The sequence below is a fragment of the Carassius auratus genome, chromosome 9 (assembly GCF_003368295.1).
Source record: "Carassius auratus strain Wakin chromosome 9, ASM336829v1, whole genome shotgun sequence".
NCBI classification, from domain to species: Eukaryota; Metazoa; Chordata; class Actinopteri; order Cypriniformes; family Cyprinidae; genus Carassius; species Carassius auratus.
Window position 1 is genome coordinate 31,180,573 of NC_039251.1, and position 288,358 is coordinate 31,468,930.

General features: G+C 37.6%; 10 protein-coding genes and 1 pseudogene across 39 annotated transcripts; 5 read left to right on the forward strand and 6 right to left on the reverse strand.

Moving 5' to 3' along the window:
* LOC113108084 (von Willebrand factor A domain-containing protein 8-like) overlaps positions 1-17,356 on the forward strand; it is an 85,602-nt pseudogene extending 68,246 nt beyond the window's left edge.
* An 18,391-nt stretch (positions 17,357-35,747) lies between these two features.
* Positions 35,748-39,845, reverse strand: rgcc (regulator of cell cycle). 2 transcript variants are annotated; one of them, XM_026272515.1, is made up of 5 exons: positions 39,684-39,845; positions 39,382-39,555; positions 37,283-37,384; positions 37,128-37,190; positions 35,748-36,220 (listed from the first exon to the last, which is right to left on the reverse strand). In XM_026272515.1, exons 1-5 carry the CDS (start codon positions 39,715-39,717, stop codon positions 36,213-36,215), a joined length of 381 nt encoding a protein of 126 aa, XP_026128300.1. In that variant the 5' UTR covers positions 39,718-39,845; the 3' UTR covers positions 35,748-36,212. The 2 variants fall into 2 exon arrangements, with proteins under 2 accessions (XP_026128300.1, XP_026128299.1); XM_026272514.1 differs by lacking the exon at positions 35,748-36,220 and having other exon boundaries at positions 37,117-37,190.
* Positions 39,846-42,314: 2,469 nt separating this feature from the next.
* On the reverse strand, positions 42,315-44,394 carry LOC113109031 (ras-related protein Rab-33B). Its single transcript, XM_026272516.1, has 2 exons — positions 44,126-44,394; positions 42,315-43,795 (listed from the first exon to the last, which is right to left on the reverse strand). Exons 1-2 carry the CDS (start codon positions 44,381-44,383, stop codon positions 43,352-43,354), a joined length of 702 nt encoding a protein of 233 aa, XP_026128301.1. The 5' UTR covers positions 44,384-44,394; the 3' UTR covers positions 42,315-43,351.
* A 2,124-nt stretch (positions 44,395-46,518) lies between these two features.
* On the reverse strand, positions 46,519-47,767 carry wu:fc50b12 (Death domain-containing protein). 2 transcript variants are annotated; one of them, XM_026272998.1, is made up of 4 exons: positions 47,706-47,767; positions 47,537-47,579; positions 47,290-47,423; positions 46,519-47,137 (listed from the first exon to the last, which is right to left on the reverse strand). In XM_026272998.1, exons 2-4 carry the CDS (start codon positions 47,555-47,557, stop codon positions 46,903-46,905), a joined length of 390 nt encoding a protein of 129 aa, XP_026128783.1. In that variant the 5' UTR covers positions 47,558-47,579; positions 47,706-47,767; the 3' UTR covers positions 46,519-46,902. The 2 variants fall into 2 exon arrangements, with proteins under 2 accessions (XP_026128783.1, XP_026128782.1); XM_026272997.1 differs by having other exon boundaries at positions 47,290-47,453.
* Positions 47,768-54,530: 6,763 nt separating this feature from the next.
* Positions 54,531-65,614, reverse strand: slain1a (SLAIN motif family, member 1a). 6 transcript variants are annotated; one of them, XM_026272520.1, is made up of 10 exons: positions 65,506-65,614; positions 64,941-65,287; positions 63,136-63,272; positions 61,511-61,627; positions 59,894-59,995; positions 58,887-59,036; positions 57,386-57,721; positions 56,954-57,133; positions 56,567-56,846; positions 54,531-55,311 (listed from the first exon to the last, which is right to left on the reverse strand). In XM_026272520.1, the coding sequence occupies exons 2-10, from the start codon at positions 65,282-65,284 to the stop codon at positions 55,236-55,238; spliced, it is 1,722 nt and encodes a 573-aa protein (XP_026128305.1). In that variant the 5' UTR covers positions 65,285-65,287; positions 65,506-65,614; the 3' UTR covers positions 54,531-55,235. The 6 variants fall into 6 exon arrangements, with proteins under 6 accessions (XP_026128305.1, XP_026128303.1, XP_026128302.1 ...); XM_026272518.1 differs by lacking the exon at positions 65,506-65,614 and adding an exon at positions 65,365-65,492 and having other exon boundaries at positions 59,894-59,992; XM_026272517.1 differs by lacking the exon at positions 65,506-65,614 and adding an exon at positions 65,365-65,492.
* Positions 65,615-66,762: 1,148 nt separating this feature from the next.
* On the reverse strand, positions 66,763-77,130 carry LOC113109034 (sciellin-like). 4 transcript variants are annotated; one of them, XM_026272523.1, is made up of 30 exons: positions 77,028-77,130; positions 76,856-76,941; positions 75,579-75,626; positions 75,371-75,482; positions 75,160-75,222; positions 74,984-75,070; positions 74,227-74,262; positions 73,905-73,949; positions 73,744-73,815; positions 73,518-73,598; positions 73,214-73,267; positions 73,090-73,119; positions 72,928-72,999; positions 72,771-72,842; positions 71,281-71,334; positions 70,942-70,971; positions 70,766-70,828; positions 70,589-70,642; positions 70,211-70,240; positions 70,044-70,106; positions 69,862-69,915; positions 68,872-68,901; positions 68,727-68,795; positions 68,566-68,637; positions 68,308-68,364; positions 68,169-68,228; positions 67,981-68,049; positions 67,794-67,902; positions 67,412-67,514; positions 66,763-67,332 (listed from the first exon to the last, which is right to left on the reverse strand). In XM_026272523.1, exons 3-30 carry the CDS (start codon positions 75,616-75,618, stop codon positions 67,316-67,318), a joined length of 1,698 nt encoding a protein of 565 aa, XP_026128308.1. In that variant the 5' UTR covers positions 75,619-75,626; positions 76,856-76,941; positions 77,028-77,130; the 3' UTR covers positions 66,763-67,315. The 4 variants fall into 4 exon arrangements, with proteins under 4 accessions (XP_026128308.1, XP_026128309.1, XP_026128312.1 ...); XM_026272524.1 differs by lacking the exon at positions 77,028-77,130 and having other exon boundaries at positions 76,856-76,957; XM_026272527.1 differs by lacking the exons at positions 70,044-70,106; positions 70,211-70,240; positions 70,589-70,642 and having other exon boundaries at positions 77,028-77,129.
* Positions 77,131-80,277: 3,147 nt separating this feature from the next.
* LOC113109035 (MYC binding protein 2) lies at positions 80,278-191,393 on the forward strand. Of its 17 annotated transcripts, none has more exons than XM_026272530.1 (86): positions 80,278-81,001; positions 84,934-85,009; positions 94,685-94,900; positions 97,445-97,598; positions 97,679-97,875; positions 100,424-100,666; positions 100,884-100,955; positions 101,119-101,215; positions 101,551-101,624; positions 105,698-105,836; positions 105,958-106,034; positions 109,096-109,300; positions 109,384-109,548; positions 110,710-110,868; positions 111,133-111,337; positions 114,771-114,916; positions 115,246-115,356; positions 116,313-116,417; positions 118,241-118,360; positions 118,510-118,591; positions 119,437-119,554; positions 119,665-119,869; positions 119,970-120,123; positions 120,342-120,514; positions 123,675-123,800; positions 124,076-124,203; positions 124,283-124,374; positions 136,101-136,235; positions 136,328-136,411; positions 136,504-136,600; positions 137,800-137,992; positions 139,814-140,088; positions 140,952-141,173; positions 141,258-141,449; positions 143,555-143,761; positions 144,941-145,078; positions 145,162-145,340; positions 145,428-145,570; positions 145,814-145,914; positions 146,072-146,290; positions 147,955-148,177; positions 152,036-152,154; positions 152,544-152,631; positions 153,534-153,583; positions 153,668-153,840; positions 153,957-154,101; positions 154,177-154,383; positions 155,106-155,161; positions 155,259-155,374; positions 155,546-155,643; positions 159,689-159,805; positions 161,652-161,792; positions 165,067-165,141; positions 166,471-166,692; positions 167,926-168,058; positions 168,258-168,380; positions 171,965-172,129; positions 174,074-174,172; positions 174,725-176,341; positions 176,451-176,620; positions 176,720-176,964; positions 177,066-177,233; positions 177,367-177,524; positions 177,957-178,153; positions 178,343-178,492; positions 178,602-178,762; positions 178,886-179,042; positions 179,185-179,409; positions 180,405-180,470; positions 180,587-180,826; positions 180,909-180,998; positions 181,104-181,184; positions 181,287-181,553; positions 181,625-181,908; positions 182,352-182,448; positions 183,374-183,493; positions 183,729-183,830; positions 183,954-184,082; positions 184,251-184,383; positions 186,925-187,028; positions 187,142-187,330; positions 187,424-187,531; positions 188,110-188,319; positions 188,650-188,757; positions 189,475-189,640; positions 189,813-191,393. In XM_026272530.1, the coding sequence occupies exons 1-86, from the start codon at positions 80,727-80,729 to the stop codon at positions 189,926-189,928; spliced, it is 14,307 nt and encodes a 4,768-aa protein (XP_026128315.1). In that variant the 5' UTR covers positions 80,278-80,726; the 3' UTR covers positions 189,929-191,393. The 17 variants fall into 17 exon arrangements, with proteins under 17 accessions (XP_026128315.1, XP_026128314.1, XP_026128321.1 ...); XM_026272529.1 differs by having other exon boundaries at positions 80,279-81,001; positions 177,954-178,153; XM_026272536.1 differs by having other exon boundaries at positions 80,279-81,001; positions 166,471-166,584; positions 177,954-178,153.
* Positions 191,394-193,815: 2,422 nt separating this feature from the next.
* LOC113109037 (F-box/LRR-repeat protein 3-like) lies at positions 193,816-203,119 on the forward strand. Of its 3 annotated transcripts, none has more exons than XM_026272549.1 (5): positions 193,816-193,907; positions 194,795-195,173; positions 197,627-197,749; positions 197,838-198,009; positions 200,183-203,119. In XM_026272549.1, the coding sequence occupies exons 2-5, from the start codon at positions 194,814-194,816 to the stop codon at positions 200,821-200,823; spliced, it is 1,296 nt and encodes a 431-aa protein (XP_026128334.1). In that variant the 5' UTR covers positions 193,816-193,907; positions 194,795-194,813; the 3' UTR covers positions 200,824-203,119. The 3 variants fall into 3 exon arrangements, with proteins under 3 accessions (XP_026128334.1, XP_026128332.1, XP_026128333.1); XM_026272547.1 differs by having other exon boundaries at positions 193,825-194,148; XM_026272548.1 differs by having other exon boundaries at positions 193,825-194,123.
* Positions 203,120-204,273: 1,154 nt separating this feature from the next.
* Positions 204,274-212,834, reverse strand: cln5 (CLN5 lysosomal BMP synthase). The gene is made up of 4 exons (XM_026272550.1): positions 212,633-212,834; positions 205,762-205,936; positions 205,460-205,685; positions 204,274-205,242 (listed from the first exon to the last, which is right to left on the reverse strand). The coding sequence occupies exons 1-4, from the start codon at positions 212,704-212,706 to the stop codon at positions 204,758-204,760; spliced, it is 960 nt and encodes a 319-aa protein (XP_026128335.1). The 5' UTR covers positions 212,707-212,834; the 3' UTR covers positions 204,274-204,757.
* A 989-nt stretch (positions 212,835-213,823) lies between these two features.
* Positions 213,824-219,191, forward strand: LOC113109040 (radial spoke head 1 homolog). 2 transcript variants are annotated; one of them, XM_026272552.1, is made up of 8 exons: positions 213,824-213,974; positions 214,053-214,166; positions 214,274-214,379; positions 214,907-214,997; positions 215,150-215,285; positions 215,577-215,648; positions 218,580-218,691; positions 218,990-219,191. In XM_026272552.1, exons 1-7 carry the CDS (start codon positions 213,924-213,926, stop codon positions 218,661-218,663), a joined length of 654 nt encoding a protein of 217 aa, XP_026128337.1. In that variant the 5' UTR covers positions 213,824-213,923; the 3' UTR covers positions 218,664-218,691; positions 218,990-219,191. The 2 variants fall into 2 exon arrangements, with proteins under 2 accessions (XP_026128337.1, XP_026128336.1); XM_026272551.1 differs by lacking the exon at positions 218,580-218,691.
* A 1,553-nt stretch (positions 219,192-220,744) lies between these two features.
* On the forward strand, positions 220,745-228,559 carry stx19 (syntaxin 19). Its single transcript, XM_026272553.1, has 2 exons — positions 220,745-221,012; positions 226,699-228,559. Exon 2 carries the CDS (start codon positions 226,796-226,798, stop codon positions 227,687-227,689), a length of 894 nt encoding a protein of 297 aa, XP_026128338.1. The 5' UTR covers positions 220,745-221,012; positions 226,699-226,795; the 3' UTR covers positions 227,690-228,559.
* Positions 228,560-288,358: the final 59,799 nt, after the last annotated feature.

The window sequence follows — 288,358 nt, forward strand, 5'->3', positions numbered from 1 at the left end:
CCTCATGACATCAAACGCATCTCTGTAACGCACACACACATTCATGCAGGCACATCCTGGGTCTGAGCAGAAGAGCAGGATTAACTGTAGAATCCGTTTAGGGATTATTGTCTTTACCCCACCTGTGCATCACATGACTGAGGGAGCCTCAAAAAACCTGTCAGGAACATGATGCAACTGGCCATATTTCACCACAAAATAAATAAATACAAACAAATTAAAATGTTTGTAAGGTTTGACATAGCAGCTCTTGCTTAGCCAGTCCTTAAGGTTTGGTTTGATGGTACTATTGATAGAGTAGCTCACGTAAATACAGTCATTATGGCTTAAGTGAACAGAAACAGGTGAGTGAAAACTGCATATGTGTCAATAGTTCATTCTGTCTTAAAGGGACAGCAGCCTAATTAAATACCTGTCTGTCTCTTTTTAATGTTAATCAAAATAAAATATGCATGTTAAACTGTTAACTGTATTAGAAAAACTAGTTTATTTAACATGTGTATGTAGTATGTGTAATATGTGTATCAATTGTATTTGTATGGTTTGTAATTTTCTTTTGCATTCTCTACGTGTGTGAATGTAGAATATGTATTAATTTAGGTATCAAAAAATACAATTTCTCATATCGTAGTCATGTATAATTTTTTTTAATATTAGGCTTCATTAATTAAAGGTATCTTGTCTCAAATGGGGGTGGAATGGGGGGGGGGGGGGTCTTTCAAACATCTAGGGGCCTTCAAGTCAAAAGGTTTGAGAACCACTGAAATAAGCTTTGGTTTCTTTATTATTCCCAAACTGATGAGTCTGACTGGGCTTTGAGCACCTGCGTGTGTGTGTGTGTGTGTTGCTGGTCGTGGAGCTGTAGGGACTTGCCCCAAGAGAAATGTTTATCCTACATCTCCTACCCTCAAGTGTGCGTTATTCTCTATCTTGACAGCTGTACTTAATGTGTGACTAAACAGAACCTGTGTCGATCAATGTCCTCTGAAATCCTCAGCCTCCGAACACTCCTTAAAGACTTACTACACATTGTTTGCAAGTTTAAACGCCTCAGGGGAAGAGTCTGAATGAAGAGAGATTTTCTGAGGAAAATGTTAGTAGCTCTTATCTGTACAAATCTCACAGACACAATGCTAGAAGAATATGCATGTGAGGTTACTAGGGTGGCTGCTAAGTGGTTGCTTAATAAGAAACATGATTTTGAAGAATTATTCATATATGTGATAAACAGATTGGCACACACTAAAGTTGAATATTTACTGTATGGTTAGAGGTTTGTTGAAATCTCACACGAGCAGTAATTTTACTGGTTAGTCAGTGTAAACACTGCAGATTTTGTTTCTATGACTGAAGTCTCATGTTTTTATTTCAGGCTCAAGGAAATTGAGATGAGTGAGTATGATGCCACCACATACGAGCGTGTCTCAGGAACGGTCAGGTGACCGGTCCAGTCGCTCCGCATCATTCTGGACAGTCTGCAGGTACAGAAAACAGCAGGGTCCAGCCATTCCCAAACATTTTCATGCTAGGAAATGTTATTGATCTCAATTTTAGTGAAATTTAGATAAACTTTTTAACTTATCACTTTAATTGCATTATGATAAGGCTTACAATAAATTTCAAAATTTGGGTTCAGCTTGATTTCAATGGTTTTGAAAAAAAGTATCTTGTGCTTATCAAGGCTGCATTTATTAGACCAAAGGTACAGTAACAACTGCGAGATTTAACAATATAAAATAGCTTTTATATTTTAATATATTGTGAAATGTAAGTTATTTCTGTGATGTTAAAGCTGAATTTTCAACATCATTACTCCAGACTTCAGGGTCACACAGTAATCATTCTAATATGCTGATTTACTGCTCAAAAAACTTTTCATATTTTAAATGTTGAAAACACTTATGCTATATATACTCAATATTTTTGTGGTAACATTAACTCTATTACTTTTTTCAGAAGTCCTTGTTGAATAAATGTATGATTTTATGTACATACAGTGGGGCTCGAAGTTTGGGCACCCCGTGCAGAATCTTTGAAAATTTGAATAATAAAAAAAAAAATAAGAGAGGTCATACTAAATGCATGTTATTTTTTATATATTACTGTCCTGAGTAAAATATTGGGTCCCACTTTATATAAGGTGGCCCTAACTACTATGTACTTACATAAAAAAAAATAAGTACAATGTACTTATTGTGTTCATATTGTATTGTAAAACACTTTTGCTGCTATTGAGGTGGGATAGGGGTAAGGTTAGGGAGAGGGTTGGAGGTATGGGTAAGTTTAAGGTTGGGTTAAGGTGTAAAGTATGGGTCAACAGTGTAATTATAAATGTAATTACAGAAATTAAATACAGATGTAATTACATGTCGTTTTTTTTTTTAAATATAAATACAATGTAAAAACATGTATGTACACAATAAGTACATTGTACTAAATTATTAATTAATATGTAAGTACATAGTAGTTAAGGCCACTTAATATAAAGTGGGTCCAAATATTGTAAATAAAAGATGATTACATTTAGTCCACAAGACAAAAAATTATTAAAATAACCCCATTCAAAAGTTTCTTAATACTGTGTGTGGTCACCTGATGATCCTCGACTGTCTTTCTGTTTTGTGATGTTTGTGCATGGGTCTTTTCACACTGAGGAGAGTTGAGGGACTCAAACACAACTATTAAAAAGATTCAAACATTCACTGATGCTCCAGAAGGAAACAAGATGCATTACGAGCTGGGGGGTGAAAACTTTTGGAATTTGAAAATCAAAGTAAATTGTACTTAATTTGTGTTCTGGGAAACATACAAGTATCTTCTGTTGATTACGAAGGGCAGAACTAAATGGAAGAAATATATATATATATATATATATATATATATCAACAAAATAAGAAAAATTTGTTCAAAAATGTTAAAAATGTTCAAAAAAAACAAACATTTTTTCAACATGTTCAAAAGTTTTCACCCCCAGCTCTTAATGCATCTTGTTTCCTTCTGGAGCATCAGTGAATGCAGCTGCTGAACTTGACACGGATCTGACACTGCTTTAAATGTTACTCATAAATAATAAATACTTACATGCACAGTTTTAAGGCAGCTTTAATCACCTTTTTTGTAACTACATGACTTAACTGACGACATAACTACGGCATTGCATACTCATAGTTTCATTTGGGTTTGAATATGATACAGTGTTAAGAGTCACTGGCTTGCCGATTAGTCTCATTGATTGTTCGTGCAAGCTCTAGTGTGCAGTGCACCACACAGACACTTTTCTTTCACCTTGCCAACTCACAAGAGCCAAGACATCCTGTGACTCCCAGCGTGCGTTGTTATTATTATTAGGCGCCCGGCCCGATTGATCTGTCGATATGGACACAGACAGCCCTCGTTCTGTATGGAGAGATGTCCGGTAGCATGCCTGATCTTTTTTGTTTGTGTGTGTGTGGACAGAGCGCTGGAACAAGGGTGGAGTTTCTCAGAAAATGCTGATTGAAGACCAGCTATTTTCCCCATCTACATTGCACAAAGCGCGCAGCGGCGGCTCGATCTGATCTGAGATCTGTGTGCGCTCTGAGCCGAGTGCTCGTGAGGATTCCCTGTGTTGTGTGAACAGAGCGCCGGCTCCAGCCATTGGGAGGATCAGGTTCCTCTTTGGCAGCCCGTGTGAGGAGCTCTGCTCAAAGACAGATGTGTTTATGTGAAAACATGGTGACATGGATTATCTCTGTCTGTCTTTCACAGTCCGCTCCTCTAAATCAGCGCTATCTCCTTTCACCTACGATAGCGCTGTAAAGAGAGCTGGCAGACGCACAGGCCTGTGTGTGGTCCAGATGAGCGCGCTGGCATCGCTCTGCACAGGTTCTGTCCTGAGAAGAACTTAACCTCCGCCTCACCCTGAGCCTCTGTTCACCGCTCGGGCTTTTCCAGATAGTAATTTGACCAGTGCCTATTCATTTGCTCCTGTAAAGATGCCGACACACACTCAGAGTTTGGAAACGTCTACACATTCTGTATTATTTTCAACATCTTGGAGTAATTCTACAGCTTTTAACCAGTTTTGTTGTGTCCACCTTGCAATGCTTTTTAAACACTATTGAGACACTACTAGAAAAACATTGACCACTTATCCTTTCCTGTCCAGTTTCCAACTGCTTTAAAAATTAAATACAGTTTATAAAATATAAAAAATAAATATAAATATCCAGTTTTATGAAAAAAAAAAAAGTTGGGGGGGGGGGGGGGGTTAAACACTATTAATGTTCACATGTATGTTCACACTTAGTAACTGCTCTTCCTTTTCTATCCAATTTCCAACTTCAAAAATAATACTTTTAAGGCTCAAATGTGTGCTTATTGGCTGCATATTATGGGAGGGAAACAATCATACGCAGTTATATTTATTTATTAAAGTGCCCCTATTATTGGTTATGAAAGGCTCATATTATGGTTTTGGGAGTCCCCACCAAGAGGTTGACATGCATGCAAGGTAAAATAAATAAATATATAAAAAACTTTCATCGTCTAATAATATGCATTTATTTTTACCTGACTTGCTCAACAACTCCCAAACGATGAGTTTAACTATTAATTTTTTCCAAACTCCTCCTTTGCGTGACACTAATCTGCTGTGATTGTTCTCATTTTTATTTCATCATGCCTGACTGATAGAGCAGCGTTTGTGAGCGCAGTGTTGCTTTGTGTACAGCGTTACCAGGGAAACCGCTCCAAAAGTGGCACCTAGTGACATCAACATGAAACGGCTTGGGATTCATTTTAAAATCGACTCATTTCAATGATTCAGAGTCGACTCTTTCTTTTGAGGGACAATGTCTTTATAGACAGTGCAATTTCAGATTTAAAACTTTGCAGGACGTTTTCATTCACTAGAGCTGTGTTACACACTGCATGAAAGGTTATTTAAAAAAAGCCATAATAGTGGACTAAGATAATGAGAAATATAAATTGAGTTAAGTTTGTCTAAACTTTTGAATGTATGGTGAACAAAGAAGCACACACGAAAAGAAAAAAACATATACAGCTCCTCTATCTTCAAAGGAATGTATATGAAAGCTGTAAAAAGAGCAAAACAGCACATTTGTAGCTGTGTCTTTACTCTGTAATCACTGCTCATCATGGTAGTAGCATATGTTTTTAACTCTCCTGAAGGTTCACACACCTCCCTGACAGATACGTGCTGTAGTGTGTGCTACATGCACTCATAGAGACACATGCTTGAGGACTATTAATGCTGTTTACAGTGTTATACGAAGTTTCCAAAAAAAAAAAAAAAAAAGTTTTTCATTTCCAGATTTTGAGAAGCTAATTGTGCATGCTCATTTCCTCTATTTTTACATAATGATTGATGTTTGTGCTTTATTTTTTACATTTATTTACACAAAATGGTTTCAGATAACTTTAATATCAAACATTCTAGTTATTGATTAACACATGGGAATATGTGTCATTAATAAAAGCTCTGGTGTGCTGTTTTTGTTTGTGGCCAGGTTATGCTGTAACTTAGTCCAGCCTTTCATCATTCAGGTCTGAAATCTGTTTAAGCAATGGCTGCATTTGTGTGGAGATGGAGCATTAGAGACTTGAGATGTGACACAGAATAGAGCAGATGATCTCATCCGTTCAGTCAGTCCCTGGGGTGCCATCTTCAGCTCGTGACTCCTTATTACTTCACATTTCTGTCTAAAACTTGTGCAAGAGCATATTCTTTCCTCACTACCTGTATAATAATGATGGGTGAAAGATATGTCTGTGACTGTGTCTGGATCTGTGTGTGTTCACATGCCTGTGCCTTGTGTTCATGTGTGTGTGTGTGTGTGTGTGTGTGTGTGTGTGTGTGTGTGTGTGTGTGTGTGTGTGTGTGTGATCAGCAGTGACGTGTTTGCCAATTGTTCTTCATGGAGACCTGACATGCTCGCCCATGTAACGACAGCCACATGTGGAAGTGCTTTATGGGTGTTTGTTGATATTAGGATCCATGTTTGAAGCCGAGGAGGTCAAGGACCCTCTGGGGGTCGTGGTTATGACTGAGAAATGCATGCTCACAATTTAGTTAGAAAATTTCTAATATTTTGTATATTACTTTTGTTCTGCAGTAACACTTTACCTGTAAGGTTCCATTTCTTAACATTGTTTACCTACAGTTCTATTTGTATTAACTAATTTGTACATAGATTAATAAGTACAAATGTATTGTTCATTTCATTTATTTACATATTGTTTTATTTTGTTATAGTGCTAGTGTTGCACCTCTCAAAACGTTGTTCTATGTGCTTATAATAGGAAAACAATTTGAACATAGAACAAATACAAACACACACGAATACACATTATTTTGTTTACAGTAAATAACCGTAGTTAGGTTAAATAATCAAGTTGGCATGAAAGGAAAATTCAGTTTTATTAATGTTACTGATCTTACTGTGAATGATTCAACCATGAAGTGTTATTTTTAGAATCATTAATTTTTATTAAAAAAATAAATAAAAAAAAGTGTAAAGCACACGGCGGAGGTGCACGCCAAATCCACTTTTGCTATTTTAACGACGGCGCGCTCGGCTGCATGGTCTAAACGGGTTGTCCCTATTCTCTTAATGAGTAATGGGTGTTTTTTGGGCGTAACGTGCAATAAACCAATCAGAGTCTCATCTTCCATTCCCTTTAAAAGTCAGTTGCACTCATGCCATGACGGATTTGCTATTTACACGGCGGAATTTGGCAAGCACAAAAAACAGAACGCGTCTCCGAGATGAAAACAAAGCTGCTCGTGTGTGAGCAAATAAACTAATTCTGATACATGCGATGACTATCCATTATGACGTAGGCATATTTATATATATTTAATTAGCTTACAAAAAATATTATGCATTGCAATCTTTTAATTTGTAATAGTTGGCATGTTTGTGTGCTGCTGTGCGTCCCTGTGTTTAATAAGCAGCGTGTACGCTCTTTAAATAGCAAAGAAAAAACATTGCACCTGACTTTAGACCAGGTTTGAGTTGGTCTATGGCGCAGTCTATTTTCAGCTCCTTAAAATAGGAATGCGCCAGCAATGCGCCTGAACACACTTCTTTTTTAGACCAGCACACCCATGGGCGCACAAATAGGAGCAAATGCATTTGCTAATTAAACAATGTGGTGCTGGATGGGAAAATGCAAACAGCGCTGGACTGAAACTAGCAAACACATTTGCGCTGGGCCTTGCAATGGGTTGCGCGGGGTGTATGATATGGCCAATAGTGTTTGCAGGTATTTAGGAAACATGCAAAGTTTTCTCTTTGGCCAAGTGTATTGAAAGACAAGAAAAACTATAGCACCCATATACAGTAGCTATAATAAAAGCTATAACTTGTAAGTTGATGAAAGTGTTTAATGCAATGCACATGATGCCTCAGATACAGCCATTTTAATGACAGACAAGAAACAAGAAATATTAGATGAAACAACATTGTTTGTGGTGGTCATTATGAAATTTTGTTGTGTGGAAAAGAGAAGCACCTACATTCTTCCAAATTTCTCATTTTGGTTCCATGGGGGAAAAAGAAAAGCATAAATAGTTTGGAAAGGCACAGGGTGAATAAATAATGTATGAATGTTATTTTCTGATTAACTATAAATGTAATTAATGCAGCCACATAGTAACTGTTTTTAACAATTTTCCTAATGAAATATTAGTCTGGTCATTTGAGTCTGGATGTGTGGATAACTTTGGTTTTTCCTCTGGTCTGGCTGCAGTTCGGGTCTCCTCAGCAGAAGCCGAAGCTTTTCGTCTGCTAGCGGACGTCTCTGGCAGCATGTATCGCTTTAATGGTGAGGACGGCCGCCTGAAGCGCTCCATGGAATTGATCACAAGTGGTTGTAAATGTATAGTATTCTTCAAAAGTTAGGGGTCAGTATGTAGTAGCACAAGATTATGAGATTGAATTTGAATTATTTGAGAAAAGTCAAAATTATGAGAATTCAGTCATAGCAATACTACAACAAAGTCAGAATTACAAGAATAAAGTCAAAATATTTTGAGAGTAATGTCAAGATTACGAGAATTTAGTTGCAAAATCAAAAATGATTGATACACATGCTGCTTGAAATGAGACGACTACAGCGTTCTGTCACGATTCATTAAAGAGCGTGAAAAACACATATTCATACTGTTTGCATTGTTTTGCTATAAAACAGTATGTGAGAGCTGAGACTTTGTTTTATATTAAAAGTGCCAAAAGCACAAATCTTATTGCTTTTATTGGGTGGCTGGTACACCACTTTGATTAACTTTAATTTTGTAATTGCTACAGCTTAAAACAGATTTTTTTTCTCTCAAAATATTTCTACTATATTCTCATAATTTTGACTTTATTCTCATATTGCTCATTTTTATTCATAATTTTGACATTATTCTCAAAATATTTTGACTATTATTGTATTGATAAGACTATATTGACATAATTTAGACTTTTTTAATATATTTTGATTAGTCTTGTATTGCTGCAACTTTATTCTCGTAACATACTTTTTTCTCTCAAAATATTTGACTTTAAAGTTAAAATATTTAGACTATTCTCATATTGCTGACCTTATTCTCGTAATTTTAACTTTAAACTCATATTGCTACGACTTTATTAAAAAAAATGTTTCTCAAATTAGTTTGACTATTGACAATTTTAACTTTTTCTCAAAATATTTTGACTATTCTCGTATTGCTACAACATTATTCTCATAATTTTGTAATTTTGACTTCTCAAAATATTTAGACTTTATTATTATATTGCGGACTTAATTCTCGTAATTCTGAATTTTCTCTCAAAATATTTTTTTCTTTATTCTTACTTTATTCTGGTAATTTTGACTTAATTCTCGTATTGCTACGACTTTATTCTTGTAATTTGTACCTTTTTTCTCTTCAATCTTGTAATCTTCGATTTTTTTTTTTTTTTTATTTGGCCAATAAAACATCATCATAGCTTTGCAACATCCCTGCCAAGAAAAAAAAGTCACTTCTGGTTTACTGATGTTAGAGAGATTTTAGGCTCTTTTTAGCTAGTCAGGCTGGAAGAATGGTTTAAACTAACCAGCACCAGTTTACCAGCTCAGTCATTCCATTTGAATGAAATTGCTGCCTTTGAAGACTAGAATATTTAGACAGCAAGGTGGCTCACTAGTTTTTGGGACAGAGCCTTTCATTTAAAATGAATTCAAGCCTTTGCTCAGTCAAACAAATTTTGATGGCCATCTCATCTTAAGTTGACCACAGAGTTCAAATATAGTCAGTACATGCTGATCTGTAGGAGTCTTCTCACCACAAACTCAATAAAAATAGCCAAATCTGTTTACAATAAACCTTGTCCAGGCAACACACCATGGAAACGGCCTCAAAGAGTGAAAACCTTGGGCCCTTCTGATGAGTAATAGGGATGTCCCCAACACAGATGCTGTCACACTGTTATGGAGGTTGCCATTGGAAATCAAAATGAAGTAAGGTATCGTTTGCCATGGAGACGGTCATGCTGGTTTAGGTTTAGATTAGTGGTTAGCAGCTCTCTGGGACGCATCTGTCTCTCAGTCTCACTTGATGTTCCTCTTTTTCCTGCCTCCATCTCTCCGTCTCTGTCCGTCTGAACTACTGGCAGATGCTCTGGAGGCAGTGAATCATGGCTCTTGTTGGGAGCTGCTCAAAGATTTGTAGGGGAGGCACAAAAGATGATCTGTTATCTCCATCCCGGGGAGTTTGGGGGAGGAAGACAGCGGAAGATGCAGCTGCGGCTATCAATGGCTCACATTATCCTGCTCTGCTCTAATGTGCATCAACACTTTCGATGTGTGGGGTCAGATCTTAGACTGGACGATATAAATATAGATTGGGTTATATTTATAAAACAGCTGTGTACGTTGTAGTAATTTGGCTACCAATGGCACTGAAAACTCTTCTATCACTCAATCACAGTGCACGGCATTGCATCCTTATTGATTGCTTAAATTTTATTATGCATTTTTGACCATGAAAAAAAAACAAAAAACAGTAGTGTGGAGGACCAAACCAATGAAAAAAAAATTAAAAGGGTAATAAAAAATTTATTTAAGATAAAATGTAATAACAAATGCACCAAATTCGTTTTTATCATGTCATTTATTTATTTATTTTATTATTTTTACTATTATTTTATTTCTGCAGGTTTGGTCCTCCATAGTAGTGATGATTTTTAACGCGCTTATTTTCCATTAAGTCCATAACAAGTGCAGCTAGTGCAGTTCAAATAAAATAGAGGTTGTAATTAGCAGCATCTCTGATTTAGATCTTTGGTTGAAATAAACGTTTCTTATACAGAGCTAGATTGCATTTATTTGATCAAAAAATACAGTAAAATAATTGTAGTAATATTGAGAAATATTATTACAATTTAAAATAACTTTAAAATAAAGTTATTTGAATATATTTTAATTTATTCCTGTGATGCAAAGCTGAGTTTTCAGTCCTCAGTGTAACATGATCCTTCAGAAATCATTCTAATATGATGATTTACGGCTCTAGAAACATTTCTTGTTATCTACCATTAGAGCTGAAAACAGTTGTTCTGCTTAACATTTTCATGAAATAAAAATTTAAATATATATTTTTTTTTAAATGCAAAAAAAGTATATATACACATATATATATATATATATATACTTGCTGACACAGTACTGATACTTGCTTTTGTGCTCAGTTACTGTAGAGTGTAATGGATGAATAAAGTGACAGTGAAATGTGAGATGGTAAGTATGTTAATGTGTGTGCATGTGTGTGTGTGTGTGTGTGTGTGAGGGCCACCAGACTTTATGGCCCCATGTTAGCTGTTAAACGAGCTGCTTGCTCTTCCAGCTGGCCTGTCATATATCTGTTTCTCTGTGACACTTACATAATCTGCATTACATAAACGTGCATCTGATAGCTCATTCACCTTTGATCTAAAGGCAGGTGTCACATACTTTCTTCTCACTTCTCCCTAGATCCGCTTAGCTCTGCTGGTTGCACAGTACTCTGTGTTCCCTTAGTCTCATATTGTCAACCTTTGACAATCAACACTAGAGTCTGGTCCAAACTGACGATTTTTCTGATAAAGTAACCTTGAAAATATGTTATACAGATTAAAACCAGTCCACTCAGACTTCCAGATATTGTGTTAAGTTAAGCAGTCAGATCTGATCTAGGAATTTCAATCAACTTCTGCAACCTTGCTTTACAGTATGCATCCATGGGCATGTTGCTTGAGGTCTGAGACTAGTGTCCCCTTGATACGATACGGCAGAAGACATTGACGTAATGGAATTTGATGTATTTCAGATTGCCAGTGCCATCAACTGCTGCATTGTTGGCAAAGACACCCGCTCACTGTTGAGCTGGACAAAAGATTATTATGAAACTTCCCATTTTGATTTGACTATTCATGAGTGTAATTCATAACATCAAAACTGTGTGTTTGCCATCCAGATGGTTATGTAATAATAACTTATTTACATCAGCATCACATCACAAGGATTTTGTGACTTGGAAGTAAATGCTGTCTGTGGAATAAACTTTATTATCTGTGAAAACAATTAATCTCTGAGATTCTGATCGCAAAGTCTACATAAATGTTCTAAAACTTTGAGTTTTCTTTGTGATGGATTCCAGACAGAAACTGTTGTACAGTTATGTGGTAGAGTATTATCCAGTATTGTGGTGTGTGTCCTGTCTCACTTGTCAAATGTGTCTCATCTTGATGTCCATTTTTGACACATCTCAGAAATCTACAATGACAAAAATACCCTAATGTACACTTCTAATAATGCACTGGGCAGATCATTGTTTGGCTTGTTGTTTTCTTAGCGGTGTGGTCTAACACTTCTCCTCCTACCTGTTTTTTTCTTCTGCAGTATGATATTATGTGGCACTCTGGAGACGGGTTTGACATAGAGCTGGTCAGATGTGACAAAGTGCCCAAGAACAGCAAAGAGAGGCTGAATGTTTTGAAGGTACAGTAATGCTTCTGTGATGCAGGGGTGACCTCATTTCCCGTGTTTGTTTTGAAGTCTATGCTCTTATGAATTCACATGTGCTGACGTAGTAGCCAGCGTTACTCCTAGAATTCCTCCTATTGTCTTATGTGACCACATCAGGAAGAAAGTCAAGCATAAATTCTCAGAGATGTTCTCTGGGATTCACTGACGCACGACTGCAGCCAGATTGGGGCCTTAAAAACTGAAACAATCCCATTTTTTTTCCAAAGCAAAATTCTAGTTCCCCAGGTTTCAGCCATCACTGCAAAAAATCCTTTAAAGTGGTCATGAATTCCCTTTGGGTTTTTTTTATTTTGTACTGGTTTCTTAGGTCAACTTATAATGTTATCAAAATATTTACATCAAAAACATCCTAATTTTAAAGTAATAGGCTATTTTCTGTCCTGTTTTATCCAGAACGCTGTGTTTGGGAAGGCGTGGCAGATTGTAGACTCAGAAGTAAACGCCCACTGCTATGATTGGCTATCAGTTGCTTTTGACGTCTACATCTTTCACAGATGGACAACACTTCACACTGCTGTGATTTAGGTTAAAAATGCAAAAAAAATTCATCAAACGCTAGGTTTAATAGATAAAGCGATAGTGATCATGTAATGAAAACAGTTACTCACACTTGTGGGTTGCGACATTACTGTCAGATCCAATATAGTTGGCACAGCATTGACCTTTAGTTTAATCTTTTGAAAATCTGCATCAAATTTGGCTTTGTTTGGAAACAAATCCGTGGTAAAATGAAGTGAACTATGAAGAATACATTTCTTCAAATTAATTTTATTCTTTGGTTTCTGTGTATACCTGCATTTTCTGCTCTTGTCATTTACCTATTGTAATATTTTTATTTCCTGGATGGGGCTAAACAGGCAGTGATGTATAAGCAGGCGTTGATCATCTTCTGTGGAGGCGGTGCTTATCCACACTAACACATCAAAGAACAGAACATATGCTAAACCAATGCAGTCTGACTGTCGATTTGGCGGACTGGCTTCAATATAAGACCCTGTTTCGTATATGGCTTCAATATAAGCTGTTTTTAGACTAACAAGAAAGTGTAGAGTTCTGAAACTTACAGGATGTCTTTATAACACAATGACCTCTTATATGTCAAAGTGTGCCTGTGCTGTTCTAGTGTGTGCCAGCTCAAATTTCAAACAAGTTGAAAGTGTGTCTAATCGGCCAGCAGGTAAAAAAACTAGTATGCTCAAATGAGGCAGATAATCCTCCAGCAGCTATAGCTGCGTTTCCACCGCAATTCCACCAAACTTTTTTCCCCCAGACCTGTTGCTTTCTGCATTTCCACCACGGTCTAAAGTACCATGAAGATTAGGCAAATAGTCTGGTGAAGTAAAACTGCCTGCGTTTCTCAATACAAAGTATGCAAATTTTGGACTTGCATCCTCAGTTGTTAGGACTTTGCGAGTTCGATTTGGGAGTGTGATCTCCTGCGGACGGGACGACGTAAGACCAGTAATTCTGCAAACAGCAGCATACTTAATAACATCAGTCAGCTCGCCTTGGCTACTGCAGTTTTCCTCTCTGTATATTAACAATAAGACAAAATATGATATAAACACTGTCGCCTCCTTTCATTTCATTTAAACATACTAATAGCCGCAGAAATGTAGTTAATGGAAATGGAAAAGCCTACATGTATAGCATACATTTTTATATAGCCTCTTTTTATTTTTTATTTTAACAAATTAATGGATTAGTTGAATAAAGACCAAAGATTACCTGTTAAATTAATCCAAAACGAATTATATGTCATGTTTAACCACTAAAGAGACATAAGAGCTAGCGGCTAATGTCAGAAGGGCTAGTCGAGACGAGACTGCTCTAGTCAGTGAAAATGAGCACTGAGCTCCCACTGATCGCGTGGAGCTGATTATCTCCGAAATCAGCAAAACACATTTTTTAATCTTTTTAAATAAACTGCAGATTTGAGTTTAAAATAACTACATTCTCGCCTGAAATACATTTAAAACTAAATTTCATGACACAATAACAGTAATATTTAGGAAATAATCTGAATAAATGGTGGTTGAACTCAACCAATGCTGCGTGAACTCAACCAATCAGGATGTTTAGTGCCCAAGTCCCGCCCCAGAAACTTCCGGAACTTTGAAAAAGAACTACAGCTGGGACTTTCTGAGAGGCATTTTTTTACCCAGAACTTTATTTATTTCCTGGTTCCTGCGATGGAAACACCATCCCAAAGTCCCTAGTTCCTGGGTAAAGTTCCTGCGGTGGAAGTGCGGCATATTTTAGACTATTAACCATGTGCAAAAATACTGATGTGTTGTCCAGAATCAACTTACATTACATTTAGTCATTTAGCAGACGCTTTTATCCAAAGTGATTTACAAATGAGGACAATGGAAGCAATTAAAAGCAACAAAAGAGCAATGATATGTAAGTGCTATAAGAAGTCTCAGTAAGGTTAAACACAGTACACATAGCAAAAGCTTTTAAATAATAAAATAAATAAAAAGAAAACCAATAGAATAGAAAAAGAATAAAGCAAGCTAGTGTTAGAGGTCTTTTTTATAATTGTATAAAATTTAAAAGCAATTATATAGAATACACTTTCTTTTTTTTTTTTTTTAAGAATTAAATTAGAATAGTGAGTGCAAAAGTTAGAGGGTCAAATAAAGATGGAAGAGATGTTTTTTTAAGCCGATTCTTGAAGATGGCTAAGGACTCAGCTGCTCGGATTGAGTTGGGGAGGTCATTACACCAGGAGGGAACATTTAATTTAAAAGTCCATAAAAGTGTCTTTGTGTTTCTTTGGGATGGCACAATCAAGCGACGTTCACTTACAGAATGCAAGCTTCTAAGGGGCAGGGGCGGAGCCAGAAGATGTAAACATTCGGGGCTTAGCCCAAACCTAGGGGGCTGCAGGGGTGTACTCCGCAGGGGAGATTTTTTTCCACACGTTTATGTCAGCTAAATGCACTATTTTTCAGGCTGTTTGAGATAACAGAATGCCTAAAAATCTATACACTATCTGGGAAAATGATGGTTACTCAGAAAAAAAAAATATTCACCCAGTAGAGCCTACAAACTATTTTGTATTTAATTGTTCTCCAGCTATATTTCTCAATTAATCTATCTTCTTATCCCACTAATGTGCCGAGAACAGTTGTAAAACATGCCCTGAAATAACTTAGCATTTGATACATTGGGATATATTGCTTTTGAATCTCTCTCTGGCCGGTGAGGTTTGTTGTTACGAGTTCCTTTTAAAAAAAATTGTTATGTCCATAATGCTAATTTCAGGCGGTTAGTCAGTGAGCTCGCTACGACGGCGGTGAAATAAAAAGCCCACCAGCCCCTAATGACAACGACGAAGAAGATGATTTATATTCTTCTTCGTTAGTTTTTATCGGCAGTTGGCAAACAAGCAAAGTGATGCGTGATGCTTTACCGTCCGCCACAACGCACAGTAATCGAGCTTTTGTTTCTTTTTTTGCCGCTCCAGTCTGAGAGACTGAGAGGAAATGAAACAAAGTTGAAGTTATTTTAAAAAAGCTAAAAGATTCAGGGCTTTTGACAAAACATTCGGGGCTTAAGCCCCATTAGCCACCCCCCGCTCCGCCCCTGCTAAGGGGCACATAAGTCTGAAGTAATGAACTTAGGTAAAGGTACAGATCCAGTGGTGGTTTTGTAGGCAAACATCAATGCCTTGAATTTTATGCGAGCAGCTATTGCTAGCCAGTGCAAATTGATAAAAAGAGGTGTGACGTGAATTCTTTTTGGCTCATTAAAAATGTATCTTGCTGCTGTAAAGGTTTGATAGAACTGACTGGAAGACCTGCCAAGAGGGCATTGCAATAGTCCAGCCTGGACAGAACAAGAGCTTGAACAAGGAGTTGTGCAGCATGATCCGAAAGGGCCTGATCTCCTTAATGTTGAACAAAGCAAATCTGCAGGATCGGACAGTTTTAGCAATGTGGTCTGAGAAAGTCAACTGATCATCAATCATAACTCCAAGGCTTCTGGCTGTTTTTGTATTTAACTTCAATGTGTAAACTGTGTGCGCCAGCCAACCCACAGGAAGTGCACTCAAAACAAACTGTTACGTATGTGGTCTGAATATGCATTATAACCTCTTCTTCTGCTGTACGCCACCGTCCGAGACCATGCATATCCACTCGCAGTTCTGCATGAGTGGAGACTACACGCAGGAGGGCACCGAACATGCCATGAAGGAGCTGACACATGAGGAAGCAACGAGCAATTCGTCATCATGCTGAGAGACACCAACCTGGAGCGCTACAGGATCAGCCTCGACCGGTTCGCATGCACCCTCACCAGTAACCCGCAGGTCAATGCGTTCGCCGTCTTCATCTGTTCCCTGGGAGATCAGGCGGACAGGTGAGGTCGATGTCCCGCAGCAGTTTGCATGTTAAACATTAGTGTGCTTGGTTAAAGGTTAAGCCTGGATTAGAAGCAGCCAGTGGCATTTCAGCAGAACTGCCGTGCAGGGAAAGTTTGTTTCTAGAGTTCACTTAAGAAAAACAAGGGCCATCTCAGTGCTAATTGCAGTGCAAAGTCTCGAATGTTTAGGGCGGCAATATAAAGTATAATGAGTTCGAAATGTAATTAGCATTCCCTTTCTGTCATCTCTTTACTGTGGCCTGTGTGATTTGTAAGTCCTTTTCCAATAAAAGACAAGAGTCTATAGGCTCATGTAAGCTCTCTTTGGTGCATTGTTCATGTTATTTGGTGGATTTTGTGGGTCTTGACTCACAGAGGGCACATAAGGAGAGCTTGAAGGCATGCAGAAGGCGCCACTGTGGTGGTCGGACATGTCCCATATAGACTGTCTTTTCATGGCCTCCGTGATTTAAAGAGCAGTCCATGTGTCTTCTTTTTAAAGGGACTAAATGACAGTAATGAATGATTAGTGAGGAGGGAGGGGTGGCAGCTAAGTGAAAGGACTTTGCTTTCAGCTCCTCTTAACCGACAGGCTTTTCCCAAGCCCCTGTATCTGATCAGCCCCACTGTGAATGACAGCCATTGTCCCTCCTAGGCAGGAGTAGGAACTGGGGAGGAAAAGCTCATTTGCATTGTTAATGTTTGATGTGGGGGCTCTTTTCTTTCTCTCCGACATCCAGGCTCCAGAGGACACTGCCGGCCGGGCGATCTTTAGTCACCATGGACACCAAGCAGATCCCCCAAATCCTTCAGCAGATTTTCACATCCACCATGCTGTCCACTGCCTGAGAGAACTGCAGTTGGGCGAATCACACTGAAATTGACATGTCACTGATGACAGTGATCTCTGCATCACGGAGCAACAGAAAATCAGGGTTACATTTTACTGGAAAAACAAAAGAAAGACTAAAAAGGAATTATACTTAAACTGAGCACATTTTCTCCCTTTCATTATTTTAATGCAATGTAATATATTTATATTTATAGTTTGGAATGACAGAAATGAGAATCCCCATTCAGAATAAATGGAATTACAAAAAGCTAATAAGTGAAATGCCCATGAATACAGTAAAAAAAAGTGAAACATTACTGTTTATGTAAGCTGATTTAAAAAAAAAACACACATATATTTTAACATATTCCTTCAATACAATAATAAGTTCAGAATACATGTAATGAGAATTCACATTGGGAATAAATGGAATTACAAAAAAAGTAAAATTCCCATAGAAATGGTAAGAATAAAATAACTGACACTCATGTATGTTAGTTAAAAAAACACTGTATGCTCATTTATAATATCAGTATTTTTAATACAAAGTCAGAATGACATGAATGACAAGCCTTAATTGAGAATAAATAGAATTAAAAAACATGAAAGTAAAATGTCCATTAAAAAAAAAAAAAAAACTTTATGGTGGGGAGAATTTAGGCGAATATGCTTATTTGTCATTAAAAATAAGCATAGTTGTAATTATTTATTTATTTGGTGACCTGGATATGTCAAAAAAAACCAGAGACCTGTCTGCACTCCGTACACCCGTACACCAGACTCAGGGGGCACGTGTTTTTGTATGGACTATACTACATACAAATCCATAGCTATTCTGTGATGTACCATGACTGAACTGTACAAGTCTAGAATATCTGTACAAGTGCATAGTGTTATGGAATTATTAATAGATGATATTTAAATTTTGACTGTTGTTGTTTTAAAGGGGTCATTGGATGCCCATTGTCCACAAGTTGATATGATTCTTTAGGGTCTCAATGAAAATAACTTTTAAATTTAACATACTAACATACAACATCCTTTTTACCTTGTCAAAATCAGCTCTGTTTTTAGCATCCCTTTTTTTAGCACCCCCCCCCTCCCAATTGGGTGACAAACAGTTCTCATGATACTGTTTAATTTAGCTGCGAAACTTGCTAACTAGCATGTTATTAGGAAATATTGCATTATTACATTATTATATACTACAAAATGATATTGTAAAATAAGTACAAATTAATATTTACAGCAAAGTTGCTTGATTTTATACATACCACTAACACATCCTTGGGAATATTGTAAGTATCAAATATATATTTATTGCCCAGCTCTGGTTAAGAGTGTATTATTAGAACATGAGGCGTGTCTGAGTGTAACCGGTTTTGTTTTCAAGAGCCCTATGTTATGTAAGAGTTGGCACTCTTTCGTCAAGTTTGTTGGGATTTTCCCAGTGTCCTCTAAAAACATCATTGTAAAGTGCACACATCCTGTAACTTATGGAGGCGAAGGAGAAAGAGAGAGAGAGAGTCAGCCGCACACCACCGCTGCCCCATCAGCCAAGACTTCCTCATAAATCTCTTCCCATCCACGAGAAACTGGAACCTCAAGTGCAATTCCACACCGCATTCCTCAGCCGTCCAGTTACAAACTCATCACTCTTTAACCAAATGAGCGCAGATGAAAATGTATGCGTGATTTCTGACAGGTCTGACACAGAGCTGTGCGCAACTCGAAAGGAAAAACAGCCGCTCACAGAAATAGCAGGTCAAAAGAACAGACAAAGTTGCGTTTTCAGCACCCGAAGATGAGGGTATTTTTACTGCAGAAAAGTATAGCCTTCTGTGCATCCTGTGTTTGTGAGTCAGCTTGAGGGAGACTTCCTGTCCTGACCTCTGCTCTGCACCGGGCCCATGTTAGCAGTGCTGAGTGAGGAATGTCGTCCACCTGACTGCATGTACTTCTTCACTGCTTGCGTAAACTGCTCTGAGATGCTTGATTTCCAAGTGCTCTATGTATGTCAACAGGTTTTTTTTCCTTCCTGTCCGCTGGACGCGCTGACGCCCAGCCTGTCACCCTGCCCCTCACACTGAGCTGAGGAATCCTGCTCCTGGCTCCAGTTACGCCACACTCCCGAGTTGTTGCCGAGGAGAAAGTGGCACTGTAATTTATAGAATCTGCCCAGCGTGATGAGTTGAACTTTGGAGAGCCAGCAGGTAGCAGGAATGCTCTACTGAAAACACACACAGTTCTACTGGACACTCTCTTCCAGAACCTACTGAGCTGCCTACTTAAACTCAAAAGTATACTTCAGTTTTGATATGAAGAGATTTAAAATAATTAAAATTTGTCATTAATTACTCACCCTCAAGTCATTTCAAAGCTTCATTCACCTTCAGCACACAAATTAAGATATCTGCTTTCTGACCCTCCATAGACAGCAAGGGAACTACCACATTCAAGACCCAGAAAGGAAGTAAGGACATCATTAAAATAGTCCACGTGACATCAAAGACTGCCACGAACGAGAAGAATTGTTGATTAAAGTTTGCTATTATTGTTTTCTTTGTGCAAAAAAAAGTGTTCTCTTAGCTTTGTAACATTACAGCTGAACTGCTGATGTCACATGGACTATTTTAATGATGTCCTTACTACCTTTCTGGGCCTTGAACATGTGAGTTGTTTTGCTTAACGAATGTAATCCAAATAACAGTTCAGAGGACAATTCAAAATTTACTATTTCACTCTCTATTTGTGTGTACTGTGACATCCCACATGAAAAAATACTATAGTAATTTATAGTAATACTATGGTGTTTTTGAACCATACTATAGTATATTGTACTGTATATATTATAGTATTTACAGAACTTAAATGAATGCTATAGCAAACTGTATAGTATTAACTATAGCGAACTGATAAACTATAATAAATATACAGTAGTGTACTTTACTAGTAATTTGTGTAATTTGGACCCACTTTATATTAAGTGGCCTTAACTACTATGTACTTACATTTTAATTAATATTGTAGTACAATGTACTTATTGTGTACATACATGTTTTTACATTGTACTTAAATTAAAAAAAACGACATGTAATTACATCTGTATTTAATTTCTGTAATTACATTTATAATTACACTGTTGACCCATACTTTACACCTTAACCCACCTTTAAACTTACCCATACCTCCAACCCTCTCCCTAACCTTACCCCTATCCCACCACAATAGCAGCAAAAGTGTTTAACAATACAATATGGACACAATAAGTACATTGTACTTATTTATTTATGTAAGTACATTGTAGTTAAGGCCACCTAATACAAAGTGGGACCGTTTATATTACTATAGTTGTTATATTACCACAGCAACTATAGAATTAAAGCAACAAATTAATTCGAGTGCTTTTCCATGTGGGATGTTATGCTTATTTGATTGTCATGCCATTAGCTTAGCATCATTCCAACACCAAAATACTTTAAAAATCCTTTTATGCAAAGAGCACCATTTGTACGAGTTTCTGCCAATGCAGAGCATCCTTTAAGAGTTTAATTTCAGTTATGATATGTATTCTGTAAACAGCAAAGCAGCTCACAAGGTTTTGGAACAGAGCCCAAACGGCTCCTCTGTGCCTTGAAGGGCAGAACACAGCATGCATGTTCACACATATGTGCACCGCCACACTGAAATGGCGTGCCAAGACTCCAGCATAAGCAAATAAATGAATCATCACATTTCATTCACCCACACAGGCCTCGTTTACTACTCATCAGGATTAATTGTATTTTGTGAGCGCCAACATGTCTTGTAAAAAACAATGTAATGACTGACAATAACAGCCATTGAAGGTCATAATTTAAGTCTGAGTTGACTTGTTAATCGCAGCTCAACATGTAATATTATTGTCTTCCTCATATCTTTAAATTTTGATTTGGTCTGTTTCAGATGTAGAATGATGTAATGAATACATGTTAACAGATTAAATGAACAATAAAGATATATGTTTGTCTGTAGTATGTATATATATATATATATTTAGACTTTGAATTCACTGTCAGTTTTAAGACAATGAACCATTCAGCTTAATAAAACTTTTTCATGTTTCTGAAAAGTTTTTAGACGTCTATAAAAGACTTATGCTCATCAAGGCTACATTTATTAGAATTAAAAATGAAAACAATAACTTGGATGGATGGATGGATGTTTTCTGTTTGAATGTATTTAGGCTATAAATGTGATTTATTCCTACGATGGATTTTCAGCATCATTAATACAGTCTTCAGTGTCACATGATCCTTCACAAATCATTCTAATATGCTGATCTGATGATCGAGGAACATTTCTTATTATTATAAATATTGAAAACAGTTGTGTCTAATATTTTTGTGGAAAATGTGATCCTTTTTGATAGAAACATTAGTTGTTAAGGATTTCCATGACGTGTTTCCTTGTGACGTCTGTCCATTGACTGCTGTGTTCTGCTTGTGTTCTTACAGATTCACCACTTCAGAAGACCTGCTTGTGTTATTCGACCTAGTGCTTGAAACAAAGAAAAAGTGTCTAGTCTTCTCAGGAGCGTGCTGATGGCTGCGGGTAAATGTTTATTTCCTCTCTGATATGTAGCTATTCAGGCAGTGGTTTTGTTCAGGCAATAACATGATCATTTCTTTCATGTTCCTCAGACTCCTCGAGCAGATGTCAAAACACCCACCTGCGCCTCAAACAACCACCTTTAATCTGCATTTGTCACGTCAGTCCCTACGTTCTGTCATTTTCCCAGCAGAACACAGTTATTTGAAGCAGAACTACAATGGATTCGCTTCATGAATGTTGCACATTTCCTTCAGGCGCTGTTTTTCATGTAGGATTTACTGGGGGAGGAGGTGTGGTCTGACTTATTCTGGATTTGTGATGACACAGTTTCATACAGTAGTTGTGCAATGATCAAACTCATCACACGCTCATGCCTGGAGGAATGTGACCTCTGCATGGACATCATCCTCTATTTAAAGCTACTAATGCACACACACACACACACACACACACACTCACACAATGGGAGTGTGCTAATAAACACCTACACAAACGGACGTCTGCAAGCGTGTTTGTTCCCTGTGTTTGGCAGTATTTGATGAGGTTAGTCTGACTCACATGTGCTTGTGCTAACAAGCTTCCTGAAGCCGCTGTTACTGGACAGAGGGATGGAAAGAGGAAGCAGCTAATTAGCACATGGGATCTGAAGCCACAGAATTTAATTATGCTTTCAACCAATTCAGATTACATCTCACAACTCCATATTTGTCAACCTGCACTCATTAGAAAAATGTGCCCTGTGGTGACATTGCTGTAAAATATAGTGTTTCTTCTTGCACATTCCACTACACTTACAAAGTGAGATGTTAGCTCAGATGCTGATTTTGTATGTAAGCTTCAGTTCGGAAATTAAATTTCTGCTGATTGGTGATAAACAAGAATATGAGTGCTTGAAAAACAATATACCACTTGCACTAAATCCTAAACCTAACCAACAGAATTAAAAGCAAACGACTCTTATTTGAGAGTTTCACATCCCTGCACCAGGTGAGCTACCGAGCAAGTTTATGATGTCAGAAAAGCCAGAGATATGGAGCTGGTTATGAGATGCAAACATCAAAATGTGATTTTGTGTGAGCGATTTTCTGTTTTCATTTTATAGTTTGGGTCATATTAAATGAGTAGTCAGCAGTATAGGTGATGTGTATTATGCTGCTGTCACTAAATAGGCAGATCTAATATAAACATGCAATATCTTGACTGTGTTATGCATGTTTTAACATAAACTTGTGAGTATTTGACAGTTTTAGCACAATAAGACATGAAAGAGAACGTTTAGTACACACACGCATTTTGACAGATGTTTTCTGTGCACGTGTTTCTGATGTGTGAGCTCAGAAAACCGGATATCAGAAGTTTAAACTGATATGCTTTAAAACGCAATTTCGGCACATGATAATCAAAACCAAACAAATTTTTAGCAGAGTATCTGAGGAAGGCGCTGGTTTAGCAAAGGGGGCGGGGAGCAGCAGCACATTTGCATTTAAAGAAACTTGCATGAAAACAGCCTGTTTCTGCTTCCTCTCAAAATAGGCATTTTTAAAATGATATAATGATCTGTGGGATATTTTTTGAGCTGAAACTTCATGGACACATTTTATTACATCTTGTAAAAATGGGAATAATAGGTGACCTTTGATATCACTATAAAGGTAGCTAATGATAAATATAACTATATTAGTGTCCGTATCAACATATAATAATGTTTTTTTATTATTGTAAGCACATGCTGCAGTTTTATTGTCTACCACTTTAAACACATAAGATCTTTAAAGAAGGATGGATTCTGATTGGCTGATTTATCAGCTGGTTATCGTTATCTTTCTTGGTGTGAACGGGCTTGTATTCAATGAAAACGTCCTCTGCATTTTCATTTCCATTCTCTAAAATGAGAATACAAAGATTTTTTTAATTAGTTGTTTTTTCAATTTCAGTCTTTTCCTCACACAATGCTATTGTATAACATGAGTTACAATTAGGCATTACATTTACGGTGCCACGTTCACTATTACATTTTACTATATGGTAAAGAGCAGCATAAGGATTCACACCGCAGCACCAGTGACTAAATGATGACAGAACTTTGGCAAGTTTGGGACAAGCGTATATTTAACTGTCTGTCAGCTGTTGTCTCATTTTCCATTACCAGACAATGAGGGATTCTTTGGAAAGGGTCATGTAAGGGGTTTTCCACGAGAAAGTATATAAGGCCAGGTGTCGGGGCATGGAGGAGATGTGTCAGCTCTGACTATATCTGTCATGGCTTTTGGGTCAGGATTACCACAGTCTGCTGCTGCTCTGTGTGTGTGTGTGTGTGTGTGTGTGTGTGTAGGGGATCTGGGCTGTGTTAGGAACTTGGGAGGCCAATGAACGACCCCAGGTGCTCATCAGGAGGACTTTAACACAGAGCTGTCATTACTACCCAATTACTCCATCAGAAACTGCCAGCACTAGACTGTCCTTAACACTTGATGCTCTCGAAACATGCTTTTCATATTCCAGTTGGTCAACACAGCACAGTTTCTCATAGCTTATTCCTCAAGTATTTTCTAATTTCATTCAAACTAGTGAGTCCTGAGTTTGTGTGATAGTATGTATATTTTGAACTGCCATCCATTATTCTCTGAACCAAGTTCGTGCAGGAATGCAGTTCCCCTCGGTCTGAATCTGTCCTGTTCACCCTCATGGGGGTGTCAAAGAGGAGAATATGAATATTCAGGCTCTGACCGACCTCGTCCATCAAGACCAACAAGGTGCCAGTAGTTCAGTGTGAGGCTATAGTGCATGATGGATAAGATTGGACACCGGATCGTCATCATTTTTTTTTGTTTCTCAGATCAGTGCTGGAGAGGGGAAGCAGATTCCAGCCCTGCAGTTCACCCTCGACCGCTGCTTTACTCTGCCAAAACACTGCAGCTTCCACAAGCGCTGGTGTCACATGGGATGCAAACACGTCCAGATGTCTTGGGCCGAGTCTGGCTTGGTTTATAAATCTTAACAACATCCAATCAGCCTTGTGTTTCTCAGTTTGTTTTGTTACTGTCAAAAGACTAACTTACACAAAAATGAAAGTCATGCCTTTATTTACTTTATATATGTTTTTTTTTATCCTTAAATGATTGAGAAAGACATTTATCATTTATCATTCGTGTCCATCGAAAAAAGAGAAGCTCATCAAGTTTGCATGGAAATGAGGGTGAATAAATGCTGACAGATTTGTCATTTGTGAGTGAACTGTCTATTTAAAGTTCCGGGATGTTTGTCTTGATGGTATGTTTTTACTTCATATTGAGTGATTCCCTCTCTTCTCCTCATTCACTGGATTATGTCAGACGGGTGTGACGCTGTGCTGTACTCTCCAGCGTGTCAGGGATGCTGATTAGTTTAGCAGGATATTTAGTTCCTGTGGGTGTGTGTGTCCAGCTGGCCCACACTGACCCACACTTCTCAGTTTCCCAGCACTGAGTCCAGGCTCTGTCCACAGCTGCACACTGGCCTTTTACTGCTGCATGATGCCAGTGAACGGTCACTTAGCATTTCATCACTTGATTTGTGCTGTAGAAAACCCCCCGGGAGCCCCGACAACACTACAGCCAAAAGTTTAAGCAAAATTATTTGTTAGAAATGTATTGGTTTCTCATGTAAAAAAAAAAAAAAAAAAAAAAAAAGAAACATTGAGTTTTCTTGTGTGTTTTGTTTTGTTTGTTTACACTAGTACACAAACTTATTTGTTAAAACATCAGTTTCTCATCTTTTTTTTTAACAAAACTATTTAAATTAGATTCAACATTTTAGAAATATTTACGTTTATTTATTACTATTATTGTTTTTTATAGTTTGTTTTCACCTAATAATACTGTTAACTAGAGTCGCTGGGGTATATTTGAAGCAATAGCCAAAAAAAAACAAAAAAAAAAAAACATTGTACTGGTCAAAATTATCTTTTATGCCAAAAATCATTAGGATATTAAGTAAAGATCATGTTCTATGAAGATATTTTGTATATTTTCTTCCGTAAATATATAAAAATGCAATTTTTGATTAGTAATGTGCATTGCTAAGAAAATTCATTTGGACAACTTTCAAGGAGATTTTCTCAATATTTCGATTTTTTTCACCCTCAGACTCCAGATAGAAAAATAATAAAATAATTGGATCTCGGCCAAATATTGTCCGATCCTAATAAAGCTTATAAATCTCAATTTCTGGTTGACTGGTTTTGTGTTCCTAAATCTTAAATGTGTCTTGTTTTATTTTGTTTCTGTTGTTGTTTGTTTGCTTGTTTTAGTTTAAGTATGGGACCAAACCACACTAAAGTTACAAATTTAGAAACTTTTCTGTTCTAAACTTTGTTTCTCTGTCTGTGTGTGTGTGTGTGTGTGTGTGTGTGTGTGTGTGTTTTGTGTTGTTTTGTTTCGCAGGAAGACCTTCTGTGTGGATCCTCTTAATGCTGTTGCAAATGAATGTTCTTTCTTAAAGCTAGTTTATTTGACGTTGAAGTAACTGTTGTTCACACAGTCATCCTCACCATTTTCCCCTAAATTATTGCCTTTCTCCCAGGAGAAAGTAAATGATGCATTATGCAAGATTGTTCCAGAACAAGTCATATTTTAACAAGACACTGATGTATCATAGAGACAGGCAGTCTGTGAAGGGGCTGTTTCTGATCGTATCTCTGCTTCAATCATTCAGAGCACACACTCCCTCTGCTCATGTGCATTCCTGCAGGACATCAGTATTAACACACTGACCCGCTTCAGTCTCAGGAACTTTAACCTGGAAGAGCATGTTAACTCAAATCGACTGAGTCCATACACTAGGTTTCACCTCCCATCATAATTTCAGTAAATGTGGGTAAACATGCAAATAATTCCTAGTATGCACCAATATAAACACTATAAACAAATATTTTGGAAAGTTAAACAGCTCTGAATGAAGCTCTGTTATACAGTGTGTACAGTGGCAGGGTGTGTAACAAGACTCAGAACCTGAAGTCTGGAACATTTCAGTTCTCTTCTTGTGAACGTACACGATGGCCTGATGCTTTACAATGCCAGAATTTGATTTATTTCTATTAGACGCCCATTGCGGACAATTTAGACAAACGACAAATGATCAGTACGGCCAATTGAACCGATTGTGCATCTATCCCTCAGCCTTAATTTAATTCACAAAACATTAAAAATTGCATATTCCCTTGCTAAGACCAATGTAGACTTTCTTTTTATTCATTTGAATCAACGATCAATATAGTGAATTGTGCATAATGAGACCATGACCATGCATTAGGAAAACAGTCAGTTTAAAAGTAGAATTTACAGATTTCGTCATGATTTAATTGAAGTTTCTATCCAGTTATTTAAGTATGAAGGAAGAGTGGAAATATGTCTATTTGCATTTTCTTGATATTTAAAAGAAACACCAAGCTGGTGCTTGAGCAGAGAGTAAATATAACATAAGCAGCTCCTATTGAGGTGACGTGCACTATCAGGTCTGTGTGCGCTGTCCTAGAGTAACTTTAGTATCAGGAAACACTGTGCCCACACGTTTATCCCTGGACTCCGTTCTGCATGCCTGCAGGTCATGTTGCACAGATCACAGCGTCATGTGATCACCGGAGACTTATTTACATCATTTAAAACAGTTACTGTGGCTCCACTGCTGAAAATTACTCTGCTGAATGAGGCAGTTAAGATATACAGGGAAGGATATGGAGACAACATGTCACAATGTTGACGTTAATATTTGTTTATGTCTTATCTGGGAATGTTAAATCGTCGAAACCTTACACCTGCGTCCTGCACGTCACAGCACTAACACTGTTTATTTCCCTACAACTGCCTTCAAGGCCTCTAAGGCATCCTTCCTGAATCGGAAGACTGTTCTTTTAGGCTTAGTACTCTATTGATAATCTTCCACAACGTCATTTGTGTGGTGGAAAATATTGCACAGGACTCATAAATCAGGGCAGGTATGAACAGGGCGAGTGGCGTATCTGGAGAAGAGGCAGAGGTGAAGCCATAGGAAAGACTGAGCATCTGTCTCTCTTGTTTGAGGATAACCAGCTCTGCACTGAGGTGGGCAGTAATGAGACAGGGTCACTGCACACCCATCCCTGCAGGCGTCCAGATGCGGAGAGCCTTAGGTGTCCTGACACAGGCATGGACTCAAAGCAGACCTTCTAATGCTAAAGTGACTTCAGGCCCAAATGTTCAGTTTACTCTGCTTTGAGCACCCTGACCAAACAAACTGAAATAAAAAATGAAATAAAATCGTATTATAACTAATGTTATACTTCTTAAAAGTAAAAAAAAATAAAAATTGTTCAGGCTACTGCTTGAGTTAAATGTGGTAAAAACTGTAGCCTCAACTCCTAAAAATAAGTGTTCTAGCCCCTTCACGTCATTTGTTGAACTTTGTGATATTATATATAATATTATAATAAAGGATCAAACTGCTTGATGAGGATACATTTTAATGTGCATCATAATAATATCAACCCCAACTTTACAACATAAATGTATTGTTGATGTTAGTTGTGTTGGATTTCTCACTTACACCCCCAAAGTAGCAACCTATTGTTTGGCATTATAATATGATTTAATGTATTTTGTATGATCTTTTGTGTGGGTGTGTGTGCAGGTGTTTTGTAGAGATTTTGTTTTTTGACATGGTTATAGACAATTGAATCTTTGTTGTGAGAATAAGTGTTTATGGAAAAGTCAATAAAAACTGCAATAAATAAAATAAAGGTTCCAAAAGTGGAGTTTTGCAGCAATGCAACAGAAGACACATTTTTGGCTACTCAGAGAAAATTGTGAAAAGAACACTTGTTTATTGATGAATGCATGAATGAATGAATGAATTAATGCATTAACAACCATTAAAAAATGTGCAATGAAAAAGTTCCAAACTTTAGGTTTATTCTATCTCAAGCCAAAGTAAAATGAAATAAAAAATAAAAAGGGCTTGAGGTAACACTTTAGAATAAGGTTCCATTAATTAATGTTAGTTAATGTATTAATTAACATGAACAAACAATGAATAATACACGTATTACTGTATTTATTCATCTTCGTTAATGTTAGTTAATGAAAATACAGTTATTCATGATTTAGTTCATGGTAATTCACATTGCATTAACTAATGTTAACAAGCACAACTTTTGATTTAAATAATGCATTAGTAAATGTTGAAATTAACATGAACTAAGACTTATAAATGCTGTAGAAGGATTGTTCTTGCTTAGTTCATGTTAACGAAAGTAGTTAACTAACATTAACTAATGAAACCTTATTCTAAAGTGTTACTGGGCTTGATGTTACAGTTATAATAATAATAATAATAATAATAATAATAACAATAATAAATGGTAATAAAACATTGTTTAAGCTCATGCTAAAGTCAGCATGTTGGTCATCCCCAGAACTACTGTGTCTCAGCCCAGCATTCTTTCACATGATGTTGAAAGTAGCCTGGAGTGAAAGTTGGTGCAGGTCTAATGAGTGGGCATTGACAGATGACCGTTCTCAGGGGGACGCTGCTCCAGGCCGAAATTGTCCAAATCCCTCTTTTAATCCTGCACTCAGTGAAGAACTTTGGAGTCTTTAGTAACGGTCCAGTAAACCGATGTGAGTCTGAAGTGTGTAATACTGACCCGTTCCACACACACCGACCCCTGACAGAAAGAGGAGATGATCTGTTGGTGCTGTGCTCTTTCACCCCTGAGGCTGCTGGGAGATTCACACACTCCTCTCACCCACCTCTTCGGACTGACAAGAGGAAAATGAGATTAGGGTCCGGGGGGTTGTGTTTGTTTCATGCGGTGAAACGGTGTTTGTTTGAAATGGCTCATTTGCTGCGGTTATGAGTTCTTAAATATTTCAGTACAATATCTAACCCTCTCAGAAGCTGTGCAAACCAATGTGGAGGATTTGTTTGAGAGTTTGAGGTTTATGATATTATAAAAACTGTAACCGAGATAGCCATCCAAACTTTCCCTGGAAGAAATCAGGCTACATTTAACCAGCCAACATAAACCAGTGTGTGTGTCACTGGCAGACCCCTGCCTAAAACTCATTCTCCAGCTCTCAAAGTGGCCTTTCTGTTCTCCTCTGGCAGCCAGTGGCCTGCCACCAGCAGATAAGTGAGCTGTGCTGACAGATGCATTGAGGAATGAAGAGGAACAAATTGTTCAGCATTACAGATGATAGTGCTACAAGCTCACAGTCTCACACTAGGCCCCCTGGATGCTGCTCGTACAATTGAAGGGAAAATTTAGCTAAAATTAATATTCTGATATTGTTTATTCTCCCTCATGTTCTACCATATGCTGTTTTTTGTTTTGTTGAACACAAAAGGACAATTTTTGTTGTGAATTCTTGTGAGTAAAAGAGCTGCTGTACGTGAAGGTCGCAGATTAAATAGTGATTATTCATGGTCACCCATAGAAATTCACAAATCAAACTCGGCTCTCTTATCAATGTCTTTGTCAAACAAGTGTAATTAGGTTTGCATTGAATGCTGAATCTTATCTCTTACACACATTGATTTCTGGATTCATGTGACCTCTCAGTCTTATTTTCTGAATGAACAAAGAGCAAATGATTCATTTATGACAATACAATCAGAAGACTTGGTGACCTCCCATTACATTTTCCTTTAAAGCTATTTCAACTGGCCAGGGGTCAGTGATGACTGCATGTGCTTTCATCCCATTTTAGATTCATTTTAACCCTTCAGTCTTGGGTTAACCAGTGGAATCTGCCGATTATGGCAAGTTGTGATGTAAGATATGAGAGCTTTTTATTATATATATAAAAGAAGATTAGTGTTTTTTGATTGCAAACTTTCATGAGACCTTCTCCTGTCAGGAAACAGCACTAGGATGAGGATAGTTTAGCTTGCCTCAGAGCCGTGCAGCAGATGGACATCAGATGGTCTGATCACAATGAAAAATGAGTCTGAATTACGACACACCATCTGGGACACCACTGTATTTCACTACTGCTTTATTATTGTAATGAGGAACCATTTAGCACAAAATATTTTATTTATTTATTTTATTTTTATTTTTTCAGCAGTGCCAAATCTCAGCCGTAGTTTAAAAAGGTAGTTTTATATTTTATATTGACTTTTTTATATTGTATAAATTAAATGAAGTAAATATTAAATAGACATTAAATTACATTTTAAATCAAATTAAATCAGTTTTCTACAGTCAACTAAATCCTTTTTTCCCCTTCTTTTTTTTTTTTTTTTTTTAATACCATAGTATGATTTGGGTCCGTGTACCTTCGTATAATTCGTTTTTTGAAACCAGGGGGGAAAATAAAAATGTATAAAACGTTGGTAACAGGTTGAACACTTGAGCTCAGTGAAGTTACAACCATCGTGTTATCCGTTTCATTCACCCATTAGTTCTGTAGAAACACTGAAAGACAAGCAATTATGCTGACAATTTTAATTTTCTCTTTCTCCCTGAATCATTTAGACTCTTTGAGCTCCTGTGGTGTTTTCAGAAGTTACGTCAAACTGGATTAAGCTGTATTTCACGCTGTTCAAAGAGAGAAATTCTTCAAGCATCAAGCTTCCGCTGTCCTTTCTCCTTCTGGAACCCCGGAGTCTTTTTGTGTGACCTTTGACCTGGGCTCTTTTGCCATGGGTTTGGGTGAGAGTTGGCTGGAGACTGGGGGTCAGGGGAAGGACAGACACAATGAAGGGGCTGAGAGTCTTCAGCCTGGGAGTTCCTTCACTTTAAATCAATGTGCCTCACTGGACACCGCCATCAAACCAGTCTCCCCGTGTGGGGTTTCTGTGCTGTGAGTAAGGCCTATAGATTCATAGTGTTTGGGTTATTCTGAATTCTGTCGTTCACAGATTCATCTGCGAATTCTTATAAGAGGACTCATTTAATATGACGTGATACCTTCATCTTCAAGATTTTTGTTATGTTTTTCAAAGAATTCTCTTTATGCTCACTAAGGCTGCATTTATTTGATCAAACACATTGCAAAATAACAGTTTTCTACTGTAATCTGTTGTAAAATGTCATTTATTCCTGTGATTTTCAGCATCATTATTCCAGTCTTCAGTGCCAGTAGTCTCTAGGTCGATTCTGTTGATTGTTGGTTAACATAGTAACATTTCAATATTCAACAAGAGCTTATAAAATGTGTAAAGGAGTCAACGGGTATTCCTCCGTCCTTCCTCCTTGAGGATTCTGTCCTCAGATGATCATTTCCACTCTCAACTCCAATTTAGCAAAAACAGCCAGGAAAGTGCATGGTGTTCACCTTTGAAATGCTGATCATTGTGGAACAAAAGCTAAAAGTGAACTATTCACAAAGAGAACATTTCACAGGCCTGTCAGTTATGAATATGAATGTTTGCATTTCCTGAGCTCTTTAGAGAAATCACGTGCCTGTAAGAGTATGCCTGTGCTGATGTTTCTTCAGTGAAACACTTTTATTTTCTGCACACAGTCTGTCAGACGTAGCGTCGTGGCCTCTTTCAGGATGGACTATAGCTCATGTTTGCCCCCAGCTGCTGTCAATGGAGGAAAAATCACTGTTATTTCCATCTTGTCTAACAGCATGAGTTCACAGAGAAATGCTCTGTTTTAACTGTTTAATGTCTGATGTCTGGGAACACGCTGATGTGTCAGTGCACTCAAAATATACGTTCACCCGACAGCGAATATACTAAAAACAGAAACGTATTTCCTTTGCGTTTTTGTGTTCAGACAAAATATGATCGCCATTTACAAATTGAGTAAAGTCGCTGTATTAATCATGCCAGGCCAGTAGTTGGTGATGTTACATTGTAAGGAAACACTACACACCTGCACAAATTAATATAGACTGAACAGTTTACATGGAGATGATAGTAGTATCATTTTCAATATTTTGCACATTGAAACCTATTTTTAAAAGTTTTCATTTCCAGGGCCCCAAGAATGCAGTTGTTGTGTAAATGAACACCCACATCGCACAGTAAATTTCTGTGTTTAATTGAAAATAATGCCATGTAAATACATCCTAAGAAAAAATTCAGGGAACCTATCACCAAATGTCTGCATTGTTTTACTTCATTTTGTTTTTTATTTTTTTATTTTTCATGAGTTGTAGTAAATTTTGTCTTTTAATTTATGCAGTGGATTTCTACTTCCAAGAGAGATTGGCTGCATCTCTGTTTTTTAGTAAAGTGAAGGATCTGTTGGAGTTCAATTGGACAGATAAGAACAAATTTTCCTTATAGTCGCAAACACAAAGTTTAAATCACAGCATATAATAATTGCAGTTACAAGTGTTCACCCTCTTTTTGATTACGTGTCATTTGTAACTAACTGCATGATTCTTACTGTACATTTCTGTCATAGTGACCACTAATAACCTACTCCTAAATGTCATGAAACTTCATATTTTCTGTAAATCTGCTTTGCAATGATATGTATCATGAAAAGTGCTATAAAAATAATCTTAATTTTAATTTATCATTATACCATTTATCATTCATTAAATTGACATGAATAACGTGCTATGCAAGCTATTATGACTGAAAGAGATAAGATTAATTAAAGGCTCAGTTATGTTAAAGTAGCTGTTTATTAACTTGAGTAATCAACTTAAACATTTGTTTATATCACTGTTTGTACTTCTCTAGTTTGTTCGAAGTTGTCATAACTCATTCTTGGTGAATTTCTCCCACATACGGACACTGATCTGCCACTTGGGAAAGTTGTTTGTCTTGGCTGAATGTCCAGCCGGACATGTTATTCACCTCTGCCATTTTCCCACACTTCCAGACCACTGGCCGTCCTCATCCAGCCAAGCCCACAGAGCCAGAGCTGCCAGGAGGTGCCAAGCAACTTATCTTGGAGTTGAGCTGTTATGTCAGCACATTTAGCACCCGCAGGCCTGTGCTGAAGAGGACGTGAGAGCACCGCTGCTGCTGTCCTGAGCACAACACTGAGCACAGGTGCAGAACAGCTGCGGGACAGTGGGTGTGCTGCATGTGCCAGCTGCACTGAAGAAACACACCGGGAAACATCCGTTTCATGCGGACCGATGCTCAGCTGGATTGTGCTACAGTTTGATCTGATCTGATGAACTTGATGAGGCCTCATGAATTTCCAAACAACTGTCTTTTATTAAAAATGGATTGAGCGGCAATATGATATAAGGCAACAATGTTAACGTCATTCGTTAATATTAATAACTGCAATGAACAAACCTTCTGGGAGTGATTCATTAGCATGCAATTTCACAGAGATCTATTCTTAAGAGTGTAGGGATGTATGAAGCACAGTTCACACTGAGGTCACTCTCAAACCAAGCAGCTTTCTGTTGACCAGTCTGACGAATTCCCATGACAAATTTCTATTTATATGACTGAATCACCCACAATATTTCAGAGCAACAGTAAATGTGCCCACAGCTTATGTGTAGGGTGGATACAGTCACTAAGCATTGTGTTGTCTTGGCAAATTAATATATGGTCTCAAGGTGTCTGCATTTTATAGCCGTTTTTTAACATTGTTCATCCTATGAACTACTCATTAGTACCACACTGTAAGGTGCAGTCACATTTACAGATGTAATTTGCACAGGTGAAAGGATTTGCTTGTGGATTCGATGCGTTGATCAACAGAAAGCTGCTTGGTTTGAAAGTGACTTCTGTTAACTGTGCTTCATACATGGCTACTAATGACAATAGACAATGAAGCTTTTTTTGCCTGCTGTATTTCATTAATGTGACCGCACCCTAGCTGATGTTTGAGCAATGACTTTACCAGACCGCATGCTCACTTCATTTTCTTAAATTTGAATAACAAATGACATATTGGAGCATTGCCAGGACAGACAGTCCTGGGATGTTTTACCTTCTATTCACGGAGCATCATGGGTTTTTTTGCAAATGATATTATAAAGTGTCAACTGAAAATTGTATTTCTGAACATCTTTGACCATGATCAAGACTAGCTTACGGTGTATATATTACTGGAGTATGTAGGCCAACTCTATACTGTTTTATACTGTTTTTAAATAGACTTTATCCAATGACAGCTGCTGCAAATGAAGTACGCTATGTTGTCACATGACCTCAAGATCGGCAAGTTTAACGTTTTTCTTCCATGCATCAAGCATGTATTAAATTGAACAGTTATAATGCAACAAAAAAACTCAAATAAATGATGAATTGCTGAGCAAAAAATCATGGTTTCCACAACATTAAGCAGCACAACAGTCTTCAATATTGATAATAAATGTTTCTTGCAAATCAGCATATTATGATTAGTATGATTCCTGAAGGATGATGTGACACTGAAGACTGGAGTAATGATGCATGCTGACAATTCAGATTTGATCACAGCAATACATTTCACAATATATTCAAATAGAAGACAGCTATGTGTAATATTTCACTATATTACTATATTCAGTGTATTTCTGATCAAATAAATGCAGCTTTAGTCAGCATAAGTTATTTTTCTGAAATTTTTTTAATGGTTTAACATTTTCAAGTCCAATCAAATAATAAATCAACTTTCTGTCGAGAGGATTTCTTTCGGTTTAATGATCACATAAGGAATGTACGGTGACAGACGGTTACTGTGGCAGGATCCAGACACAGATTTGGACGCAAAGTGCTGAGGAGGTGACCAGGTGTCATTTTCTGCAGAGCAACTGCTCACGGTCTCAAACCCCTGCTGTGGGGTCAATCATTCGCAGACTGCTCAAGAGCTTTAGCTGACTGACCCACAGCCTGAATTAATTAGTAATGCACTCTTAGTGCACCTAAAGTAAATCTTCTGTCCACACCGAGAGTGAGAATACTGCAGAAACCAGCTTCTGATACAACCAGACACACAATGAAATAATGCCATGACACATCTTAAAATCTGTCACCTTTAATTTCTTAGAAGACATTAGTTGTATTAAATACACGTTATTATTGCTTTTCCAGTTTTTCTAATGAATTAAGAATACGTTCATTCTTATGTGACAGAAAAGGCTTATAGCAAGGCGATATTTACATGAAATACAAAAATATATATACACAAAACGGTATTGCAGATAAATTTACAACCAACTCTATAAAATTAAAAATATATTTCAATAAAAAGCTATTTAAATAATCTTACAGCTCAAGTTTTTCAGAGAGCACAGCCATTCCTGTCAAAAGTGTATTTTTATGCGTTTGTATTTGAGAGTTTGTATGGGCGTAAGTATACACGTTCAGCATGTGAAACCCTGACCATGTCTTCTCCATCTTCACAGTAGTTCAGGAGCAGTCTGGCTGTTGTCCCGCAGCGGAGCTACAACGTGATGGGCCCCAGTCATCCCGTCTCTCACTCTCACATGCCTGGAGGAAAAACACAGCCAAGCAGGGAACAGACTAAGTACATTTTCATGTCCTCGGGTGTCAGGGTTATTCTCAGTGTGTATGCATAAACACTGCAGTCCTATTAGCAAGTCTTTCATTAGCTGCATAAACAGAAGAGCATTTAAAAGCTTGCATGGCACACTGGGAAACATTTAAAGGTGTCTGAATTCACACACAAGCAAAAGAGGAAAGCTGTCATAAAAAAAAAGATTTATGACAGTTCTGAAGCAAAATCAACTTTAAAATACACATAATATGACTGCTCTCTCCGTGTCAGGTAGAATAAATCCCCCTCTGGCTACTGTTACAGTACATTGCAGGTTTACACACATGCATTCTTCTCTCTCTCTCTCTGAGGCAAGGTATAGCACTCTAGACTGAAGGAGCTCCAATGCAAATCAACTTAACTGTGTTAATGCATCACAGAGGAAGAGTGTAGGAGTGTGTGTGTGTATGACTGATTATGACTAGCATGCCCTCAATCTTTCAATAAGAGATTGAAAACTCCATTTGTTGATACAAGAGTGTCTTGTTTCTTCCCATGATCCGTTTATATGATGGTTGATAAAAGGAGTGGGTGGTATGAAAATAAATTAATAATCATAATCTAGTCTCTTATGCTTATCAATGCTGAAATAATCAGATTTGATCTATTTGATCAAAATATAGTAAAAACAGTAATATTGTTAAATATTTGTATAATGTACTTTCTTTTAAAACATATTTTAATGACTATGCAACCATCTAAATGTTAGGGTTTTTTTTTCCATTTAGCCCTTGCCATCAACAGACAAGAACTAAAGTGCAGCATGATTTTATTCATGTTTTAAACCACAAACAGTTCACCCTATTTTAGATTTTAAATCTGACATCATTTAACACTTACTTGCTAATGTTCTGTCAAGGTCGGCAATGAAGTCCTCTAGCTCTTTAGTGTCTCCGAGTTTAGCTGAAGAAGACAATACCCAGTTGATCAACATAGTACAGCAAATAAACCTAAAACCGACACATTCGCATTAAATATGTCAAAAACAAACATACGTTTAGGAGATGTGACCAAGGGACTGTTTGTCGAGAAGACGCTGGGAGAGTTGAGCTTCTCATCACTGAAGCTGAAACTGTTTCTGTTCAAGGACTCTGCACCTGTTACAGAAGGAAGTCAGAAATGAAAAACTGAAGCTTCCTGTATGTGTACAGTAACAGCACACTGCCTTCTCGAACTCCACCACAACCGGTGGATAACAACTACAGAGTCTGTCACTAAAGTGACTAAATCTAAAGTGACAGACACAGAGAGCAAAGAAAAAGCAATGCTGTAATGCAAATACAATACAGCCCAACATGTAACTGTGCAGAAATAAGGCCCATTCACATCATGGATGATAACTATAATGATAAGTGGAACTATAGTTTTAATAATCATTCATGTTCTCTGTTAAATAGGGAAATCCACAACACCAAAAACCACTGGAATCACTTCTAGTTCTAGTTCTTGGTGTGAACGGGCCTTTAGGATTGAAAACTCTACTGTATTTTGTTGCAAATTCATATGTCATGATATGAAATTCACATGCAATGTCCACAAAAAAACAACATGAACTACATTAAACACTATTCCACTTGCAACATTTGTACACTTTTCAGTTACACTTTATTTTAAGGTGTCCTTGTTAAAGTGCAATTATACATTTACGTAATAGAGTAATATTAACTACATATACTTACTTTATGGTTAGGGTTAGTAACATAATTATGCATAATTTATTGTTATTATAACAGTAAGTTCATTTAACATGTCTAACAAAGACACTGTAAAAATAAGGCATAACCCACTTTTCCGTGCCGAGAGCACGAAACCATTGAAATTCAAGGTGCAGCTGGAAAAACTCTAGTCTGAAGCTCTATAGTATTCAGTTGTGTTGAGCAGCACTGCTCTCCACCACACAGGCTTGCCAAACATGTGCAGTGACCCATAACCGGAGGGGAAGGGGGTGTCAGGGGTTAATCTGTGCTAGTAGAGCGGGTTGAGTTTGTAATCAATGCATACTCCTCTAATAATAGCCTCTCTCTCTCTCTCACAAGCACACTTTCAAAGCAGGTTCAACTGCGACCCACCCTCAAACAGGTTCATTTGAATCCAAGGCAGAGCAAGCATGCTATTACATGGAAGCTCAACCTTTCCCATCGCCTCAGTTATTAGATCCTCTCGCCTGGTGAAACGTGCGAGTATCCTCTCATCTACATTAGTGCTTTTAAACCTTAAAATCAGCCAAATAGTTATATATCTATACACAATTAGATTAATTAAATGGGAAAAAAAGCATTGTTCTCTCTTTTTCTCAAGGATATGCTTAACAGTTTCTAAAGGGGAGGCTGATGTTTTATCCAGTATAAAGTCCTGAAGCAAAAGCGCTTGTAGCCACTGATCCAGATCAATGGCACGTGTGTCAGAATGGCAACAGGCTTGATTGGATCCAAAATGCAGTTGCACAGATCCATGAGGGCGACTACAGGGCACATAATGTCATCACTGCACCAGAGGAAGGTTTATTGTGCAAGCACAGAGTCTGTCACATTCCCTGTTTGTTCCAGAAGGAAAAGGGTGGGGTAAAGAGATCACTTGTTGCTTAATCATTAAACACAAGAACACCTCTAGAGCATTTCTATGCACTCATAAGCAATCAGACTGCTTCCATATATCCATTCACAATGCAATCCATCTTCAGATTCTGGATGCATCCCATCCACACTTCAACACACAAGGAGGTTTGGATATAATAGGACTCAGGCTAAGACAAAAGTGAGTGTTTCACTTGAAATTGATACCCTGAAGTCTCCACAAAACGTCTGAGCAAGGCTCTGGCTCTTTGTCACTGGCTTCATGCTGTGCTCAGATCCAGACTGTCTCAGGGTCTGACTGAACTCTCTTCTCCTAACAGCTATTACAGATGACTATCAGAAATCTCAAGGTCTTTTAAAAGGCGTTTAATGAACCCCGGCTGTTCTGTGTGCTCAGATTAGATTAGATGAGATTAGATTAGCACTGTAACTTCTGAGGCCCGGGGCTTTAGTCGTGAGTGAGGCAGAGATAAAGGCTCTTCTGGAATAATCAAAGCAACTTTCTCCTGCTGCATACTCACTCTCGGAGTCACTGATGCCGCTGTCGCTGACGCTCGCGCTGCTCCGTCTCTTCACGGTCTTCAGGTGCTCATCATATCTGAAGTGTCGCTTCTCCACGGGGGACGAGAAGTCCTCGATGACAGCGTCGAATTCACACAACACGGCGCTGAGGTCGTCGTCCTCCTCAAGAAACGCTGCCAAACGCAACGCAAGAGATTTGTTGCAGACTTGCAGAAACAGAAGTATCGCCTCAGTGTAACAAGCATGCGCACTAGTACGTGTAGGGTTTCACTGCATTAAGTGAATGATTTTTTTGACTTACATTTGCTCTGTGACTTTATCTTTGGAGACTTCATCTTCTGTGGGTACTCCTTTAGTGTGTAAAACTCCCAAATATCGGATATTACCCAGAGTCCTCGTGCTGACACACTCTCCTCAGTCTGTGCTGTGTATGTGAGCGCGCTCTGTGGGGTGTTTTAAATATCGCCCGGTTCTGGGAGAGGGCGGTGACTGACGGGGCGTGCTGGACGTGGACAACGCATCGCCGATGAGACGCTCGCGCTCGTTTTAGCCCACAGTGTGAGTTACATGGACTGGCGTCATTCCTCCCTGAACTACGTGTTTGTAAACAGCTACTATGACATATATGCGACGACATCAGTACCGCTTTATTTTTAACCATAACTCCATCATGGTCACCCTTTTGCGATGACTTCACTTGTTGCAATGTTTTACCAGCAATACAGCAATATGTTACTGGAAAATGGCTAACTGTGTTGTAATGCAAAGCCCTTTGGAATGTTCACATGTGGCTCAATATATTTATTAAAATGTTAATTCTTCGTGCTTTGTTTCATGTAAATTGTCAGTTTTGGCCCAAACAAGACGGGTAGAAGCAATACATGTCATATAAAAGAGATAAAAAAAAAAATAAGTTGTTTAATTGTGATAATGATTATGATTATATAAATGACACACACATAGATTTTGTTTTCAACACTGATAAAAATCGATTATAATAATAAATGTTTCTTGTAACTCATTATATTCGAATAAAATGTGTATACATTATGGGAAATTATATATAATTTCTCCTTTTCTGCTTTACGTTTCCCCAAAATAATGTATTTTCAATGTAAGATATAAATGTGGTAATAAATATTCCAAAACTACTTGGTGCTTCACCAGATATTTTAATATTTTGAATCCACATAAGTTTTTATCAATAAATGCAATTACATAAGTCACATAGGATTAAAAGTAAGGGGTGATGGTTTAGATGTAACAACATAATTTGATGTAAAGCAAATGCATTATGTGTATATTAGCCAATTTTTTCTGTTTTAATTTATATATAAATATATACATATATTGGTGTTAAATCCAAAGTATTTGCATTTTCTGTGTCTAATACGTCTAATTGTGTGTCTAAAAGTCTAATCGTTGCTATTCTTGTTATTGTTATTCACAAAACTCATCTTGTCCAAGTTAAGTTTCTGCAGACATCTGGTGGTGACTAAACGTATGTGCACTCAAGTTATTAGTTCATTGAAATTATATTAGATTCAGATAAAAAAAAAAATAAAAAAATAAATTAAAAATTAAATTAAATTATTGGTCAGGTGTGATCACATGCATTAAATATTTGTCACTGATTTCAGAAGCTTCGGTACTTTCCAGTGCACAGGCATTTTCACAAGGACAAAATATACTTTTGAGGCCTAACTACTTAATCATAAGCGTTTAAATCCTGCTTTTTGTTATTTTTAGTGGGGCTGTGGGATTTATCACTTGAAGAAGAATTCTTCACAGCTCTGGTGTTGAAGTTAACAGGTAGACACATGGTAAAACAAGACGTGTTTGCAGCTGCACTTGCCTGCTGACTTTAGGATTTAAGTGCACATGGAAGGTGTAAAAAACAACACTTACTGTCTGAGAGGCTGAGATCTGTTCTGTTCACAAAACAAAACAGTCACAAGGATTTGCCGAATGTTGCAGTCAAAAAATAAAAAATAAATAAATAAATAAATAAATAAATATTATATATATATATATATATATATATATATATATATATATATATATATATATATACAGTACAGACCAAAAGTTTGCTTTATTTTCATGACTATGAAAATTGTAGATTCACACTGAAGGCATCAATACTATGAATTAACACATGTGGAATTATATACATAACAAAAAAGTGTGAAACAACTGAAAATATGTCATATTCTAAGTTCTTCAAAGTAGCCACCTTTTGCTTTAATTACTGCTTTGCACACTCTTCGCATTCTCTTGATGAGCTTCAGGAGGTAGTCACCTGAAATGGTCTTCCAACAGTCTTGAAGGAGTTCCCCGAGAGATGCTTAGCACTTGTTGGCCCTTTTGCCTTCTGTCTGCGGTCCAGCTCACCCCTAAACCATCTGGATTGGGTTCAGGTCCGGTGACTGTGGAGGCCAGGTCATCTGGCGAAGCACCCCATCACTCTCCTTCTTGCTCAAATAGCCCTTGATGCCTTCAGTGTGACTCGACAAATTACATAGTCATGAAAATAAAGAAAACTCTTTGAATGAGAAGGTGTGTCCAAACTTTTGGTCTGTACTGTATATATATACTGTATATATATATATATATATATATATATATATATATATATATATATATATATATATATATAATTTCAAGCTCATCATTTCAAAGACTAATTTTGAATTTAACAAATACTTTTTTGCAAAGACTCATTTCCGAAATTCATATTCCGAACATAACCAAAAATAATAATAATAATATGGTCACTACAGAAAAGTCCATGATTTTTAACTCTAACATTTTCCTATTCCTATTTCTATTTTTTCCTTTACTGTCGGAATCCTTTTTATATTTAAAATCTTTTAAATTCCTCTTTGATCCAGACTGTTCACAACTGTTATATACGAACACAAAATAATTCTTTTTTTTGCACATTTTATTTTCATATTCACTTCCAAACACATCTGATAGTCACTGGCACTGCAAACTATTTACACAATGACAATTTTCTCTCAAATACAACAAATTATACATGATGCTGAATAATCAAGACAAACGTCAGATATGATACAATCTCAATTTAAAGTGCAATACAGTCCCTGTTTTCCAAATGCTACTGCTCACAAAAAGGGCCGTGAATAACAACATAAATAAATGATGGAAATCGAGCCTTTTTAGATGTGTTGAAGTCTCATTGATTTGCTTGTAAAAGATGACAGAAAACACTAATATGTTGTATATTACTGTGTTTCACAAATGCATCACATTGAGGTTGGGATAATATGTGCTCACATTTATGATAAAGAGTGTGGGTTCTCTTGTTTTTTTTTTTATCTCATAATAATGCTCTGAATGCTTTGACAGTGGCACCCACTAGTGTTTATGATGGAGTCATTAATAGCTTTAGTTATGCAGTCTGTCTGGTTCAGTTTAGATATAATATATGCTTTCAAAAGAAATAAAATTGAGAATCAAGTGCAAAATAAATATAATAGTAATTGATCTGTATCCGCAAGCATAGTAGAACGCTCACGGTGCACAATAATGAGGACCAATGTGTTATTTCATATACGTCAGACATGCACAAGATTGCGTTTAGAAGTTTCACAGCGACAACCTGTGGAATAATAACACTGAAACAACATGCAAAGTTATTACAGACTGAAAATGTTATAACAGTCTCTCTTGAATGAGGTCTTCATGACATTGAGCATGTTTCACTCTTAAATAATAATAATATGTAGTAATAAGACATATAGGCATCCCTTGCTGCATGTGAGTTAAACCCTCAAAATGCTCCACAGTCTATGTTTCCAAAGAAATCTGTAAACTGCACAATCCAAATGCAATCCTATAGACATATACTGTACTGTATATCTACCAGTCACTCTTTCTGTCTTAACTTCATACAGAACTCCACCCTAAATTATTGCATGAAACTGTACGGGCCAAAGTGCACTAGCACAAACAGGATGTCTTCTCCTCCTGTCCACCAGCGAGCTGTAAGAAGTTGCTCTCACTCGGCTGTTTCAGTCTCAGGGGCTTGTGATTCTTCAGCCTGTAGGCCAGCGTGAGGAAAATGGCATCGACGTGCTCTTTTTCCGCAGGGTCTCTTGCAGACGTCTCAAAAAGCGGGAAGTTGTAGCTGTCAGCTAGTCGCTGAGCTAAAAACGTGGACACCTCTCTCGCTCCTCTCAAGTCACATTTGTTCCCAACTAGGATGCGTGGGACCATTGGAGGGACTGAGTGACGGCTGCACTCCTCAATCCACTCGGGCAGACTCTCAAATGAAGCCAGGCTGGTCACGTCGTACACAAAGATGATGGCATGCACGTTTCTGTAGTAGTGCTCCACCATGCTCTTCCTGAAGCGTTCCTGTCCCGCCGTGTCCCAGATCTGCAACTGAGAAGGAGAAAGCAATTTGCATCAGTGTAGATATAAAACATACTAGCAGTTTAGAGTCCAAAGTCCTATAATACAGTACATACACACATCACGTGACATTAAAATGTATATTTTTGAACTCTAACTAACTTACACGTTAATACAAGTAAACAATAGCTACACTAATCTATTGAAAACATATTACATTATTTACAAATATTTAAAGTGTTGTTTGTCTAGCTCTGTCAACAGTTCACACAATAGGCTAAATCCGCTGGGTTAAGAAGAATGCCATACTCCTTATTCATGCTCAAAATGCTTTTTAAAGCTTTCTGTTTGGATTCTTACCTTTATGTTTTCTCCATCGAGGTGCAGGGTTCTCTCTCTGAAATCTACCCCGATTGTTGCCTCGGGGTTTTGGAGAAATTTACCACCGCAAAAGCGGTAAGTTAGACAGGTCTTTCCCACATTTGAATCCCCGATGACTATTATCTTAAAGACCCTCTCCCGAGGACTGTCGTGATCCGGACACGAGTCGTTGGCCAGACCGTCTCTTGTGTAAATCGTCGAGAAATCATTGTTGCCCGTTGTGTTCTCTATTGCCATAGCTCCGATACTCGGTAAATATCGCGAGAGGATAAGAACGAGATCTTAAAGTGAACCCCCGTGACCTTTGCATTTACTGTTAGCAGAATAACATGTAGTGTATAAGTGTATAGGTGAATAAGTGTAGTTATAGCACAATTGAGAGGTTATGAAATGACCCAAGATATGTGAAATAAACAGTAAAAGCTCCATCTTTCCTGAACGATGGGTTATTTTTATATTGTATCTAAATGTTGTCTTTGTAAATCAGAAGTGTATTAGCTAACACTTTGCCCCAAACAATGCATCCTTTATATCTGAAACCTCGTTTATCATATATTTTCACATTAATTACACCCCCCCCCCCCCCCATCAGTTTTATATAAAAATAAATATTTGTTTTCTTCTGATCAAATACAAGTTGTGAGTGACCAGAAATAGACACTTTTTTTTTTTTTTTTAAGAGGGACTGTTTACTTTGCCCCATTATACCCTCTTGAAGATTCCAGCTAATACTGTTCTTTATTTATGATCTTCAAAGACTGGCAGAGTCAAAATACTAACAATGCTTTAAACCAGTATATAATCCTGCGACAAGGTGTCATTCACTGGCCATGCTCATAAAGGTAAGAATTTGTTTCATAATACTCATAATAGTCATAACAGAATGAATTTCAAGTAGCCTAGGTTTTACCCTGGCTGCATGAGCCACATTGAGCCAGGCTAATACTTTCAACACCTATATCTCTAAATACTTTGCAGCATATTCACATTTGGCTCAGTTCCAAATTGGAACACTTTTATGGCAGGCTATTTTATCTTAAATTATTAAAAAGAGTTACTGTTCATAATTAAATTTTTACTAGTAACAACTGAATTATATAGCTCTCTAATTGCATTAGAGCTTTGTAAATACATTCTTACTAATAAGAATTCAGTTACAGAGCTCTACAATTCAATTCCTACTAGTAAGATTTACAATTAGAGAGCTCTTTAATGCAATTCTTACTACTAACAACTGAATTAGAGAGTGCTTTAATAAATAGCTCTGCAATTAATCATCTTTCATGTTGTTTTTTTTACAAGTAAGAATTGATTTAGAGAGCTCTCTATAACAGGAATTTTTAGTAGTAAGAATTTAATTGTAGAGCTCTTTAATTCTAGTAAAACTGCAATTATGTCACCCAAAAATGAAAATTCTGTCACCATTTAATCACCCTAATGTTGTTCCAAACCTGTATTGCTTTCTTATTTTGAACAGTTGGTGGTTGCCATTGACTTCCATAGTATTTTATTTTCCCTAGTATGGAAGTCAATGGCAATCACCAACTGCTTGATTATCAACAAACTTCAAAATATCTTCTTTTATGTTCTATATAAGAAAGCAACTCATACAGGTTTAGAACGACATGATGGTGAGTAAATGATGACAGAATTTTCATTTTTGGGTGAACTATTCCTGCTTGGCGTACACTTTATAACTGCAGCGACTACCAATTTTCATCTGAAAATGAGTTTGAGCTGCTGGAGTTCGAGTCTGCGTCAGTCAAACTATTAATATAATTAGAATTATAATATAAATTTCATATAAGAGAAGACACAGTTATGACCTTTTTATTATCGAAAGAACAAAACAAAGAAAAATTGGAATAAAAATAGAATAAATGCCCTCAACTTTTTTTTTTTTCACAGACCAAGTGCCATAAAAGTCACCAAGTTTCGTACCATTCTAGTGAAGCTACAATTTTTAAAAATTCTAAATAGAAGCGTTAATATAAAATTATATTAACCTTGTGTAGTCTTCGGTCACTTCTAAATTCTTCTCTGAGAATTTTACATTTTGAATATACTATATATATAATTTAAAATTAAATGTATGTGCTAATTAAAGTAATATAATCTGATTTAAAAATAAACAAAATTGTCAGAATGGAAAGTCATGGTTTATCTGAGCATTCAATTTCACTAGATTTCACTGCTTTTCAAGTGGACCTATTTTATTATCGAAACACCGAAACATAAGTAAATGCATTGTGAATGTAAACATATTGTATGAGAGTTTGATTGAATGATAGAAAAATAAGCAGAATATGATTCATGCAACTGAATAAGTAGTTACAAGAAGATTGGTTTCATGAGGTGTGTAAAAAGTAAAAACGTATCGAATATATAAAACTATTGAATACTATTGAATATTCTGCTATGTACATTGGGATCTAAAAGTCTACGGCCACATTGAAAATCTGGATAATTCTCAAATCATGCTGGATAAAATTAACATGATGAATTAACATTATCATGGAAATAATCTGAATTGGATGTAATGTTTTCAGTTAATTAACATCTTTATTACAATGAAATGAAAATATATTCTAATTAAAATGTATTAAAATGCACTTATCTAGTATGTAAACTATATTTTAACGATTTTAACTAAACTACAAGCATACAGGTTGTAATGAAAAATAAAGAAAGTTTAGAACAGCATTTTCAGCATCAATCAGACTTTAGCTCACATCATTATTTTTTGCCGAATGGTCTTAGTTATAACTGCGATTGAGCACATTAATCCTGCTCAAGGCGTCCTTGTTGTCTATGGTCTTGTGGACAGTAATGATGAAGGGGAAGGCAGAGGGCAGCTCGACTCTGCGGCTGAGCTTCTGGTGACCCCAGTGCAAGCAGCGCAGTCTCTCAGCTAGATCACGACGGCCCGCCCGCTCAAGACCGTCCTGCAGAAGCTTGGTTTTGTTTGGTTTGTCCCAGGAACGCTCATACCTATCAATCAACAACACAGCTCATCGGAGCTATCACCAATTAACACAAGCACAGCTCTCATAGAAAAAGAGTGTAAGTTCTGTAAAATAAAGTCTTATTTAAAAAACAATAATAAACAGTTACATTTAATAGTGTGTTGGATCAATACACACCATGATTCCAGCATTCTCTGAGCCTGAACCCTCTTTTCTTTGGATGTGGCATGAAACTGTCTGACTTCATTTCTGGTGAATCCCAGTTCAAACGCTAGGACGGTCCACTCGAACCCTAACTGCTTGGCAATCTCCTGCACAGATTTCATATTGATCACAGCATCCTAAAGGACAAAGTACAGTACGCATTGACATATAATGGGGAAAAGATGGCAGTTTTAATAATAATATTGTAGAGATGACTCACCTCTTGTGCCTTGTTTGGCATTTTATCCACTTACACAAGGAATCTTGTTGGTTCCACAGGCAAGAAACAAAAGTTACAGTGTGAAGTCTGTCAGAACAGTACCATCTAATGTCTTTCTACTTGAAATTAATTACATTCACAATCCATATACATAGTTTAAAACACTTACAAATTGTGTGCTGTTGTCGCGTATGCGACTGGAGCGTTCAGTGGTTGTCAGAGAGACTGTCCAACACACACCTGTCTGGTTAAAAATTAAAACATCACATAGTTCACTAAAGCTTTTACATTAAGAATTCAGTGAGTCAGTGTGAACGTAATTTGGAAATTATTACAGTTTCACACATAAACGTTTGTACAATTATTAATCATACAAATACGCTAAATGATTAGGTGTTTATAGACATATTAAACTATATATTATCCTAACAGAGATATTGTAAAATATTGTAAAATTATCTCGATTTTAAAAGGACAGCAATATATTTAATCGTGTCTGCCAACTTGACAAATATATTTACAATAATATTATTGTGACATATGTCAAAGTTACATTAACATGAAATGATCTATAAGCATTTCACAGAATTGTATTTCTTTATTTTTGTACAATATGTAAAGTATATTGTCAGTGGATCTAGTTTTTCAGCTGAACTGGTTCTTGTCACGGTTGGTAGAACCGTTGTCTCATTTTGATGTACTGTATGTGGGTAGGGTTAGGTGTGTGTCTTGTTATCAGCAGAGACAGTTTATAAGAGACATGCCACTTCCTCAATCCTCAATACAACTATATAAGGAAAACCCGTAACGGCAAAGATGGCGGTTGTGTGCACATGTCCCGCCCCTCCCGCTGGAAAGCCAATCATCTGCTTTTAACAGTCAAGCCGGGAAACATTTAATCGTCTGTTTCCACTGACGTATGCGCACAGTTCAGGAAACCTTGCGCATTCGTAGTAAAGGTATAACCTTTGGGGAAAAAAACGTTTTAAACCTTATTTTGGGGGAAAATAAATCACATTTTTTCAGCGATTTTCATATTATCATATTTTACTGCTGTTTCTATACATGCTGTTTTTATGTCCCGGTGATCAGTGAAAGTACAGTTCTGACTCTCTGCCCATTCATTTAGATAGGAGCTGATAGCTGCCCGGAGGCATTGCCAAGATGGCGGCCGAGTGGCACGACTTGCCTGAAAGGACTTTGTTATCACTTATTGTTTCATGTGGGCGTGACCTCCAGTTGTCCCATCAGCTGCAGCTGCCTCTCATTTCCTGCTCCCTATTTACTGCCCTGTCTTTCGTCTTGTGTTTGTCAGATCATTGTTTGAAGTCTCCCATGTTTGTGCCTGGTTTATGATAGTTTATGATAATTTATTTGATAGTTTCCCGTTTCACTCAAGACGGATCGCTTCAGTTCATACTCACTGTGGGTTCTTCATCTCCTCAACTCACCTCAGGATCGCCCGTCTCAGTCTCTCCTGTTGTCTGGTTCTGGACCTGATCCCTGGCCGTGAGAGATCTGCCCCATATCCATCCTGTTGGCTTTCTGTTTATACTCTGATGTGCTGTGTGAACTTGGCTCATTAAATCATCATTACTCTTGCATTTGCTTCCTCTCATACTTTACCATTACAGAACGACCTGAACATTCATGGAACCAGCAAGCTCAACCTTGATGGCGGATTTCATCCATCATAGCGTCTCCCGGATGGATCAGCAGTAGGAGAGCATTACCAACACCGGACACACAGTTCAAGCGCTCGTGATGGAGGTGTCCAAGCTCACCCAGCAGATCCAACAACTTAGCATTCCCACTGCGCTGCCTGCACCACCTGTTCCCCGTGCTGTACCTGAGATGAGCCATCAACCAGAGCCCCACCTACCCATTCCCGAGAGTTATGCCAGTGAACCGAACTTGTGTAGAGCAATCCTTACCTGATGTTCAGTGCATTTCTCATTGCAGCCCCAATGTTCGAGACAGAGGAGTCTAAAATTGTGTTTGTCCTCACGCTACTGACGGGACGGGCAGCCTTGTGGGGAACGGTGGTGTGGGAGAACCGGGACCCATGCTGCGCCTCTTTCCATGCACTCGCCGCAAAAAATGAAGAGGGTCTTTAATCGAGCGATAGCCGGCAAGGAGGCTGCCAGAAGAGTCGTGGATCTTAGATAGAGTGATTGTCCTGTTGTGGACTACTCTATTGAATTTCGTACACTGGCGGCAGATTGCAAATGGAACGAGGAGGCGCAGTGGGATATGTTCCTGCATGGGCTGGCCAACCGTGTTCAGAGAGAGATTTACATGCTGGATTTACCTCCTAGACTCAACGGATTACTTGACTTGGCTCTACGGGTTGATGCCCACATTGATCGACTGGAGCAACTCACTCGATCCATACACACTCCCGGTCGGTCCTGTCGTCAATCACGAGCCCATGCAGGTGGGGAGAGCTCAGCAGTCCCGAGAGAAGAGAGAGAGGCAGAGGTCCTGTGGACTTTGCCTTTACTGTGGTGGCTCTGGACATTTCTTACACTCTTGCCCGGTAAAAGAGCAAGCCCGGTAGTAAAGTTGAGGCTACTATCGGCTGGGATCTCTGCCGGGAAGTCCTTATCATCCACTCTCCATCCGGTGAGACTGAGATGGGCCAATGACACCTACTCCTGTCAAGCACTCCTGGATTCTGGGGCAGAGGGTAATTTTATAGACACTCATCTGGCACACAAGCTAAAACTTCACGTCATCTTTACGACTGGTCCCATAACCCTCATCACCTCCGGCAATCACACAGAGACAATTTCATTCCTCCTCCTGAACTCCCCTGGTGCAACCATTGTTTAAGGCCACCTTGGCTGGCTAAACATAATCCTCAGATGGATTGGGGCTCGAATTCCATAACGATGTGGAGCGAGCATTGTCACGAGTCCTGTCTGGTGTCGGCTTGTTCGCCTGTGTCTGGTTCTGTGTTTCAGGAGAAGGCAGTGGTTCTGATCCCAGAAGTCAGCTCATGGTGGAGGTCGACACATCAGAGGTGGGGGTAGGTGCAGTTCTTTCCCAATGCACTTCCTCAGACAACAAGATGTATCCTTGTGCATTTTTCCCCATCGTCTATCACCTGCCGAACCTAACTATGACATTGGCAACAGAGAATTGTTGGCCGCCAAGTTAGCATTGGAGGAATGGCGTCATTGGTTAGAAGGGTCAGGGGTACCTTTTAATGTTTGGACCGACCATAAGAACCTTGAATATATTAGCTCTGCTAATAAACTCAAATTTAGGCAGGCTCGGTGGGCCCTTTTTTCAGACATTTTGACTGTTCTCTCTAGTACCCCCAGGGTTCCAAAAACATCATACCCGATTCCTTATCTCGCATTTTTGATCCATCCAAACCCCCAGTTACTCCTGAGTGCATTTTACCTGAGAAAGTAGTTATCTCCACAATAATATGGGAGGTCAAATCGAAGGTCAAGATGGCCTTAGAAGGGTTAACGCCTCTCCTCGGTTGCCCACCGAATCGATTGTTTGTTCCGGAGGAGTTACTGTCCGAAGTTATTCAGTGGGGTCACTGCTCTTACATTGCTTGTCATCCAGGGATAAGCCGAACCAATGGGTTAGTTAAACAACGATTCTGGTGGCCACTTATGGCTCATGACGTCCATGATTTTGTTTTGGCTTGTTCAGTTTGCGCCAGTGGTAAGTCATCTAAACGACCTCCTGATGGGCTCCTTCAACCGCTGTCTGTCCCTTCGAGACCCTGGTCCCACATCGCACTAGATTTTGTTAACGCCCTCCTGCCCTCTAATGGCATGACAGTCATTTTGACCGTAGTGGACTGGTTCTCGTAGGCGGCACATTTCATTCCCTTGCCCAAATTACCGACAGCCAAGGAGACAGCGGTCACTGTCCTAGATCACGTCTTTCGGCTACATGGCCTCCCGGTAGACATGGTTTCTGACAGGGGATCCCAATTTATATCCAAATTTTGGAAAGAATTTTGTAAGTTGCTAGGAGCGTCGGTTAGCCTTTCTTCCGGTTATCATCCCCAGAGTAACGGACAGTCTGAGCGAGCCAACCAAGATTTAGAGAGGACGTTGCGATGTTTGGTCTCCAAGAATCCATCTTCCTGGAGCCAACATCTCTCTATGGTGGAGTGCGTGTTACGCATCAGCACTGATTAGTTTGTGAGTGACTCCGTTAATTGTCATCAGCAGCAGCTGTCACTCATTACTCATTCCTATATAATGGCTTGTCTTACGTCTTGTGTTTGTGAGAGCGTTGTTTCCTGTTTGTTAACCGTGCCTTGCTTACTTGTGTGTTTTGCATTTGGATGTCCGTGTCTTCCCCCCGGAACCCCGTCCACTCTTCGCAACCACCTTCAAGCAACACGTCTTACCTTCGGCTCGCTTCCCTTGAGTTCCTGTGCCACTCTCTTCTGCTGCCAACCCACCTCCACCTTCAGGACTCATCACTTCCATCCACCATCTTGGACAGTATCTTCATCCCAGCATTATTTGTGTTCCAGTTTTGTACTGTCTGCATTATCTCATTAAACAGTGTTAACTTGCACTTGCTCCCAGCTCCTCCTTCACCCAGTCGTCACACCCATCACCTGCAGCTGCCTCTCATTTCCTGCTCCCTATTTATTGCCCTGTCTTTCGTCTTGTGTTTGTCAGATCGTTGTTTGAAGTCTCCCATGTTCGTGCCTGGTTTTTCGCTCTTGATAGTTTCCTGTTTTACTCAAGGTGGATCACTTCATTTCATACTCACTGTGGGTTCTTCATCTCCTCAACTCACCTCAGGATCGCCCGTCTCAGTCCCTGCAACACGCTCTCCTGTTGTCTGGTTCTGGACCTGATCCCTGGCCGCTGGAGATCTTCCCCATATCCATCCTGTTGGCTTTCTGTTTATTCTCTGACGTTCTATGTGAACTTGGCTCATTAAATCATAATTACTCTTGCATTTGCTTCCTCTCATACTTTACCGTTACAGTTCTATGCATTTGTTACATGTTAAGTTAGAATAGCTGCAAGTCCAGACCTCTTCTGTTCTTTAATGACTGAACAGTTATTAAAAACGAATTATGTCAAGATGTACTTGGGCAGCTGTGCATCAATATTTGAACAAGACTGAGGTCAATATTCTTAAACAGTGCATTAGAATCATGTTCTGGAGTAAAAAGTTGGGAGACCGAGTTAATTTAATGGCCAATTCTTGAGAAATTTTCCACTGTAGTGTGCATATAGAAAAAGTTTTTTTTTTTTTAGACCTGGACCAGCATCAGAAACTGTGATTTTCTCATTCTCCTCAAATAAAACAAAAAAATTGCACTTCTCGTGCAAGTGTTGCATTTACGCTTATTTTACAGGGGAAAATGTCTTGGTGCACATGAACACTTTAATCCAATATTTGAATGTATTCAAATTAATTGCATTCAGATTTAGTAATAAAATTTGGATTACAGAACAAACAGTTGTCACATTTGATCCACATTTACCATTGTGGTGCTCAAACAGTGGCGTGTAGATTGCACAGAAATAAACATTAGACTAATATCAGACATACACTTATTTTAAAGAAAAAAAAAAGGTCTTGGTGCATTTGATCACTTTATATTACAATACAATATGTGTTCATATTAATTGCATTTTAGTAATAAAAGTCTACAATATCTATCTATCTATTTTATCAGATTTTGTAATACAATTTGATTTACTGAACCTGTCGTGTTAATTGAATACTGTCACATGACCCTCATTTGTGTTGCTCGAATGGTGGCATGTAGATGAAGAGAGACGAGCACAACATGAAAAATGTTTTAGACAAATGATTCATGCTGCATTTTAACACACATAAAAACTATTTTCTTATGTTTTAATACATTATCATTAAATAAATAAATAATTTACATAAAATTGTGGGATACTGAACTTACCATGCTCATTTACTCCTTTTCAATTACCTTTATACACATTTCGTGATAAAAAAAAAAAAAAAAAAATAAGTTATTATTTCTAGAGATTTACCCTAATGGTAAGACAGATATCTTTAGTCGCACACAAGAACTAAACGAAACGCTAATATTCAGTACTAGTGTTATGTCATAACAGAAATAGAATGTTTATGTAGGCTACAAAGTTTTAATTTGATGTGTGGATTATTTGGTTTTATTGGAAAATTTCTGACTCAACAGCTTGTGATATGTGGCATAAAAAGCATATTTACCTGCATCTGCTAGGTGTCCGTTACATTTTCAGCTCTAATCTAATAATTGCGCACATAATAAATCCCATATTTTTAGGCTGGTACTAAATATGTATGTCATGTCATACAATACTTTTTTTTTTTTTTTTAAGTTTGACTGAATTTGTATTTTACATGACCACAATTGAATAAAAACGTTATATAGCCTACTTATAAAGCTTTCATTTACAATTCAAATAGCGAGGGAATGACATAGAAAAAGAGCAAAAACATTTACATTATCAAATAATATTATTCAGTCTAGTGAGCTTTAAGTGCTCTCAAAAATAAATAAAATAAAATAATAAAAACTCCCCTTATAATCAGAAATTGTCTGCACTGTAAAATGAATCTCATAACATAATCTCTTTAAGTACATCTGCACTTTGTCGTTTATATCAGTGCGCACAGAACAAAACCCAATGCAATGACTTATCTGAACGCTTCTGATTGGCCATTGCATTTGTAAACTCAACAGAATCATTTGTGATTGTTTATAATGCCTTACACTGAAATAAATTCCGTAAAAAATAAGCTAAATGCGAAATAAAATCTGCTAAATGATTGAATGAATATAACTTATCATTTTGTCGATAATATCTCAATATAGTGCATACCAGATCTTATGCAAATCAGACAAACAGCCTAAGACAAGTAAAAAAAAAATAGTAGTCTCTTGAATACTCTAAATACTCTCTTAAATATCATATTTTAGTACGAAACATTTCTAAACATTAGAATTCAGTTCAAAAGCCTTTTATTCAACACTGGAAAAACATACTATCCATTCCATTCCATCCAAGCTGTTTAAAAAAAAGAAAGAAAAACAAATGTCACCATTTGATGTGCAAATGTCTTGTCCACGGTGCTCTGTATCACGAGCATCATGTAAACATACAATCTTCAATGCATGCCTTTCACTCTAGGCTGCATTTAGTGTTTTACAGTCCATTTCATCTGCTTTTACAAATGCACCAGATCACCCTCATAATTCACTTGCCATATGTTGCATCATAATTGACAACATTATTAAAAAAGGAATGCAACTTGTGCAAAAGAAACCAATCGGGTACTACTCTGGCAATACTGGTTATCTAATGTAACAATGCAAGTTAACAGTAAAAGTGCTATTTGAGAGACAATGACTTATGCTTATTAAATTATAACATCTACCAAGACCAATACTCTCCTTATCCTTCGTATCTAATTATTAATATCATTCGACAATTGGTTTCAATGGTTAAAAAATTGTGCTGCAATTAGGCAAATTATTTGCACGTAAACACTTGTATGAATAATGCTCTGGGTTTCAGCCATCAGGCATATTGCAGTGGTGCTGTATTGCATTTGTTAACAGTGCTTTTCAACTTCGAATCACTTGATGTAATCTGATTTCCACGTAAGGTCTAGATGTGCCCAGTTGAGCCCAGCCAGCTGGGCCTGAGACATTTAAGGTCAGAGCAGTTTAATAGCAGCCGTCCCTCCAGCTGCCGTCACGCAGGGCGCTCAGAGCAGAGACACTCTTCGGTGGGGTCAGTAAACTGAAACGACAGTGACTAGTGTTAATTCATCTATTATACAGTATAGTGTAAACAAAATATCAAAATCTTTTACCATCATGAACTAACAATGAACAATTGTAACCAATTAATGTACATTTCTGCATAAATTAATACAATTCAAGTTGCATAAATGAACATGAGTTGTATTCTAATGAACTATGAACAAACATGAATTAATAATGAAATAGGCTAACTGTGTATGAAATTAAATATATTTAAATCATTTTAAAACATTAAGTTACACTACTGCTCAAAAGTTTTGGTTCAGAGAGTGTCAGTGATGCTCATCAAGGTTGCATTTATTTGATAACAATACAGTAACAACAGAAATATTATTATAATCTAAAATAACTGTTTTTTTTATTTTTATTTTTTACTTTAAAGTGTAATTTATTCCTGTGATCAAATCTGAATTTTCAGTGTCACATGATCCTTCAGAAATCATTCTATTATGCTGAATATGCTCAAGAAACATTTATTATTATTATTATTATCAAAACAGTTTTCATACTTAGGATTTTGTGGAAACTATTATATATATATATATATATATATATATATATATATAGGTTATATATATAGGTTTATTTAAAGAAATAAAAAGCTCATGAAGCTCATCTTTTGTAACATTATAAATGACTTTATTCCTTCACTTTTGATCAGTTGAATGCAACATTAATAAAAGTAATAATCTCCTACAAAAAAAAAAAACAACAACAACAAAAAAACACATAAAAAACCTGCATGTTAGTAAATTTAATATAATATAAGAATCAATCATTCCTGATAGTATTTTTAGGGCTGTCAAGTATTAAAAATTATAACTGAATTAACTACAATATGCTGATTCATTAATGAAAAAGAAATAGCAAAATCAGTATTTTGCAGAGAAAAGCTCTAAATCAAGTTGTTTTTGCAGATAAATCAATTATTGAATTACAAAAAGTGACTATGGTTTGTTTTGTGTCCATATCATTGAACAGAAGCCTAACACTATTTTGCAGCCAACAGCAATACATTTTCTGAGCTTGTCTGAAATTCACTGCTAGCTACATGAGCATTTGCTTCAATGAATATGAAATTCTGTAATTACCAGTAAATGTTTAACAATAAAACACTTGTCCTCTCTGGAACAGCTAATGTTATAAAAAGCAAAACCAGCCTCCTGGATGAGAAGCCCATGAGCGAATGTTTAGTAATATATTAACAAAAGTAGAGGAGGAAGAATGTTTACCTGCGCATGGGCTGGCCAATTTTACTGCGCGAGACCCCACTTGTCCCAACAAAGGAAGCAGGGCGAGGTAGAGCGCTGCGAGTGGAGGAGGGGGCGCTGGGTTTGCTGGGGAGAGGGATGCTGCTGCTGCTGCTGGGGATAGAGCCGAGACTAACAGAGGAAGGCATTGTGGTGGCACTCTGGATGGTAGGGCTCACGTACGCCGTGGCTTTCAGAGGGGGCCGCGTTGAGAAGTTGCCCACGCTCTGAACCCGCTGCTGTAACTGGCCCGGACAGGGAACTGATATTGAACAGAGAGCAATGAAAATTGACCCGAGGTTCATAAAGAATGCAACATAATCAGGAACTAAGATAATTATTATCATTTACTGTGATGTTTGGACTTACTTGCAGTCTGTATCTTGGCCAGACCGCTGTGGGAATCAAAACTCTGACTGTTTCGGAGTAATGACAAAGACGAGGACGATGTGGCAACGTGAGCGGCCGGAGCAGGAACACCGGGCACACTGATGACACTGGGGATGCTGGGAGCTCGAAGGAGGTTTGGCATGCTCCTTCGTAGCTTGTCTGAAAAACAGGTCAGTTTGGTGTTTTGGTTGTTTTCTTGTTTTAATTGGGTAATCCTAAAAAAAATAAGTTTTGTGCTCAACATATTTATCTCCAAGACTATTTAACTTCAGTTTGGTTTCCAGACACTAGATGGCACCACTCAGTAATTGATTCTACCCAACAGCTTTCATATCAAAACAGAGAGACTGGGGTCACCAGTAGCAGTGAGTTATTGCTGTGTCAGTGTTATCAGTATATGTCCAGCCTGACCTGTGTGGGCTCTGTAGCTCTGGGTCTCTGGGGCCGTGCTGGAGCTGAGGTTGGGCATGTGCAGCTGCTGGTAGGACGGGCTGCTGAGGTACTGAGGCGTGGAGGGGCTGCGCCGGCACTCTCTCATGCTGGAGAGGCTCTGGGAGTGGGACGTGCTGCGCTGCATGGAGGACGTCCGGAAGAGCCGTGGCTGCGGAGCGGACAGCTGATCGTACTCCTCCTCTTCCTCCAGCTCGGCCTCACTCCGCATGCTCCTGCGCGCGCCTGTGTGCACCGAAAAACTGGCACTACGGCGCGTAGCTGTGGCAGTGGTGCTCGCGTACTCCTGTCGTAGACCTAAACACAAACACATGAAGCATCCTGAGTACAAAATACTTCTTCTGACCCAGTCCAAGCTTTTGAAGAATGCTGTTAACATAACAGTTTTGCTTCCCTTTGACTTCCATTGTACACTGACTTCCACCTGTGGTGCGAGGAGCCTATTGGAAGTTTTTCTTCTTTTTCTTCTTCTAATCCAAAACAAATTGCAAATTTTTAGGACCTAAATGTGCTCGAAAACTCATGAAACTTAACATATGATATGGGTTTCAGAAGTGGATGTGGCAAAATGGCTCAACTGCCATGTTTGAAACACAACAGGAAGTCTGTTATTTTTATATGCAAATGTTGTGCTGTTTTTGCCATTTTCAGGTGTTGTATTTAAACAAACCCCCCCTGGAGATTTAAACAGATCAACACCATATTTGCTCAGTGTAATTGAAAGCCCTTTGTGATGTTAAATTGCGAAGATCTTAAATTTTCGTTGAAGGTCGTGTCCATGGCAGCCTGTTTCATCATGAAACTCATGCATACAACATCCGATCTGCCCCACAGTTCACGTTTGATAAGAGTCATGTCCTGAACACATCTAAAGGCCAGTATTCTATTATGATTATAGCGCCACCTGCTGGCAACAGGAAATGACTTGTTTTACACTAACTTAAATAAGCAATGTCCGATCTGCCTCAAACTTCACACATCTGATAAGACTCCTGGTCTGACGACATCTAAACACCAATATTAATTTATAATCATAGCGCCACCCGTTGGCAACAGGATATGTCATGTTTTACACTAACTCAAACATACCATGTTCAATCTGCACCAAACTTTATGTTTGATAAAAATCCTGGCCTGAAGACATCTACATGTCAATATTGAGTTATAGTCATAGCGCCACCAGCTGGCAGCAGGAGGTTTGACACATATAAATGACATATTCCTCCTATATTTACTGCTTTAAATGCATATTGCTGACCGGTCGCTGTTTTCCTAAAGCCACCGGGTGGCAGTGAGCCTGATGCGAGGACCCTTTCAATGGTACTTGCAGCTTTAATTATAATGGCAGTTTATAGGAACTGAATGTGTTTGGTGACCAACATTCTTCAAAATACCTTCTTCCACAGAAACGAATTTTGTAATGACATTAGGGTGACCATGTGATGTATTTATGTAGACTTACTCTCCTCCTGCAGTCGGGCCATGACCTCCACATCAGTCATGTCCTGAAGCTTATAGCTCATAGAGATGGAGTCGTCCTCCAGTTCAGAGACACTTAGGTCACTGTCTATTGACGACTGAGGACTGAGGGGCCTTTGATGATGACTGTTCCCTGAAAGAGACATTTAAAGTACATTTTTATATTGATTGAAAATCATGGAGTCCTGTTTTGTTCAGTCTGAAAACAAAAGTGCTAATGTCAAATAATAGGGGTAAAAATAAACATTTAAATAGCATTTCTGCTTGACTCACAGTGTTGATGTGCAGAATACATACTGATTTACTAACTGCAGAAATTACTCAGGGTTTTATTTATTTATTTAGTTTTGTGTATCACAGAAAATAGGATGCATATTTTAACAGACAACACAATAAGCACCACTTTTGAAGGTGTCTTTATTTTATAGTAAGTAAACTAAATTAAACATTGACTAACAATCTTAAATGAAAATTGTACTGGCATATTATTTATGCTGAAATTAAATTGTAAAATGGCAAAAAAAGATCATACTGAGCTAGGTTAAATAACATTTTGGCTAACATCTTCTGAACATCTAATGATATGATCTTTTTACTTTGTGTGAATGTTGTTGTGTTTGGGGAAAGAAATATTTTTAATTAATAGTTAATCAAAACCAATTCATAAATATAATTTAAGAAGCAGCACAACTGTTTTCAACTCTGATAAAAATAAGAAAGCAGTAAATGAAAGTAAAAAAAAATGTTTTTTGAGCAGTTAATCAGCATATTATTTAGAAAGGATCATGTGACACTGAAGACAGGAGTAATGAAAACTGAGCTTTACCTCACAGGAACAAATTACATTTCAAATATATTGAAATAGAAAACAGTTATATTAATATTTAATAACATTATAAAATATTGTTTTTGATCAAATAAATGCAACCTTGGTTGGCATAAGTGACTTAATTCTAATGGAAAATGATGGGAGATCTTGGTCAAGCTTACCTTGTGTAGCCGTGTGATAGAGGAATGTGGGAGATCTTTCGTTTAGGCTGGAGCAGTTTCTCCCTGTGAGAGTCTTCTGATGGTTTGGTGAAGGTGGATCTGCTTCAGGAGAGAGATGATAGATAAATCTAAATATGGTATGGAGTAAAAAATCACCTTTATGAACAATGACTAAACTATAAAGACATTAAATTTGGGTTTGTGTACTAAAGAAATTCTTTGTTGGGTTGTCATTTGCTCTCCACTGTCAAAGCTGTGCCCTAAAGCAAAACCGGTTGAGAACCACTGATCTAATGCATATAAATCTATAGTCCAACCAGGACCATATGCAGACCTTCTGTGACAAAGTATCACAAGCAAATCTCTGTCACTTGCAGACACCATGAACTCATCAGTGATGTATCATATTCCTCATGGCTTGAAAAATGCTGATCTGACTGATGGAAACGATATCTGATGCCTGGAAAAAAAAATCAATATGTTCTATCTCAGCTATTCTGATTGCTACGTCTTTACGTTTCTCAACTTCCTAGTACATCAGTATATTTCAATCAAAAATTAATAATAGTTCAATATTATACATATGGCCCTAGTGAAAAAGAAGAGGCTTAAGTGTATTGAATATACAGCTGTAGTGTACTTTAAATCTGAAAAGAATTTATATTAAAAAAAGAAAAAAAAACTGTACTTTCAGATTAATAAAAGGCCACTTAAGTCTACTTAAAGAACACACTTAAGTGCACCTTTAAAATAATGCACTTAAGTGCACTTCGTAATAATGTCAAGTTAAAAGTTTTGCTTTAAAATACATTTTATTTTGTTGTTTTAACAGTTTAAAGAAGTGCGTTTTACTAAAACACATGTAAAGTACTTCATACGTGTAAAGTGTCATTTAATATTACATTTAAAGTTAATATATTTTAAATGTACTAAATTGCGTTATTACAAATTTAATTACAGATATACTGAAATACACAACATTTTTGCATTTCAACAGAAACTGGTTACACTTTATTAATTGAAGGTGTCCTTATTACAGTGTAATTATACATTTAAGTACTGAGTAATATTGAATAACTACATATACCTACTGTATGGTTAGTGTTTGCCTTAGGGTTACTTGCATGGAATTATGCATAATTAATTGTTATTATAAAAGTGTAACAAGAAAACCTTAAAATAAATTGTTACTGAAATGATATTAAAGTATATTTTATTATATCATAAATGCCAGTACATTCAGCAGTACACTGTATATTTTTTGAAAGACATATTACATATAAAGATATACTTTAGTCCTCCTCTGAAGCACTCTGAAGTTGAGCTAATTGCATTTAATTTTAAAACAATGTAATTTTTTTGTAATAAAGTGGCTGAAAGCATTACATCCAGTTCAATTTTAAAGTATATCCTTTCTGTAATAAGCATTCTTATTTAAAGTAAGCTATGTAAGTCTACTTCTTTTCCACAAGGGATTGTATAATACACAGCTCAAACTAAGTAGTTTATCAGGCATAAAGTACAGAACCTCTATTAGAGTTAGAGAAAGCATGTAATGAATAATAATGAGAAATAGTTTCTGGTCTTGAGTTAGGATGAGTGAGGCGCAAGTGTTACCTGTTTGCTCAGTTAGTGCAGGTTTAGTATAGGGTTTAGAACAGCTGCTTAAAGCAGAGAGTTCATCTACAGGACTGTACAGAGTGCTTGAAGAGAGGACACCTCTCCATCTTTTGGCTAATGGGAAAAGAGAAGTGCAATTAATAAATAAACATGACAAACAGCAACATTAACATATTAATATTATGGTTAGTGTACTTTTGTGAATAAGGATAATAAATATGTAACTAATAAAGTTTCTTTAGTTATTATTTATATATATATAAATCAATTCCCACAATTAAGAAATGTAAGCTATTTCTGACAGTTTTGGAAAACACTAACTAGGACATTCTTCTCAATTTCTCCTTTGAAAGGTTTGAAAGGTTCATTCTGGGTCAAACTATCCCTTTAAAAGAGTGAAACTGGGTTGTCAAGCGTACTTATGCCTACCTTAACAATTAGCCTTTTTCAAGATTGCATAAAAACAAGCATTCACGGCTACCCAGAAAAACAAAGGTTTTCAGAGGCTGCCGGAACAAAGATGTATTCATGACCCCGTTTACAGAGAGCCAAGCTCTCGCTGAATCTGGCCTTTCAAAAGCCTTTCAGAGCGCCCGCAACTCCACAACACACGTCTCTGTATACGTGCGCCTCATGCATCATTTATGTATGGACTGATCCAAAGGAATAACTGATACAGTACAGAAACATTCCACCATGTCCCCAGAACCGTCTCCAATACATCAGTGTGGGTTAGAGCGGATTCTGTTGTTTCTATGGATACCGTCTCCTCCAGCAGAAGTACAGAAAATGTAGGTTATCCGACAATGACATAGCTACCAAGACACTGCAGTGCTAATTTTGTATCTTCTCAAGGTCTTATTATTTATCATCATACCAAGTTTTATTTTATATTAGGCTGAGTAAAAGTCTGTCACTCCCCAGTCTGCCACTGTTCATTTTCAGATTCATCTTACAGCTTTATAAAATGTAATTGTATATGTATCTGCATTATATCTAGACTCCATTAAAGAAATAGTTCACACACACACACACAAAAACAACAACAACAAAAAATAACCTTCACTTTCATGCCACTTTGATTTGAAGTAATTAGCATTATGTCACTTGCTCATCAATGGATGCACTATAGTGAATGGGTGCCGTCAGAATGAGAGCCCAAACAGCTGATTAAAAACATCACAATAATCCACACCACTCCAGTCCAACAATTAATGTCTTGTAAAGTGTAAAGCTGCATGTTTCACTATAAAGTTTTTCACAATATTATGGATAAAGCAAAGTTTTGATGTAAAAAAAACCCCCAAACAAACACTTTGATGGATTTGTTTCTTTTAAAAACTTCACAAGATGTTTACTGATGGACTGGAGTGCTGTGGATTATTGTGATGTTTTTATCAGCTGTTTGGACTCTCAGTCTGACGGCACCCATCCACTGCACAGCATCCACTGGTGAGCAACTGATGTAAATTTCTCCAAATCTTATCTGATGAAGAAACAAGCTGCATCCCTTGGGTGAAATATTTCTTTAAAAAAGCTATAATGGTCTAACTCAAATTTGACATTGACATTTTAGACATTCACATTTCATACTCTATATCCATGGGAATGATGGTTGGTACCTTGGTCCAGTTTGTAGCACAATGAGCGTTTGGCTAACTCCACTTCTGGTCTGGGGTTGTCCAGCACATGTCTGCACCACTGAAGAGGACTGAGGAGAAGATGAGGAAACAGCTTGGCTTTTGGAGACACGTACAACCTGGTGACATAAAAACATGGTTAGAAACTTCCCAATCTTTACTTTTGCAAACCTTCATTATTACAATGTTGCATGGATGGTTCATGGTTCATGTTTTATTAATGTAGTAACATTTGAATTAGCTCAGCTGATTAAAAGAGAGTTTGAAACTAAACCTAAATTATGACCACTACCTGCTGAACTAAAACTAAGCCATTTGTTTGAAACATAACTGATCTCTATCTAAAATAAGTATAAAAACATGAGCTAATTTATTAAAAGTATCCTACTAACTATTTAGCAAGATTAAAAATAAATACTATAGGATGTGAATGATGTTTATTTGATTTCTGTGAGTGTCCTGATGTTACCTTATGTTATGGTTTTCAGGAACATGTAACATAATGTTTTAAATACATATTTCAGTCTAATCTATATCTTGTGTCATGCAGTATGGACACATAAAGTGGGCTTTACCTCTGAGGCATTTTTGTGCATCTTTCAAACATAACTTTTTTGTCATTATAGATTATATTATCAGCATAGCAACCTATCTTAATAATGGCCTAGTATTTGGTTCGTCTCTCTTTTTTTAAAAACCCAATAATTTTTTGAGGTGCCATGAAATTGTGTTGGCAGCATTCAAGTTGCATGAAATCCACAAGTTCTTCAGCATCGGAAATTCCAACAATATGGATGTGACATTTATCAGACACTTTCATTCAAAACAACTTACAGTGCATTCAGGCTATAACTTTTTATTTTATGAGTATGTGCGTTCCCTGGGAATTGAACCCACAACCTTTTGCGCTGCTAATGCATTGCTCTATTACTGAGCCACAGGAACACATTTGAACTCAGCTGAAAGTACATCTTAAAGTATTTTACTTGCTTGGTAATGTATATTCTCAGAGCACCTGAACTGGGGAATCAACAGGCAAAATATTTTTTTCTACAATATACTTAACCCCCCCCCCAAAACAGGCAAATAGGCATGCATTATGGATGAGACAGACTCCTCAGTAGACCATTTTGATTAAAGTCTTTGAAGTCTAATGTATAAATATACTAATAATACAGAAGTGATCTTAGCTGACCATAAAAATGTGTGGTGGAAGAACAGAATGGAAGCAAGAACTTCTGATCTGTATAAAAGTGTCCACTTGGACACAGATTTGTTATTTCCCTAGGAATTTAAAAGTATAAATTATTTCTACAATTTATTTCTTCAATTTATCTTACACTTTTAGCTTTTTTTTCAATGTGGTCTCAGACTTTCGAGTCCCACTGTAGGAGTTTTGCAATCAAGACTAATGTTGCGTCCCATAACGAAGCTAGGCCAGATTAGCTGTTTTTATTTGTCTGTGTAGTGCTCACGTTCAAGTTAGAACACTTGTGACCATCTGGTGTGAAATGATCACAGACGAATAGTCAAATAATTATGCATCTGTGCACTTCACATTTAGAAGACAAAAGATCTTAAGAATAATAATTCAATATTACACATTCAAGAGACCCTGCATCAGTGCTGTTTAGACACTCACCAACAGTGACTAACAATGGATCTGGACACATGGTCTACTACTTATTGTGACATTTCACGGGAACTGTAGCTATTTAAGCGATGACAAAGAACATGCAAACGCTGGAAACCGATTGTTTACGGAGCAAATAATGCAGCATCAGTACCAGATGTAATCAGACTCTCCATCGATGGGAAGAACAACACGAAGGTCTAGTATTTCCACCTCATCCAGTACAGTGGCATCTTCCTCATCAGCACCAGTCACTGACTGCGGATGAAAATACGGATAGTGCTCCTCCGGGGATCCAAAAGATGGAGAACAGGAGGATGAAAGGCAGTAGCTCCCGGTGTCTGGGCCGAGACGGCCGCCGGAGGTGCAGTTGTTCGCGGCGTTTGCCCTCGTCCTGAGCTGCTCGTTCTGCCTCTCCAGTTTTCTCACGAGCTCCTGAAGCTTTTTCACCTCCAGCTCTGCGTTCATTATCTTACTGTTGCCATTGACGTCCGCCATCGTCTGCGGGTTGAACAATAGCCCGTCCATTGAAGAGAAAAGCATATAAACAGTAGTAAGATGGTGGCGGTGCTGTTTACCCTGTGTGCCCAGACTCGCAGTGCTTTCAGACGGCTTGCACGCTTCATTCAGATGCTGATGTGTCTCTGTCTCCTCCCCCTCAGTTCAAAACAACACACGACCACCACAGAACCACCAGGAACAAAAAAACAAAAACTTACCCATGCAGCTCCTCGACAGCCTTCTTTCCAATCAGATGACTAGCGAGAAAATGGTGCCTTACATCTGGAGTGTTCTATTCTATTCTATTCTATTCTATTCTATTCTATTCTATTCTATTCTATTCTATTCTATTCTATTCTATTCCCAATGCAATACGCGTTTAAATTAAGGTCAATATGATTTATGATTTTTAAATCTATAATTTTTAAAATTAATAATTTTATTTAGCAAGTATGCATTGAATTGATCCAAAGTGACGGTAGGACATTTATAGTGTTACGAAATATTTATATTTCATACAGGCCTACGTGCTCTTCCTTTGAACTTTCTATTCTTCAAAGAATCCATAAAAATGGGAAGTATAGCACAACTGTTTTTAATGCCGTCAATTCAGCTTTGTGTCACAGGAATACATTGTTCATGAAAATATATTAATTGCAATAATTTTACACTTTTTATTATATTTTGATCAAATATATATCATTTGGTGAGCTTAAGATATAGGCCTACTTAAAAAATGTAACTCTTGCTGACTCCAAATGTTTGAATGTAGTGTCTTAATAAATTGGATGAGATATTAAACTCACAATTTTATTGTTGTAATGTAAATATATTAGTTCTATTAATATCACAATTTAAATGGAGTACGTTTTACATTTTAGTCTTTCTATGTGAGAATTCCATGTTAAACTCAGTGTTACTTGTTTCTTTCTCATTATTTGTAAAAATTATAAGCAATTTCTGAGAGAAAATTGTTTCAAGGTAAATCCTAAACTGTTTGTGTTTGTGTGTGTGTGTGTGTGTGGATTGAACTTTCTCTGCTGAACAATCGGTAATTTATAAAGAAATATTTCAGGTGTTTCATCTAATTGTAATATTTCAAATCGTTTTAATGTATAATTTGCGAATATTTTTTCCTTTGTCCTCTGTGTCAACTTAGATTCTGATAGTCTGTGTAAAATCCATAAACTAACAAAAGTCACTTAATTAATGACATTATCTTCCAGGAAGTGATTATAATTGTTTTTATCTTATTGTTATTTTTTGTGTGTGTTGGAAATCAATGGCACAATAAACAAGCAACTGATTAAAAAAAAAAAAAAATCTGTAATGAAGTTTAGTTGGCTAATCTCCCTTTTGATAAAATTAAAGAAATCCAGATAAAATCTACATAAAATGTCAAATAATATCAAATTAAAAGTTGACCCTCTCAAGCAAAAAAATTAAAAAAAATAATAATTAATACATGCAATGGCTAGCTTTAGCTCTTTATTTGCATCCTCTTATGAATCCTTTCTTAAGATACAGATTGAAGAGTCTGATCTTAATCACAGCATATTTCTGAAAGACTGCAATTCATTAGAAATACTTACAACACACACATATTCGATTAGTAGCTACCGAGGTGAAAGCTACTGCATAACTTATCTCTGGAATGATGCTTAACCAGATCTGAACGATAAAAGACAATCAGATGAAACCTCAGGAGAAATATGAAATCTTCTCATCATATACATATACGCTTTGCTTTAATAATACAACAAAAGGGAAGAAGAAAATGAAGCAACTCAAAAAAAAATATTTATTGTCATGTATTAGGAAAAATATTCTTCTTTAAAAATATTCTTATTATTTTGGTAATTAGATACGATCCTTGTCACATCATCGGGGAGAATAGCAATCAATGCAATTAATAAACCCCAAAGTCTATTATCAGACAGAAGTCCACCACCAGAAACTTCAAATGGCCCGGGAAAGTTTTGGAAGAGTCTCTCTCATAACATCACTTCATTAATGCTAACTGTGGTTTCAGCGGAGCCATTTGCCTGTAAAACAAATTAATTTAGTAAACACATTGACGGTATCATTCAAAATATTGAAAAAAAAGAAAAGAGCGAATCTTACCCTTAGTGACACCAAAGCAGCTCTCACAGTGGATGGCACGACGGTACACCCACAAACTGTCCCCCGCCTTCAGGTGTCCCAGAGAAAGATGACACACCCCACACTAAAATAACAAAAGAAACAATACGATTATTCTAATAAGAAATCATTTTCTTTAATAAAACATCAATTATATATTTCAAATTTGATTATTTTAGGTTTTATTGAAATTAAAATAAAGTTATGTCATAAAGTAAAAAAAAAAGACATATATTAAAGCATTAATAGCACCAACAATTCTAAAATAAACCGTTCATATTTCATGCTGCACTCACCTAAATACTGATTTAATGAAAACAATTACTACACATTTGAAAAGAGCTTGAAAAATAAAATAGCTAACCTTGAAACAACTTGCGTGACAGTTGATATTCATGTCATCCAGGACAATCTTTTCATCCGTGTACATGTTTTTATGGCAGACCGTGCAGATGTCCTTCCCACTTACTACCCTGCAACAAAATGATACGCCTTTCACGTGTGCACTAAATATCACATCAAGCATGGGCAAATATGTATTGCTTCCATACCTTTCTGGTGATGTGTACACAGTCGTGGTGGTTTTTGATGAGAGCGTGTCAGACAGGTAATCTACAGGCCTGTAGACAACAAGACCTTAATAAGTCTACAAACCTGGTCAAATGTGATCCGTAATTCTTGGAACGCAGTAGTGTTTTAATTGACAAGACATCTGAATATGTAGCAGTGGATACTGAACCTGCTCTCTGTGTAAGATGTCCTGGTGTAAGAAGGACTTGTGACTGTACTCCACTCATCTCTATATGCAGATAAATAAGTGTAATAAACAACAGATAATGTATCAGGCAAAGACGCTTGAATAAGAAAATGCCTCCTACCTCTCGTTTGTCGAATAGACGGTTCTGATGGATTTGGAGACCGATACATCCTCGCGACTGTAGGAACGATAAAAGTCCATGATAGAATAAACACTGCTGCAGTGAGAGTGAAGCTCTAATGGAAAGTATGAATGTGCAGCTGCTTTTGTGCTTTTAGCCTGTCAGCCGTAAGACTGGTTAAACTACTTAAAGGCCGAAGCAAATGTCAAACTCGCCACGAATGGGTTCACACCTTATAAATATGTAAATGGCACATACCTGCTGTCATACTTTGTGTTGGCTGACTTGATTGATGAAGGTATGAGAGTATCGAACAGTTGATCCTCAGTGCTGAAGAAAAGCATCAGGTCAGTCATGTTGTTTGTGTGAAAAGCATTGACGGGCGTGGAGCTACTTGGAAATATCTGTCAGATTCTCACCTCTTTGTGGATCGGACAGAATATGATGTTGTTTTAGTTGGTGAAACATCCTCGGTGTAGGTTTTGATGCTAGAATTGAACATGTTAAGAGGTTAATCTTATTATTTCAGGCTAATCAGAAGACTGTAAGCTGGAGTTACTGTACCTTGTGGTGGTCTTGACTGGTGAAGTTGGTCTAGAAAAAAAAAAAAATATATATAATAGGCTTTAGGTCAATGCACTCAAAATACAACAAAACATCAGCAAGCAAATTAAGAGATTTTGTTTAGGTTCAATATTACTACAGTGGTTTAGGACAAAAATATCCTTCAAATATTCTGTTCATTATAGTTTTAATTTAAAAGGAGATTATAAATATTTTGTCTTGCTTTAAAGTACACCTACTGTAATGCATTGGCTAGCATGCATGTAAAATACTTTATTATAATTAACTGTTATAATTAATTAGTTTTTTTTAATTAAATATTACTTTTAAGGTTTATATATTTTTTAATGAAAAAAATGTAGTTTCCAAATTAAAAATGTATTTGAATACATTTGACAAAAAAGAATTATGAAATGAGATTTAAATATGTATTTTAGTCCTCTTTAATTGGGTCAAGTTCAACTCTATAGTACAGTTTAATTACCATGCAATTTAGTGTCTGAAAACATTACATTCACGTCACACTCAAGTATGTTCTTTTAAAAGTATGCTAAAGTAGATTTTTTTCTAGTGCTGTCAAACGATTAATCGCGTTTTTGCTTACATATGTATGTATGCTGTTTATATTTATTATGCATACATAAATACAAACATCAGAATTTTTTTTGTAACATATTAAATATATTTATTTATAACACACACAAATATTATGCAAACAAAAACTTTTATTTTGTACGTGATTAATTGCAATTAATTGTTTGACAGCACAAATGTTTTTCACAAGGGATTCATTAGTAACATTTATAAAACAACTGAGTATTTTGGCAAAAGATAGAGCTTATTCATTTATCTATTCTATCAATGCATGATTATATGGTTTGCTGTATTTTTAGCTGCATAGTTTATTCCTTGTTTGTGAACTATTAGAATAGATGAAAGTCATCTGTGGGTCGTGACCCTTGTGTTGAGAAACTAATCTATGACACTCACACATCACTGATGTCCTTTGAAGACTTCACAGTGACCACTTCAGTCTTGTAGTCACTTTAGAGACACAAACAATGTTCAGTGAGCAACTATTCAGTCTCTTAATGCAAGTTCACCGCACTGTATTTAATTTTTATTTATATATTTTTTTTATAAAAACTAGAATTGTGATGTGAATCTTTCACCTCTTTGTGCTGTATGATGTTGTTTTAGTTGGTGAAACGTCCTCATTGGTGTAGGTCTTGATGCTGTAAATGAAACAGGTTAAAAGGTTAATAAAATAATAACCGCATTTTTGCATCTGCAGCTGTATTTTGTTTCTGGTTAGTCAGCGAGGCTGTGGTTACTGTACCTTGTAGTGGTCTTGACAGGTGAGGTTGGTCTAGACAAAAAGAATTACGCTCATTGTTAATATATGCAAAAACAGTAAATGAATTATGAAATCACATCATTTTACACAGATTTTAAATTGCACATCAAGCGTTCACAATGCAGTATACCAAAATAGTTTTTTCAAAAGCACACAGAAATTTCCTTAAATTACTCACATTCATTAAAATGAAGTGTAACAAAATGTATGGCATAACCTTAAAAGTTGTTTATATTAAATTTATGCATGAATATATGGTAAATTGCCTGGAATATTGCTATTTATCCTCTTCCCCTAACCAGACATTCAGATGATCTGTGGGTCGTGACCCTTGTGTGGAGAAGAACTAATGACACTCACAGATCAATGATGTCCTTCGAAGACTTCACAGTAACCACTTCAGTCTTGTAGTCACTTTAGAGACACAAACAATGTTCAGTGAGCAACGATTCAGTCTCTAAATGCAAGTTCATGTCATTGCACGGCATTATATTTTACAATGACAATTGTGATGTGAACAGTCTCTTAAGTGCTCACCTCTTTGTGCTGTAGGATGTTGTTTTAGTTGGTGAAACGTCCTCCTTGGTGTAGGTCTTGATGCTGTAAATCAAACAGGTTAAGAGGTTAATAAAAGCTATAACTACTTTTTTCCAGGTTGGTCAACGATCTGAAGCTGTATTTTGTTTCTGGTTAGTCAGCAAGGCTGTGGTTACCTTGTAGTGGTCTTGACAGGTGAAGTTGGTCTAGACAAGAAGAATTACAGGTTCAGTGTTAATACAACATTAAAACAAACGCAAACAAAAAATTGCATCCAAATTATGAGATCATATCAGATAACACAGATTTTACATTGCAAAAGGAAACTGCTTTTAATTTCTTAATGTAAACACAAATATACAGGAATAGATTTTTGTGATTTTGTTCATGCATGAACATATGTTTGAATTTCACTATTTATCTTTTTTTCTATAATTTATATTTGTTTAGCATTGCTATCCTTCATCTGTGGGTCGTGACCCTTGTGTTGAGAAGAACTGATCTATGACACTCACACATCACTGATGTCCTTTGATGTCTTCACAGTAACCACTTCAGTCTTGTAGTCACTTTAGAGACACAAAACAAGTTCATTATTTTCTAGAATAAATACAAGATTTTTACAATCATACAATATAATATAAATTATATGAATATAAATATATAAATGTAAATATATAAATGTAAATATATGTTAATATTTTCAAAATATGTACTGTGTGTGTATGTTTATATATACAGGTGCATCTCAAAAAAATCTGAATATCATAAAAAAGTTTTTGTAACGTATTTCATAAAGTGAAACTTTCATATATTCTAGATTCATTACATGCAAAAAAAAAAAAAAATTTTTTTTGCTTTAATTTTGATGATTAGAGCTTACAACTCATGAAAATCAAAAATCCAGTATCTCAAAACATTAAATATTTCCTATGATCAAAAAAAAAAAAAAAAAAAAAGATTTAGCAAAACAGAAAAGTTCAAGTTCTTTAAAATATGTTGATTTTTTATGCACTCATTACTTGGTCGGGGCTCCTTTAGCACAAACTCCAGCATCAGCTTGTCTGTATTGATGGATCGACTGTTTCTCATCTTTCTCTTGAAAATATACAAATATACATGTTTGCTGGCACAGTAATATCATGGTTATCAAACCACTTGGAAGTGGTTTTGGCACTGTTGGCAGGTGCTAAAGTCCTGCTGGAAAATGAAATTAGCATCTCCATAAAGCTTGTCAGCAGATGGAAGCATAAAATGCTCCAAAATCTCCTGGTAGATGGCTGCATTGACTTTGGACTTGATTAAAACACAATGGACCAACACCAGCAAACATCACGGCTCCCCAAATCATCCCTGACTTCAGAAGCTGAAAAACTGGACTTCAAACAGTTTGGATGCTGTTCCTCTCCAGTCTTCCTCCAGACTCCAGGCCTTGATTTTCAAATGAAATGCTAAATTTACTTTCATCTGAAAAAAGGACTTTGGATAACTGAGCAACAGGCCAATTATTTTTCTCCTTATTCCACACCTTATCCTATCCAGTTCCTTCCTTCCAGTCAACTTTACATTTAATATGCTTTGATACAGCACTCTGTTAGCCAGCCCTTTCAGTAATGACCCTTTGTGACCTCTTTGTGGAGGGTGTCAGTGATCTTCTTCTGGTCCACTGCCAAGTCAGCAGTCTTCCCCATTATTGTGGTTTCAAAGAACAAGAGACTCTCGGAATTAATACTGTAGGGATGACTATTTATTGAAATTCACATATAAATATTCTAATACATTGAGATACTGGATTTTTGACTTTCATGAGCTTTAAGCTCTAATAATGAAATGTTTTACTTTACATAACGTAACGAAGAAAATAACTTTGACATGCACCTGTACAAAATAAATATACACAAGTACACACACATATGTTATGTAAATAAAATGTTTATTTTGGATGCGATTAATCGCGATTAATCATTTGACAGCACTAGTTTATTGATATGCAAATACCACATACCTGTGGTCTGGTTTAGTGTTGGCTGTTTTGACCGATGTTGGTATGAGAGTATCAAACAGGTGATCCTCAGTGCTGTGGAAAAGCATTCAGTCAGTGATGCTCTTTGTTTTACGATGACTGAAAAGCATTTACTTGTAATTGTCTGTCAGATCCTCACCTCTTTGTGGATCGGACTGAATATGATGTTCTTTTAGCTGGTGAAACATCCTCTTTGGTGTAGGTTTTGATGCTAGAATTGAACATGTTAAGAGGTTAAGAAAGCCGCCACATTTGCTCAGTTTAGTCAGCAATCTAAACAAGGCTAATCGAGTTACTGTACCTTGTGGAGGTCTTGACAGGTGAGGTTGGTCTAAAAGAGAATTATAGGTTTCATTTTAATACTCACAAGAATAAAAGATTAATTGAATTATGAGATTATTTCAACTTCATTTTGTAACTCTCACCCATCAACAGTGTCCTTTGATGACTTGACAGTAATAACCTCAGTCTTGTACTTTCTTTAATAACAGATAAAATGCAGTGAGACATATTTTGCACATTTAAGCGACAAATATGAATATGAAATTCAGTCATTCATTTATCTTATTAGAACAGTATATCTATTAGTCATCATCTACAACTAAACACATTTTTTTAATTTGTGTGAAAAGTGTGTTTGTGCTATATCTTTTAAATAAATGCCACTTGGTTTGACATTCACTTTTTGTATTCAAATGAATGAATGTATTTTGAATTGAGCTGATTTACCCAGAACTCCTGGTGTTTAAATCTGCCAGGTCTTTATCGCTGAGTGTTTCAGACTTGGTAGATGATTTCACCACATCCTGGCTAAGGACCAGAAGACAACACAGTTTAAAACAGTTCAACTGCCTGTGTGAACTGACCGTGGCATTCATAACATGTTCGGCGATTGCAAGCAAAGATGATTATAGTGTGAAATAGTTATTGATATGATGTCTTTTCAGCATCTTACCTGGTAGTGGTCACAGTTGTCTCGGTTATCTTTGTGCCATCTTTGATTGTTGTTGTTGTGGAAGAAGTAGAGCTGAAAGAGCAATCATCAGGTGTGTAAGAAGCTAGTCTTCATTCGGTCAGTCAATCAGTCATTAAGCAGGTGTGTCTCAGAGGCGTTACCTTCTCCTCGGCTCTGTTTTCACTGTTGTTTTAGTTCCTGTGGTTCTGTAGGGTTGGGTTGGGAAGATAATTGAGCTCTTAAAATGCTTTCAATTCCAAGCTTTTTTTGGCTTCTGAACACTCTTACAAACAGGTTTTAAATACAGCAAACGCTGGTGACTAATCGTATTGTAAATGTGAGTCTACATTCTTCAACAGATTAAGTATTATTGTGCTGTATCATACTCTGTATAAAGTGAGTTCAAGATTTTTACTGTGAAACAGATTTCAGCAATAAAGCTCATGATTTTTTTCAGTGCTAGAAAAGAGTGTGTATATTTACCTGGTTTCATTCAGCTTGTCCTGGCTACCACCAAATCTACATATTGAAAGCAATCAGTGAAAGCACTTGATTAGATTTTATTACATAAACTTTCTCCAAAAAAACTTCAGAAATCTTGCTTCGGTAAATCATAATTATGACATAAAAGTCACCAGTTTGACATAAAATATCAATATTATGAAATGAAAACTAAATTATGAGATACCAAGTCATATTTATGAAATACAATACATATGAAGTAAAAATTATGAGTTAAAAAGTAGAAATTGCCATATTATAACCGTTAATTTTTATCTCGTTTTGACTTCTTATGTCATCATTTTTTTTTTTTTATGAATGACAATTTCAATTTCAACTTAGTATCAAAATTTCCGACTAATTTTCACTTTGTATCTCTTTTAACATTTTATCTCATAATTATAACATAATTCAACTTCTGTCATAATATTGGCTTTTTATCTCATAATTCTACATTTTATATCATTATTTCAACTTTCCGTCATAATTCTGACTTTTTATCTCATAATTATGTATCTCATAATGAATAATGTATCTCATAATTTCAACCTTTTATCTTATAATTAAAATGTTAAGTCATCATTTGGATTTAACAGTTGTATTTCTTATATGGCAGAAATGGGCTAGCACACGAGTGAGTATTGTTCTGTACTGTGTGTAATCTGCTGCACATTTGTAACACATTTGATAAGATGTGTGATGTAAGAAAGTCTCAAGTGCGTCTTCAGCAGTGTATTACCTTTTACTGAGAGCTTGGACAGAGGTACCTGATGAAGTGGTGACAGTGCTGGTTTTGCTCTCAGTTTTGCTAGTTTTATCTTGAGGGCTTCATAACAAAATAAAAAATAAAGATCATAAGGATCTCAAATAACAATTTTAATAGCAGCATGTTGATCCAGACATGAGATTACCCACCTGACAAGGTTTTCGTTGGACTTGTAACGACTCAGAACACTTCTGCCGAAGTTCGATTCACGTCTGTTGAGAGAAAGGGAAAAATATATTTAGCTTATCAATTGTCTAGTCTGTCAGACACACATAAATCCCACTGATCAACATAAATATTACAGAGGTGAGATGTTAATCAGGTTATGTCTGTTAACTGATGAATGTGTTGAAAACTTACTCGACTTGTTCGTTCTCGTTCACATTTGTCTTAATCCAGCTATTGTCCTTCAGCAGGGATTTCTTTTTGCCATCATCCACTGTTTTAATGGATCTAGTGCTTGAAGTTGTAACTGTTTTCAATAAAAAAAAAAAAAAAAGGTAAATAAAATGACTTGATTTAGCATGATATATAATGAAAATAATTCAATTTTAAGGCATTTTCTCACCTGTTTGGGGTTTACTGTATGACTTTGGAGTGAAAGACATGGTTTACGCTGTAAGATGGAATTGATACACATTATTACATTTCCAGTAGATACAGTGCAGTCACTTCTAACAATAATACCATCCACAAGATGCTGCCACTAGATCAAGTGCATTAAATGCATAATTTCACAAATCACGGTTAACACATTCCATTCCTAGTAGTGTTTGATGTAGCACTGTCCTTTTAATTCATGCCTTTCTGGATACACCCTAAACTAGTTTGTCCTGATTCCTGAACACACACACCCTGTTCAAACACCTGCCACTCAAACCATAGCAATATTCTCATGCTTGGAAATAAACTGTACTGAACATCACTCAGCTACACGGGAGGCTGGATTTTTTGTATCGTAGTTCAAATTGTAAAAATATTCCATATAAATATGTACTTTCCTTTGCTGATCTTCATATTCTGGGAATTAATTGTAGGAAGCTGACCTGCTAAACTCCATCTAAAACTATCTGAAACAATATGTTACTAATTCTTTTTTAATTATTATGCATGCAGCGGACGTGCATGATGCAATTTTAAAGAGACTACACACTTTAATATAGGCTACTTTATGCATTTTTTATATTTTCAAATAAACAATAAGGAATTCATATACAAACAATTTATATACATTTTTATAATATTAACGCATCATATTAATATATATCATAAATTTAACATTATATCTTGGTGTTTATTTAAAAGTCCATGCATGAGTCAAAAGTGCATGCCCATTTATAAAAAAAACAATTACAAATCAGAATAATCTCTGTGGGAATTTACAATGTTTTGCCAATCATTATTCTAAAAAATAACAGTCCAGGAAAAACTACTATATGGAGAAACAGATGTATTTGTATTTTGATTTGAGAGGAAAATCACTGTCACACTTTTGATGCATAGAAGCACTAGTTTAATTTTATTTCTGAAAACAAAAAAGAAAAGAAACTGCATTAAACTTAATGTTCTGACATTGACCTTGACATAGTAAACTGTTCTTTAGTAAGACTGCACTGTGTTATTACTAAATACTAAACAATGTTTAATCACACTCATACAATACATCCATTTCACAAGAGAATCCGTTTAAATGAACATGCTGTAGAACTGATCATTAACCTAAAAACCCTTTGATTTTACAAACAAATAGACAAATTCAAAATATTAACCTTGAAAATAGAATTAAAACAGAATTCATAGACACACATACAGATAGAAGTCTATGTGGGTAGAGAACAGTCATACCTCGGTATTTCAGGTGCGCGGGACGTGATAGAGGTTAAGTGAGAATAACATACAGTTTTCTGCTCTTCCCCTCTTACATATTTGACCTGGGTAGGGAAGGCAGACCAGTGAAGGGTGTGGCTTCATGCAACTGAACCTGAACTGTCAGCACAGCTATGTCAGTGTAACTTACTGTAAAGGGTGTGTCTTCATGAGGTCTTTCCCTCCAGCTGATGAAAAAAGCAATGGATGGCAGGACATCAGCAGCCAATTGTCTGTCTTAGGAAACTATGTGAAAGCCACCATAACAACCTCCACCAAGATGGCAAGATAAAACTGTTTGGGGTGTTGCTCTCAAGGTTTACAAGTTCAAAAGTCTGTCATTCTGATTGTTTATTGCTTATAATATTTGTTCAGAATCAAGCACTTAACTGGAATTAAAACGTAATGTTAACTTCAATTAATTACTTGTTTCTGTGTAATTGCGAAAATTATATTGTATATATTATATTGTTTCAAAGTCGCCTACATCTCCATATTTTTAGTGTACACTAAAAATCATTTGTCAAAATTGTAAATTAAATAAATAAAGATTATTGAAGTGTGTTTACAAGAAAATAAGTCGTCCTGCTTCAAAATTTCACTGTTAATTCAATGGTGCCATTTCTTTGTAATTATTTGTGAAATTTACTAGCAATTATGATTTCAACACTATTTTTTCAGTGCATTGTTAAAAAAAACTGTTCAAGTTTTCAAGTTGTAAATAAAAAAAAAATATATATTTATATATTTGTGTTTTTACAAGAAAATAGGCTACTATTTATGGAAGCCTGTTAATGCCACTGGATAAAAAATAAAACAAGGTAATTGCGACTTTTTTTCTTGCAATTCTGATTTTTTTCTCGCAAATTGCGAGTTTATATGTAGTAATTCTGACTTTCTGTTTTTCGCAGAAGTTGTACATTCAGAATTACAAGATAAAAAGTCACAATTGCCTTGTTTTATTTTAATTTTATTTTTTAGTGGCGGAAACGGGCTTTCATAACTATTGCAGACTTTCTACTTTGAAATTAACACAAGTTTCTTTCCATGTCTTTGTAATTACTTGTGAAATGTAGAGTGAAAAGTATTTCAGTATTTTCTGTGTACTAGAGCAGGCTGAAATCAGAGTTACATGGTGAAGGCTCGGCGAAAATACATTATATAATAATACAGCTCTGAACCTCAGAGGATGAAACCTTCTGAGCCAGAATATATATTTTTGCTTGTTCTAAATGAACGGGGGTGTTGCTGCAGAAGCATGTGGCTTGTGAGAGGTATTGTATGTCTGACAGAAAACATGCAGAGTATGTCTGTGGGGTGTGACACTACGGTTCATGTTAATCACACCCTTTCTCAATAGTTTTAAAGTGTGTAATATGCAAAAGACAATCAAACTCGTTGACATTCAATGAGGAAGAAGCTGCTTCTGATGTTACGCCAAAAATGCCTCATCATTTTAATGCAAATATTAATGTTTGCAAATACAAGGTTTGGACTAAGAAAACAATGATTGTATTTATTTAACAGGAAACATTGTGCATCTAAGGTTTAAATAAGGTTATTTTATCTGCTTGTTCAATTTTGTAAGACAAGTAAAATAACTGCTGGACATTTTATTAGTACAACTTAATTTCATTGAATGTTCAGTTCACTCAAATATCTGAAAATGAAGTTGAAATTTAATTTATTTGTTTCTATAAATGAAACAGCATGGAGAGTTTAAGTTTCCAGCATCCTTTCCATAGAACTCATTTGGGAGAGTAAATGTTGAAATGAAGTGCTATTTAATGTGTAAAGAAAACCCAAAGTTCAGCTAGACATTTAAAAGAGTTTCTGTTGTTGACGTTTTGTGGAACTTGTGGTTAGCTTGTAGGATTACAGTTAGTTGTTCCATTCAATGAGAATAGCTGTGCTAACGTCATAGGCAGTAACCAATTAAAAGTGTATGTCTAAAATAAAGTAAGTTTGTGTGAACACTTGCCTTAAATAATTGACTGATCATGCGTCCTCTTTCCCAGAACATTTCTAAATTGCCCAAAGTGCCTAGATTTCTTTGTTTTCTTATTGTTTTCATACTTGCTGAAGGTAATGACTGATAAGTAGTTCGACCAATGGCGTGCAGGCATCCTACATAATCGACCAATCGTGGCGTGCGAGAAGGCGGGATCTACAAAGAAAAAAAAAACGGACTGCAGAGAGCACATCAATTTATTGATTTATTGAATTCAATAAATTGATTTTTTAAGTTAGGATTTTACTTAATTCCGTGAGTGAAATTTATTTGAAAAATCTAAGTGAAAAAAAAACTTGCATAATAAAGTGTAGATATTGTCAATATTGTCGCAAGAAAAGTGATTCAGAATAAACCTTATTTGTAAGCTTTCTTTAATAAATCAAAGTTGTATCATCATGCAACATGGCATGCTTATTTTAGACAGACAGACAGATAGACAGCAATGACGTTTCTCACCACTAGATGGGGCAAGACATTGCATTGTCTAATTTGCGTTCATGAATTGACTGCAGGGAATAAGTAAGAATCTCGCTGCATTAAACAGTTGTTTTAATTTTTTTTTATGTTCCTTCTGCTGCATTGCCATGCTTCAGCTCTCTGAAGAAGAGAGTGACTGCTCCCGCCAAACCAACTGGCAATTAGTTTTTTTTTTTTTTTTAATCTTTATGAATATCTATATGAATAATGGGGATATGTGTCCCCATGAGAAAAATAAGTGCACTATATATATAAATACAGTATTTGAAGAATGTTGGTAATCAAACAATTTTGATAACAAAGCAGTTTGTTAGCATCTGTCTGTCTGTGCTCCCCTAAAACAAACAATTAAAAAAACAATAAGTCGTATAAGTTTTTTGTTACATGAGGGTGAATGATGACGTAATTTTCATTTTTAAGTGAACTATTTCTTTATAGCCTTACTACTAGCCAAATAAATGAAACCAATTAATTCGTTGCAATTATTTTATTACGTGAGAATTAAGTGAAAATGTGAAATTACGTCCTATAACGGCATGCTGCTGTTGACCAATCAGAATCAAGTATTCCAGATTAATAATCATACAATAACAACGTATAAAGGATCTTATAAATAGGCTTATATCACCAGTTGTTGCCAGACATTCATAGCTCATGTCATTGTAAGGGCATAGTAAGCTTACAAAACTAACATATTGTGGAATTGGCTGCATGATTCAAATTCAAATTGAGAAGAAACGAAAGTTAAAGCATCCAAACCCGCATCTGACGCGCTTCGTCACTACAGCGGGCGCGTTTAAAAACCTACCGAGTCCACTAGCAAGAAAGAACTCTAGGCGCCTTCCAACTCGTCGCGCGCATCGCGCCCAAACAGTGTCTAGGTAGGCAGCGCACTGCGTTTTGAGTCCCAGCCGGTGTGTGCTTCGGATGGGAATGTATCCCAGCATGCTTGACAGTCAGCAGCGACATGAACAGGGAAGGATGATGAAGCTAAGATGGCAGCGCTGTTAGGGGTGCTGTCTTTACAGAGTCAAGAAAAACAGCAGGAACAAACGCAAGGCACACACGTCAGCTCGCGCTCTTGACTTCTTTCACTAAAGGCAGTTGGATTGCCTGCAATCGAGGAAATAACGGTTGTTTTTTTTACCCGAGTTGAGTAAAGAAGAGACGCTTATATCGCAGTCGCAACAGAGCGGCTAACGTTAACCGTAAACGTCGTTTAAATTGGAGACAACGTACTCGGATGTAATTCGCCGGGCGTTTTCGCGGCTTCACGGAGTGGATTTATGGAAGGTGCTTGGGACTTTTAGCTCTGTTGACTGACATTGATATCTAATATATGCGTTGTTCTCCTAAACGATGATGTGTGCTGCTGCGGCAGCGGGTGCCGGGGGCAGCGGGATCCCGTCCTCCTCGTCCCACTCCACGGGGATGGGAGTCAGGGTCATTCCCGGAGCTGGAAACGAGTTCGCATCGATCGGATCAGGGATGGGCTCCTGTCCCGTTGCGGGGACACGCTCGGACTGTCGGAGCCGCTACCAGCTTCTTCTCTCAGGGCGAGCTCTGGCGGAGCGGTACCGGAGGATATACACCACCGCGATCACCGACAAAGAGCAGGGGCTCCACCTCGGCAGGTGGGTCTGATTCACTGGCTCGGTTCGGGACGACAAACCGGCGTACCGATGGACGTGTTTGTAAACAAAACAACAGTAACTTAACGTTAGCAATTAGTTAGCATGCGGCTAACTTCCTTAGCGAGCGCAGCTAAAACACTCGTTTCATCTCACGCAGGTCAACGCAGAAGCTCAGTGTGTGATGATTTTGACTTATGCCCTTTTTAAAATCACGTTCACTCTGCTGTCATGGTCAACAGTGCCGTTTCGAGACACCTTGCATGACTAGATCAATAGCTATAACGTTAGCTATTAAGCAGCTGCTCATGATGTAACGTTAGTGTTGTGCTAATAGGACGTGGTTGAATGAGTTTAATGTGTATAATAACACTAAACTGGCTTCAAATACAGTGAACAGACAATCAATGATATGTTATGCGAAGAAGAATATACTAAACCTTTCGCATCAAGTTTGTGTACATTAAAGACAAGCGAAATATTGTCAGGCAGTTCAGGTTGTGGATATCAGCCTGCTTTGCTGAATTGCATGTTCAGGGTGATTGTTATTCATAATAAGCTACTATACTTACATAACCCTGACTTATTTAACGATATTACATATGGTATCGTGTGTATTCAAAGCAGCAGGCGTGTGTCTCACTGAGGTGAAGGGCTGGGTTCTGTTGTGCCTGACGTCACCCTGCTGTAGACAGACAGACACACACACACACACACACTGATGTGCTTCACCTCAGAGCTCGTTAGTGATCCCACTGTACAAATCATTATTGTTTCTGTTCATATATTCATACTGCGACCTTTGCTTAATCCATCAATTGTTTCACAGTTGCCAAAAAGAAGGAATTATGTCAAAATGAGAACATACTCATAATTAGCTCATGAGCAAATGAAATGCAGCATATCTGACAGGTTCAATAAATTAAACCGACTGGTACAGAAGACTTTCATTTCAAATTTAGAATGGCCAGATTGATTAAATCTATACGAATTCTACAAATAATAATAATAATTTCACATATAAAATCTGACTAGAGGTTAATAAAAATAATCTATTTTATTTCTCTTTATTGTCATAATTAAGTAATTGTATTTAGTATTCTATATATTTTTGTCTATATTGCTATGTTATTATTATTATTTTTTGCTTTTGTCTGTGCCGTTTTCTTTTTCATTATCAAGTTGTGGTAATGTTCTTACAAAAATATGTCTAAAATTGTCTCAAATTGTATAAAAAAATGTGAAAATGAGTGACCACATTTTTTCCTTCTTAAAATTACTGGGAAGCATAGATAAAGTGATTTTTCTTGAGGTTTGGTAGTCATTTACAAGCAGCAGTTACTAAAAAACTGCAAGTTCCTACTCTTAAATTATATTTAACCTCTTTGCTAATTAGTTGATTTCTTATGTGATTGAATAAATAAATCAAAATACTCATTAAAAATAACCTTTACAATTTTTGGTTTTAGTTTTGCCTAATTTCTTTTAATGAATATTAAATTAAGAGTTTACCTTAAAAAAAAAAAAAAAATCATATGAGGCAAAATTAAACGAACATATACAACTCTAGTCAAGATTAATAAGCACAGAATGACTACAGGTCAATAAAAATAATCTAATACATTTTTTAAAGATCTTTTGAGATTAAGATCAAGAAAAACAAGAATGCTATATGTTATGTTGTTATTGACTTCTTTATGCAAAATTTATAAAAAAAAAAAATCATACAAATGTGTTCATTAGAATATATTCGATGAAGGTCCTTAAAATGCGTGTCTTATTTTGTATTAGTTTGCAAAATCGAAAATAAATTGACCACATTTTCCCCCACATTCCAATCTCTGGGAATTACAATCCTTGAGGTCTAATAATCCTTTTACCAGTGGCTTCATAGTGTAAACTTACACCATCCACTCATGACGCCGCCGGTTGATAATGTGCAAAGTGTGCTGAACCATTGAACGCCCCTCCCAACCTTCAGGCTCTTCATCACAAGCAGCCTCTGTGCTTTCACTTTTCACTGCATATGATCAGCTGCTGTTGTTCAGCTGTTTAATGCTGCACACAAACTCTAGCACTTCAGCACCATTCCTTCATAACCTTCTACATAATAGCAGATCCAGATGGCTCTCTTGATGAAAAGAAAACCATGATCTCCCGCTGCAGGAGCGCTTTCTTGTGTGGGGTTTCCACTAGGATTCAGACTACTTGCAGTTTCTCATGTTAGACAAACTGTGTAGTTTTACTGTGTGTAAGCAAATTTAAACCAGTGTGAGAAAGACCAACATATGCTTTATTGCAAAGGTGTTAACATGGCAGCATAGCATCTCTTTAAGATATTACTGCTCTTAAAATCCATCCTTATTAAAAATGCATGTTAAAACCACACATTACATGAATGACTGCACGTGCTGACCAATTAAGAAATCTGTGTGACCATTATCCAAAAATCATCGAGTACACTATTTCTGTCTCTCGAATTGCAAAGTCCACCAGAGAACGAAGTCGTGTTTATGAGGTGCTGGATTGACACACTGCATGGTTTTTGGACCGCTGCTGCTGTTCAGTTTTTCTAGGCATAAATCCATCTCTGAACAACAGCATAAAAAACCCAAAATGAACTGTGTTTAGTCAGTTTCCATGTGTTAGATAATCGTTTCCTTTTCAAGTGGAAGGTTCTTGGACAGAATGACCTGCACTTTTGAACCAGAATTATTGCACTTTGTATATTATTATCTAAATAGACCTTGGTATTAATTCAGGGTTTATGTGGGTCTTAATAAAGTATTACATTTGAGCAGAAAGTAAGTGCATTGAATGTCGCATGCACTGCAAAAAACTAAACAAAAAACTAGGGGTGCTCCGATCACGATCGGCCGATCGTTAATGCGCATTTCGTCAGTAAAGCCGGTTTTCTAATCAGCAGTTACTTCCATCAGGTGCGTGATTTCACATAGAGCAGCTGTTACTACACAGAGCCGTTGTTAACTGAGAAGATGGGCCAATAAACGCTGAAAATTAACGTGATTTGCGCATCTTCTCTATTAACAACGGCTCTGTGTAGTAACAGCTGCTCTATGAGAAATCACGCACCTGATGGAATTAATCGCTGATTAGAAAACCGGCTTTACTGACGAGATGCGCATAACGATCGGCCGATCGTGATCGGAGCACCCCTACAAAAAACTGTTCTTCCTCAGTGTATTGTTCTTAAATATATTTTTAAAGATGGGTTTATAAATTTTTGTGGTAAATGTACATTTATCTTTACTTAAACTTTGTTAAAATACTTAATTTAAAATAAAGATCATCCACTCTTTCCTAATGTTGAGATCGAGTTGGCACTGCACAGCGTTGTTGTCTTCAGAGCCATCTTTATCGTTTAGTCTCTGCGTAGACTTGCGCATTTTCCTCTCTCATAGACGTAACATGCAAATTGGTGTGCGGGGCTAAACGGGCAGTGATGTTGATCTTCTGTGGAGGCGGTGCTTATCCACACTTTTACATCATAGAGTAGAACATTTCAAAAGCTGTCATTTTGGCAGACTGCCAAAAAGGGAATTTTGATCTCTCAGAATATGAACCCTTTAAGAATCTTTAGACATTTGCAAAGGAAAACGACAGAAATGCTGATGAAGTGCATCTCTATTTGTGCTACATTTAAAATGATTTTCATATTCTTAGTTTTTTGTGAAATGGAGTAAAACTTAACGGTGATCTGTTGGAAAATGTATTTTCAGACTGTGAAGTGTTGTTAATACAACTCACTGTCTGCTCCTTAAGTGTGTATAGAACATATTGAAACATCCCTTACAATTTCTATACTTGGTCTTAAAAAGGCCTTTATGATTTAAATTCATCTTCAGAAACCATGCCATTTGTGATTATTGATAGATCACACTGCGAAACCACTAACATGTGTCATTCTTCTCCAGGGGAAAAAAAGTTTTGAGCAAGAAGAAGCTAAAAAGGCGGCAAAAAGTCAAATCAAAAGTGAAAACAAGAACAAAGGTAAGATTGTGAATCTGACTCTGGATACTGTAGTCTTCATTGCTACTCATTTTCTGCCACATTTAAACAGTGAAACTGTAGGGTTTAAAAGCCATTATTGGTAGCATCATTTCCATATTCACATTCAAATTTTAAAGAAATATCCATTCATAGACTTCTGATGACTGTATTTTAAAAACTGTAACCTTTCTCGTTTTAACATCATGTAATGGTTTTTTGCCAAATGTTGATGTAGCATTGATTATCCATTGAAATCTTCTGTCTGCATTTTCTCTTTGGCCATTTAGGTGCAGCTCTGATTCCATTAAGATTTTTATTAGCTGTTTTGACAGTGATCACAATAAAGTACATATGTATACATACATATTTTCATGCTAGGAAACTGCTTAGTTGTCACAGTTGAGAAGACGCCAGTAAACACTCGCACACATGGTGGAGGATGCAGGAATGGTGGGGTCATGATTGGCTGTTGCTCGGCGACCCGCGTGTTGCACGTTTCCATGGCAACAGCTTCCTCCATCTCCTGCACTGAGCACCTATGGTGTTTGTCTCGCTACATCTGCAGCGTTTACCAGCGCTCAGAAAATAGGCAGAGACCCAAAATGTATTTTATTGGAAATTGTGTATTGTCTTGCCATTCTCCAAAGCATGTGTGGGGGTTAATGCCTGATTGTGTTTGGATAGCCTTTCCCAGGCACTCTGTTTTCCCTAGTGGATGCGAGTGCTTCGCTGGCAGGGATAAGAGAGAATAATGTGATTGTAGATATGTCGTCGTAATCCTCCACCCGAAAACCCTGCTGGCTAAGGAGAAAGAGCTCACTTATATTTTTCCTTTCTGCCACAGCCTCCTTAAAGGAGCTCCTTGGCTTTGTTTGCTCATAAACAGACGGGTGGAGTTTCTCCAGCAGGGAGGTGCTCATCTCCAAGACGTGCTGCTGAAATGTCTGTCAGGTTCAAGCACTTCACATTGCTTTGTCTGATGGTGCCTTCGTATGTGTGCTGCCCTTCTGGTTTGATTTCTTTCCTTCTCTGAGATAGATTACACAATCCCAGAGAAGCTTTGTGCTTCTGATGACTAAGACTGGCCGATATTGATGGAGCATGACATTTATTTAGCTTTGATGGATATATTTGATGTTTGTGTATTTGCTTTATAGTGCCCCATTATGCTTTTTCGACTATTACCATTCTTGTAGTGTGCCATGTAGCTGTATGTGAACATAAACTCTCTGGAAAGTTGTGCAGGGTCTCCGAGGGGTTGTGAAAGGTAGTAAATGAAATTAGCCAAAATTAAGGTAATTAAAAAGTAATGAACGTCAACTGGCGAGGTATTACATTTTCGAGCCCAATTTTTTATAGAGACGGTTTCAATTTGTGTTAAGTGCAGGCCTTTCTTCTAAAATTGGATTTATGTATATGCGTGGATTTATGTATATGTTGAGAGTAGGACCTGAGCGATATCATGTGAGGTGTTCAACTGGGTGCCCGGCTGGCTAGCTGCCAAACATGTATGCGAGATTGCTTCCATTCAGTAATTAAAACATGGGGAAATGCAAGTTTTCAGACCAATTTTCGCAAAAGAAGCATCCCGTGACGTCCTCGCAATGTGCATTCAGTCAAAGAAAGGCCTTGCGTTCTCATCATGACCGATTTACAAGAGCTACACTGGATAAACAAACCGAAAGCAGAACGAATTCGCGCTAAGTTGAAAGTTATTTTTAATGTGATGATATTAGTTCATCCTTAATAGGTTTTCCCCATATATAAAACTGAACGTTTTATAATAAAGGAAAGCAAACACTTAAATAGCAAAAAAAAGCTATTACCGGTAAATGACCACTTGTAGATGTGGCATTTAATAGACAGAGCCGTAGATCGCTGACAAGCTATGCAATATCGCGTTCATTATCACAGATGAATCGCCTTCTACAATGAACGCGATATTGCGTAGCTTGTCAGCAATCTACGGCTCTGTTATATAATCCAGGGGTTTTTCTGCATTGATATTTTTTTGGCGGCTGTCAAAGCCTTATTTGATCGGTGAGTGATGTAGAATCGATGCACCTGACAGGGCGCATGCGAGAGAGAGCCCTGGCTGCGCATGGCCGCGCGCAAACTCAACAGTCTTCAAACAACACAAGCGCTTCTTGCTCTCTCTCTCCCTTGTGCATATTAAAGATGCCACACAGATGGGAAATCAAAAATGACCTGTATTACAGTGTATGATGTAGCTGTCCATCAGTGTAAACAATGTGCAAAGTAATTAAACCAAAAAGTACACGATTTATAAAGTTATTGGCTTCTAAAGTAAGGAGTCGACTCTGAATCGCTGAAACGAGTTGTTATAGATTTCAAATCTTTTGCCCATCTCTATGTACGTCACTAGGAGCACTTTGCATAATAATCTCCACCTACCGTCTTGAGAGAAATGAACTCTGACCTGCCCCACCCCCCCCCCACACAGACGCTCTGGTTGGTGTGAGAGCTTAATGTCGAGGAGACAGTGTGTTTTTAATTGTAAAGGCAAGTTTGTTTTATTTTCACTACCAAAGAATGAAGATCAGAAGAACCAATGGCTAAAATTCATTTTTACAACAATACCAGAGCAGTACAACAAATCTCTTTTGTTGTGTTCACAACATTTCACTGATGACTGCTTTTCTAATCTCGGTGAGTACAGCGGGATTTTCAAAGCGTTTGGCCATAAAAGAGGGTTCATTACCAACTTTATTTAGACCAACGAGCATCTCCGAATCACAACGCAAAGTAGGATTATGAAGTTATGTGTTTGTTTTCTCCCGAGCGTCTTATCAGTATGTGTGCTGTCTGCAGCCTGTCTGCGCTGATCTTCATTTACAAACACGTCATTAAAATGAAGTGTAACTCCGTGAATACTCAACGAAGAGACATGAGAGAGATAGCTATAGAAAGCTTGACATGTCTACTGTAAAACTAAACAAGTGCTGCCGAACTGATATTCTGTGATAAAGTAATCCATATGAAAACAACGCAATGTCTGTTTTTCACGTCTCCCTTCATTATATCTAATGTGACCACGCCCCCGCGCTGAACGCGCTATTCAGATTCAAACTGAAGCGCGTGGCTTGAATACGTCGACACAGAAGACAAAGCAGCGAGACTGTTAAATTTTTTATATTTTAGTATTTGCTTCGCGATGAGAGGAATAAGACATAATTCACCCCAAAAAGATGCTAACGCAGTGTTTACCATGAAGGTGTGTGCGGAACAACCAATCAAAACTGACTATGTTAGTTGACCAATCAGAACACAGTATGCCACCGAAAGGTGGGGTTTAAGGAAACTGAATCTTTTGAACAGCTTTGCGCGAACCGTTTGGGGATCTCTGAGAATTGAGGTAATTTTAAAATGATATTTTAACAAAATAGCAATGTTTTTTAACCTTGGATAGATTTAAACCTAATGTACAGGACTTATAAACAGTGATAGGATGCTTAGAATTTTCATCTTACTGGCTCTTTTATCAAATTCATTAGACACGATAGAAAAAGGGCGGAACGCCAAAGTTTCACGTGGAGTATTCAGAGATTTTTTTTTTTCTCCATGACAGGCTGCTGGCTCCCACTGTTAATTTTTATTTATTAATTTTTTTGGAAAAGCACTCTCTGTATTAGCTTAAAGCCCTCAAGTTTACATTGGTTACTCTATTCTTTCAATTGTTCTAAACAAGTATTTTGGGTGACCTTTTTAATTGAATGCTAGACATCAAGTTGTTATTTTCATCTGAAAGAATAACTTTGTTTCAGTAAGCTAGGCCCTATGTGTTCAGTAAGCTTGTTTCAGTAAGCTACTGTATGTGTTTTCAAGGCTTCAAGGTTTTATTGAATGCTATCTCTATACAAGTGCAAAGTAATGCATTCTTAGTCTTTTATTTTGTAATTTTAAGAGCAATAAACATATATTGCAATGTTAAGGAATTCATGTTTTTTCATTCAGATATGTAAATCAACATGTATAAATTGTTAGTAGCCAATTAATGGGGAGATAATAGAAATCGAATCGGTCTGAAAAAAATTATCGTTAGATTAATCGATTCATCGAAAAAATAATCGCTAGATTAATTGTTTAAAAAATAATCGTTTATCCCAGCCCTAGAATAAATGTTCAGGTAGAATTACTTGTACATTTTAAAATGATTACAAAGAAATTGCAAGTAACAGAATTTTGAAGTAGAAAGTTTTTTTAAAAACACTCCAATTGTTGTATTTATAACTTCTATGTATAATTAAATTTAGTTTGTAAAATGTATACTTGCATAAGCAAAGATCTTAAAACTAGCTAATCTCATTTTACCTGTAACCAGCATTTCTTGTAAGCTGATATCATCTACCTCTGACATTTCAGACGGCAGTGATGGGACTTTGTATATAGCATGACTCATGTACCTTTGTAGGGACAACTGACTTTCATATTCTCAATGCAACCTTCAGGCCCCGAACGTTTTATTAGCTGAGTTCTTGCTCCATGGTTTGCCACTTGTTAAAGCAAGACACCAATTGCTGGCCCCAGAGCAGAATAGCTGATACAGTGCAGGTTTAATTTACACATCACTGTGTGTCCGCAATGTGTATGATTGATATTACCACAGAGCACAGCGTTATTGTCACCCCTTTTGCTGACACAGGCACTGAAGTATGTATGCTCACTGAAATATATATGCTCATAAGGAACCGGTGTAGGCGCTAAAGATATTGAATTTTCAAACACCACAGAGCTGCAATTTATAAATCCTGTGCTTATGGTCATCTCTGTGCATTAAGTGTTTGTTGAATCAATTTTGACCCATTTTGGTATTGTATGTAAAGAAATGGCATAGTTTGAATGCCAAGAGCTTAAGGAGTTTCAGTTTATCAAAGTACATACATTTCCATTTTTCGAGCTAATTTGATAATCTGAAACATCCCTTACTGTTTCAGGCTCATATATTAGACTTTATTGTGTGTTCCTCATCTATAAGGCATGTATGTATTCTCCCATTGTACAGGTATAAAGGAAGATCTCCTTTCCTTGTCTTGTGCAATTATGGTTTGTTAAAGGTTGTTCTTCCAAGAGCTTGTTATGTCCGTTGGTTCCTTTCTCAGTATGAGGCTCAATGCGCTGTTATCGAATGAACTCAAATGTCAGTGTAGTCTGGGGAAGAAAACAGCGGAAGTCCTCTTTGTTGATCACAGTATTTTTGTAGTATAGTTCACAGGGCTCCTTTTTAAGGCTGGCATTTGTTTTTGTTTTTTTTTGTTAGCAAGTTTCAGTTATGTAATCATAGTGTATATATTAGAGCTGGCTTGAAAATATAAATTTATTTGTTAGCCACTTCTTAATTGATTAACCAATCCCAAGAAATGATTTATGCTATTTTTAGTTCAACAAAACATTGCCGAGCATTGCTACTTTTTATAAGAAACAAAGTCTCAACTTTCAAATTCTGTCAGTGTTATGGAATTAAACAATAAATGTGAACTGTGCTGGCCAAATGAGTCATAATGAGCAATAAAAAAAATGAAATTATATTTATTTAATTTTTTAAGACCTTCTAAATGATGTGTGATTTGTTGGAAATTGATGAAAAATGATGGAGCTCAAGTTTTATGAAGGTTTCAAAGCAAAATCACCTAGCAACATTGTATCTTTTCTTCCAGTTCTTTTCTTAAGAATAATTACTATATTAATTATGACAATATAGCTATTTTTATTTGATCTTTGTTATTATAAATTAGAATAAATTCAAAAATCTGTAGTACAAATATAAATAAACAAATAATTGATAAATAACATTTTCCATCTAAACAATGGAGAAAAGGTAATGCCCTCAGAAAATGGACAAATAAAGATAATTATAGGTGTTTAATAACTATTTTGAGCATTGGCATCTCTAGACGTGGGTTTAATGAATTCATATTTGTGAAAACCTCAAATTCGACTAAATTCGCCTATTACTCCGTTAACCCACACGCATTCACATTCATTTTGCCAGCACGAGTCAAAAATATTGTTTTGGTGCTCGCATGAACAATCATCTCTTCCTCTTTACTACTAGCAATAGCACAAAATAAGCATGAAAGAAATTCAGAATATGTTGAAAAAACATTTCAAATGACTGAAATGTATCATGTGACATGTAATCACTCATTCAGTGTTTGTAAAGACGTCAATAAAACAGCTTGTAAATAGTGTCACATAATTTTACATTTTATCTCATTTTTAGCTAGAAAATTCAACTCTAGAAATTCACTGTATATTCATTATTTTACCTAATCTTTTGTTTTCATTATTTAGTGTGTGTCAGAATAAGTCAGTAAAGAAAATAAGTAAAATTTTATTAAAAAGTTGTTTGTCCAACTCAGTTTTTTTTTCCTTTCTCAATTTTAACTCATTTGCTCTTTGCTCGCAAGGAAAACTCAATAGAAAGACCATGTTATCTTGACTTCATACTGAATTCAATTGAGGATTTGGGTAAAACATTTTTTTTTTCAAGTAGAATTTCATTTGCATTAGTAGATTTGCTCCGCAATTTAATGTTCTATTGGAAACTGGTGTCATTTATATAGTTTGAATATTAGAGGGATAGTTTCTTGAGCTCTAGGCTAAATGACTAATACAATACAAAATAGCAGGCATAACTTTCTTTTTCCTCAGTAAGCTGTACCTTATTTACTTCAGTGAGCTTCACATTGATTTTACTGCCAAACTGGGGCATTGCAAATCCAGGACATTGGATTGGAGAGTAAAGTCAGAGGCAGTCTCTTCCATCAGCAGCCACTTCGCTGTCTGATGAAGACAAGATTTCAGAAGCAAAAGAGACATCCTCCCCAAATCAGAAGCTGTCTGTTTGTTGGGTAACACCTTAACCAAGCTGTTCTTGCTTTACAGCAGTGATAGTAAATTACAGGAAGTGGGCTGAGCTGCTAGGCTTGGCTCAGATGTGTAGCTTCCTAATGACTTTAGATATCTGACATCGCTGTGCCAAAAACAGGGGGGTAGAATTCTCTGTGGTGTCTGCCTAAAAATGAATGACCTTCCCTGCATTACATCATCCTTTATTATGGGCTGATAGACAAATTGATTAGTCAAGCCTATCAGGGGAAGGATTGATGAATGAAACTTTAGATACATTGTAGGGCTGGACGATATGACGGAATATACTGTGCAACGGTTGACATTTTGACACTGTTTATGTGATTGTGGATGCATCCATGCTGTAATCAGTGGGCAGGACTGCTTTGCTCTACTCACAGGTGGCATATGAAGTAACATATCAACATGAGTGTTATTCAGAATGTAAAGACAAAGTTACATTGTCCATGACAAAATGATGCACTGAAATGAAGTTGAACTGATGTGTGGTTACAGACTTGTGTGTATATAAGCTATTTTACAACGTACTGAACTAGGGCTGTCACTTTTGTGAAAAAATCATTTTCGATTTTTAAGACATAAGTGTTTATTGAATCGATTGTAAAATCGATTTTCCATGTCAAAAAAAAAAAAATGTTTCCTTTTTTAACCTCAAATAACAGACGAACCTAAAGAGAGTGCTGGAAATGCACAAGTCAGCAATATTTCTTATTTATTGGCATGCAGTTTCGTGCAGAATAACAAACAACAACAGGAGTGCAACATTCTCGAAAAATAATATATGCAGAGGGGACGGCTGCCATAACAAAAGAAAAACATCACTGCAGGCTTCAACCCGGCTGCATTTATGATTTAGGCAATTCAAAAGTCTCCAAGATTATTTTAAATAATGATTCAATCAATTTCAAACAACTGTTCAAAAAATGAAATTTAAATGGACTTGAGAACAGGCCATGTGTTTGTTTTTTATTGAACATAACCGGCACTTACTATGGCCATTACAAATTTATTGGACAGGAAAACAAGTCGATCAACATTTTCGGGACTACAAAAATATGTCGACGTGCGTGAAATGCGTCGACACGTCACACCGTTTACATCTCACGTAATGGCATACTGGGAATGGAGAAAGTTGCATTCTATCACAAAAACAGAGACCACTGTTATCAAAAGTATGGGAATACTTCAAACAGAGGCCAAATAAAATGGCCATTTTTTCCCTTTGAAAAACCGATATGGTGTACCATGGCAGCACAACTGCGACGCATGAGCACCTCAGAGGAAAAAATCCTGACACTCTCCGGTGTTACCGTTTAACTGGTCACCGTGTGATCTGGTGACCAACTTCCTGGTTCAGGTCTCTGCTGCAGATGTGATGGAACGACTGCAGCTGATTTGGCGATTCTAAAAGTACAAACTGATGTGATATTATTAAGTTTCTAATAATAGCAGACTTGATCATTGCATGATTCTGATATTCTTGTAAAGATAACAAGTTATTGGTATGATCACCCGTAGCGGCTGAAGTAAGGATAAAATAAAAAAAAAGTCTGTGTTGGCGTGGGTTTCGAACACACGTTAGGGGCCGTTCACATATTGCGCCTAAAAACGCTAGTCGCGGCACTGTCTCCGTTCCAAAGCGATCGGGCAGTTGTGCCCTTGGGATGTCTGCCGTTGCTAAACAACCTTGACGTGCTCTCTCCATGAAGACGCGGAAATTTCAGCAAAGGATAAAAAAGGATTTGCAGCACTAAAAATCGCTTGCAGTAGCTCTGCTACTAATTTTGTTTCAAAATTGCAATCCATATACAGCTGTGATCACCTGTTCCTTCATCTTAGCTGAGCTTTCAACATTGTTACAGGAAAGGATGAAACTGATTGATTAGTTCTTGTTACATGACCCGCGGTGCGCTTGCGGCATTCTGAAAAGTTGACATGTTTTTAACTCGCGCCTGTTTAGCATGCGCATCGCGACCGCGTCACTTACATTATGAGCGCTCATACCACGCGCCTACCTTGGAAATAACGAACTTGTGAATATGTGAAAGGCCCCTTAAAAGACAGCGCGCCGCGAGACAACAGTCACAGACAAATTTGTGGCTGCTGTGGTTTAATTATAAGCGCTATCGTAAACTCATATTTACCATAGTAAAATAATTTTCTTTGCCTCTTTATTTTTGTATACTGTAAAAACTTCAACCACATTGGTTGAAAATGAATAAAGGTTGAAATATTATATTAGAAGTTGTACTTGTATATTTTTTGTAAATTTATCCTAAGGATTCATTAGCTAATCAAAAAAATAACATTGGATTATTTAAGTTATCCTAAGGATTCATTAGCTAATCAAAAAATAACATTGGATAATTTATTGTAATAAAATAATCGTTAGAGTAGTCGAATAATTGGAGAAATAATCGTTAGATTAGTCGACAGAAAAAATAATCGTTAATTGCAGCTCTAACTTCCACACAAATGACATGATAGCGAATGATTACTATGTAGTATGCTCACGCTGTCGCACTTCCGCCAAAACCAGCCAATTGCCGATTGCGTATTTTAAGCAAAAACGTCCGGTTCCGATTTATGACCGGTCAACCGGTGCACAAACTAATATAAACAGTAACGCCTCTAGTTGCCTCAGAAAAATGTATGAAGTACAGTGTTCCCCAAAGCCTGTAGTTCTACACGCATCATAGCCTGCTGTCTCTTATCACAGTCTTTCTCCTTGCTCCTTCCCTGTGTATCACAACTAATTCTGTATATCTTTTTGTCGTCTGGCAGTCAGAGACTCTGGATGGGGCCTTTCCAGTGCCTGACATCAAACTCCACAGCAACCCCTCTGCATTCAACGTCTACTGTAATGTTCGGCACTGCGTGCTGGACTGGCAGCAGAAGGAGGCCGCGTTGGCCCTGGCCTCCCGCAACTCTGTGCAGAGCGGCGACTCCGACAGTGAGGAGGAGGAGGAGTACCGCGAACCCGCCATCAAACTGCCCAAGGTCAGTTCACAACATTAATGCATATATGATGCCCAGTCATGTGATTAAATAGTTTTGCTGCCTACCTTTAGGATCAGTTTGTAGGCTTTCTTGGAGTATTCTCATTTGTGATGCTTTAATCTTGCTAGGCAGCCTAATACACTCTTGTGAGAGGGGATTTTTTAAATTTGAGATTATTTAGATTTTTAGATTATTTAGATTTTAGAAATTAAAATGGCAAGGAATATTTCTGGTTGTGATTCCACTTAACGTTTCTAGTTGCCTAGCGATCCAGTTGACAATATGTAGCACTTATAACTTTTAAAAACATGTTCTAATAATAAAGGAAACAAAAATTCTTAAACTGCACAAATTGTTTTAAATCAGCATACCATTTTTATTCAACAAAAATCTGTGAATGTTTATCTTATCTATAGGCTATATTAATATCTATGGTAGTCAGAAATGACACTGATTAAAGCCTCACAAGCTCTGAAGTTGGATTGATGAAAAATAAAGACTTGTTCTAATGGATAGCAAAAAGTCAATGACCTAAGATCAGAATCTAGATAGGAATATGCAGATTGGTATCGTGTTATACCCCTAATGCCTATTATTTTAAGATTTGTAAATTGTGTAAGGGTGTTATGATTCACTATTGAAGATGCTTTTATATTTATTCCGGAGCATTTGTTATCTCTCTCGGACGTCCTATGGACAAAGGCAAAATTCCTGATTTAGATTATGACCTTGAAAGATGAACCAGGTCTCTTGTTATGACAGCCCAATACAGTGTCTTAAAACCAGAAGGAAGCACTTTCAGGAATAAACCGTTTCCACAAAGAAACCTCCCAAAGTTTCCTTCATTAAAATATCTCTGATAATGATCAAGGCTGTAATGAGGTCACTGAGGAATGCTACACAGCAAGATCTGTATCTTAACATTTAGAGAAAAGAGGCATAGTCAAAGTAACTTACATTCTCATATGACCTGAATGTTCTACATGCTGGTGCTCACATAAACCCATTAGGTGAAACGGCAACACCGCATTAAAAGTCTGTTTGTATTAACAAACACAGTTGCTCCTCAGTTTTTATTATTTTTTTGTTAAAGCAAGCCCATCTGTACTCGGCACAACCCTGTTGCTATAGTGATAGATTTTTCCACACTCATTGATCTCAGATATGGCATTTCTGTTGCATGATGATGGTTTTATACTGAATAAGCCACATGATTATTTTAGGTTTGTGCTGGAATAAGTATTACTTGACTTAGGTTGCTTGCAGAGTGAGAAAACGAGTGAGAAATTCTTGTAGAGAAATTAAGCTTGAACAATTACATATTAACCTTTCATGATTGACCTACCATGAGCTTAGTAGTTCATTGATGTTAAATGCTTCTTCGAAAGCCACTCCATGTTTCATTTTAGAATTCCCTCTTAAATACTACATTACCCACAATCCTAAAGAGTAGGGCTGTGCAAAAAATCTAATGCGATTTTCATGCCCATCTCATCAGTAAAGGCGCTCCTGTGATTAGAAGTACATCTCTAGCACGTGTGTTAGGGTTGCCAGGTTTTCAAAACAAATCCTGTCCAATTGGTTCTCAAAACTAGTCCAAAACTAGCCCAATCGCATTTCCAGCAGGTTCTCCGATAAAAATTGCGTCCCATGGTTAAAATTAGGGGTGCTCCGATCACGATCGGCCGATCATTAATGCACATCTCGTCAATAAAGCCAGTTCTCTAATCAGCTGTAAATTCCATCAGGTGCGTGATTTCACATAGAGCAGCTATGTGATCGGCCGATCGTGATTGGCGCAGCCCTAGTTAAAATACAAGTTTTTTTGGCAAGGTAGCCTTGGAAAAAAATTGCATTTTAGGGGCTAAAAATCACGTTATTGGTATTGGGGTCGCTTCAACCCATGGACATGAAAAACAACCGCAGACTTGGCAACAATGGTTCAGGTCCACGACAAGCTACACAAACTCGCTTTCAAAATCAAACGAAAAAACGCCTCCGAATTTGAAATCGATTTTGTGTAGATTTTCTGTGAACTACGGCTCTGTGTAGTAACGGCCAACCATTGTTGCCAAGTCTGCAGTTGTTTTTCATGTCCGCTGGTCGAAGCGACCCCAATCCCAATAATGTGATGTTTAGCCCCTAAAATGCAAACTTTACCAAGGGAAACCCGTAACGAAAGGCAATTGGGCTAGTTTTGAGAAGTAATTGGGCAGGTTTTGTTTTGAAAACCTGGCAATCCTGATCTGAAAGCACATGCTGGAGATATACTGCTAATCACAGGAGTGCCTTTACTGACAAGATGCGCGTGAAAATCGCATTTGATTTTATGCACAGCCCTACTAAAGAGATATCCACCAATCAGAGTAGACGGTCTTGGCCCTATTTTGAATCATTGTTTTCAAATGTCAGAAAATGTCTGAGAAAATGCTCAAATTGGGTCATCCGACTGTCTAGATATTGACATTGGCCATTAAAATCTATTTTGGTGGATCTTTATTTTGGATTAATGTTACTTCACAGCTGTGTTCCTCTGCTCCTCAGATCATTGGTATTGGGCTGTGTGGAGTGTTTGAGCTCATCAAAGAGACTCGTTTCTCACACCCATCACTGTGCTTACGGAGCCTTCAGGCCCTTTTAGATATGCTCCAGGGACAACAGCCGGAGAGCTTTCAGACTGAACCTCCAGATGTGCTGGGTGAGATACCTTCTCCTGTTCAAATAAAGTGATGACTTACTCTCTATAGTTTAATCATGACACCACTGTTGGCCCTGCAGAGTCTCTCTTTCATCTTCTGCTGGAGACCACCGTGCGGAGCACAGGGATGAACGACCCCACCGGTCAGACCCTCACAGCGTTGTCCTGCGCCTGCCTCTTCAGCCTGGTGGTGGCCTGGGGAGACACTGGCAAAATCCTCCAGGCTGTGTCTGCCATCCTCACCAACAATGGCAGCCATGCATGCCAGACCATCCAAGTGAGTCAGTGTTTTGAGACTGCGTGCTTTAAGTGTTGAGGAAGATGCACCTTCCACTGATGCCACTGAACAGTTTCTAAATAGAAGTTGGTAAATATTTCTTATTCCTAAACACTAGAAGATCTAACACTAAAAGTAAAATGTGGTAAAGTCTGTAAAATTTGTACTGTTTCTGACTGTGTGTAGCACCTACCGCTCTGCATCTCCTTCTAAAGAATCCAAACTTAAGAAAAGTTTTTTTTTAACAATAATCAGATTTTTAACAGTATAGTGGATTTCTTGCTTGGTAAGTGAATTTGAGGTTTTAGAGTGCATAAAAAGCTGCTGTTCATCTGAGGTCAGGATGACAGCACATTACCGCTCGTCTCTCAGCGTGTGATAGCCAGAGCCGCAACTGCATGAGGAGGTCAACAATTGAATTGCCTGAACATGTCAAATCCCTCCGATTTCCCTTCTTTATTATATTACTCTGCCTGCGCAGAGTCCCTCAGCCAATTACTCCTCAGTCTTCTACCATCTGCATGATATAGGTCTGTCACATTTTTGCTTCTTTAAATGTTTTAAATGTTCTCTGTCAGTATCACACACTGATTTAGACATCAGAGAAGCACAGAGTTCATTTGTTGTTACCAAGGTAACTACAACCTAATTGGAGCATGAGTAAGTTGCATAGCTTGTGTAAAGTGTGATATCTGAGCCGTCGCTCACTGTCAGTTTACAGTGCACACGGCCAACTTGGAGCAGTTCAGAATGAAACTGAAAAACAGGCAAATGTTGACATGTATATCCAGATCAAGTGCTTTGCAGAGCTGCACAATGTTTTTCAACTTTTTATGAAATAATAGATATCTCTCAGTATGTATTTGATTTTATATATAAATTGTATATATGGTAGAAATATATTTATTTTTCAAGTGTATTGTTTATGTGTAAATGTGTTAAAAAAATTGGCAAATGCTTAATGCATTTACGTAACATACAATGAAAATATAATTTTAAATAATGAAGATATGTTCTCCACTTTGTTTACGACTAAATGGACTTAAGCTTAAACAATATTTAATCGTTTTAATTCATATTCACAAATATAATGTTACATAGAAGTAAACCTCGATATTTACTTCTTTGTATGTTCTTTCTATCTGAAACAGCAACAGGAATGTCCATGAGAAAATCGCTGAATCATGGATTCGAAATCGATTTATTGAAATAATTAGAAAGCGGGCAGTGTAAGACTTGAGTCAAAGTTCAAGAAGAGAGAAGTGTACTTCATCATCTGGAGAGCTGGTGCAATAAAACTAAATGTCATTATTGACCGAAGAGTCATCTAAAGCAGTAACATTGATGTTCTAAAATATCAATAAACCTCTTTGTCATCTGTAGCATCACTCATCAGAGTACCTTACTGCCATCAGCTCGGCGGGGTCAGCGGAGACAGACACAGTGGTTTATGTTAAATAAAGATCAACATAAATATTAAACAAGGGGAAATAAAGTGTCCTGGGGATATGATGTGAGCTAGCTGAAGGGGGGGCATGCTGTCCATCTTGTGAAGGTCAAGAAGTGCAGAGAGGGGTTTGGTAGGTCTTCATCTTAACTTCACACAGTCAAATGAACAACCAGTCAGTAACTGCAGTGTTGTAGGTCTCACAAGCCTTAAAGTACAACAGTAACACTTGTTCATTTTGAAACGTAACATCACTGAGTGAGTCATGTCAGTGTTGTTCAGCCACAGAGTGAGTCATTAGACTGATTCAAACCAGTGACAAATCAACCAAGTCGTTTTGATCAACGCCAGTTTTTGGCCTGCCAATATTTTCACTGGTCTTACCACAGAAGAGTTTTTTTTTTTTCATTATTTTGACCCATGTTGAATTGTATTTTAACAAATAAGGTTATTGTGACACCAAAATTGTACAAAATTATAAAAAATGTCCCAATTCCTGAGTGCAGTTTAAATGCCACAGCAAAAACTACAAGCAAACTAATAAGTTCAAACATTATTAAAGACAGGTAACAGAAAACATTCTAACAGTAGCATTCAGGAACAGTATGAAATACAACAGAAATTAAATAAAGTTATCAAATGAAAGGTAGGCTAAATTAAGCTGCTGTCAGTTTAAGACCTACACTGAAAAAAACAACCCAGGATTTATTTACTGCAACAGTTTTACTCAGAAATTGCTAGCAAATGGTACAAATAGAAATAATAAAGAAGTGTACTCCAATAATCGTTATTTAAAACTATGTATTATAATTTTTTTATATACAGTGTATTGCACAGATGTAATATACTGTCACTAATTAGAATAAAATTAATAAATAATAAAAAATTTCTTTTTTTTTCTTTTTTCACTTAAATGAGCGGTTTACAGGATACTCAATAAGATGGGCATCTTGCCATTTTTGTGAATTTGTCCGTTTAAGTGCAAGAAGACATGAAATGTAACTCTGTATTTGTGTGCATTCTCTAGGTGAAGAATGCTCAGGAACTCTTGAAGACTATTTTTAAGAACTCTCTGACCCGATTATATTTGTGTAACAAAAGGTTCCAACAATCCTGAATGCCCTTCAGAGGAGCGTGCAGGCAGTGCTGGTGGGAAAGATCCAGATCCAGGACTGGTTTGGGAACGGCATCAAGAGAGCCGCACTAATGAACAAATGGGTTCTGAAGGAGGTGAACATCGATGAAGATGAACGCTGTCTTCTTCAGACTGATGGTTCCTTCCTCTACCTGCTCTGTAAAGATGGCCTCTACAAAGTGGGCTCTGGGTACAGTGGCACTGTGCGGGTAAAGACATCCTTTATTTACTGCACAATTCAAATTATAGAAGTTAATTTTACTAAGCACTAAATAAGTATATAAAACTTCCTTATGTGCAATTTGAATGTTTCCATACAGATAATTTTGAGATTTGTGAAGTTGTGGATGTGGTTTGCATTGCTGATGCAGCAGGTTGTACATCCATGTGTTTGTGTAGCTGCTAATAAGAGGCTGTTGATTGCAGGGCCATGTGTACAACTCCACATCACGGATCAGGAACCGTAAGGAGAAGAGGTCATGGCTGGGATTTGCCCAGGTACTGACCTCTTGTTTTATGAGCTTCTTGCGATTGTCTGTCTATATACAGTACTTAATATGGCATAAATGAAGCATTAGGTGCTTATGAGGTTTTCAACCAAAAATGACATTCATTGAACAGCCTTACAAAAGAAATGTTCCTGTGGCGGTTTGCTTTACAGGGTTGTTTGCTGTATCGAGACATGAACAGTCACAGTATGGCGGCCATTAAGATCAACCCAGAGACTCTGGAGCAGGAGGGCACCATCACAATGCCAGGTACAAACGCCCCTCTTATGTGCTATTGATCGCTAAGATCAGAGCAAATAAATGGCTTGACCAGCACTCCTGTCTTATCTGTGTTGACATGTTTCCAATTTAAAGAGGATGTATTTAGGGGCTTGTCCCTTATTTCCATGAATTGTCAATAGCCTTTAATTTGTCATCTACAAAGCAATGAATATATTATGTAGTTTTATGAAGTAGTTTATATAAAATAAAATGTATTATGTTGATTAACAAGCGTTTCTTCAGTGTAATGTTCCTGTAATTTGGAATGTAGTCTGGAACTGTAAAAAAGTGTCTATAATAAATTAAAATGTCTCTCTTCTCAGGTCTACAAGCAGATGGTCAGAATATCATATTCACTGATGGAGAATATATCAACCAGATTGCAGCCTGCAAAGATGTAAGTGGTTTTATTATTTGGCAAAACCTAGTGAGCTGTCTTTGGATGCATCATAGTCACAAAGGCTTATTCAAAATGTGGGCTGCATAATTATATCAAATGAAAAGGCAACTATGTATAAATTCTTCATGGTGAAGGCAATCCCACAATGCACTGTGCCAAGTGGAAAAAATCGATCTTAGATGGCAAACAAAGCGAGAGATATTTATTGAATATAAATATAATTGTATATATCAGGCTTTCTTTGGTAATGATTATACTGATTTGTGAAGGTCTACTGAGCAAAGGAATTGCTCAGAATAATGTAATATAATGTAATGCACTAAAGTTCTAAATGTTTTGTTTTTTAGTAATAAATGCCTTTATCCATCAAGGATGATATCAAGACATTTTAGTAAAGACATTTTCTAATGTTACAGAATGTTCCTACATCAAATAAATGCGGTTCATTTTAACTTTCTATTCATTGAAGAATCTTGAAAAAAAAAAAGATACATTTACAATGATAGTTGTTTACAATAGTTGTTACTGTTTTTACGGTTTTCTTGAGCAGCAAATCAGCATATTAGAATGATTTCTGAAGGATCACGTGACACTGAAGACTGGAGTAATGATGCTAAAAATTCAGCTTTGCATCACTGTAATAAATTAAATTTTAAAATATATCCAAATAGGAAATGGTTATTTTAAATTGTAATAATATTTCACAATATTACTGTTTTTACTGTATTTTTTATCAAATAAATGTATTCATTGTGAGTATAAGAGATGTCTTTCAAAAGCATTAAAAAATCTTACGACTCCCTGTATACGACTTAATGTGTATATATAAAACTTAGAGGTCGACCGATATTGGATTTTGCCGATAACGATAGCAAGGCTGGACCACACTGGCCAATTCCAATTAATTAACTGATAGTTTTTAAAATTGATACTGAAAAAACAACAACAACAAAAAACTAAAATAGTTTTAATTTACAAAAAAAATTGTAGTAATAATAATAATAATAATAATAATAACAGTAATAACAAAATGTTGAAATTACCACTCTAATAGGGCCCTATTAAATCTGTTTAATTTTTTCCTAAATTCCATTTTATTTCCAAATTCTGTTAATTTTTCTGGATTCCGTTTTTTTTCCATTTTAATTTTACCCCACATGGATTTTTGCCGATAAGCGATTGTTCTACATCTATCAGTGCCGATTAATCGGCAAAACTGATAAATTGGTAGACCTCTAATAAAAATATTTGCATGTGCTTTTTATTTTAATTTTTTCCCCCTGCTGTTTAAAGTTTCTTGCTTATGAAAACTTGCTAGAAACATGCTTATGTTAAACAGTAATATTTTAACAGTTGAACAGTCATTTAACAGTTAATTCTTCAATAATTTTTCCAACCAACTAATGTTGCCAATCAAGACAAGTGTTCAGATGGTTCTCTTATGGTGTATTAACACCAAACACAAATGTAATTATTCACGCGAGTAGATTACATACAAAGTCAATGCAAAGACACGAATAGAGGTGAATTTGCGTCAGGCAATGCGAATGACGGTTTGCCAACGAACATGAGATATTCGCCTCAATCGAGTCTTCTGCACAAGTTAAAACGTTTAAACTCCAGCTGAAAATTCGCCTGAGCTTATTGGCACATCTGGTTGAATCAGAAAATGGAGAAGCTCAATATTGTAGCTGTTTGCGGGCACCCCAAAATCTATGATACAACTTCACCGAGTTGTTTCTGCCTCTGTATTGTGTTGTGAACCCAGACACAATCGTATTTTATCCTTAACATGTTTATACTTGCGGATGTTTTTGGCCTGACTCGCACAAATAAAAAACAAAGCACGAGTGACGCGAAAAACATCCCCCGAGTGATCTAGAGCGAAGGACGCGATGGGAATATATTCTTCACGTTTGGTGTGAACACACCATTAGACTGTGAGTCTGAGAGTTTAATAGATGGATAATAGTGCAAGAACCCCAAGAAATGTTTAGTTTGTGAAATTTAAAATGAACAGCCTGTTCTCTCCATGCTGCGGTCTTCATCAGACGACAACAGATTCCTCGTTTCCTCCCCCTGCACATCATACAAACACGATCAGTGCCTTTTTCTCAAGTGGTGTGATTGTGGCTGTCAGCAGCACCTGATCTCTTTTGTTTCAACCCATTTCAGCCGTGCTGTGTGTGTGTGTGTGTGTGTGTGTCTCTATATGTGCTTGTACATAATAGCCATGTAGGCAGGGGAGGGACTGCAGCAGTGGACGTGGGCATTTCTCTTAGGACTGATTGTGAGTGGGCAGCAGTACGGGGAGGGGATGTGATAATTCATTTGATGATCTCTTTATGCATACATGAATGAGAGATGATAAGTGAGGGTGTGCTGGGGGTGGGGGTGTTAAGGGTTAATGCTATGAACTGTTATGCCATGTATATTTGTTAGCAGCGTGATTTTGTCTGGAGCAAAGAGCGAGGTGTTTGAAATCTCACTCACTTACAAAGACTGCAGTGTGTCGTTTTCTATTTTTTATCACATGCTCACACATATGCAAACTCACAGACTGCAAACCCTAGTCTCACCCATATTGTACACACCCTGAAGTGTGTGTGTTTCTGGATGAAGCTGGATCAGTATGTCTGAGGCTGCTGCTAGTGAGGGTGCGTTTTTGCTTTGCATCTCCCATGTGTAATGCTAACACAGTTAAATTCTTTCTTTGACTCTCACATGCTCACTGTGCTTCCTCAGATGAGAGGCTAAAACCTCTAATGGTGTCAAAGCCTCTGAGATTATGACTATTCTGGTGAGCTGTCATCAGAAGAAAGTTTAACTGTTCAGTATTAAAACGCGGTCACACTGGACTTTAGGTATGCAGAATTATCATAGTAAAAAAGCAGGATATGATGTCTCTAGGCTCCTGTTTGTAATAAAAACAAACAAAAAACATTAGGAAATTCAAAATGTGAAAATATGCAGTCTACTCCACATTAATGCAACGCTGCAAACCTGCAACTTTATAAAGGTATAGTTCAAAAATTATCATCAATGACTCACCCTTATGTCGTTCCACAAGACTTTGGTTTTGTTTTTCATTTTTAATGAAATAGATCTCTCTTTTTATTGAAAGTATGATTGCTATGAGCAAAATCCAGTAATTTCAGTAGGAATTTTCATGCCAGAAGGAATGACTCAATTTATATTTTGCAACAGATTCAAGTTGATCAACAACGCAGATTAGAAAGCTGCTTAGTGATTTTTTTTGTATGAAAAGTCACTACACTATTTACAGTGGACCTTTTGTTGTCCATGAAATTTCCATAAAATGTCATTATTAGGACTGCGTATGTGCAAATCAGTCCAGGCAGTGCATAAAGCTCACTAACTAGCAGAAAGATAGTTGTGAAGGAAGTATTCAAAGGCTGCAGTTGAAGTGAGCAAAAGAGTGACACTGCAAAATCCCAAATAGTTCCTAGGCTTGAGTTTGGTTTGGCAATTTACCAAGACAGAAGGAATGTAACAGAATTGCTGCAACAGATAGTCCCGCCATTGGTTGCTATTTCAAGAGAAGATCACTATGTCAAACTAACTGGGACGTTCAAACAAACAGAACAATGTGTTGAAAACATTTTACAGTCCTGTTCTTATGTACTTATAGCAATTACAATAAATGTGTAATAAATATGTAATTAACTAGGTAGTAATCCTGGATCTATCCCTAAACCTAACTTAACTCATGTAGTTAGGGTATATTATGAGTATTCTCCTGGGTAAATACACTGAAAGTGCAAATACTGTACAATAAAGTGTAATCAAAACATCTCTTTAGCGCAATCAACCTACAAATGCTTGCCTGTAGATGAATTTGCGTATTTAGCTGGGGTTTTTTGCATTGAAAAAATACCTCACATCACTCTCCTAAAGAACTTCCTATTGCAGCTCATCTTAAATGTTTAAAACCATATAATTATGCTTTAAATGCTTCTACTCGCTACCAAACATTGACTTTCCATTGACAAGCAGGTGTAGTTTTTAGGAAGATTCATGTTTTTGTGTGTATGTTTGGGTTTATTTAGGATGGCTTTGTGGTGCGGATCTACGCCACCAGCTCAGACCCGGCCCTACAGCAGGAACTGCAGCTCAAACTGGCCAGGAAGTGTCTTCATGCCTGTGGCATCTCCCTCTTTGACCTGGAGAAAGACCTTCATATCATCAGTGAGAGCGGCGCTTCTGTGCACACACATCTACACATGCACATCAGTGTTTAAGAGGAAGCGCATTGAAATGAACTAACTTGTTGTTGTCTCTTTTGCGGTGTGTGTGTTTATGTCCTCAGGCACAGGGTTTGATGAGGAAGCAGCCCTGATTGGAGCTGGCAGAGAGTTTGCTTTGATGAAAACGGCTTCTGGGAAGGTAGACATACCTCTCTATATTCTTCAGTGTCTCTGTGCTGGTATTTAACTGCGTCTGAAATACGTGGTGGTGGAAGTGCTAACATATTTACAGCATCAGCTTAGAAGTCGAGATAAAGCAGATCATGATTGGCTGAATGCCAGTAAACCTTTGCAGAACATGTTAGGGATTTAAGAAAGTATATATTGGAACCTAAGCCTATTTAAGGACTTTTATATTAATATGAAATAAAAACTTATACATATACTTGAAATCCAATATGTGTATGTATTTATGGTTTTGTTAACCTTGTAATCTTTAATCAGAGTCCTTTATCTTATAATTAGTGCTGTCAAACGATTAATTGTGATTAATCGCATCCAAAATAAATGTTTTTGTTTACATAATATAATGTGTGTACTGTGTATATTTATCATGTGTATATATGAATACACACACATACAGTATATATATATATTTTTCATATTTCCATGTATAAACATTTATATATATTTATATTATATAAATATTAAATTCAATTCAATTTATGCATTTAGCAGACGTTTTTATTCATAGCGACTTACATTGAACTCAGGCTATCAATCTTTACCTATCATGTGTTCCCGGGGAATCGAACCCCCAACCTTGCGCTTGATTAGCAATGCTCTACCAATTGACCTAACAATTTTTTCTTAAATATATGCATGTGTTTGTATTCTTATATGCATAATAGATATACACAGTATACACACATATATCATGTAAACAAAAAGTTATTTTGGTTGCGATTAATCACGATTAATAGTTTGATGTAGTTTGAATGTACAGTATGGAATGTGCAATATTGCAGTATGGTAGTCTGTCGCAACTTCTGGTTTATGATCATGTTTTGCATTAAGATGCAATTTCCATGTCAATTAAGTGTATGTATGATTTAGCAGTTTTGCTAAATTGTATGTGTTTGAGGTATTATTTTTTTTTTTTTTACTGTAGGTAATTAGTTGCTGATTTAATTTTTTTTGTATTTAATGATAATTGAATAAAAATCACCATGTGAAAAATATCTTAATGGTCCTAAAATGAGGTTTCTATAGTCAATATATAAATAATAAATATAAGCATAAAATTGTTAAAAAGAAATGCATAAATGCATATATACATTTATTTTTGTTCAGTGAAATGACTGTGAATCCAAACTAGAAGTAAAAGAAATTATTTTGTACGATTAGAAAACCCTGAGTCTGTTGACAAGTAATAAAAGTGCACTGAAGCATAGTGCTCAGCTAGTGCACAATCATCTGGCCATTAAATATGCACGTTTATGTTGCGCTCCTCTTAAATCTACTTCAGATGGCGGTTGTGTGAGTGAGTAAGTGTGTACCTGCTTGTTTCGGCGGTGTGTGAGGTTGAGAATAGGTCTATTGGGCAGTGCTCATGGCAGTGATGCGGTCTCTGGTGTGAAAGCGACGGCAGCCTGTAGAGCCGCACACATGCTTAAATAACTGGAACTAATTTGATTATTCTACCCTTCCAGTTGAGCGCAGAGGCTTTTTGACACTCGGTGAGGCTGGAGCGTTTGAGAGGCCAAAGTGAGCACAGCTTGTGTGTATTTACACGTGATCCTAAAGCAGTACAAATGCAGGGTGTAGTGGCCAGGATCCAAAACTGACACACAATGAGCATTAATGCAAGTACAAATTGGCTTTGGCAAGTACATAAAACAGTTTAGACATCTGGCAACTAACTTGATTAGCAAGTTAAAAAAAGCTTTGTTAAATAATATCGGTTAATAATTTATGGCTGGGCAATTATCTCAGTTGACCTGCCATTGTCAGGTGTGGCAAAAAGTTAAACACGGACGCTGGGTGTGTCTGATTGATGTGTAGTGATGGAGTGTGTTTTAGGGAGGTGCGGTGTGTGCCAGGCCTCATGAGATATGAGAGCCGCTGTAGGTTTATCATTCTGTAAGACTACACTCACTCTTTACCTTATCTGGAGATTATCCAGTCCAGTGAGCGTGGCTGTAAAAACAGCCCTGGAGTCGTGACTGGGCATCTTTCCCAATAAACGCCATGGACTGCAATAAAAGAAGGTCATGTAGTTTTTCACACACGCACATTAATGGACTGCAGAAATGCTGACGTGAGTTTTCTGTCATCATTGATTGTAGTTATTGTGTTTACCATTCCAGAAGTGCACTATTAGCCTCCCACATGACACAGTTTTGTTTAAAAATACTGTAATACTATATTTCATTTATGACCTCTAAGATTTCCAAACGCTTTACTAAAATGAGTTTTAAAAAGTCAGTAATATCATTATATGTGTGTTTCAGGGTTATTATAGTGACCTGAGACTAAAACCATAAAACAAAATCATTTACTACATTTAATAAACAAGTAAAATATAAAAACATATACTCAACATTTCTTATTTTAATTGTTTAACTTGATGTGCTAAATTAAAACAAAAAATAAAAAAATAATGAAACCTGACACATATAAAAGCTAACAAGGACAAATACACACAACAACAAAAAAATATGATAAATAAAAAATAAAACATATAAATGATTAAAAACTCGGGACACATCAAGACATGTCATGCAAGGTTTGTTGAATGGTACATATATAGCATTTATTCTTGAATATGTTGTAACCAACTAACATTCAATTTACACAAATCATATTTTCTAAAAACAATGGAGAGAATATTTCAGAAGCTTCAAATGACTTGGAATATAAAGCACAAAGTCATTTGGAATACTTATACAGTCTATGGAAGAGTAAAAAAATCATACAAATTTAGAATGAAAAGAAGTTAAGTAAATAATGACAGATATTATATATTTTCATGAACTTTCCCTTTTATAACTCCAGTTGGGTGCAATTATTGGCTGGTGCAAAATAGTTGTCCCATCAGTACTTGAGTGCCTTGATTAGTGTCCATGTGACAGTTCTTGAATATCTCTCAGCGCTTCATTTCTTTTATCTGACAGAGTTATTTGTGAAGCCATTGTGCACGGACTTAATAACACCCAAGGGAGATGTAAACATGAATGTCTTCCTCTCCTCTGATGCAGATCTACTATACTGGAAAGTATCAGAGCCTCGGTATCAAGCAGGGCGGCCCGTCGGCTGGGAAGTGGGTGGAGCTGCCAGTTACGAAGTCACCCAAGATTGTGCAGTTCTCGGTGGGCCATGACGGCTCCCACGCCCTGCTGGTGGCGGAGGATGGGAGCGTCTTCTTCACGGGCTCCGCCAGCAAAGGGGAGGACGGAGAGTCAAGTATGACGGAAATTATTATCATGTACACGCTTGATCTGCTATACTGATGTTTTAGCACATAGCTCAACCGTGTTTGTTTTTAGCAAAGAGCAGGAGACAACCAAAGCCCTACAAACCCAAGAAGATGATCAAACTGGAGACCAAGACGGCCATCTACACGGCCTGCAACAATGGCAGTAGCAGCATTGTCACTAAAGATGGAGAGCTCTACATGTTTGGCAAGGATGCCGTTTACAGTGACAGTACCAGTAAGTGATGAACCTACCAGATCCCCGTTAAAGATGGCAGGGATGAAATGATGACCTGTCATAAAGCTGTCTGTAAGACTGTATATCTGTCTCCTGTGCGAGAGATTATTTAGAGCCAGTACATGCTCCACATTCACAAAAAGGGGGATCTATTTAGTCTGAACATCCAAATATGGTGGTTTCGATTATTTTTTTCCTGCCAGCTTAACTTTGCTGAAATAGCAAATATTCCTGCAGTTCATGCTCTACACATGGGATACTCGGATCGCAGTTCACTGAGTCATATTTTTTAAATAAAGAACAGTTTTAGGATATGAAACCACTTGATGCATATTCAAATTCATATGCATATTCAGTCTTCAAACTGTAGGTGTTTGTAACTTTAGGTTACATCCACACGAAGCCAGAGCTTTCTCTATCCAATCCAATCCGTCTCAAGAAATGACTGCATACACACGTGAAACAGACACAAAACAATGTAGTATACATGCCAGACCGGTATGTGGCGGGGTAATTGGCAGCATGTTCAGTCCTGTCCCTTTATGACCTGCACACATCTAATATACAGACACACATCCATTTTTCTCTGTTTACTTTCATTTTAGACATAACCAACTTAGTCTATATGTAAACCTGGTGTTATGATCGTAAGTTAGACTAGTTATAATTAAGATGTGGTTGACCGGCTTTCTTGTAAATTACATTTATATGACTGGATTCCATGTTTCTGTCAGAGTTTTCAAATCATTTGCCCCTACATTAAGTATTTGTAATAACAGACAAAAAATGTTCTGATAAGTTTTAGTGCTGTCAAACAATTAATCGCGATTAATCGCATACAAAGTAAACGGTTTTGTTGCATCATATATGTGTGTGTTCTGTGTATATTTATTATGTATATATAAACACACACATATATTATGTAAACAACATTTTTATTTTTGATGCCATTAATCGCAATTTACTTTGCACTTAAATGTTCATGAAAATGAATAAGCTGTGATTGATGGTTACTCCAAAATGAAATATCATCAGGTCATTTTATTCACTAACACTGCTTGAGATATAAGTAACTTTTCTCTTGCCAGCTTCTTCGTTTTAAACTATTATGGGAAGAATTGTTGTAATGGTTAATTTGTTTCCCTCCTCTCATCATCACAGGCCAGGTGTCCGATCTGAAGGGACACTTTGTAACTCAGGTAGCCATGGGAAAAGCTCACACCTGTGTCCTGACCAAGAGCGGGGAGGTGTGGACATTTGGAGTGAACAACAAGGGCCAGTGTGGCCGAGACACTGGAGCCATGAGCCAGGCAGGGAAGGGTGAGGACTTCTCAAGCTTTTCAAACTAAACATGACAATTATACAGAACGAAAAAGCCCTGAAAACTTCTGACCATCTTCAGAAAGAGACAACAAACAAGAGTGATAGCGAAATCATTTTTCCTGACCTTATTTGGTGCTTCTATCACAAAACTTTAAAAGGGAAAAGGATATTATTGAAGTTGATTCTGACACATGCTGTGATTATTCTCAAGATGTGTGGTCAGAAAGGGTGTTTGTGATATTTGATGTTTTCTTGCCATAGCGTTCGGAGTGGAGAACATGGCCACCGCAATGGACGAGGACTTGGAGGACGAGCTGGATGAGAAGGAGGAGAAGTCTATGATGTGTCAGCCAGGCATGCACAAGTGGAAGCTGGACCAGTGTATGGTGTGCACCGTGTGTGGAGACTGCACCGGGTACGGAGCCAGCTGTGTGAGCAGCGGCAGACCTGACAGAGCGCCAGGAGGGTGAGAGAAACCAAACACAGATTACACGGATCACCATTATCCAGCTATTGACAATATTCAGAATAAGAAATTGACATGAAAACACAATTTTTTTTAGTTGGCCCACATAAAGTAATGTACTGTGGTTAGAGCAGGGGTGTCAAACTAAATTCCCACCTGATCCAACTAATCAAGTCCTTCAGGATTATTTGAAAACTACATGGTATGCGTGTTGCAGGCTCCAGCCCTCCAGGAATTGAGTTTGACACCTCTGGGTTAGAGTGAGAACAAGTGAAAAGAACTGACCTCTTGCTCTTGAAAAGACATTGTCTTATTATTTTAAGAAAATAGTTTAACCAAAAAATGTAAATGTACTCATCTTCAGGCCGTCTGAGATGTGGAAGAGCAGTGTTAATTTTGACAGCGAATTCGGATTTAGTCTTAGTCTTAGTCTTTTGAATAACACACCATTTAGTTTTAGTCACATTTTAGTCATCTGAAATGTTTTAGTCTTAGTCTAGTTTTAGTCGACTAAATATCATAAGAGTTTTAGTCTTAGTCTAGTCTTAAGTCTTTTAGTCTTAGTCTAGTTTTTTTTTTTAGTAGAACAAAGTCAACTTAGTTGACTTGACTAAATGTTTCCATCAGTCTGTTATGGAATGGTATTTATAAAATAAACATAAGGCCTGCTCTCAATGAAAAATATACATGCTCTCTGAAAAAGATATGCATTCGTCCTGAATGATATGCAATGCATATGACATTCTTTCAAGATGAAGTACAGTATTATTGAAATAGACAACCACATATATTATATTTGTATTGTTTGTTCATTCAATTTTTTATTTGTGCTATTTACACAAAGTTTACTTTTTTTTTAAGTTTGTTTTTGTTCATTTAAAATAGCACTGCATAGTCTTCACTGTAAAATAAAATACACAATCAAACCAAAATGTATTCAGACACCTTCAACGTTTCTTACAATATCACAGTTTATTTGCCTGTAGTTTAGAAATTGGTAATAAAATATGACAATAACTCAGGATTAAACTGTGTCAGAACAACAAATTCATCTTGATAATGTCGGATGCAATGCTTAATTTGGTTCAGTCTGTGGTGTGAAAAGGTTGCATTAGCAATTAAAGAAAGAAACACTTAAGCAAAACATGGTCAGGTCCCTATTATTTTTTAGTCACTAGTAAAACAATATAATCTATTCTATCTGATTTTTGGATTGACTTTGGATAAATTCTTGTTAAAACTACAAAGTAATTAAATCAAGAGCAGTGAGTGATTTACTTTCATTTTCATACATTAAAGACACTGACAGCAGAGCTAGTAAATTAGGCGCGGTCACTTTAAGAGACAAATGCATCCATTATAAAGATACGCATCCGATTTCTTTCCAACTCTTTACTTTCACTGAAGACATAACTACAGACTTTTTCGAACACACTTTCCAAGACGGGTATTTCGACATATTTAGTATGTATTTGTTGTCGGTACAAAAGCAAGAAGACTTTGAGACGCGTCTCTGCTTGCTCCCTGAACACCAGAACACCGCGCTGCTGAATTGAGCTCTTTCACTTTTCGCTCTTTTTCTTATGTTTATTTAAAATGCGATTTGTATTTGTTCATTCAGGTGCAGGAGGACGCAAACGTCCTGAAGGAGAGCTCGATTCAGTGTTGTGCGAGTAACCAGCTGCTCAGTTCAACTTTCCCGCATTGCGGGGCTGAAGCCAACTTGATGCGTTGAATGCTCGGAGCACGTTATAAAACGTATTCTTAAAATACACATTTCTGTTTTAATAAATGCTCATATTAAAACATAGCATTACACATAAGTAGGTACAAAAATAATCAGTGATACATTTACGACCCCATAAAAATTTGGGTCCAAATGGCATTTCAAAAGGTCGCAGTGTAGTTCCCTGTGTAAACAACTTAACTGTTATGAAAACGTCCTCGAAACTGTGTGAATTTCTGCAAACTCATCTTTGTTCTCTTTTCTGTGTAACTGCTGCTGCGTTTGTTTAGCTGTTGCGCTTGCATTTGCCGCGACTTTTTAAAATGGCTCGGCTGTTTCTGCATAGATCAACCTACCCTCAAAGATTCGCTCTGATTGGATCTCTTCTCCATTCGTCCCTCCCATATATTTTCGTCTAATTTTTATTCGTTGACTAAAGTGTCAGTTATATTTCGTCACGTTTTTCGTCATCATATCTGACTTTTTATTTAGTTTTTATTTAGTTTTCGTCCGTGAAAAAGGTTAGTTGACGAATATTTTTCGTCATAGTCTTCGTCAACGAAATTAACACTGTGGAAGAGTTTGTTTATTAATCTCAACAGATTTGGAAAAATGTATCATTGTTATCACCAATAGATCCTCCTGTAGTGAATGGGTGCCGTCAGAATGAGAGTCCAAACAGCTGATTAAAACATCATAATAATCCACAAGTCACCAGCACAACTCCAGTGAAGTGAAAAGCTGCATGTTTGTAAGAAACAAACTCATTTTTAAGATCCATTGTTTCAAATCGCTAGTTTGTGTTTTGGTAGCCTATCCATCCACTGCGGCTGCCATACTGAGACTAGATATGCGGACGCCCCTTATCCGTTTGCTGTCCAATGACAGGGACGCACATTTTGAAGGACAACACGGTTACCTATAGGATGTATTTTGAATGTCTGGTAGTCCTTAAATAACATTAGTCCCGTTTCGTCTTATTGAAGAAGGCGTGGCATGCATTTCGTCATAGTTTTTATCATCATATATTAGTTTTAGCTTGTCATCGTCTCGTCTTCCTTACAGAAAAAAATGTTCGTCAACGGATATATTTCGTCCTCGTCTTTGTTGACGAAATTAACACTGGTCTTCTATCAATACAATTGCTTTTTTCAGCGAAAAAGTCATGTTTGTATCAGGAGAGAAATATGCACAGAACAGAAACAGTTCCTAACAAATGTATCTGCTAGTTTTAAAGTGAGTCAGAAGCAGGTGATGGAATTGTTTTACTGGAGAAGTTTTATTATGGGATATGGACTGATGTTCTCTCCAGAAGTGACCGTTTAATGTTAAAACACCTTAATGATGGGTTTATTACAAACATGCAGCTTTTCTCTTCACAAGATATGAATTGATGTTCTGGAGTGGTGTGGATTATTGTGATGTTTTTATCAGCTGTTTGGACTCTCATTCTGACGGCACCCATCCACTGCAGAGCATCCACTGACGAGCAAGTGATCTAAATCAATTCTTACTATTCCTTTAAACCTTAAGATGCCATGCTTATACATGCTGCTTATTTAGATTGAGCGGAGGCTGATTTAAAAAAAATGCTTTATGTGAATAGTAGTAATTTGTGACGTTCTTCTTTTGAAATGTATTATTCTATATATCAAGTCACTGCTGCAGTTCGTGGCATCACTATTTGTTTGTGTCTGTCCTCTGCAGGATTTGTGGCTGTGGCTCTGGTGAGTCGGGCTGTTCGTCATGTGGCTGCTGTAAGGCTTGTGCCAGAGAGCTGGATGGTCAGGAGGCCAGACAGAGAGGAATCTTTGATGCCGTAAAGGAAATGATACCGCTGGACCTGCTGTTAGGTACTGAGGTGTCATCCAGTCACACTCACTACTGTTCCATAGCCATCAAATCACATCCTGTCATGTGTTCAACCATACTGTCTTATATATATATGTGTGTGTGTAAATATATAAATTAGCCATCTCTAATGCAGTCCTAATGCAGATCAGTGTCGTCTCTGTATGTTTGCCTTGTGAAGCAGCACTGTGTGTCTGTGTGTGTGTGTGTTTTGTTGGGATCATCTCTCTGCTCTTGCATTGCATCTCATGCTCATCATTCACCTGCCTGTGTTGTTTCTCATTTTTCTCCTCCGTTGGCCCCTGTCTGTGCTGGACCTCTGTTATTTTAGCTGTGCCTGTCCCTCCTCCCCCAGGCGTCAATATAGAGGAGCACACCCAGATTCGACAGGAGGAGAAGAGACAGCGCATCAACCGCCGGCACCGGCTGGAAGAGGGCCGAGGTATGACGAGTACACCCAGACACTCCAACATGCTACTGCATTAGGATGCAGGTTATTTTTATCTTCATAGTATTTTACTGTGTAAAGCCAGAGGTGGGTGATATATGAAAGCTTATTTTTGCAACTGATATACATTACTGTTTAAAAGTTTGGGGTCTATATTTGAAAGACATCTCTGGTGCTAACTGAGGCTGCATTTATTTAATCAAAAATGCAGAAAGAACTACATTTTCTATTTTAATATGTTTGAAAATGTAATTTATTCCTTTGATGCAGCACTGAATTTTCAGCATCATTCCTCCAGTCTTCATTTTCACACGATCCTTCAGAAATCATTCTGATATGCTGATTTGATGCTGAAGAAACTTTTCTAATTATTATCAATGTTTAAAACAGTTGCACTGCTTAATATGTTTGTGGAAACAATGATCCATTTTTTTTAGGATTCTTTGCTGAATAAAACTATATTTATTTGATATTAAAATATTTGTTTTTGTAACATTATAAATGTCTTTACTGGTATTTTGGATCAATTATTAATGTTAATCAATATTTACTACTTGCCAGCAACAACTATTTTGTTAAAAATCTCAATTTTTTATTTTATTTTTTAAGTTTTTAGGTTTATCACCCAGCTCTCAAAAACAAAATAATTTTTATTTTGCACCATAATATGACAGGAGAATTTGATGGACAGGCAACGTGCATCCATTCTCCTGGATTATGAGCACATCATACATTTTCCATCAGATTTTCTTCTATTATTACCTCCTATACTATAATACTCCAAAGAGATCATCTAAACTACTTCACATGAGCTTGTTTCCTCTGGGAGTTGGTTCGCTTCTGGATGTTCCCTTCTCATTATATACACCATGTGTTATATACCATATTTTATTTTCCATTTGTGAGATGCTTTGCCCCATGCATGTGAAAGTTTCTCTTTCCCCTCATAGGCCCCCTTGTTTTCCCTGGTCCCCTTTTAATGAACCAGCGTGAGCAGGTGCTAGCCAGACTAAGACCCCTTCAGGCCTTTAAGCTAATGCGGGAGAAACTCAAAGGTACTGCGGTCTTCACTACAGGCTCCACCCGGAGCCCCATAATGCCCCTCTCTCTCCCTTCCTTCAACAAAATCTCCTCTGCTGCCTTCTCCAGCTTTCTCTGGACACAGTAGCGTCTCTGTCTATCTGCATCTCTTCCTCTGTCGTTAGTAAAACGTTATTTTACTACCTCTGTTCTCTTCTAACATAAAAAACAGTTGGCCGCATGTTGAATGTTGTGCTCAGTGTGTTTGTTAAACCGTTAGACCCCACTGTCTGGTGGAAAATATCACAATTAAACCAAACACGGCTCTTCTTTCTGAACTGTAGCAGGACTCGGGATTTGTCATGCCGCGTTAATTGCAAAAACAAAACAAAAAAGCGTTCGCCAAATGTGCTGTCTGCTTAAAATAGCGAATTGCATCTAAGTCTGACTTTTATCATTTTGAGTCAAGATTTTTTTTTTTTTACAAGGGCTTAAAATAAATCCTAGTGCATGGCCAATATAAATAGAGCGTTATGCCTTGTAGTTATTTTAAGAAACATTGAAATACTAGCCATGCTGAATCTCCATCTGAATGTGTCTTAATATTTGGCCTACCACGCTGTAGTGTGAAGCTGTGACCAGCACTGGAGTATTAACCGTGTTATGTTATTATTATTATCAATATCATATTTTTTTATATTGTGATTATTGTCAATACTGGTATATCGTGACACATCTAGTTCATGGTGATCCCAACTATCAAACACCTTTGTTCCTGTGGCTCAATTGGTAGAGCATTGCATTATCAAGCGCAAGGTTGTGGGTTCGATTCCCCGGGAACACATGATAGCTAAAAATTGATAGCCGGAGTGCACTGTAAGTCGCTTTGGATAAAAGTGTCTGCTAAATGAATAAATTAAACACCAAAAAAGACTTTGATCTTCCATCTTCTCCCATTATAGCTATTGAATATCATAATCAATTCAGTAATTGATCACATAATGTCGCTACAAGAACCAGTTTTGTATTTAAACTTGAAAGCCAATTAAAAAGATTACTTGACAATGAACATTATTAGCTGAATTATCAAAGATTAACCAATATATTGACAGCATATAGGTTTTGGAATGACATAAAACATAAATTCCACATTTCTACTATTCCTCTCTACCACTAACCATTATTTTTAAGGCATTTTCTTATGCGATTCAATACAAAGTCTGTTCATTTCAGATCGAATTGAACCACATTTACCGCTGCACCAGTGAATACAGATACATGTTGGTCATTTGCAATGTCCCTAAAACCAAGGGGCATTTTTGTCACCTTCAGTGGCATTTTTGCTCTGAATCCTGAATTTGTGACCCTGGTCTAAATCGAACAGTATGTTCTGTTCTGTAAAATGCATTATCTGTGTGTATTTCTGCATGCAGGGGACACAGAGCTGCACTTACTTTTACACTGTCGTGGCACATTTACAGATGTACACTATTTTAATCAGTGTGGAGTGAAATGAGTCAACTTTTCCTGTTTCTTCATTGGATATGTGCCTCCGGTCAATGCCAGATCTCTTTTATTAACCCTTGATAGAGGGAATTTAAAGTTGTATACAATCACAACTTCCCGCTCAGTTAATCTTCTCTCCTTTGCTCTGTTCCACCTCTGTCCACGCATGCCAATATTTCATTTCTTTTCTGTTTTTCTCCTTTCCTCTGAGGCACCAGGTCATTTCTCTTCCCAGGTAGTTAACAGTTCCCGGCTTTACTCGCTGCTTTTAGACATCCATCATGTCTCTTGCTGTCCTTGTCTGCCCTTTACCGTCCGTCCGCCCAGGCTCACGCTCTCTTCTGTGTTACAGATGGCAGCAGTGAACGCGGGGACAAAGATGCCAGTAAGATCACTACATATCCTCCGGGGGCCGTACGCTTCGACTGTGAGCTGCGAGCCGTGCAGGTCAGCTGTGGTTTCCACCACTCCGGTGAGTCAAGATCACATCTGACCTTGATGATGTGACAGGAGGCCATCGTTCATGTGCCTCATCATTACTTTGGGTCGATATTTGTTGATATGCCAAGTATGATTTGAAGTCATGTGTCCATTTGTAATGGTAAATCTGTTTTTTGGCAGTGGTGTTAATGGAGAATGGAGACGTTTACACCTTTGGTTATGGACAGCATGGACAACTCGGACATGGAGATGTTAATTCTAGGTAATGAGGATTTAAAGGGAATGGAGTTAACACAATTTTTGTGATAACAGTTGTCAATCTCCAAAAATTACAATCATAAAAATAACCCAGAACTCTACGAATGCAGGAAAATTAATAACAAATAAATGTAATTTTCTTTTTTGTCGTTATTTATATACATAACTTTAATTATTTAATTGTACTTATTGTATTTATTTTTGTATTTTATCTAATTATTTGTTTTAAATATTTGTGTATTTATTTTAATGTTTTATTCTTTTAATTGTTTAATTGTTACAGTTCAATTTAATTGTATTTTATGTATTTATATATTTATGCATTTTACTTTAAATCATAAATTTATTCATTTATTTTAAATATTTTTTTTGCATGTAGATGCATTTTAGTTTTTAATTGTTTTTTTTATTTACTTTATTTTAATATTGAATTGTTTTAAGTAATTATATTTATTTTATGTATTTATATATTGCATTATATATATATATATATATATATATATATATATATATATATATATATATATACACTCACATACATACATACATACATACATACATACATACATACATACACACTCACACATACACACACAAACACACACACACATATTAATGTATATGTATTTATTTGTTGGTTTCATATTAATAAAATTTTTTATACAAAATTATTTAATTTATTTTAAATATTTTAGTTGTTTGTTTTTTATTTTGATGATTTCTTTATTTCAATTAAGTTAATTAAAATCTTTAATTTTATAAAATAAAAAATAAAAACAAACAAACTATAACTACAACAACAACAGAACCCTTAACCTATTCTACTTTGATTTTTATCCAAACACACAGGGGGTCTCCCTCTCTGGTGCAAGCTCTGCCCGGCCCAAGTACTCAGGTGACGGCAGGCAGTAACCACACTGCAGTGCTTCTCACGGACGGACAGGTCTTCACCTTCGGGAGCTTCTCTGTAAGTTAGCTGTTCCACCTCAGACTTGTTCTCTCGTCAGTCAAGTTCAAGATTTTTCCATCCATATGTTGACAAAGAACCTGAAGATTTATCTCATGTCGTCTCAACAGAAAGGGCAGTTAGGACGGCCCATCCTAGACATGCCCTACTGGAACGCCAAGCCCTCTCCGATGCCCAACATTGGCGCCAAGTACGGCCGAAAAGCCACGTGGATCGGGGCCAGCGGTGATCAAACCTTCTTTAGGATCGACGAGGCACTTATCAACTCACACATCCTGGCCACCTCCGAAATCTTCGCCAGCAAACACATCATCGGTACTCTCTTTCGCTGCCTCCCTGTTGTGGTTTCAAAAGCCCATGTGTTGTGTCTCCCGTTAAAGCCTTTGACTGTTCCCTCCTGTCCTGGCCTCTCTAGGTTTGGTTCCAACATCGGTATCTGAGCCTCCTCCCTTCAAATGCTTACTGATCAACAAACTGGACGGGAGCTGCCGCACCTTCAATGACTCCGAGCAGGAGGACCTCCAGGGCTTCGGTCTCTGTTTGGACCCTGTCTATGATGTCATCTGGAGGTGAGGCTCATCTGGAGCCAGCAGACTCGTGATAATGCCTTTACGATCATGCAACCTAAAAAAAAACTGTACACAGTTTCTCAGGGTTTCAGTGTTCGACATCTGTTCTGCAGACAATAAATTATTCTCTAACATTGACTGATGAATGACATGCTGCATGCTTAACTTGTGCCCCAAACTATATCTTCTCACTTAAAGCCGTCTTATCATTTTACCAGATTCCTACCTGCCACACGTGAGATGTGCTGCTATAACGCGGTGATAGCAGACGCCCGTGTGCCCACCGCCTCGGACATCCAGGCCCTCTGCAGCATCCTGAGTCCTGAGCTGGCTCTGCCTTCGGGCTCCCACGCCAGCACCACCCGCTCCCACGGAGCGCTGCACATCCTGGGTACGACAACAGCATTACCTCAGCTCTACTGCTGTTTAACGTGCAGGTCACAGCACTCTCTTGTCAAGCTGATTCTCAAAGCCTGTCACATGATGGTAGGACATTCAGAGCTTGCTAGCTGTTTCTCGAGCTAAGCTGTACAGAGAGGAAATGGTGCTGCTTGACTGGCGTTGTCTAAGCAAGATCGACAGTCTTTGAGCTTTGTCTGTCAAATCAAATTTCCCTGGATCTTTTGAGAATAAGAGATCATTTTACTGTGGAAACTTTGTGTAACACAGTGTAACTTTCGAAACTTCTCCAGTTAGAAAAACAGCTCCCTCTCAGTTTTGTAGCTTACTGTGTTTCATATAAGCCACGCCTTTTTACTATTCCGAAATTTGTCTCATCCAGTCACGGTGAAGTAATTCAGTGGAATTAGGATAGATGATATTATTTTAACACTGAACAGAATAACAATTGTAAAGAGTAAATTATGGTTAAATCAGCTAAACCTTTACTATTTCTGACCGTGTGTAGCACCTACTGCTCTGCAGATCCTTAAGGTTGGAATACACTACATGACTTTAGCCCAGATTTTTCTCAAATTAAAGGCACAATACGTAATGTTTATACACAATATGTTTTGGCCACTGGAGGGTGCGTAGTCAAAACAAACAAAGAAACAGGCGTAGCGTAATGATGCCAGTGTGGAATCGTAGGAGTTGTCGTCTTCGTCCCCACAGCCGATGCAATCCGACGGCAGGGTGTCCGCGGGGTTTTAAAAAGTATTAAAAAGTGATAAATCAAAATGGTCAAATTTAAGGCCATTAAAAGTGTTAAATGTGGTCTAAGAGGTATTATTTTTTTCCAAATTAGGTATTATTTTTTCCAGACTATCAGGTGTCTTATTCTGATTGAAATTCTATCTGCGTTCGTGTTAGTTCGTTTATATGGGCTTTAGCATATCTGGGCATATAATCAAAGATCTTCCGTCTCCGTCTCATGCTGACGTCATATTCAGTGGTCGTTCGGCATCATCTCAGAACACTGCGCGCTCCACAGAAGTGGCTGGCTTACGTTTTATTTTAGACTTGCTTCAAGGCATATCTTCAATGACTGGACAACCATCGTCGTCTTCTTGGACAAATGCAAGTTCTCTAATAGCTGGGTTAACGACCGGTAGTACCGAGGTCCCGTTCAAACCCGGTTCTTGACGCATACAGCGCTATGATTTCCGCGAAGCAGAAAACGAGTACGGAATCTCAAAATCCAGTCATGTAAATGAAACTTACATTTTAATATGGACAGTCATGGAATTTGTGAAAGCATAAATTAATCAAATCAAATCTCCATATGGACCAGTATCTGTAAATGTTAAGCCGCAAAAGTTGTTTGAAATATGAATCTGTGTTCTGCGCGTCTCTGTGTGAATTAATGAATGACAGAGACGTGCAGGTTTATTTACTACATAGACTGAAGCGCATGACGCTTGCATTAATTTCAGCATCTGTTGTCTTCTCCTGTCAAAATAATCGAGTTAATTTAGAATTATTCATATTCACTTTCGAAAAAGCAGAAGACATACCGGTTTCTCCGGTAGTGGGCGGAGCTAATGGGCAAATAGAAATTTCAAAATGACAAATATGCATTCATTAGGCCTAAAAGAAAATTTTTACATAAGGGCATTGTGCTAGAAATATTACTATCATTTAGTAAAACGTATGTGATACTGCTACCACTGTTGCAAAAAAATAAAAAAACTTTATTTAAAAAAAAAATAAATCTCAATATTTCTCCCATGTTTTAATTTTAATAGCAAATCCCCTTTATTCACCAAACATAAAATGTGTTTAAATTTGATAAATTAAAAGACAAATTAAATTTGGGTGAAACTTGTTTACTGTTTTTCATAATTATATAACTTGTAGAAAAACTTTAAACACAATTCTAAATAAGTATAAAGAATGGTATTGGTTTTATTTTTAGTGCTAAAAAGTTATTTTTTTTTTATTACCAAATTTTTGTGTTATGCTTTGTTACCGAAATTGGTACCGAGAATCGTGGATTTTCACTGGTATCGGTACCGAATACTGAAATATTGGTACCGTGACAACACTAACAGGCAGGCTTATTGTTCGGTCTATCCATTTTCTCCATTGCACATTTTATGGTATTTGTTTTATTTTTATTTACTAAGTGAAATAAATGTGCAATATGCTGTCAACATCAGTCTCTAAATCTATTATTTTTTGTATGTTATATATGTCAAAATCTGTGTAAATAATAGAAAGGTCGCTGATTAACACTTGCAATTCAGTGTCGTGATGGTTTTAAAAAATATTCTGAATGTAGTGAAAAAGGTATTAAAAAGTAGTAAATTTAACTTAAGGATTGCTGTATATACCCTGGACGGGGCTCGGGCCGAAATCATGTTCATGGATGAGCTCATGTATTAAAGATTTATAAACGTAATAGAATGAAGCAGGGTGAGGCTGAAAGCCGTGGAAGCGAAACGAGGCGGCTGAACGAGCGTGACACACAGCTCCAAAGCAACAGAGCTTTTATTATGCCACTGTCGACTGCTCCTGATCCGTCAGGTCATGCGTTATACTAGTTTTATCATACTAGATACATTTGAAAGTTCTGTAATAATGTATAATGCTACTTTGTGCGGTCGTCAACGGTGTAATAAAACGCATAATATATTAAAGCATCTTTGGTCAGTTGTGTTGCTGTCTATGCAGGGTTGCATAGACTGCATGGAATTTGTGTTTTAAGTACATTATTGTAAGGAGTTTAATTATTATAATGAATAAATAATAACATTATTTTAAATTATTATAATATTTAATTATTAATGGATTATAATAAGTTTTTAATTGTTTTAATTATAAAGAGCAGCAAAAATAATTTATTTTTATCTTGCTTTGTAAAAAGGCTGTTATTAGAGGATCGAGTATTTTAAAAACTATATTATACTTATAAACTTTAGAACAGTTTTATTCTAAGGGTAGTGACGGAAGTGGGAAATTAACAGAATAAACTATATTATGACTTAAATGTTTTGACGCAAAACAAAATTAATGAACATTTATAAGTAGACCAAAGTTTAAAAAAGAACAAGAAGAAGAAAACTGCATTGGAGTCTTGAGTTGTAGTGTGTGAGTTGTTGTGTGTGCAGGGTGTCTGGACACACTGGCTGCGATGCAGGAGCTGAAGATGTGTGTGGCCAGTGCTGAGGAAGAGACTCAGGCTGTGATGAAGGTCTACTCTAAAGAGGACTACAGCGTGGTCAACCGCTTTGAGAGTGAGTTCATGTATAATCATACAGCTGCTACATCACCAGATACCATATTAGGCACTATACTAAGGCACATTCACAGACAGCAAACTGACACCGTCCAGCAACATGAGTTGTACACACAATGGGTGATTAGATGTTCAAAAGCTACGTGAATCAGTAGGAACATCTATTACGATCAAAAACAAACAGAATCACTTGGCAACCTCCAGCAATAAAAGAAGGCTAAATTTAGTACGGTTTTTAGTCAGATTGCATTTGTTGATTGTTGTTTTTTCTAGGTCATGGAGGAGGCTGGGGTTACTCTGCCCACTCGGTGGAGGCCATCCGCTTCTGCGCCGATGCTGACATCCTGTTAGGAGGATTGGGTCTTTTTGGTGGCCGAGGGGAGTACACTGCAAAGATCAAGGTCAGGTGCTATCTAAGTGTCTCCATAGCCCACTTAATTCTCAGGAGTTTGTGATTGAGAGCTGTGATTGTGTTTGCAGCTGTTTGAGCTGGGGCCAGATGGAGGAGACCATGAGACTGATGGAGACCTGCTGGCCGAGACAGATGTTCTGGCATACGACTGTGCTGCTCGGTAAGGATTTGTAAATCAGTACATCCAAGAATATATCATTTCATTCTAGAGGATAACGGATACATAATTGTGTAAGGGAAACAGGTCAATTTAGCTCAAAGGGAATCATTTAAGATTTTAAAGGGAATTTGAACAGAATCACTGTTTCATGGCTGTTCACGGAGACGCGCCTGCGGTTCAGTGAACGAGCCGTTTAACATCAAATCTGCGCTGGATACTAATATCCAAACTATAGTGAAAACACTATCAATTAGCACAGTAACAAGATCGGCAGTTTAAGACATTAACTTGTAAGCACAAAACACAAGATACTTCTCTTTTCAATATGAATAAGGCTTTATTAGATAAATCTAAGACATAAACTAATCTAACACATAAACGCACGCACACACACATTCACACAAGTTGCAGGAAGGTCGAAAGTTAGGGAAAGATGAGTTTAAGAGAATGGAAATATGGAATCCCAAGTTAACAGCAATACGTTAAATTGCATAAACATGAACAACCATCAATCACGTAATTAGCGCTCGCATTGAGTTCCTCAATGGGGTTAAAATTATATTAGATACACCAGTAAAGGTCACAGTCTGGAGGTAAAGTTACTTGCATCTCCTGTGAAGAAGGAGCCTCGGTGAAAGGGCTATCCCGAGGTCGTTGATTGGCTGGAAGTTCAGTCTCTGAAGTGACATCTTGGGAAGCCCGTGGTTGTTGGGCGTTGGCTGAAAGTGCAGAGTCGTGTTCGCTGGTTGAAGTTGAATGGACGTTACAAAACTTAACTCAGAACACGAAACTCTCAAACGGAAAAGAAAAGAAATAAAGTTTGACGAGACTAGGTTGTGTTCCTTCTCATAGTAGCAGCAGGCAGGCACGCTGGAACCGCGCTCAAAGAACAATGATGACTACCGCATGGCTAGATGCTACAAGCTAAAGCTAGGTAGCAAAGCTACAAGCTAAAAGCTAAGAGCAGGCATGACTGATAGCACGAGCAATGCTAGAACTAAAAGCCGACATGGCTAATAGCAGCAGCTAGACTAGAACTAAAAGCAAGATTTAATCGTGTCCAAAGTTTTTAAACTTCCTTGTTGGCCACCCCTCAAATGTTGCCTTGACCAATCAGATATGGTCCTGGGGTCTGGGGTATCATAAATCATTGTTTATCTTACCAAGCATGCGGTTCTTGCCTCACAGGGTCTAATTTTGGACATGATTCCTATAACATGATTATGATATATTTTACAAATAAATGATTGTCAGGACAATATCAAGCAAGAAAATTAGATTATGTCAATACTAGACATGACTATGTATCCTATAGTTATCAAAAGACATACACAATAAGTGATTATACATGATAGTCAAATGTGTGGGTTACACATAAATGAATATGGAGTTAAGCAATGTAACGATTCATTCATAAGTCTTTTTTGAGTTCATTCTGGTCCATATATAATGTATAAAAAGCAGTTTCTTTGCCATTCTCTGGCAAAGGGACTTTTCTGTGAAGACAAAGGTTTAAAGCCCTTCCCCCTTAGGAATTTCAGTCTGGTTTCACTGGCTGGGTGGGGGAAGTCAATGCAAGTATTTAACTTGATCTCCTGGGTTTACATGTGATGTCCAGCGTTGCATTCCAATCACGAACAATAAATTTGACAATCTCTTCTTCGAATTAAAATTGTCAATAATTGTTATATTGGTGTTAATGTTGAAAGCTGTTGTGTGAACAAGTTGGTTAGTTGGTTATCTTGCTTGGTTCTTGTGGCACTAGAACTGATTTATGACTTCCTGAGGAATTCGGCTCTCGTTTCAATGCACACAGCTCTGATAGACTCTTTGATTTGTCTGATTCGACTCATTTCTGCTACATATATCCCCCTTTCGATCGGCGAGGTGTTTAGGTGAAGACATCGTCGATCGCTGGAGAAACAAAGGCAGAAGAAGCAGACAAACACAGCAAACAGCAAGACAACACCTCCATGACAGTTACTGTACTGGTGCAGGCATCAGGTTATTTAGGTACACGTGGTTAAGTTCAATTAGTCAATGTAGTTTAGCACATTGAGGATAATTTAGATCGTCTTGGAAATTGTTTTTATTTTGATTCATCAATCAAATTTGTGGTTAACTTTGTTTGGTTCTTCTAGGTTGTCTTACTTTACATGTTTACCATTAGTTTTCTAGTAATTTCGTTTTCAATTCAATGGATTGACCTATCATGCATGGAGCTCTCTGGCTTCCATTCAGTTTAGAGTGGCTGGCGGATATTAGGTGTTGCGAGTCAATCCTAATATCAGACCTTCGACCCTCGCAGGGTGTCTAGGCATTTCACCTACTCAGGAAAGAGGGGAAGGAGAAGGATAGGTAGAAGAAGAACAAAACAAAACAAGGCTGCTGTGGGTTTTCCTAGCATGTGTTACAACTACTATTGAGCTAGGATGTCAGGTGCAGCTAGTGTGTCGTGAACCTTAACTTAGTGTCAGGTGTTCTACCTATTGTGAGGATGGCTGCACGTTTCTTCATGGTGGGTATGTGTAACTTTGTTACGCTAAAAGTTGGATATTCTACCTGTGGGAAGAATATGTTTATTGACTGTGTTATCAGTAGATGTGTTTACCTCTGGGTGTAGGTAATGTGTGGTCAGATCTGTTCAAGTCTGTGTTGTCTCCCCCTTTTTCTATCATGTCACTGAAGACTGGCTCTCAGCATCCTTGGCTTGGATGAGGGCGTGTCCATGGTCTAATGAGGGGTCAGTCCAGCAAGGCAGGAAGTTCTTTAGCAGACAGTCGGAGGCAGTTTGGCATGGCTGTGTGAAGCTGAGTTGCAAAACTTGTCTCCTATGTTGCATTCTTCTTGTGATGCCTTCTGGCTGTAGCAGACTTTCTGACCTTCTGTGCTCTGGTGGTTGCTGTTGCACAGACAGGGAATTTGGAACTTGGAGTTGGAGTTCATTTGACAGTTTGTTAGTGACTGAGGTGATGTCCTTTAGTACCTCAGATTTTTCATCAACAGTTGGCCGTGAAAGACTTGTTCATTCTGGGTTGTTGTTGAACAGGTGCTTGTCATCTCTGATGTGGTGCACCAGGTGATCACCGGCCTTCCGTTCTGTCGCTGGTCACAGCGAGCATGACTCAAATTTGTGGTCACCTGCATGTAAATTGTCTTGAAGGAACTCTCTTAGTTGTTCCATGACTTTTTCCGTGTCTTCTAATGGTAAGCGGTTATGTTCTTGTGCATACTCAGCACTGTGCATGTCTGAGTGGTGCTGAGGTGGGTTTTGATGTCGCTTACCCACACGAGTTGCTCTTGGATGAGTCAGCTGATTACCTTTGGATATCTGGTTAGGTTTCCAGATGTTCTTATCCTTTTGGTTTCTTGAGAAGCGTGGCTGGTCCCATGAATTTTTCCAGCAGTTGGGCTGAAAGCGGTCGTGGATATGGGCGTCACGTTCTCTGTGCTCTTGCTGGAAGACTCTGGTGTTGTGATGCCACTGGGTGGCGTCCAGTGCAAGGCTTGAGTCTTTGTTGACAGAGTTCAAGAGTGTGGATGTTTTGTTACCTTTCTTTGAGGCCAACTTTTGCTTGTTATAGGCCTTCTGTGTTAGGTCACGCAACTGTTGGATGGTCATGGAGTTCGGACAGGCCATGACACCTAGATGGTGACTGACTCCGGGGTGCAGATTCTTTAGGAAGAGGGTTTTGAAGTTCACATCCTCTTCAAGGTCAGGGCTGTTGTGTGCACCAAAGTAGGCTTGTCGGAGTCGGTTGTAATAAGCTTGTGGAGTCTCTTGACGACCTTGTTTGGTTTCCAAGGCAGTTAACAGTCCATGTTCAGACTCTGGGTCTGTAAACTCTTTAATCAGGACCTCACGAAGTCGCTGGTAGTTTGACTTGGTTTGACTGGGCTGTCGATCTAGAAAGTTTTGTACCTCGGGACTGGACGTGGCTCTAAGAAGGTACAACCAGTCTCTGTCAGTCACATGAGGTCTCACTTCCAGGTGAAATTCGATATCTCGCAGGTAAGCTTGGATGTCGGGGCTCTCTGTGGAGTTCGGGTTGAACCTGCTGATGTTTTCAGACAGCTTGTTGAGGTCTTTGATTGTCATCCCGTGTGCAGCTTCAAGGTCTTGGACGGGAGGTTTTCTTTCGTTGGCAGGAAAGGGTTGTGTGGCGAAGGCAGGTGAGGTTTTGGGTTGTGGCCCTTCACTCCTTTCGTCATATGCCAGTTCTTGGACGTGGGACTCTGCTCTGCTCAGCAGTGATGAGGCTAAGAGATGTTTCTCTTTCCTTGGCTCTAGTTTGTGCTTGTAAGCATTTTGGAGTTCTTTTCTGACCAGGTAGAGCTCATCGTTGGTATCATCTAGTTGTTGGGTCAGATTGTCCATTTCAGTTCTGTACCTTTCAAGGTGGTCTTTCAAAGCACTGATTTCAGAATTCTTGTTTCTGATGTCTATCTTGGCTTTCTCCAGTAGCTGTTCGGCATACTGGAGTCTGTTTACCAGGTCTTTCTGAGCAGCCGTTGCATGTTGCTGGTCGAGCTGAGCTGCTGCCAGGGCTGCTAGGAGCTTCATAACTTGTTCTGTTGTATCCTGCTCCCTCTCGCTGGGTGCTTTGAGTTGATTTTGAACTTTCACTTCCAGCTTGTCTATGCGACGTTGAGCACGTGTCAGCTCCTCTTGAAGGTGGGTGATGTGCTTGTCGCTCAGTTCCAGCTGGGTTGTGAAGGCATAGCTTAGTGAGCTTGTGATCTTGACTAGCTCCTCGTGGTTGTTGTTCTGGCTTGAATCTTGTGTCAGGAATCTTCTCAGGATTAGGATTATTATTAAAAATAATAACAGTTCAAATGTCTTTGGAGTGAGGCTGTCTGTCATGCCTCTCAACCAAATGTTCACATCTTCCCCATGGGAAATGGGGTCTGCAGTCTGCGGCATGTTGGCGCGCTGGGGAGAAGAGAATGTGACACAGATCTGTGTGGAGTAAAAGCCTATGTGTGGTGGGACAACTAAGTGTTGTATCAGTGATTGTGAACCACTAGTGAAATGTGGTGATGACTGTGTTGGTCTCAGGGTGTCTAAGTAGACTAGAGATGCGAAGACTTTGTCACTCTAATGAGGAAGAGGAAAAGAGAGACAGAGGTGAAAAACAAATTCAAATGACAAGCAAAATTTCTGTTTTTCAAATGAGGAAAATTATTTTTTCCAATTAAATGTTATCAAAAACGTAAACAATATTATTATATTTCTTGCTTTGGACAAAAGAATACAATAATAATTCTGATATCTCTTTTCTTAGTCTGACAGGATTGATACCGTACACCTTACAGTTGGACCGCTCACCAGGGAGTCAGCGAAGGCGACAGTTGCTCTATTAAATTGATCTCAACGTTGGATGAGATGCTAAAACTTGGATTGCGTTTCCAAATGTAGGGAGGTTATGAAGAACAAATGAGAGGATGATTACAATCAAATTCATAAGGATGATTCGTCGTCTTTGGCACGATTGTGTATTTACTTCACTTAGAATTGATTGATGGTTCTTACATGTCCTACAAATGTAAAAAGAGAAGAGGAAAGTAAAGGAGAGAGAGGACGGAGATGGTAAGTCTCAGTAGCGGTTATCTGAACTACAAGGAGAGCGTTGTGTTAGTTGCTGCACAACTTATCAAACAAAATAAACTTTAAGTGAAAGAGAGTTGTCTTTCTAATTTATTTGAACTCGTAGTGAGGGATAACAATGTCTCCTTTTAGGGCTCAGGTTTGTCGTTCCCAGGCTAGGATACACAAAAGAAATGGTAAGAAATGGGAAAATTAAAAAAAATAATAAATGGGCAAAATATGCAAACATGAAATTAAAAAGAGGAAATCAATACGTAAAACAATAGTGGTTAAGTGTATAACCAAAACAGGAAGAGGGGTAAAACGCATTCAAATAAGTAAAGGTCTGAATAGCATATATTCAGATGGGTAATAAATAAATTAGGAGGAATAAGTTTACTTAACTTCCAAAGTTCAAGGCTTATCCATTCCTAAAATAATTAGACCCAAAAGAGAATACTAGAAATAAAAGATCATATGAAATGATCTGAAAGGGAAATTTTAAATGCTTCCAAATAAATTTAATGTTTCAATTAAATTTAAATTTGACAATTAATAATTGTGAGTCAGTATTTCCCTTTCTAGTAAAATCAAAATAAGTGGTCTAGTGAGAAAAGAGAGCGATAAAAAGAAAGAGACTAACAAGTGTTAGTTAAGATGTTTAAAATGGTTAAATCACGTCAGCGTTGCCCAAACACACATTATTCTACCACTGGATGGTAATGCTAACGGCTAACCTTCGAGGCTAGTGGCTTTAGTATAGACTTCAATGTAAATGCAATGGTTTCGTTAGCTTAGCGACACCGTGGAGTTTGTGCGCTGCGCGTGCACAGTTCAGAGTTCCTCCGGAAGTACGTTAGTCTTCCTGGTCACGGTCGTCACTATGGCAACCAAAACACATTCTAGTGGATTAGCACATGAATCGTTGCATTGTTGCAAATACAGTTAAACATGTTACATGAAATGTCGGCTCATTTCAACACTGTACAAATAACAACACCGCCTTTCAGTTGGTTTTGCGATGTGGCACTTAAACTCTCAGTTTGTATAGAGTTAAATTTATCTTAATTCAAATAGCAGCTTCCTGCTGTAGTTATTATATCAATCTCAGCAATTTGATTCTCCGTGCCAGTTTTTCTGGACACAAACATAAAAGTTTTCCTTCGCTGTTGGTACACAGTTAAAATTTACTTGATCAAGCTTTTAAAACACTCCCATTCAAATTACTCTCGGACACACGCCGTGTTACGCGAGATTACATTCACTTTGTGAACGGATACAAATGGGCAAACATTGTTCTCTAATGTTTAACGTTAACTTAGGGGAGTCGAATATCAAATTTGATTCGGCAGTGGAACACGCACTGGCAATCAAACTATATGAAATATGAATACGGGGACTTTGATAAATAGATTGAGGAACCCGCTCAAAACTATTCTTTATTCACCGATTTATATCCCTTTTGAAACACTAACAGTTTAGCTCCGTTCAGCAAACAGTGACTGAGATAGCGTTTGAGACACTGGAACACGCAGTGAAATCAAATCAGCTATAAAACAAGGCATTACACAAATGAGGAACACGCTCAATTTCTACCTTATTGTACGATCTCAGATGTTTACTTTTAAGTTCACTTACTGCTGTTAACAAAGGGGAGACGGACTCGAGTTAAAGTCTCCTCTAGCTCCTTTCATTCAAGCGGGAGGGCGCGCGCTGCTTACGTCACGCGTCACACAAACACACACACACACTCCAGTCTCGCAAGCTTCTCAGCTTTCATTCCTTTAGCAAAATCAAAGATTAAATAACTTTGTTTATGCTCACAATTTAGATTAAACTGCCCGCAATCATTCTCCACCATTATAAATGTAAGGGAAACAGGTCAATTTAGCTCAAAGGGAATCATTTAAGATTTTAAAGGGAATTTGAACAGAATCACTGTTTCATGGCTGTTCACGGAGACGCGCCTGCGGTTCAGTGAACGAGCCGTTTAACATAAAATCTGCGCTGGATACTAATATCCAAACTATAGTGAAAACACTATCAATTAGCACAGTAACAAGATCGGCAGTTTAAGACATTAACTTGTAAGCACAAAACACAAGATACTTCTTTTTTCAATATGAATAAGGCTTTATTAGATAAATCTAAGACATATAAACTAATCTAACACATAAACGCACGCACACACACATTCACACAAGTTGCAGGAAGGTCGAAAGTTAGGGAAAGATGAGTTTAAGAGAATGGAAATATGGAATCCCAAGTTAACAGCAATACGTTAAATTGCATAAACATGAACAACCATCAATCACGTAATTAGCGCTCGCATTGAGTTCCTCAATGAGGTTAAAATTATATTAGATACACCAGTAAAGGTCACAGTCTGGAGGTAAAGTTACTTGCATCTCCTGTGAAGAAGGAGCCTCGGTGAAAGGGCTATCCCGAGGTCGTTGATTGGCTGGAAGTTCAGTCTCTGAAGTGACATCTTGGGAAGCCCGTGGTTGTTGGGCGTTGGCTGAAAGTGCAGAGTCGTGTTCGCTGGTTGAAGTTGAATGGATGTTACAAAACTTAACTCAGAACACGAAACTCTCAAACGGAAAAGAAAAGAAATAAAGTTTGACGAGACTAGGTTGTGTTCCTTCTCATAGTAGCAGCAGGCAGGCACGCTGGAACCGCGCTCAAAGAACAATGATGACTACCGCATGGCTAGATGCTACAAGCTAAAGCTAGGTAGCAAAGCTACAAGCTAAAAGCTAAGAGCAGGCATGACTGATAGCACGAGCAATGCTAGAACTAAAAGCCGACATGGCTAATAGCAGCAGCTAGACTAGAACTAAAAGCAAGATTTAATCGTGTCCAAAGTTTTTAAACTTCCTTGTTGGCCACCCCTCAAATGTTGCCTTGACCAATCAGATATGGTCCTGGGGTCTGGGGTATCATAAATCATTGTTTATCTTACCAAGCATGTGGTTCTCGCCTCACAGGGTCTAATTTTGGACATGATTCCTATAACATGATTATGATATATTTTACAAATAAATGATTGTCAGGACAATATCAAGCAAGAAAATGCGATTATTTGAATACTAGACATGACTAGGTATCCTATAGTTATCAAAAGACATACACAATAAGTGATTATACATGATAGTCAAATGTGTGGGTTACACATAAATGAATATGGAGTTAAGCAATGTAACGATTCATTTAGCAGTCTTTTTGAGTTCATTCTGGTCCATATATAATGTATAAAAAGCAGTTTCTTTGCCATTCTCTGGCAAAGGGACTTTTCTGTGAAGACAAAGGTTTAAAGCCCTTCCCCCTTAGGAATTTCAGTCTGGTTTCACTGGCTGGGTGGGGGAAGTCAATGCAAGTATTTAACTTGATCTCCTGGGTTTACATGTGATGTCCAGCGTTGCATTCCAATCACGAACAATAAATTTGACAATCTCTTCTTCGAATTAAAATTGTCAATAATTGTTATATTGGTGTTAATGTTGAAAGCTGTTGTGTGAACAAGTTGGTTGGTTGGTTATCTTGCTTGGTTCTTGTGGCACTAGAACTGATTTATGACTTCCTGAGGAATTCGGCTCTCGTTTCAATGCACACAGCTCTGATAGACTCTTTGATTTGTCTGATTCGACTCATTTCTGCTACAATTGCTATAATTACTTGTATGCAGTGATGGAGTACTCGAGTCCTGGACTCGGACTCGAGTCCAACTCGAGTCACTATTATTTGGACTCGAGTCCGACTCGAGACTCCATTCACTGGACTCGTGACTCGACTTGGACTCGCGGACTGATGACTCGTACTTGGACTCGGACTCGAGCATTCATCACGTTGTTTTTGACTAAAAATGATATAAAAATGTTTCGTGCCCAAGACCGGCCGCTCACAGACATTGCTACCTCTCGCTCTCTTTGCTTGAAAACACACTCACTGACATAACTCACTTTACTTTCACTTTACTTTTTTTCCAAAGCGCTCGGGCACTTGCGGGAAAGGATGAAGCTGATTGGTTAGTTCTTGTCACATGACCCATGGTGCGCTTGCGGCATTCTGAAAAATTGAGATGTTTTTAACTCGGTGCGGACGCGCCTGGATGCTGCCGTTATGAGCGCGCATACACTTCCATTATGAGCGTGCATACCGCGCGCCTACAGTACATTGGAAATAACGAACTTGAGCGTGCAAAAGACGCGATATTTGAATGACCCTTATAGTTACACGTTGCTTTCTGACCAACCGTGTGCTGTCAAGCACACATTCACTTGAACACATACAAACGCACTCACGCTAAATCACTCGATCACTCACACACAAACGCTCTCTCTCTCTCTCTCTCTCTCTCTCTCTCTCTCACACACACACAAACACTCACACACTCTCTCTCTCTCACACACACACACACACACACACAGACCCTCACACTCATTGTAATATGCACGTTTCTTTTTTTTGCCGAGTGTATTTCTGTAATACAGTGTTAAAGGATTGGTTCACAAAAAAAAAAAAAAAAAAAAGAAAATTTCCTAATCATTTACTACTCCCAATGCCATCCAGGATATCCATGGCATTTTTTCTCAAATTATGTATTTTAAGGAAAACATTTCAGGATGTTTTCTTCATATAATGGACTTCAATTCCAACCAACTCCGTTGCTATTATTTACTCAAAAAAAAAAAAAAAAAAAAAAAAAATTCCAGTAGGGCTACGGGACTCGAGACTCGACTCGGACTCGAACTCTGGTAATGGTGACTCGACTTGGACTCGGACTCGAACACTGAGACTCGAGACTCGACTTGGACTCGACAGTTGGTGACTCGACTACAACACTGCTTGTATGTACATAAGCCAACAGAGCCAATCTTAAAATTAGAAACATTTTTATTTTTGTGGTGTTTATATACTATTATAGTATTTTTATATATTCTGTAATACATCAATATAACGGCATATTCATATTTTGAGTCAGGTTCATTTTTATATTTTCATTGTATTTTTTTTTTATGGTTTAGTAATTTTAGAATGTGCTTTTGTCTTATTAGTTTTTGATAATTAAAAAAAAAAACAATAAAAAAAAAAACAATTTGGCTTTAAAATATTAATTTTTCTTTAGTATTTCAACTAATGCATTTCATTCCAGTTAGTTTCCAGGGCATCCTTGCTCATTTCAATATTTTTTTTTTTTTTTTTTTTTTTTTGTAGTGTTATATAGATTTGATTAGTTTTAAATGATAGATATTCTGTTCAAAATGAAGGCAAATTGTATGGTAAGACTTTTTAAAATTATTATTATTAAAAAGTTATTGTACTTTTTTTGTCAGAACTGCTTTATACAAACTCGCATTTCTGAATTTGTTATAAACTTACAATTCTTGAGAAATCAAGTCAGAATTGCAAGTTCGTAAAAAGCAGTTCTGAGTAAAAAAGTCAGAATTGTGAGAGAAAAAGTTGCAATTCTAAGATCATATCACCCCACCCCCTCAAAATTGGACTTTAAATCCCAATATCGAGTTTTTATATCACGCAATTCTTAATTTATAACTCCCAATTGCGAAAAAAAATGTCAGAATTGCGAGATATAGTCACAATTGCAAGATAAAAACTCGAAATTCAGACTTTTTTCTTGCAATTGCTAGTTATAAAGTCAGAATTGTGAGACATAAACTCGCAATTCTGAGAACATATGAACCCCCCCCCCCACCCACAAAAGAAATTGGTCTTTAACTCGCAATTGCAAGTTTTTATATCAAGCAATTCTGACTTAATAACTCCAAATTTCGAGAAAAAAAGTCTGAATTGCAAAATATAAACTAGCAATTAATTTTTTTTTTTATTATTTCAGAATTGCTCGTTTTTGACTTTATAACTCGCTATTGCAAGTATATATCTCACAATTCAGTTTAAAAAAGGTCGGAATTGTGAGCTTAAAAGTTGTAATAACCTTTTTATTTTTTATTCAGTGGCAGAAAGGGGCTTCCATGCATTTGAGCTGCATCTGTTGTAACTGAACATGAAGTGAACTAACTTCTTAGATCCGTTAAAAATAAACACCAGCTGATTAAAGACACTGAGTGAAACTGCCTGGTAAAGACTGATGTTATTTTGATGTTTTGTTTGGTGTGTGCAGGGAGAAGTATGCCATGATGTTCGATGAGCCTGTGCTGCTGCAGCTGGGCTGGTGGTATGTGGCGTGGGCTCGTGTGTCTGGACCCAGCAGTGACTGCGGCTCTCACGGCCAGGCCACCATCACCACTGATGACGGGTACAGACACACGCATTACTGTGACTGTGTGATCAGTACAGCATTATAATTCTGTCAAGACGATCGTTATAATCATGAACTCTCTGCTGCAGTGTGGTCTTTCAGTTCAAGAGCTCAAAGAAATCAAACAACGGTACTGATGTGAATGCTGGACAGATTCCTCAGCTGCTTTACAGGTACATGAGAAATTTCAGCTCTGTACTCGAAACATAGCTATGTCAGGAGTGTTCTTTCTGTCACGTGCACGTTTTGTGTTTTGGTTTTCCAGGTTGCCCTCTAATGATGGTAACGCATCCAAAGGAAAGCAGCAGACCAGTGAGCCTGTGCACATCCTCAAGCGTTCTTTCGCCAGGACCGTGTCTGTGGTATGTGTACAAAAACACAATGAGTGATCATGGGCCTATAATGTGAAGCTTAATGTTTTTTCAGTTTTTCCAGTTTGTTCATAAATTAAACACCACTGTGTTTGAATGGAGATGCGCAGCGGCTCAGCTGTTACTTTGACTTAAACTATTTTTGTTGACGAAAAGAGCCAAATAAGGCAATAGACAATCTTGTCAGACAATATAAATCAATTAACATTAACTTGTTTATTAAACTGTTGTATTAAATCGGTTTCACGTTTGCAAACTCCCTTAATAATCATAATCAAGCTGTCACTCATCTTAGTTCATCGCAATCTCACAAAACTCCATTATAATCAATGAAGCTCCTTACACTGCACAATATATCTGTAAATCTGGAATTCATTTTTTTTAACTAGCAGTGAAGCAGTTTTGTATAACGTATTGAATTTAATATAATATAAAATGATTTTGCCAAATGAACCAACATAATGAAGTAATTATTATATACTGTATATAATATATCAGTCAACTTAATCTCTACATTTTGACTTTTTTTTTCATGGCAGTGTTGTTAAATGGAAAAACCAAAAGAAAACATTACAAATATATGAGAGTCAAAATTTCATGAATTTTTTGGAGTGTTAAAAGCATTACTTGTTACACGATAGTTGCAGCATAGAATCCATATTTGTTTGAAATTTGTTTAAATATTTTTCTAAAAGTTTTGAAACATAAATATACACATAAATAGACAATTATGCATAATATATAGACATAGATATACTTACAATTTGGCACACATTTTAAATGTGATGATATAGATATTATATTAGACTCTTAGATATATTAGATCTTCTTTTCATCTCTAGTAACCTTGTTTGTCATTGACCCATAAACGTACTCATGCTGATATTTTGACCTGCTGTTTCCAGAAATGGATATATTAGCAACACTAGTTAAAATTTTCATATAATATCCTTGTGCCCTGTAAAAAAAAAAAAAAAAGACAAATAACAAACAACAGATTTGGCACCAGTTCTATTTTAAAGGGTTTGTACTTGAGTGTGTTTTATTGCTTGTTTGAAATCCCTTGACTGTTGGTGCTTTTTTTTCCATGCGGCCTATCCGCTTTGTGCAGTCAAACGAACAAGTTAAAGTTAATAATAGTTCAGATCCTTGGTTCATTTCCCAGCTGTGTGTGTTTGTTGTTGTCCCAGGACTGTTTCGAGTCTCTGCTGAGCGTCCTGCACTGGAGCTGGACCACGCTGGTGTTGGGGGTGGAGGAGCTGAGGGGCCTCAAAGGCTTCCAGTTCACAGCCACCCTTCTGGACCTGGAGCGCCTGCGCTTTGTGGGCACCTGCTGCCTGCGACTGTTGCGCGTCTACATCTGCGAGATCTTCCCCATTTCTGGTATTACACACCATTTCTGCTCACATTTTAAGGACGTTAAGGTGGTGCCCCATTAGCTGTTTGGAAACAGCATGATTTTTGTAGTGTACATCTCATTATTAAAGCTGAAATCTTGCGCTTAAGACAGGCCCCTTTCTTTCATTCTGTTATCCCAGTGACTGTATAAGTGAAGCTTTTGGCTAAAACCCAGCTAATGGGACGCTCACCTAAGTAATATAGATTTTGAGCACTGCTGTCACTCTCTTGACACTGTAGTACAAGACCTTGTCACCCGGACTTATAGTTATGCACTGAATCTGTGCTGTCACTTCATGCTGAGTCAGACTGTCGATGTCACAAGTGGAGTTCCCTGGAGTTACAGATGAAGTCTATATTGATTGCCAGGGTCTCATGTCACGCTAGGTTTTTAAGTTCATGTAATTAAGAAGACGACAGCTTTGGGCAAGTGAAGACTAGTGTTAAAGGGTTAGTTCACCCAAAAATGAAAATTCTGTCATGGATTACTCACGTCATTCTAAACCTGTGAGACCTTCGTTCATCGTCATATCACAAATTAAGATATTTTTTATTAAATCAGAGAGCTCTCCTACCCTCCGTAGTCAGCAAAGGAACTGAGATGTTCCCAGGTCCAGAAACCTAGCAAGGACATCAGTGAAACAGTCCATGTGACATCAGTGGCTCAACTTCAGTTTTGCAAAGCAAAAAAATACTTTTTGTGAGCAAAGAAATAAAAAATAAAGCCCTATTCGGACGGGACAAGTTTTACAGGGGGTCGTTAGAGAAATCTGCGTTTCACAGACGTACTCTGTGATTTTAATCCCGTCCGAATCTGCCACGTCTGTGTTTTTCATACACAACCTCTGTGATAATTCCAGAGCAAATTACCTACCGTTTTTCAGCAAACTCAGTGATCCTCTGAGAAAACTAATCCCGTCTGAATGCGAATGTCTGTGATTGCCGGTGATATTTTATTTCACAACGCGTTTCCTTGTGTGTTTTGGCCAACGTGAATTGCCGTAGATGCTCTTACCGTGCGGATGTTTGATATATTTGCTTAGCGGCAAATAAATAATAATAAAAAAATAATACAAATAATAAAATCAAGAGCAAGATCGCGTAAACTGTTAATACCGGCTATTGTAATATGAGCTTCAGGTAAGATTACTCACGTTCATTTATGTACTCAGTTACATAATGTTTTAATTACATTTAATAAAAAAAAAAAAAAAAAAAGGAAAACAAGTTAAACTAAAGGAACCACACATTAACATGGTTTTGTTATACTAGCCATTTAGTATTTATTGTGTAATAATACTAAGGCAATCATTCTGAATGAATGCAATGCACGCATACAGAGCGCGTGATCTCTGTGACGCCCAGATGCACAAATCAGACCCTCCCACATCTGTAATAAACACGGAGATACTAGTCCCGTCCGAATTTGTACATGAAAATCACAGAAGTCAGGTGGTAAGAATCGAAACTCAAACGTAGTTTAGAAAACTAGTCCCGTCCGAATAGTGCTTAAGACTTTATTCACAAATTTGGAGAGTATGTACTGAACACAAACAGTGTATGCTCTTCTGTGTCAGCAGCACCACAAAGATACTTGGTTTTCATTCAAATCAAAGCGTAAATAAATGTAGAAAATATAGAACTCATTTTCTGTTCCCTTGACATTTGCATTAAAAGAACATGCTGAAGGATTGTACTCCTTTACTTTGCCTAAAATATTTCAAAATAGCTTGCACAAGGATTTCTGTTGTCATACTGTCTGGTCCACATTGCGTCTTATAATGCCTGTTCATGTCTCCTATCTAGCAAGTACCAAAGCGGTTGTGGAGGAGTCCAGCAAGCTGGCGGAGTGTGTAGGAAAGACACGCAGCCTCCTGAAGAAGATCCTGTCAGAGGGCATGGACAACTGCCTGACCAAGCTGGACAACGACCCGCAGGGGTATCTGAGTCAACCCCTCACACTGCTGGAGGCCGTGCTGCAAGAGTGCCACAACACCTTCACCGCCTGCTTCCACTCGTTCTACCCCACGCCGGCCCTGCAGTGGGCCTGCCTCTGTGACCTGCTCAACTGCCTGGACCAGGTAATCACCATCACCAACACCATCACCAACACTTCGGCTGCAAGTTGTTCTTAAATCAGCTGATGACTGATGTGGCCTCATTTCTAATCTGTAAATCATAAATGGATGAATCTAAATAATAAACCTCTCAAGAATTTCACCCAGAAAAAGTCCAATATTTTTCACAAATAATTTACAAGCTAAAATGTAAAAAAATTATTCTAATGCAAAACCAAATAATGATTTATTGTTTTAAAATTTTGAAAGTGGTTGTTTGTTAATATACTGCTTTTAATTTTTGCTCTATAATACAATGCATTTTTTTCATTTAATTATACTGTTTAAAATCAAATGATTGAGAATAATGTGAAATACATAACTCAATTAAATTGTTCTCTATTTGTAGGGAAATGTGCATACTTGTAATAAAAATATGAAAAAAAACATACAATATAATGTATGTGTATTTGTAAAATTGTACTTCTACAAATTATTTTTGTAATAATTATTAAATTGTAATTATGATTCATATTTTGATGTAAATTTTATTTTGTCTGAAAGTGTTAATTTAAGGGGGAATATGTAAAATTTTTGTGACATTCTCCTACAGAGCCTCTTTAACAGATTTTTTTTTCCAGCTGAACCACTTTTGTTTCCCAGCTCACACTGCAGGTTTAGAGCTGATGAATTTGAGCTCTTAAATATCTCCAATGGGACACTAAATCAAAGAGATTCTCTTATTTAATAAATAAATTAATACATTTTCCATATATTTTCACATTTCTGAGCAATCAGTTTATCACTTTGCTGGTATCAGACATAGTCCAGTTAGATGCAGCAGAGGCTCTACTGATCACAACGATGACCTTTATGTTGACCTTCAGGACATTCAAGAAGCCAACTTCCGCACGTCGAGCAGCCGTCTGCTGGCCGCGGTGATGTCAGCACTTTGTAACACATCGGTCAAGCTGACCTCCGTCTTGCCCATCGCGTATGATGGGGAGGTGTTGCTGCGCTCCCTCGTCAAGCAGGTCAGCATTGAGAACGACTCTGCCCTCGCTCACCGCTTCCCCCTGCTGGTGGCACACATGGAGAAGCTCAGCCACGTGAGTACTAACGGCCTTTCATCTTTCACATTTTGGTCATGTTTATCTGCCTTAGCAGTTACAAAGTTCTCTTTATCATATTAGACGGAAGAGAATCTCATGGGCATGACGACTTTCCGGGAGGTTCTGGAGAAGATGCTTGTCATTGTGGTGCTTCCTGTAAGGAAGAGTCTGAGGAAGGAGGTTGAGCTCTTTTCTCCTCATCTGGTGTCCAACACCTGCGGCCTGCTGGCCAGTATCGTCAGTGAGCTCACCGCCTCTGCTCTCGGCTCTGAGGTTAGGAGGACAAATCCCCCGCTTACCTCTCATTCCTTTCTTTCACACACACACACACACACACACTCTTCCTCATCTCTTTGTCCTTCACGGGCAGAATCCCACGCAGAAACTGTATCCAGAGAGCTCCACAGAAAGATTTGCACATCCAGATTATTCTGAACATCCTAGTCCCATGTCCTTTATTTAAAAGGTTTATATTAAAATAAAGTTTTTAAAATTATATAAACATAAAGACAGACCTATGTAAGTATAATTAAAATCTCTCTCTCTCTCTCTCGCTCTCTCTCTCTCTCTCTCTCTCTCTCTCTATATATATATATATATATATTAGGGGTGTAATGATACGCGTATTCGTATTGAACCATTCGGTACAAGACTTTCGGTTCGGTACGCGGTACGCATTATGTACCAAACGGTTTGTTGGATTAATTAATTATATTTGGAAAATAAATAAAAAATTTGGAAATATAATGATATGCATTCATCAAGGTAGCCCAATAACCCAAACGACGTAACAGGCAACGCCCCTGACACCCCCGAAGAAGAAAAAAACACCAACTTATATGTTTATGTTAGGCTACTCATTCAGGCGCTCGCTCACTCAGTACGCGCTGAAGGCTCGTTGCAAAATAGCCAATGCATTTAACAGACCAGAAATAGAAGAACCTCGAATAACCAACAGGTCTGGTGTTTGGGTGCACTTTACCAATCGATCAGGGCATCCAAACAAGCACGGAAATCAAAATGGACTAGTACTGTACTGTGTCGGAACTTCCTGAGCAGTATGATACAATTAACAGGCCTGCACGTTATTAGATAGAAGAACTGTTATAAATAGAACGTATGCACGGGCAGTTTTGAAAACTCCACCTACTTTGCTCTTGGCATAGTGCAGCGCAAATCGCGTTGTATCTGAAGGGCAAGCTGAGCCCAGGGTCCAGCGCCGCGCATACCGTGTCCTGTGTGAAAGACCCTTTAGCCATTTTGCAACGAGCCTTCAGTGCGTGCTGAGTGAGCGAGTGCCTTACTCTGTAGTGGAAAATGCAGGTTTTAAGAACATGCTTAATGTAATTGAGCCCCGTTACAATATTCCTTCATGAGCTCATTTCAGCCAGACCATAATTCCTGCTTTGTTCCAAAAAACATAAGCCCTATAGAGAACCAATTGAGTAAAAACATACTCAATATAAAGAGTTATAGAGTTCCATATAAAAAGTTACATCTTTGTATATGTTCATAACTACTACAAACTACTACTTTTTATAAGGAGCTGTTTTTGTTTATACAGTATGCTGCAAAGAAAACACCATAGAAGATGGGTAAAGAATAGCTCCATCATTGTTCAATGTAAAAAAAAACATACTTTGTTAGTTTTAATAAATAAAACATTTTTTAAAAATCAAGGAAATTTATCTGCCAATTTTTTCTTTTTGCTGTATCTAAAACGTACCGAACCGTACCGAACCGAACCGTGACACCAGTGAATCGTATCGAACCGAACCGTGAATTTTGTGAACCGTTACACCCCTAATATATATATATTCTCTCTCTCTCTCTCTCTCTCTCTCTCTCTCTCTCTCTGTACAAATGTAAATCATGCAGATTCCATGTCAGCCTGCTCATGCGGGATTCATGAAGCTTAGTCATGCGCACAGGTGTCTTCCACCGGACCACAACAGTCTGCTGCAGTCCATCTCTCTTCCAGCGCCTTCAGAAAAGGCCATTGGCTCGCTGCCATAGCAACTGGCCTGTCATGCTCTATTTGAGTATGTTATGAAGAGCGTTACAGCTGCTTTACTTAACACTGTCCATTTCCAAATGTGAAATACAAATCACTAATAGAGTTGCACAAATGGCATCCAATTTCTGCTGTTTGCTGTAGCTCATAAAAATAATGGTCGTAAGTGGCAGTTTTTATGGAGGCCCCGGTTTAAAACAAAAATATCCTCCCTCAGTTATCTGTCCTGCTGCCACCTGCTGGGAAAAGAAGTGACCCTTCATCTTAAAGGGACAGTTCACCCCGAAATTACACAACTGAACCTTCAGTGTAATGCAATGTAAATTCTTGTCAACACTTTTAAGACTTCTTTATTGTTGTGCAGGTGGACGGGCTGAACTCCCTGCACTCTGTGAAGTCCACCCCAAACCGCTTCACCAAGACCAGCCAGGGACGCAGCTGGAACACAGGGAACGGCTCCCCCGATGCCATCTGCTTCACGGTGGACAAGCCAGGGGTGGTGCTGGTGGGTTTCTGTGTGTATGGAGGAGGAGGCATCCATGAGTACGAGCTGGAGGTGCTCGCTGATGATGTAAGTCTATTTTGTTTTCATCACCTGATGTTACATGGACGCTAGACTTATGTACAATGTTTGTACAAAAATGAATGTTGTGTCATTATTTTCTCATTCTCATATGATTCCATACCTGCATGATGTTAATTTTAAGGTGGAACATAAAATGAGGATTATTCCTCACACAGCTCTTTTCTATACAACAACAGTTTATTGTGAACATGTCTGTCAAGATTCAGAAAGTCCTAGAAAAGTGGCATATGGGAAATGTTCTGTACAGAGAGAAATAAAAACTGAAACCAAAAGATACAACATTTCCGTACAGACACACAGGCCAGTCATTTCTAATTCACCATCAATTGTATTCTTGCACTGACCAATGTCTTTCAACAAATAAAGACTTTTAGAAGTAAAAATATAGCTGATCCGCAGTGTTATTCTACTGTACCACATTAAAGAATGCAAACATTGGGATTAAAAGTGATTGAAACAAGGAAAATCTACTTTAATAAATGTTTAAATGCCATACAATAAGTGGAAATCCCCTTTAATAAAGATAGATGATGAGAATTTGAGAAGCGAAAGAAAAGGGTTAATCTTTAGTCTGGTACTGTAGCTCAACTAATATTGTTAAAATCAAGGAAAAAAGGGTGAGCAGCTCACCAAACAGAATATAAAGATGAACTTAATCCAAATTTCTGGGCCCACGTACTTCTCAGTTTAACACAAATTAATTATTTTATTGTTTTTTTTATTAATAATGTGACATTTGATTGCTAACTATTGTAAACCTGGCTTTGTTCCAATATCCATGTAAAACAGCAAACTTGACATGGGTACAAATGTGTTTGATATACCACCATAATGGGGAAGCTGTCAGACTGACTGGCACTGCCCTGTTGTACAAAAAATAATTTCAATTTAGTTGTGTAACTGTTTGGTTGAATGCATTTTTGTTTGATGATGAATAGGTGGCGATGTCATGTTAGCAGTGCTTGAACTGATATGATGTCTATGCATGCAAAAAAAGTGACTTATATTCTGCAAAATATGGTACTTGGGGCCAAATCTGAGACAAACTTGTTTTTGGGTGAACTGTTCCTGTAAGTTAGAGTGTTTGTGAATGAGTTGTCCCAATGTCTTACCCTGTTGTTTTTCTCTGTGTTCCTGTTCTGTCCATCTGTCCCGTTTCGTCAGGCTCAGACGGAGCACCCTGGAGATTCCGCCCACTCCCACAGATGGACGTCTCTAGAACTGGTCAAAGGCACTTACAGCACTGACGACTCCCCCAGTGACATCGCTGAGATCCGTCTGGACAAAGCTGTTCCTCTGAAGGTGCTGTGAATTTTACACATGAATCACGTGGAGCATAAACTTCACTTCAACACAAACTGACTCCTATCCTGTTGCTCTTGCAGGAGAATGTGAAATATGCCGTCCGCCTGCGCAACTATGGCAGCCGCACAGCCAATGGGGACGGAGGCATAACCACCGTACAGTGCTCTGATGGAGTTTCCTTCACATTCAGCACCTGCAGCCTGAGCAGCAACGGTACCAACCAGACCAGAGGCCAGGTCCCCCAGATTCTCTATTACAGGTCTGTCCGTTTATCCTTTCACTGTCTAAAAAAAATAAAAACTATTATAAAATGTTACATCTTGTTGATTCGGGTTGTTTGCTACAGGAGTGAATATGATGGTGACCTGCAATCACAGCTGTTAAGCAAAGCTAATGAAGAAGACAAGAACTGCAGTCGTGCTCTTTCTGTAGTCAGTGTGGTGGTGCGGGCGGCCAAAGACCTCCTCCACAGGGCCTTTGCTGTGGACGGTGAGGATCACTTCTGTAGGCTTCCTACAAACTTTCCCATCTGCTATTGGTTGCCAAAAAGCATAGTCCCAAACCGTACACACACCATTTGTTGAGCTAATGCTAATGTTCAGCTTTGTTGAAAATAAGGGGTTTCTTTCAAAAAATGTAAAAACCTTACCTACTGCTGACATTTGAGATTATTATTATTACTGTTTAATGTTATTTGTTGGATATACATTGATATTACTGATGTCTCTACAGTTGAAGACATTCCAGAACTCCTGAGTTCCTCCAGTCTTTTCTCAATGCTGCTTCCACTTATTTTGGCTTACATTGGTCCTGTGGCTGCCTCTGTCCCTAAGGTATGGGAGTTTTTCTTCATGTAATTAGCAAACTTGGCTCTTAATGTGATAATGATCAGTCTCCTCTGCCAAGTCAAACATTGTTAGTTCCCTTTTTCCCCTGATATCTTTCTCAGCACCTAACTGTTTTAAAATTGTAATTACTGTCTTCTGTTAGGCTGCGGTGGAAGTGTTTGGTTTGGTCCAGGAGCTTCTTCCAGCTGTTTCTGCCTTGAACCAGAAATATGCCCCTCCCGCTTTCAATCCCAACCAGTCCACAGACAGCACCACTGGGAACCAGCCAGAGCAGGGCCTGTCAGCTTGCACCACCTCAAATCATTATGCTGTCATAGAGAGTGATCACCCCTACAAGCAGGCTGCTGTCACCCAGTACAAGGTACATTAGTTCTCATTTCTTGACATTCAACAGAATATGGGCAAATCTAGCTATTTATTATCTAGCAACCTGTTTACACCACCCTGCCAACTAACTAGAATAACTTAGCAAAGCTCTAGCAACCACTCGTGACACTTTAGAAACTGCTTACAGGACATGACATTACCATTGTCTGACTGTTCTTGATAACCATACAAAAGTAGTCAGACTTTAAAAACCACAGATGCTGACCAATCAGTCATTACATGTAAATGCAGTTCGAAAAGTTTTAGATTCAGTTATAAATAAGACACAAAGGTGGCATAAACTGCAATTTAAACAGTAGGGAAAGGTTTCACGCGCTTATACTGATTAATGGTTTTCATGCACATTTTTCTAATAATTTTAATAAACTCCTCAGCAACTCCTGAAACAGTCGCCCAGAAAGCCCAATCAACTGCCCAGCAACACCCTAAACATTCACCCAGGACGCCCAATCAACTCCCCAACAACATCCTAAATAATCACCCTGAACACCCTAAACAATCACCCAGAACACCCAATCAACTCCCCAACAACATCCTAAACAATCACCCAGAGCACCCATTCAGCTCTCCAGCTACATCCTATACAGTCGGCTAGAAAACCCAATCAACTCCGCAGCCACATCCTATACAATCGCCTAGAACAGACAATCGACTCCCAAAAAAATATCCTAATCAATTCCTACCAGGATCCCATTCAATCGCCCAGAACACCCAGTCAACTCTGCAACATCCTAATTCAATCGCTGAGAACACCCAATCAACTCCCCAGCAAAATTGTATTCCGTCCCCATCCAACATTTTGTTTAATCGCCTAGAACAACCAATCAACTCCCCAACACCATCCTATACAATCACCTAGAACAGACAATCAACTCCCCAACAACATCCTAAACAATCACCCAGAGCACCCATTCAGCTCTCCAGCTACATCCTATACAATCAGCCAGAAAACCCAATCAACTCCCCAGCCACATCCTATACAATCGCCTAGAACAGACAATCGACTCCCCAAAAAATATCCTAATCAATTTCTACCAGGATCCCATTCAATAGCCCAGAACACCAAGTCAACTCAGCAACATCCTAATTCAATCGCTGAGAACACCCAATCAACTCCCCAGCAAAATTGTATTCCGTACCCATACAACATTTTGTTTAATCGCCTAGAACAACCAATCAACTCCCCAACAACATCCTATACAATCGCCTAGAACAGACAATCGACTCCCCAGTAACATCCTATTCGATCGCCCAGAACACCCAATCGACTCCCCAGCAACACCCTATTCAGTTGCCCAAAAACACCCAATCAGCCCCCCAGCAACATCCTGTACAACTCCCAAGCAACATCCTATTCAATTCCTACCAGGATCCTAATCAATTGCCCAGAACACCCAATCAACTCCCCAGCAACATCCTATACAATCGCCAGAACACCAAAATAACTCCCCAGAAAAAATCCTATTCATTCCCAACCAACATCCTATTTAATTCACCCAGAACAACCTATCAACTCCCTATCTGCACCCTATACAACCAACCAGATCATTCAGTCAACTTGTTGCAAGTTGAGATGCAGTATGACCAGTGTACCTCAACGAGAGTGGTTTAATCACATCCCCCTGTGCTGATTTCCAGGTTTCCTTCCCAGACTGCGTTCGCTGGGTGACCATTGAGTTTGATCCTCAGTGTGGCACAGCACAGCCAGAAGATGTCCTCCGTCTCCTGATCCCCAGCCGATCGATGCACTTCTCTGGGCTCGGCTCCAAATCTCTGGCTCACGAGACCATCAACAGCTGGACCGAGCTCAAAAAGTTCTCTGGCTCCACTGGCTGGCCCACCTCTGTCTTGGTGCTGCCAGGTAACAGCGATGTCGCAGACAGCCAAATGAAGAGCTTCATAAATGTTAACGTATTCTTCATGCTGATTAACATGCTGTTTACGTGTCAGTATTTGTTGATGTTCAGTTATTAATAAGAACCCATTTATTGAGATTGTTTACTTAAAGGGATAGTTCACCCAAAAATGAAAATCATGTAATAAATGACTGACCCTCATGTCGTTCCAAACCCGTAAGACCTCAGTCCATCTTTGGAACACAGTTTAAGATATATACAGTTACAATACATACCACATAGAGACATCCTGCTGTAGTCGTTGCTGCTGCTGCTCTCGTTCAGTTTCAGCCTCTGGATCTGATTCTGGATCATAAATAAACGGCTGAATCTGACTGTTAGCCATGGTTTGTTTTGGATGATGGTTTTTTTCCTCACAGTAATGCCTTGTTTTTTTCCTCACGGTAATGACACAACTTCCAAACGCTCTCAACGCAAAAGCCTACTGGCACTCGTGATTCTTTAGCTCTGCCCACACGTCACGCCTCCAGACGCTCATGTTTTTCCGAAAAAAATCGGCACAGACTATTTTTCTCTTATAAATATAATAAAACTAAAGACTTTTTGGAGATATGAAGGATGCAGTACTACTCTATAGGTACTCAAGATTAACAGGATATTGAGTGAAAATGAGCATTTCCCCCCAACCCCCCCCCCCCCCCCTTTTAAGCTTTTAGCTTTTTTTAATGTTGCTGACACTCCCTCTGAGTTAAAACAAACCAATATCCCGGAGTAATTCATGTACTCCAACAGTACACTGACTGAACTGCTGTGAAGAGAGAACTGAAGATGAACCGAGCCAGATAACGAACGAATGATTGACTCTTTCACAAGTGAAGAACCGGTTGCATTGGTTTTCAGATCACCAGTAGTTCTTTGGGACAGTTTGATTCAATAAACCGGTTGAAGAAAACGGTTGACCGGTTCTTTTTTTGCTTGATGTAATGGCGTCATTGGCGATGATTGCCCTTGATTCAAGCCTTCGGTTTACCCGCGCTTATAACATTATCTCAGAATCAATCAGCAAAAGAAACAGTTCAGTTCAGATCTGCTGTGTGTCAGTCTGCTTCACACTGAATCACACATGCACATTATCATCAGCTCCTCGGTTCCCGAATTGGACGCGTCTGACAGAAACGGTTCTTAACTCGAGAACAAGTCAATCTTTTGTTCATTATCTGGCTCGGCTCGGTGTTCATCTTCAGTTCTCTCTTAACAGCAGTTCAGTCAGTGTACTGTTTGAGTAAATGAATTACTCCGGGATATTGGTTTGTTTTAACTCAGAGGGAGTGTCAGCCACATTAAAAAAAGTTAACAGCTTAAGTCATTGTGGATTAATGCGTATTGGAGACGAGAACCGTTTCAAATGATTCAGTTCAATTTGGTGAACTGGTTCAAGAAGATCCAGTTACTTTGAGTGATTTGTTCACAAACCGTATATCACTAAAATGTATTTTCAATGCTTCAAAAAATTCTAACTGACCCTCTGATGTCACATGGACTACTTTGATGATGTTTTTCTTACCTTCCTGGACATGGACAGTGTACCGTATACACACTTTCAACGCGCACTATGGAATTTTTGGCCACCAGGGGTCACTCAATCAAAATAATAACATAAGACGTACTTTGATGACATCGGGAAAGAGCGGAAAGCTCATGGGAGTTGTTGTTCATTGGAACACGCGCTCTGTCGCTCCCTATCATTCCTCACTCATTCTAACTTAGTATTTTGACAATCACGTCTTTTCGAACTGAGAGACGGTTTCAACGGCAACAACATAAACAAACGTAACTGCGCATGAGCGCTTTTGTGGACATAACTTAACTTCCGGTAGACTTCCAAATAGAATCAGTAACAACAGCCAAGTCCCTCTAGAGTGGATATTTTTTGATAACAAACAAAATGTTTGCTGCGTGGATCAGGCGGACTTAATGAAAGTGCAAATTAATTACTTGCCAACAGGAGATGTTTTAAAGCATAGACATAAAGTGCGAGAAATAGAGGTTTCCCCAGTAACAGCTGTAAACAAAGCAGAGCTGGTACGCTCATACGCTGCTTTATTAGGCATATAACATGCAAGTCTTCCTTCAGAAATACAGCGATATAAAAACACCCATGCCTCGTTTTGATATTTAAACATATAAATGTAAGGAATTATTATTATGAAACGTGCAGTAAGTAACGTTACTCGTGTTTATTCAATGAAGCCTTTTTGAAAAAAAGATCAGTTGTAAAATTGTGGCGAGTCTCCAAAAATAAATAAATGTATGGGAAACACACCCCGCAGCACAAACACCTGAGCCCAACTTCAGTCTACTCATCACCTTGCCTTTAACTGTGTTTGTAGAAGGCACCTCAGCCAGACCGATATACACGGCCGTGCGCCCGATGAAACCGTCTATATGAATTATGAGACCCCTATCAAATCAATATTCCATGTAGCTAGTAGTAATATATGTTAAAAAACACGACCGCCTTTCGTTAATAATTATAATTACGTTATACTATGATATCGAACAAGTTAGAGAACTGCATTTGAAGCTACTTTATTCAGCTAGATATAGAACAAATGTAGATTTACAAGAGAGCTAGTCCGTCTGCGTTTTACACAAGTCATCATCGTTTCACAAAATATACGGATAGATACAGTTAGCTGAATGGATGCATACCTGTTTATCAGAATGCAAGCGAGTTCGGCATCTCTCTGTAGTTTCAGCTTGTCACGAAGCTCTCTCTATCTTGGAAATGCAACTCCAATATTTACCCGTGTCTTGTAGCTTCTCTTGTCCCAAAACCATCTCGGGTCATTTATTTCACCCATGCGTTTGCGCTTCACAGAACGTGCAGGCAAAGCATAATCATGATCCATAACTAAGTTATTGATTGAGGTTTAAATACGAATATAAATATAAAATTAATAGTCTCAATCAAGGCTACTATTTTTTCTTCTTCGTCTCGTCTTTGTTTCTGTTCACCTTTGTATTTGGCGGTTCCGCAGGAAGTTAGATAAACTAGAAGGGTCAAAGTTTATATGACGCCATAGATGGGCGACAAAACGGAAATAAAGAAACGTGCCGTGTCTTCGAATTAAACTATAATTTTCTCCGGATTTGAAAGTTCGTGGAAACTGTCGGGATGATGTAAGTACACAACTAAAAAATATATATAACATAGATATAGTGATTTCTGCTATTTTTAAAGCAGAAAAATTACATATTGCGCCTTTCAATGGAGGGAATGAGAGCTCTCGGACTAAATCTAAAATATCTTAAACTGTGTTCTGAAGATGAACTGAGGTCTTACGGGTTTGGAATGACATGAGGGTGAGTTATTAATGGCATAATTTTCATTTTTCGGTGAACTAACCCTTTAACACCACATCTAGGCCCTTGAGCGGAAGTCTTTACATTTGTCAGCACATAAAGCTTTATTTTGTCTGCAGAGGTTTTATAAAGATCATATCCAGATCCCAATCAGGAAGATTTTGGGATTGTTTTTATAATGTTATTTCTGTGAGGACTGCGTTTATATGCACAGATGATACCTTATCAGTTATATTTGTGTATTGCTGAGATACAATATTTTTTTTGCTGAAAATTTTGAATCGGTTTTTATTTTTGTATTTTCCATTTTTATTTTAATAATAGTTGAGGTTTTAGTAATTATTTTTGTCTCTCTTAGTTTTTTTCTGTTATTTTAGTATATTAAGTTATATATAATTTTATTTTTTTACTTTTATTAACTGTAATAACACTGCACCTTATTATTATAAAAAACTAACTGACACGCCCGATAACTGATTCCCTTTCTCTAATATCAGGTAACGAAGCCCACTTCTCCTTGGAAACTGCATCAGATTATGTGAAAGATGAGAAAGCCTGTTTCTATGGATTCAAATGTGTAGCTGTTGGTTATGAGTTTAATCCTGGTCTTGATGAGGTATGAAATTCAGTATGAATGTCTTAAACCTGAGCCCAGTGCATGAAATGAAGTATTAACATTTGAGGAGCCCATTTACCCTTCTTTTTACCCTATGTGTTCCTGTATTGGTAAATTACATAATTTGCAGGTCAACATTTACAGAAATGTGAAGAAAAGAAACATAAGCAGTGCTGTTGTTCATACAACAAGTGTGTATTGAAATGTAGGTGGAAATGTCCACGTTTTCAGCTTGGACATCTAAAAGTTATTTACCACTACTAGCATCTGAATTACAGATGGTTTTTGACCAGAGAAAGGAATAGTGATCCATACCGTCCATATGTATTTGATGCACCTGTCATGTAGCTGTAAATCAGAATGTAATGTAAATGTGGCTGTGGTTTTAGGGAATTATTCAGCTGGAGAAGGAATTGTCCTATCTGGGAAGCGTGTGTGCAGCTGCACTCATGAAAAAGGATCTTGCCCTACCCATAGGTAAGAATGACTGCTGCTTGCCAGTGCTGGAGAAGATGAGTAAATTCTGTTCCCTTAAATTCTCTATTCATCAAAAAATCCTGAAAAATTATATCTCCGTTTCCACTGTTGAACTGTTTTCAACACTGATAATACTTTAGGAATGTTTGTTGTGCAGCAAATCAGCATATTAGACTGATTTCAGTAGGATTGTGTGACACTAAAGAAGTAGTGATGCTGAAAATTCAGCTTTGCCATAACAGAATTTTTATTTTATTTTAAAATATATTATAATGGAAAACAGTTTTTCATATTTCACAGTATTACTGTATTATTACTGTGTTTCTGTATGTACACTGTATTTTTATCAAATATATGAAGCCTTGATTAAGAAACATTCTTTTAAGAACATAAAAAAATCTTATTGACCTCAAATATATGAACGGTAGTGTTTTTATTTACGTTTACATATAAAGTTGTTTGAATTAATTTCAGATAGAGTAACAGGATTTTAATGGATAAAAAATGATTCATTTTTAATTTATACTTTTGATAGTAGATAAATTAAGTAAGTTTAACTATATTTATTTGCTTTAAAAAAGAATGTACAAATGAATAATTTCATATATGTAAAAATTCCAAAATGAAGTGATTCACAAGAATGAAACAAGCTTTTTAAAGCTGAGAGGTGGTTAAAGCTTTCTGTAAAGCCTAACACAATTTGACATTTATACAGCAATTTTGTGTTTTTGTCACTTTACACTGGATCAAGTCTTAAAAAATAGCTTGTTACTGGAAAAGCTCTATCTGAGCTATTGAAAAAGGAAACTTAATATTTCCTTTATTGGTGCCACTGATAAATTCATAAGCATGGACTTTGTGTCTTTTTCATCTGATTATGTGGATTATGTACCATTTTACAGGAAATGAACTGGAGGAGGATTTGGAGATTTTAGAGGAGGCCTCACTCCAGGTACTGAATTAGAACAAGTTTTGGTCTTCATGAGCACAGTACCATCATCAGACTGAGCTGTAATCATGTGCTTGTGTCAAACAGGTTTGTAAAGCCCACTCGGGGCTCCTGGGGAAGGGACTGGCCCTCACTCACTCTCCCACAATCCTAGAGGCGCTGGAGGGCAACCTGCCACTGCACCTGCAGACTAACGAACACTCCTTCCTAGAGGACTTCATCACCTGTGTGCAGAACTCCAGCGGCGGACGGCTCGCCAGGTCTCCATCCAACATTTTTCAGATCCCTTTATTCATAAAGAATCTATTATGTACCATCTATACATTCTTCAATTCCTGGCCCTCATTCTAGCATCTTTACCATTCTGCCATCCCAGGTGGCTTCAGCCAGACTCCTACGCAGACCCTCAGAAGACCTCGCTCATCCTGAACAAAGACGACATCCGCTGTGGCTGGCCCACTACTGTTGTGGTGCAGACCAAAGACCAATATGGAGATGTTGTGCATGTGCCAAACATGAAGGTTAACATCTTTCTGGTATCAAAAGGTATGTTATGAAACCAGCATACATCTAACTGCCTCTGCTCTGTGTTGTAGGTTGAAGTCAAGGCTGTCCCTGTCTCTCAGAAGAAGTCCATCCAGCAGGAGAACATGAAGAAACTGCAGCGTTTGCCAGGCAGCTCCTCTAATTCCACATCAGGCACTGACCTCACCTACGGTGGCCATCCACCGCCCAAACTGGAGGCGACATATGAGCCCATGATCATCAAAGAGGCCAGATACATCGCCATCACCATGATGAAGGTTCCCCTCATCTCCTGACTTGATGAATACAGTAGCTGCATAGCTGCAAAAATGATTTGGACTGGGGCTGCGCAATTAATTAATATAGTTCTGAAATTGTGATATGGCTTAGTGCCATTAATAAATTTCAAAGGCTGCAGTTTAATTTTATTTAAATTTTCACATTTTAACCATTTTCCAAACCTGTAATGAGAAGCAACAACAAAAGAGAACTTTTAAGGGCCCTCTGGGGTTTTCCATCAAATAAATGTTCACTAATTTAACATTTGAAAATTATTAAATTAAGCCAGCCATTAAGATTATTATTGTAATTTTACAGTTGCAATGTAGAGTACAATCAAATTATTAGTAGTAATAGTAGGATTGTTTAAATATCAGTTTTTCTCTATTTTTTATTTTTCATGGTGAAATTACAACAGTAAGATTTTTTTGGCCAAATTGTGCAGCCCTACAAACAAACGTAGTGATTTTTTTAAAGTTTGCATTTAAAATCACAATAAGAGTTTTGATGTACTACTACGTGAAATGGATTAAGGAAAAAAATGAAGGGCAGATATTTGATTCTATCCATTGTTTGTTCATTAGATGCAGTTAATTCTCGGAAGAATCATTCAATATAAGATCAAAAACATGCATTTACAAAATATATAGGGTGAATTTTCATTAAATGTCAACTTTTCTACATTTTCTACATCTACATACAACTTTTTTTTTTTATGCAGGCATATGAAAATTACTCCTTTGAAGAGCTTCGCTTTGCCTCACCGACACCAAAGAGGTTCAAAGACTATTTTTCTACCTGTCATACATAAATTGCAGACAAATTCAAATTTAAGAACAGGTTTCATCTTCAGTGTGTTCACTTTTTTATTCAGACCCAGTGAGAACATGCTTATCCGGGCAAACACCGACGGCACCTACAGTGCTAACTGGACCCCTGGTGCTGTTGGGCTGTACACCATTCATGTGACCATCGATGGCATTGAGATTGGTGAATGCTTTTCAGGATTTCTTCATATTCATATTAGAGCTTTGTGTTTGGAGGGTGTCTAAAGTGGATTATGTTTATTTTATTTTATTTTTATTTTTTTACCATTGTAGTAACTCTTGATAATACAGAGCTCATGAAATGGGTTTGCTGACTAGAATAATGTTTTTTCAGATGCTGGTCTAGAGGTGGAGGTCAAAGATCCACCCAAAGGAATGATCCCTCCTGGCACACAGATGGTCAAACCTAAAGCTGAACCTCAGCCTTGCAAGGTGAGTTCCCAAATTCCCCAAATCTGACCACTTCAGCCATTTAATTTATACCACATTCAAAAGTTTGGGATTGGTAATATATTTTCAAATGATTTATCCCTATGATGCAAGCTGATTTTCAGTATCATTACTCCAGTCTTCAGTGTCACATGATCCTTCAGAAATCATTCGGATATGTTGATTTGCTGCTCAAGAAACAATGTTGAAAACCGTTGTTCTGCTTAATATTTTTTTGTGAAAACCTTAACACATTTGATGAATGTTTAAAAGAACAGCATTTATTTGAAATATAAATCTTATATTAAAGGGGTCAAATGATGCTGCTAAAAAGAACATTATTTTGTGTATTTGGTGTAATGCAATGTGTTTATGCGGTTAAATGTTCGAAAAACACATTATTTTATGTGCCTCGCCTTCTAAAACACTGTTTTTTTTTTTTACAATGCTCGTCGTTCTGAAAAGCTAGGTGTGCTCTGATTGGCCAGCTTTACAGTGCTTTGTGATTGGCTAAATACCTCAAGCTGTCGATGCCCATTACCATACTGTGATGCTGTGTCCTTGCGCAACAAGACAAAAACAATAAAACCAAATATAAACGAGGCATTTGTTGCATCCATTGGGGACATAATTATTGATTATAATGACTTGCGTTGCATTGCATATTGCGCTGCGTAAACATAAAACCATGTCTGCATTTGTTATCAGAGAAACGACAAACAACAAGCTCTACTCTACACTGCTTAAAACCTAAAACCTATAGAAACCTTGGGGGGCGAATATAAGTCAAATTATTTTTTACTTTATTTGTTGAACATATGGTTACTGATAAACACAGGCCACAAGACTCTGGCTTTTTCCATCTTTTTTTAAGCTCCTATGAAATAACAAGAGAGAAAATACTGTCAAGTTCAACAGTATGATGAATAAATATTAATGGTAACACTTTACAATAAGATGTCATTTATTAACATTGATGTATTAACTAACATGAATGAATAATGGAAAATAAATTTATTACACAATTTATTCATCTTTGTTAATGTTAAAAAAAATAGTCGTTCCTGTTAGTTCACAGTTTTAATGAATTAATGTTTACAAACACAACTTGTGATTTTAATAATGCATAAGTAAATGCTGAAATTAACTTGAACTAATATAATATATATTACAGTTATATTAGAATTTAGCCGTTTAGATGTTTATAAACAACTGAAAAAATGTCAGGGCATGACGAAACTTCTCCAGGCCCCAAAAATACCCTTAGACCTCAGAGGGTTAATGTAGAAATGTGATATCTCATCTCAAGATCAGATTTAATCGTGTAACTGTTAATATATTTGAACAAAGAAATAAAGTGTTACTACGCTCAGGCCGTATTAATTGCAAATACAAAAATAAGACGAGTAAAGAAAATGCGGTACTTATTAAAATAATCACTGTTTACTTCTATGTTTAACACACAGAAAACCGCTATTATCAGGTTAATATAAAAAGTTTTCCATTCTGTGACTAGTAAAATAATGGCAACTTACTCCGATGAACACGGCTCTCCTCGGACCAGCTGCGTCGTCTTTTTGTGTCTCAGATGTCAGCGTTAAGGCACAATACTGCCACCTGGGAGCTCAACCAGGTACTGCCGCAGGAGTATTTACATGTGGTGTTTTAAATGTTGTGGTTATCGCTAATACCGGTATACGTCACACACTAAATTAACACGATATTGATAATTGTTGCTTTGAATATCACATATATCGCGACACCCCTATCATGCACCAAGAGCTTGTAACACTCTAAAGAGAAAGGACAAATTTTAATTGCATCATATGACCTCTTTAACATCATTTTTTTCTTTTTTTAATGTCACTTTTAATGCATCTTTTTCTGTATAAAAGGATTCATTAATGATGATCCCAAACATTTCAGTGGTAGTCTAAATGTGCACAACTGGACTCTTTTTCTCTGGAAGTGATGATCAAAAATGTTTTCCGCTGAAAAAGATGTACACTCCTGAACAAAATCTTAAGACCATGGGATGCATCGCAAGTTTTACACATTTTGCACTAGTGGATCATAACCGGGTTGTAAGTGCTGCTTCAAAATGCCAAAAGAAGAAACAGGATCAAGAGACAAAAAATAGAGAGTAGGCAATTTATTGAAAACTGCATTTAAAGTCAAACAGGCTGTTCATCAGCTGATCAAAAATTTAAGACCATTGCCCAAAAATAAACTCACAACAGAACTAAAAGTGACAAAAAAGGACTCAGTAGTGAGTAACCCCACCGTTCTTGTTGATTACTTCAAACACTCGTTTCGGCATGCTTGATGCGACTGTTTCCAGGAGGCTGGTGGGAACGTTGGTCCATGTGGTGAAGATGGCTTCACGAAGGGCATCCACGGTCTGGAACTGACATCCGTTTTTGTAAACTTCCCTTGCCATCCATCCCCAAATGTTCTCAATGGGATTTAGATCAGGGGAACACGCAGGATGGTCCAAAAGAGCATCGTTATTCTCCTGGAAGAAGTCCTTTGTCAGGCGGGCATTGTGAATTGCAGTGTTGTCCTGTTGAAAGACCCAGTCATTACCACACAGACGGGGCCCCTCGGTCAAGAGGGATGCCCGCTGCAACAGATCCACATAGCCAGTCGCCGTTTGACGCCTCTGCACAACCTGAAGCTCCATTTTCCCATTGAAGGAAAAAGCACCCCAGATCATGATGGAGCCTCCTCCACTGTGCCGCGTAGAAAACATCTCAGGTGGGATCTCCTTGTCATGCCAGTAACATTGGAAGCCATCAGGACCATCCAGGTTAAATTTTTTCTCGTCAGAGAATAAAACTTTCTTCCACCTTTCAATGTCCCATGTTTGGGTCTCCGTTGCAAATTCCAAACGGGCAAGTTTGTGTCGTGGGAGGAGACGTGGCCTTTGAAGACGTTTTTTGTTCTTGAAGCCCTTCTCTAGCAGATGACGTCTTATGGTTATTGGGCTGCAGTCAGCATCAGTAAGGGCCTTAATTTGGGTCGAGGATCGACCTGTGTCTTCACGGACAACCCGTCGGATCCTGCGGCTCAGTGCAGGTGAAATCTTTTTGGGTCTACCACTTGACTTTTTTGTCCCATAACTCTCAGGATTTTTTAAGAAATGTAAAATGACTGTCTTACTGTGTCCAACCTCGGCAGCGATGGCACGTTGTGTGAGACCTTTCTTGTGCAGCTCAACAATCCTGCCATGTTCAAAGAGAGAAAGCCTTTTTGCCTTTGCCATCAGGAGATCTTGATAGTATGACTGCTTGAAGAACAATGACATGAAAGCCATATTTTTGTGCAGATTTGACCTTTTTATGGCTATGGTCTTAAACTTTTGATCAGCTGATGAACAGCCTGTTTGACTTTAAATGCAGTTTTCAATAAATTGCCTACTCTCTATTTTTTTATCTCTTGCTCCTGTTTCTTCTTTTGGCATTTTGAAGCAGCACTTACAACCCGGTTATGATCCACTAGTGCGAAATGTGTAAAATTTGCAAGCATCCCCTGGTCTTAAGATTTTGTTCAGGAGTGTATGTACATGTCTGATTCTGGAAGTTGACATCCCGTGGCTCGACATGTAATATGTGCAAGTCCATCTCAATTTCCATTATTTATTATTTAATTATTATAAAGATTTAGTAATTTTACACGTAGCTTACACCTAGCATCCATTTCTTATTTATAATTGTGCACATATCCGTTTTTGTTTATATAGTTGAAAGTTAATGTGGTGGGCTAGATACTCTTTATACATACGAGTGCAAATAGTGTTCCTGTTTGTTTTTTTCACCGTGTATTTCTTTACTGTGCATCAAACTGGGAAACAAGCAACACAACTGCACAAAATCAAATGTCTTTCCTGCTCTTTGCTACCGAATGTCTCCCATCAGATCGGACGTTTCTTTCGTCTGACAGGATGTACGGTTCTGTGCTCTCTGTGCTGTGAAGCCTTCCTCTCTGACTGCAGCTTCCTGCCATCTTCTCATCTGTCTCACTGTCTCTCCCCCTCTGCTTCTCTCAGGTGCGCAAATTCGTGGCCAAGGACAGCGCAGGGCTGCGTGTGCGTAGTCACCCCTCTCTGCAGAGCGAACAGATAGGCATAGTCCAAGTCAATGGCACCATCACATTCATTGACGAGGTAAACCGCTCTAGACTAGGGCCAAACTGTTCTGAATTCAAGTCCTTTTTCTGTTTTCTCTTTCTTTTATTGGTGAACATAACTATGGATGGTTTGTTAATGCTCTGTTTTAAAACAAAAGGCTTTTAAAACAAATTCTGCTTCTCTCTAAGCTTTCAGTTTGACTTTTGATTTGGTCACCAGCGTTTATTTGCCTATCCTTTGCTTCATTCACATGCGGGAGACTTTGAGGCTGTAGTTAAATCTCAAAAAGGAACTGTCTATTACTGCCAATTGCTAAAAAGCCCATTGCTGCATGCCTATCACTCAAAGCTCCTATTAGACCCAATCTCACATCCACGATGCTGTGGGTTGCTCTGAAGGCCCTTTCACATGACTGGCAGGTGCATTGAACGGAGAAAAGCATCAGCTACAGCCTTACCTAGAAACTTGCCTCAATCATTTCCTCTTGACCTTTCAAAGCACATCTAATTGGAAAAACTGCATGACTTTTGCATGACAGGCCAAACTATTTATGACAAAAACACCCTGCAGTCAAAAGTTTGGACATATTTAACTGATTTTCTTTTTTTATTTTATTTTATGAAACACTTTGTATATGCATCTTATTAATTGCATAATTTTATCAATTCATATCTGTCATTTTAATATTTAGACACTACTGTTTAGAAGTTTTGTCAATAAAATAAGTATGTTTATAGAAGTATCTGCATCTAAAAAAAAGTTTTACAATTAAAAATAACTTCACTATTTTATAATTGTTTTAATATACTTTTTAACATATTTAGAAATTGAATTTATTCCTGTGATCAAAGCTGAATTTTCAGCATCATTACTCCAGTCTTTAGTGTCACATGATCTTTCAGAAATTATCCTTATTTGCTGATTTGGTGCTCAAGAAACACTTTCAACATTTTTATCATTATTGAAAACAGTTCAGATGCTGCTTAATATTTTAGGGGAAACTGTTGTATGTTTTTCCAGGATTCTTCAGCATTTCTTGGAAGTCTTTTGTAACATTTATAAATAATTATTGGTCTATTTGATACATTTTTGCTGAATTAAAGTATTAATTTCTTACTTTGATTTCTTAAGTAATTCAATGAATCTTACTGCCCACAGACTTTTGAAGGTTTTTTATTATCTAATAATTATTTAAATATTATATTGCCAAATTTAGATCAATGTTTAATGCTGATTTTTTTTTTTTTTTTTTTTTTTTTTTTTTTTTGCAGATTGATTGCTTTTCAAAAATAAAATATTTTTTTTTTTTATGGATTTGTTGGAATGGAAATTAAGAAAATATATATATATATATATATATATATATATATATATATATATATATATATATTATTATTATTATTATTTATTTATTTATTTATTTATTTATTTATTTATTTATTTATTTATTTATTTATTTATTTATTTATTTATTTATTTATTTATTTATTTTTTTTTTTTCATGTCCAAACTTTTGAGTGGTAGTATAAACTTCATACTGTCTTGCTAACTGGCAGAAGTTACCCTTTTGATGGCACTGCAGTGCTTTTTAAATGCTCGAAGTAGCGCATGACTCTCGAGCTGAGCATGATTGAAGCTTGAACTCGAGTCACGTGAAAGGGTCTGTTGTTCCTTGCTGATAACCACTAACAGCATCTACATGCATATACAAATTCTGTAGATGACGCATCTCATTTTCCCCTCCACTGCACTTCCACTGTAAATCCAATTGGTTGGTGCTGCGCATTAACGCGATTGGCTCTGCAGCCTCAGAGGCTCGTGCGAGAGGCGTGTTAGCAGTTACAGGAGGGCATGGCTCCGCTCTGTTGCTTGTTTCCCATAGATCCACAATGATGATGGTGTCTGGCTCAGACTGAATGATGAGACTGTAAAGAAGTATGTTCCCAACATGAATGGGTACATTGAAGCCTGGTGCCTCTCTTTTAACCAGCATCTGGGCCGAAGCCTCCTCGTCCCTGTCGACGTAAGTAAAAGGCCTCCCCCTTCGTAGATTAGCCCAAGCCCTACATTTTTCTCATTTGGGAACGGGATTTGTAACTGGCAGCAGGTTTAGGGTGATCATTCGAAATACTTCAGTTTGGCTCTTTTTACAGTGAATCATGGGCATCTAATGACCCACTCCCAAATGTGTACAAGCATGCTTTGTCAAATACTTACAAAGACCAACTAAATGTGTCTGCATGTGTTAGTGCTACAGCATAGTTGCGTTTGGGCACGATTACTCAGAGACCAGGATGGAGAGTGTTATGGGTGGGTGCATGTTGCCAGTCCTTTGTCTTATTAACCTCTGGTTGAAAGTCACTAACTCATGCACACTGTGTAGGGCTGCACGATTATGACAATGTTCGAATGTCGGTTTGCATTTGTGTTCACATTAAATGGCATGACACCTTGTTTATTATAAAGACTGGAATATACTTAGCAGATTTTGAAGCACTGGGCATCATACACTTGTCAACTTTGTAAACCGTTACAAAGAAAAACTGTGTCAACAAAAGTGCACCTCTTTGATAGGAGACACATGACCAAGGCTTTCAATTTGATTAATCACAAAATAAATGTTTGTTTTAGAACATATTAGAAAATATTACCTTAATGTTTGTCATAATTGACACACGACACATCGCAGCCACAATAGCGCTGTATGACAGAAGTATTGCTTTTCTATTTAGCTTTTCCTTTTTTTATTCAAAATAATTCGCAAACTTGTTAACTATGTCATCAGCTGACTGATATTTTAATTCTCAATTATGTGCAAGTGAATGATTTGTTGTTTACAAGCTAGGGTTGTCAAAAGTACCTATTTTTTTTATTTAAAAAATGTCCATCTCCCGCTAACATCGGAGCGCTGTTGAGCGGATTCTTAAACATTGCTGATTGGCCAATGTGTTCTTGCGCTCAACAGATATGACTGTGATTGGCTACAATGATAATCGCTTCTCACTCTTCACGGAGCATTTACATAGAAGCACACGGGAGCGTTTGAAATCTGCGTCTATCAACCGATCCGTCTATGTGCAGATATATTAGTCAGAAAAAAATAATAAAAAGCACATTTCTTACCATTCTGGATTAAAACACAAACCAACATTGTTCAGCGTAGTTTTGCTATCAAAGCAGAAAGGAAAGCCGTTGCTCTCCACATTGTTTTTCATTGTATGTTTATATGTAAAGCGTGCAAGCTTTTCCGCAGTTTTAGATCGATAGATAGGAAAAAGCCCATTCTTACACCCAACCTTTGACCCTCCCTTTAAAGTAATCTGGAAAGTGGTTGAAAATGAACAAAAGAGATTAATTAAAACACCAAGTGTGAATGGGAATGTCTGTCTCCCTCTAGTTGTGATCCGAATTGACCGAAATGTATCTTAATACCAGGTGAAAACAGGGTCAGATTCTGAAGCAAAAAACTAAAATAGCCCAATTAGTGCATCCCACATTCTGCAGACTGACTTTGACTTTCTCCAACTAGCATTAACTAGCATTAAATCAGAATCCTGTGCAGATGTTGTTTAGTGTATTCCAGTGTTCTAGGTTTGGCATATCACTCATGTTAAGATCTACACTATCTGCATTGTTTCGATTTGCTTCTACAGCATTTTCTTGTAATGTCAGGTCATGTTTCTTAGAAGGCTTTTTTAATGTAACAGAAATAAAACACAAAACCGAATCCAATGCTCAAACAGGTTGACAGGAATACACCTAAAGGAAATGCTGTAATCGATACTTCAGGATTAAGGCGGGCATACACTGCGATTTCTGTGCGATTTCGGCAAGGTACCAACCCACACTATACGAGTAGATTGCATGCGATGTAAAGCCAAAGCTCACGATTTTTATGCGCTCACTGTACGGTCCGATCGTCGAGTTGCGATTTGACTGCTCACACTATACGTGAGGAATCAACCGAAATCAACATGTATGATCCCCCAGAACCCAGATGTTTGTGGCGGTTTCTGAATAAACATGCTTTCCTGGGATAAACGCACTGCTTTGGTGATATGCGCAATTCTGTGTGCTGAAACGTCCAAAAAAAAAAAAGGCGTAGGCATGTCTAGACGGTGGCTCGGAGGCCGTGGCCAATATGGTTTATCCATTTTGCAACGTGAACGAACTGGAGGTAAGCAGGCGTTTTCTTCCCTCCTTTTTTTATTTTTCTTTGTCATAACTCCACAAATTTTCCCTCCATCACTTCAGTCCACACTACACGCCGTATCACCATGGTTTCGATTATGGTTTCCCGCACGCGCAGTGAGGGAAACGCCGAAAATCGGTTCGTAGCCCTGCTTCAATAGTGCGATACCTCATGAGAGGCTACCAAAATTTCTGACATGTCAGAAATCCATCCGACCAACCGATTGCCGGTCAGGAGAGTTTAATCGCCTCTCGTTTCCTCTTGTACACTGCATGAACACTGCACGACAAACGACGCACGAAAATGCTGAAAATCGGCCCGACCTAAAAAAGAGTCGCACGAGTCAGAATTCGGCTCAAAATTGGATGAAAATCGCACAGTGTATGCCCGGCCTTAGTTTATTGTGGCAGCTATAATCATGATCTCTTCGATTAATTGTGCAGCCCTACTGTGTTGTTACTCATTATATGTGGTGTGAAAAATAGCTCTTGTGTGGTAACGGGCATCAGTGGACAGAGCTTTGCTGTTTCCTGGTCATGACATGAGCTGTGAATCTCTTCACATAACCAATCTGAAACTGTAAAGATTAATTTGCTATTAAAAATTTCTGTGCAGCCTTTTCAAGGTGATTGATCCGTTTCTATTTCTTAAACTAAATTAGCTGTCGGGGTCCCACAACTTTTTTAAATGAGGTTCTGCCATGAAACAAGCCGTTGTCCAAACCTGGCCTGAAAGCGAGTGATTCTGAGACCATAATTACATCTGGATGTGAAAATATCATCAAGGCTCCCAGTATGAACAGCATGACACACCACCAATCTTTTTTGGAAGATTATGAATCTTCGTATTTCTTATGTGGTTTATTTTTCATTTGCCGTATTTCGATGTGATTGAAATTCACACAGAATTCTAGTTTTAGGATCGTTTCGTTTCCTAGACCTTCAAGTTCTTGTACTGTCTCATTTCCAAAGAATTCAAATACACAAAGAAACTGTCACCACAACAAATCCATCTCTTCCAAAAAAAGACTTAACCATGCCATCTGCGTTTCTAATTGAAGGGAATTCCCCATCGTGTTTTGACTTGCTTGTAATCTGTTGCTCAGAATATCTTTAGCACTAGCCAAGGAGTCAGGGATATCGACTTTTTGTCTTGGACGACCTTAACTTGTTTTCCTCAGGTGAGTTGTGAGATGAGGTGTGTGTAGCTTGGCTGCTGCTTTGCTTTTCACCAGTGTTTCTCATGATTTCAAGACGTTTCAGATTGTGATTTTTACACGTAGTGCTGGAGAATCATCAGAGTTGCATGTTTAATTGTGTGAGTGAAACAAATATATTTTGCCATCTTTTTCTTGTATGCACAAAGATTCCAGTAAAACGTTTTGAGTGTGTTATAAGAACCTAATTGTCATTACATTACATTTATGTTAATCTTGGGAAAATCTTTTTGTGTTTTCATGTCTTAGTTCACAATTGAAATTCAGTTGCATGAGGATTTAAAGCAGGGTTCCTCAAATCTTCCTCCAATGGGCTTCAGGGTTTAGCTCCAACCCTGACGAAAGTCACCTGCCTATGATTTTCTAATGATCCCAAAGACATTGATTAGCGCTGATTAGCATGCTCAGGTGTGTTTGATTAGGGTTAGAGCTAAACTCTACAGGAAAGTGGATCTTGTGGTCCAGATTTGAGGATCCCTGATTTAAAGGAACAGTTCACCCACAAATAAAAAATTTTCATTATTGTCCTTTTTTTTTAAATCGTATGCTATTTAATTCCATGAAACACAAAAGGTAAATACATTTTTACACATTTTTTATGACCGTTACTATTGACCACATCTGTTAAGCTCAGAAAAACAATTTATGCAGATAAGTTCGATGATGGTGTTAAAGAAGTCCAACCATATATGGAAAAGATTCTTCAAAATTCTCCTTTTGTGTTCCATGGTACATATAACAAGATCATGCATAATAATAATAATAATGACAGAATTTATATTATTAGGTGAAAGACTTCTTAAAACAGAATATGTGGATGCATGTTTTTGTTTTCCCTCACACAAAGGCAAAATGATTTTTGTCAGTTTATGAACAGCATGTCTAAATAGTATTAGTCCTCAGAACTTGACATCTGTTATGTTTGTTATAACGATCTTAATTTCACAACCTACAATTAGTTACAAGTCACAGTTATGATAAGTTGATGTTTGTAAAGATTGTTTTCTTTGTATTTAGAAACACAAGTTGGCAAGTTTACTGCTTCTATGAAATGCATTTTCAATTTTTAAATTTTTTTATTGTTTTATTTTTAGGGGAAAGGAATGTCAAGTTTATGCAATTAATGCCCTTAATCATAATCTCTCTTTGTTGAAAATAATACTAACTCAATTAAAATGAAGTCTTATTGTCTTTTAATAAATAAAAAAAAAAATAGATTGAATATTTTGAAAGCATACATTTTATAATGCACAACTCATTTATAAAATTAACCAGTGTTTTTTGGTTTTGCAGGAGGGCAGGTCAAATTTGGATGATTATGGAAAGGAGACCAGTGGCCACCCTTCCCAGGATGCCAATGTTGGTGACCTGGGCACAGGCCAGGGTGGCGGACCGGGTCTTTATAAGGTAGTGAAGACCGGACCTTCGGGTCACAACATCAGAAGCTGCCCAAACCTTAGAGGTATCCCCATTGGAATGTTAGTTCTGGGGAACAAAGTCAAGGCGGTAGGCGAGGTATGGACTCCCAACTGTGTTACTGTGGCTGCCAATAAATGACTAATTAGACAGATTTCTTGCTAGTTCTGCAGTTTCTGTAACACAAATTCTTCATTTTTCTTTAGACAATTAGAGAACCTTTTGTGTAGCATCTTTTGATAAAGGCCATACTTGCTATGGCTCTGGTGTGGGTGTGTTGTTGTTCTGTGCACATTATTAAAACCCCTCTCAAGAATCACCCAGCATGGCTTCAGCTTTTGCACAGTGACAGTACAGTGTAATCTGGCATGCTCTGTGTGATGCAACAATTAATGAATGATCCTAATTACCTATTAACAATAATGACAGATGAAGCTTGGGGATTAAAAAAAAAAGTCAAATAATAATTTCCACTCTGTAAACACCTGGGTTGAGCAAAATTCAGAATAGGTTCCCTTTCGATTTGGGATTGTGAATTTGAATTGATTTAGTTCTGACCCATATGAGATGGAACTGGATTTTGAATTGGAATGATAGGAACAGCAACTTCAAAAAAGAAATTCAGACATGCACATTTTAGTTGTGAAACAGAACACAAATAATTACATCATTACTTTGAGTAATTGTCAAATTATTATTACATTATATATTTTTATTTGATGGAGTATTATAATTATGTCGTGCTATACTTTCTATAGGTAACAATGAAGATATTGTAGAAAAGACAATGTAGAAAAACAGATTAAATTTAGATACATTTTCTTTGAATTTTATTTCATTATAATTGTACTTTCTTCAATTCAAATGACAATTCTGCATCTGGTTTTGTCACGATTCAAAGTCAGGAATTGAATGGGAATTCTGAATGGCGCACAATCTTGGTAAACACCTGTGTTTAATGGCATTTGAACGGTCTCCATGTGTGAACATGGACTTTGCCTCTTTCTTCTCTCAGTAGAGGGTGTGGTGTGTCATGCTGTCCTCAGATGCTCTCCTAAACTCGCTGTCTCTGAGCCTCCCCACTTACACAAATACTGCTATTCTTCTCACGTCAGATATACAACAGTGTCTTCATTTTAACTGGTTTCAATTAATAAATCCTGAGAATTGAATGGTACATCATAGATTTGTTTCCACGTCATTTTAGAGCCGCTGAGTTTTGCTTGCTGATCAGTCATGCTCTTTTGGATTGATGATGATGTGTGTGTGTGTGTGTGTGGTGGTGGTGTGTGTGGGAGAGAGAGGAAGTAAATAAAGCTGTATCTGTATCAGGTGATTAACCCAGAGGGCACCTGGGTTCAGCTGGATAAGAACAGTGTGGTGGAGTTCTGTGAGAGCGATGATGGGGAGGCCTGGTCTCTGGCCCGAGACAGAGGGGGAAACCAGTACCTGCGTCACGAGGAAGGTAACGCGTAACATACGTACTTAAATGTATTTCAGTTAGTTGCCAAAGCAACATGTCTAATGTACAATTCTAATTTTAGGTGAACGGTTTCTTTAAATTGGAAACCAGTAATGAAATGCATGCTTAAACCACAAGTTGAAATTCAGCTGGCTGTTGGTTATTGATGATGATTAATGCTTTTTGTTTCTCTTTGGGACAGAGCAAGTGATTTTGGAGCATGGAGCCCAGACCCCTCCTCCCAGCCCGTTCTCAGTCCAGGCGTTTAACAGGGGCATGGACAGCTCGGGAGCTCAGGGCTTCGACTACGGCATCAACAACAAAGGTGAGAGTAAAGATCCTGGAGAGATGTAAATAAAAAGAAAAAAAAGGTGATGAAATTAAGTTACAGCCACACCATTGTTTATATGATTAAATTTCATCTTTTTTCATACCATGTTCTGGGGGGTGGGTGATATACCAGTAGAACCAGTCTAAATTTGTCAACTGCTAGAGAATTTTGACTATTGTTTCTATAGCAATACTCACGTGATGTTGCTGTGCTACATATAGTTTGCACACATTTTTAAGCATTGCTTCAAAACTAGTGATTTAAAGCCATTGAAATAGCTGTGAAAGAAAACATGTGTAACGTTATATTGGATCTGGGCAGCTCTTAGAGTGACAGCAGTCCAATGTGGACATGTGCTGGTATTCTGTAATGATATACATCACGGTAATGAATATGCATGAAATTGTTATCGTGGGCACTTCTAAATACCGTGAATAATTGTATATTACAAATTATTCAGAATTTGAGATGCATTTTAAGAATAATTTTCCCATCAACTGGTCAAAATGCACAACACTTCTGTATGCTGCTTGAAAGAGTGTGCGCTCTGATGTAAATAAGCATGCATGAGAAGCACATGGAGGAACACATGAGAGACTCTGAATGAAAGCACATTCACTCTCTGACAGCAGATGGCGCTAAACTGCAGAAAATACAGCCCTTATCCTGGAAACCCCATAAATAAAGCAGCCAGTCTTCTTTCTAAAACATAGTTAAATAATTTTAAATAACCATTCAGATTTGTGGATTAGCTGTGTGGTTCAACACAGCACCAAATACTTTTTCAATTTAATCTGGACTACAACATGCCCTAGATATTGTTTTTAAGTATTTTTGATTCTTTATTGTTCGTTCACACTTTACTTTAAGGCTTCATTAGTTAACATTAGTTAATTCATTAGTTAACATAAACTGCCAATGAAAAATTCACACTTTACTTTAAGGCTTCATTAGTTAACATTAGTTAATTCATTAGTTAACATAAACTGCCAATGAAAAATTCACACTTTACTTTAAGGCTTCATTAGTTAACATTAGTTAATTCATTAGTTAACATAAACTGCCAATGAAAAATTATTCTGAACATTCATTAATTTTAGGTATTCCAATATTTAATAACATGTTGTTAAAATCGAAAGTTGCAGCTGTGTTTTTTAATGAGCAAACATGAACTAAGACTTGTATTTTTTAACAAAGATGATTAACTTGTGAATCTTAATGGTTAACTAAGGAGGTCTTTTTTTAAATTGATACTGATTGGTCTTTATAGTTCTATAGTAAAACTGTTAACTTTATATATTTTTCTCTATTGCTTTATTGCGTAGTAATTTTTGTTATAAGATAAGTTATTAAACCTGTTATACTGTATTATGACTAAATTTCAATACCGTGATAATACCGTTTTAGCAATTAATCGCAATAAGAAAATCCCTCACTGCTCTTGACTAAATCACTTTTGTAACTTTAATACAATGAAATACATATTTAATTGACAGTGAAGAATATGCAGTATTTTTATACATTTGATTACTTTATACAATGTACGTAGCATTTCTTATTTGTTCTACTGTAGGTTCGCTACCAGTAGGTTGCTGGTACTTAGTTTCTTATTTGCTGACTGTTTATTTGTCTACAGTTTTTATAATTGTTTTTATTTATTTAGACTAGTATTAGTTGTTTTTTTTTGTGATATTGACACTAGTGACAAGAATTATGGCATTTCTATAATATACATTTTTTTTAATATCGGAAAGAACTTGTTTAAAACAAAAATAACTATATGAAATATAATTACAGTGAATTAAACTCATATTGTGGTTAAACTCATATACAGTGAGGTTTTTGGTCATATCCACTGATCTATAATATAGACCTGGATTGATCATGACGTCATCCCTAGTGTGCTTAAACGTTCTATTGAATTAATAGGAAATTGTATGATTTTAATGAGAAAACATCACCTAATAAGTCAGCGTTTATAAATCTGAAGTATTTCTGTACATTATTACAATGCAAACACCCTAGGCGTGTAAACGGTTATTATTTTTTTTTAAATGTTTGAAATTTCCCCTAATGCTACTTATTAAAAACCTACATTCATCACAGAAGCAAATATCATGAATATGATAAACATCAGACGGACACGACCTCAACATATATAACAAACGAAGTGCTCATTCTGAAATCTGAATTTATTCAAAGAAATAACTGACTATTTACACTACAGATTTAAAGACATAAAGCTTTATTTCCAAGATAGTAAGTTAAGATTTTCATTTCATTATAGAGAGAGCAGACGAGAGAGAGTGTCTTTTATCTAATTAAAGCGCTGTATGACCCCTGATTAATAAGCAAACACAATCATTTGTCTGAATTCAGCTGTGTGTAATCAGAGTAATTGTGCTCTGCATGCTGTGATCTGTGTCTTGGCTGTCGTCTGTGGTGTTTGAAGGCATCATTGTGTGCATGGGCAAGACTCTGTGTGCTGCAGCTGGGTCTTACCCAATTATTGTCCACTGGCTCTCACCATACTGTTCTCATGCACCACTGCTAAGTGGCGTTACCCATAGACCGCTGTCTGATGGGTCCTTCATCACCTCTTATACTTAAGTCTTAACTAAATCAAATACACTTGACCTAACCATGGTGCTTAACTAAATGCTCCTAGATTAAAGTCAACATGGAGTCAATATTAACCTTAAAATTGCTTGATCTTCCAAAGAAAAACAAGTCTTTTTAAATAATAATAATAATAATAATAATAATAATAAACGTGCTCTTTATCTAAAGGCTTTTCTTAACGGCCAGTGTCACCTAGGATGTTCAGGTCAAATTTCTAAATTCCTGCCAGTATTTGCAAATAATGTCAAAATTTAAAATGCAGTCCTTTGATAATGCTAATGTAATACAATAAAGATTACGGCAGTAATCAGTTAACAAAAAAGTTAAGAATGATCATAAATACTTCTATAGGGATAGCTTGATCTGTTCTCAAGGGAGAACCTGATCTTAAACAATCAAAAAGCCTTATCAGAATTCACTGCAAACTCTGCTACACTTTCCATTCTCATATGAAATGCATACATCAGTTCCTGAGATAAAATCAGTTCCCACTCTACTTTTTTTTTTTCTACTTTCTTGTCAGAAACGCATTGCATTATGGAAGTCATTTCATGTTGACTTTAACAACTCAAATAAAATCTTAGTTTTCAGTAATGTCATGCTACTTATTAGGTTAATATATTAAACAGTTTGATACAATATGGACAATCCCCCTCCCCCCACAGAATGTCCATGAGTTGCACTATAAAAGGAATGAAAGAAGAGCATTGGCTTTGTCTGCCAATGTTTTATCTGTGACCTTATAGATGTTCCAGATATGAGGTTTCATGAAAACCTGATCTACGGCTCCCCCGGCCTTTCCTTATTCCCCTCACGTTGGTTCAGCTGACCCACTCACACACCCCAATACTTCCAGTGAGCGTGCTTGTGTGGGGCGTTAAACTGACGAGCGTTTTGTATGGCTCCTTTTAAGGATCATATAAGCTACAGCACTCCCATTGTCTTCCGCATTGCAGGTGACCGGCTGAGTGCCATACTGAATTCCATTCAATCTGGGCCTTTCCTCCCAACTCCTTCCATATTTGAGCAAGCTGCCAAACCTCCCTCTTCCCTTGTCCACAGCCCATTTGTGTTTGGACAATCCCTTTCCCAGCAGCCTCAACCGCATCCACAGCTTCCGAGTAAGTCTGTCTGTCTATAAGGTAGTGACGGTGCTTGTCTTAAGCGCTTATTTGTTTAGTGTCCCATAGGTTGTGTTCAGATCCGTTTAGGCTTATTTCCCCCGCTTTTTTGTCGGCGTCCACCCGCTTGCTTGCTATGTTTGAATTGGCGATTCTTTCTCATCTTATTTTAACCTCAGTGGCCAAATAACATTTAAGCTCCTCTTCTGTTTCTACTGTAGCTCCTAACAGTGTGTTTCATGTCAGATGTTTCTGTTAATTTTATTGCATTTTGTTTTTCTTCTTAATTTGATCGTTCATTAGCTGAATAATCACCAAAAGGTCCAGGAATCTGTTCACGTAATCAAAACAATGCAGTGTGTTAGCACTGCATCCCCCAGTATAATCTACAATGCATATATCTGCATAAGAAAAAAGAAAATATATATTTTACATATATATATATATATATATATATTTCAGATGCCAATGTCTCAATATTTTCCACAGCCAGAATACTCTGAATCTGCATTTCAGTTTCATAACAGTTCTTCATATTTTATTCTCACTCTTCTGCCACTCTAATTGCACTGGTTGATGCCCAAGTTTTGTTTTAGTCTTGTGCCTGCCTCTAGCAGTCTCTGTCTCTCTCTCGGTGTCTGTCCTTCTACTTGTTGCTTTTTCTCTATTCATACATCTTTCCCAGTACCTAGATGCTCCTCTTACCCTGTTTACACTTAGTGTTGACATCCATCATGGGTGATCCGATCACCAATTGCAGGGCGAGGTTGCATATATATTTTTTTTGTCCATTTGGAGGTAGTCAGAAAACACTGCACATGTTGTAAATACTAATGCTTCCTAGACAACATTGTCTGCCCACTGACCCTCTAAGATTTCATTGCACCGAAACAAGTTTTTTTTTTTTTTTCATTTTAAACTACCTGTGTAGTTTGAACATTTGTGTAAGTATGCATGCACAAGACTTTACAGAATTTCACTGCAATTACACAGATAATCTAAAATGCTCAGTTAGTGTAGGAGCTTGACTAAAATAAGGAGCATTCCACTTAAAAGATCATATTCTGGGTGAGATTAAAACTCTAAAAGTATATCTGGAAGCAGACAAATTATATTTGTAATGCTGCCTTAGAATTAGAACAGTTTGTCTATGCAGGATGCATAATTAAGATGCATACTTTGTAAAATAACTTTTATATCAGGAGCACAAACTATTACATCAGTAAATTACAGTGAAATGGCCAGAATGAATTACCAGTAAATACATAGATATGCTATTCACACAAGCAATGGAGTTATGGCTTTTTACCAGTAAGAGACCATTCACAGATTAGCTCCAAAATACTGATCAATTCTTTGAAGAATGATCTTTAAAAATGATGCCATTGTTTTCATGCGCCCATGTGAGTAGAAGCACTTTAGTTTCCCTATCTGTCGAACATATTTGAAGTCTGAGTGACAGGCATAAAGGGGTGGTCTTGCTCTGTAATGTTACTTGTAATGTTACATCTTCTCATACTGGTAAATTGCCAGAACAAATTTACCAGTATCCTGTTCACACATGATCTTGTAATGGTAATTTACCTGTAGTTTACTAGTAAAGACTATATGTGTGAAAGGGGCTATAGCAACTAATGTTTTGTTATACATGTAGTCACAAAATCTTTAATATTCCCCTTGAAAACTTAAGTAGACACAGACACATTTGAATTGCATGTTAATACCAGGTGTAAACTACAAATATAAGTTGTCCACTTGCAATTAGATCAACCAATATGATTGTAAATATCAAGTGTAAACAGGGACAGAGTCCTATTTCCCCTCATACACTCTTTCTTCCACTCTTCATTGTTCATTGGCTCTCACTTTCTCTCTCATTCTCTGATGGCTTTCCTTGGTTCAAGCCTTGTTGCTTACTTTCCTTGCCACTGTTTTCCGCTGTAGATGCTTCATCACGCAGTCTTGCTTCACGTGAGCGTGTGCACAAAAGCAATGCGACCGGCCCTGGCACCACTCTCTCATCTCTTGTTCTCAGACAAAAGGGTGGGTAATGCATGTCTTCTCCTGGGAGCACCCTGGAGACTCACTACAGGGGAGGGGTTTCATGTCATCCTCTCTTCCACAGTCCATTTATTTCCCCTTATAAGCATGGCAACAGAGTATGTAGTTGTTTGGACTATATATGGGGACAAGTTTACAAGTTTGACCAACATTTCCCATGACCTGGGTGCTTTCCATTTGCATAGATATTTATGCATTTGCTACCTTAAAGTCTTGTGAATACTTTAATTTTTATGTAAATAAATGTTGGTCAGTAAATCAGAATTTAAGGTCATTTTTGGATTTCAGTGGATTCTTGTAGATGTCATTTTAAATTTTACTTTTGTTGTTTTACATTTGTTTTTTTTTTAAGTTCCTTATGTTGTAACTAATTTTTCCTTTACATGTTCACATGTCTTCTTTTTTGTCTCGTTATTTTATTATTATTATTTCTTCCTACTTACAGTCTGTGAAAATGCCTGACAAGTCTTTGTAGAGTGCCTCCTGCACAAATTAGTTGCACATTGGTAACTGTTGGTGTGTTATGATACGCAGGTGACAGGGATAACTTGGCCAGTCGGTCTATGTCTCCAGGCAGCAAGCATCGTCAAGAAAGTCGGTCCTCCAAAACGGACAGTCACTCTAGCCGATCGGTTGACCAGGTGAAGAGCAAGAACAATGACAGTCTGTCTGCCAGCGAGGCCCTCTGTCTCAAATCAGACACCGGCAAACTGCGGTCTGACTCTCACAGCCGCTCCCATTCCCCTAACCACAACACTCTACAAGCCCTGAAAGCTGATGGCCGAAATTCAGGCCTTAGGGCTGAGTCTCCAAACCCTGGCTCCCGTTCTTCCTCACCCAAACAGAAGACCACCAGTTCAGGTAGATCTAGCCCTTCCACCAACAGTTCTCCACGTTCATCCTCTCCTCATGATAAGAACCTGCCTGCTAAAGTTAGTCCTTCTAAAGCTCACCTGGACCCTCCTCGTGAGAGATCCAAATCTGACTCCTATACGCTAGACCCTGACACCCTCAGAAAGAAGAAGGTTCCTTTCATGGAGCCTCTGAGGGGCAGGTCTACATCTCCCAAGCCAAAAATGTCACCTAAAGAGAGCAAAGGAGGAAGCAGCAATTCTGAGAACCGAGCCCCATCTCCCCATGTAGTTCAAGAGAACCTCCACAGCGAAGTGGTGGAGGTTTGTAGGTCCAGCACCTTGCTGTCCAATGATGAAGCCAATGATGAGAATGCAGAGTTGCACAATGCCGAAGAGGGCTCTTCCAAGGTCCACTTTAGTATTGGAAAAGCCCCAGTCAAGGAGGAACTTGAAAGTCGTTCTTCACCCAAAGTTAGCCGTAAAACCTCCAGCAGGCATGTGAGACCCAAAAAAGACAAATCTGGGCCACTCTTTAAGGGTGAAAATGTGCGCCCCACTGAACCCGCCAAGCAAGCCATGTCGCCTTCTGTTGCAGAATGTGCTCGTGCTGTTTTTGCTGCCTTCCTGTGGCATGAAGGCATAGTGCATGATGCCATGGCATGTTCTTCCTTCCTGAAGTTCAACCCTGAGCTGACCAAAGAACATGCACCCATCCGCAATTCTCTCAGCTGCCAGCAGGGTTTGGAAGAGAAGGAGAGCAAACTGAAGAACCGTCACTCTCTGGAGATCTCCTCGGCCCTCAACATGTTCAACATATCACCACATGGCCCGGACATTTCCAAGATGGGTAGCATCAACAAGAACAAGGTTCTGTCCATGCTGAAAGAGCCACCCTTGCCAGAGAAGTGTGAGGATGGAAAAAGTGAGGCGGTCTCCTATGAGATGACCAGCCACTCCTCCATGAGGTCTAAGTCCATCTTGCCTCTCACCCTCCAGCACCTCGTAGCCTTCTGGGAGGATATATCCATGGCGACCATAAAAGCGGCTACACAGAATATGATCTTTCCGAGTCCAGGTTCCAGTGCTATCCTTAAAAAAAAGGAGAATGAGAAGGACAGCAAGAAGACCAAGAAAGAGAAGAAGAAAAAGGAGAAAGCTGAGGTTCGCCCTAGGGGGAACCTCTTTGGGGAGATGGCGCAGTTAGCAATGGGAGGCCCAGAGAAGGATACCATTTGTGAGCTGTGTGGGGAGTCTCACCCATACCCTGTTACGTACCACATGAGACAGGCCCATCCAGGTACAGTGCCGTCATTTCTTGGGTCTTACTCCATTCGGTTTTATTCAGAGTGGATATAAAGACTAATATATGGAGTATATCGTCACTTTTCTGTGTTGGGTTCTTTCAGGCTGTGGTCGGTATGCTGGAGGTCAGGGCTATAACAGTATTGGTCACTTTTGTGGAGGCTGGGCTGGTAACTGTGGAGATGGTGGGATTGGAGGAAGCACCTGGTACTTGGTGTGTGATCGTTGTAGAGAGAAGTACCTGAGAGAAAAACAAACAGCTGCCAGAGAAAAGGTATACCTGTCACGACCATTGTAGGGAAATTCATATTTGTATATGTCTAAAACATTGAATGATTCTTTCTGGGGTTGAACCCTGTGGTTCTTGGATTAGGTCAAGCAGTCAAGGAAGAAACCTCTCCAGGTGAAAACCCCACGGGCCCTGCCCACGATGGAGGCCCACCAGGTGATCCGTGCCAATGCACTCTACCTGCTGTCTCTGAGCAGCGCTGCTGAGCCAAGTCTACTTTGCCATCACCCACCTAAACCCTTCCATGCACATCTGCCCAGCCTCAAAGAGGGAGTGTCTGAGGAACTACCCAACAAGATGGGCTGCCTCTATCTGCAAACTCTAGCCCGGTAAATACCTTTTGTTGATCACCATGAACACGGGCAGCATTGTTACAGTAATTCAGTGCATTGAGTATCTCATTGAGTTTTTCTTAATGTCCTTTTTGCAGCCAACACACTGAGAACTTTGGGGCCTATCAAGATGACAACTTGTTTCAGGATGAGATGCGTTACCTGCGTTCTACGTCAGTTCCTGCTCCCTATATTTCAGTCACTCCCGATGCATGTCCCAATGTTTTTGAAGAGCCAGGAAGTAACATGAAGTCCATGCCCCCAAGGTACTGTAACAAACTCTTACATGTATCTCCCAAATGGCCATGCTCTAATGCTGACTCATTGCTGAACATTTAGCCATTTTTTGTGTGCTTATTATCTCTATTTGACTTCTTTATATGATTTTTTTTTCTTTAGTTTGGAGACAAGTCCAATCACAGACAGTGACACGGCCAAGCGGACAGTATTCCAGCGCTCATATTCAGTGGTGGCCTCCGAGTATGATAAGCAGCACTCATCCTCCCCAGCACGGGTCAAAGCAGTGCCGAGACGCAGGGTACACAGCGGCGATGCAGGTAATGTTGTGTCACTTTGTACAGCACAGTTACAAATGCTTTATTAATTAAGCTAACTACCATTATTACCGTAATGACAGAGAGTGAAATCAGAGAATTTATTTACATCAGGTGTGCTGCCGCTATACTGGACTGAACCAGTTTCAGCCTCTTAAAGTTATTCTGTATATCATTTGCATTTGACTGGTGCTTTTATCCAACTTGCATTGCGTCTGGGATTTGAACCCATGAACTTGGTGTCATTAGGTCCATGTTTTACTGTTTAACTTAGATATTAAACTGGCTTGTATGCATCAATAAAATAATGCATAGCAATATTAACCTATATATTTTAACAATGTTTGATATACTAAAATATTAGTATTTTGATAACTTAATTTGCTAAGTTAAACATTTCAAATGTGGGTTAATTTCTGCTGGTTTCTACAGAAGTTGGGTCATCACTGCTTCGCCACCCTTCTCCCGAGTTGTCTCGACTGATCTCAGCCCACGGCTCTCTAAGCAAGGGTGAAAGGAACTTCCAGTGGCCTGTGCTGGCATTTGTTATCCAGCATCATGACCTAGAGGGCCTGGAGGTGGCTATGAAGCATGCACTCCGCAAATCAGCCTGCAGGGTGTTTGCCATGGAGGTCAGCGACATTATCTCTGGCCTTCTGCCGACTTTCAGTCCTCTTCTTCCTGTCCCAAATTGTAAAATGCAGTCACTGTATTAAAAGACATGTATTCAAATCCTTATCCAGTTAAAACAATTGACTTAAAGTTTAGTCAGAAGTTCTGGGAACTCTTAACAAACCTTTTGTCCTGCATTTCCTTCTCAGGCTTTTAATTGGCTGCTGTGTAATGTTACCCAGACCACCTCCCTCCATGATATCCTGTGGCACTTTGTGGCGTCTCTGACTCCGTCTCCCTTTGAGACAGAAGAAGAGGAGGAGGAAGAGAACAAAGGGAACAAGGAGAACCTAGAGCAGGTGTGGCCTTACGACAACACTACTAATGGTTTATTAAGAAGTCACTGTTGTCTTAAGATGAACAGAGGGTTTTTTTTTAAACTGGATGTTTTTCTTCTTGTTCTCGCAGGAGAAGGATTTAGGTGTATGTGAGCACCCCCTGTCTGACATTCTCATCGCTGGAGAGGCGGCTCACCCGCTGCCCCACACCTTCCACCGTCTGCTCCAGACCATCTCTGACCTCATGATGTCACTTCCCAGTGGAAGCTCACTTCAGCAGATGGCCCTCAGGTATCGTTCGCCTGTTCACAGAGACACCATTTGCGACCTCCTGTAAATGTGATGATAAATGATGTCAACTAACATTGTCTTCATGAATGTACAACTCTAGTATTTGTTTTGCTGTTTCATTAGATGCTGGAGTCTTAAATTCAAGCAATCAGATCATCAGTTCCTGCACCAGAGTAACGTGTTTCACCACATCAACAACATCCTGTCCAAATCAGATGATGGGGACAGCGAGGAGAGTTTTAACATCAGCGTTCAGTCAGGATATGAAGCGATTAGTCAGGTGGGAAACTTTCCATTACCTGCATCTGTGTTGATTGACAACAAAGACTTTCTTTCCTATTGCCTTTAGATTTATTAGTTTGCCAGAGGCCAACATCTAAATCAGCTTAAATCACAATGAAGGTATTTTACATGTATTGCAGGAACTTTGTGTGGTGACCTGTCTGAAAGATCTGACCAGCGTGGTAGACATTAAAACGTCCAGCCGACCAGCCATGATTGGCAGCCTGACTGATGGCTCTACTGAGACGTTCTGGGAGTCTGGAGATGAAGATAAGAACAAGACAAAGAGCATCACTATCAGCTGCGTCAAAGGCATCAATGCGTCATATGTCTCTGTCCATGTCGACAACTCTCGAGACATTGGAGTGAGTTCACAAATTATTGTTCTTTCAGTTTTTCTGTCCATTCTTTCCCAGTCAGTATATTAATACCACTCTCTATGTTTGATTTCATGAAGTGTTCAAAGTGCATAAGGTAGGGCTGTGCAAAAAATCAAATGCGATTTGCATGTGCATCTCATCAGTAAAGGTGCTCCTGTGATTAGAAGTACATCTCCAGCACGTGCATTCAGATCAGGATTGCCAGGTTTTCAAAACAAATACTGCCCACTTGCTTCTCAAAACGCAAGGTTTCCAGGAGGTTCCCCAATAAAAATTGTATCCCGAGGTTAAAATATAAATTTTTTGGCAAGGTTGCCTTGGTAAAATTAGCATTTTAGGGGCTAAACATCAAGTTATTGGTATTGGGGTCACTTCAACCCACGGAAATGAAAAACAACCGCGGACTTGGCAACACTGGTTCAGGTGGAGCGGCATTTACTACACAGAGCCATGGTCCACCGACAAGCTACAAAAAATCGCTTTCAAAATCGACAAAGAAACGCCTCTGATTTTGAAATCCATTTTGTGTAGATTGTCAGTGAACTATGGCTCTGTTTTTCATGTCCACGGGTCAAAGCGACCCCAATACAAATAACTTGATGTTTAGCCCCTAAAATGCAAATTTTACCAAGGGAACCCCGCCCAAAAATGTGTATTTTATTGCCCGGAACAAAACGCAATTGGGCTAGTTTTGAGAAGTAATTGGGAAGGTTTTGTTTTGAAAACCTGGCAATCCTGACCTGAACACACGTGCTGGAGATACACTACTAATCACAGGAGCACCTTTATTGACAAGATGCGCGTGAAAATCACATTCGATGTTTTGCACAGCCCTAGCATAAGGCCTCTATAACGTTCAAACCCTTAGATATGAAGTTTTTCACATTTTTCTGGTTTAAGTTGATTGTTTTGTAACATCATTTATACATGTATCTTCAAACATCTAGTGATTCATATAACCTGTGCTTGTGTTCTGTCAGAATAAAGTCACGTCATTGATATTCCTATGTGGGAAGGCTGTAGAAGATATCTGCAGAATCAAACAGGTGGGACTTAAATGAAAACTAAAATAAATCTTTTAACGCATACTCTGATCTATACTTCTGCATATGACATTAAGTCAGTTTGAAAAAGTTTCTCTGAATGGACTTTGTTGTCTCAGATTGACTTGGACTCGAGGCACATGGGCTGGGTGACCAGCGAGCTGCCTGGAGGAGACCACCACGTGATCAAGATCGAGCTTAAGGGTCCTGAGAACACGCTTAGGGTACGGCAGGTCAAAGTGCTTGGCTGGAAGGAGGGCGAGAGCATCAAGATTGCTGGGCAGATATCAGCCAGTGTAACTCAGCAGAAGAACTGCGAGGCTGAGACACTGCGTGTCTTCCGCCTCATTACATCACAGGTGAGGCCAAAAAGACCGCAGTACGGTTCCAGTACCAATGTACAGCAAACTCTCGTTCTGAACTGTAGTCATGTTTGTGTAGGTGTTTGGGAAACTAATTTGTGGCGATGCAGAACCAACACCGGAACAAGAAGAGAAGAACCTGCTCTCCTCACCCGAGGGTGAAGACAAGGTCAGCACTTGCATCTGTTGTGTTTGGTGGCTCGTTACAACCATATCAAGTGCTGAAGCAGAAGATGAAGTTGTTCAGGTATGTTACAAATGTTTTCGTCTTCAGGCTCCATCTGATGCAGACCTGAAGGAGCACATGGTGGGCATTATTTTCAGCAGGAGCAAACTGACCAACCTTCAGAAACAGGTAACACCATCAAAACAACTCTCGGCTCTCTCTAAAACCAAACATGCATCAAATACTGTTTCTGGGACCAGTTGCTCATCACCTGACTGCTTGCCTCCGCAGGTGTGTGCTCATATCGTCCAGGCCATCCGTATGGAGGCCACGCGAGTGCGGGAGGAATGGGAGCACGCCATTTCCAGCAAGGAGAACGCCAACTCTCAGCCCAGTGACGACGACGCCTCTTCTGATGCGTACTGCTTCGAGCTGTTGTCTATGGTGCTGGCCTTGAGTGGATCTAACGTTGGGCGGCAGTACCTGGCCCAGCAGCTCACCCTGCTGCAGGACCTCTTCTCCCTCCTTCACACCGCCTCGCCACGCGTCCAGAGACAGGTTTGTGAACGCATCGACAGCTGCTAATCTAGAATCAGGATCTGGAAAGCATCACTGTTCTTGCCGTGCAGGTGACGTCTCTGCTCAGACGCGTTCTTCCTGAGGTCACTCCCATGCGTCTGGCCAGCGTCATCGGCGTGAAGGCTCTACCGCCAGCAGACATCAGTGATATCATCCACTCCACAGAGAAGAGCGACTGGAGCAAGCTGGGCATTTTAGATATGTTTCTGGGCTGCATCTCCAAAGCCCTCACTGTGCAGCTCAAGGCCAAGGGCACCACTATAGTTGGCACAGCTGGCACGGCTGCAGGCAAAGGAGTCACTACAGTCACCCTACCCATGATCTTCAACTCAAGGTCAGCTTGCTCGCACTGTGCCATTTTTAAATTAAACTGCATTGGATCATATTTGCTGAATGAAATCCAGTTCTTGTTTCTTACTAATTTAGGGCAGTTGATTCTAAAAAGAATGTCTTTTTTGCTCTAGCATGTTGCACTTTTTCACAGAATATCTGCATTTCATAGCATTTTTGCTATATGTTAACTATATGAACTATATGTATGTTGGAGAAGTCTTGACTTATCCTTTATATATGATTCTTATCTTCCTCTGAGCCAGATTCAAACTATTTTTTCACAATTTGTCACAGACTATTTTTACTTGTGTATAATTCTTAAAATCTTTTTTTAAGATGCAGGGCTGTGTTTAAAACACAGGTTCTGAGATTATCTTATTAAGGGTCTTCATTTTAGAAATGTATATTTAATAACTTTGTTTCTATTTTTGTGTGTTTGTGCAGCTACATACGGCGTGGAATCAGTCACTGGTGGATGAAGGGCTCCACTCCGCCTCAGATCGCGGAGATTATTATTAAACTTGTCAAAGACATGGCTGCTGTGAGTAACGATGGCCCATTATGATATTTTTTATGATATGATATTCTAAATAAGTAACTTATGGAAGCCCATTTCTACCACTGGATAAAAAAAAAATAAGGCAATTGCCTCTTTTTATCTTGCAATTCCGACTTTTTAATTTGATATTCTGAAAAAAATAAGAATTGCAAGATATGAACTCGCAACTGTGAGAAAAAAAGTGTGCAATTCTGTTTTTTTTTTTTTTTTGCGACTTTATATCTCATAATTCTGAAAATATAAACACAGAATTGCGAGTTATAAAGTAAGAATTGCATGATATAAACTCGCAATTCTGAGAAAAAAAGAATTGCGAGAGAAAAATGTGAAATTACCTTGTTTTATTTTTTATGTAGTGGTGGAAACCGGCTTCCATAGAAACTAAAACTGAATGCAGGTGGCAGTAAATGTGTTTTTGAGTCATTCATTCATTCGATTCAGAACACTGATTTATTCAGAAACAAATCAACGCTGTTTTTCTCTGAGATTCACAACAATTGGCAACCACTGGCAAAAGTGGCTTTAAGGATAATATTTTCTCTGCAAAATTGAGCAAAAACAGACAATATTGTGTAAATTGCACACAATATTTAATGCGCATTTTGTCAGTAAAGTCGGTTCTGTAATCAGCGGTAAATCTCCATCACCTGCGTGCTTTCACATGGAGCAGCATTAACTACACAGAGCCGTTGATCACTGACAACCTGCACAAAATATGATTGTGGTTTCGCGCAGCTTGTCAGTGAACAGAGGCTCTGTGTAGTTAATGCTAGTCCTTGTGAAAGCGCACAGGTGATTGAGATTTTTTTTCCCATAACTAATTAAGTTAACAGGGTAAACTGACAGCCCTAGTTTTGATACATTTACAGAAATGGTCCCTTCTCATTTAAGTGTCTTTTTACCCCAGGGCCACCTCTCAGATGCCTGGTCCAGGGTGACTAAGAATGCTATTGCTGAGACCATCATTGCGCTCACTAAGATGGAGGAGGAGCATCGCTGTCCAGTGCGCTGCATCGCCACCACTCGGGTACGCTTCATCTGTCATAACTGAACATTTGCCAACTAGGTCAGTATTACTCAGGATCCCTCAGCTGGAGGAGTTTACCAGTCATGTGATCTGATATGGGTCAGCAGCACAACTAAATATCAGTCGGTTAATTTTATGATCTAGATGAATATGAACAGGGCACCCAGTGTCATAGAAAACCTGGATATATGTAAGAAGCTGAGTTTAAATTTCAAATGGTTCTACTTCTCTTCAGCTATGGCTTGCATTGGCCTCACTATGTGTGCTGGATCAGGACCATGTGGACCGACTGTCTTCAGGACGCTGGATGGGCAAAGATGGGCAGCAGAAGCAGATGGTATGGCAAACAGGGCCTAATTGGCCTCTAGGGTGCTATAAAGCACAATCAATGCAATAGTACATTTAGTCCTTCTGCCGAGCATGAGCTCTTTACCTCTTCACCCTAACGTTTAATCCTCAGCCCATGTGTGATAACCATGATGACGGGGAGACGGCAGCCATCATTCTGTGTAATGCTTGTGGAAACCTGTGCACGGACTGCGACCGCTTCCTCCATCTCCACCGCCGCACACGGACCCACCAGAGACAGGTGAACCTGAACACTAACACACAGCTAATCATCAACATACGGATCAATTTGGCTAGTTGTTCATATGACATCATGTTGTTCAAAATAATAACAGGGATCAGAGTTAATGGTGCTTTTAAAAATGATACCATTTTAAGTTGCTCATAACACATTTAATGTTGCGTGCAGGTCTTTAAGGAAGAGGAGGAGGCCATTAAGGTGGACCTACATGAAGGCTGCGGTAGAACCAAACTCTTTTGGCTCATGGCGTTGGCCGACTCTAAGACCATGAAGGCCATGGTGGAGTTTCGTGAGCACACAGGTGACTTTCTCTTCCTTTAGTAATGTTTCATAATGTAGAGAGAAGAAGGAAAAAGGTGAATGCTGCAAACAGGACTCAAACTTTGTCTATGTAGACACTGCAGTGTTCCTTTAGTATGTTTTTAGAGCTGTAGTTTTACTAACCGCTTGAACCAGCACAAACCGTCTTTTGGCGTTAAAATTACACTGTCTGGTTTTACTTAAGACACGCAGTGACGAATTAAAGCAGAAATGGTGTGGAATATGCATTTATAGGAGTCTCCTTTTCAGACACAAAATTTCTGGGAGGAGAGTATTCAACTGAATCACGCAACACGTTTTACTAATGTTTAAGCTCGTCAAAGTACTGGCATTTGTGCCATTATGTAACGCCCCCCAAAAAAGCACGTCTTAAACTGTTTTGTGCTTGAAATGCAATTATTGTTGTTAGGAGGAGGCGCTGCAGGGGACAATAGAGCGTGTGGTAGAAGGGAGAGGATTTTTTCCACATGTATTATTTTATCTAGTATGCCAGAAGAACACATTTAGTTTGCATATCATATTGTTTGCCAGTCCATGTTATTTTTAATTTGCTTCAGGAAATAAAAGGCAACTTGGAGTCACGCAGTTCCAGGTCTATCAAAACCTCTAGCAAACCTTCAAACTTCAAGACATGAGAACACTTGTTATTCACTAATTAGAATATCATCAACAAGTTGATTTATTTCACTAATTCCATTCAAAAAGTGAAGCTTGTATATTTTATTCATTCATTACACACAGACTGATGTATTTCATTTTTTATTTATTTTCATTTTGATGATTATAACTGAAACTAAGGAAAATCTGAACTGAACTCTCAATTGAAAAGTATGAACATGACAAATATGAGCATGTACAGCACTCAATACTTAGTTTGGGCTCCTTCTGCCTGAATTACTGCAGCAATGCTGTGTGGCATGGAGTCGATCAGTCTGTGGCACTGCTCAGGTGTTATGGGAGCCCAGGTGGCTCTCATAGTGGCCTTCAGCTCTTCTGCATTGTTGGGTCTGAATACCCTATAGATTTTCTATGGAGTTAAGGTCAGGTGAATTTTCTGGCCAGTCAAGAACAGGGATACCATGGTCCTTAAACCAGATACTGGTAGATTTGGCACTGTGTGCAGGTGCCAAGTCCTGTTGGAAAATGAAATCTGCATCTCCATAAAGTTGATCAGCAGCAGGAAGAATGAAGTGCTCTAAAACTTCCTGGTATACAGCCTTGGACCTCAGAAAACACAGTGGACCAACACCAGCAGATGACATGGCACCCCAAACCATCACTGACTGTGGAAACTTTACACTGGACCTCAAGCAATGTGGATTGTGTGCCTTTCCTCTCTTGCTCCAGAATCTGGGACCCTGATTTCCAAAGGAAATGCAAAATGTACTTTCATCAGAGAACATAACTTTGGACCACTCAGCAGCAGTCCAGTCCTTTTTGAAGCGAGACGCTTCTGACGCTGTCTGTTGTTCAAGAGTGGCTTGTCCCAAGGAGTGCGACAGCTGAAACCCATGTCTTACATACGTCTGTGCATAGTGGTTCTTGAAGCACTGACTCCAGCTGCAGTCCACTCTTTGTGAATCTCCCCCACTTTTTCGAATGGGTTTTGTTTCACAGTCCTCTCCAGGGTGTGGTTATCCCTATTGCTTTGTACTCTTTTTTTCTACCACATCTTTTCCTTCCCTTCGCCTCTCTATTAATGTGCTTGGACACAGAGCTCTGTGAACAGCCAGCCGCTTTTGCAATAACCTTTTGTGTCTTGCCCTCATTGTGCAAGGTGTCAATGGTCGTCTTTTGGACAACTGTCAAGTCAGCAGTCCTCCCCATGATTACGTAGCCAACAGAACTAAACTGAGAGACCATTTAAAGGCCTTTGCAGGTGTTTTGAGTTAATCAGCTGATTAGAGTGTGGCACCAGGTGTCTTCAATATTGAAACTTTTCACCCAATTAAATTATATTTCTCAGATACTGAATTCCCTAGTTGTCAGTTATAATCATCAAAATTAAAAGAAAAAAACATTTGAAATATATCAGTCTGTGTGTAATGAATGAATCTAATATACAAGTTTCACTTTTTGAATGGAATTAGTGAAATACACTTTTTGATGATATTCTAATTATATCACCAGCACCTGTGTATGACTGTTTCAAGCTGTTGGGAATCAAGGGTTTCTTTGGAATCTTTTGTTTTGTTGTTGTTTCATCTAAACTCGCCTCTGAGACTGTAAATACAGCTACAAGTCTGGAACAGAATATTATGAAATGTATGTTAAATGTTAGATAACATTAAAAAACAGAGCAATTCACAACAGGGATGATATTCCCCCCAGTATTTAAATATCTGTGGCATTTCTGTCAGTTTTGGTGGCATTTTTGCCCTGAGGCCTGCATAGTTTCTGACCCTTAACTGCTAGGCCATAGCTGTGACGCGTCCTATTTCCAGTATTCCTCTTTATTCGACCAATGGCTTTATTTTATTGCTAGTTATAGCTTAAATGTCATTATTGTACTGTCCTTCAGGGAAACCCGCTTCCAGCAGTTCAGACGTCTGCCGCTTCTGTGGCACCAGGAACGGCACAGAGCTGTCTGCAGTAGGAAGTGTATGTTCAGACCAAGACTGTCAGGTATTTACTTAAAATGCCACTTTTCTGGCCACTTTTTTTACACTGTGAAATGTTTTCCTGGAATCAGTGATTTCATAAGCATACTTACAGTATGTATTTGAACTGTTGTGTAGGAGTACGCAAAGCTGGCCTGCAGTAAGACTCATCCGTGCGGTCACCCGTGTGGAGGGGTCAAAAATGAAGAACTGTGTCTGCCCTGTTTACATGGTTGTGACAAAAGCGCCACCTGTCTGAAACAGGACGCTGATGATATGTGCATGATTTGCTTCACTGAGGCTCTGTCTGCTGCTCCAGCAATCCAGGTACAGCAGCATACGGTCACTGCGTGTGATGACATATAGAGGATATATAGTTACATGCATACAGTGTAACTCTCTGTCCTGGTTTATATGCAGATGGACTGCAGTCACGTGTTCCATCTTCAGTGCACAAGAAGGGTTCTGGAGAACCGCTGGCTTGGGCCCAGGATAACCTTCGGGTTCATGTCGTGCCCTATTTGCAAGGTAAATAAGCTAGTCTGGACTAGGGCTGCACGATATTGGGAATAAATTACATTGCGATATTTTATTTTTCTGCGATATATATTGCGATATGAAATCTAATTAAATTTTTCTTACAAACAAAAATGGGGTGAGCACACTTACATTCTCATTTTAAATGATTTGAACATCGATACCATCGTGTCAATTGATCCTCTCTCTCTCTCTCTCTCTCGCGTCAGAGTAAATAATTGTCAACAAAAGAGAAGCTATAAGGGCTTTTGAAAGTCAAGTAATTAAGGCATAAATATTGGTATTGTAATTTCACAGTTGTACAGTTATTTAAAATACATTTAGAATTTTTACTTGATGATGTAATAGTGGAACAATAGTAATTGTTCTTGGTTTGTTTCGTCTTACAATGTAATATTGTAATCCTAATAAAATAATAATAGAAATTATAATTTATATTTTACAATACAAAAGGCCAAATGGTACAGTTCTGCAAATAAAAAACAGCTAACATGGAAAATTGCAATAAAAATAAATGATTTCAAAAGACGATTTTGATGCGTCTTTCCTGTTTCCGCATTTCTTTTTAGAACAAAATCAACCACTCTGTCCTAAAAGATCTGCTGGACCCCATCAAAGAGCTGTATGAGGACGTGAGGAGGAAGGCTTTAATGAGACTGGAGTATGAAGGACTGCACAAGAGTGAAGCCATCACGATGTCTGGAGCTCGGTTCTACAACAACCCCGCTGGATTTGCCATGAACAGATACGCTTACTACGTCTGCTTCAAGTGCAAAAAGGTTCGATCTTCCCGAGTGTTGTTTGTTTTCTGTGGTGCTCTCAAACCTTCAGCGGAGCACAGAAGCAGGGTTTAAAACCATCTTCCTCCTTGTATATTATAGCTGAGGAAGCTTTCAGAAAGAGAACAGTTGGGTTTGAGTGAACCGTCCCTTTAAGGATGTCTCTGTTCACTGTGAATAGAATGGAAAAACATGGTTGGCAAAAACAATTAAAGCAGCTCACTCCTGTGGAGCAAGAGCTATTTGCCAGCATGAAATGAGATTTAGACTGCCATAATGAAGCCATTTCTCCAGCTGTTGTGCTAACAGTGTGCCTTCTGACTCATCCAGGCCTATTTTGGGGGAGAGGCTCGCTGTGATGCCGAGGCAGGACAAGGTGACGATTATGATCCCCGTGAGCTCATCTGTGGCGCTTGCTCAGATGTGTCCAGAGCACAGGTCAGTGGGACACACACATCATGTGCTTGCATTTGTTTAGGATTCTGTTTTTAACACAATAGACAGCTGCAGAAATGAGTCTGAAAACCCAGGAAAAAATGTTTAGCCTAACTTTAACTTTTGACTTTAGGTGAAGGTATTTAGGCTTCAAAAGTTAATTTGTGAGGATTATCATGTAAGAATCAGGTTGCCCTAAAAATAAGATGCTCTATTATACTTCATCCTGGGATTGTTCCCTATTGACATTCGTGAGGTCTGCGCATCCAAATGATTTAGTTTTACAAATGTAAATGTTTACTTGGCTGATCAGTGTGATACAGTGGCTCAGTCATGGCTGCTTTTCAGTTTATCAGCACTTCTGCATATATTTAAGCATATATTTTACACTTAAATAACTTATTTCATAAAAATGATTTTTTTTTTCAAATATTTATAAATATATTATATATGCTTTCTCAAATATTTATAAATATATTATGTATGCATTTTTTTTTTCAAATATTCTTAAAATATTTATTATTTAAAAAATAGTTACTTTTATAAAATTAATCATATCATCATAAATTCTAACATTATTTTCATGACAGTTATGCACATTTACCCTCGAAAATCGAATGTTTTTGCATTATAAAAGTGTTGCTTCAGTTTCTGATTTCATGGGATTGTTTGTAACAGAGAGAGAGAGAGTTTGTTTACCCCTCGTTCTTTTTGTTGCAGATGTGCTCTAAACACGGGACAGATTTCCTGGAGTATAAATGTCGTTACTGTTGCTCTGTGGCGGTGTTCTTCTGCTTTGGGACGACGCATTTTTGCAACGCCTGTCATGATGATTTCCAGAGGATGACCAGTGTCCCGAAAGAAGAGCTGCCTCATTGTCCTGCTGGTACAACACTTAAATGCTTGAATAATAAAAAATAAAAAAAAGTCCCACCACCATTTTTGGTCTGTCTGAAACTCACCTCTTCTTGAATTTTGCCTTTTGTTCCATTACGAGCTGTTATTGAAACTTCTTAAGCCGACAACATGTTGACTTCAATTTCTTTCTTCCCTCACAGGACCAAAAGGAAAGCAGTTAGAAGGAAGCGAGTGTCCCCTGCATGTGGTGCATCCTCCCACCGGAGAGGAGTTCGCTCTGGGCTGCGGCGTGTGTAGAAATGCCCATACCTTCTAAACACCTACAATGATCTCTCTCTATATATATATATTCACCCTCCTGTGGCGGCCGGATCCCTCTTCAGCACAGCCCGAGAGCAGATACACCGGACGTCCCGTTCTGAGGGGGCTGTGACGGGCCCAGGGTGCATCCTCCCCTCTTTAGACGCAGAGAGAATGAAAAAAAAAGAACAAAATAAAACGAAGTTGTGACGTGTTTGCATGCAGCCGTTGTAACCCTGCGGCTTGTAGGAACGTTGCACACCTCCTGACCACTGAAGGGTAACAATGTACGGAGGATTTTGGGATCCGAGACCACGTGGATGGGCCATGATTTCAGCTTCTGGAATACAAGTTTAAGATTTTATTGTTGTATGTAAACTGACTTTGTTTTCGTAATCCTGTACAGTATTCCTTCACTTTCAGAGTGCATCATGGGTAAGATTCAAATGCTTTAAGAGGACTTAAGTATGTGACGCTGGAGGAAAATAGTGTACGATTTATCTAATCTTGTATATAATGACAGTAACCCTTCATATGTGTATTCCGGCGTTGCTACTCTCTTCACTTCAGTTTCGTTTGATATTCTGGCTTATGTTTTGAGCCAGAACTTTTAATGAAGTGCAATACTGGGTGTGCCTCCTCCTCGCAGATGTAAACATATGGAATGTATGTCAATAAAGCCGCTGTACATTTCGATACAGTGATGCACACGCTGTTTGTTGTGTTTTCCCCAGCAAGTGTGCTATCATTTCTGTAGTCAGATTGTTATCAAGGGGCTTGTTGTCTGCGGTGTCTGCCCTTTTGTCTCAATAATGTGATATAAACCCCTTATTTCTGTCATTTTAAAAACGAAGGTGAGTATGTTCTGCTTTTGTATTGGAAGAACAAGACTCCTTGGGGCCAGTCTTCACACCAAATCAAAGCAAAACGACATATATTAGAAATTGTGGCTATTTAGTGGTTGTTTTGGAGGCATATAGGAAGGAATGTTTTTTTTTTTTTTTTTTTGGAGGGGGGGGGGGGGCTGATGAACAGCTGCTGTAAAAGACTAAAAAATGCAACTTGTGAATCTGCTTTATATTATTATCTGTGGATGGAGCTGAATGGTATTAATAAACCGGGTTCTCTGTTCAGCAAGGTACATTACAAAAGGAGTGTCCTGTGCTTTTTTTTCATTCATCCTGAAACATGCAAGCTCGAAAATGAAAGTTGTTTATATAAAATACAGATAAAAAAGGTGAAAAGCATGGCTCCTGTCAAGATGTTTTAGGAGCTTCAGAAGGGCAGAGTTTGGGGAACCGATTATTGTTTAATATTGTACATTTATTTCGTATATGTATATTGTCTTAGGCATATAATATGAGCTGTGTCAGTCACAAATTGTCTGTTTGTGTGAGAAGACCAGAATGCAAAACAGATGTGAGAAATGCAGTTAATATGCAAATATATCATTTATATGCATAAATACTTTGTCCTATCACAACATCCTGTGTTTTGAATAGATGTAATGCAAGAAGATTTTCAATCTGCCTTCAACATTACAGCATATCGATGACATTTACTGTATGATTTGATTCTGGAGAGCAATGGACCTGGAAACTTTAATATATTTTTCTTGTATTTAACCTTCAGGAATTCCTTACTTATAATGTGACCATAGTTAAATATTTTATATCAGTAATATGTATTTAAAATATTTTTTTTTAGATCTTTTGGCACTTAATACTATTTGTGCAATAATTATGTTTCATTAACGATCACCTAAAATATATTTCTAATATTTATATTAATTATAATACAGTGTGTGTAGTGTTTAAGGTTAAAATATAATAAATGGTTTTAAATTCCAATGCAAAGAGGCAAATTAAAGTTATTTTGTGGTCTGATAAGAAAAAAAAACTTTTAATTTGTAATGCCGTGGTCTACAGGTCCTTCTGAAAAAAAGAGCATATTGTGAAAAAGTATTATTGTGTAATGATAAAAATGTAACTTTCATATATTTTAGATTCATTGCACACCAACTGAAATATTTCAGGTCTTTTATTGTTTTAATACTGATGATTTTGGCATACAGCTCATGAAAACCCAAAATTCCTATCTCAAAAAATTAGCATATCATGAAAAGGTTCTCTAAACGAGCTATTAACCTAATCATCTGAATCAACTAATTAACTCTAAACACCTGCAAAAGATTCCTGAGGCTTTTAAAAACTCCCAGCCTGGTTCATTCCTCAAAACCACAATCATGGGTAAGACTGACCTGACTGCTGTCCAGAAGGCCATCATTGACACCCTCAAGCGAGAGGGTAAGACACAGAAAGAAATTTCTGAACGAATAGGCTGTTCCCAGAGTGCTGTATCAAGACACCTCAGTGGGAAGACTGTGGGAAGGAAAAAGTGTGGCAAAAAATGCTGCACAACGAGAAGAGGTGACCGGACCCCGAGGAAGATTGTGGAGAAGGACCGATTCCAGACCTTGGAGGACCTGCGGAAGCAGTGGACTGAGTCTGGAGTAGAAACATCCAGAGCCACCGTACACAGACGTGTGCAGGAAATGGGCTACAGAGAAGCAGCACTGGACTGTTGCTCAGTGGTCCAAAGTACTCCAGTGTCAAGTACCCACAGTCAGTGATGGTCTGGGGTGCCATGTCAGCTGCTGGTGTTGGTCCACTGTGTTTTATCAAGGGCCGGGTCAATGCAGCTAGCTATCAGGAGATTTTGGAGCACTTCATGCTTCCATCTGCTGAAAAGCTTTATGGAGATGAAGATTTCGTTTTTCAGCATGACCTGGCACCTGCTCACAGTGCCAAAACCACTGGTAAATGGTTTACTGACCATGGTATTAACTGTGCTCAATTGGCCTGCCAACTCTCCTGACCTGATCCCCATAGAGAATCTGTGGGATATTGTGAGGAGAGTTGAGAGACGCAAGACCCAACACTCTGGATGAGCTGAAGGCCACTATCGAAGCATCCTGGGCCTCCATAACACCTCAGCAGTGCCACAGGCTGATCGCCTCCATGCCACGCCACATTGAAGCAGTCATTTCTGCAAAAAGATTCCCGACCAAGTATTGAGTGCATAACTGAACATAATTATTTAAAAACACTTTTCTTTTAGTGGTCGGATGAAATATGCAAATTTTTTGAGATAGGAACTTTGGGTTTTCATGAGCTGTATGCCAAAATCATCAGTATTAAAACAATAAAAGACCTGAAATATTTCAGTTGGTGTGCAATGAATCTAAAATATATGAAAGTTTAATTTTTATCATTACATTATGGAAAAAAAAAAGATCTTTTTCACAATATGCTAATTTTTTTTGAAAGACCTGTGTAGCTTTTTAATATGTATTTATTTCTCAAGAGTATTGTAGGTAATACCTGCTTTAGGTTTTGCTTTTAAATAAATATTTAGACGTGATTTTTTTTTTTTACTACATAAAATCCGAAATTAATAACTTGCATCCTTTTCAATTTTTACTGATACTCCTAAGTATACACACGCAACTGAATATTAACGAATGCAAGCAAATATTGAATCTAAGACGAAAGTTTCAAATTGTGCTGAAAAAAAATAATTCATGCAAACCATAGTTGTGCACTTTCAGCGCATTTAAAAGCACATCAAAAACAACAAGAGTAACTTTACTGCATTAGAGTCACGGATGCTGCTGTTATTGTCACGTGGTGCATGTAACCTTTATCTTCGTGTATAGGCTCGACCAATCACAGTCTGTCACTGTAAGTCCCTCACACACTAATAATTAGAATCACATTAAAAGCGTCTACTCATAAATGTCTATCAAAAGAAAAAAACAAGAATGATTGATCTTTTTGATTGAGCGCCTCCTGGAGGAAGAGTCCAGTCACGCGCGCGCGCGCACGCACGCACGCACGTCCGACTCAACAATAACAACAACAGCGCCATTTTCATCGCTGGAGGAGGCGGGCCGCTGGGATGTCCCTCGGTAAACAATGACAGCGCAGTGAGAAGTAGGTCAAGCAGCGACATCTGCGAGACTCCCGAGAAAACAACACATAAACACAGAAATCCGCCCTCGTTCGACTCCAATGCGTGTGCCCTGCGCCGCTCGGATGTGTTCAGCTCCCGGTCCTGGTTAACGTTCAGACCACTTCTCAGGATTTGGATTATTTTTCACTGTTTGCGAGCGATCTGAGTGGAGATAACACGAGCAACGCGCAAAACAGGTCATTTGGGATCCGCAGCAGCGCAGTAAGATTGTTGTTGGCTTAATCTAACTAGATCACCGCCTCTGTGACTAAATGCTTGTGTGCAATGTGTTTATTGGATTAATGGTGTGTTTATTCACGGAGAATATCTCATCCGTCATGATAATTGATTGCTGGTCAGCCTTCGAGTTTTTTACGCAACTTAAAGTCGCTTCGAGCGAAATGTGTCACTTGTTTTTGATTTTACATTTATACAACAAATAAGATTTCCGCTGATGCATGGTTTGTTAGGACAGTATTTGGCTGAGATGCAGCTATTTGAGTAAATCGCCGTTAAAGTTGTCTAAATGAAGTACTTCGCAATGCATATCACTAATCAAAAATAAGAATTTATATATTTATGGTATGGAATTTACTAAATATCTTCATGGAACATGAGCTTTACTTGATATCCTAATGGTTTTTAGTATAAAAGAAAAATCTAAAGTTTGGACGAATGCTACTAATATTACGTTTCCCTTATTTCCAGAAAAGCTCAAAGCCATTCAAACGTAATAAATATAGCTAAACCTGTAAAATGATCTCATTTTAGTATGCATGTCCTGTTCGAACGTGCGTCCTGCATGTTTGTATCTGCCACTGTGTGTTTGCATTGGGTCTGTTTATACATCATTTCTTTTGCTTCTCAGCTCTCACAGGCCCTCGAGAATGAAAAGGAGGTTGAGCAGAGAGCGTGAGGACAGCCCCTCATCCTGCGAGGGGCCGACGGACTCCTGCAAGAGGGTCAGACAGCCCACAGAGGACTCTGGAGATCTGCCGCCCGACTGGGCTCGCCTGCCGCAGGAGATCCTGCTCCACATCTTCCAGTTCCTGCCTCTCCTGGACCGCGCCTTCGCCTCGCAGGTCTGCCGCGGCTGGAACGAGGCCTTCCACATGCCCGAGCTGTGGAGGTGCTTCGAGTTTGAGCTCAACCAGCCCGCCAGCTCTTACCTGAAGGCCACCCATCCAGACCTGATAAAGCAAATCATCAAGAGGCACTCCAATCATCTACAGTACGTCAGCTTCAAGGTGAGGAAGAGGACGGTTACCAGCTGGCTCCACATCACAGCTCACAAATCAAGCTCACATCAAAGCGATAGTTCACCCAAAAATGTACATTTCAGGCTAAATTTACTGACCAAAATCATGTGGTTTCAAACCTGTATGAGTATCTTTTTTTCTGCAGAGCATTAAGATATTTGGAAGAATGCTGGTAACCGATGTGTGGCGATGGAAACCAAAACTTGGTTTGGTTACCAGGATTCATATATGTGGCCAAAACCGGTCATAACTTTCATTTCTTTGGAATTGAGGTTTATACATCATCTGAATGCTGAATAAATAAGCTTTCTATTGATGTATGAATTTATTTTTATTTTTTAGGATACAGCAATATTTGGCTGAGATGCATCTATCTGAAAATCTCAATCTGAAAAAAAAAAAATCAAAATATTGAGAAAATAAAATTGTCCAAATGAAGTTATTGGCAATGCATATTACTAATCAAATATTAAGTTTGAATATATTTACGTAGGAATTTTACAAAATATCTTCATGGAACATGATCTTTACTTAATATCCTAATGCTTTTTGGCATTAAAGAAAAAAAGATAATTTTGTAGTGTATAGTTTGCTATTGCTCCAAATATATGACTATGGCTGGTGAGGTGGCCCAAGGTCACATATATATAATTTTTTATGATTCACAGATAAAAGAATCTCATACAGGTTAAAAACAGTGTTATATATATATATATATATATATATATATATATATATATATATATATATATATATATATATATATATATATATATATATATATATATATATATATATATATATATATATATATATATATATATTTTGGGATGGTGTACTATTCTAACTAAACTATAATTTACATTTATATAACCAAATCATGTCATTCCAAACCTATAAGACATTTATCTTTAAAATACAAATGAAAATATTTCTAATAAATCCTCTGAAAGTCCACACAACCAAATGTACATCAAAAAGTACATAAAGTAATCTGTAGGAATCAAGTTATTTAAACCGGATCTTCTGAAGAGACAACTTAATATGCAAACAGATTTAATCTAGGCTTTTATTTACATATAAACACTGATCACATATGGTAAACAGAATAGATCTGATATACTTGTTAGACATGATGGATGAATGTCTTGGATTAAACCAATGGTTTGGTATAGTTAACTTTTGAAATGTCTTTATAAACATTTTAAAGCCTTAAAAACTGATTGCATAGACTTTCAATGGAGGGACAGAAATCTCTTAGCTTTTCATTAGAAATGTATTAGTTTCAAAGAGAAATCGATATCTTGTGGGTTTGTCATGAGGGTGAGTAAATGATGACAGATTTTTCGGTCACACTTTATTTCAGCCCCAATACTTGCTAGTAGCAAACCATTGACTACGGCTTTTGCTTCAATAAACTTCTTATTTGCTGCTTATTAATAGTTAGTGAGGGAGTTGTTAAGCTTATGTATTTCATAGGATAAGGTATGTAGAATATGCTCATGCAGAATATGTACTAATAAACAGTCAATATGTTAATAATAGGCATGCTAATAGTAATAAGCAACTAGTCAGTAGTGTGAATTGGTCCCTATACTAAAGTGTTACCAAATTATCATTGCATTATAAGTGCACGTAAATAAAATAATGTACATATTATATGTTACTGGGCAATGATAAATCGCATCCAAGAGTTTTAGTTCATATAATACAGTATATGTGTGTGTACTGTGTATATTTATTATTTATTTGTAAAGACGCACACATACAGGATATTTGGAAAATATTTACATGTATATATTTATATTCATATAATTTATATTAGATATAAATATATTTAATATATAAACTAGTGCTGTCAAACGATTAATCACAATTAATCGCATCCAAAATAAGTTTTTGTTTACATAATGTATATGTGTGTACTGTGAATATTTATCATGCATATATACAGACAGCATATATTTTGAAAATACGTGTATATATTTATTCATATAAATTATATCATATATAAATTTATTTAATATATAAACATAACGTATCTTTCTTAAATATACATACATGTGTGTGAATTTATATATACATAATAAATATACACAGTACACACACATGAATTACGTACACAAAACTTTTATTTTAGAGGCGATTAATCGCGATTAATCATTTGACAGCACTTATATAAACAAATCATGTATTTCTTAAATATATACATGCTTGTGTGTGTATACATATTAAATATACATAGTACACATACATATATTAGGTACACAAAACCTCTATTTTGGATGCAATTATTTGTTTGCCCAGCAGTAAATATTATATAGACTTGCTTTAATTAAAAGTGAGTGGATGTGCATATGATGGCTGTTTTACGGTAGGTCTGAGCATGGCTCGTCTGATCAGTCGAGTCGCTGGAGCTGATGTTAAGTGTGTGTGCACAGGTGGACAGCAGCACAGAGTCAGCGGAGGCTGCGTGTGACATCCTGTCTCAGCTGGTCAACTGCTCTCTGAAGACGCTTGGGCTGATCTCCACTGCTCGGCCGAGCTTCATGGAGCTGCCGAAGGTATCAGGACCTGTGTAACTGTGGCTGGGCTGTGTGTTGGGATGATGGGTCGGTTGTTTCCTGATGTCTGATTGTTTCCTCTCTTCAGTCCCACTTCATCTCTGCACTCACCGTGGTGTTTGTCAACTCCAAGTCTCTGTCGTCTCTGAAAATTGACGACACGCCAGTGGATGATCCTTCGCTCAAGGTCCTGGTGGCCAACAACAGTGACACACTCAAGCTGCTGAAGATGAGCAGCTGCCCTCATGTTTCTCCTGCAGGTATGACTTACTCATCTGACGCTGGAATATGATGCTATTTGGGGATCAGTGATTCTATAGTGTTGGTCAGTCCAGGAAATATACTCAACGCTAAATTCAGTTGCTTGAGCACATTCTTTTATTTGAAAAGTTTATTAATTTTAATTAAAACTGTTAATTACGGACGGGTGCTATTAGGTTTCTAATCGAAAGTAATCCATATCACTTGTGCTTTAGGTACAAAGTCTTTCTAAGCCATTTCATGCAAAACAAAGAAAGTAACAAAGCAGTTAATAATAAAGCAATTGAATTCCTTATTCACTGAAAATCTGAAATAGTTTACAAAGGTTGTATGGACTACAAATATGGAGACTGACAGCAAACACCATTAGGTTTGTTCACATTAACATTTACATTTTTATTCATTTAGCTGACACTTTTATCCAAAGCGACTTACAATTGCTATATATGTCAGAGGTCGCACGCCTCTGGAGCAACTAGGGGTGTCTTGCTCAGGGACACATTGATGTCAACCAGTGGATTCGAACCAAGGTCTCTCCGACCAATGGCATGCGTCCTATCCACTGCGCCATCACCACCCCGTTAAATGAATAGTTCACCCAAAATGAAAATTATTTATATTCTTATAGTTATATTAAAAAATGTCTTGACTCTTCCCAGGTTTATAATGACAGTGAATGGGGGTTGAGATTTTGAAGTCCAATAAAAGTGCATAAATGGTTTATGTTTATAAGTGTTTTCCTTACAAATCTGATGAAAATGGCACATGTTGCATTCCCAGGTGAACGTTATAATAAACCCAAACGTGCAGAGATGCTCCACACATCATAAATAACAGTTTGTCTGGAGTGGCATTTACTGTGAACAGAGCTGTTCCGACACACACGATTGTGACCTACATGCATGGACATACAGCGCATATTAAACCTGCATTGGATGTCTTTATTCAATTTAATTGTAAAGTTTGTGAATTCACAGTAGAATTATGCTTTATGATTTTGTCAATAAATGATATCTTTGTTGGACAACAGGTTTGACAACAGGCTCACACATGCTACTAATTCAGGCTGATTCTTTGTGCACTGTACAGCCCTAACCAAACCAGTTCCAGATTGTAAAAGGAGCTCCTTGTTTATCAATAAACTCTGCAATGTCACTTCGCACAGTCACACACAGAAATGTGTTAACTACTAGATTTTATTGGTATTATCGCGGGAAGACTAGTTCTTATCTTGAGAAGAATTTCTACTGGTACATCTCAAACGACGAGATATCACTCATTAGGGATAGGGAAGTAACGGTTCACTCCACTCATGATTCGATTCACGATTTGGATTTAACGAATCAATTTTCTTATGCTTTTTTTTATCAAAATGAAATTGAAGACATTCTAAAGTAAATACTGTGGTGTTCTTTTATTGGACTATCGCTGCATGTTTCTTAGTGAAATAGAAATATAAAAAAAACTAAATTTTATTTTTTTTAAACGAATCCCAAAACAAATAAGCAAGTTACACACACACACAAAAAAAATCTCTTCATATAAACAATCTAAGGCTTTGTCTGTTCACTTTCCATTTAAAATGAGGCAACCACTGTATTTTGATTATCATCCAAACAAAGATACAGCATGAGTAGTTTTTAATTTAGATTGTATAATTTCAAAATTTAAAGCAAAAACAGACTGGTCTGGCTTTAGTTTTGTGAAACCATACTACATAAAACATCTGAATGAAACAGCAGAAGCTCTGAATGAGACACAAATTCACTTTCTGCCAGCAGGTGGCGCTTATGAACAGCAATGATACAGTGTTTCCTGGGTTACCACTGAAAAACAAAGCAGATCAGTCTTTTTGAAAGACAATCAGTTCCCCTCTGATATACATTCATATAAACTCTTACTCCAATTGAATTGTGATTTGTTTGGCATCTCAACGGATTTGAATCATCACATATTTGAATCGATTTTCAACCAGCTTGCGGTTAATTGTTACTCCCTATCGCCCATCCCTATACTCTGCACATGCAAAATGTCTCTGATTTTATATAATCGAGTATTTTAATTGAATCGAGGAAACTGGATTAACACCTTATTTAGATCAAGCAGCTGTGCTTTGTATATTATCTGTAGTGTCTAGTGCAGGTGAAACCCATCCGTCTGCTGTTGTTGCAGGTATTCTGTGTGTGGCTGATCAGTGTCACGGTCTGAGAGAGCTGGCTCTGAACTATCACTTACTGAGCGACGAGCTGCTGCTGGCGCTGTCCTCCGAGAAGCACGTGCACCTCGAGCATCTGCGCATAGACGTGGTGAGCGAGAACCCCGGCCAGCAGTTCCACACCATCAAGAAGAGCAGCTGGGACGCCATGGTGCGCCATTCGCCCAAATTCAACCTGGTTATGTACTTCTTCCTGTATGAGGATGAGTTTGGGCCCTTTTTCCGTGACGAGATCCCCGTCACGCACCTGTACTTCGGCCGCTCGGTCAGTAAAGAGGTCCTGGGCCGCGTGGGCATGAACTGTCCGCGTCTGGTGGAGCTGGTGGTCTGTGCCAACGGTCTGCGGCCGCTGGATGAGGAGCTGATCCGTATCGCCGAGCGCTGCCAGCACCTGTCGGCCATCGGACTGGGCGAGTGCGAGGTCTCCTGCAGCGCTTTCGTGGAGTTCGTGAAGATGTGTGGCCGCCGTCTCTCCCAGCTCTCCATCATGGAGGAGGTGCTCATCCCAGACCACAAATACAGCCTGGATGAGATCCACTGGGAAGTGTCCAAGCACCTCGGGCGCGTCTGGTTTCCAGATATGATGCCCACCTGGTGAAACCAGAAGACCGCGTAAGCCTTTGGTAATATGGACTCGATGGCTTTCTGTGAGTTTCACAGTTTGAGATGGATATTCCCACAGTGCTATAATGAATGTGGACTGTTGTAAAGTGATAGTTCACGCAGAAATGAACATCATTTACTCACCCTTGAGTCCTTTCAAACATGTATGATCTTCTTCTGTGGATCTTGAAAGAAGATATTTTGAAGAATGTTGATATCTGTTTTGGTGTCCATTAACGTCATTGTATTGACACACACATACACCAAAACATTTCACGGAAGAAAGTCACACAGGTTTGTAGAATGACATGACATGGCATTTATATTATTTTTCAATGAACCATTTCCCATTAAGATTTTTGCCATAAATAACAATCAAGCATTTTTTACCAATATAATTATTGTTTGACTTATTATTAGTCCCATTAGATACTCGTTACTGCAATAAAGGAATTGCAACAGCTCTATTGATATTTAATCTGCATAAAGACAGTGCAACAAAACATTTTCTTTATAAAACTAAATCAAATATTGCTGTACATGGAAAAAAATGTATATACTGTACAACAGATTGTTTTGCAGGACAAAAATGATACATTTAATCTAGAAAGGAAACTGCAACAGGCCGCTGTTTCACTGCAGATAGTCATTATTCATGGTTTTCAAGGAATAGGCTCTTTGTCTTTGTTGACATCCTAAGCAGATGCTTCACTATTTCTTAGTCACTTAGTTCTGCTGTGCATCTGTATCTGTCTTCAGTGGCTCAACTTTTAAGCAACTAACCATCCATTTTTCCAAATGCTTGTCTACAAGGACGTTGCATCTGGGCTTTTGATTAATCTGGCCAATCTGAACGCTGCTTTGTGGTGCAAGTTCTCACTATGAATCTCCAGCAGCTCTTAATGGCATGAAAAACCATAACAAGGTTGTCCCTTGCCAACTAGTGGCCAAGGTTCACTAACCAACACAAAAATAAAGATAAAAGGAAGTGGGGTTGGGCTTTTGGTTTATGTAGATAGATAATTAACTATATTTTATGTGATTTGTATAATATTACAGGTTTGGTATTGCAGTGCTTTTGTACAAAGATGTATAGTGAATATTTTGCACCTTATATATGTACCAAATTGAAATCTCTCTTTCTGGTGGTTTAATTGCTCATGTTTTGGTGTAGCAGGGTATAATAAAACAGCATATTTTCAAGGTTTGTCAGAGAGGAAGGGAAGGAAAGGATCAGTGTTTGGCTGACAGCACACTTGTGTCCTCAGATTTGGAAGAATATTGTTAAAGCACCTTAGGGATACAATGAAGCGTTGACTGGTTTCTATTAGATTGCATGAAGAATGTTGTGCAATGATGGGATACGACCACATAATGAATGAATTAGTCTGGATATGTACGCAATGCACGATCTGGCTGCGTTAAAATCCACCCCTTAATTTCAGTTCAATATGATTCAGTATTGGAGTGATGCAGTGAAAACATTTTCCTTTAAGAAGGAAGTCCCACGTGTCTGTATATAAAATGCTGTGTGTTTGATATAAATAGAAATGCTTATTTCTCTGTGGAGGTTTGAAGTGTTTCTTTGCTGATCTCTTTAAGATGAGTGGGAATTACTCTGTGATGGTTCTTTGTACCCTTGGATTAGATTTAATCATTATAATTTATTGATATACTTTTTCATTATTAATAATCATCTTATATTGATAGTTAAGCTTTAAGTGAGATGCTCCTTGTTGATTTATATGCATATTATATCATTAGTCAATAGTTTTTTTTTTTGTTTTTTCATTTGTTTAACCGTTTCTAGAATTAAAGCGGTTTTATTTTTTGCAAATTGTTGTAGTGACTAAATTAAGGAAACTTAAGATTCCTGCCAGCATTTGAAAGTGAAATATTCTTTAAAAAAACGATCAGAAAAGGGAAGTCACAGCCCAGTAGTTCACATACAAATTAAAATACACGAGCTCTGCTTTAATCAGCTGTGCATATCTTGCCAATTTGAAACAAAAAGCTTTTTGTTAGACTAGCTTTTTTGGATATGCAAGCTGGAGTGAATTACATCAACAACTCGATGCAAACCAGAGCACAGGAAATGAGAAAAAATGTACAAATAGCATCAAACCCAGTGCTTATGTATTTGATTTTTTTTTTTCTGAAGCAAGTGAGCATATTGCTTGTATTGCGAATATGAAAGCATCACATTTCATTTTTGTGTTGTTGTACAAAAAATGTATATAACATTGTCTTTTATTGAAATAAGGGTGAATAAACATTGTGTGAAAACTTGGTGTGGCTGTTTTACAGATCATCAATTAAAGTTGCTAGTCATATAATTAGAATATCATCAAAAAGTTGATTTATTTCACTAATTCTACTTAAAAAGTGAAACTTGTTTATTTATTTTAACTTTGATGATTATAACTGATAACTAAGGAAAATCCCAAATTCAATATCTGAGGAAATTTGAATATTGTGAAAAGGTTCAATATTGAAGACACCTGGTGCCACACTCTAATCAGCTGATTAACTCAAAACACCTGCAAAAGGTCTTTAAATGGTCTCTCAGTTTAGTTCTGTAGGCTACACAATCATGGGGAAGACTGCTGACTTGACAGTTGTCCAAAAGACAACCACTGACACCTTGCACAAGAAGGGCAAGACACAAAAGGTCATTGTAAAAGAGGCTGGCTGTTCACAGAGCTCTGTGTTCAAGCACATTAATAGAGAGGAAAAGATGTGGTAGAAACCCATTCAAAAATGTGGGGGAGATTCACAAAAAGTGGACTGCAGCTGGAGTCAGTGCTTCAAGAACCACTTCACACAGACGTATGCAAGACATGGGTTTCAGCTGTCGCACTCCTTGGGACAAGCCACTCTTGAACAACAGACAGCATCAGAAGCGTCTCGCTTCAAAAAGGACTGGACTGCTGCTGAGTGGTCCAAAGTTATGTTCTCTGATGAAAGTACATTTTCAGGGTCAAAAATCAGGGTCCCAGAGTCTGGAGGAAGAGAGGAGAGGCACACAATCCACGTTGCTTGAGGTCCAGTGTAAAGTTTCCACAGTCAGTGATGGTTTGGGGTGCCATGTCATCTGCTGGTGTTGGTCCACTGTGTTTTCTGAGGTCCAAGGTCAACACAGCCGTATACCAGGAAGTTTTACAGCACTTCATGTTTCCTGCTTCTCACCAACTTTATGGAGATGCAGATTTCATTTTCCAACAGGACTTGGCACCTGCACACAGTGCCAAAGCTACCAGTGCCTGGTTTAAGGACCATGGTATCCCTGTTCTTAATTGGCCAGCAGACTCGCCTGACCTTGACCCCATAGAAAATCTGTGGGGTATTGTGAAGAGGAAGATGCTATATGCCAGACCCAAGAATGCAGAAGAGCTGAAGGCCACTATCAGAGCAACCTGGTCTCTCATAACACCTGAGCAGTGCCACAGACTGATCCACTCCATGCCACGCAAAAGGAGCCCCAACTAAGTATTGAGTGCTGTACATGCTCATACTTGTAATATTCTAATTTCCTGAGATACTAAATTTGGGATTTTCCTTAGTTGTGAGTTATAATCATCAAGATTAAAAGAAATAGACATTTGAAATATATCAGTCTGTGTGTAATGAATTAATATAATATTCAAGTTTAATTTTTTTTGAATGGAATTAGTGAAATAAATCAACTTTTTGATGATATTCTAATTATATGACCAGCACCTGTATAAGAAGGCAACAATATTCATCAATATACAGTGCAGCGACAACAAGACATTAAAAATGATTTCTGACATTAGTATAAATGATTAACACTTCATCTGATAAATCCGCCATCATCTGCAAAGGAAATAAAACATTTAAAATGTAATTTTATTTACAAGCAAAAATAGGGGTTTTCCAATATCATTTAGGCAAAAAAAATATGGTGGTTATGGTAGAGGAATCTCCTCAAAGGTTATTTTAATGTAAGGATATTTCATCGGCAGCTTCCAATATTCAGAGTTGTAGTAGAAATAAAAGGTCTTCTCTAGGACCACCTTTTCAAAAGCCTCCAACAAGCTTTCAATCATTTCCACGAAGGACTGGTGCGAGCGGAACGAGTGGAAGAACTTCTTGATGTCTGTGGCCAGATCTTTGGTGGAGGACTGCTGAAAGATGGAGTCGTTTCCCAAATGGACCGGCTCTCCGCTGAACAGATAGATCTTGGTGTAATAAGTAGGCGTCTGGCTGGACAGCTCGGCGCCCAAACCCAGCAACTTCTTATATGTGCGATGCACAAACTGAGAACAGTCGTAGGACTCAAACCACGTGGTGGCGTTTGCACTAGCATCTGACTTGACCGTCCAAGTCTCGTAATAAACACCCGTTTTGTTGTCCTCCTGAACCCAGCGAGCCATCTCATTAAACACCTCGCCTAATAAAAATAAAACCATCATGTTTGTTTGTTTGAGAGCTTCGGGATACACCAGCTTTCTTAATTCACAGAAACTTGAGTGTGAGGGGTAGGTTTACAGTTTTTACAATATAAAAACCATCATGTCTATGGAATGCACCCATAAAACATGGACATGCGTGTGCGTTTAATAGTAATACAAATACATCATTATCATTAATATTTTCGCCAGGCTTACCCGAAATCTCTCCGATCTTCTCCAGAGTGCCGTTCTGTTTCCAGTGGATGTCATCGATGCCCTCGTAGAAACAGGCGGCTCCCTGATTACACCAGAAGGGCGCGCTCACGCTCGCTCTCTCGTGCGGAAAGGTGCAGTTCCCCAGCTGAAACAGCTCGTACCACTCCATGGTGAAGTTTCGTCCCGTTCTTGCGCTTCCAAAGCCGACGGCATCATGCATGATATGCTGAAGAGTGTGCAAAACCTTCAGTTAGACTCCAGCGAGCAAACTCTTAGAGGACAGAGGTCTGCTGTTCACTTACAAACTTTCCCAGCATGTCTCCGTATTTGAACTCCCACACCGGAGTCTGCAGTCTGAACACCGAGATGATGTCCGAGTCGGTCATCACAGGGATCCGGCCGTCTGGATCCCCGCTCGGGCAGAACGGGTACAAAGCCTGGCAGTAGGGATCCACATCTGGACGCCTGTCAAGTCGCCTAGAAATTAATATTACAATGGGTTGGTGCTTGTCATATAACAAAATTAATATTTGTGACCCCGGAGCACAAAACCAGTCATAAGTAACATGAGTATATTTGAAGCAATAGCCAAGAATACACTGTATGGGACAAAATTATAGATTTTTCTTTTATTCCAAAAATCATTAGGATATCGTTAAGTAAAGATCGTGTTCTGTGAGGATATTTAATATGCTAAGGACTTCATGTGGACAAGTTTAAAGGTGATTTTCGCAATATTTTGAAAAATTATTATTATTATTATTTTTTTTTTGCACTCTCAGATTTCCAAATAGTTGCATCTCGGTCAAATATTGTCCGTTCCTAACAAACCATACATCAATAGAAAGCTTATTTATTCAGCTCTCATGTGAAGTATACATCTCAATTTTGAAAAATCGACACTGAAGACTTAAGGTTTTGTGGTCCAGGGTCACATTAATCAGAATATAACAATAGGTTACTGTCGTAACCCCGGTTCTCTGAAACATCGAGTGGAGAGATCCACCTATGGGAAGGGCATCCGTACCTGACCTCTGCAGAAGCATCCAATTGCACCAAGTCTGGCTAGACAGACAGAAGCGCGCAGCCAATGCCAGGTAAGGGCCCGCCCCCTTACCTAGGGGTATAATAATGGCTGCAGCGCTGCTATTCTCCAGTAAGTATATTCGCTTCTCGTGTGGCAAGCGGGGCAATGCTGGTGGATCTCTCCACTCGATGTTTCAGAGAACCGGGGTTACGACAGTAACCTATTGTTCTCTTTCATCTTCTCGTGTTCGAGATCCACCTATGGGAGAGACATGGACAGCTCCCCGATTGCCCAATACACTCACAGTGAGGTTCTGAAAGCCAGAGAAGGACGGTCGCCCCAGAGAGGCGGTGCCTGACACGTCCCATACTCATGAACCTGCAATACTGATGCACAGTCGTGACTGCTGTGCATATGCAGCACATGAAAAAATGTTAGCATCACACACATGATAACCAATGTGCATATAAATACACCCAGAAAAGGAATGTAAAAACATGCTAGTGACAGGGATGTGCATGGCCAGCCGGCCCATTCACTCCTTCTTCACCTCTTCCAGCGGGGTTGCAGGGAAGGGCTAAGAGGACCACACCCCTAAAACCGAATGTGCTACCGAGATGCTGGTGACAACCAGCCAGTAATAACGCACAAAGGTATAAGGAGAAGACCAAATGGCAGCGGAGCCGATGTCCTTTAGTGACGCTCCCTGGTGGCTGCATTCCCTTTGATTCATAAGCCAAAGTTATAGCATTCACAAGCCAATGTGAGAGGCGTTGCTTAGAAATAGGATTCCCTCCATGAGTGGATGCCCATGAAATAAAGAGCTGGTCGCTCTTCCGGAAAGCACTAGTCCTGTTCATATATGTCCGTTAAGCACGGACGGGACACAGAGCATTTAGCCTCTCATCCTCCGGGGAGGAAAAAGGTGAAGGGTCAAAAGCGGACAGCTCCAACACCTCTGAAGTGAACGCAGGGAAGCACTTCGGCATGAAGGCCGGATTAGGCTTAAGGGAAACCATATCTCCACTAAGAGAAAATTTAGTGCACAAGGGATGAACCGAAAGTGCATGTAGCTCACTGACACGTTTGGCTGATGCCAAGGCCAAGAGCAAAGCTGTCTTGAAGGACAGCAGCTTAAGGGAAATACTTCCAAGAGGTTTAAAAGGATACTGAGACAGAGCCTCCAACACCATGGAGAAGTCCCACTCAGGCACCCTTCATAAATCTGCGAATTAGATGATGTTGCCCGACTGTTGAGCCCTCAAAGCCCACATGAAATGCCGAAATCGCAGCCAAGTAGACCTTAATTGTGGAAAAAGACCTGCCTTTTTCCAAGAGGTCTTGGAGGAAACACAAAATATCAGGAACTGAGCACTGATAAGATGTGAGACCACGCCCATCAAACCACCCTTCGAACACTTGCCACTTACTGCCATACAAGAATCGCATAGACACGGCCCTGGCATTCTGTATAGTAGCAATCACACACGGCAAAAGCCCCAGTGCGCTTAGGTTCGTCCTCTCACGGGCCACGCCCAAAGAGCCACCCTGTCCGGGTGTGGGTGATAAATCTCCCCATTCGCTTGGGACAAAAGATCTGTGCGGGGGGGGAGGCGCCACGGCTCGGCATATAACAGAGGGATTATCTCCGCCAGCCATGGTGCTTTGGGCCACCTGGGTGCTATCAGAATGAGAGACAGGCCCTGCTCTCTCACCCTGGCCAGTGTAGGAATTATCAGGCACAGGGGAGGAAAGGCATACAGCAGCACTCTGGGCCACGGGTGGGCCAGTGCATCTACCCCGAGGGGTGCGTCCACGTCCTTTAGCGAGAAGAACATAGGACAATGGTAGTTTTCGCGCGAGGCGAATAGATCTACGGTTGCCTGTCCAAATCTCATCCATAACATATCCACTATCTGCGGGTGAAGGCGCCAATCTCCGTAGATTGGGTTTCCCCTTGATAGAAGATCCGCGCCTCTGTTTAGAAGGCCGGGAACATGAGTCGCGCGTAACGACAGGAAAACCTGTGCGCTCCACACTAGAAGCTTGTAAGCTAGAGCGTGAAGTTTCGACGAGCGCACGCCGCCCTGACGGTTGATATAAGCCACTGTCGTGGTATTGTCGCAGCGTACGAGCACATGATGTCCCTGCAGGCGAGGCAGAAAATAATTCAGAGCTTTCCATACGGCCATAAGCTCTAAATAATTTATGTGCGCTGAACGTAGTCTGCTCGGCCACAGACCGTTCACCGTTCTGCCCTCCTGGGTGGCGCCCCAGCCTGTTAAGGACGCATCTGTCGTCACAACTTTCCGCATCATAACTGTCCCCAGAGGGGTTCCATGTGCGTAAAAGTCTGCGCTCTTCCAGTGGCGCAAGGCTGCCGAGCAGGCGCGCGTCACTATTACAGAGCGGCAAAGATCGCGCGTCGGGCTGAAATGTAGTAACAAAACCCATTTCATGAACGCTCTCATTCTCAGGAGTCCCAGCGTTACAACCTGGATTGATGAAGCCATAAGACCCTGCAGCCTGAGGCATGTGCGATATTGTACTTTCGCCCCCTCTCTGAACTGCGACAGACAGTTCATTAGAGAGAGAACGCGCTCTTGAGAGAGACGCACTCGCATGGAGACTGAGTTCAACTCCAAACCCAGGAAAATGACATTCTGACTGGGTGTAAAATTGCTCTTGCCCACATTCACTCTGAACCCGAGAGATGTGATGTGCGTGAGCACACGGCAGGTGTCCTGCAACACTTTCTCTTTCGATTCGGCTATGATTAGCCAATCGTCTATGTATGTCAGAATCCTCAGACCTGACATTCTCATGGGTGCTAAACCCGCCTCCGCACACAGACAGAAACACCGGGGGCTTAGACTGAGCCCAAACGGCAGAACTGTGAATTCGTAACATGTGCCTTGGTAGGCGAAACGAAGAAACTTCCTGTGTGGCGGATAAATGCTTATATGGAAGAAAGCATCTTTCAGGTCGACCGATGTGAACCAGTCGTTCTGTTTTATGGCACGGGCGAGCGAGCCATGAGTCAGCATTCTGAAATTGTATTTCCTCAAATGTTTGTTTAACACACGAAGGTCCAGAATAGGGCGGAGAGCGCCGTCCTTTTTTGGGACCAGGAAATAACGAGAATAAAATCCCTGATTCATCAGAGTGGGGGGCACCATCTGAATCGCTCCCTTGTTTAGGAGGGAGGATATTTCCTCTTTCAGAATGTGTGAGGCGTTCTCTTCTGTGTGTGAAGAGAGAACGCCGTTGAAATGCGGGGGTTTCATTGAAAACTGCAGTCTGTATCCCTGCATTATAGTACGCATCACCCACTCGGGAGCCGAAACAGTTCGCCAAGCCCATTCGTGATTTGAAAGTGTTCCCACCCGAGCTGCAGCGGGGCTGTGTAAGCCCAGCTGGTTTATTTGTGATGCAATGGCGCCATCTAGTGGACACACCAGGGTCAACATGCAGGGGTTCAGACAGATTTCCTCTCTCCGCGGGGAGATGGATTCTCTCTGCGGAGAGAGATCCTCTCTCCATAACGAATTCATTTGATTCGTTTGTTTTAATTTGTTTTTTGTTTTTCTGTGTGTTTTGTGTTGGGGAAACACTGGGGCCGAAGCCTTTATTGGTTGGGTGAGGGGAACAGAGTGTATGCGGTGTGGTGACACTGCTTTTGCACTTTTCCTCACAACAGACCCCCTGAACGTGAGGGGGGAACACACACCGTTCATTAAACACACGGGCTGGGCAGCCTCGAACGGAGAGGAATCGATCCATCCGCGGGAGACCCTGCGTCTTTTGAACGGGGGTCCTGGGACAGGGAGAGAGTCCGAAGGGCTCGTGGCCCATGAACGCGGACTCGATGCCTCCATCAATCGAACATCAGGCAGGCCGCTTACGTTTCGAGTCGATGGGGTTAGGGTTAGATGGTCCTCCAGCCGCGGCCGCGGCGGGAGTCGATTTTTCCCCTTAGGAAGACATAACTTGAATGCCTCGTCCTCATTCCTTTTGTCGTCACACCGTTGTTGCATCAATGCGACGGCGGGGCCGAACAGAGCCCGATCGGGCTCCATCGACGCGCCCGCGATGCGCCGCTTCTCACTGTCAGGAAGGCCTGACAGGTTAAGCCAGAGCGCACGCTCTCCCACCACAGAAAGCGCCATAGAGCGCCCGCAGGCTTGGACGGCCTGGCGAGCATTACGAAGGACGAGGTCGTTCACCGTGAGGATCTCCTTCCACAAGTGTAGAGAAGGAGTTCGCTTTTTTAGCTGTTGCCCTAATTCGTCCAAAATCTCCGCCTGGTAAGCGGAGAGGAGAGAGGAGACGTTCAGGGCCCTGACTGCCAAGGCCGAGAACTTGTATGCGGCCTGGTGAACTGAGGCAGAAAAACGGTCCAGCTTGTTGGGCAAGACCGGCTTAGGGGGAGCGAGCAGCCCGCCCTGAGCGGGGTTAAGGTGCCTGGCGATGGAAGGCTCGATAGCGGGGGGGTCGCCCATACCATGAGCTGCCATATCCTTTACTTCAAGGCCCGAAAGGCCGTGTTTGAAGTCGAGCGGTTCGCTCCAGCTGTGCCTCATATGCTTAGCGCACGCTGGAAGGACGGGGAAGAGTTGTTTCCCCGGACCGGGAGGAGATCCCAACACTTTTCCGTCGTAAATATCCCTCTCCTGGTCGGTGGCGCTCTGTGGAGCCGGCCACTCAATGTTGAGGCGAGCGGCCGCTCGCTCACACACTTCCAGGAGGATGGACTGAGGCAGGGCTGCGTGGCCGCTAGCCTGGGGAACACCGGAGGGCGGGATGGCATCCTCGTCCTCTGAGACCCCGAGAAGGGTTGCATCATCCTCATCGCCGGAACCGGCCGGTTCGTCGGCGAGCATGAGGTTGCCCGCGAAGATGTCCTCTTCGGGGAATGCGGGATTGGGCTGGTCAGCCCAAACAAGTGAGGAGGCGCCCCGGGAGTCCCCCGGTAGCGCGTCGTCGTCACCGTGTCCCAGATCTGAGTCAGTAAAACCGAGCTCGGAGCACTGGGTCGCTGCAACCTTAAGACGGCGTCGTAAAACATTTTTGGGCAGCATAAGGCAATGACTGCAATTTTCCGCGTTCTCCAAGGCTTCTTGAGCGTGTTTAAGGCCCAAGCAAACCACGCAGAACGGGTGAAGGTCCTTGGCAGCGATGAGTGCTCCGCACGCGGCCGGGCAGGCCCGTGATAGGCTATTCCCCGGAGAAGCGTTATGTATAGAAAGCGACATACCGGAGAAGAAATCGGAAAAATCCGTGGCGGGCAGCCGTGGGAGCAGGTGAAAACGACGAGAGCGCGGCGGCCCTGAATGCAGAACACAGCAGAAAAGCTGAGAAGACGACAGTCACGTCTGGCGGAGGCTGATCAATTGATATGTCCTCCTGAAGACACGAAGGTGAGCATCGTAATCCAACCGAACTGTGTCAATGCAGAGATCGCGAGAAGCGAATGTCAACTGGAGAATAGCAGCGCTGCAGCCATTATTATACCCCTAGGTAAGGGGGCGGGCCCTTACCTGGCATTGGCTGCGCGCTTCTGTCTGTCTAGCCAGACTTGGTGCAATTGGATGCTTCTGCAGAGGTCAGGTACGGATGCCCTTCCCATAGGTGGATCTCGAACACGAGATGATGAAAGAGAACCATGAAATAGTGTATCACTGGGGATAAACTATGGGGCGCCCTTCTAAAGAACAGATTTGACCACTTTAGTAATATCCATGAGCAGTATAAGCAAGTAATGATATTCTAGGGAATTGTGTGCTTTAATTTTAATGCAACATTTTGGACGGAATCCTTTTCTATTCTAACATGACAATGTCAATATCAGGGTTCAAAAATAAATGATTCAACACAAGTTAGATATGCACAAGTTAGATATACACAAGTTAGATATACACAAGTTAGTGTATAATTGTATGCGTGTAAGAAATCATTGTTTAACATTCAATTGTGTGATTCATTTTCATATTAATATTTAAATAGCCTGCTAAATAAAATAAAATAAAAAAATGAAACCAATAAACCATTGTGAAAAGTAACTTGCAAACAGTGTACTGAAAACGAAACACTATGAAGCAAGCTGACAGTGAGAGTGAACACATCTGACTGTGGTTCTGACTCACTCGTAAGGCACAGGCCAGAGCTGCTGTCCACTGAGCGATCCCACAATCCAACAGAAGAACACCAAAGACTTCATCTCAGCACGGGCTCGCAGAAACACTCATGTGATGTTTGTCCGACTTGCAGCTGTCTAAAAGATTGTTTCTGTATCACATCCTTGTTTTAGAGAACATGGATCACGTGACTCTCCAAATTGAGTCATCTGGTCAGTCACGCGCTTTTTTTGTTGTTGTTGTCACGTGCTACGATCCTGTCAAAATAAAAGTCTCGTTATTATAACACATAATAGTAGCCAACGTAACATTCATGATTGATTTTATATCTAAACAATAACAATAATACAACTTCTTCTTCTTCTTCTTCTTCTTCTTCTTCTTCTTCTTATTATTATTATTATTATTATTATTATCCTCATCATTATTGATCGAGTCAGTTAGAAATAACAAGGGTTTAAATAAAACAAAGGGGAATCAGCTTCCAGAAGAGATCAGATCTGCTAAAACATTAGTCACATTTAAATCTAGACTCAAAACTCATCTGTTTAGCTGTGAATTTGCTGATTGAGCACTGTGCAGTGTCCGAACCGATTGCACTGCATTTTATGTATTCACTGTATTTTATGTAAAAATCATTTTATGTTTTTCATTTTAAATAAGTCCATTTTTAAATCATTTCCAAAGTTTTAAAATAGCTTGTTTTTATTTTTGTATTGTTTTTCTTCATGACTATTTTACTTTCTCTTATGTTAAGAACTTGAATTACCATGTGTACGAAATGTGCTATATCAATAAACTTGCCTTGCATTTGTAAAGATTGTATAAATTAAATTTACAACACAAATTAATATAAAAATGTATACACTAAAATCAAACACGAGGAGTCGAAAGCAACTTTATGATTATTTTCTTAAAAATGTATTTAAAATTATTCGCATTTGTCTCCAAATTCAAGGTTCATCTATCTATCATTTCAAATTAGTGGTCTATTTTGAAAAAGTATTATTTATTTTCAATGTTTTAAAACTGTTATTTTATGCAGAAAGTAAAAGGCAAATAAGGCAGCGTCGTACAGTTCAAAGTTACGTTATCTATAACAGATAAAAACAACAAAATTAACATAAAATGAACATATACATAAAAAATATAAACTAGGATAAAAAGTGCTAACGTTATATAACAAAGTGTTGTTGTTGTTGGTCTGAAGTTAATTGCTATGGTAACGGTAAACAGTGTGGAAGTGAAGCGGTTGTTTCGGCGTGGTTCTTCTTCTCTGTTCAGTGATCTCTAGTTCATCATGTCAGACGCGGGCTCTGAAGAGTTTGACGAGGAGCAGGGCTCTCTGGGGGTGAGTTACCCTCAGTAACGGTAGTTCGGCTGAACTAACGGTGAGTAGACAGTAAGGGACAACAGTCGTGTGTTGCAGGAGTACGAGGGAGACAGAAATGAAGCAGGAGAGAGACATGGAAAGGGCAGAGCTGTCCTGCCGAAGGGAGACACTTACCAAGGAGCTTATGAAACCGGCAAGAGATGTGGCCAGGTCATTCTGCTCATCAAACACACCCGTTAGATCAGTTCTGCCCTACATGCAGTTTCTGTTCTCATAAGCATAAACATACGATAAAGCTTGTGTTGTCTGTATATCAGGGGACATATAAGTTCAAGAAAGGGGCCAGATACATTGGAGAATGGTACATGAATTTAAAACACGGAGAGGGTGTGTTTTATTACCCAGATGGCTCCAAATATGAAGGTAAGTCAACATTTTCTAACGTTATAATATCTCAAGAACATTGATTTAGGTTCAGTTTTTTAATGCAGATTAGTTATGATGAACAATGTACTTAACAGAGAGTTGTTATCTTGAACTAAAACTGTTAAAAATATCTTTGTTAATTAACTATAGCTAAATAAAATACTAGACTATACTACTAACATCAGTTAGAAGAAGTAAGTGGAAATACTGAGACTACTAACTGAAATAATAAAATAAATAAATAAAACTAAGTAATTAATCAAGACTATTTATAAATATGAAATAAATATGGAAAATGTAAACGCTTATTCAAAATATTAATACAATTATAAGAGTGACACTCAAATAACATTGATTTGAGTTAAAAAAAAACATTTAGAAATTAATGTGCATTTTTCATATCAGCAATATTATGCTGGTAATATAATTTAGAATAAAAAATGTATTCAAGTAGAAATAATAATTATAGTGGTCTAAGTTTATAGCATGAAATGCCATCTTCTCATGTCATATTTCTTGCACAGGAAGCTGGGTGGATGACCAGCGGCAGGGTCATGGTGTTTACACATACCCCAATGGAGACACATATGATGGGGAATGGCTGCACCATCAAAGGTAGTCTTTCTCACTGATCTAATCTGGTTATCTATATGTCTACTCTATGGATATTAGTTATAAAAGTATTCATAACGACTTCAGTTTAGCTAAAAATGAATGGCAAAGCATTCTTATAAAGTTTCTACTGTATCTCTGTGTTTCTCTCTTAGACATGGGCAGGGTACATACACACATCACGAAACTGGCTCTCAGTACATGGGCACATGGGTCATGGGAAAGATGGCGTCCACTGGGCAGCTGATCCATCTGAACCACAGATATCAGGGCAACTTTGTCAATAATAATGTAGGTAACACTCCACATTTGTGGTTCTGAGCTGGTGGCTTGTAGCAAATGATTTGTTGATCTGATCAGATTGAGTGCAGACAGCAGGGAAAACCCATTACTATTTAATAATAAAATGCAACTAACTGTATAGTCCAAATAGCCAAATTAATAGACTTAACTGACTTAAAAAATTGTGCATCCTAAAAAAAACCCAGCTGTTTTAATGTGTTCTATAATAACTCCAGCATTAAATATAGCAAGACACTTGCCTTTCTGTCACACAGTGATCTCTTATTTGTTATTTTGTAGCCCTCTGGTCCAGGGAAGTATGTGTTTGACATTGGCTGTGAGCAGCATGGAGAGTATTTCCAGTTAGAGCCGGTATGTCTCTTCATGCTTTACAAGATGTCTTTACATTCATGAGAATGTATTTTAGGTGAAATGATCGTAAAAACCTGCAGAAAGAGTTTTGCTGGTATACATCTGTTAAGAGAATTGTTTATGTACCCTTATGAAAAAGAAGTGCACTTAAATGTACAGAATATGCACTTGTAGCGTTGTTAAAATCTTAAAAGTACACACACACACACACACACACACATATATATATATAACAATATTATCATTTATATTAAGTTTATTTAAAGAGAGCACAGTTTCACGACTATTTCTTAACACACTTAAGTACACCTTTAAAAACTGAAATGAAGTCAAATTAAAAGTTCGACATTGAAAGTACACATTACATTCTGATGTTGTAAACTATAAGCTAAACTAAACTATATTACATTTTCACTAAATTTCAATTAACGTGGTTAAGTGTCTGAAAATATACAATTAGGTTCATATATATATATATATATATATATATATATATACAGTACAGACCAAAAGTTTGGACACACCTTCTCATTCAAAGAGTTTTCTTTATTTTCATGACTATGAAAATTGTAGATTCACACTGAAGGCATCAAAACTATGAATGAACACATGTGTAATAATATACATAACAAAAAAGTGTGAAACAACTGAAAATATGTCATATTGTAGGTTCTTCAAAGTAGCCACCTTTTGCTTTGATTACTGCTTTGCACACTCTTGGCATTCTCTTGATGAGCTTCAAGAGGTAGTCACCTGAAATGATCTTCCAGGCCAGGTCATCTGGAGCAGTCAAATAGCCCTTGATGCCTTCAGTGTGACTTGACAATTTTCATAGTCATGAAAATAAAGAAAACTCTTTGAATGAGAAGGTGTGTCCAAACTTTTGGTCTGTACTGTATATATATATATATATATATATATATATATATATATATATATATATATATATATATATATATAAATATAAATGTGTGTGTGTGTGTGGACAGGACACAATTTTCATAATTGTGGCTCAGGCCACCAGAATAGAATTGAAATGAAACAATCAAGAAGAAAGCCTCTGTATTTGCCCAGGTGAAGTGTAGATGTGTAGTGTAGGTGTAAACTTTGACAGAGACATGTCTGCCTCTTGGAGAGTGTTCTTCTCTTGGATGTTGTGAAAGGTATTTCTTTACCATGGAGAGGACTCTCCGATCATTCTCCGATCATCCTCCATTGTTGTCCTCCAAATGCAAATGGCACTCATAGAATCACCTCCAGACCTTTTACCTGCTTAATTCATGTAGAAATAACAAAATAATAGCTCACACCTGTCCATGAAACAGCTTTGAGTCTAATTACTAATGGTCCCTTGAAAAAGGGGGAGGTACATAACAATTGTGATGAGAACACCCTCAAATTAAAGCTGAGTGTGCCCATATTTATTATTAGGGGTGCTCCGATCACGATCGGCCGATCGTTAATGCGCATCTCGTCAGTAAAGCCGGTTCTCTAATCAGCGGTTAATTCCATCAGGTGCGTGATTTCACATAGAGCAGCTGTCACTACACAGAGCCGTTGTTAACTGAGAAGATGCGCCAAAAAACGCTGAAAATTAACATGATTTGCGCATCTTCACTATTAACAACGGCTCTGTGTAGTAACAGCTGCTCTATGTGAAATCACGCACCTGATGGAATTAACCGCTGATTAGAAAACCGGCTTTACTGAGGAGATGCGCATAACGATCGGCCGATCGTGATCGGACATGCGCGTAATTTGCAGGGGGGTTACGGGGGTCATGACCCCCCCCCCAAAAATCAGATCCAACTAATATAACCCCCTTAATATCATAACATCATTCAGATTAAAATAATATGAAATATTCAGAATGAATACTTTTGTTCGTTTTCTTTATTAATTTCATTTGCCAGCAAGAAAGATAGTATCATATTTTAAATAATCTGTAGTGTAAATTAGCATGTTACCTTTTACACAAGAAAATTATTCATATGCCGCGAGTGTAACCCCCCCCCCCCCCCCCCCCAATGGTAGACCCAAAGTTACGCCCTTGTGATCGGAACACCCCTATTTATTATATAACTGTAAAGTGAATATGTTTTGGTCAACAGCTAAAATAATACAAATTTTGCCTGTGTCCAAAATACATATGGACCTACTTTCTCAAAAGGCAAATTTTCTTGTTTTAAAATGAACTTGCTTCACTAAATCTTCAGCAGGCACTAGATGAAGCAACCAGTAAGGAAGAAAAGGCCGTGAAATTGCGTTCTCATCGTGATCAGGGCCAGATTCTCTATTGCCCTTTCAGCTTTTGGAGATGAGGTTTTATGGTGTCCTTTTGCCTCTCAGTAGTGCTGTTTGCCTGTTGCCTGCTGCATGCCAACAGAGGCTCATGTCTTCTGCAGAGTTCTTCCCTTAATAGACTGTAGTCAGTCGTGGAATGCCCTCAGAGCGTCGAGTGGATGAAGCACTTCACCTGAGTGTCAGACGTTTACAGCGTGGCATGCTAGTAAACGCTGCCAACCTCTGAGTAGATAAAACAAATGTTATCATATCTCAAACCTGTTACAAGCAAATGAAGCTTATGAATACAGAATATGATAAACCTGAATAAATGAGAGCATACCAAGACAATAAAAACATGATATTCTGTGTCTTTTAGAGATTAACAGTCAGGTACAATAGGGCAAATTAATTAAATATGTCTTTTAAAAGTTGTTTTTGTAGCTCAAGATTAATTCAAGTCAGATATTTAAAAAATGTTTTACGTGCATTTTTTATTTATTTAAAATGAATACATTTTTGGATCATCATCATACAGTTTGTGGACAATCACTGTAGCTCTATTGTCCCTTATATACTGAAAAAAAAGATGCACAGTATTTTTGCGTGATACCAAATCCTATTTTTTATAAGATGTTTTGACTGCAGGACAGAGAAGCAGAGGAAGATGAGACTCTCATAACCACCTTCTTAAAGTGGAAACCAAAGGCAGTTACTGGGCTTTCTGTTTAGACCAATGAGAAGGATTCTGTCACCTCTGGTACATCCATATCCAGCTCTGAATATCAAACATACTGATGATATACTGTAGGACTGCTTATCATTATGCATTGTGTCATTATATACCATTCGTAGTCACCTTCTATCACCTTTTAGGTGGTTTTGATGTCACTAACATCATATTCACAAATATGAGAAATGATGCAGAGTGCATCCTCATATAAACAAAATCTGGAAGTGCATCAGTGATAAAACATCACCTATATACTGCTGTTTTATTATTTTAGTACTTTCACATACAGTAAGCTGAACTGAAGTACTGTGTCTCCTCATTGCAGATCAAGCGGTGGTGGAAAAGTGAGAAAGACATACAGACCGTCAGAAACACAGAACACCAAAAGATGATAAAGAAAAGAGGACCTCCGGTTCATTATATCTGACACTGTCACAATGGGATCCTGTATCGGCATATGAGTTTCTGACTGTACATTATCACGCTTTTTACATGGCCTCTTGACAAATAAATAAATGGACATGCACTATTTGTTTGCGTTTTAATTAATTAATCATATCAGAAGAATGAGTCATGAGACATGCCACGATGATGAAGGAAATGAGTTTGTGTCAAGTGTCAGTTATACAGTTACACTAAATATCTGACCACAGAACGCTGCAGCTGACCAATCAGAGGTGAGTATTCAGAGACTGTGAAGTCTAATTCACGAACAGAAAAATCGATTTTCACGTGATTTGGATGCGCTGGAACTGAAAAGTGTTGTGATTGTAAAACCAGCAGAGGGCGCATTACACCAGACAACTGAGAGTTTCTTTGGGAGACCCAGAATGCTGCTTCTATTTGCATCAATTGTTTGTTCAGGATCAGTCCAGACCAAAGCTGAAGAAAGGATTGATCCGAGGGGAAGTTGAGTTCAGGGAAGGGGGCAACATATGATTTCTGACAGACATTATTTAACTGTTGATACAGAAACCTGAAAGCTGATTATGGTATTGCATTCGTACTCATAACAAAGCCACTGTTTACTTGGATTTGTGTAGCCATTTCTACCTTTGATTAAAATACAGGAACTGTAATATTGCTTAATATTATTAAAATTTTAAAATAACTGTTTTCTATTTTAATATAAATAAAAATGCAATTTATTCCTGTGATCAAAGCTGAATTTTCAGCATCATTCCTCCAGTCATGATCCTTCAGATATTTTAATATGCTGATTTGCTGCTCAAGAAACATTATTATTATTATTATTAATGTAGAAAACAGTTGAACTGCTTTATATTTTTGTGAATTTTTCACGGATAGAAAGAACAGCATTCATTTGAATAATAAAATAATTCTTTTGTAACACTATATATGTCTTAAATGCTTCTTTAGAGCAAATTAATGTGCCCTTGCAATAATAATATCCATAATGCCTCAGGGTATCATTTATTTTCAAATTCTCATTATTTTCATAATTGTTTTATTACAATGTGTTTTTACTATTAAAATGAGTAAAAAGCTTATTTAGCACAAGTATTGGTAATTAGGAAATGAAACACTGACTGTTCATCATCAGACAAACATTGCTCTTATCCCAGCTGTATTAATCACCATCTATTCATGTTTAAATGCATAAGTAGGCTATATCAAATCTAACAGAAATAACACAGTTTGCTTTCAAATGTTATCTTTACACGCTTCCTAAACAGGTTTGTCAAACTGTCTCACCCTTGTATTAATACTTATTTAACAACAAAAGCGGCCAATGACATTCTCCTTATTTTTACTAACCATGGTTCAGATGAATGTGCTACAATTAGTGGAAATGATCAGGAAACTAAATATGGGTGCTAAGAATAGACACGTCTGTGTAGGCCAGCGTTGTCAATAATAATCGCAGAAGTTTCCAGAGCTCATTGTTGTCTTATATACAATAGCGGGTGCAGAGGGCGAGGGCAACGCTTGGGTCACCGCATGTGCTCTTTCAATGCCTTTTTGAATCAGGTCACCCACACTTCTCCTGTTTAATGAGCATCACCCTCCATCGGTCAAACAGATGTCTAACTGTGACTGGGGGTGTGGTTTAAACTGGCTTGACCAGATTTCCCAGGAGTCTGTGTTGTGTTTCTTTCATATACACTACAGTACATAGCTGGCACCAGTGGAGCAGAGGGAAAACTCACACTTGCACATATTTGTGTTGCTGGGAGCTGAGAATATGCCAAGTGCTTCCTGAATGCTTCAACAGATCCGGCTTAGAGCTCACAAGTCCATGCCATAACACAGAGTTGACTAAAAAAAATCTGGACTACTCAAAATGAAACAATATTCAACCAGCCAGGGATTAAAAGCAATACAAGGTAATGTTTTTTTCTTTTCTTTTTTATCCCATGATTATCAGTTTAGTAGAGAGAAAGAGAAAGAGAAAGCATGATGATATCCAGGATTTCGATTTTTAAGAAACATTCTTCTGTAGATCAGTGGAAGATATGAAATACAGAAATAAATCACTGTTATCTAGTACAATTCAATTAAATTACATTGAATTATTACAGAAATGCAGTTTTTCAACAGTATGGTGTGATATGGATACATAGTTGAACATATCATTAAAAAACACAAACAATCCAAATGCGGCAGATTAAGAAATTTTTGTTTATGTGTATGTGTGTGTATGTGTATATATATATATATATATTGAAACTGGTAATGTATTATTAATAATAATAATAATGTACACACACACACACACACAAACATATATAAAATAAGTATTAAACACAACACCATTTTTGTCAGTAAATATATTTCTAAAGGTGCTGTTGACATGAATTTTTCACCAGATGTCGGTAACAACCCAAGTAATCCAGACATATAAAGAAAATAATATAAATAAGTTCAGAATTTAAGCTCTGAATAATAAAGTGGAATGACACAGGGGCAAAGTATTAAACACGCTTACTGAATATATGTGTTTTGTTGAAATTTAATATATAAATGTAATATATAATAATAATATATTAATATAATAATATATAGAATAATATAGAACTGTAAATGTAATATAAAATAACAAACGCCAGTTAAAATGATGAAAATAATTATAATAGAATAGCACTCAGCGGAAGGAATAATATCAATATAACAGCCTGCATATCATTTAAAACATAAACTCATGGCTCACTGAAAGTAGAGACACTGATAAAATAAAGAGGAATCTTACGATTGAATATGATCTAGTTATTGCAAATTCAGTAAACCAACATAATCAGAAGACTGGATTAGAGATTGTTGTGCAATTCATAGGTGTGTGTGACTTCCTCGAGTATCCTGCAGAAAACAAAGGCCACTCTTATATTCATAATCTTTCTCCCTAAGGAGCTTGGGTGGGCTGTTCACACGCACACACACACACACATGCAACTGCAGTCTTTCCTGTTTGAAATCCTTCTAGTAACCGGATAGTCGGTGATTTGGAGCGCTCTATTTTACTTTCCTCAGACAAGTTCAGAATACCCAGGCCTTGGCGTTATGCTCACTTTCCAAAACCACAGTCCAGGCAGCTAGACTAAGGATAAAACATCAGGAGTCATGCATCTTACTTTTGGTGAAGGAGCCAGTCAGTGGGATATTTGGAAGCAGATCCCAGTGAATGCTAATATATCATGTTCAGTACAGTGTCAGAACAGACTTTATAAATTACAGTGATCATGATGAATGCGCAGCAGTGATATGTGGACTGGGAATACAGCACAGGTTTTGAATAAAAGCCAGAGTTTAATCCTTCCTTTGACACGAGAGCTGCAGCTGAAGGCATAATGCATGGATAAGCATCTGACAAAAATGTGACCTTTACAAATATAGTCTGTTTTCTGTTACTCAATACCAACTAGGACGATTTTACTAGAAAAACACATGATCACACCAGGTTTGTTATTGTTAACTAAAATTAAAACTATTACAATTGTTTTTATTAATGGAAAATAATCTATAAAATATATCAAAGTCAAAAAGCTTTAAAAGTATTAATTGCTGTACTGATTTTGATACCGATTGAATTACTTTTTAAACCCTTTAAGCATGCTAAAAGAACGAATGAAAGTGTACAAGAACAGACAGTTTATTTGCTTTATTACAGGCTTAACTGGCCTTAAAGGAGTTGATAAGTTGATAAACACCACTGACATGCATAATAGGAAAATAAATATACTATGCAAGTCAATGGTGCTCATCAACTGTTCGGATACTAACATTTAAAAAAAAATATCTTCAACAGAAGAAAGAAACTCACAGGTTTGGAAGTGGAGGGTGAGTAAATGATGATAGAATTTTCCTTCTGGAAGTTAACTACTCCAGAATGAAACAAAACAAAACAAACAAAAAAAGCATTTTAATCACAGTCCAAAGAACAGAACAGCAAAAAAAATATTTTGTATATTTGGTCTAATGAAATGTGTTTATGTGGTTTAAGGTTTAAAAACATTATTATTTTCTACATAATGTACATTATTGCTTCTCCCCTATGCCCCGCCTTCTGAAACACTTAGATTTTTTGAAAAGCAAGGTGTGCTCTGATTGGCCAGCTATCCAGTGCGTTGTGACTGGCTAAATGTTTCAAGCGTGTAATGGAAATGTTACACATCTCAGCATATACTGTTATGGCGTGTCCCGGTCAGAACACTGGCATGACAGGACAAAAACAATAAAACGCATTACAAACGAGGCAGTTGTTGTATCCAGTGGGGACATAATTACTGATTATAATGACTTATACTGTCTTTTTACACGTTGCATTGAGGCTATTAGCCCCACCCGGCCTGTTTAAAGCACTGGCTGCACTTGACCGTCAATGGAAAAGCGGCTAATGAAGACACAAGCTCAACAAGTCTGAAATATTACATGTAAAACATTCTTAACAATTACCACTTCAACAGCCTCAAAATAATTATGCTAGTCTTTATTACATAATGCTGTTTCCTTTAGGAAACTAACGTGCGTTCAGTTTAACCACGAAAAATAAGATTAAATTAACATGAGTCTAACCGTAACCATAACCGTCTATTAACACCTCAAAAAGTTTGTAAAATCTTTTGTAAATATGACATAAGACACTCCCGGACGTTATATTAAAAGTTTCTGAGGCGAAAACGGCGTCCACATATTTTTCAATATAAGCTCTTTTTTTTTACTTTCATGAAATGTCAAACTACTCCCAGACATAAACAATAAATTTTAACTTTACACTTTGAATCTTAATTTCCATAATGTCTTTCACTAACTTCTAACTTCTTTCACACTGAGAAAATGGTGACTTCTCGCACTGGAGACGTGTGTGCTCTCCTCCATGTCTGCGTTCCCATCATGGGTTATAACCGAGACCAATTTTCAACCCAAACTTGGGATAAAACAATCCAATGTCCTACCCAGCAGTCGCAACCCAGCATTTGGGTTGAAAAACAACCCAGTGTTTTTTAGAGTGTGTAAATTTTGCATACCATGAGTCAGAAGCTGTCCTTGCAAAAAGTGAGGAACAGCCGGGGGCTAGAGTGAAGAACAGCCGAGGGTTTGAGTGAGGAACAAGCCAGGGGCTTGAGTGAGGAACAGCCGGGGGCTTGAGTGAGGAACAGCTGGGGGCTACAGTGAGGAACAGCCGGTGGCTTGAGTGAGGAACAGCCGGTGGCTTGAGTGAGGAACAGCCGGGGCTTGAGTGAGGAACAGTCAGGGGCTACAGTGAGGAACAAGCCGGGGGCTTGAGTGAGAAACAGCCGGTGGCTTGAGTGAGGAACAGCCGGGGGCTTGAGTGAGGAAAAGCTGGTGGCTTGATTGAGGAAGAAGCTGGGGGCTTGAGTGAGGAACAGCCGGTGGCTTGAGTGAGGAACAAGCCGGGGGCTTGAGTGAGAAACAGCTGGGGGTTTGAGTGAGGAACAGCCGGTGGCTTGAGTGAGGAACAGCCGGTGGCTTGAGTGTGGAACAAGCCGGGGGCTTGAGTGAGAAACAGCTGGGGGTTTGAGTGAGGAACAGTCAGGGGCTACAGTGAGGCACATCCGGTGGCTTGAGTGTGGAACAAGTTGGGGGCTTGAGTGAGAAACATCCGGTGGCTTGAGTGAGTGGCAAGCCAGTGGCTTGAGTGTGGAACAGCCGGGGGCTTGAGTGAGGAACAAGCCGGCGACTTGAGTGAGTGGCAAGCCAGTGGCTTGAGTGAGGAATAAGCTGGGAGCTTGAAATGAGAGGCAGCCACGGGCTAGAGCGAGGAATGGCCGGCAGATTCAAAGAAGGAGCGGTTACGGCAACCACATGTGATGACCCCAGGCTGGACTACGCCTCATCAACAGTGAAAGCCAATCTGGCGATCCACAGAGCAAAGTTGATGTATTTCCTCAAATCTTCCCGCATAGTGATGTAGAGATGTGGGGGCATGAGGAGTTTTGAGGTGGAGTGGCAGAGTCTTAACTTAAGTCTTTAACTAAAGAATAGCTCTTTCGATTTGATACTTTAGTCTTTGCAACTTTACAGACCTTCTTTATGCACAAAGAGCTTGTAACACTCCAAAAAGAAAGGAATAAAAATCACATTATATGTCCCCTTTAAAAGCAACAGAATGGTATGACTGGCTGTAGATTTGTGAAATTATTCTAAAAATGCAAACTCACTCTCTGACAACAGGTGGCGCTTATGGAATTTTCGTAATGCCATTTCCTTGGTTACCGATGTAAACAAAGCAGATGCATGCTTATTAATGCTTCTTTAAGGTAGGATGAAAGGAAAATGCCATCGCAACATTATTATGTTTTCTGTTAAAGTAACAGTAACTTCTCTTCAGAGATAGGCTAGAATCATAGCCCTCTCCCATGATTCAGTGTTGAGTAGCATGACGAACAGTGAGCTTGTACAGTATTTCTGTGCCAGTGCGTCTGTCCACTAATCTAACGTTATATAAATGATAGATGATCTCTACGGTGTCCATAAGGTGGCTTGTTCGGTTTACTTAGTTTTGTTGTGACCACGGCATAATAACTTGTGGGAACGTGATAATATGATAATATTACTTAATTCAAAATAAAATATGAATGATTCCATCTCTGATAATCCTGGGTTGCTATGGTCACGCAGGTTTGTTTACGCATTAAACTCATGGCCACGAGAAAAACTTGTCGTTCCCTCAACATAGCATCTCGAGGCCACGACATAAGGATGTCGTTACCTCGACAAAATGATCTTATGGCCATGACATAATATGACTTTCCATGAGTTAATATCAGACTTCGACAAAAGCACTTAACAAAATTCATAAAGTATAAACTAAAAGTAGGTTACAAACAAATAAACTGTAGCCTTAACATAAAAATAGAATCTTATTTAAAATATGAATGATGAATACTAACGTTACTATAGTAGCTATATAAACAATAGGACTAACGTTAGTAGTCTACTAAAAAAAATGTCTTACTTAACAAATGTAGGGCTATGGTCATGGCCAAATTATTATTATTAACTTTTTTATTTTATATTTATGAACGCAAAACGTTTATATTCTTAGTGAGCCTATGCAAAGCTTGGGGGAATGCAAAATATTTTCGAGTGATTACAAAAACACTGATAGACCTATATATTTTTTTTTCCCATCACCATGTCTCTTTAGGGGTCTGTGATGTTGTTTCTGTGAAGACTTAACCAATTAAGCTCCAAAGTTTTGGCTTCACCAATGACAAAAATAGCATTGATTATCATGTCTGATAATCCAGATTTAAATTCATATGGATTATGTGTGTTTTTAATTTATATAGATTAAAAGGCATAGTCACACAATAGTAAATTATTATAATAACTGGTTGTAAGAAGAAAAAAAACAGCATGCAAATTTGGAACAAGATGAGGGTGAACTAATATTGACAATTTACATTACAGGTGAACTATCCTTTATAGGAAATTACATAAACCAGAAATTACATAGAAAAACTGACACTAAAAATGAGGACCGAAAAGACAAATATGACAATACTGTTACTGTTATGGTTAACTCAATATCCCTTCTCTGGTTATTTATAGGATATGAGAAGCAGAGGAACATTTTACACACATACAACACTCAAATCTAAGAGAAAATCTGCCCTGGTCTTCATCAAGGTCTTCTGTATCTGCAATCATGAAGGACCGCATGGAGGAGTTGCGTCAGCGAATGAAGGCCAGCGATAAGCCGGTGGACAACAACCCCTTCAACGAGGAGGAGGAGGAGGAGGACATGGACCCGTCCTCGCTCATAGGCCTGCAGGCCGTGATCTTCGAGACAGAGCCGGTCCTGGAGATCTTCCTGAAGGAGGCTCAGAGCATTCGTGACAGCATCGAGGAGCTGAACTCTGAAGTCAGTAAGTTCAGTCAGCAGCAGAGCAACTTTGTGGCCACCATCAGGCGCCTCAGCATCATGAAAAAGGAGAGCAGCATGACACGAGACATCAAGCTGTTGGCCGAGAGCCTGCATAAAAGGTTAGACATGCTTTCCAAGCAGGCTAAGCAAACCGAGGACGAGCTGGGCCCGGATGTCGCCACGTCCCGTATCCAGAAGGCCCAGCACGCAGCCCTCTTTCGCCAGTTCCAGCAGGTAATGCGCCAACACAATGACTCGATCCTGAGCAAGCAGAACAAATGCAAGCAGTTCATCATCCGGCAGTTGGAGGTATCGGGCCGCGAGGTGTCCGAAGATGAGGTGGACAACATGATAGAGCAAGGCAAGTGGGAGATCTTTAATGAGAACATAATAGTGGATGCAAAGATCACCCGTACGCAGCTCTCAGAGATCGAGCAGCGCCACAAAGAGCTCCTGAACCTGGAGAGCAACATGAAGGACCTGCGAGATCTCTTTCTAGAAGTGTTCATGCTGGTGGAAGAACAAGGCCACCAGATCGAGAACATACAAGCCAATGTGGAGAAGACGCAAGATTATGTAGCAGTCACGAAGGAGAAGTTCAAAATGGCTGCGAGATACAAGAAGAAGAACCCTCTCAGAAGACTGTGCTGTTGTTGCTGTCCTTGGTTCAGATAGCAGAGCAAGGCTGGCAGAATAAACCATGGGAACATTGCTCGTTCATTGTGCTCTCCAGGGCTGAATACACTAACTGCAGACATTGACCTCTGTCTGATGAAGATAAAAAGCAAGGGCACAAAGCACTTTTTTTTGTTGAAAATATTAAAATAGGAAGACTCTTAAAAATGAAGGTTCCAAAAGGGGGTTTTCACAGCGATGCCAAAGAACCTTTGAGTGAACAGTTCTTAAAAGAACCATTTTTTCTTATTGTAAAAAACATTTTAAGAATCTTTCTCCACCGTAAAGAACCTTTTGTGTAATGAAAAGATTCCATGATTGGTAAAGGTTCTTTGTGGAACCATTGATGCCAATAAAGAACCTTTATTTTTAAGAGTGTTGCAATGAAGACCTTTAGCTTCAAATGGTCACAGAATTCACAAAAGATTATTATGTTTTGTTACATTACATAAGTTATGTAAGAGTTAATCAAAGGCAAGTTTATTTTATATTTATTATTGTGGAAAAGGTGCACTATTTTGGAAGTTGCCAACGTATTTAGCTGACTTCAGTTTTTTATGTCAGAATTATTTTACATTTGTCTTCACTAATGTATTGTCTGCGTTATGTTGATCAAATATTTAAGCTAAAAATAGATATTCTGTTATAAGAGATAAGACTAAGCAAATACGTCCTTTTTTTTCAAGCAAAAGGACTTTGATAGATTTCTGCAAGATTTAAACGTTTTATGCGTTTTGGTTTTTCATTAAGCTACACAACAATGGCATAATGGGGGGACTGAAATGCAAACTTTTGAAATTGTGTTTCATTTACTTCTCAATTGTTATAGAATGAATGAAATAAGTCAGAAAATAAATATAGCCTATGAATGTGTCGATTTTCCAAAAAACAATACTTGAATGTTATTAAAACTTGAAATGTACTTCATTTGACTAAATTATTATTATTTTTATTTTTTTAAAGAAACTATGTTTTTTTTTTCAAGCTGCATACAGTGAGATTGCACTGAATGAATGGAGTCAGATGAACATTGTCAAAGCAGGAAGTCCTCATTGGAAAAGAAGCAGCAAGTTTAAACGCTTTGACAACATTGCCATCTGTTGACAAATACTTGAAGTACAAATTGGCCTTTGATTTTTGAAGGAGAAAGCACATGCACACATTCCTTTGACTACATTAGTGAGGAGGAGGACATTGTATATAGCATACGCAACATGAAGGTTACTGTACTTGAACAAACAACATCCCATGTGAGTCTATGCCATTGCAAAAATGTCCCTGATTTTCATTTGACCTCAGCATGAAGTCTATTTTAGAGAAGTCCATGTGGGACATCACTGAACAGGTAATGTCACAGAAGTGAAGTATCATTATGTTGAAGACTACAAAGACGTTTCGAAGTACTTCTGAAGTAAGCAGACAGAGCACCCTCCACACTTTCAATCAACATCCGAGTCAAAGGTCAACTGTCTAGTTATGTCAATCACACAACACTTAAATATAATCACACAAAGAGTCTTTAAAAGTGCAGTTCACTCAAAAAGACAACGTCTCTCATAAGGCGACGCTAGTTTTCTTCCGAGGGACACTAAAAGAAAACTATTTTCACGTATAATACCTGGGAAAATGATGACAGAAATCTAGGTAATTCATCGGCACAAAAAGATCTGTTGAAGCATCTTGCTCGTCGTGTGGAGCTGCTCGAATGCAAGTAATTTAGCTTGTAGCTAATGCTAGTTATATAATTCAAAGGCAAGTTTTGTTTTCATTGCATCAGCTCTTTATAAAACGTTAGCGTCTTTTCAGAGTCGAAGATCTTGTAGGCTACTCTTCATGTGACTGTAAAAGCTGATGGACACTAGATGGTGCTCCAACAGAAGAGATTGAATCCACCATCACAACACTGCAGCAGCTGCAAGACGAAGAGTTTGATCGGGAAAGAGCTGGAGAGTGTTTGTGGGTGTATTCTGCGAGGTCTGCAGTGTACTGTGTGCTTCGGTCTGTGTCATATCGTTATCAGATTAGAGTAAGAACACAAATAATAGATGCTTAGTCCTCCATTCAGTAACAACAACCCAGCTTTCTAGACATGAATCTGAGAATAGTTCCCACAACATATCATTTCTTCTAATATAGCCTAGGCCTACATAAAGGTTTTAGTTTACAGCGTGTTTTAATGTATTGGGGGAAATGTAGGCATATACTAAATGTAAAAGTGTTTTAGTAAGGTAGATTTAATCAGTCAACATTTCCATTCTTCAGATAGGACAAGATATATATTTATATTTTCTTTATACATTACATATTTCACTTTAGTCACTTGAGTAATGGTAATACAAAAATCATCTGACAAAATGCTTAAGAACATAACTGTGTTTTTGGGCTGTTCTCTGAAAAACTCAATAAAACAAAACAAACGAAAAAGAAAAACATTGAAATAATACATTATATTATATTATAATCCTGGTAAATATATATCACCCTGAGATGAATGGTATTATGGTTGCAGCAGCCTTTTTGGCTGGACTGGCATTTTCACTCCGGTTTAAAGAGTTTACGGACTGACATTGGTACAATATGATTAATACACCCAGATAAAAAGATTAAACATCCCAGTGGCTATATCATGCTATTTGTCCAATTGAATAACTTGCTGTGATTTTGTTAGAGGCGGTGTGTGGAGAAAACTCAGCACTTTTTTTGCTTGCACAATCACAACTGAAATCTTCCGAGGGTTTGTGCTTTGTAAGGATGAAACTACATCCTATTAATTCTTTCAAGAGGACAATAAACACCTCTGTTCAGAGGTTACTGTTAAACAAATGCATAAAAAAACATGAAAAATGGAAACAGAAGGATTTGCTGGAAAAGATGAATGTGCACCGTTCTGAAAAAAAAATAAATAAAAAAAATCCTGTCTTTTTTCCCCTTAGGCCGGTTATAACAATGAATTGACCCGTACTGTGAAGTAAAGTATACGTTACATGGGTAATACCTAATAGCATTATCTCAAAGCACTGATATAAAATTTATTGAACTTCCTACCAAGTAGGAAGCAGAAAAGGTCAAGAGTAAATTTGCTCGTCCTTATTAACATGAATTACATCACTGATTCAGCTTTTAAAAGATCACATCAGTGGTTTAATAAACTTTCACTACCCGACCGCTTCAGAATGAGTGAATAGAGCTCTTTGTTCCCTGGTCCCGGTCTGTAATATTTTGGCTGGAACCGCCGGGTCCTGATGAGGTTCATCAGCTCGGCAGACTGCAGTGTCCCTGGAAGAGTGTTTCACTGCCTCAGGAAACACTTGCACTCAATAGGAGCCACCCCAGCCCCAGCTGGCCCGTCTCTTTTACCGCCACCGGTGACACGCATGCTCTGAACCGCGGATATTTGGAGGGCCGTGCTTCCCAAATACTTCTTTATTTTGCTGCCTCATTAGACGAACAGGGCTCCAGGGATGAACTCACTCTCGGTAAGGAGCGAGTTTAGTGGTGGATCATTAAGGAAATGTCACTCAGGTGATGGCTTTCCCACAATACTCAAATGTGTGTTTTTTAGAAATCACTTTTCAGGAAATAAAAAGGTCAGTTGTGTGATTTCAAACTGAAGTGAGAAAAGACTAAAAGCCCCAGTCTCAATAATATGGTAATGACAGCATGTAAAAATACTTATATATTTAGGTCTAATTTTGTAATTTTTTTGTATAAGTTTCATGTATGGAGTAACCCTTGTGAAAACATGGTCTTAACTGTACTCTACAGTACTTTAATTCTTAAAATTATATATTTTTTAAAAACCTTGTTTCTTAAATACACTTTTAAAAAGCGCACATAAAATACTGCCAAATTCCTTTTACAGTACATTTGATATCATTATGTTTTAATAATCATTTGTCATGCTGTAATGCAGTGTATAATGTGTTGACTATGTAAAGTTTTTAATTAGAATTAGAAACTGTACTTACAGTCAATGTTTTTTTAAAAACAAAATTGCAGCTTCACAATTAAAATGTGTAGCACATGACAAGTTTTAATATTTTAGTATGCTATTAATGATCATCAGTATATTCATTAATATTAAAAAATAGACATAAAGATCTTTTTACGTCATAATTTTATTCTAAAAATGAACAACAGTTAATTGTATTTAATATAATATAAAAGCATTCACCAATATAATATAATACAAATTATATTTCATTTAATTGCAATTAACATGCAATAAAGTGTCCAAAGATAAATTAGAATATTTATTTATATTATTTCCATATTTTCTTTGTATATATATATATATATATGTGTGTGTGTGTGTGTGTGTGTGTGAGTGACGTTAAAGCAACAAAAGTATTTTTTATATATTCATATATAATTTTAAGATTAAATCTTGATGTTCTAGTGCATGTTATCTGTTAACAGCCCTCAAGAATATGTTTTAAACTAGGATAATAAAAACTCTATTTCCATAGAAATTGCTCCATTTGTGCATTAAAAAGGATAAAAAAATCAGAGAGTGACAGCGAGAGATGAGATAGATCCGTGACATATTATCTTCAGTGTGAGCTTTACATTAAAGCACTGAAAATGAGAGTGAAAAATGCTAATCAGGAAATAGATTTAACCTAAAGCATGTGGTATAGACATTTTATTTACAATGCATCATCTACGCCTTCACTGGAGTTAATGAGATCCCAAATAATCCAAACTGAACATCATTAAACTGTTATTTGGTCTGGAAGTGAGTCTTGCTGTATGTGGAGACTCAGGATGGTGACAGATATCCATTATGGCATGACATGTCTGCAGTGGATAGCAAGAGATTTGGCGAAGCAATCAGGAGAAATGTTGTGGTGAAGAGTGCATTAGACATTTGGTCGCCAGAAGAAGAGGCCTTCACCAGTCTGAAGCTTTGTGATTGCTGCTGGGGAGCGTGGCTTCAGTGTTTGCTCTGTGAGCCTCACATCTCTGCCACACTGCCAAACCAGGACGACTGTGGAAATCTTGAGCCGACATTACGAGAGAGCATCAAGAATTACAACAAGCAGCCAGCTGCGTTTGATAGGACTGGCTCACTAGTCAGGGCACAACAGGATCTGTCAAAAAACAACACTATATGTGTGTGTGTGTGTGTGTGTGTGTCCACCCATTCTTCAAATCAGGGGTCACAGTAATGCTAGAAGATATCATTTCAAAATTAATTATAGACTTATGTTAGAAATAATACTTTATATGATTAATGTAAGGGAGCATACGCATTAAATGTCTGAAACAACAACAACATAAAAACACATTTTACTTTGGCAATTAACACTATACATTGTTAATATGATGAAAAAAATTATGTTTTAAAATTACATTAATTCATTTTAACATTCATAGCATTCTATTTAAAAAATAAAATAAATGTATTTGTGTTCATGAATGTACCTCAAAATAGTGAAGTATCATTTTAAATGAAGTGACATAATTTGCATAAATTGCACACTTTACAATAAGGTTTGATTTGTTAACATTAGTTATTAAGGGTTAATAAATGCTGCAAATATATGTTGCTTATCATTAGTTGATGTTGGTTAATGAATTAACTGATGGTAACAACTGAGAACTTGTTACAGAGATTTCAGAGGCCAATTTCTAGAGGCATTTCACATTGTTACGTTTTTTTGATTACACTTTATTTTAATGTGTTCTTGTTACCGTGTAATTATACATTTAAGTGGAGAGTAATATTAATTAAATACATGTACTTACTATATGATTAGGATTAGGGTTTGGTTCAGGGTTTGTTGCATGTTATTATTATAACAGTAAGTACACCTAACATGTGTAACAAGTACACCTACAAATAAAATGTTACCATTGTTTTTGTTGACATATTCGCCATCACATTTCTTTTTTCCCCAAGGAAAGTTACTGTTCACTCTTGAGTCTTGAATGATAATCATAGGAGGCCATAATCTTGAACACAGGGAGAACGGCAACCATTGTTTTTTTAGCCCTCTGTTCACAATATCCCATATCCCAAAATGTAATTCTTCAGCCCTTACAGACCTTCTTTGTCTGATAGAATGATGAAAATCTTACATAAATGTATTTTGAAAAGGCACCACAGACAGATTTCTAAATGCATCTGAAGGGCCAGACTTTAATCTGATTTCCCGGAAACAGATGAAAGAATAATCCATGTTGAGAGTGCAGGAAGAAAGCCTTGTTATCGGCGCTATAACAGCTCTAATGCAGGTGGATATTACTCTCACTCGACCCCGCGCTGTTCTTCGCTCACACTGCAGGACATCTCAACACCTGCCCCGAGAAGTCAGGATCTGCTAAAGCACCGCATCTCTTTCCCCAAGCTGCCCGTCCCGTGGCAGTCCGAGGCGCTCGGCTGCTGCTCTGTCAGTCCAGGTTTGGGAGAGAGATGGATCCTGGCTTCCACAGTGAAAGTGATACTCGTGAATTCCAAGGTGCAGACCGAAGAGGACCGTGGCTGTGACATTTTGATGTCACAGCTGCCACAGTTGTACTTCTTGAATTTCTTATTTGAGCAACACTCATAAATATTGCCAGACACTTTAACATACCGCCATCTGTTTTTCTATATCAGACACATTCTTCTGCAAATGTTTGTAAAATCTGTATACAGACCTGGCATTCACGTGCAGATATTTACTGTTAACAGGTAAAAGACTGCAAGTAACACACACACACACACACACACACAAAGCACATCTTTCAAGTTATTGTGTAAAGTGTTATCGAGACTCAAATCATGTCACTTTCTCTTCATTCTGAGGTAAACTTGTCATAGCACTTATATATCATTGCTCTTGTGTTGTTTTTTGATTGCTTCCACTGTCCTCATTTGTAAGTCACTTTGGATAAAAGTGTCTGCTAAATAAATAAATGTAAATGTAAATTCATAGTCACAAATAGATTCCAATTAAAGAAAGAAAATGTTATGATGTCTTTTGATGTCAAAATGTTGTTCTAATTTTACAATTTTATTTATATATAAATTATATATATTTAATTTTTGAGTTGTGCTGTCATACCATTAATTGGTAAATTAGGTTTCAAATTATTAAAACCTGTCTGGATCATACTTCATCCCAACATTACAAGAAAGAATAATAGAAGATAAGAGCTTAAACAAATTAAATCTATTTTCAGGATTTTTTTTTTTTTTGCATCATGACATAATTTCTTGATAATTAAACACCCTCTCCTCCAAATGCCCAAATGCTCAAAACCCCACTCTCATTACTGTAATTTGATAATATAATTATTAAAATAATGATTTAAGTATTTCTATAGCATGTAGTATTTGTTGTACTCCCTTGAAACCTTTTGTAATATATTATTATTATTTTACTGTACAAACAGTATGGAAAAATAATAAGCATATCACAATACTGTAAATCTAGAGGGAATCACCACTGAGAGTAACAAAAATTACAAAACAAATATGAAATGAAATGTACATACACATTGGAATAATTGTTTCATTTAGTTTAAGATTTGACATTGTTTTAGATTTATTTAACAACAGAGCAAATATGCAAATATAAAATATTATTACTTTTATAAAATAATGGTTTGATAGTTTGGATATACAATTAGTAAGCTAAAATAAATGAATAGAAAAATAAATAGGAGAAGATACATAAAAGTGAACTTATTAAGTAAAAAGACTGATATAACTTTTTTCTTTTGTAAAACATACTCATATGTGTACTTGAATTTGTTTTATCGTGTGGATGAAAATATAATAAAAGCAGTGATTAATAGGAGTGATAATAAATAATATTGTTGTCATTTTTAATTACACATTAGGATTTACGACGGCTTGGTTTTCACACAGCGCGGTTCCACAATTCACCATAAACCACCCCATACACTAGATCCCATTATGACTATCATGAGACCCATAACTGCTAAATATATTTACACTGATGAGTTCAGCCTAGTTTTATTCATACAACTCTGCTTATATATGGTTTTGCTAAAAATATATTGCTACTATAAACTGTAAAACATATCAATACACATTTAGATATAACACACCTGAACACAGAAGAAAAGATGCTGCAAGGAAATGAGAGAACGGAAGGCAAGCGGGTCTTTTAATGTGTGTGGGATGGAGTGTAAAAGCTGTGGGCTTCTTTTGGAGTCTAATGTGAAGGCCATGTCCTACTGTACACTTCAATCCTGACACTCACATCTGTCCAGCCAAACATCGATCTGCCACCAGCTTGTGTCCAAATACTTCACAATGTTGTATATCAAACTTTTAATCATTCGAACTCCACACAATTACTTATTTATGGCCCTATAAATTATTCTCTCTGATATGAGCCTCAGTCACGTAAAGCTAATTTGGAGATCGTTCTGTTTGGTCTGGGAGCATGTGGTCTGCGTAATTTCCTGACACTTACATGCACAAACTTCTGGCTTTCCTCGAGTCTTAATGGCTAAATGCACAAGGGAATGTTTTACTGTTCATTTAGGTCACAATAGAGATGACTGCGCTCTTCGTGGGCACATTCAGTCTGCGTTCGGGTTTAAACTGGTTCCCATGCCTATTAGCTGTCTGAAACGGGACCAAGGCTTTGAAAATGTTCTCGTGCTGCATTTTCATTTTAGTTGAGGGTTGATTTTATTTTGGGGTTTGAAGTAAACATCGGAATAAAAATGAAGAGAAACCATATGTCTTAATGTGTTACTGTTTGATTTGGATGAAGGATAGCTTCCCATATAACATTAGAAGTGCCGTTAAACATGTTTAGTGATTGCAATTCATGTTCATGGTCAGAAATAAAGATATTTCAGCAGAACTGTTTAATATATAAAAAACGTGAAGTGGATTGTTCATAGCGATGTGAAGAAGTGCACTTAATTGTATTGAATGTGCACTGGTAGTGTGCTTCTAATCTTTGCTTTAAGTACATTTAAAATATAAAATATAAAGTATATACACATTTTCTGAAGTCCTGTAAATACAGTAAGTGGGGTATAAAGCACACCGAAGTTCAGCTAATTGTATATGAACTAGAATACATTTTCATTTAATTGCAAAGAACAGTTAAGAGTCCAACATACTACAACAACACTACAATCAGTTTGCACTTTAATGTTTTCTCTAATACTTTAGCTTTCTCTAGTTAAAAAGTGTTGAATTGTTTGCTTTGTAAAGTTGCATGTTTTGGCTCATCAGAATTCAAAGCTAGTTTAAGGTTTAAATTCGAGGTCTAATTATATAACCTTATACCTCCATCCATGTGAGCAAGTGTGTGTGCATGTGTGTGTGTTTAACTGCTTTAATCTTATATAGACTCCTGCTCTTAATCTTGCACATTTTTAAACTGTGAAATATCATTGTGTTTATTTACTCTGGCAGGAGAACGAGGAGTTACAAGTGAATAAAAGCCTCCATAAAATCTTTAACATCCGGCGAGGCCTTTAAAACCTCTCTCGTCTCTCTCAGACTGACTCCGAACAGTGCAAACTCACTCACGCACAGAGTCGAAATCCTCCTTCAAAATGATGATGAGAAAATCCACAGTAAAATGTCTGAAATTCCTCTAAGATTGCGGCATTACAGTGCTTTGATATTATGGTCTTGGTTTATTTGATTTCCTGAAGACTTGTGTGTACAGTTGCATTATTCTGAAAGGCACCGGGAGAAAGGTTTTAAATCTTTCATCACAAAGGCTGTTCAACACATTTACTGCTATTCTGTGCCTTTCTTCAATCCAGTTCCTGCATTACATTAAAACCTCTGACAACGCTCACCTGAATTCCATTTCATCCGGCTTCAAATTATAATATCATCTACATTTTTGGCAGGGGGTGATAAGCAATCATCTCCCACATAACTTAGACTTTCCAAACGCTCATTGTGAGGAAATGACTGCACATTTCATTACCGTTTCATGCATTTCATCAGCATTAGCGATGTCGTTGTCAGCTTAAAATCTGAATCTACACTGATATGCAACAGCCGACAAAATTAGTGATGCATTTGTTTCAGTTATGGCTGTTTCTTCAACCAGGGCCACTTTTGACCCTGTGGACTTTTAGAAAAGAAATGCACTTTTCACACCCTCACTAGTTTTTTGATTTCCATTACAAAGGCGTATCCAGCACCAGGATATCTCAGATGATCTATTGTGTTTAATAGCATTCTGTGATGGAAATCAGAAGCAAATTTTGGAATAATGGCAGACTCCTTTTGTCTTGCGGAGACTGAATTTTATGCATGTTATCCCCTTTTTCATAATTTAACTAAATAACAGCTGCTTATAAATTACGAACAAGAAATATATTCTATTCATAGGTGATTTTTCTTTGTTTTCTTCACACTTAACATCTTGGTGTGTAGAAATTAATGTAGATATTTTTGCTAAATAAATATAATAATCAAATAGGCTTTTGTTATTTTTTTCCACACACTTTTCCAGAGTAAAAAAAAAAAGTAGTTTATTTCAAATACATTTATTTTATACTAAGAATAGTTCAAATATGTTAACATATTTACTGACATATTGCTTGAGACTTAAAAATGATAGTTAAACGTTATTTGGACTACTACTTGTGCACAATGCACATTTCTTAATTTTAATCCCAAAATGTGTCAATATTGATGAGGATTGTATTGGTATTAGAATAAAATTGGTCATTAAATGCAAAACTGTAAAATTTACCCAAAGTATACTAGCAATAGTTCCACTCACGGTTTTAAAAATGTAATCTTTATATATATATATATATATATATATATATATATATATATATATATATATATATATATATATATATATATATATAATGGATTTTCATGGTTGAAGACTGAATGTCTGTGTCTGGGACAAAACATAACATTTATGCTTTAATTTTTTTTTTTTTTTAAGTACAATAAATGATAAAAGCATTGTAAAAAGATTTCACTAGTCTTAAATGTGACCTTCACATAGAAAAGAGATCAATTCTGTTAGTGTTAATAAAAATCAACCCCTGACTAATAAAAGTGCCTGAAGTGCACTCAATTTCAACAATTTTTCATCTTTTTATTACTTTTTTCCTGGGAATGCACATAATGGCATTCCTTAAGTCCTTAATGGCACATAGCATTTTATCATTGCGGTCTGCGTTACATGATGTATTGTGAGCAACATCAAGCAGACTTGTCTGGGCTGAATTTGAATTGAGACTCGCGAGCATTTAAACTGTGGCTCTGAATCACGATTGAGTCGTTCTCTTGTCTATTGTGGGCCGACTGGAGCGCTTTCATGTAGACCGTGATTGGGATGGCGCTGGGTGACCATCAGAATCACTGAAACAGTGAGGAAAATGCAGCCAACACATAAGCAAACCATTTCTCAAAGCCAGGACTGTCATCATACGAAAAGCGAGAGCTGAAAGAAAACCAGCGATTTAGAAATATCCAGGCTTTACGGCTAAATGTTTGTGTTCCTGTGGATACTCTGGACGTGGTTGTGACCTCATTATGTCATATGAATGATGCATGTCTCACAGCGACTCCTCTATTAACAGGAGAGGAACTACGGAGAGCTCACGTGGAGCCGTTTTGGGCCAGTCGTTTTCTTCCAGCGGTGTGACTCAGTATAACTCAGCATGCTCACTTCCGTGGTATGAGTGACGAAGCCAAACGGTGCAGACGTGGTAACAGATGCAGAACTAAATTCATGTTCTGAACAGCAACACATTGATTACCAATAACACATTTGGATTTCATATGGAGTACGTGTCACATGAATCATAGATATAGATCATGTGAATGCTGAACGCTTAAAAACATGTTTGCATATTTCTCTGATGGCTGTTTGATTCTAAGTATTTTTCCAACAATCCAACAGTGATGTACAAGGGAGGGCTACTGTTAAAATGTACAGCCAAACCCTGTAATTTAGCTTAATCTAAATATAAAATGAATTCAATTACCATTCCATAGCCTCTCTACTGTAGCTGGGAATTTAGAGCTCATGGTGTGAGCAGAAAACCACATCTATGCTGAGGGTGGAAAACTCTGAGTCCTAGTAAAACTAAACGGGTGAAAAGTTAATAATGCCTCTCTTTTTAAATAATACATGGCTTGATGCTTTAAATAAAGACTGCCCCTATATACCAGAAATTACAGTTCTGATAAACCCATATTCTCAAACTTTGAATATGGTTTTGTGTTTTGCCAAAATGTAACCATGAGTAACATAACGGGACAGGTTTTGCAATAACCTGCTTTAAGTAAATTGTTACCAAAAATGTGTTACAGGAAGTGTTACAGAAGAGTTTCATGACAAAGCTTCAAAGTTCCTTTTCAGAATGATACAAATGTGTGGATATTTCCACTTCTATCCCTGTAAGGGAAGCCATAATCTGAGAGTTTGAATGGGTCATTGAGGATGAAGTGGTGGTGTGTGCCACTCAAGAATTATGAATTGTGTACTTTAGACCTTCAGTCAACAGCTGAGAATGTAATGAGATGCTCTGCACACTAGTCTGGCCCACTTTATCATATGCCACAACATGAAAATGACACTGAAGCCCCATACATCACCAGTCTATCCAAATAATGCCCTCACACATAAAATGAGACAGTCTAATAGCAGGGGGTCAGGGATGCTGGGCGAGCACTCTTTTGCAGTTTAAAATCCCATCACTGCTGCTTACTAACCCACCTTAGCAAATTTATCATGCTTGAGAATAACTTGTTTACTGACGTATGGTTTGCCACACAATTCGATTCTTTCCAATACCTTTCTAGCGACAGAGAGCCCGATCACTCTCCGGCCTTGGGCAACATATTGGACATCTGAGGCTGATTGGTTTTATTTGTCAGCCTGACAGTCAACATAAAGCAGAGAAATCAGCTGCTCTGGAAAGAACAATAAAAATGCACAGAGACAATACAAAAGTGTGTTTGATAGGAAGCATGCAGAAAGTGTCATGTTTTTGGCATAGGCATCTTTTGACATTTCCAAATTCTTTTTTGATGGATGACCCACAAACGGGACCCTTGACTTTCGAACTCAGTGTTTGAGCACTATTGTATGTCATAAATTAAGCATGGTTGGATGTATCGAATAGCATGTCCCTCTCCTCATATTGCAACCAGATGTCACTGCATTTCAATTAAATTCAAAGACAGAACTACGTGTTTCATAAAAGTCGAGTTTCCCGAGCAGGTGCAGGATGATCAGAGTGTTGAACAATGCACTGGAGAGATGTGATCTGTGCGGATCATTGATGAGTGCAGGAAACAGCAGTGTCTGACTCAACAGCTCCACTGCAGACACACAGACATTCTCCAGTGTTTGTCTCAAAACTTTCTGGGCATTTGATTTATATGCGGTGTGAATCACTGTTACTCTATGATGGACTGGCCATCCATTTAGGGTATTTCCCTGCCTTTGGCCTGAGGAGATGGGATAGGCTCCAGCATCCTGATGTAGGCAAAGCAGTTTGGAAACGTCTCTGTCTCATTTGAATTTTCTCTTCATAAATTGACATTATAAAATAAAGGTATGAATGTAAAACTGCAGCATTATTCTTCTTTTTGGTGCTGCTAATAATTTATCTTTGTGCAAAAGAATCATACTCAACAAACAGTTATATACTTCAAATATTAAATGAATATATAAATGTCCTATTGTTTATTATAAATGTTTATTGTGTCCAGTCAAAGGCAATAATCATGCTTTGTCTAATCAGCATCTTGATATGCCACACCTGTGAGGAGGATGGATTATCTCTGCAAAGCAGAAGTGCTCACTAACATAGATTTAGACAGATTTGTGAACAATATTTGAGAGAAATAGGCCTTTTGTGTACATAGAAAAAGTTCAGCTCATGAAAAATGGGGGCAAAAACAAAAGTGGTGCATTTATAATTTTGTTCAGTGTATGTACTGTTATTAGATATATATTATATATTATATATATTTTTAAATGCAATACATTTCAACTTCATCATTACAAATGTGTAATTGCAAATGCAATGACATGCAAGTTTAAAAAAAATGACATTAAAGTATATTTTAGCTTATTATAAATCCAGCAGTACGGTTTAAAAAAATTTCAATAGCTGTAATCATAAAATTACATATTGGTATAATTAAGTCTTTCTAGTGCATCAAAAATCACTCTAGACTTAAGTAGTCTACTTGCATGTAATATAAATATATATTAATACTTTATACTGTATGTGTATTAAAGGCACATATATAATATACACATAATCTTAATTATTTTTCATTTAATTTCAATTAATAAGCATTCATGTGTCTGAAAACATTACACACAGTTCACACTTAAGTGCATTCACTTAAAGTACATTAGTTTCATATAAATTTACAGTAAAACTATTTATTTCGAAGCTGTAAATAAAAGTGGTTTAAGGTGTAAATACAAAAAAAATATATAATTGGAGTATATTTTACAATAAAGTACTATTTGAGTGTTTCTATTTCAGAATTTCACATTTAATTCATTCCTTTACTTGCTATTTCTGAAACTTAGCAATTTTCGACAGAAACAGATATATATATATATATATATAAATACTCTTTTCAAACATATACTAAAGTAACTTATTTTTCAAAAGGATAAGTAGAAAAGTAAAATAAATTAATAAATAAAAAAGAAGCATTAATTTTTACTGTTTAAAATTTTTACTCATTTGCAGAAATACCCATGTTGTCAGCATCTGTACTTGAGCCGATCTCTTCATCAGACCTATATCTGTTGCTTGTTAGTGACTTTGTCCCATGACCCTCTTCTTCATGACAGATCATGCCTGGAATAAATCAAGTCAATGAAAATTCCATTATGCTCTCACACCAATGCCCTATAACTCAATAAGCAAATGTGAGCCATGCCCTTGCTGTTCTGGGGAAAAGGCACGTGGGTGCAGCTTGTTGCAAGTGATGTACACACACACATGGACGCATACAAATGGGTAATTGTGAGAGTGCTTTGGGCAATGTCACCAAGGACTCTCAGCTCTCCACCTCCTTGCTGAAAATATCACACACACACACACACACACACACGCACGCACGCATGCACGCACACACACACACAGACACACACACACACACAAAACATAAATGAAGAAAAAAAATGGCCAGGCAGTTATTTTATCCCACACTCTTTCACACATGGCAAAAACCTCCCACTGGTGAAGTGGAAATAAAGTGCACTCGTGTAACAAAAGGAAAGCACAATAAATTACCAGCATTATTCCAGAGTGAAGCTTTCACTTGCCCATACATAATATGGGATTACTATTTCCAATCCATATATCATTCCACTGGAGTCATTCGGGGAGCAAGACCCATCCAATCAGACAGGGATCTCTGCCAAAAGCTGTAGATTAAGATCTGCAGCTGATAATCCATTCAAGAACACTTCAGCAGAAGTGCCACTGTACATTGATTGCTTGTGCATTCATGATGTCATACCAGCTGTACATGATAATCATGTTGGGACCAGGCACGTGCACACATAGACATCAAAGGGGGCTTGAGCACCTACCCTTTTTCTTCTTGGAGAGAAAGTTGAAAGATGAAAATATCAGGTTGGGTCGAAAAATGTTGACTCTGTTGAGTTCCACTGCCTTTCTCCCTTCTGCGCAGGCGCAGCACAGCAGTTTAGCACACATTGATCGGCACATGCACATCACAGACAGAGCCGCAGATGTGAAGCCCTGCCTCCCTTTCCAGTTATGTTTTATCTTGGTGTGGAGGTGAGCGGTGATGAACAAAAGAATAAGCTAGCTGTGACTTGAACTACAGTTAAATTGCCGTGCTAACATCCCTGACTCATGAGAGAGCTGCCATGTGAGTTAGCTAAAGTTTAACTAATGCAACAGGAAGTCTAGTAGGTAAAGCCAGTGCTCGTTCTTTCACTGCATGATTCGTTTTATTAAAGAGAAAAAAATATTATTTTGTGTATTTGGTGTAATGAAATGTGTTTATGCGGTTTAAGGTTCAAAAAACACATTATTTTTCACATATTGTACAATATTGTTTCTCCTCTATTCCCCGCCTTCTGAAACGTGGTTAGAACGAGACAAGACAAAAACAATGAAACCCATTACAAACGAGCCCTTTATTACATCCAGTGGGGACATAATTACAGATTATGATGATTTATACTGTCTTTTTACGAGTTGTGTTGCATCGTGCCGTGTAAACATTAAACTATGTCTGCATCTGTGATCTGAAAAACGACAACAACAAGCTCTACTCTACATCAGCGGTTCTCAATTCCAGTCCTCGCGCCCCCAGCTCTGCATATTTTGCATGTCTCTCTTTGTTAACAAACCTGATTCAGATAATCAGCTAGTTAGAAGTGAGCTCCGTGAATGAACTGTGCTCCGACAGAATCAGCTCCACACTGGTCAAAACTCACCTTTGAATCATCAGTGGCAAATCCTTTACACATGTAATCGTATTTACAGACTGTGAGTCAGAACACCCGGCATTGTAGTCTTCTCTTCCAGGATGAGGAAACAGTCCTCCATAAAATGTACTGCTAACTAAATATTTGGGTTGAACTGTTCTGGAACAGTGTTGTAAATACAACTTAACCACTGATTTCTAGTCATGTCATGGGTTAAATACTGATTTTTTTACACTGTTAAAGAGTTTGATTCCCATGCTAAACATGGACAAAGTTTCAAAAATTAAGTTGTACTTTTGAAGGAGTATTTTTGGAACAAGTTTGTCACAAGTTTCGGAAAGTTTTTTTCGAGGATGGCTCTGTGTGACGTTAGATGGAGCGGAATTTCCTTATATGGTTCCTAAGGGCACGTCTGCCGGAAGAGCGCACGCTCCCGTATAGCAGAGCAATGAGAGCACAACAGACATTCACTGATCAGAGCGAGAGCGTCGCGAAATGTCACAAATGAAGTGTGTTTTTGGTTGCCAGGGCAAGACAACCCTGCACAGATTACCAAAAGAGAAACAGCATTAAGGGACCAGTGGATGGAGTTTATTTTTACAGAGCATCAACGGAGTTGTGCAAGTGTTTGTGTTTGTTCCCCTGCATTAAGAAGATGCTTGTTTTACAAACAAGGCCCAGTTTGACGCCGGATTTGCACATCGTTTATTTCTTAAGGATAATGCAGTCCCAACGAAAAAGGGTCACGATCGTGTGTTGGAACCGCAGGCGGTGAGTAAAACTGCTTCAAATATCTCTGTGTTGTTAACTTAGCTATCGGCGCGTAAGCACATCAAGTAAACAACATGCGATGTTGTCATCAAACTGCACTTTCCACATGTACAGCTTAAAAAAAAAAAAAAAAAAAAAAAAGACGACAAAGTGGAACTTAGTCATTTTCCAAAACCGTCGTTGCTGCTGCTGCTCTTGTTAAATTTCAGCCTCTGGATCTGATTCTGGGTCATAAATATACGCTGAATCTGACTTTTAGCCATGGTTTGTTTTGGATGATGGTTTTTTCCCTCACGGTAATGTCACAGCTTCCAAACGCTCTCAACGCAAAAGCTTACTGGCGCTCGTGATTCTTTAGATCCGCCCACACGTCACGCCTCCAGACGCTCGTGTTTTTCTGGGAAAAATCGGTACAGACTATCTTTCTCTTATAAATATAATAAAACTAAAGACTTTTTGGAGTTATGAAGGATGCAGTACTACTCTATAGGTACTCGAGATTAACAGGATATTGAGTGAAAACGAGCATTTCACCCCCCTTTAACTTTACATCGTTCAAAAAAATGTAAATAATAAATAAATACAGTGGTCAATCTGGGGGCACAAAGTGTTTTTATTGCCAATGGATTAACGAAAAAAAACAAAACTCAAGAGGACAAAACAAAAAAACAGAACAATACACAGAAGCCAAAAAAATAAATAAAAAATAAAAATAAATAAATAAATAAATAAATAAAATAAAACAAAACTGAGAAGCACTTTTTAAAACAAAACAGAAAAAAAAAACACAAATCAAAACTTTGAACCACTGTTCATAACAAAACACAAAACACATAAAACTAAGAACCACTATTGTCAAAAACAGAAACAAAAACAAAAACAAACAAAACAGAACATGAAAAACAGTGTTCAAAACAAAAGAAAACACAAAACTTAGAATCACTGTTGGAGGAAGCAAGAAGTTTCCCCAAACTTGCATCATCAAAGTGTCAGGCGAAGGCAGATCACCGTCTCCTCCTGGGCTGGTCCAGTCTGCGATTAGCAGCATTAGATGGATGTTATTATGTTAGATTAATTGCAGGGGGCTGTGCTGCACCCAGTATACGGCTCATTCTCTCCTCCAGCCACCTGCTCCACGCTTCAGCTCACACACCTCATGAGTCCAGCGCAGCAATGAGAGCTCCAGCAAGGTCAACCAGATACATCTGCCCCAAAGCTGAATGTCAGACTGCAAATAGGTAGGGTCCATTTTTCCAAATGGTAAAAGGGGAAACAATTATTTTCTTCTCATGCAATAGGACAATGAGGTAAATGTCTGGCTTTTGATTATGGAAAACAAGAGCAGAATCAAACCTACTTCAGCAGGTTTAAGATGTAAGGAAGAGCTTTTCCATGATGAAACTTAAACCATGATTGGCAAGTATTGCTGCAGTGCTTTAAAGATCTCCACAGTTCTTCTGATTAAAAGATCAAATGCCTCATTTAAGCTTACAGGCTCAACATTTGGTATGAATTCATATTCTAAAGTCATACTTATTAGACAAACATTGTGCTTCAGCACACCTGGGTCAATGACGTGACACTCATTTTCTGTCCAAACTATTATTTAAATCATTCATTAGTTCATACATGCAATCATGCATGCAATGAGATGTGACTCAAACACACATCATCTATGATGGACATGTTTATATTTCTGATTTAGAGAAAGGAAAATGTTCACCGAGTTTGGCATTAATTACATTTTGACCAGGGCAAAGAAAGAAAAAGTGGTAAAAATACATGTCAACGTTAGTTAAAATGAAGTTTAAGAATATATATATATATTGTTTTTTGTCATTTTTGCCTATTGTGATAGGATAGTTTAGAATTGACAGGAAGTGAATTAGAAAAGAGAGAGAGGGGGCAAGATCGGAAAAGATCCCCATGCTGGGATTCGAACTCAGGACATCTCTATTGCAATGTATGTCTACACTGTCTGCAAGGCTATCAGTGATGAAAATAAAATAAAATAAAATAAAATAAAATAAAATAAAATAAAATAAAATAAAATGTTGACTTAGTTTATGTTGTTTAATGATGGAAAAAATATCTGTAAAAAAGCACAATATTTGTAAAATCATATTGGTAACACAATATGGTTTAATTTAACACATTATCTACATTAGTTAATATATATAACATAATAGTAATATTTGTAAAATCAAAAAGTCTATCTGTTAATATTAACGTGTGAACAACAGTAACTTGAACAAACAATAAACAATTCTATTTTTACTAACATTGTCAAAGATTAAAAAAATACTTTATATTTTATAGCTCATTATTAGTCCATGTTAGCTTATGCATTTACTATTAACAAATTGGACCTTACTTTAGCAAACAAAACAGAACAGAACAACAGAAAAAACAAGTATTTTTAAAACTGTTGTATATGTAAACTTTTGCATATTTTCATTGCATTAAAAGAGACTAAAAGCCAAAAAAAGCGAACAAAACAAAAATACAACTTATTAAAAAAAACCCTGCTCTATATGTATTGAATATTTTCATTGCATTCAAAGACTAAATATTTTCTTTTTTCTACATCATCATCATAATGATATATATTTTCAATGAATGATTAATCGATACATGTATGTATTCAGTGAATATATATAACCAGCATGAATAAAAATCATACTTTTCATCAACTTTGCACATTGCATTTATTTATTTTTGGTTACTTAAGCAATATATAGCATACAGTATATTTATACTAGATTTCAGGTTTTTACAATACTCCCAAACGATTTCATTAGATTTCCTTGCTCTGTATGGGAATAATAATCTTGCAAAGCTGGGGGAAAGTCATCGTGTTTGTGAGAAGACTGGAGGATGTATCAGGCCAGTGGCAGTGCAAGGTCAGCGTCCCCTGGTATCACATGTGCACATGTGCCAGTTTCCCCAAGCAGGGGCCAGAACTGGGGGCCTCCAGAGGCAGGCCTGAGCACAGATGCTTTAGCTGATGTCACTGCTGGCCACGCATGAATGGATGCAAGGTTAAGAGGTGGTGCTTTGCCTTTCCTGTTGCTGGGAGAGAAAGATGCAGAAGGGACAAAGCTGCTGACAGTGATGGCACGGCAAATGGAGGAGTGAGCATAAGAGACAGACTGACGCTCACCAGAAAAAAAGCCCTTCACTAATCATTTTTAGATGTATGTGTCATTTTAAGAAGTTTGAAGACAGTATCTGAAATAATAAAGATAAAATAAATAAATAAATAAAAAATATCCCACAAGGCTATTGGCTCAAATAGCACTTCCAATTGTTTGATAATACCTGAATATGCAGTTTTAGTTTTGTGCTTACAGTATTGCTTTAGGGAAATGGAGTATCATTTGAGATAAAAATATAACATTTCACTTTTCTTTTTTGGGGGGGGTATTTATTAAAGTGTACACTCTCAGAAAAGGACACAAAAGCTGTCATTGGGGAGGAACCTTCTCAATACAAATATGTACAATTTATAAATGAGGTACAAATGTGTTCCTTTTGAAAGGATACCACTCCAGTGACATCTTTTGTTCGGTTTGTCAGGTCTGCTAATGTAATGCTAATGTTTGTTGAGTATTTGGATTGTACTTACAATACATTCAGTCATGCTGTAAAACTTAATCCAGACTGTAAAAAAAAGACACAAAAACAAAATAATTCTTAAACATGCAACTAAAAATTCAGTCTTTATAAAGAATGTGAAATATGTTTATTTGAAATCAGCAGCATTAATATATGTTTTGAAAATGAGCCTTTCCTTCAGAAAGCAGTGTTATGGTTTAGCATATAGAATGGATTTAAATAAAAACCAGACAATGGAAACTTTAATACAGAATGAGCAGTTAGTGCTGTTTTACAGCAGTTGGTGGTACATCCAGCTAGAACCACAAACTGTTCTAAATGTTTTACACAACAACTTACATAAAAAACAGTGTGGGTGATGTGATAAAACTGACCAAATATAACTTTAAAAAAAGTGTTCATAGCGCCTTCATAGCGATCTGGTCTGAGATTCCCTGTGCTTGAAAATGTTAATATGATTTTTCATTATTTTCTCTTCTTTTATTTTTAGAGCTCTGTAGTATGGAATTACATTTGCTTCAATAAAAATGAACTAAACTTTATAAAACTGAACACAACTTTTTCAGAAATTATCAAAAATATGCCATTACAAAAGAAGAAAAACACAATGAAAAAAAAAACAACAATTAACTCAATCGCACAAATTTAACAGGCTCTTCAAATATGCTTCATTCTTTGTTAATGTTTTTTAAAGATTCGTTTTCGCTAATCGTGGATTCTGAATGCATTGACACAGATTTTGCTTACGCTTCGCAGTTTTTCGTTTGGTGTTTTGACACAATAAACCTCTTGTGGGGGAGGGGTTAACATTGATCTACTCTGATTGGACAGTGAGCTTTTGATTGACAGGTGCTCTCTGACCGGGAAGTACAGACGTCACTCAGTGGCGCGTATATTAGAAAGCTCTTGCTGTGATTTGTATTACTAAATATGTAAATAATATTTGACCTTCAATATTGTCCTTCAAGGCAGCTTGAAGTAAGCACGTGTTACTGAATGACAATAATAACCCGCAACAAACTGTAGCACACTGTAACATGAAAAACTTGTATCGATGTTACTGGTTACTTCAGTAACACAAGCTTACTTCAAGCTCTCTGAAGGACAAGCGGAGGAGGAAGATGATGCCGCTCCGTGTCTCCTGAGAGCTCATCTTTACAGACTGAGACAATCGAAGGTCAAATATTATTTACATATTTAGTAATACAAAGCACGACATATTGCATACAAATCACTGCGAGAGCTTTTTTTTCTTTTTCTTTTTCTTTTTCTTTTTTTATTAATGCAGAGAACAAAAACTTACAAAAGTATAAACATACATCACATAATATCAACCACAAAAAAAATAAAAAATAAAAATAAAGAATAAAATAGAGCTAAAGAAAAGAGGGCCAAAATCTAAACAAAATTACACAATGAGATCAAAAGCAGAGCTAATTCTAACAGTCCTTATAGCTTTTTTATTAGTAGATACTGAGATTACAGATCAAATAGTTTGCCATTTCTTTTAGGAAAACAGAGTAGACAGGTTTACAGTTGGAGAATTTGCATTTGTGAATGTAAAATTTGTTTAGGAAATATTTTAAATTAATAACAAAACGTATATTTTCGTTTGTGGGGTTAGAGTCATAATACCCAAATATTATGTTTTTCATATGTACTGAGAAGCCTGGCAAAATCATCCCAAACTCAAACAAAAAGAGTGTGTAAGATCAATGTCAGATTTAAATCTTTGTATAAACTTCTTTACAGGGTAGAACATCTGTATGAGCTTAAAATAAATTTATTTCATTTTGTCTGTGAAAAAGAATTTTTGCGGTAAACACCAGATTTAATCACCGCGAGAGCTTTCCAATATGCGTGCCACTGGGTGACGTCTGTTCCTGGTCAGAGAGCACCTGTCAATCAAAAGCTCACTATCCAATCAGAGTAGATCACTGTTAACCCCGCCCCCACGAGAAGTTTGTGTCAAAACACCAAACTAAAAACTGCGAAGCATAAGTGAAATCTGCGGCAATGCATTCAGAATCCACGATTAGCGAAAACGAATCTTTGAAAAACATTAACAAAGAATGAAGCATATTTGAAGAGCCTGTTCAATTTGTGCGTCTTAGTTAATTTTTTTTCATTTTCATTGTGTTTTTCTTCTTTTGTAACGGCATATTTTTGATAGTTTCTGAAAAAGTTACGTACAGCTTTATAAAGTTACGTTCATTTTTATTGAAGCAAATATAATTCCATACGTAGAAGCCAGTCTGGAAACAAAGTTGTACTGCATTTAGCCAACAGAGGGTGATCTAATAGCATAGATGCTGGTTCTGTCATCTGAACAATCATGTCAAAATAAAAAGCAGACTGTCACTGAGCTTGAGGTTCATTCATTTGTGCTAAGAGATGTATAAAGTCATAACAAACAAGCAACCCCCACCCCTCACACACAAAAATAATTTTACCTGCTGTATATGTGTATAACATTTTATTGCATTTAGAGATGAAAGATAAGAAAAAAAGACTAAAAACCAAAACAAGCAAGCAAACAAAACAAAAAAACAAAAGTCACAATTTAAAGCTTGATTACATGATTTGAATGTATTCACTCCATTTAAAGACAAGACTATAAAGAGACAACAAACAAGATAAAAAGCTATTTTAAAACTACTTTTAAGAATAGAATGTATAATTTTTAAAACAAGCAAACAAAACAGAACAGAAAACAGAAAAGACAAAAAACAAAAAAAAAAAGTAATTTATTTATTTTTAAATTGCTAGATAATTCGCTAAGCAGTCCTAAACAAACAAGCAAAACAGATCAGGACAAAAAACATTTTTTATTTTTTATTTTTAGAACTGCTAGAATATTTTCATTGTATTCATAAACAAAAGACTTAAAAGAGACTTAAAAGTGCAAACAAAACAGGACAGAACAGACAAAAACCATAAGTATTTTTTTAACTGCTATATATTTAAAGAACAGAATGTTTTCAATGCATTCATAGACAAAAGACTAAAAAGACTAAAAACCACAAACAAAACCGAGCAACTTTTTTTTTTTTTTTTTTATCGTATTAGACAAACTCTTAGGAGATTGTAATCAGATTTTTCATTGCAGCTGTTTTAAAGTTTCTCCCTTTATATGAAGGAAAATGTGTGTGTAAATTCGATGATAATTACTACCTTGACATCGTATCTCATTTATGCTTCCTTTCTGTTCTCCTATTCTGAGCTCTTGCATTGGGCCATATTTTCTGTTGAAAGGTCTGCATGTGAAATTAATAGTCTTGGGTAAGAAAGAATAAGAATTATATGCACTTTTTTTTCAGTGAAATAGCCTTGAGCCTTGAGCTCATACCATATCTATTCATTACTGCATCAAAGAGAGCTCTCCTCCACCAGCAAAAGTAAATAGTTGACTGGCCCGCTCCTTTGAAAAGAAGAATTGAATAATTTCTCCTCTCACCTCTTTGATTTTATTTTATTTTTGGCCTCCTCCAGAACCTCTTACCCTGGTTTTCTCTCACAGTAATACTGTCATTTTGCGTTTCTGAAATAGAATTCAGCAGGGGTCATATGTCTAGACTGGATTTTGATGAGGAAATTAATAAGACTTAGGGAATGCATTTGGTGGTCACCAACCGTTCCGATTTTGTCAAATAGCCTTTCATTTTCTTTATGGAGATATAATTTTAGATTACCACTTCGAGTGAAGCTACATTAGCAGACCTGAATTATTTGAATCCACTGGATATAATATACGCTCTGAGTCTTTTGTTACAGGAAATACATCGCTGTCTCTAACATAACGTTTTGTGTTAATCATGCTTCACATAGACGTCCATTTTCCTGATTGCATTCATTTTTAAGAAAATGCCTGCTGCATTTTTTTTTCTCCAAACAAGATTGATCACAGAACACCTGTCAAAATATCATAATTTTGTTGTTCATTCATAGCGATTTAATCATTTCCGTTTCCAAACACTGAAACTAGAATCACAACAAAAAAACTACTGATTTGAGAACTATGTGCAATTGTTGGGCATGTGTGACTGTAATAAGCAGTAATATTGCATGAGCAGTAAGGTCAACATGCAGATGCAGCCTGAGGAAAGTGAAGTCTTTTCTGTTAACTAGGTCATCACTGCTGAGTGTATATAATGGAGTCTGCTGCCTGTCTGAGAGCAGACAGAGGGACGAGAGGACACCTGACCACAACCGTCTCGCTCTCTAAGAGCACACAGGACAAAACCAGCCCGACTCAGTTGATTACAGCGCTGTCCGCAAAAGAGCATTTCACAGAGATATGATTGATGAGCTCCAGAGACTTCAGCTTTAAGTATCCACTTTGTCTCAGATGTTTTGCCTAAGTCTTAGAGAGAAATATAATTGTCATGACTGAGATAAACCATGAGAATATACACTATTGTTCAAAAATTGGGGGATTTTATTTTTCTGAAAGAACATTTTATACAGCATTAAAAGTGACAAAATATGTTTTTTTTTTAAAGAAATTACAAAATAGTTCTAATTTAAAATAAATGCTATTCTTGCAAACTTTCTGTTTTTCAAATAATACTGAAAACACCCTTATGAAACAAAAAATATATTGCAGTATATTGGAAAATATCATGTAATATATTAGGCATATATTCCTATACATATTTATTTTTTCCAATATATTGCAATATATTGAAAGTGGCAATCATTTGTATATTTTGCAATATATTATATAATATATGTATCATCAATATATTATATAATATATGTATCATCAATATATTATTAAATGTACTCAAATATATAAAATATTAGAAAATAAAAAGGGAAAATAATATATTACAATATATCACAATATATTTTAAGAAATATATTGGTAAATATATTTTCCTTTCGTAAGGGCATTTATCATGTTTGCACAAAAATAAGCGCAAAGGTTTCCGACATTGATAGTAAATGAACTTATAATAAACTTATTAGAATGAACTTATTAGAATGATTTCTGAAGGATCATGTGACACTGAAGAATGGAGTAAAGATCCTGAAAATCCAGCTTTGTCATAACAGTGATAAATTACACACACACACACACACACACACACACACACACACACACACACACACACACACACACACACACACACACACACACACACACACACATATATATATATATATATATAAACAGCTATTTTATTTTTCCATTTTATTTATTTAATCAAGGACTATACACTTTAAAAAAGCATAAAAGCAACTCTAGTAATAAAAGCAAGAAATAAAAGGCTTTGACCTGTGAATTGTAAGAAAATGTGAGTTTTGTATCTCAGATAAATCCCTTTTAGCGAAGAAACTGTCTGTTCATAATGCTAATCTCTGTCTGTGTGATAACAGAGAAGCAACTACAGCGAGGTTTATTATCACTGTAGAACGTGAGCTTTGTCCTTTATCACATTTCCTGATTCCTACAAACAGCAGTGTGACATTCATGTGGGATTTCCAGCTCAGATATCTCTTATTTAATGTGTAAAGGGACTCTCCGGAGGGGAATAGCAGTGACTTGTCTTGTACAATCTTAAGTAAGCTAAGACTGCGTGACTTTCATTCCTGGCCCCGCGATTAAAGCTCGGCTCACATCGGATGGAAGATTAACCCTCACTCTGGACCCTGTGTGGTGTCAAAAAGAGACCAATGTGAACGTCAGGATTAAGCTGAATCAGGGGCGAGAGAAAAGAGAGAAGGGGAAAAAGAAGTGGGACAAAGAAACACAGAGTCTCTGTTATGAGCAGCCATGGACTACAGAGCCACGCATACAATGGGTAAAACACACACACACACACACACACACACACACACACACAAAAACACATAAACACATTTTAACCCTTCTGTCACATTCGGATCAGTTTTGCCTCATAAGAAAAGCAAGTATCTTAAAGCAAAAACAAAGATAACGCCATTTGTAATCAAGTAAGCATGACCTTATTCCAGTCAATTACCTCAACACTGTGGTATTTCTCTCACAGCGGCGCTCTTCACCTCCTGTATTGTTTCGTGCAGCTGAGAGAGGGACATCTCTATGCCAGGCGTGATTATAACACCACACAGCTGCCTGTGTTCACAACAAATTTAATGGCCTCCTTCCCTGACTAATGAGCATAGCTGTCTTATGAGCATGGACATTAAGATGTTGTAATTTTGGAGATAATTAGTTTGCTTGTCAGTTTTATGTCCCGTACCTCTGTGGCATCTGAACACGGCCTCGGAGCTGTTCTTTGTTGTTAAGCACGGGGGGAATTTACAGTTTTATTTAATTAACAAAATCCATCATTTTAGTTTGACCAGTTACTCGTTACTTTCCGTGAGCGTGATTGGTTGTGCTTCTGCAAAGTCTTTTAAGTTTAGTTTGATTTGTGAAAGGAATAAAGGTTATTCACATTACAAGTTAGACTTTATCATACTGATATATATACAGTACAGACCAAAAGTTTGGAAACATTACTATTTTTAATGTTTTGGAAAGAAGTTTCTTCTGCTCATCAAGCCTGCATTTATTTGATCAAAAATACAGAAAAAAATGTAATATTGTGATATATTATTACAATTTAAAATAATTGTTTTTAAATGTATTATACTTTAAATGATCATTTATTTATGTTATGCAAAGCTGAATTTGTAGGATCATTATCACATGATCCTTTAGAAATCATTCTAATATGATGATTCATTATCAAAGTTGGAAACAGTTCTGCTGCTTAATATTTTTTCAGAACATGTGATACTTTTTTAGGATACTTTGATGAATAAAAAGTAAAAAAAAAAAAAAAAATTAGTAATAACAATATACAGTACTGGTCAGTAATTTGGGGTCAGTAATTTTCTTTCTTTCTTTTTTTATAAAATCAATACTTTTATTCAGCAAGGATGTGTTAAATTGATAAAAAAAGTGATAGTAAAGAATATATATTATTAGAATTTTTTTTTTTTGAATAAATGCAATTCTTTTTAATCTTTTATTCATCAAATATATTAGACAGCAGAACTGTTTCCAACACTCAGAATAAATCAGAATATTAGAATGATTTCTAAAGGTTCATGTGATCGACTGGATGTTACATGTGACACTGAAGGCTGGAGGAATGATGCTGAAAATTCAGCTTTGCATCACAGGAATAATTTTTTTTTTTTTAAGTATATTCAAATAGAGAACTATTATTTTAAGTTATAATAATATTTCACAATATTACAGTTTTCTCTGTATTTTTTGATCAAATAAATGCAGGCTTGATGAGCAGAAGAAACTTCTTTCAAAAACATTAAAAATAGTAATGTTTGCAAACTTTTGGTCTGTACTGTATATATATAAATTTATGCAACATCCTGCTATTTCTAACATAAGTTCACAGTTCATACCAGTCATAACATACGTAAGAGATACATATTCAGTGGGACTGTATAATCTAACCCAACATATCTCCTGGTGCGTCCCATACCACTGCCAGCTGTCACAGCGGACGTCTGCAAGTTTTTATTTTCCTATCACAGAAATGGCATTGAGAGAACTTTATACAATTGGTAAATATAAGTCTGATGGCTTTATTCATCAGGCCTCTTTTGCATTCACTATTTCAGCGCTAAACTCAGTGTTTCATTCAAAACCATCAACCAAAAGAAGGAAAAGAAAAAAGAAACCCAAGGAGACGGCTCTGTGGAAAAAACAAACAAAATGAATTCAGTCATTCTGTTATTTCTCAATGCCAGTGTAGCCTGTGAATTTCTGAAACACTGTTTACTGGAACTAATCCATTAACATGTTAAAGCTGCAATTATTCATCACGTTACAAAAGAGAACAAAGCTAATTGAATTACACTTGATATGCACAGAAAAAAGAGAAAGAGCATAGAACTTAAAGTCTCAGTGGAACATTGTTTCATTCATTTCAAACAGACAAATCCTAATGCAGTCCATGCAGAAATGCTCAACTATGACAACCATTGTGAAAAATTAAAGAGAGTACTTTAGGGTAATAATATACTTATAATTTAGTACATTTAAAAATGTATTAATTTATTATGTTATCAAACACACTGCTGTTAAAACTATGTGGTTTAATATGTTAGTCAACACATCAAAATAAGTACACTTTAAAGCATGATAAATATTATTAAAAGATCATGGTTAATGTGCACTTATTAAAGTATACTTCAGTGTGTTAAAAGCATGTTGTCTCTGAGTGCATTTTAAGTGGACCTTTATTTCATTATACTGTATCTGCAAGTAAAGTTTTTTTTTTTTTAAAACATACTTTTAAGATTTGAAGCACACTACAAGTCCACATTACATACAATTAATCAGACTTGTCTTTTCTTTTTCTATTTTTTTCCACAGAGGGACTCGAGAGTGTGATTCTAGACTTGTGTTTTGTCTGCGAAGTACATGTTCATTTGCAGCAGACGTGTTAAAGGACAAAAGTGCTTACTGAGGAGCAATGCATTAGCACACATTTCATATCTATCATTGCTAAATTTCTCTCTAAGACGGTCGGTTCACTTCTGCAACTGGAAATAGAGCTTTAAATAAGGTGAAATATCTTTAAAATTTGAAGAGTTAATTTGAAAAAAACAAGTAACTGTTTTTAACAATTTTCTAAAATCTAGTTTTTTTTTCATTGTGCATTCTGATTAATCTCAAGTAGTTATTTTGATTAGGTTAAAAAAATACAGCTAACTAACACAATAAAAAAATGATATAATAAAAACATTATGTTTGTAAATGTAAAAAAATGATAAAATAGTTTTCTTGGTAATTTTAAACCTAATGTTTATGTATCTGTGTTATGCTGTAAATAAATCATTTTAATTCATAGTTTATATGAACCTTTAGTAAACAAGTATTAAATGCATGTTTTTATAACATAAAACTATTTTTTTCCCCTTTGCATTTCTAAAGAAAACCGCTTAACACCGTTTGAAAATAGTTGGTTATAGTGGTGTAAATAATTGTTATCGATGTAAAAAGGACTTTCACCACACTGAAACCAGCTACTGGACCCACAAACTGGTCCCAAGGGGTTTCATTTTCTCAAATCCACCAAGGTCTCGCTGACCTGCTTTGAGCCAAGGAAACAGCACTGATTGAGGTGCTCACCTTTCCACAGACCCTCTGTCCTCTGCAACATATGGCAAGCCTTGGAGTTCAAGGACACCACAGTTTCACAGATAATGGCTAATTCATTACCAGTACTGACATCAATCTTTCGACACCCCCCATCATCACCCCCCTCCACCATAATCCAACCTTCATTTTACTATCTGTGTGTAAAGAGTTTCAGTTGCTCCAGTTATTTCTACGAATCAAGTCAGTGTTTTTCTGGCAGGAAAATGTAAACATACAGATGTGTGTTTGAACTGTGCCTATCTAAGATATGTAAGAATCTTTTTTTTCTAAGGGTGTCTGGGATATGGTTACATGTTTTGCTTTGATGCAGACCAGTCCTCCCTCACTATTTGTCTTTTTTAACTGTCCTGTTTCTAGACCACCCCACTAGACCAAGGGAGACAAGGATGCGGTTGGTAAATGCGACCGATAAGTGTGACATCCATTTATTCAGCAACTGCAGGGAGATCAGCTAGTGTTTTATTTCAACATCTGTTACATTTATCTGCTATGAATTCTTTCTTTTCAACTTTTCAAAAGTTTAGATTTTTTTTTTTTTTAATTCTGAAATCTATTTCCTATACCTCATGCATCAGTGTAAAATACAAAGAGATATCGGTAGGGTAGGTTGCAACACTTTCAGAAAAAGTGACCGTCAGATTTAGGTTAAACACTTAAATACTCAGTACATATCAAATGATCAATAATAACAGACAAAGCAAAAGTGACCATGTATTAAAAACAGCACACTATCATCTTTTGGTTTCAATCGTTCTGAAATTCCTGCGTCGAATTGTGCCTTGTTTGTAAATTAATCCAAAGTAAAAGTGCTTAGTTCATGGCCCTCTAAAATTATCATAAATTCAGCTATATTTCTAATTGTAAACAAAATTGCTCAATATGTAAAATTTGCTACCTTCAACCCTCAGGTGTTATTGGACACACACCAATAGGGCATCAATAGTGTGAGGTCTATAGCACTGTTACTATTTGCATCACTCTGTATGTGTTTGCATGTTTCCAGACAGGCAATGAATTCACTGGTTAGTACTTTTCTCTGAGTTATTCTGCAGTTCCCATCTGAGGGAACTTTGACACTTTATTGTCACTACACATGTAAGGTCCAAGGCAACGAAATGCAGTTAGCATCTAACCAGAAATGCAATAAGCAGTAAGTACAGAATATACAATATGTTACAAATGTACAATAAATATACAGATAAGGTAGTATTATGGACATAATTTACAGATTTTAAATACTATCAGCATGATATACAGATAGATGTACTATGAACATACTATACAGATGGATTATGTAAAAGAGTATGTACACTATAGGCAGAACTATGAACATGTGAACATCATTTACACTTTTGCAACGGACAGTAAAGTGCATAGAAAATATTACAGCGTGCAAATGGATTACTCAGTGTTTCTGGATGAACAGACAGTAGTGCAAGTAATAACAAGTTTAATTTTGTTTGCTTGTTGTAAATAAATAAATAAATCAGCCAGATTTAGTGATGAGGACGGGTGGTTGTGTATGGTGTCGGGGGTGTCAGAGGGCAGAGTTCAGCAAGGAGACAGCTGTAGGGAAAAAGCTGTTCTTGAATCTTGTGGTCCTTGTCCGGAGGTTCCTGAAGCGCCTCCCGGAGGGCAGGAGGTTAAACAGTCTGTGTTCAGGGTGAGAGGAGTCCTTGAGAATGCTGCGAGCTCGACGTAGGCAGCGTTTCCTCTGGATGTCCTCAATAGCAGGAAGTGGTTTCCCTGTGATGCGTTGGGTAGTTTTCACCATCCTCTGCAGTGCCTTGCGGTCAGCCACTGAGCAGTTCCCATACCAGACTGTGATTTAACTGGTCAGGATGCTCTCGATCTCACACCGGTAGAAGTGAGAGATGGTGGTTCCCAGGAACTTGAAGCTGGAGACACGTTCAACAACCCTCCCGTTAATATGGATGGGGTCATGCGTGCTTCCTTTCTTCTTCCACAATGAGCTCCTTTTTCTTACTGGTGTAAAGGAGCAGGTTATTGTCAGTGCACCATGTGGCCAGGTGCTGTACCTCTTCCCTGTAGGCAGTCTCATCGTTGTCACTGATGAGGCCAGTCACAGTAGTGTCATCTATAAACTTAATGATGGAGTTGGTTCCATGCACAGGCTTGCAGTCGTGGGTGTAAAGGGAGTAAAGGAATAGGCTCAGCACACAGCCCTGTGGTACACCGGTGTTAAGTGTGATGGTGATGGAGTGGGTGTGGCCTGACCGAACATGGTGAGGTATTTTGGTCAGAAAGTCCATAATCTGGTTGCAGAGGGAGGTGTTAATGTCCAGGTCTCCAAGTTTTGTAATCAGCTTTGAGGGAATTACGGTGTTAAATGCTGAACTGAAGACAACAAACAACATCCTAACATATGTGTTGTTATTGTCCAAGTGTGTGAGAGCAGAGTGCAGCACTGTGCATACTGCTTCCTCTGTGCTCTTATTCCTATGGTAGGCAAATTGGTGTGGGTCAAGTGTGGGTGGAAGGCAGTCCTTGAGGTGTGCTAGGACCAGTCGCTCAAAGCACTTCATAATAATGGGTGTGAGTGCTACGAGGCGATAGTCTTGTTTACATCTCAGGAATCTGGAATACATACATACATAACCATAAGATCATGAATGAATAATCTTTTATACTGTAAGTCATTAAATTATACACTCAACCCATTTGTTAAAATACACTCTTTGATGTTAGAATATAACACCACTACTCTGTGGAGATGCACATTCTGCTTTGTTTTTGATATGTAAATTATTTTTTGACAGTTTTGTCAGTGACATAACTTCTATTATCATTAAAAATGTTTAATTATTTCTTTACAGAGTTTTACAATGTCTACTTAGGAAAGTGTTTGATTTTCAGCCCTCTAGCTGATTTCTACATGTTATATGTTAAACTGGTGGTGTTACTGTGGAACTCAATCTGTTATACTTTCCCCTACATACCCCTGGAGTAAGACAAAAACCACATAAGTGATGGTTTCTTTGGGATTTGGGTTAGTGCATTATGAACTGCTACTGAGATGTCTTCAAATTTGAGAGTGCTTTTCAGCCATTATAATATTTTATAATCATGCCTTCCCAAAAACAACTTCCTCCTTGAGAAATATAATTAACATATTTGTCTGTTTGTTTGCCTTGGGATGTATCAGTTAGGGACACATAAGATGGCTGTGATTTGGGGAAGGGGTGGATCTACACCAGAATACCAATCTCTGAAGGAATTTGCTTATTTTGAAAACAGTCTGTTCGCTCCAGGCAGCTGAAACAACCTTATTAAGACTGGTCACCCGATGGAGGTCATCAAACAATCAGCTGAGAGCCTTTCTTTTCTAGTCCCACGCATTGTGAGGTGAAATAACCATTTAACCTCATCAAATTTCATGCTATTTATGTAATATCACTCTATAATGCAGTGCCTGTGATGGTTATGGGTCGTTATTAAAAGGTCCTGTAGGTTTTTACTTTATCTTGGTTAAACAAATCAGAGCGCTGGGATGAAGAAGCCTTTTTGGTTTCCGTTATTTGTCAAAGGACACTGTGTCCCCAGTCTAAGATGTTTGTAGAAGAAGACACACTCACCCTATCAGCATGCCATTTACATGAAGGATCATGTGAACTGGCGGACTATCTGTTTAATAGAATAATACATTCAAAGTAACATCAACAATGGGCCTGTGAGTGATGAGCTGTACACGGATGGCTGAAAGGTGAATGAGATGTCAAATTCTTATTTTTCTCTTTCTCTCTCTTGCACTCGTCTCCGTCTTTGTCTTCTTCATACTCTGTCTGAGACCATCTGGACGCTGGCAGTGTCTGCTCACTCAAGGTGAAAGTAAACTACGTCCTGCTCTGTCAGGACATTTTTACCACCAAGGCTGCTGCATCAGACAGAATGCTGTAATAGGCATAAATGCTATAAAACAAGAGATGTATATATAAATAAATATATATTTGTTATAATGTGTTTTAGAACAAACAAAAGATAAATGATCATTTGTATAATTGTATATCCGAAATGCACACACACAGAGCAGTGAACACACACACACACTGTGAGCACACACCCGGAGCAGTGGGCAGCCATTTATGCTGTGGCGCCCGGGGAGCAGTGCCTTGCTCAAGGGCACCTAAGTCATGGTATTGAAGGTGGAGAGAGAGCTGTACATGCAATCCCCCAAACCACAATTCCATCCGGCCCGAGACTAGAACTCACAACCCTTCGATTGGGAGTCCAACCCTCTCACCATTAGGCCACAACTTCCCAAATAGATAATGAATAAAGCCTAATTATAGACTACTGTAGAACTGGAAATATATTTTATTGGCTCTGAAATACATTTTGAAATATAATTCATATTATAATATAAAAATATATAACTTCCTATTCTAAAAATATTTCATTTTGCCTCACTGTTAACACTGCTTATATATTGACTGATATTTACTGATAGATAGATAGATTTATTGCTGTATGTAACTTAATATTTTCTGGCATACATCTGTAATTTCGTAATTGTGAATTACTGCAGTTGAAGTTTATTACATTAGTACGCATGTTCCACTGACATCTGACAATAACAATGTGTCTAGATTCATTTTTTATTAGATTTCTGTGTCATATATGCAATTAACATGGTTGTTCCTTCTGGATTTGGTAGAGATATGACCAATAAAATGGAGAAAAACAAAGAATCTCTTATCATCTCCAACACACACACACACACACACACACACACAGAGAAAGACAGGCATCCTGCAGAGGTGTAAATAGGCTGTAGGTGTTGTTTCTCAGATGGATGATGAGAAAATGTCTTATTTTGTCTCTGGGGCTCCATTTATTTTTTCCTCCCCCAATAATCTAAACATGATGTGCGTTTATTTCTGTTCTTACTTGAATACTGAGAAGACAACACAAGCTCAAACATGTAGCACATAACAGTTTGTTTGTTTAGAAAATGTACAAATATTAAGACTCTTTAAGACACATCTAAACAAACACCTGATCCATATGCACTGAGGTCAGACTCATATCTGATACGATAACCGTTTCGTTCAATGCCTCTTTCTCATGAACGTTCTGTGGGATAATTGAACAGAAGTCTGGATTGTACAATTTATTGCAAATCCTGCTACATTTAAGGTAAAATTTCCGCTGGGATTGCCAAAAATAAAAAGTCATATACTGTCTCTGCTAAATGTTTAGCCCTGAATCCATCAGTCAGGTCAAGGAAAAGTACTACATTCTACAAATTCTACGTAAAGCAATAATAGTTTTAATTGAGGTATGCTCTTCTTAATGTAGCTTTATTAGCTCCGCATTTCAATGTGTCCCATGTTACTAATGAGCAAACAGGTCCAAGCAAGATACATTAGCAATCAATGATGTTCAGACAGGGCCGTAGCTCTGTCCTTGTGCCCTACCGAGGAGTATAACTCTACTCAGTAGCCTTTCACATGCAATTAAGCTGTTTGTTTTACATGCATTTATGGGTTCTGGAGGTCTGACAGACACAGGGCAGACCCTGCTCCCTATTGTGAACCATCTGCTGTACAGCCAATTAATATTCAATAGGCCTTCTGGTAGAGCTTCTAGTCACATAACCTGTTCAGAGAGCAGCTGATAAAGGGGAGATGCCTCAGAGAATCGCAGGTTGGTGGCGTGAACATGCTGTGACAATGTCAACGCTATTTGTCTTCCTATAAGATGTGATAAACTGGAGAGGAAGATTTTTAGTGTGTGGTTTTCTCACACGGGTTCATGGTTTAGCCTGATGGAGTTTCTTTGATCACAACATATAGTAAAACCGTTGGAAAGTTTTGGATTGTTAGTAAACCATGGAAAATGCCAGAATTAAACTACTAACAGCAGTACTATGTACTTACATCAAAAAATTGGTACAATGTACTGCTATAGAGGTGTGATGTGGGTAAGGTTAGGGACAGGTTTGGTGGTATGGGTAGGTTTAAAGGTTTAAGGGTGGGTTAAGGTATAAGGGATGGGAAATAGTGTAATTATAAATTTAATTACAGAAATTAATTATACGGTTGCCGTGATTTCACCAAGTACGACATGTTCCTGGATCAACATTATTATTAAAAATATAGATTTAACCCAATGCAAACTTAACCCTATAATTTATTCCTAAAATCAGTGGGAAATTATAGCTGATTAACAAGGGTGTAGAACCACCTAACCCTGATTTTAAGCCTAAAACAGATATTTCCTGAAAAGTTATATCTCAATTCTGATTGGTTGATTGAAATGTTGTTCCAAGATCAACAAGGAAGTTGATCCAGGAACAAGTTGTACTTGGTGAAATCACGCTCACCGTAATTACAAATATATATATTTTTAAATATAAGTACAATGTAAAAACATGTATGTACACAATAAGTGCATGTACCAAATTATTAATTTAAATGTTAGTACATAGTAGTTAATATAAAGTGGGACAAACATTAATATTTCCCTATTGGCGGCCCTTCAAAGAGCAAGCCACTATACAATACAGTTAAAAAAATTGTGTTCATTTTAATGTATTTTTATTTACGAAACAACCATTGAACCATACAACCATATGTGACTGCCATTAAAATGAATGGAAATCTTTATTCAGGAATTATATAGATCTTTTCGAGGAAAAATAGGCTTTTGGATACCGTCAACTTTAAATTGAATTTTAAATAGATATAAATTCCAGGAATTATTCGCAGCCAGTGATTCATTCAAAATCTATTATGTAGAAATGGATTTATGATATGCCCCTTCTGTTTTTATCAATCCCACTTTATATTTGTAATACCTAACATTAAACACTTGGTATTAAGCAAATCAAGAGTATTACACATTGAATCAATCATTTTAACTCTGCGATGTATTTTAATAACGTATGCCTCTTCAAGTAGAGATACTGTAATGAAAAATAGGAGCCATATTCTCTGTGCTTTGAAGAGAGCAAGTTAAAATACAAAAAAGAAAAGCGTAACACAGGCCCCTCTAAGCTCCTTCTCGCTTGACCGAGCTTGAATGAAGCCTCTGATGAGAAGAAAAGCTATTTTCACTTACCTCACCACGCAGACGTGCCAGTCCTGGAGGCCTGTGATCTCCACCGCTCACAGTTTTCACCTGCCTCTATTTTCCAGTGGATCCGCAACCACAAAACACTATTCAATTAATATTGTCCCTTCACATTCACACCCAAGTTTGTGTTGTATGAGAGAGCAGGTATTACAGCAGGCATGGTGCTACTTAACATGGAAAGGTGTGAAAACAGGTGTAAGAATGGTGTGTTTAGAGTAGAAGTTGGTGTATTATTCACAATGCAGTGATATTCAGGTGTGCTGACTGTCAAATAGTGATTGGGCAATAATGTTAGCAGAGGATAGTGTACAGAAAGCTGACCTTTATTGCAGAATACAAACTTAATGAGAAGTGGAGAGGTTTGGTGTCAATTTGAAGGGGTTGATTTTGTGATAATGACCACCTGGCTACACATTATCCGTATTATTTATGAATACATAGACAACAGATAATGATTTATGTGAGAACAAAACACGGAGTGATACAAGAACATGAAACTAACACAGCCACTGTATGTAAAAACAAAAGCACTCTCACTTTATACTGTAATAAACATTTCAATTGTTCAACATACAGTACATTACAGTGTTAAAGTTTAATGTTGTCGCCTGGCCCACATTTTACCAGAGTAAGGGCTGAAACAGTGGCATGTAGATGAAGAGAATCAAGGGTAGAAAAAAACACCTAAACTAAAGACTGTGTTCCAGTGCATGACATCATCATAATAATAGAATGTTCAGGTTTAAATGAACACGGCTTTAAAACAGTACAAAGCATAAGCATATCATCCAGAGTACACGTCCCTAATTAAATGGTCATCTCTCTCAGTTCTTAATATAGTGTGTGCTGCATCAATACCTTTTTTTAAGCCTATTGTGATGCAGTTTTGTATGACCTCCGAGCTCCAAACTAGACATTAATTCCTTTCATAAAAATTCAAGCAAAGAAAGAAACTTAGAACACCAGTGTCGGAAATACAGTGATTTATAGTGTAAAAAAAACATAAACATTCTGATTTTATATTGTAAATAAACATTTGGGTTATTGAATTTACTTTGTTAAATTGCTGTTGTCAAATGGTGCGCATTTGTACACAACAAAAGTTTTTCTTTTGCCTTTTTTAATAGTTATGTACGCATATATAAGACAATGTTGTCAAAACGATGCAGAGTATTTAGTAGAAAACACCCGCTTATTTCTGCATTTAAAAAAAAGAATGACTACAAGATAGTGGCTTTTTTTTTTTCCATTGATGAGAAAAAGGTGAAGCATAAATGTTTTCAAGGTCCTTGACTTGTCTCTTGCAAATACTTTTAAAATGTACATGCGCAGCTATGAACATGGACGGCGAAGAGAGAAAGTTGTAAAACAGTGCACAAAGGGTCGTGTTTCAGAGAGGATGTTGACGTACAAAGTATACCTCCCGGTGTCCTAGTCCTCGGTGTGCAGGCTATTTACAACCTTGCGGCCAGATCTATCACATCATTTGTGCAGCATCTCAGAGGCCCTCATCCCTGCAGACCCAAACTTTGAACCTCTGAGTCCCACCCTCCCTTCTCCGACCGCCCCATTGTTGCCGTCTTGGAAAACCATCAGCTGACAGATTTACTGGTCTGAGCATTAGCTGAACTCAGGAGAGGGTACACCCTCATAGAGTTACACTCCAAAACTCTTTAGGAGGAAGCTCAATAATTTACTGTACAGGCACCTCTGTGAACGCAGCAGTAAATGTACTGTTACTGTTAAAGGAGATATGAATCGGACAGCTGCTCTGAGCAGATTCATTGCAGCACAGTCACCCTAATGACTCTCTTTGATGATATATGACAAAGACAGATTGAACTCCTGTTTTAAAGACATCCTGAGCACTTGATTTTCTCTCCTGCTCCAATCATGGCGGCTCTGTGAAAACCATCTTGTTCTGAATCTCTGTGTTAGTTTTTCTTAGCTTTCCAGACATTGCATTTTACACATTGATGGGGAATGTTAGGATTAAATGTACTGTATGTAATATTTCTGGAGTATACAGTATTCACATAGTACAATTAAGCAGTACAGTTTTTGAGTTTCATACTCATGGTATAAGCATGTACATTTTCCATCATTCACATTCTGGTATACCCTCCAATACTCTTTGCACCATGTCAACCCACCCAAAGTTTGCAGCTTCTTTAACAATATCAATGTTAAAAATACATTTAAATAAATCATTGTTTTAAAGTATAAATACTTTCATTCAGATGGATTAAAAATAACAAATAAATGTTGTGTAATGTTACAAAAGATTTCCATTTCAAATAAATGCACCATTTTTAACTTTATATTCATCAATGTATCCATAAAAAAATAATATATATATATATATATGTTTTGACAAAATTATGAAGAAGCACAACTGTTTTTACCTGTGATAATAGAAAATGTTTCTTCAGTACTAATCATTTGAATGATTTCTGAAGGATCATGTGACACTGATGATGCTGAAAATTCAGCATTGCACCACAGGAATACATTACATTTTGCAATACATTAAAATAGAAAAACGGTTCTTTAATTTTTTTGTTGTTGTTTTACTTAAGCCTGTAATATTAAAAAATGTTTTATTTAACATCACATTTTTTTTTTTCAGTCAGTCAGTAATGTTGTTTCATGAGGAAACCATCTCATTTCAACCTCCTCGTCTTCAGCTAAGACATAAATAAAACGCATTACGCAAAGGCCTGGATAACAGTATTGAGAGCTTTGATTAAAATTCATAGGAGTTTGATTTGCCAATTCAGTCTTTGAGGGAATAATGGGAAATTAATGTTTAATCCTATTAAGATAAGGATGTGTTTTTGGACGCGCCTCTATCTGCATCTCCACAGCGACCATCCTCCATAAATTGAATTCCTTCTATGACTGCAGAAGTCTCTGGCTTCCCTCAAGTCATTACCAAACCCATGACCAGCTCAAAACATACAATATTGTTATGATAGGCTGCTTATCTCATTTCCAAATGGAAATCATGTGTGAACTAAATCACTCTGAATAACAACTCAGATGGTATTAAAAGGATTTCACCTGACAGTGATAAGTTAAGGCAGAAATATGTTTAGATGTCTGCCCTCGGTGATATCATCCACATTACATCAAAACAGCTTCTAAGATGTTGAAACGGGAATATATCACAAATCAAGGCAGGACATGTTCACATGAGTCTGGAAGTCCCATGTGGCTGAAGTGAGAGAAGATGCTTTGTCGTTCCTTTGGCTTCAGATGGTGAGAAACAGTCAACAACAATGAACTGAACTCGAAAGAGCGTAAAACAGGTTACACAAACATTTACAGTAATTCAAATGACCTAAAATACATGCACTGTAGATCATTGGCTAGCTGTGGGGATCTTTCTCAGCTTGACCTCAGATATTTGATCATGAAAGAGCTTCATTATATTTTAATAGGTTTACTAATATCCAATTTTCATGTGGCTCCTGAGTCATGGGTCACATGGTATTTACGACTCAGGTGATTGGCCCAAAAAGCAAATGTGTACAGAACTGAGTGCCCATAATTTGCATACCTCCAGCCGGGCAACAGCCATTGAGATGAATGGGAATGCTAACAAAAAGCTTTCTTAAGGTAACTCGACCTCCAGAAAAACAACATACCTGTGAAGAGAATCTACTTCCAAACATTTCTCTCTACTGCCAATGGCACGCTTCTGTGTGTGTGTCGTGACCGTGTGTGCAATGACAGCAATCAATGAACAGCAAACCATCATCATTCCATAGAGGCTTTTATCTCTTCCCACACCACTTCCCGCTCTCATTGTTCAACCTTCAACGTAATCCATCAAGCTTGTGGCTTGGATCCCCTCTCTCTATCTGGAAACTTCTATTGCAATACAGCCCATAAAATTCAACAAAAGAATGGCTGAAGATCCCACCCTGTAATTAAATAGTGAACTGGGAAATTTATTAGCCCCTTTAGACACAGTAGCTTTCGTACATAATGAAGCATATCCCAAAACCTAAGTGAAGGACTCTCTGGAATGCTGAGAATGAAATAATGAAGGATAACAGTGTGCTGCAACTGTGGAATAGTGTGATTAATTGCAGCAGATATAATGCGTTTTCATCCATGATTCTGGATAAGTTTTTTAAAGTTATTCTGTTTATAGCAAAATTATTGCACATGTGCATGTAGTGCATGAAGCATGTCTTGATTATAGAATGGACACTATAAACAGACAGCACACATTGTCTGCACTTTTCTGTCTTCTGTAGTGTTAATGAAGTCCCCTTATTTACATGTTACACAACTCTTGTCAACTGCAGTGGATGAATACAAAGCCCTTTAAGCAGATTGTCTAAAAACATCCAAAGATCTGAAAAACCAGAAATGGCTTGTTCTGAGATCTTGTGAGCCATAGTGGAGTGTCTGTCAGATGAGAATGCTCAATTGCTGGCATGCAGATAAGTTAAAAAAACTTAAAAAAGTTAAAAAGACACACCCAGATCCCAGCTAACCAAAATATGTTCTAAGAATGTTTTACTAGTGTTCCCATTCATTTATGAAAGCATTATTTCTGAATGTTTTCAGAATGTTTAAAATTAAAAATGTAAATCATTTTATGGGTTTGGGTAGTATTATAGGGACATAGAAAATGGCTATGCAGAATATATGCTTTATAAGTACTAACTTTTATGTATAACTTGCAGACGATGCAAGGAAACACAGTCAACTTTCATCACTGGTAGTTATTTGATATTGGTTTGTTGTGCTCCAGGCTTCAACCAGACCTTGTTTCTGGATGTGTGTAGCACCTGCTACTCTGCATATTTCCTGAAACATCACAACTTACAAGCCTGCTGCGGAATTATTATTATTATTTTTTTTACAAGGTACCTTTATAATTGACATATAGTCACCCTAATAGTTGTTTTTTCTATTTAACAACAAAAGTGCAAAGTCTTTTCCAGTTGTTTTAACGTGTGTCATGCATGTAACACCAAGTCGAAGCCTGTTAACGTTTACATGGACAGTAAATCAACAGAAGTTACATCAGTAATACTCAACCACAGGTTCATCTACTTAGAAAAGTATTCCTACCATAAAAATAAAAAAGAAAATATTTAGACAACTCTACATCTCAAATAATAATCATTGTACCACTTTATTTTAGTGCTTGAAACCTTCTGGAATGTTGACCTGGTGGTAAGTGCTTTACTGTACTTAAATGAGTCCAAATATTTTGGGTGGCAATCGACAGCATGTCACCGATACTGTCAAAAGAGCTTATCTTGTATTGTCCCCGGACATTCCTTGATCATTTTCACACACTGCACTAGCTCTCCTCTTATTTCAACACTTCCTATGGCTCACAGTGAAGGTCAGACTTCTTGAACTATCTCACCTGTCACACTTTGTCACCAGCTGAATTTGAGCATAGCAAAGGAAGGAACTAACCTCACTCTATGGAATACATTTACAACTAGAACGACTCCGCTAAATGCCACTGAGGCCAAAATCCACCCGCGGCTTGGCGTGACTTATTGAAACGTAGTCCAGCATGAAATACCACCCACCATGCATTTCCCCTTCTGTGCGGTCTATGTACGCAGCTTCTGTATTTTCTGGCCATCAGTGGCTCTCTGAAGTCATTTAGATCAAAACAACAAGGAGAAGAATGGGCATTAAATAGGTCCCATCATCTGCGTGTCATGTGTATGCTTGATTAGCGTATTGTTTACACTTCTCATCTCTGAGCTTTTCCACATGATTTTACAAACCCATTGCAGAATGTGTATTGATATTCAGCCATTTTTAAAAGTAAAATGAAAAATTACATTCTGAAAAAGAAGTAGCACTTATATTGAATGTGGACTTTGTGGACTTTAAATCTCAAAAGTAAAATGTTTTTAAAATAATTTATAGTGCTTCAAAGAAGTAGACTTATTTTTGTGTTGACTAACATACTGAAGCACATGTAAAGTACTAGATCATAGCTGTAAATAATCTTATTCAATATTGCATTTAAAGTTAAAATGTTTTATAAAAATGTTTTAAATTGCAACTTATTTTACATTTTCAATTACAAATTCATTTTCACTTACTTTTCTGTTACAATTTACATTAAAATATTACATTAAAATATATTTTAGTTTACCATAAATGCTTGTCAGTCAGTACTTTTTAACCATATTTCAAACTCAACATAATTATGAAATTACATATAAAGATGTACTTATGCCCTACTTATTTGGGTCTTAAAAAGCTCTTTAAAGTTCAGCTTTTTTTCTGAACTTTTTTTTTTCTTTTTTTTTTTTACTATTCTTCACTTCAGTTTACATGTTATGTGTTAAAGTTAATGCAATAAAGTAATAAGTAATCTTTCTAAAAGTCTTACTTTTGCAAATGTTTGCAGTTTGCTTTTTTATTTTGTATTTTATTTTGTATTTACATTATCAAAACTACCATCACCAAAAAAAAAAAAAAAAAAAAAAACTTTTTATGATCTTCTTTTTAAGATCTTAATTTTAAATGCTAAACATGTTACAGATTATGAAAAGGATATGCAAACATGTATCTGAAGCAGGGCTGACTAATGGTGAGTTAATAATAGGATGCAGGAGATCTGGATCTCTGTGTCTGGATGAATAGGTTAAAGAATCCATCAGAGCTTTTCAGGACTTGCAGTGTTGGGGAAAGTGGCAGAACCCAGTTGACCTCCCCAGTGGTAGTCCCCTCTTTTGTTTACCCACAACACCCCACCCTCCTCAGACCCACAAGCCCACAGTGCTGAGCTGACCCTCTACCACCACTTGACTTCTACCCAATTAAACCAATTTGTGTCAGGGAACCGGGGTGATCTGTCAACATCCCGAATCAAAGTGTGGTGTGAGAACGCCAGCCAGAAGAAAGTGCCCTGGAGCGTGCGAATGCCTTGGGATCATGCTGATGAATGTTACAGAGTCTGGACTAACTAATACAGTGGCTTCAGAGCAACAATCCGAATGGAACGTTCCCATATCCCACAACACACCGTCAGAACCGTGTGACTGATTTTGGAGTCGTTTCACAGAACCCATTTCTGATATGCTATGAAATAATAACAAACTCGTCTTTAATTGACTCCAACAATTCCAGACGAATGCCTGCTTTTCATTATTTCTTCTTCTTTTCTGAATGCATTTAATGAGTTAGTGTTTAGGGAGCGGAAGCATCCGAGCCAAAAAACACAATAACAGGATTTATCCCGTCATCTTCTTTGGGATGTTCCCTGTTTGTTGTCAGCGCTTACGTAAAATCTCTCCTATGTTCTACCTTAAGCAATGACATATCGATCCCATCAGGCCCTCTGTGAACTGTGGGCTTGATCTGTGAGGTTATTTCAGAGCCCTTTATTGTGCAGCCAGATGTTTGCAGAAAGCATCCATAAAAAGCAATGCATAATCCCTAGTTGTTTTTATCTTAAGGGAAACAATCGTTTACAGGAGTACAGCAGTGCTTTGTCATTGTGATGAATCACTCAGGCGCTGTGTAAATGCTGGGCTTTAAAATGGCCCCTGCTGACTGATGAGAGAGCCCACAACTGTATTTTAAAAGGCTGGGACTGATCCACGGCCGCTAATGGAGGGAATACTTAGTCATCTTAGCGGAAGAGAAGAGCAAATGGAATTGGGCAGAAGTGTGGAAGTGTTGCTCAGGTTGGTGCGAGGAATCAGTGCCGCCAGGTGATAAAGAGAGTGTAGCAAAGCCATTTTTCACTGAGAGCTTGTGGCTTAAAATTAAGACACAAGCTAGATTACAGTGAAAAATGAACGGGCCGTGCTCGATCTTTATCTAAAGAGTGGAATTCAACCTTGACCCGAATCCTTCAGATGATTCCAAACGAAAATAAGACTTTTTTTTTTAGAAATGAATGGTTTCCAAGTATCTGGAATATTTTCCAAGTGAAGTTCAAGAGTTGCAGCTTTACATTAATTTTACAGATGCTGTTAAATGTTGATTATATATAGGTAGGTCTGTCTATAAATTCTGTTTGGATGAGCCGAGTTAGAAACCATAAAAGGCTGATGAATGCACACCTGTGACCATAAAGACTGTATTAATGAGGTCAGATGCAATGGACTATAACTTATTCAAGAAATGCTTATTCAAGAGTACACTTTCATAACACACTTAAGTACACTTTTAAAAAGTGCACTTACTAATGTCAAAAGTTGGTTACACTTTATCTTAAGGTGTCCTTGTTACAATGTAATATAGATTATGTAGTGAACAATATGAATTATGGTTAGGTTTAGGATTAGGGTTACTTGCATGTTATTATGCAATATTTACTTTATTATAATAGTACATGTAACGTGTAACAAGGACCCCTTAAAATAAAGTGTTACCCAAAAGATTTACTTAAAATCTTTGTTTTAATAATATTTTGTTTTTCATGCTTTAAAAAACTAAACTCTTTTTGATGTGTTAACCAACATACAAAAGCACATTTAATGTATTTGTATTTTTTATTTTAACTGTAGTTAACTGTCATTAAATATTACATTATATATTGAATATAGATAATTTATTTAAATAAATAACAGAAGTTTTAATGGGAATGACAGCTTATTTAAATATATCAGAAATGTTTCTTAATACATTTAGCAGTGAACTTTAACCATATTCCAAAGACAATAGACATGAAATTACATACAAAAACTCAAGTACTTAAATCCAACTTAAGTGGGTAAAAAGAAATCTAAAGTTCAGCCAGTTTAATTTTAATATAAACTGAAACTATAATAAATATTTATTTACATGCAGTAAACATGCAATTTGTGTCAAAATCATTACACTTTATTTATATTTCAGTAAATTCTTTTAAAGTATATTAATTTGGTAACGCTTTAGTTTAGAGACCAATTCTCACTATTAACCAGTTTTATATTAGCATGCATATTACTAGCATATAGGCTGTTTATTAGTACTTATAAAGCATTTATTCAGCATGACAGTATTAACAACTACCTTACTAACAATTAATACATAAAAAATTAGGAGTTAATTGAGGAAAACACTTAGTTGTCTAGTAGATATGCATTCCCTAAAGTGTTACCACTCAACTACTAAAGTGTTATTATAATTCCATAATAAGCACTAATTTAAAGCTATACTTAAGTGTATTTCTTCTATAATATTTTTTTTTTGTGGCCATTATTACCAAAGCAGATATGCTTTTGTGGATATATCACTGTATAATGAATGTTTCTAGAGTTTCTAGAAGGACTGTAGACGTGCCATAAAATAATTCATCCCAGTTGTCTTCTAGCTACACGTATTGGTTTTCCACTCATATAGGGCTCCTCTGGATGTTTCTGAAATATAATCCTATCCCAAAATCTTTCACTTGAAACCTAAATGAATCCTAAAAGCAAAGGTTTCCATCTTCAGAGCATTTTTTTTCTATTGTAAAACTGAAAACAAAAAAAAAAACTAAAAAACAACTCAGTTAAGAACCTAATGCCCTCATTAATACTACAAATATGATTACATTACATCTTCAATAGAGCACAATGAAATAAAGCAGTAAATATATCATGTTAAAGGCACACAGACAGAAAGCTCGATTCAGAAGAAGGATGCAGTGAGGGCTGCTGGCCACAGTCCAGCGATGCTGCTCTTGTTTAACTGGCTGAATTACACTGTATTGCTTTGTCATATTGCAGCTCAACTAAATCCAGTGATGTTATTAGCTAAGTGATGGTGGCTAATGCTGCTTGTTTTATGAGGAACAGACTGCAGGGCAGCTCTAATGTAAACCAGGGATGCTCTTTTGATGTCAGTCCTCTCTCTGTAGTCATTTGATTGTGCACAGGATTTGTCTGTTCATGAAAGTGTTCATCCACAAACAAAGCCAATCCATCTCAGTGTATCAGAAACACCTGTTCCATTTGATGCTGCTGAATGAAAGCTCTCTGACTGACGTGAAGGTCAACCCAACACAAGCAGCACCTGCTGGTTTTATGGGAGGAAGAAGGATATCAAAGTCATGTTGCATGCATTAAGGTGGACCAGAGAGTGTTGAAATACATTTGGTCTGTAACTGTTTTTTTTTTTGCAACATGTGTCTGAAATAGTCTTTAGAAGCTTCTCCGCATCACCATTTTCCACTATTATATCATTTTACAAATAAGAAATCGCAAAAAAAAAGAATAATAATAATAATTGATTTCAAAATGGGAAATAAATCTGAAAACAAATGTAGAAAGACATAAAATATATGAAATCCAATCTAAAAACCTGTAGTGTCCCAGCTGAAATATGATTTCACATATTGACATACAGTATATCAAGAGTGATATTGCCATATGTGTTATCATAAAGGTGGTACATACATTGTTTGGGTAGATGAAGATATAAATTTACAACATATATAAATAATCCACACTGTCAAATTTAAGATGTATACATATAGTAATAATATATGATAATTTTTCATTAAAATATATGTCAGCAATATATTTAATTTATGCAACTTTAAACACACACACAATATACAATTATATATATATATATATATATATATATATATATATATATATATATATATATATATATATATATATATATAAACACACACACACAAAATGTTTGCTTTTGAGATGTGTTTGTGATATTTTGAATGCGGTGCTTTTAATTTTGCAAGATACGTGGGGCATTTTGGATTTTGTGTGTGTAATTCTTGGATTTGTGTGTAAAGTTTTTTAAAAAGAGGCAAAGTAAAAAAAAAATTGTGCAAACAGTTGAAAAACTGTAAATTTACATTAAATGCAATTAACATTGTTGTATAGCCTGTGTTGAATGTACTGACTAGCATTTATGGTAAACTAAAATATACTTTAACGTAATTTGTATTAAAAATGGCAAATCGTGTAATTGTAATTATATATTTTTTTTTACTAATTAAGTTACAATTTAACATTTAAAATATATTAACTATAAAATATTGACTGTACAAGTTAAAATTATAATCAATTACTTTCCATGCGTTTAGTATATAAAACGTACTTCTTTAAAGCATGACAAAGATTATTAAAACAGTGATTTAAAATGTAATTTAAAGTACAAAATATGTATTTTAAATTATTACAAAATACACTTTGAAAAAGGTCTATTATTTTAAAGTTCACTTAAACAGACTTTTATTTAATCAATATTATATTATCTGCAAGTAAAGGTATTTTTTAAATATACTTTTAAGAGCTCAAGTACATAACAGCTTTACACTCCTTACAATTAAACACTCCTTTTTATTTTTTATTTTTCAAAAGGTAAATCAATGATTTGTTTCAGCATGGTCTCCTCTACATCATAAATCATCCTCTAGTCTGGAAAAAAATGAAAATAAAAATCTTCTAACAGATGCATAAAGATGTTTAGGCATCTGATGAATGACCAACACACAAATCATAGTGCTAAATCCTGAGTGCTAAACATTATAATCTGCAACCCATGTGTAGTAAGGCATATAACCTTGTAGGCACAGAATGTTTCTTTTCGCTTTCAGCGAGTCAATCATGCCGCAAACATATGTGGCCCTTTGCTCTTGGCATTACGGTTACAGTCCGCTGCAATCCCCCAAGATTCAGTTCTCTACTTTACTTCACTAATTTATCTCTGATCGCGAGCCATACCCACCCACATGACAGATATTGTTTGCACAAGCCTTTCTCATTCATTTCTGCAATCCTTCCATAGTCCTGTAGAAGTGGGCTAATTATTGTCATTCCGGTTTACATGTGATTTTAATTTCAAAGCACAGATTACCTTATAGATGTTTGATGAATTCTCATTTTGGATATTAATGCTCTAAATTGAAATGTGAGTAGTCGGTTGTTAGATGATCTCAACGGACGTCTGTTTTCAGACTCGGTCGGGAAACATCATTTGAGCAGAGAGCTGGAACGGTTCTGTTACCTTATAGGTGTGACCAAAGAAAACAGACCTCGTCCTAATTTGTAGAAAATATTTTCCCAGGTTACAAATAAGCCTCCTGCAATATTTCAATGTCTTTGATTAATGATATGCAAGTACATGTCCAGAAGCCTTCTTATGAGCCAGTTAGAAACATCTGCACCAATGAAAGCCTTCATTGACTTGACCAGAGGTTTTTTTTTTTTCAAGCAAAGTGACTTACCACACTGCAATCAGTCTTTCAGCTGAAAGTAAACTGCATGTTCCGAAGGTAAAACAGTGGCTACATAAAAGTCAGCTCGCCCTAAATTGAAAAGGCATCTGCAAGCTGATGGCTTAAAAATGATAGGAAAACATCTGCATGGGGAACCAAACTTGAATTTTCATTTTTAAATTAACTGGCTGTCCAGCAATTTAACTTAAAGCCCATATCCCAAACTGATTAGAGGATATAAGCATGATGATTGTCTTACAGTAGATTGATTATTTGAAAGTAGGCTGTGGGCTACATTATGACTCTTTAAGTGCAATAATTATTTGATGAATCGCTCTGTTGATTTGGTCAGGAGCGTGTGAGCAGCACACATACCTTTCCTCGTTTCTCAGCCTACACTCTGAAATAAATTAGCGCTTCAGGCACGCAGGTGTGTGAGATTGGTGTTTGCAGTGTGAGTGTGGTGGCGTCCCGGCCTTCTGTCACAGGTGTGATCCACAGCACCTCTTACTCTCGTCCATGTGAGGGAACAAACATCACGGAGCTCTGCTTGCTGTGGCTTCATCTCCAGTAAGACTGCAAACTCCTATGTTAAATTATGGTGGTTTTCTGTTGGGATGCTGGGTCTCCATCTTAAAGTAGACAGAAGTGTGAAAGCAACGTGTGCTGTGCACCAGCACTGAATTACTGCTAACCACATGCTTTTCGTACATTTTTTTTTTCTTTTTTTTTCTTTCTCCAAGGTTGTGCACCATTCCGGATTTAATTAAAAGAGAACTGTAAATTCCAGTATAAGCATAATGTGTGTGTGTGTGTGTGTGTGTGTGTGTGTGTGTGTGTGTATATATATATATATATATATATATATATATATATATATATATATATATATTAGTGGTGGGCCGTTATTGGCGTTAACGTGCTGCGTTAACGCGAGACTCTTATCGGGCGATAAAAAAAATATCGCCGTTAATCTATTCTCAAAGTTGGGTTGGGTCTATACTAAGCAAACTATGATGACTTGCACCTTGATATTTTATATAACCGACTGGTTGAGGCCAGCCTAACGGACAGCGACACTGAACCGAGCTCTCTTCTGCGATGTTCTCCTCAAAGTCCCTCCTGCACCTGAACGAACAAATACAAATCGCAGTTTGAAACAAACAACAAGATGTGAAAGAGCACAATTCAATACTCGCGGTGTTCAGGTGTTCAGGGCTCACGCAGAGAAAGGCGTCTCGAGACGCTAAAAATAAGCGTTTTCAAGTGTTTGATCAAAACACATTGAATTTACTTCTTTTTGCTCTAGTGCTGACAAATTCATGCAAAATATGTCAAACTATCCACCTTGGAAATTATGCTCGAAATAACTGTCAGTTATTACTTAAGTGAAAGTAAACAGTTGAGGAAAAAAAAAGGAATGTGTATTATATTGGATGCGTTCATCGTCTCTTAAAGTGACCGCGCCTAATTTAGCTACTGGCTGCTGTAATGTTAATCCAAGAAAATTAAAATTAAAATCACTCACTGCTCTTGAATACTTTGTAGTTTTAACAGTCAAACCAAAAATTATTCAGACACCAGATATATTTTTTATATATAGAAAAACTTTAATAATGTGAGAAATGTTGAAGATGTCGGAACAAATGTAGGTTTAATTTTATATTTCAGTTTTACATTGAAGACTATCCAGTGCTTTTTTACATTTAATTATTTAGTTTCAGGACCTTGACACCTACAAACTTGAAAAAAACTTAAACATTGTGTAAATAGCACAAATAAATAAAAATAAACGAACATAAAAATTAAACAATTTCAAACAGGGCCCACTGGTACAAGCTTCACCGGCTCCCCGCTGACCCCAGCTACGGCTCTGCTCACGCCTGTTTCTCACATACTCCATCTGCAGTGTGTATGCAGTCCGTGAGCGTTACGTATGTGGTGCAGCAAGGGCTCGACGTGCTTTCACACAGGATGCGTTTGCAGTTCGCTACTCAGTACGTAAACGATCGCTGCACTGCTGCAGACGCAACGCTCCTGGAATGCAACTGGAATCAGTTAACATGGGTGCGTAAAAAAATATGCAATGCATACCCACTGCAGACAGAGTATGTGTGAAACAGGCGTACGGTCGTTTGCACCTTGTGCAATGTGGAATTAGTTTACAGCTTTTTCAAGCAGTTTTGTGATGCATTTTGGAAAAATGAGACATACATTTCTAATGCACCACCTATCTTGATAAACCCCTTCTCAAAGACTTACTGTTTGTCAATTTTATTTGGATAACACACATATTCTGAATGCCGTCTGCAGAATTCGAATGAGCCATTTTAATCTAGATTCATCTAGATTAATTTCAAGATCACAGTGAGATTGAGCTAGATAAAAAAAAAATAATAATAATCTATGCCCACCTCTAATATATATATATATATATATGTATGTGTGTGTGTGTGTGTGTGTGTGTGTATGAACCTCCAAAGTAAATTAAAAATACATTTAAATTGCTCTCAATCAATAATTCGCTCAATAAATAAAATACAAATGAAAATAAATTAATACAATTATTAAATAATAATAATAAAAAAAAGAAGTAAAAATGTGTAATCATAATTAATGATCACTTACCGTTTAATTATCATAACATTTTCATTGACAGAACAAGTAGTTTTATAGTTATAACTCAAGGGCAGTTGGGGGAATAAATGTAGCTGTGTGTGTTATGGGTTAAGTGTCTTGTAATTTCCTAAATAAATGAATAATTATACCATACATGCTAAATAAGGCTCCACAGTACTCTACTTAAAATCTTAAAAGTGCATATATATATATATATATATATATATATATATATATATATATATATATATATATATATATATATATATATATATATATATATATATATATATACTGTACCTGCATTTAATATGATATTAAATAAAAGGCTATTTAAATGTGCATACAGCACACTTTCATGACTTTGTTCAAAACATTTTGTAGTAATTTAACATTTACATTTTTTAAATCAATGTTGTGATTTGTTGACTAACATGCTAAAGTATTTATAACTGTAAATAGTGTGTTACTCTCAATTACATTTACATTTAATATAATCGCAACTTCATCATTACAAATGTAAAATTACAAATATATTTAACATCACAGACAAGTTTCAATAGAAATGACATATTTTAGTTTGAGACACACACACACACACACACACACACACACCCGCCCACACACACACACAAACACACACACATACACAGACACACACACACACACACACACACACACACACACACACACACACACACACACAGTAGTAAAATAGAGACAAAGATGTAGTGGGTCAGAAAGCACTCTACAGTTGAGCTAACTGCATTTAATGCAAAGTTAAACTCTAATACTTTTTAATTTAATTGCAATTAACATGCAATTATGAGTCCAAAACATTCTATTCAGTTCGCACTTTAAGTAAAATTTGTTTAACATCACTTATCTACATAATAAATATACTCTTTTTTAAAGTGTGGTACTTTTCTTTTTCAAAAGATCATAATAAGCAGTAATTAAATGGCAATAGAGGGTAAGACGATTTCAAACATATTGGAACAATCTAAACATCCCATCATATTAAACCAGGCTGTCAGACGTAAGCAGCAGGCTTTTCAAAGCACTGTAAACAAAAGGATCCCATATGCAGAAGATATACAGCCAGTTTTCCGATTGGTTGCACTCTAAACGGAATTGACAAACCAAGGGTATGATTATAGTGTCAATACCTGCTGTGCACAACATTTGACTTGTTTATATCTTGCATGAGCAAGACCTCAGAAATGTTGGTTGCACTCCAGGAGCAGATTTCAATAAGGTCTTGGTATTATCAGCAAGCTCAGTGGATTCAAAGCTTATTCAACGGGCCACACACTAGACTCTGAATGTTTTGCAGATGAAAGCCACTTCCAGATGAGATTGGATAATAACAAACCAGATTGCTTTTTGTCCAAATACAACATCTACAACAAGGGACATGTACGACCTTCGATTGCAAGGAGAATTAAGTAAGATTAGACTTTATACTTAAAGTATAAATACTCAGATATCTATGTTCAAGCTACAGAGGTTTGCTGATCGTGACAATGCTCTTTTGAAGGCTTTTGTTTTTATATCTGCACTTTGGCTTCAACAATTTGATCTCTATTAAAACACACTTTTTATTAGTCTCACTAGTTTTATTTAATTTGCCCAAATATCCAACAATGTTTACAGATGCATCACAAGATAACTCTAATTTTTACCTTCATGGAGAAATGATAAATGCCATCTGCACCACACATTAAATCACTCTTCTTTTTGCGATGGAAATGACGTTGGAGAAAATCAGATTTTAACCAGTTTTGTCATAAAATGACAGATTCCTTTGTCTTGTTAATTGTGAACTTAATAGCTCCCACATCCAACATATGCTAATATTTTCACACTTTTCGTATAATTTGACAATATTACAGCTTGGAAATAGGAGACGAAAGTAATAATGTTGTTTGTTTTGATATTTTGTTCATAAATCATGTCTAATACTAATCTCAAGCTCTTTACTGTTGTCTACCTATTAGACAAATACAATAACTTAAAAAAAAAATGTTTTAGTTGCAATTTTTTAAATGTAATTGTGCTAGTAATTTCGTCTCAACGGGGGCTCTGGTGTAAAAAAAAAAAAAAGCTATTTATTTGTTTTCAAAATTAAATATATACATTTACACTACATTACATTAATTATTTTTTCTATAACAGATTACTAATACATTACATACATTAATAAATAATACATTACATTTATTAATACTGCACTTGTTAAAACGTATCAATGCATTCATTATGGATTTTCACATAGTTTAAGAGAGGAAAGTCTGGGACATGGTTGAAAAATAAAATATAAGCATTTGAACGCATAGAAACATTTGCAGTTTTTATTTATTTATTTATATATTTTAGTGCTGTCAAACAATTAATCATATCCAAATTTAAAGTTTTTGTTAACATAACATGTGTGTATACTTTGCATATTATGTGCATATATATATATATATATATATACACACACACACACACACACACAACACATGCATGTATATATTTAAGAAAAATATGTTATGTTTATATATTAAATATATTTATATACAATATAAAACAAAAGAATATGAATATATAAATGTATAAACATGTAAATATTTAAAATATATATACTGTATTTGTGTTTATTTATACATAGGCTACATAATAACAGTGCACATACATATATAATATTATCAAAAAATGTATTAAAGTATAATTAAGAAAAAGAGAGTTCATTGGTGTGGATCATATTAAATTGCAAAGCTGACTTTAAGAGGTTTTGATCCCGACAGTTTCCACAAACTTTCAAATCCGGAGAAAATTATAGTTTAATTAGAAGACACGGTACGTTTCTTTATTTCTGTTTTGTTGCCCGTCTTTGGTGTCATATAAACTTTGACCCTTCTAGTTTATCTAACTTCCTGCGGAACCGCCAAATACAAAGAGATGGTTTTGGGACAAGATAAGAAACTTATCTCCAAGATAAGCATTTCCAAGATAGAGTTTCGTGACAAGCTGAAACTACAGAGAGATGCCGAACTCGCTTGCATTCTGATAAACAGGTATGCATCCATTCAGCTAACTGTATCTATCCGTATATTTTGTGAAACGATGAGATTTGTGAGACGGACTAGCTCTCATGTAAATCTACCTTTGTTCTATATTTAGCTGGATAAAGTAGCTTCAAATGCAGTTCATTGTCTTGTTCGATATCATAGTATAAACGTAATTATAATTAATAATGAAAGGCGACCGTGTTTTTTAACATATATTACTACTAGCTAGATGGAATATTGATTTGATAGGGGTCTCATAATTTATATATCTCTCAGTTCGAAAAGACATGATTGTCAAAATACTAAGTTAGAATGAGTGAGGAATGACACGGAGCGACAGAGCGCGTGTTCCAATGAACAACAACTCCCATGAGCCTTACGCTCTTTCCCGACGTCATCAAAGTACGTCTCATGTTATTATTTTGATTGAGTGACCCCTGGTGGCCAAAAATCCCATGCTGTACGTATAAAAATTACAATGATATGATAACATAACAGTTTCTTAAAGTGTCCCCACTATGGATTTTCCAAAATTATTTTCATGCAGTGTGTAACACAGCTCTAGTGAATGAAAACGTCCTGCAAAGTTTTAAATCTGAAAGTGCACCGTGTATAAAGTTATTGTCTCTCAGAAAGAGTCGACTCTGAATCACTGAAACAAATTTTTATTTTAAAACGAATCCTGAGCCGTTGAAGTCAACATGAAACATTGGCATATTGCCGCCCACTTGTTGGTCTTTTCCTGTTGGTCTGAAGGAAAATGCTAATTTATTCTTTGCCGCTAGATGCTGCTTTTGGAACAAAAGTGGTTTCCCTGGTAACGCTGTACACAAAGCAGCACTGCGCTCACAAACGCTGCTTTATCAGTCAGGCATGATGAAATAAAAAAGAATGAGACCAATCCGACCAATCACAGCAGATAAGCGTCACGCAAAGGAGGAGTTTGGAAAAATGTATCATCAAGTGAATCATTTGGGATTCATTGAGCAAGTAAGGTAAAAATAAATGCATATTATAAGACAATGAATGTGTGTCTTGACTTTGCATGCTGTCAATCTGTTGTTGAGCCTCCCAAAACCAAAATATGAACCTTTCATAACCCATAACAGGGGCACTTTAAAAAGTGCTTAAGATCATTTTTATGACTGCAAAAATCTACTTGATGGCCATAATCATATTTCTCATAGTGATCTTGGGACTTGCGTGATGAAACAAATGCATGAAAGTCTCACACAATGGAAAGCATCTACACGTTAAAGCTGCATAAGAGATCATTTCTCCAACTGAAAGACAAACATTTAATATTTTATCTGACTGCATGAGCCACGTCCCCAGTTAACATTTCCAAAGATCTCCAGAAGTGTTAGTGGACCATCACACAATTAAAACTGTACGAGTCACAGCTCCAGTTTGTTTGAAAGGGCCTGCCACAAGAAATCCCATTCTTCTAAAGAGAGAGATACATCTCACTTCACATGAGACAGGTTCATCTAATTGCTGCAGTTTCTGACCCTAAAAACAAACCCTGTTTCCATTCACCGCTCTCGTCCTCCCCAACTCATCTCTTCCGCTCTTATTTGTGGTTGAGAGCCTGGTAAAGTTATCTTTATTTACAAAGGCTTCATCTCTGTAACATCTAGATTTTGGTAAAACAATTAAATAATGCGTGCATTGATCTGCTTATGACATTACTAGGAAATTGAGAAGCTTTGGAAGCGAGTCGCAATGTGCTTGTAAAGGCCTCTGCACTGTCCCCATAAAGCCCTGCCTGATCTAAGCGCTCCTAACAGTGTTTGACAATCCAAAGCACTAGTGAAAGAGTCATGGCCAGAGCCCAAATGGTCAGTAATTGTAAATGTCAGGCATAATTAAGAGGGGAATAAATAGCTGTACCTTAGTGCCGCGGATCAACAATGCAGAATCCATGGAAAACACGCTCCCTCTTCCCAACGGGAGGCTTTTGTCTGGCAGCGCACTCCAACTGAACAAACCCTGTTGTGACAGCGCCTAATTGGAGAAACATGTTACACTTAATGAACAATAGCATAATAAGTGGTTTGTGATTCATGAAAGAGTTTGTTATCGCCACAACATCTGTTTCATCCAAGACGCAAACATGAAATAATTTCTCAGTTTCCCATGAGGTAAATAAAGCAACCGTGTCTCAACGCTTTTTAAATCTCGAAAAAATCATGATGGAAACAACAAGAGAGTACACTTTGCAGTTTACAGAGTTGAGATATTATCAGGATTCAAAGAGTCGCACAGATGCAAAATAATGGAGATGAAAAAAGAGCTTCAAATTTATAATGAACAATATTAGTACAACAAGCAGCCCCTTTTACTTTGGTGTCCCAACATTTGTTTCCTAAGCATTAGAGGCACAAGTTACAATTTTATATATGTTTCATAAACTGTTATCATAAAGTTATCTTTTTTTTTTTTTTTTATAAAATAAAAATGTCATTTTACAAACACATAAAATGTCTGCATCCTCTTTTAAACTGTGACTTTGATCTGTTCAGTATCTAAGGTTTGCTCATTTGAGCAAACCCAACAAAGTATAAAAATAAAATAAACCTATGAACAAAAACAACAACAATTATAATAATTATAAAGTGTGTGTGTGTGTGTGTGTGTGTGTGTGTGTGTGTGTGTGTGTGTGTGTGTGTGTGTGTGTGTGTGTGTGTGACCATGGAGAACAAAACTAGTCAGAAGTAGCACGTATAATTGTAGCAATAGTGAAAAATACACTGTATGGGTCAAAATTATAGATTTTCTTTCATGGCAAAAATCATTAGTAAAGATCATGTTCCTTAAAGATATTTAGTACATTTTATATTGAAAAAAATATATTATATATATATATATATATATATATATATATATATATATATATATATATATATATATATATATATATATATATATATAATCATCCCAGAAGGACACTGTCTTGACCAGATATGAAAAGCCTGATTTGAAATGAGTCCAGCAGTGAGATTAGGGTTTCAAAATTCCCGAGGAATTACTATGTTTAAGGCTGGAGCAGATTTCATGGTGGAAGGCGGAAAGGATTGGTCATGTCTGAAGAGCATGGAAACACTGCACATGCAGGGGGAGGCAAGACAAGCTAATGAAAGGAATCAAATTAAAACACAAAAACAACTGCATTCCTCAAGATCTGTGGATTGGGAAAGCTCAGAGCAGACATTAGAGCAGCCTCTTCGGCGGTTGGTAGCCTGTAGGGCAGCGTCAACCTCAGCGTCGAGAACTCTTAGGTCAAAACAGTCACCGCTCAGTGTTGTTTTACCAGTGAGTTATGGCTTGCATACAGCTGATTCCCTCTGCTCTTCTCAGGCTGGTTAATAGCTCTGCTCTTGTGGGCTCTCCTCCCAGCATGCAGCTTCCAGGCAGCTCTGTGGTGTCTTTGTCTGCTGTCCGCTGCTGTCCGCGGGGAGCCTCGTCCACCCCGTCCCCCTGGTGTCCAGATGTTGCCCGGTCAACCGGCCCTCAGTGCAGCGGCCTGACCTGCTTCAGCACAGTTTACCTCAGTGAATTCAACTCACCATACTGGAGCATTCCCTGACACTGAAACAAACATCTGTTCCAATTTAAATTACTTTAAAAAATAGTGCATTTCAAGATCATGTCAAAATTGTCCAGGCTGATTACATTCTTAAAAATGAAGTGTGCATTTTCATTTTAAAATACAATATGAAAACAGCTATACGTTTTAGGGCTCATTTGTGATGAAAAATATAATTAATAATATTAACAATTAAATTACATTAATCAATTTAAATAATTAATTGTTTTTTTTTTGTTTAAAATATTATTGTTAATAAAAAATAATTATTTAAAATTCCCAGACCTCAGTTTGAAAACAATGTTTTTTTTTCAATTTAATTTAATTTAATTTAATTTAATTTAATTTAATTTAATTTAATTTAATTTAATTTAATTTAAATTTAATATTAAAATGTAGTTTTTAAATGACTTATATTAATGTTATATATTGAAATTTGATTATGATCAATTGCTAAATATACTCAAAATTACATTTGTCCTGATTTTGATGACAAACATTTTGTGAAAATAAAATACCTCCCTTTCACCAACTGTTTACTGCAGGTGAAAAAAATGCAATTATTTCATATTATTATATTTTTATTTATATATATATATATTTTAATTTTTAAACTTATTTTATTATATTTATTTATATATCTTGTTTAGAAACCATTGGTGTAAACTAACAAAATCAGGTTGATTTAATCGTGTTAAATACTTTTCCCCCCTTAAAAACCATCCATCCATCCATCCTCCAAACGTTTGACCTCTGTAGGATTTGGCGGAGTTAAAACCTTATAACGAAATCTTACCACATAAAGCCACGTGATTTTTCTACAATTACAGTGTAGTACAGGACAGGACAAGTACGCTCCAACAAAGATCAATCACCAGCCAAAATGCCTAAACTTTAAAGCTACATAAGTCAAGATAATGAATCTCACGTATAGCTGGTAAAATGCGTCAAACAGTCAAGAGCTACAGATCACTGCAGTCGCACCTCCAAGTGTCACATCCAGGGTCAGCGGGGAAGTTTTGAGAGATCAGTCAGCAAAAGGGCACTCGATCACCAGCCTCTGGTCCATACCATAAAAGTCACAGGGGAAAGATGATGATTGTTAGAGGCCTGTAAATCTTCTATAGGGTTCAGTTAACTGCTTTTGATCTGTGGCAGCACTGTATGAGATATATCTCCAATATGAGATCAGAGAGTGGGAGCCGATTGTAAAGAGTGAACTGCAGTAGCTTCAACGGCGCCAACCAAATGTCATAATCAAGAGAATCTCGCCCGGAGACGGGTTCGAGCTGTGGTCGCCCGGCTCGGTTATTGTGTGATGAGCAGCCTCTTCAAATCACTCATCCTTTGTCTGAAATCAATTATCATTGAGAAGATGGAGGCTGCGCTCGCGACAGACATCACAGACCCAGCTGTTGCCCTCTGTACTTATTAGCCTCACTCTGAAGACAACCGTAGTATTAATCTGCAAACTCAGGACAAATGTAATTACGCCTACATTCAATAGCTGTCACGCTTAAAAACCCTCGCCGTGATGTATTGTTGTGGGATGTACAGATTAGGGTTTCATAATTAGTTCATGTCGACATGCATATTGCAAAGCAGCAGTGATGTAATAGACCCAAGCTAATTCTCCAAACCGGGGAAGAGGATGCCTGATCCGGACCATGGAAATGAAGACGTCTGTTCTTCATCTCCGTGGCAAATGTTTGGAAATGAGTAAGTGTGCTTGAGTGGTTTTTAGTTGTCCCACTTCAGACGATTCAACACAATCAATCACAGAATCATCTGGTAAATCTTTAAGACATGAAGAGTGGAAAAAAAAAGAAATAAGAATGGTAGCTTCTGCCTAAACCAAGGAGGTCTGAATAAAACTTTATTTTTTATGCTAAAATACATTTTTCTTAACCCAGTTTAATGTTCATTGACTACTACAAGTATACTATTCATGGGTTTACTCAACCCAAAAGTGTAACCATTAAGCATCTCAGACACCATCAAAAATGTTTAGAGCAGTCAACAACTACAATAGTCAACATTTGAAGTGGACAAAAAAAACTGCAAGTTGCAAGAATGCATTTTGTGTTAAAGTTTTAGGAGTACTTTGATGAAAGGTTTTGATATAACTTCTAAAAGAATAGTCTGAATATCTTTAAGTAGCCGTA

What these genes read in the sequence shown, in the direction of transcription:
- rgcc (XM_026272514.1), bottom strand. Translation starts at nt 39,717, where the DNA reads ATGAAGTCTCCAAAGATAAAGTCACAGAGCAAAT. An exon ending in CGGCATCAGTGACTCCGAGA is followed by an intron (nt 37,385 to 39,381) that starts GTGAGTATGCAG and finishes CTTCTGTAACAG; the next exon opens with GTGCAGAGTCCTTGAACAGA. An exon ending in CTTGGTCACATCTCCTAAAC is followed by an intron (nt 37,191 to 37,282) that starts GTATGTTTGTTT and finishes TGTCTTCTTCAG; the next exon opens with CTAAACTCGGAGACACTAAA.
- LOC113109031 (XM_026272516.1), bottom strand. Translation starts at nt 44,383, where the DNA reads ATGGCAATAGAGAACACAACGGGCAACAATGATTTCTCGACGATTTAC. An exon ending in TCGATGGAGAAAACATAAAG is followed by an intron (nt 43,796 to 44,125) that starts GTAAGAATCCAA and finishes TCTCCTTCTCAG; the next exon opens with TTGCAGATCTGGGACACGGC.
- wu:fc50b12 (XM_026272997.1), bottom strand. Translation starts at nt 47,557, where the DNA reads ATGCCAAACAAGGCACAAGAG. An exon ending in TGCCAAACAAGGCACAAGAG is followed by an intron (nt 47,454 to 47,536) that starts GTGAGTCATCTC and finishes TTTGTCCTTTAG; the next exon opens with GATGCTGTGATCAATATGAA. An exon ending in CAGAGAATGCTGGAATCATG is followed by an intron (nt 47,138 to 47,289) that starts GTGTGTATTGAT and finishes GTTGATTGATAG; the next exon opens with GTATGAGCGTTCCTGGGACA.
- slain1a (XM_026272517.1), bottom strand. Translation starts at nt 65,412, where the DNA reads ATGAAGCGTGCAAGCCGTCTGAAAGCACTGCGAGTCTGGGCACACAGG. An exon ending in TGCGAGTCTGGGCACACAGG is followed by an intron (nt 65,288 to 65,364) that starts GTAAACAGCACC and finishes TTCAACCCGCAG; the next exon opens with ACGATGGCGGACGTCAATGG. An exon ending in GAGCTACAGAGCCCACACAG is followed by an intron (nt 57,134 to 57,385) that starts GTCAGGCTGGAC and finishes CCTGTTTTTCAG; the next exon opens with ACAAGCTACGAAGGAGCATG.
- LOC113109034 (XM_026272523.1), bottom strand. Translation starts at nt 75,618, where the DNA reads ATGTCTTTCACTCCAAAGTCATACAGTAAACCCCAAACAG. An exon ending in AACGAGAACGAACAAGTCGA is followed by an intron (nt 75,223 to 75,370) that starts GTAAGTTTTCAA and finishes TTCTCTCAACAG; the next exon opens with ACGTGAATCGAACTTCGGCA. An exon ending in CCTGTCAAGACCACTACAAG is followed by an intron (nt 70,829 to 70,941) that starts GTAACCACAGCC and finishes TTTGATTTACAG; the next exon opens with CATCAAGACCTACACCAAGG.
- LOC113109035 (XM_026272529.1), top strand. Translation starts at nt 80,727, where the DNA reads ATGATGTGTGCTGCTGCGGCAGCGGGTGCCGGGGGCAGCGGGATCCCG. An exon ending in CCGGCTGGAAGAGGGCCGAG is followed by an intron (nt 115,357 to 116,312) that starts GTATGACGAGTA and finishes TTCCCCTCATAG; the next exon opens with GCCCCCTTGTTTTCCCTGGT. An exon ending in GCATACGACTGTGCTGCTCG is followed by an intron (nt 124,375 to 136,100) that starts GTAAGGATTTGT and finishes TGGTGTGTGCAG; the next exon opens with GGAGAAGTATGCCATGATGT.
- LOC113109037 (XM_026272549.1), top strand. Translation starts at nt 194,814, where the DNA reads ATGAAAAGGAGGTTGAGCAGAGAGCGTGAGGACAGCCCCTCATCCTGC. An exon ending in TACAGTACGTCAGCTTCAAG is followed by an intron (nt 195,174 to 197,626) that starts GTGAGGAAGAGG and finishes GTGTGTGCACAG; the next exon opens with GTGGACAGCAGCACAGAGTC. An exon ending in GCTTCATGGAGCTGCCGAAG is followed by an intron (nt 197,750 to 197,837) that starts GTATCAGGACCT and finishes TCCTCTCTTCAG; the next exon opens with TCCCACTTCATCTCTGCACT.
- cln5 (XM_026272550.1), bottom strand. Translation starts at nt 212,706, where the DNA reads ATGAAGTCTTTGGTGTTCTTCTGTTGGATTGTGGGATCGCTCAGTGGA. An exon ending in CTCTGGCCTGTGCCTTACGA is followed by an intron (nt 205,937 to 212,632) that starts GTGAGTCAGAAC and finishes ATTAATTTCTAG; the next exon opens with GCGACTTGACAGGCGTCCAG. An exon ending in GAGACATGCTGGGAAAGTTT is followed by an intron (nt 205,686 to 205,761) that starts GTAAGTGAACAG and finishes CACACTCTTCAG; the next exon opens with CATATCATGCATGATGCCGT.
- LOC113109040 (XM_026272551.1), top strand. Translation starts at nt 213,924, where the DNA reads ATGTCAGACGCGGGCTCTGAAGAGTTTGACGAGGAGCAGGGCTCTCTG. An exon ending in CCGGCAAGAGATGTGGCCAG is followed by an intron (nt 214,167 to 214,273) that starts GTCATTCTGCTC and finishes TCTGTATATCAG; the next exon opens with GGGACATATAAGTTCAAGAA. An exon ending in GCAACTTTGTCAATAATAAT is followed by an intron (nt 215,286 to 215,576) that starts GTAGGTAACACT and finishes GTTATTTTGTAG; the next exon opens with CCCTCTGGTCCAGGGAAGTA.
- stx19 (XM_026272553.1), top strand. Translation starts at nt 226,796, where the DNA reads ATGAAGGACCGCATGGAGGAGTTGCGTCAGCGAATGAAGGCCAGCGAT.